Source organism: Bubalus kerabau, chromosome 14 (assembly GCF_029407905.1).
Source record: "Bubalus kerabau isolate K-KA32 ecotype Philippines breed swamp buffalo chromosome 14, PCC_UOA_SB_1v2, whole genome shotgun sequence".
Lineage (NCBI taxonomy): Eukaryota > Metazoa > Chordata > Mammalia > Artiodactyla > Bovidae > Bubalus > Bubalus kerabau.
The window spans coordinates 65,886,100-66,174,457 of NC_073637.1; the positions used below are offsets into that span (position 1 = coordinate 65,886,100).

Here is a 288,358-nt window from a genome sequence, read left to right on the forward strand (position 1 = left end):
GGGATCGAACCCGGGTCTCTTGCTTGGCAGGCAGATTCTTTACTCTGAGCCACCAGGGATTGTTTACCCTACTCCTACAACGATTATTGTAATTGTGACAATTTGGCTCCCTTTTTCCTGTAAAGATAAATCAGAAATAAATCAGAAGTCTTCATGGTTTATTTTTTCTGAAATAGACTTGTTCTTGAAAGTTGAAAAGTTTAAAAATGATGATACTGATAAAACCTCTGTAAGACTTTCTGCTACAGCTTGTAAAAATACAGATTTTTATGAGCCCAAAGAAATTACAAATCTTCTATGCCAGTGGATTTTTCTTATCTGGGCAGATTCAGCCTTGAGGTCATCTTGTAAGTGATCTGTGAGTTCGTGTTGCCATGTAAACTGGGGTAATGGCACACAAATTGGGTTTGGTTCTTAGAAGTCAGCTACAGCACTCTTAGATCTGTGTCAGGTGGCATGGTCAGTCTGCTCATGGAGACTCATCCACATGGTGTTAGCTGTTTGAGTTCTGTCAACTGCATGGTTAAGGAAAAGAACCTCATATGTCTAAGAAAACCAGCAACTTCTCAGTGGGAACAATGTTTACAAAGGATAATTCTTAAAGTTAGTACATCTTTAGATGAGAAAAATGTTCAGCATCACTAGCATTTACAGATGAAAATGTCTGGCGTGCCAGCAATGGTTTAGAGGAGAAAATGGCTACCACTGGTGACGGCCTAGATTAAAATAAGAACTTGATTTATTGCTGTTTTCTGAGTATAAAATTATATAATCCTGTTTGTGAAAGCAGTTTGTAGGTATAAACTTAAGGTCATTTATATAACCTTTGAACTGCCGTGATTTCTACAGTGCTATCCTAAGAACAAGTAACAGTCTTGTAAAGTTAAGGCATTATTTATAAAAGCAAAAGGTTGTGCTAGCCACAGTGGAATAATGTTCCCATTGAGAATATTTATAAAACTAATTGCATGGAGAAGCACCACTGTTTGGAGGAGGGAGATGAGGGGGGTTCTAAAGAGAATAAAATCATAGGTGTCTTCTCTGAAAAGAAATTGTGCTAGATAGACTTAAACACAAAAAACAAAAAGACACACTAATACTCAGTCATGTTCCAGGTGGAATTACCTGATGGATCTTCACTTTGATGTTTATTCACGTATTCTGCAGTGACACGCATACTACTGTTAGACTGCAGAAAGCCTTATTTTATAAACACTTGTGTTGATAATGTCACAAAGAAATTCGTCCCAGGCTGTTGGGTGTGTGAGGACAGAATTCAGTAGCGTAAATTTCTGTTGTGGAAGAAGCCATGTTGCAAAACAGCAATGATCCAAGTTTTGTCTCTTCACTGGCCTGCTCCATGTGTACTTCCATTCCTTGCATTTCTGGATAGAATCTTAACCCAGGTTAGCTAGGACAGCAAAGGAGTATATTAGGAAAAATATCTTTTTTTGTGGTTATAGTTGGGAGGTTTGTTACATTTGGTGCTTTTATTTTTTCACTTAAGACCCTATTTCTGTTTTATAGTGTGCCCTTTTTATTAGAGATTCTGAAATTAGCAGTGACTATTACAGAATCACCTATCAGGCTTAATTAACCTGAACTTCATAAAGTAGAACCTAATTTTACAGTTCTTACATATTTTATTAGATTTGTTGGAAGATTTAAGTCTCGTAAAGAACGAGAAGCAGAACTTGGAGCTAGGGCAAAAGAGTTCACCAATGTTTACATCAAGAATTTTGGAGAAGACATGGATGATGAGCGCCTTAAGGATCTCTTTGGCAAGTTTGGTAATGTGTCTGAATTGAATTTTTATATTCACATTGTTAATTTTGGATAATATTTTATACTAAAAATAAATAAGACTTTTCATGGTACTTTAATTTTGTAGTTAATTTGGATTAAGCTACTGATAGTCCATTATACTAGCATATAAGTAAAATTCTATCCAGTTTAAAGGTCAGTAGCCTTGCATTAGCACAGTAAGTTGTGACTGTGTAATTGGAACAGACTTTAAAAGGTTTTGCCATGTTACGAAATTGTGCTGGATTTATGCACTAACAGATCGCATCTCATCAGAGGCATTGCATGTGACACAGCCAACTTAGGTTGGAATGTAGTCTTTAATTATGGGTTAGGAAAGCTGGCCAGCTTTAGGATATTTGGCCAGTCTCAGCATCATGTTTGAGCAATTCAAAATAATAACTTTCAACGATCCAGATTTTCCAGTGAAGTGTAACCAGTCTCACTTTAGATAGTTGTGTAGCTAATCAGAAGATGAACCTGACATTGTACTCTTGCAGATGATTTGCTTGCCCCTTAACTTTGCTTTCCCTTCTGGTTAACTTAAAACAGGTGTCCTGTTTTTTTTAAGAGCATTTCAAATCATAAAGAATGAGGAAACGTAATCCTTTACTATTGTCAAGCTGTCATGCCACATTGAACCCTCTAAACAGTCTTATCTGTGCCCATAAATCTTGCAGATTCTCTGTAATTAGATGTGATTTTTTTTTTTTTAACCTTTTCCCCCACCTACCTAAAATAATACCCAGTTCAGTTAAGTCTATTTTATTGAGGGGGTTGGTGGGGGAGAAGTGTGTCTTCAGAAACATGCCATCTCCAGGTACTTCTGTGTTGTCTTCCCCAAAGGTCAAACCCTTTGTTTCCTCTACTCCCTGTTGAAAATCAAGTGGGCCAAGGCTTAAGGAATTCTTAAGAAAATCAAGTTGTTTTAGAACAATGCATCTGTTTTGTACTAAATGCTAAGAATAAATTAACTCTGTCATTTACATTTGTCTGAAACATACCGCCTTAAATGGAAGGAGGAATATTTCAGAGAAAGACTTTACTTAGCTTCTTAGAAGAAATAAAGGGTCTTTGAAGAGAATGTTTAGTGCCCATGATAGGAGAGAGGGTAATTAGAGGAGGAATAAATTTCTGGAGGTTTGGGATTTTCTTTAATCCCCATTTTTATATTCTTTTCTGCACAGCTTTTTTGAAACTTGAAACATATAAACTAAATGTATGGAATATATTTGAATCATTAAATTTTTTTTCAGGACCTGCCTTAAGTGTGAAAGTAATGACTGATGAGAGTGGAAAATCCAAAGGCTTTGGATTTGTAAGCTTTGAAAGGCATGAAGATGCACAAAAAGTAAGACTTAATAATTATCAGAGGCAATGTGGGTTTTCTGTATGTTATAAGAAGTGAGGGATATAAAGTTGAGTTGCTCTTGCATCGAAATACACAAGCATACGGCTGGCTATTCTACATGTTGTATTTCATATGTATTGTTTTGAATTACTTGCATTTGGTGTATTAGTTTTGAGAGTACAAATTGAAAACTTATATTATGTCTTAAGACTTCCCTGGTGGCTCAGATGGTAAGGCGTCTGCCTACAATGTGGGAGGCCCGGGTTCAATCCCTGGGTTGGGAAGATGTGGAGAAGGAAATGCCAATCCACTCCAGTATTCTTGCCTGGAAAATCCCATGGATGGAGGAGCCTGGTGGGCTGCAGTCCATGGGGATGCAAAGAGTCAGACACGACTGAGCAACTTCACTTCCCTTCACTTCTTCATTATGTCTTAAAACCTCAAAGTTGAGTTTTTGTGGTGGGTCCATCTTTAGCTTTTATAATCTAACCGATTTTCTTTTATTGTTAAAAAATGAACTTATTAGTGCAAGTTAGTAATTAAAATTTTGTGTTTTTGGTTTCTTTTGGTAAGGCTGTGGATGAGATGAATGGCAAAGAGCTCAATGGAAAACAAATTTATGTTGGTCGAGCCCAGAAAAAAGTGGAACGACAGACAGAACTTAAGCGCAAATTTGAACAGATGAAGCAAGACAGGATCACCAGATACCAGGTTCATTTTTTAACTGAACAAGTAAAACTAAGGAGTGAGGAAACCTATTCTATGTTCATTTCAGTTACTGCCAGGTAACTGGAGGGTTTGAGAGGGGAAAAGGAGAGGAAACATGGGATAAGCTAATAGGAAGTATGTTTAAGTACCACTGGTTTTCTTTTTCCAAATTTTTTTTTTTATTTTAAGGGTGTTAACCTTTATGTGAAAAATCTTGATGATGGCATTGATGATGAGCGTCTCCGGAAGGAGTTTTCTCCATTTGGCACAATCACCAGTGCGAAGGTAAAGCATGTGATGCGTATCTTTTTTTTAAGATTTGAGAAAAATATGTGCCCATGGATGTATGTATATAAATTTGATATTTCATACTGGAGTGTTGTAAGAGAACTTGGAGTATGATAGTATTTATTCCTGAATGTGTTTATCCTTTATGTTCCCTGAAAAGCATTTAAATGGAGTATTGTGCATCCATTTATTTTGAATGTATGAAGAAGCATGCATGTTTTACAAAGGAGAGTCTTTATAAAAAGTCCTTTTTAAAAAGAAGTCCTTTGTGGATCACTATATCACTGTTGGCAAGGAGATAAAAAGTTTGGCAAGAATTTATTCTGAGAGAGGAGGTCGTTATGTTAATTTGATAACACTCGCTGAAAAAACATTGATCAAGACAGAAAGGTGACAGCTCCATGCTCAAGTCTGGCAAAGGACTTGGTTGCCGTCCCAGATACTTTCCATGCTTGTATACTTACGTATGCATACAAACTTTTATAAAACAGAGTCATAGTATACCTATTCTGCAGTTTGTCTTTTTATTTACAGATCTGGGTACATATTTATCTCAGACATTTTCTCATTTTTCACTCAAGGCTGGCTATTCATGGTATAAGTGTACCATAATTTATTCTGCTGTGCCCATATTGTTGGACATTTGGGTTACTTGCGTGTTAACAGTATTAGACCTGCCACTCTAACATCCTCATATATCTTTGCATGTATACATACCAGTATTTCTGAAGTCCTAGAGTTGAAATAGCTGGTTAGTGGGTATGTATATTTAACATTAATATGACAGAATTGTCCAGAAAGGCTGAACAAATTAAATTACTACTAGTCTTGTCAAGTTAGTAGAAAGAGATACACATCTTTTTAAATGAGACATGCTATTTACGTGTTTACTTGTTTAGCCTGTTCTTTGCCTGTTTTTACATTGCATTGTTTATTGATTTCATAGGGAGAATTTCATGTCAGCTCTTTGTTTTATATTGCAAATATTTTTTCCAAGTCTTCCATTTAAGACTTGGGGGTCTTGTATCATCTTAGGTTTTCCCTGTATTTTGCATTTTTTGTTCAGAGTCAGAATCTATCTGGCAATTGTAATTGTTTCAATGTAATGTGACTATAAGCTCTACGTTAATTCAGAATTATCCCATTGTATCATATACTAGATAGTCCAAAGTCCATCTTTTACCCACTGTTCTAAAATGTAAGCTTAACATCCCAAGTTCCCGTACTTGCATGGGTACAGTTCCCGTACTTCTAGACTCTTGTTGAGATGTAATTGACATAAAACATCCTCAAGTGTACAACATAGTTGTTTGATATTTGTGTATACTGCAGAGTGATCACCACGATAAGTCTAGATAACATTTATTACCATAGATTAAAATTATTTTTTTCTTGTAATGGTAACTTTAAAGATCCATTCTCTGCAACTGTCAGATAAGTAACACATATTTACTGTAGTCCCCACACTGTCCCTGTACATCCTGTTCGTTTCGTCCCTAGTCATTGCTTCCCTGTGACTTTATGCCTAGGAGTTTGTACTTTTTAACCACCTTCATCCGTTTCCCCAAGCCTCCTGCCTCTCTGGCAGCCACCAATCTGTTCTCTGTATCCTTGAGGCCAGTTTTTCGTTGTGTTCTGATTCCACATTTATGTAAGACCATGAATCGGGTTTATTGCTCTTTTGTTTGTTCCTGTGTCACCAGCATGATGTTTAATACAGACGTATAGCATGCGTACATGTAGGTCTACTGAGTAGTTCATTTCATTTCCTTACTGCTTGTTTAAAAAATCTTTGGAGTTATTGTGAAGTTTCCTGAATGTTGTTTATACCCCAATATTTATGGCCCTATGGTTGTGAATGTGAAATTTTAACTTTAAAATGAGACTCAACTGCTTCCCCCACCCCAAAGAGTAATAAAGCATCTTGTCAGCTTGACTTATTAGAATAGTTAGATTTTAATTGTGCATTTTTAACTAAAATTTAGTAGGCTTTCAATGTATTTAGAAATTGAACCTTAATATTGAAAATCTAAAAACCTTAAAGTTTCTGTTGTGTCTCCACCCCTTTACTTTTGCTTGGCTAGGATAACGCATGCATGTCATTTACCCTTAGTATTTGGATATTAACGGGAAAATTGTGGGGGAAAGGATGAAAGTATTGACAGGGTTAAGTGTGAGGTGGTGGCTCTAGTTGATACTGTCTTTGTGCCTCATCCTTCTATTGCATTAATTGTGTGGTTTTTTTAATTTTCTTTCAATAGGTTATGATGGAGGGTGGTCGCAGCAAAGGTTTTGGTTTTGTATGTTTCTCCTCCCCAGAAGAAGCCACTAAAGCAGTTACGGAAATGAATGGTAGAATTGTGGCCACCAAGCCATTGTATGTAGCTTTAGCTCAGCGCAAAGAAGAGCGCCAGGCTCACCTCACTAACCAGTATATGCAGAGGATGGCAAGTGTAAGAGCTGTGCCCAACCCTGTAATCAACCCCTACCAGCCAGCACCTCCTTCAGGTTACTTCATGGCAGCTATCCCACAGGTAGGTTCTAGAAAAGGACAAAAACCTCATGAAGGTTTTCCTGTTAGGTCACCTTCCTTTAATGTTTTGTCATTCCGCCCCCCTCCCCCGCCAAAAAAAAAGAATAAAGTCTTAAGATGAAAACATTGAGATGTGAATTATGATTGGATTTGAACAATGCTTAAGAGTGTGCATGCTATGTACTAAGTCACTTGAGCCGTGTCTGACTTTGCGACCCTATGACTGTAGCCCCCCAGGCTCTTCTGTCCATGGGATTCTCTAGGCAAGAATATGGGAGTAGGTTGCTGTGCCCTCCTCCTGGGGATCTTTCCTGGAGTGTGAGGACCTTTTAACTGTTTTGAACATGCATAATGTGTTGTATTATCTGCTTTTTCTATGACTGATATGTTTGCTTGCTTCCAACAGACTCAGAACCGTGCTGCATACTATCCTCCTAGTCAAATTGCTCAACTAAGACCAAGTCCTCGCTGGACTGCTCAGGGTGCCAGACCTCATCGTAAGCTTTTTTTTTTAAGTTGCAAAGTATTTGAACTAAAAAACATAAATGAGGCAAATTAGCTGTTATATCCGTACATATAACAGCTAATATATATATAACCGTATAATATCCAATGGTATATTAGCTGTTGCTTTCCGTAATTTATAGTTAACGGGTGTTCATTTTGGGCATCTTTAGCCTTTTGTTCTTTAAAAAGAATCTTAAAATGCTAGTAATATATATGCTGGTTTGATTTTTTTTGTTTTTCCTTTTTATCACAAGTTTGGGAATGCATCCAACTCCATTTCATATTTTTATGCTCTGATGAGAAGTGGCATAAAAGTCTGAAGAAAATGGCAGATAGGAGCCTAAGCTTTTAAAAAATACACTTGTTTATATTTGGTCATTTTTAGTCTTTTGTGCAAATCTCAGCTCTGAAAAAGCAAGATGAACACTTGAGTTTTTCCCAGTTAATGTGCGTTCATGTCTTTAAACGTAGCATTCCAAAATATGCCCGGTGCTATCCGCCCAGCCGCTCCTAGACCACCATTTAGTACTATGAGACCAGCTTCTTCACAGGTTCCACGAGTCATGTCGACACAGCGTGTTGGTGAGTCTTAACCCTTCTCGTAAAAGTTGGTCTCCAATTGGAAATACGAAGATAAATACAAAAAATGTTTTATTTTTTTAGCTAACACATCAACACAAACGATGGGTCCACGTCCCGCAGCGGCTGCAGCTGCAGCTACTCCTGCTGTCCGCACCGTTCCGCAGTACAAATACGCTGCGGGAGTTCGCAACCCTCAACAGCATCTGAATGCACAGCCACAGGTCACCATGCAGCAGGTGTGGATTTGATGGCTTCTTTCTGATAAAGATGACAGTCCTTGATTGCAAGGACTTTGAGGACAGCCGTATGATGTGTGAGAGCTTAAGCTATCTAGAACATCTTGTTGAAGTCCCACTAATGGCTAATATGTAAAAATATGTGCTATACTCCAGGAACTAGAGCAGCATTTTCCCTTCCTGAATTGCTTATGTGGTTTGAGAGTTTTATTTGGCATAGTTGTAAGAAGGGGTGAAATAAAGTTTAGTTTGTCAGATTTGGCGTACCGTTTTTTGGTTTTTTTGACCCCTGGGACCAAAATTGTGGTTGATTATACTAGAAGTATGGTTCCAAAGACTACTCCAGATAAAGAAAATTCAACATCCCTGTGCTTATAATACTTGAGCACTTAGGTGTTAATAGCTGCCTTAGGCTGCATTTTCTGGTTCACTCAGCTTCTCCTGTTCATGTTTAGATTATAGTCTTTATCCAGTTATTTTCCAGTGATGACTGTATTTGTGCTTGCCATTACTTCTGTACTTAGAAATTTTCCCATTTTCTTTCTAGCCCGCTGTTCATGTACAAGGTCAGGAGCCTCTGACTGCTTCCATGTTGGCATCTGCCCCTCCTCAAGAGCAGAAGCAAATGTTGGGTGAGTACCTTTGTCCCACCTGGTCAGTCACAGTGAGAGACTAGAAAATAGGAGGACACTTAGACTGCCTTTGCACCTAAAAATGACAGCTAGGGTGGCGGGATCTGACTGGAATGAATGATCACCATGGCGGTTTGTCTGCTGAACTCATTAAAAGCCTGGAAAGCTATTAAGATGTTGCCTTTGATGGACAGGGTAATGGGGCATGACTTGCCAGGTATCCTACCACATTTTCTGAAGGAGGAGTTTGAAATTTGAACCAAATGAGTAAGCCACTTTGATTTTGACTGAACACAGATTTAACACATAGTTTCATTTCATCTTTTTTTGGCAAACTGATGCTTTCAAGAATTCGTTGCCTTGTGGTAGATCTTAATCCATTTTATACTGATCATCTCATGAAAGATACTGAAATGGTGGATTATGGGTTCGCATTTATTTGCTGTGTACGAAGGGTTCATAAACCCCAGTTTTACTATAGTAGATGCCTTAAAAAATTTTTTTTGATTGAAGGAGTTTTTGAATGTTTTTGTTCCTAGGTGAACGGCTCTTTCCTCTAATTCAAGCCATGCACCCTACTCTTGCTGGTAAAATCACTGGCATGTTGTTGGAGATTGATAATTCAGAACTTCTTCATATGCTTGAGTCTCCAGAGTCTCTCCGTTCTAAAGTAATTTAAATTTATCATTTACCTACCAGCTTCTTATACTACATATTCCAGGATGTTTTGTAGAACATTTATAAGTGCTTTGTACAAGTCATGCACAGTTCTAAAAGCTTTATAAATATTAATTGAAAATCCTAATAACCTATGGTGCTGTTATCCCTATTTTACAGACAGGGAAACTGAAGTATAGAGAAGTTAAATAATTTGCCCAGTTGCTCACAAAGCAGCTAGTGAATGGCAGAGCTCGGTTTCAGATCCAGTCACTGTAACTCCAGCGTCCATTAACTCTTAACTGCTCATCTGTATTGAAGAAAGGGATATTTGCTGATATTTCTGAACTTTGGGGGATTTTTGGTGGGGAGAAAGTAGGAAGTACAAGAGGTTAATAATTCCAAAACAGTGGTGGAATAGAGCCCAAGGGATACAGGTGTATAGTTGGAATGTGTTTTTTTTTCATAACAGTCATTAACACCTTCATCTGAGGAAAGGAGTTTGCATCTGAGGAAAGGAGTTTGCCTTTGTTGGACATTTGTAGGTTGGCGGTTTGAAGCTGTATTCTAATAACTGTTTTTCAGAACCAGTTTGTTTTCGTTTTTTCAGGTTGATGAAGCTGTAGCTGTACTCCAAGCCCACCAAGCAAAAGAGGCTGCCCAGAAAGCAGTTAACAGTGCCACTGGGGTTCCGACTGTTTAAAGTGAGCCTGCCTCCTGTTTCTTATTCTCACAGTTTGACCATGTATTGAAACGTAGCAAAAACTCATTTTATCACTAATCCAAATGCATTGCCAGTTTTTCAAAGAGAAGTCAAGATACAGAGGGATTAACTACATGTTACCCTGGTATAGACTTGAATTTTTGAGATCAAGACCCCTTCAGACGTTTTGCGTAGTAATTTGTGTTAAATAGCTGTAACATGGATTGGTCCTGTGTAGATAGCTGAAGGACTTTCATATCTTAATAATACATTTTCTTGGGTGGCAGTGATGAAGTTGTTTTTTGGCCTCTAATACTGCCTTTCATTACCCCCCAAGAAATAGGGTGATGTAGCTATGTAGCCAGAGCCAGGCGTGTACAAAGCTTTCCTATAACATAGGAAATAGCTGGGGCTGTGCGGGTTGTGTTCCGTGTTGAAGCTCCTCTGCCCCGCTGTCACCCTGTGAGAGCGGCCGCGCAGCTTGTGAACCAGCAGGGGTGGCTGTGGTTCATAGAGCTTTACAGAGACAGGCTCTCAACAGGCTGAGCCTGGCTGAGGGCTTTCACACCGACAAGTGCCAGTATTGGTCCTCTTACTTTTGTTTTTATTAAAATACTTGACATAACAACATTGTGTAAACTTAAGGTGTGTAACGTGTTAATTGGATACATTTATATATTGTAAGGAGAAGGCAATGGCACCCCACTCCAGTACTCTTGCCTGGAAAATCCCATGGACAGAGGAGCCTGGTGGGCTGCAGTCCATGGGGTCGCGAAGAGTCGGACACAACTGACCGACTTCACTTTCATTTTTCACGCATTGGAGAAGGAAATGGCAACCCACTCCAGTGTTCTTGCCTGGAGAATCCCAGGGACCGGGGAGCCTGGTGGGCTGCCGTCTATGGGGTTGCACAGAGTTGGACACGACTGACGCGACTTAGCAGAAGCAGCATATATTGTAAAATATGACTGTCATTATAGCTATAATTAGCACTTCTGTCACTTAGGTAAAGGTCCTTTCTTTTTAGTGGTTGGAATCATGTTCTGTGTCTTAAATTTGATGATCATAATCTCTTTTCCCCCCACATTTACAGATGATCAGGGACCATGAAAAGAAACTCGTGCTTCACCGAAGAAAAATACCTAAACATCGAAAAACTTAAATACTACGGAAAAAAAAACATTGCAAAATATAAAATAAATAAAAAAAGGAAAGGAAACTTTGAACCTTATGTACCGAGCAAATGCCAGGTCTAGCAAACATAATGCTAGTCCTAGATTACTTATTGATTTAAAAACAACAAAAAACACAAAAAAATAGTAAAATATAAAAACAAATTAATGTTTTATAGACCGTGGGAAAAAGAATTTTCAGCAAAGTACAAAAATTTAAAGCATTCCTTTCTTTAATTTTGTAATTCTTTACTGTGGAATAGCTCAGAATGTCACTTCTGTTTTAAATAACAGAATTGATAACTGAGCAAGGAAACGTAATTTGGATTATAAAATTCTTGCTTTAATAAAAATTCCTTAAACAGTGCATAGTGATGTTATGCTATTTTATTTCTCTTTGTAATTGACTTGGGAAAATAGGTGATAGTTGAAACTGACTTTAAGAGCCTCTTTCATAACAAAGGTACTGATTGTTTTTCAGAAGTTTATTAGGTTTATGGAAGAAATATAAAACAATGCCTCTAATGCACTTTATGAAGTCAGATTTCTATGTGAGTTCTTTTGAGATGATTTCAATATATGATACGTTAAGGTTTCTAGGCTGGGAGATAGCTTTTATATCACTTACGTGGTATAAAACAGTAATAACTACTGTGTTTGCTGGACAGGAGAGTGTAGATAATATAAAAATTATACCAAAAACTAGTTACATTAAGTGTACTTAGGATTAGTTTTAAGCCTTAATTTTATAGACTTGTAATTTGACTTATTGATTATTGTGACTTAACTCAGAATAATACTTTTATCATCTAAAGTACTTTTAAATAATGAAGATAATGGGGCTTCTACATTGAGAGGAATGGATTTAAAACACCAGGCTTGGGGCCCAGGGCATACACATTAAACAGGTATCCCTGACCGTTTCAGTGTGCTTTAGAGAATGATCTAGTTTTAACTCTATTTCGTTCTCTACACACTACTGCCAGAGTTTGCTTTGTGAGTTGCATATCTGATTATCACCATGCTAGAATTACCTCAACTATCTTGCCTTTGGGAGCAAATAAGTCTGTCTAAAGCCTTAGCTATGACAGTGCCAGCCCTCCCTGCATATTGAAGCCCTATGCGTTTCACTGTATTCTGAAACTCAAGATACACAAACCCCACTTCCTGCCCCATGGCTTATTATCATGCACCTAGTAGGCATTATTAACAGTGATGATTTTGTATTTTGCCTGGCTGCAGTCCTACCCTGACTGTTGAGAGGAAAATAACTTTTATGAATCATGAAAGCTTTATCAGGGATATATCTCAATTTGAATACAGAATGGTTCAAGCCTTCACGTTTTAAAGGAGCAGCTTCTAAGATGTCTCAAGCTAAAGTTCTCACAGTTGAAAACCATTCCAGATCTAGAGTTGCAGATGGTGTTCACAGACAGTAGTTTGCTTTGTGTGTTGGATAGCTAGAATTCAGTATTTCTTGTGTGATACAAAGATAAATCATTTGATTTTGAAATGTCTGTTTTCTTAGAGGAGACAACAAAACAGGTAGATGTCTGTAATCTTGTAGGAATTGACATAGGAAAAAAATCTTCATTGTTTGTGTAAGTTCACCTACTCAACCAGAAGTTACTTGTCACCCACAAAGTCTTTGTGCAAACAGATTTCAGTCATCTGTGGATAGCACAGAAAAATGAGTCACCTGAAATCCACGTGTTCCCAGCAGAACTAAAAAATGTCTTGTTTCAGCTCTCAAAAACAAGTGTCCTTTTCAAGGCCTGTTTGTGCCTCACTTTGACATTCTCGTGCTGTGTATGTCTGTGAGTGTGTGTATAATTTTACTGTTTAAATGGCCCCTCTGGAGAAAATGTAAGTTTCATTTGGGCATAAGTTATAGAGCTGTCAGCTGTGGGTTCAGTGTTTCAGGCAGAAGCACAAAGCTGTGTGTCACCTGATGAAAATGTGATAGGCTCACAGGTACCTAACTTATTTCCCCTAGGAGCAATGACTCAGTTATTTACCAATTTCAATGTTAGCAAGACTTCACAAAACAATCTTCATAGATAATAACTGACTAGTGTCTGATAAATGTATGGCTGGGCTTTCCTGGTGGCTCAAACAGTAAAGAATTTGCCTGTAATGTGGGAAACCTGGGTTCAATCCCTGGGTTGGGACGATCCCCTGGGGAGGGAGGGCATGGCAACCCACTCCAGTATTGCCTGGAGAGCCTCTAGGTTATAGTCCATGGGGTTGCAAAGAGTTGGACATGACTGAGCACACCCAGCTTCATGTAGGACCTGAAGCACAGTGAAGGACACTACCGTATTTTACAAGGCTTACTTAACAGCTGCCTCTTGGCAGGTAGGGGATGATAATGGCTACTTGGAAACTGCTTGTTTAGCCTAGAATCTCCTTTTCTGTAGCATGCACACTAAGCTGCATGGCTAAAACAAGCTAATGTATCTTGTTTACAGGATGCTACCTTTGATTATACCTCTACCAAACTAATGGATCACAAATGAGTGAAATTTTAGAGAGTACTTTGAAATTTTCTTACTCTTGATGTAAAACCATGGTCCCTGTTCATTTGCAGTGAGTAAATGAGGACCTGGATAGCAGTGCTTGATAAATGCATGCTCCATGTAAGACCAGTTCTCATGGAAATGATCAGGTTCGGTTTTCTGTCCACAATTTTAAGTTTGGGGGCAGGGTTGGGGGGGGATTTGTCTTTTCAACAAAGATAGTGGTGGTGATGGTAGTTTAGTTGCTAAGACTCTTGTGACTCCATGATCTGTAGTCCATTAAGACCGGTACATGATCTGTAGTCCATGGAATTTTCCAGGCAAGGACACTGAAGTGGGTTGCCATGCTCTCCTCCAGTTATCTTCCTGGCCCAAGGATTGAATCCAGGTCTCCTGCATTGCAGGTAGATTTCTTTACTGACTGAGCCACCAGGAAAGCCCTAACAAAGTTAGAAAAGCATGCAATTTACTTTGTTACTGAAAACATCCCTAGAAAGCCTGAAACAGTTTATTCATTTATTAGCCTAACCTAACATACTCCCTTTAGAGAAGCAGCTCTACATGTTGGAAGGCAAGAATATTTTTTTAGATCCCACAAAATACATAGCAACAATTGATAAGGTATATATGAGCAGGTGGATATGTGACTGGTGGTGATAAGGTTTTGTTTCTATGTACTCCCAACCTGAAGTAAGAAAAATATGTTGTACTTGGAATATTTTATTCTGATATTCAAATCTCTAAGTAAACATGCCAGACTGACATCCAAAAAGTCTTTAATCATCCCCCAAATGTTAATATTTCCCAAACCATTGAAATCAATCTAAGATATTTTGACCATTTTTTTTTAAGTAACAGCATAAAAAGTTCTAAAAAATGTAAAAAAATGAATCAGATGCTTAATTGTATGCTAGACACAGTTTTTAAATGTTATAGACCTCATTTTTGGTAAGTAATCACTTAAATGTTCGTGATTATTTACAATACCGATTATGATACAGTGATAATTTGGTGGAACAGTAATTATGGGCAACAACAAAAATTGTGAAATGAGTGAGGAATTGAGATCATGTGCACTAAGCAGTTATGGGCACCTGTGTAGAGCAGGGACTCTTAAGATGGGTGGAGCATTTGAAAAATCAGAATTTTTTTTAAATACTGAAAAGCTTGCTTTTGAATATTGAGCAAGTGCTACCTGTTGACTTATCAAATGAACTCTACATGTACTGTCTCATTCAGTTCATAAAACTATCCCTAAGTTAGATTCAGTCATATATTCTCATTCTACAGGTGAAGAAACTAAAGCTTCAAGAAGTTTCATGACTTTCCCAAAGCACATAGTAAGTGGTAGTGAAGCTTGGATTTGAATCCAGATCTACAGGCTCTGCAGTGCTGTTAGGGTGTGCTCTTAGGGTCTGTGTAAACTGCCTATGAACTATGAAAAAGTGAAGGTCCATAAAATCTCAGATGCTTAGGCTGCCTTCAGCCTGGGAGACAGGAGGTGAGGAGGTGATGGGAGATATCAGTGCTTGAGAGTAAGGCTAAACAAAGATGCTTTTCTGTTGTCACACATTAGGGCAGTCAAAAAAGAGAAAGTCATTATTTAGTGTAATGAAAAAGGACATCTTTGACCAAGCTGAGCATAATTCCAAATCAATCCTTTCTTTTGAGCATCTTGGACTGCCTGGGAACATCAGACATTTCTTTTAGCAACCCTGTGATCATTTTTCTGAGTTTGTTCATATTTTCATTCTAGGTTCCCTTGGCATTCTAAATGGACTTAACCAAAACCTTTTAATTACCCTAAGAGTTCATAAAACTTGTGGAACTAACCTTCTGGCCCTGTATTTTATTTCTGTGCTGTGCATGCATGCCAAGTCACTTCAGTCATGTCCAACTCTTTGTGATCCTATGGCCTATATCCTGCCAGACTGTCCATGGGATTCTCCAGGCAGGACTGCTGAAGTGGGTTGCCATTTACTCCCCCAGGGGATCTTCCTGGCCCAACAATCGAACTCCTATACATCTGCATTGGCAGGCAGGTTCTTTTTTTTTTTTTTAATATTTATTTTTATTTATTTGGCTGCGTAGAGTCTTAGTTGTGGCACGTGGGAACTAGTTCCCTGACCAGGGATCGAACCGCACCCCCCTCCCCCCTCCGTGTTTTGGGAGCACAGAGTCTTAGCCCCTGGACCACCAGGGAATTCCCTGGCAGGCAGATTCTTTACCACTGAGCCACCTGGGAACATACCAACCTTTTCTCAACAGTTATTAGCAAATAGATAAAACACTAATTGGCTGCTGCTAAAGAAGAAATTTCCAACAAAATGGGTATGTTTTATTTAAGTAACCTGCTGTTAGTAAGTAGCAAAACCAAATCTAGAACTCCAGGATCTCTGACTCAAGTCTGCTATTAACTTTCATTTTAGTTTAGCATTTATTTCTCTTGCTATTCCTTTATGCTGAAAAAAATTCGACAAGAATTCTTTGTACTTCCTTTCCCAATTACTTTAATGGATAACAACTTTTAAAAACAGAGTCAGAGATCACTGAAGTGATGTCAGAATCGTGATCAGAGTCCTTTTCTCTATCCTTTTGAACAACTAAGCAGACCACAAGAGAACAGAAGTGCCTCCGCACATTACACCAAAGGACACACCAGCCCGCCTGTGCAGAGATGACAGGTTTTTAGTAGGTTGTGCCTCCAAGGGGTATGGTGAACCTACCCTGCCCACCACCACTTGCCATGGCTTGGGGGGAAAAGAGCCTGGAGGGTGAAAAATCAGGTGGATGGTGGATATCCACCGGCAAGAGAGAGCTGGTGGAAGTCTAGCCTGCCTCGGGAGATTCCAGCCTGCCATCAAAGCAGCATAGACACAGAGACAAGTTTGGAAGAGGGAAAACGCACACGGGCGGCCCCTTTCCCAAGGAGGGCACAGCAAGGGGCTGGGCTTCTGTGACAGCAGTGGTCACCTCTAAGGCAGAGGAGGTGGGGAGTCATGACCTCACTCATGGAGGAGGTAGGTGGAGAGCACAAGTGATGAATGAATGCCCACTACCACAGCTGTGCAGCGTTTAGCTGGAGAAACCCATCTCTCCAGCAGCACCAGATTTCTAAGGACGGACCTCCATGACTGGAGAGGGAAGAGAAAGGTAAGGATATGAAAGAGTGTTAAAGAAATGCACTTGCTGTCTGTTGAAGGACTTCAGCAGGTCTACCCACAAACCTCTGAGAGTATTCCACTCAAGGCTCCCTCCACCAGGCTGTGGGTACACTCATTGCTCCAAGTGCCAAACCCGCCTACACCCCACTCTACTGCCAACTCCTTGTCCACATTCCTGAATCCATCCCAAGACCCAGCTCCAGTACACATACAGGTACCCAGATACAGGTCAAGTTCAGTGAGCAAGAAAGAAAGTTACAAACTCGAGCTTTAGAGCCACAGTCTGAAATACAAAAGAAATGACTGATAGCCAGCTTGTTGAACTCCAAAAACCAAAGAGAACATAAAAACTTGGTTAAGAATGTAGGTGGTGCTCCATCACTCCATCGTGTCTCTTTGCAACCCTATGGAGTGTAGACCACCAGGCTCTTCTGTCCCTGGAATTTTCCAGGCAAGAATGCTAGAGTGGGTTGCCATTTCCTCCTCCAGGAGATCTTTCCAACCCAGGGATCAAACTTGTTTCTCTTATGAATCCTGCATTGGCAGGCAGATTCTTTAACCACTGTGTACCTGGAAAGCTAAGAAGGTAGCTGCTGCTTCAATTGCAAAAGCAAGAGTGCATACCTACAAACATGAATACTTAAGTCTGGTATCACAAAAAGAAAAATAATTCTCCACCAGCTGAACACAAGACACACAAGATTGCAATCTAACTGATAATTTAAAATAGCTTTAATGAAATTCAATGAGCTACAAGAAAACTCAAGGGGCTTCCATGGTGGTTCAGTGGTTAAAAGTCTGCCTTGCCATGCAGGGGAAGCCAGTTGGATCCCTAGTCTGGAAAGATCCCACATGCTGCTGAGCAACTAAGCCCAAGCACCATGACTACTGAGCCTGGACTCTAAAGCCTGCAAACTAACTACTGAGCCCATGTGCTGCAGCTTCCGAAGGCTGTGTGCCCTAGAGCCCATGTTCCTCCTCAAGAGAAGCCACTGCGGTGAGAAGTTTGCGCACCGCAACTAGAGAGGAGCCCTTGCTCACTGCAACTAGAGAAAACCTGTGTGCAGCTACAAAGACCCAGCACAGCCAAAAATAACTAAAATTATATATATAATTATATATATAATCAGATCAGATCAGTCGCTCAGTCATGTCTGACTCTTTGCGACCCATGAATCGCAGCACGCCAGGCCTCCCTGTCCATCACCAACTCCTGGAGTTCACTCAGACTCACGTCCATCAAGTCAGCGATGCCATCCAGCCATCTCATCCTTTGTCATCCCCTTCGCCTCCTGCCCCCAATCCCTCCCAGCATCAGAGTCTTTTCCAATGAGTCAACTCTTCGCATGAGGTGGCCAAAGTACTGGAGTTTCAGCTTTAGCATCATTCTTTCCAAAGAAATCCCAGGGCTGATCTCCTTCAGAATGGACTGGTTGGATCTCCTTGCAGTCCAAGGGACTCTCAAGAGCCTTCTCCAACACCACAGTTCAAAAGAATCAATTCTTCAGCACTCAGCCTTCTTCACAGTCCAACTCTCACATCCATACATGACCACAGGAAAAACCATAGCCTTGACTAGACAAACCTTTGTTGGCAAAGTAATGTCTCTGCTTTTGAATATGCTGTCTAGGTTGGTCATAACTTTCCTTCCAAGGAGTAAGCGTCTTTTAATTTCATGGCTGCAGTCACCCTCTGCAGTGATTTTGGAGCCCCCCAAAATAAAGTCTGACACTGTTTCCCCATCTATTTCCCATGAAGTGGTGGGACCGGATGCCATGATCTTCGTTTTCTGAATGTTGAGCTTTAAGCCAACTTTTTCACTCTACACTTTCACTTTCATCAAGAGGCTTTTGAGTTCCTCTTCACTTTCTGCCATAAGGGTGGTGTCATCTGCATATCTGAGGTTATTGATATTTCTCCCGGCAGTCTTGATTCCAGCTTGTGTTTCTTCCAGTCCAGCGTTTCTCATGATGTACTCTGCATAGAAGTTAAATAAGCAGGGTGACAATATACAGCCCTGACGATCTCCTTTTCCTATTTGGAACCAGTCTGTTGTTCCATGTCCAGTTCTACCTGTTGCTTCCTGACCTGCATACAAATTTCTCAAGAGGCAGGTCAGGTGGTCTGGTATTCCCATCTCTTTCAGAATTTTCCACAGTTTATTGTGATCCACACAGTCAAAGGCTTTGGCATAGTCAATAAAGCAGAAATAGATGTTTTTCTGGAACTCTCTTGCTTTTTCCATGATCCAGCGGATGTTGGCAATTTGATCTCTGGTTCCTCTGCCTTCTCTAAAACCAGCTTGAACATCAGGAAGTTCATGGTTCACATATTGCTGAAGCCTGGCTTGGAGAATTTTGAGCATTACTTTACTAGCATGTGAGATGAGGAAACTCAGATAATTCAATGAAATCAGGAATAAAATTAATGAACAGCCATTTTTTTAATTAATTTTTATTTTTTATATTTTTATATTTTAAATTTATTTTTTATTTTCAAATATAAATATATTTTTATATTTTTATTTTATAATTGTATAGTTGATTTACAATGTATTAGTTTCATGTGTACAGCAAAGTGGTTCAATTACAGAAGGAAGTCTTTAACAAAGAGGTTTAAATTATAAGAAAGAACCAAACGAATTCTGGAGCTGAAGAATTAAATAGGTGAAGAATGCAATAGAGAGTATCAGTAATAGGACAGACCAGATGGAAGAGAGAATAAGTGACTTGGAGAATAAAAATATAGAAATAATTCAGTTAAAAGAGAGAGAACTTAGATCTAAAAAGAGTTAAAAAAAAAAAAAAAAGACCCTGTGAGAGCTATTGAATTCAATATGAAAGGCAAGATTAATTGGTGTACCAGAAAGAGGAGAGAGAGAGAGAGAGAGAAGACATTATTTAAAGAAAAGATGAGAACTTCCCAGAATTTGCACAAACATACCACAAAGCTAATAGAACAGCCTATTACTTCAATGCAAAAAAACCTTCTCCAACATACATTACACTGAAACTATTAAAAATCAACTATAAAGAATCTTAAAGGCAGACTGAGAGGAAAAAAAGGTAACCAACAAAGGAACCCCCGTTAGACTAGCAGTGGATTTCTCAGCAAAACTCTACAGGCCAAGAGTGAGTGAAATGACATATTCAACATGTTGAAAGATAAAAAATGCCAGCCAAGAATACTTCATCAAGCAAAGTTATCCTTCAGATACGAAGAGAAATACTGTCCTACACAAAAGCTGAGGGAGTTTACCACCACTAGACCCACCTTGCAAGAAATGCTGAAGAGTTAAGTTGAAATTAATATGCTAATTAGAAACATCAAAACATACAAAAGTATACAATATTCTGGTAAAGGTGAGAAAGAATTAGAAAACTCAGTATTAGAATGGTGTGTTAGCCGTTTAGCTATAGTATAAACATTAAAGGAAGAGAATATTTTAAAATAGCTACTATAATTAGTTGATGAATATATAGCATAAAAAAGCCAAATTATAACATCAAAAATATAAGAGGAGAGGAACTTATAGACATGCGAAGGTAATTGCTATCAGTATAAAATGGACTATTTTATCTATGCAGTGTTTTAAGTGAGCCTTATGGTCAAGGCTATGGTTTTTCCAGTGGTCATGTATGGATGTGAGAGTTGGACTGTGAAGAAAGCCAAGCGCCGAAGAATTGATGCTTTTGAACTGTGGTGTTGGAGAAGACTCCTGAGAGTCCCTTGGACTGCAAGGAGATCCAACCAGTCCATTCTGAAGGAGATCAGTCCTGGGTGTTCTTTGGAAGGAATGATGCTAAAGCTGAAACTCCAGTACTTTGGCCACCTCATGCGAAGAGTTGACTCATTGGAAAAGACCCTGATGCTGGGAGGGATTGGGGGCAAGAGGAGAAGGGGATGACAGAGGATGAGATGGCTGGATGGCATCACCGACTCGATGGCATCACCAACTCGATGGATGTGAGTTTGAGTGAACTCTGGGAGATGGTGATGGACAGGGAGGCCTGGCGTGCTGAGATTCATGGGGTCGCAAAGAGTCGGACACGACTGAGCGACTGGAAAAAAAAAAAAATGGTAAACACAAAGCAAAAAATCTGGTGTAGATTCAGGAAACAAAAGGAGAGAGGACACCACCATGGAAAATCACCAGTTGACAAATGCAGGCAGAAAGGGAGGGGAAAAGAAACAATGGAGATACAAAATAGCCAGAAGTCTAACAATAAGACGGCAGTAGTAGGTCTTTATATATCAATAATTACTCTAAATATAAGTGAGCTGAATTCACCAATTAAAAGGCCAAATGGCTGGATCAATTTAAAAAAAAAAACAAAACAAGACCCAAATATGTTTACTGCCTGAAGAAGATTCATCTTCAGCTGTAAAGACACGGGCTCAAAGTGAAGGGATGGAGAAAGAGACTTCATATAAGTGGAGACCAAAAGAAAACAAGGGTAATCATATTTATATCAGACAAAACAGACATTAAATCAAAGCCAGTAATGAGACTAAGATAGTCGTTATAATAAAGGGGTCAATACATCAAGAAAATACAACAATCATAAAACTATACACACCCAACACTGGAGCACCTTATATATGTTAAGCAAATACATAACAGATCTGAAAGGAGAAATACACAATGCAAGAATAGTAGGGAACTTCAATACTCTGCCATCAGCAATTGATAGATTATCCATGCAAGCATTAAGAAAACTTTGGAATTGAACCATACTTTTAAACCAAATTGATTAACAGGCATATTTCATCTAGCAGCAGCAGAATACACTTTGTTGTAAGTGCGCACAGAGCATTCTCCAGGATAAATCATATATTAGGCCACAAAACAAATCTTTATAAATCTGAGAAGATCTAAATCATGTATGTTTTTGTAACCACAACAGTAAACTAAAAATCAACAAGTGAAAAATCAAAATGTGGAAACCAAACAACATATTTCTGAATAACCAATGCATCAAAGAAGAAATCAAAAGAGAAATAAAAATTTATCTTCACAAATACTGCATAGCATACTGAATCCTATACTGCAATAGTTCTGAGAAGAAAGTTTAAAGCAATAAATGCATATATTAAGAAATTAGAATGATCTCCAATAAACGACTTAACTGGACAACTTAAGGACAACTTCAAAAGAAGAACAAATTAAGCCTGAAATAAGAAAAAGGAAGAAAATAACAATAAGCAGAGTGGAAATAACTGAAAGAGAGAACAGAAAAAAAATAAAAAGGATCAACAAAACTAAGTGCTGTTTGTTCAGAAAGATAAACAAAACCAGCAAGTCTTTAGCTAGACTAAGAAAATGACTGCTACTGCTAAGTCGCTTCAGTCGTGTCCGACTCTGTGCAACCCCAGAGACGGCAGCCCACCAGGCTCCCCCGTCCCTGGGATTCTCCAGGCAAGAACACTGGAGTGGGTTGCTATTTCCTTCTCCAATGCGTGAAAGTGAAAAGTGAAAGTGAAGTCGCTCAGTCTGTCCGATTCCTAGCGACCCCATGGACTGTAGCCCACCAGGCTCCTCCATCCATGGGATTTTCCAGGCAAGAGTACTGGAGTGGGGTGCCATTGAGAGCAGACTCAAATAAAATTATAAATAAAAAAGGAGATGTTATAACTGATTGCTATAGAAATACACAGGATCATGAGAGACTACTATGAAAAATGATATGTCAACCAATTAGACAACCTAGAAGAACTGGGTAAACTTCTTTAAATACACAGCCTATTGAGACTGAATCAGAAGTAGAAAATCTGAACAAATAATAATGAGTAAAGAGATTGAATTGATAATCAAAACCTCCCAACACAGAAAACCCCAGAACCAGAGAGCTTCACTGCCAAATTCTACCAAACATTTAAAGAAGAATTTATGTCAATCATTTTCAAACTCTCAAAACATGAAGAGGAGGGAATGCTTCCAAACTCATCCTCCAAGGCCAGCTTTATGCTGACACCAAAGCCAGAAAAGAACACTATAAGAAAACTCTTAGGTCAATATTCTTGATAAACATAGATGCAAAAATTCTCAACAAAATAATTTAGCAAACTGATTTCACGAACATATTAAAAAGATTAACATGAGCAAGTAGGATTTATCACTGAGATGCAAGAATGTTTCAACATATATAAAACAATAAGTAACACATCATATTAAAAGAATGAATGATAAAAATCCCTTGTTCATCCCCCTAAAGAAAAAAAACACTTGATAAAATACACATCCTTTCAAGACAAAAATCCCATGACGTAGCAATTCCACTTCTGAGTATATACCCAAAGGAAATGAAACCAGGATATTGAAAAGGTATGCGCATTCCATATTTATTAGATCCTTATTTACAAAAGTCAAGATATGGAGACAACCTCAATGTGCATCAACAGATGAATGGATAAAGAAGACGTGACAAATATAATGCAGTATTATTCAACCTTAAAAAACAAAAAGAAACTCTGCAATTAGTAACCACATGTATGGGTTTTGAGGACATTAAGTGAGATAAGTCAGACAGAGAAAGACAAATACTACTGTGATCTCACTTTTATGTGGAATCTATAAAAGCCAAACTCAGGTGTTCAAATGGCAATATAGGAATATCCTGAATATTCACCCTCTCCCATGGATACATCAAATCTACAGCTGCAAATGGAATAATTTCCTCTGGGAAATTACCCAAAAGTAGGCTGAGCAACTCCTACGTATCAGGTAAATGAGGGAAAAAGCCCACACTGAAGCAGGTGGGAGAGGTTAAGATATTATCTTACCATAAGCCCCACCCCTTACACAGAGAACCCTGAATTGGGAGGAAACTCAAAATTTGGAGATTCTTCTTAATACTAATTCTTTTCCTACTGTCTTCATTTGGGGCTTCCGTTATACTTCAGTCGGTAAAAATCTGCCTGCAATGCAGGAGACCTGGGTTCTACTCCTGGGTTGGGGAGATCCCCTGGAGAAGGAAATGGCAACCCACTCTAGTATTCTCGCCTGGAGAATACCATGGACAGAGGAGTCCGGTGGGCTACAGTCCATGGGGTCACAAGAGTCGGACACAACTTAGCGACTGAACCACAACAACTACCCTGAAGAATGAAGGGTTTGAACGCCGTATTGGACACCCCAGTTTTTAAGATCTGCATCTTACAGATGAGCCCCCCAAATATCTAGGTTTGAGAAACCATTGGGGCTCACGTCTGTGATAAATACAAGGAGATAGTGAACAGAGAAATGACTCTTAAGAGGCATGTGTGTTCAGACTCACCCAGAGAAAGCACAGGCCACCAGCTGAGAGGCACTGAGACGTCCTGTGATAAAGCTTTATTTGCCTACCTTGAAGCACTGACCTGAGGGGCAGGCACCTGTTGGGGTTCTCTCTGGGAATGGACATGGGTGGGTGTCATCTTTGCTCTCTTCTTCTGCCTCACGTCAGCTTGCTGGAATCTCTGGGAAAGGAGCTTGTCCCCTCCTTGAATGCTGCTTTTTATGGCTGCCACCAGGGACACCTTTGAGGTTGGCTGGCTTTGGTGACCCGTCAGGCTTACACTGGCAGGTCCCACTGGCATGTAACCAATGGAGAAAGTGTTCTTAATTGGCTGCCACTCCCTGGGCACAAGAAGCTACAGACCGAGGCATCGAGTCCTACTATGAAAGCAGTCTACTAGCTTATCTTGATAGCAGTGTCCTAAAGGGCAGGCTTCTAATGAAACACACACATGTGAGGGTCCACTGTAATCCTCTGCAGAGACCCCCAAGTGTGGGCACTGTCTTCATGCTGTCCCTCTGCCATGCTCCAGAGTGCCAGTATCCCCTGGAGAGGAATCTGCACATGTATCTGGTGCCCTGGCTTTTGTGGCTGCTGCCCAGGGGCTGCCATTGATCACCGAGCTCTGATGGCCAGTGGGCTTGTGTTCCTTGTCCCCTGCTAATGCTAAGTCGCTTCAGTCGTGTCCGACTCTGTGCGACCCCAGAGACGGCAGCCCACCAGGCTCCGCCATCCCTGGGATTCTCCAGGCAAGAATACTGGAGTGGGTTGCCATTTCCTTCTCCAATGCATGAAAGAGAAAAGTGAAAGTGAAGTCGCTCAGTCGTGTCCAACTCTTAGCGACCCCATGGACTGCAGCCTACCAGGCTCCTCCGTCCATGGGATTTTCCAGGCAAGAATACTGGAGTGGGGTGCCATTGCCTTCTCCGTCCTCGTCCCCTGGGACTGTAACAAATGGCGAGACAGTTCTGGGCTGGCTACCATGCCCAGGGCACTAAGCAGACAAGCAGTCTGAAACACACTCCCACACTTTCTGTGAAAGAGACCTATTTGCTTATCCTGGAGCTTCAACCTTACAGGCAGGCTTCGAGTTTGACACACATTTAGGAGCCTGCTCGGGCTCTAGGGATGAGGTCAGCGGATAGTGTTTTTCATGCTCTTTACCCTGCTCCAGGCTACCAGTATCTCCTGAAAGGAACTAGCATACTCCTCTGTTGCCTCGGTTTTTGTGACTACCACCCAGAGAACATCTCCAGATCACCTGGATCTGGTGGCCAGTGGGACTTATGTGTGCAGTTCCACAGGTCTGTATATGTCTGCATACTTTAGAAGCTGCTACTTGGGGGTCTAGCTTTCAATCATCCTGAATCTAGGTACCGAATGAGACCTGTCCCTTTGGAGTACTGACAGGTCTTGACATACGCTTAACTACTGGGAGCTACAAAAAATAAAATAGGCTGCTTGGACAATCACAAAGTTTTGAGAGACAACTAAAAGACGGCAAAGTCAAATGATAAGGCTCATCCACTACACAAGATTATTCCAAGACAAAGAGAGGTGGGTCTTTTATCTAATACATAGAAACTAACACAGAAGGTCAAGGAAAAGGAAAAACCAGAAAAAAGTTCCAAAAGAAAGAACCAGATAAAACCTCAGAAAAAGCCATTAATGAAATAAGAATAAGTGATTTATCTTATAAAGAGTTCAGAATAATGGTCATAAAGGTGCTCACCAAATTCTTGAGAAGAATGGATGAACACAGTGAGAATGTCAACAAAGAGATAGAAAATATAGCTTTCAGCTCTAGAGTCATAAGAACTAAGTGGAAGAAGAAGCAAATGTGCATGCTGAAGCACCAAAGAAGAAAGAGGCAGAGGTTCAAGTACATGTGTACACCTATGGAAGCCACAGGAGCATAAACAAGGGAAGCCAGAGGCCAGGGCTGCTGGTACAAATTGTTGGACTGCAATGCCTACTGTCTAGAATTTGTCTTAAAGGATCTAGAACACCTATGGCCACCCTGATTACCTAGACCACCTTTGAGAGGCCAACCTTGCTCATATCAAAATGTCTCAAATCAAAGGACATTTTGGTCCTTTGTCCTGGACCTGTGACATTCTGGACTAGTTCTGTTCTCAGCCGTGGCTGAATGTAACATGTGTATAATAGGTCATCTCTTTTGAAAAAATAAAAAATTAGTTTTTTTTAAGAATATGTAAGATAGAACCAAATATAAATTATGGGGCTGAAGAATGTAATAACTAGACTGAAAAATACACTAGAGGTAGAGGTGTTCAACAGCAGACTAGATGAAGAAGAATCAACGAACTCAAAGACAAGAAGGTGGAACTTACCCAAGCAAAGGGGAAAAAAAGATAGCATAAGATTAAGGGACTTATGGGACAATATCAATCAGACCAATATTTATATTATAGGGATCCCAGAAGAAGGGGAGAGAAAAGGGAGAAGAAAACATATTTGAAGAAATAATAGCTGAAAACTTCCCATGCCTGGAAAAGGAAACAGAAATCTAGATTTATGAAGCTCAGAGCGTTCCAAAAATGATGAGCCCTAGAGAGCAACACCAAGATGTATTATAATTAAATTATCAAAGTTAAACAAAGAAACAAAGATAGAGTCTTAAAATTAGCAAGAGAAAAACAACTTGTCATATTCAAGGGAACCCCTACAAGATCATCAGTAGATTAAAGAATGGCCTAATATATTTAAGTGCTGAAAGAGAAAAAAAAAAAAAAAAGAACTTGCCAACTAGTAATACTTTACTTGGCAGAGTTGTGACTCAGAACTAAAGGAAAAGTAAAGATTCCTCCAGGAAAGCAAAACCTAAAGGAACTTATCATCACTAGAAAGTCCTTCATCTTCATCACTAAGATGAAACAAATGGTGCTAAAGAGCAAGAGGAAAATACATCAAAGTGTAAATCTCACTGGTAAAGGTAAATATACAGTAATATTCAGAATAATCTAATGTTGTAAAGGTGGTAGATTAGTTACTAACAAAGCTAGTATGAAGGTTAAAAGACAAAAGTGGTAAAAATTACTGTAACTACAATATTTTTTAAAGAGAAATACAAGATAAACAATGTAAAATGTGACATCAAAAGCAAAAGATGGGGGGCGGGGAGGTATAGAATAAGAATGTAGACCTCCAGAATGTGTTAAAACTTAAGTTGCTATCAGCTTAAAAAAGACTGTTGTAAGTTGTTATTTGTAGGCATAACAGTGGTCACAAAGCAAAAACTTACAGTAAATACACAAAGGAGAAAAAATCTAAGCATACCACTACAGAAAAACCATCAAATCACAAAAGAAAGCAAGAGAAGAAAGAAACAGCAACAAAACAGTTAATAAAATAGAAACAAATACATACCTATCAATAGTTAAATGTAAATGATTGAATTCTCCAATCATAAAACAGAACGGCTGAATGGACAATTTACAATTGCGTCAAAAATAATAAAATAACTAGGAATAAATTTAACTAAGGTAGTGAAAGACACGTACACCAAAAATTATAAGACATTGAGAAAAAAATTGAAGAAGACACAAATAATTATCTTTTTAAGATGTCTATACTACCCAAAGCAACCTACAGATTCAATGCAATCCCTATAAAATTTTTAATGGCATTTTTCACAGAAATAGAAGAAACAATTCAAAAACTTTTATGGAGCTAACATGCACACACATGCACCAAATCGTCAAAGCAATCTCGAGAAAGAACAACAAAACTAGCGATAGCCTGGGCTCTGACTTCAAAGTATTACAAAGACCTACAGTCAACACATTATGTGTCTATGTTTATGCCAAAACCAAAGATCAACAGAACAGAATTGAGAGCCCAGAAATAAACCCAGGTGTATATGGCCAATGTATTTAGGGCAATGGAGACAAGAGTATACAGTGGGGGAAAGGACAAATAATATTGGGAAAACTGAACCGTTCCACGCAAAAGAATAAAACTGGACCATAAGACTGAAACCATAAAATTCCTACTGGAAATCAGGTGGTAAGCTCCTTGACTTTGGTCTTCCTTCAATATGGCAAAGGAAACAATTAACAAGATGAAAAGGAAACCTATAAAATGGGAGAAAATATTTGTAAATCATATCTGATAAGAGGTTACCACTCAAAATACATAAAGAATTCATATATGCATACAAGTGGAAATTTGCACATGTATATAAAAATACAAAAAGTATTAAAATAAATCACATGTTCCCATCACCCACTTTCAACGCTTACTGACACTTAGTCAATTTTGTTTCCTCTACCTTTCCCTGAAACCACATGCCTTCAGATTATTTTGAAGCAAACTTTTTTTTACTTTTTAAAATTTATTTATTTTTAATTGGAGGATAATTGCTTTACAATATTGTGTTGGTTTCTGCCATATATCAACATGAATCAGCCATAGGCATATATATTTGAAGCACACTTCTAATAGTATATCACTTTACCTGTAATTATTTCAGAGGGTATCTATAAAAAAGACTCTTAAAATAACCACAATGCCATCATCCAGCTAAAAGAAATGAACATTAATTCTTTAATACATAAAATATCCAGTCAGCATTCTTGTTTCTCCAATTGTTGAACTTTTATTTGTGTGTGTGTGTGGTTTTGAGTTTGCTTTTGTTTGTCTTTTGGTAACAGCTTGTCTGTCTGAATCAGGATTTAAATAAGTGCAATTTATTGTCTTGGTTGACATGCCTCTGACACGTCTCTTACTGACCTTAGTTGCTCAGTCATGTCTGGCTCTTTGTGATCCCATGGACTATAGCCCACCAGGCTGCTCTGTCCATGGGGATTCTCCTGGCAAGAATACGGGAGTGGGTTGCCATGCCCTCCTACAGCGGACCTTCCCAACCCTGGGATAGAGAACCCATGTCTCCTGCATTGTAGGCGGATTCCTTACCAAAGTCGCTCAGTCATGTCCGACTCTTAGCGACCCCATGGACTATACAGTCCATGGAATTCTCCAGGCCAATATACTGGAGTAGGTAGCCTATCCCTTCTCCAGGGGATATTCCCAACACAGGGATTGAATCCAGGTCTCTTGTTTTGCAGGCGGATTCTTTACCAGCTAAGCCACAAAGGAAGCCCAAGAATACTGGAGTGGGTAGCCTATCCCTTCTCCAGTGGATCTTCCAGACCCAGGATTTGCATCTCTTAAGCCCCTCTGAATTTAAAGTTGCCTACTACTGACCACTTGTGATACTGGGCACTTTTTCCTTGCTTATTCACCACTCCTGTGTGTATCTTATTTTGTGAAATATCTGTTCAAGTCTTTTGCCCAAGTTTTTAAAAACTGGGTTTCTCACCTTTTTATTGAGATATAGAAGTTCCTTATATAGTCTGAACACAAACCCTGTGTATGTGTGTGTGAAATATTTTCTCGCGTTCTGTGACTTATCTATTCATTCTCTTGAAAGTGAAAGTGAAGTCACTCAGTCGTGTCTGACTCTTTGCAACCCCATGGACTATCGCCTATCAGGCTCCTCTGTCCATGAGATTTTCCAGGCAAGAGTACTGAGTGGGTTGCCATTTCCTTCTCCAGGGGATCTTCCCAACCTAGGGATCGAACCCAGGTCTCCTGCATTGTAGGCAGATGTTTTTACCATCTGAGCCACCAGGGAAGTCCATGAAGTTCAATATATCAAGTTTTTCTTTCTTCATGCTATCTGGGTCCTTCTCTGTACTCAGTAAAGGTATTATATTTAATATTATTAAATTCCTTTATGATTGTTGGAGCAGGGTGATGAAGGTCACTGATTAGCAAAATCTTAGAGGCTAAGATGCTAAATTATGGCATTTAAAAAACAGAGGTGTAGTTAACACATTAGTTTTAAGTGTACAATGATTCAATGTTTGTATATACTGAGAATTGAGCACAATTGTTGCTAGTTAACATCCATCACCACAGGTAGTTATAATTTTTCTTGCAACAAGAACTAAGATCTCTCTTAGCAACTTTCAAGTATATAATACACTGTTGTTAACTGTAGTCACTATTGTATACATCTCCATGACTTATTTTATAACTAGAAATTTGTACCTTTCGATTCTGTTCACTCATCTTGCCTGTGGCATGTTTTCAAAAAATTTCTGTATTATTTTGTCCTCTCACTTATTCCAAAAATAACAACTCCTCTTAAAAATGATTCAAAATAAAGCAGAAAGTAAAAGCCTTTCATTACTGGGTGTGTGTGTGTGGGGGGGTGTGGTATTGGGGATGAGGAGCTATGAAGTAAAACTTAGAAATATCTATTACATCCTAGACGAATGATTTTTTACACTTTTAAGCAAAAAATCTTGACCTGATCAAATCAAAACAATCACACCCATGTTCAAAGCCCCAAATCAAAATACGCCCTACCGTGGAGCACCTAGATTTAAATGTCCTGTTACTCTGCTGAGTGTACTGGTTTTTAAGCTTTTTACTTGGAAACAATCACAAGTTAAAGGAAAGTTAGAAATGTAATATGAAGAAAACATTTTTCTAAACCATGTGTGAGTTGGTTGCCAACCTGATTGCCCCTTTCTGTAAAGCTGCTGCTGCTACTGCTAAGTCGCTTCAGTCGTGTCCGACTCTGTGTGACCCCATAGACGGCAGCCCACCAGGCTCCCCCGTCCCTGGGATTCTCCAGGCAAGAACACTGGAGTGGGTTGCCATTTCCTTCTCCAATGCATGAAAGTGAAAAGTGAAAGTGAAGTCGCTCAGTCGTGTCCGACTCTTAGCAACCCCATGGACTGCAGCCTACCAGGCTCCTCCGTCCATGGGATTTTCCAGGCAAGAGTACTGGAGTGGGGTGCCATCGCCTTCTCCGTTCTGTGAAGCAGTTCCTATTTTCTATGAAAGGACATTTTCCTACAGAACTGTAATATCACTATCTGTAGTATTGATGCATTATGGACATCCAGCCCTCAGATCCCATGTAAGTTTCTCCAATTGTTTCATTGATGTCCTTTATAGCAGAGGATCTAGTTTAAAAGCATGTGTTACATTGAGTTGTCATGCCCTTTTGTCTTCTTCAACTTGGGGCAGTTTCTCAGTCTGTTCTTAGCTTTCCTGACCTGGATGCTTTGGGACCCGACAGCATATCCCTCAAATCAGATGTATCTGATGTCTCCTTTCTGTGAGATTGAGAGTGTATATATTTTTGGTGGGAATGTCACAGAACTGGTGCTGCTTTCTTCCCATCACATCCTGCCACTTGGCCCCAATTTCCATTTGTCCCATGACAGATGATGCGCAGTTTCAACACCTAAGTTGGTATCTGACTCTCTAAAGTTGCTATTTTCCCTTTTGTATTTAATAATATTTTGTAAGAAGTATTTTGAAACAATGTACATACCCAATTTCTCCTCACACGTTCCATTTATTCACTGACTCATTCATATCTGTGTGCAGACATGGTTCCCTACTTTATTCAACAGGTTGTAATCTGTTAGTCTCATTATTAATTATTATATGCCAACTGTCCATCACGTGACCAGTGGCAGTCCCTTCAAGCTGGCGTATGTATCCTTTTGTTCCCGTTATTTTTTGAGCAGTTTCTTGGTTGGGGAAGGTTTTCTTATCTTCTGTTCCAGCCCTAAATTGAGCCTTTTTCTCTAAAGAACCCTGGTTTCTTTTAGAAAACAGCATTTATAAACCGAGACTTGGGTGTATATATTATATATATGCTTGTATATTTTAAGAGGGCTTCTGCTCTTAAGCTGTCTCAGTGAAAAGTGCAAGGGAATATACCGAAGGCCTATGAATTAGAGTATGCATTTTTAACAAAACCCCTGGCTGATTCATGCATGCATTAAAGTTTCAGGAGCACTGCCCACCTACCGAGTAATGACTGCCGTGTCCTAACCAGCTGTTGGCGTGCCAGCTGTCACAGCTCCATCTAAGGCATCAGGAAGGAGGAAGGAGGCAGAAGGACTCACCCCCTGTTGCCTCACTTTCCTTTAATCCCAGAAAACCCTCATGGCAATGCTGCTAACATCTTGCTTAGAACTTAGTCACATGGTTGCATGCAAGGGAGCAGGAAAATCTAGTTTTTCAATTGGGCCCAGCGTCACCTGGGATAAAACTAGTGATCTGTTTCTAGGGATGAAAGATGAACGATGGGTACTGGGGAGGTTACAGGAACCTGCCCCTCTGGCTGATTTGGTTATCTCTCTGTGTGCTCTCAGCATGAGGGGAAGGCGTTGGTAGCAGGAGTTGACACTGGGCACAGCTGCTCATCACCCACTTGTGGACAGCAAGGAGGTCATCACGGCCAACTCAGAGACAAAGCGCAAAGGTAAAATCAGTCTTTTATTTACCACTGAGCCACTGGGGAAGCCGAGTCTTTATTTAGGCTCGGCTTCCCCAGTGGCTCAGTGGTAAAGTATCTGCCTGCAATACAGGAGGCACAGGTTTGATCTCTGGGTCGGGAAGATCCCCTGGAGAAGGAAATGGCAACCCATTCAAGTATTCCTGCCTGGGAAATCCCATGGACAGAGGAGCCTGGCGGGCTACAGTCCAGGGGGTTCTAAGAGTCAAACATGACTTAGTGACTAAACAGTAACAATAGTAACCATCACGTCTGTCCACCTCACCTTCTGCCCGGCCCCAGGATGGAGTGAGGGGCAGATTTCAGGGACCAGCAAGGTAAACCAGAAAGCATGAGCTGCAGAGTTTAGCACAGAGTCTTAGCTGGGAGACTCTAGAAACCAAACCCCGTAGATTCAAACCCCGGCAACAGCACTTACCAGCTGTTGGGCTTTCAGTAAGTTACATCTCCTTGCTAGACCTCAATGGCCTCCTCTTAAAAAGAATGAGCACAGACCAACCTCACAGGTTCTTGTAACAATGTAATGGAAAAACCCATAATAACAATAATGATAATAATAATGCACAGCTCTTGGAGTGCCTGGCTCACATGAACTCTAGACGAACAAAAGTTATTATTACTGAGCAGAACTACCACGAGCAAAGACATGACCTTCCTGAAGACAGCTGCCAAGTCTGACGGTGGATTTGGGTCCAGAGGCCCGCCGCACAGGAAGTAAGAAAACCACCAATTTGGAACTGCTAGTTATTTACTTAATACTGTCATCCAATATTCCCACCAGCTTAGAGAAGGCAACCAGCTTCACTGACTATTTAACACCCTTGTGACAAATCCCCAGGACTTTCCTGCCTGTTGTTATTTTATGGCGCAGTATCTTTTCTTTCCATGAGCTTGGTTTCCCTTCTTGACTATTAGAACTGCATTTTTTTTTTTTTTGGAACAACACTTAAGCAAACAAAAAACTAACGTGCTAGATAGAGCGTTTGGCCTTACACTCATCTTTTCCACAGCAAAGCCTGCAGCCGCCACTGTCCCTTCACAAGGACTTAGCGAACGCTGGCAAATGCACATTTGTCACTGGATACATGAAAAGGGACACTATCATTTTCTTAGACAAACATCCTGGGCAATCTGGTTTCTTTTACTTTGTCATTAACAACCGGTTTTGCTGAGGGCCTTAGGGGACCTTGAATGACCAGTTATTATTTCAACCTCCTCACTAGCTTATCATTTGGATTTGTCATTCTAACATATTTGCCAATGGCTTCCAGGTATCATTGAAAGAAATTCCTAAGATAAACAAAGAGCATTTTTTTTTTTCCTTTTCTTTTCTGAGATCTGTGTCTCCATAATAGGGAGTTGAAGAATGTCAACAAGTTTTGTGAGCAGGTGTTTATGCAAAGCTAGGACTCAATGTCCCCGGCAGCCTCTGTGGAGCCCTTTTGGCCACTTCCCAGTTTGGCAGAAACAGTTGCAAGTAATCCCTTTGCCTCTTTCACCTATGATTTATTTAAACTGAGACCTAAATGACACCTGGTTGGCCACCTCATGGACCAGAGAAGTGAGAAGAGTAACAGCGCCCCCTACAGGTGTGTGCCCATGACAGAGAACTGCTGCTGCTGCTAAGTCGCTTCAGCCGTGTCCGACTCTGCGACCCCGTAAACGGCAGCCCACCAGGCTCCTCTGTCCCTGGGATTCTCCAGGCAAGAATGCTGGAGTGGGTTGCCATTTCCTTCTCCGTGACAGTGAACTAGAAACCTCTCCTAGGGCCCCTTGAAGCAACAGGGTTCTGTCCCCTGGTATCTGGCCTGATGGCAAGTGCGAACTGGTGATGAATGGTGACAGTCAGTGTGGTACTGATTGCCGGCGTCTCCAGGAGCCGGGAGACGGGGCGCTCTATGCCGTCTCTGTGGTGGGCTGTGGCAGCTACAGCTGGGGTCTTTCCAGCCAGTTTTCCCCCTCCTCTTCCCCGTTCCCTCCTCCTCCACTGCAGATGAATCTAGCGGGTTTGACACCCTGTCCACAAGGTAGGTTATGACCCAGCCAGGGCAATCTTGGATCTGCCTCCCTTTGGACACGGTTGAGCAAGCTGGAAATCTGTATGTCATCCATGATACCAACCACCCGCTCACCAGCTATATCAAAGCTGTCAAGGCCTGCCAATCTCACCGCCCACATTTCTTTCTTGCCCATCTCTCTGGTCATCCTAATCCCAGCTGTCACTGTCTCTCTCCCAAACCACTGTCTGGCTTCTAACTGAAGTTCCCACATCCATCTGGGCCACCTCCATCTAGTCTACGGCAGCTAGAGTCTTTCTTTCAAAGGTCAAATACGGGACTTCCCAGGTGGTCCAGAGGTTAAGAACTCGCCTGCCGATTCAGGGACATGGGTTTGATCCATGGTCCAGGAAGATGCCACATGCTGCCGGGCAAGTAAGCTTGGGCACCACAACTACCGAGCCCAGGTGCTGTAGAGCCCCACAACAAGAGGAGCCACCGTAATGAGAAGGCCACACACCACAGCTGGAGAGTAGCCCCTGCTCATGACAACTCGAGAAAGCCCATGCTCAGCAAGGAAGACCCCGCAAAGCAAAAATAAAATATGTAAACAAAGAAAAGGACAAATATGATTGTGTCACTCCACCCATATCCTGTGTCTATCCTGGCTTTCCATGGCTTTAGGACAGAGATAAAAAAAATTTTTTTTTTAATATTTATTTGGCTACATCAGGTCTTAGTTGTAGCCTGCGGGGTCTTTCTTGGACCATGAGTGATTTTTCTTGTCGCAGCACACAGGCTCTCTAGTTATGGAGCGGGGGCTCCAGACCTTACGGGCTCCAGTAGTAGCCGTGTGCAAGCTTAGTTGCTCCACAGCACGTGAGATCTTCCCCTCACAAGGGCTGAACCTGAGTCCTTTGCATTGCAAGGCAGAGTCTTAACCACTGCACCACCAGGGAAGTTCTGACAAAATTTTCCTAATGTCACCCACAAGGTACTCCACAGACCGCTCCCTCCCCGTTTTTCCTGTCTTACTTGAACTGCTCTCTGCAGGGTATTGTTCCAGCCACTCAGGACTTCCTGCAGCCCCAGGCCTTCGTATTAAAACGCTGCTTTGTATTAACAGCAGTATTAACAAGCTGCTCCTTCTACCCTACATACCCTGCAACCTAACTCTTCACCTAGGCTACTCATCCTTTTGATCTTAGCTCAAACATCATTTACTTAGGAAAGCTTTCCCTGACCTCCAATTGGGGTCAAGGCCTCTCGTACAATCTCATAATACCACCTATCTCTTCCTCAACTCACTGGCCACAGTGCCATCTTGCCCTTGTGGCCGTTGATTTATATTTGTCTCCTCCTACTGGTGTTGGAGAAGACTCTTGAGAGTCTCTTGGACTGCAAAGAGATCCAACCAGTCCATCCTAAAGGAAATCAGTCCTGAATATTCATTGGAAGAACCGATGCTAAAGCTGAAACTCCAATACTTTGGCAACCTGATGTGAGGAACTGACTCACTGGAAAAGACCCTGATGCTGGGAAAGATTGAAGGCAGGAGGAGAAAGGGGACGACAGAGGATGAGATGATTGGATGGCATCACCGACTCTATGGATATGAGTTTGAGTGAACTCCGGGAGTTGGTGATGGACAGGGAGGCCCGGCATGCTGCAGTCCTTGGGGTTGCAAGGAGTTGGACACAACTGAGTGACTGAAGTGACTGACTGATCTTGAGCTTCATGACTATGGTATCATTTTATTCATATTTATTAAATGACTGACAATAAATTGGTCCAAGTGGTGAGCAACTAGGATAGGCTGGGCTGACTGGAGCTTTTCCCTAGCATTCCCAAGTCAAAGGTGGAGGAGAATGGTTCTCTTTTATTTTGGGCTCAGGAGTTACCAGGAGGCAGGCTCTAGGTTGCAGATGACCATCTTCCCTGCCTTATCTGTCTGCAAGATGAAACTTGGCAAGTGGAGAGGAGACACGGTCCTGCCAGCATGGCGTCCCTCGCTCCATCCTCAGGCCCCAAGCTCAGGAACTCTCCCCCTAGTTCTTCAAGCCTCCCCAAGTCATTCCCAGCGGTAAGAGCCAGTAAAACCCCAGGTTGTAAAAGCTGGTTGGGGTTTTGTGACTTGCAACAGAAAGATCTTTGGCTCAGGCAAGTTAACCTGCTGGCGTGAGCCAAGAGACTGGAGAGACATTAAATTAGGATTTTAACAATCAGCCTAAAGGCAAGTTAAAATTGTATTCGACATGGCAAATTTTGCCTGCTACAGTTAGACGGCCTGAATCCTCACAGTCATCTGCCATAGGGAAGGTGGCCCTAACCTGCCGGCAAGCTTTTGGGGAGTGGTTCAAGTATTTCATCCAAAAGCTGAGTCCGTCTCTGCAGCAAGTGAGCAGCCAATCTAACCAGCCATCCGTTCCTGCAACACACATGTGTTGCGTACCTACTATGCGCACCAGAGATTTGGCAGGGAACACAGGATGGATAGGATCCAGCCTTCTTGAGAGACTTACAGTGTGGTCTGTTATGGGGTGGGGCACGGATGTGGACAGGATAGAAAGTTCTCAGAACTATGGTCATGTAGCCAGCTTCCGACAGGTGGCATGACGGGTGGGGCAGCAGCATGCCGGTTAGAGTCAGAAAGCCCAGGCTATGGATTTTGGCTCTTCTGCTCACTGACACAGAGCCTCACTTAGCTTCCCCTGCTGTTAATAGGGATAATAATACCGCTGCAGGTTATAAGGAGGATTAAAACAGAAAATAAGAAGCGCCAAGCTGAAAGGCTTTCAGCAAATTGGAGTTAATGTTGTTATGTGTCCAGATGTCACCAGGGAAGAGCCCTTGCCCAAATTACCCCTCCATGCATCAGCCAGAACACCTGAAATCCTAGCATGAGGGATTCGGGTTTTGAGTTTATGGTTTGATTGCTATAAGGTCCCTGTGAAAATGCATATGTATTGCTTGAAAGTGCTAACACAATGAGTCAATGGAAGGGATGAATTAAGTCAGCAAAGAACACGCTAGAACTGGAGAATAAGGCAAAGCATACTATGACCCAGCTACATGCAGGCACTGTGCAGCCTGTGTTTTTCACACCCAATTTCCCTCGGATAATTGACCTAAGCTCCTGGTGGCTCAGTGTCCTCATCTGAAGACCCTAACAATAACGGCATCTCTCTCATAGGATTGTTTTGAGAGGTAATTAAGATACTACAGGAAAAAAAAAAAAAAAAAAAGATACTACAGGAAAAGCACAGCCACCATGCCTGGACACACCAAAACTGGGGGCCCAAGCCTGTCTGAATGGTTAGGAAGCATGTGGACCCAGAGTCCATCAGGTAGGAAGTTCAGTTCAGTTCAGTCTCTCAGTCGTGTCCGACTCTTCGTGACCCCATGAATTGCAGCATGCCAGGCCTCCCTGTCCATCACCAACTCCCGGAGTTCACCCGAATTCATGTCCATTGAGTCGGTGATGCCATCCAGCCATCTCATCCTCTGTTGTCCCCTTCTCCTTCTGCCCCAATCCCTCCCAGCATCAGAGTCTTTTCCAATGAGTCAAGTCTTTGCATGAGGTAGCCAAAGTATTAGAGTTTCAGCTTTAGCATCAGTCCTTCCAAGGAACACCCAGGACTGATCTCCTTTAGAATGGACTGGTTGGATCTCCTTGCAGTCCAAGGGACTCTCAAGAGTCTTCTCCAACACCACAGTTCAAGAGCATCAATTCTTCGGTGCTCAGCTTTCTTTACAGTCCAACTCTCACATCCATACATGACCACAGGAAAAACCATAGTCTTGGCTAGACGGACCTTTGTTGGCAAAGTAATGTCTCTGCTTTTCAATATGCTATCTAGGTTGGTCATAACTTTCCTTCCAAGGAGTAAACGTCTTTTAATTTCATGGCTGCAATCACCATCTGCAGTGATTTTGGAGCCTCCCAAAAATAAAGTCTGACGCTGTTTCCACTGTTTCCCCACCTATTTCCCATGAAGTGATGGGACCAGATGCCATGATCTTAGTTTTCTGAATGTTGAGCTTTAAGCCCACTTTTTCACTCTCCTCTTTCACTTTCATCAAGAGGCTTTTTAGTTCCTCTTCACTTTCTGCCATAAGGGTGGTGTCATCTGCATATCTGAGGTTATTGATATTTCTCCCAGCAATCTTAATTCCAGCTTGTGTTTCTTCCAGTCCAGCGTTTCTCATGATGTACTCTGCATAGGAGTTAAATAAGCAGGGTGACAATATACAGCCTTGACATACTCCTTTTCCTATTTGGAACCAGTCTGTTGTTCCATGTCCAGTTCTAACTGTTGCTTCCTGACCTGCATACAAATTTCTCAAGAGGCAGGTCAGGTGCTCTGGTATTCCCATCTCTTTCAGAATTTTCCACAGTTTATGGTGATCCACACAGTCAAAGGCTTTGGCATAGTCAATAAAGCAGAAATACATGTGTTTCTGGAAGTCTCTTGCTTTTTCCATGATCCAGCGGATGTTGGCAATTTGATCTCTGGTTCCTCTGCCTTTTCTAAAACCAGTTGGAACATCTGGAAGTTCATGGTTCACGTATTGCTGAAGCCTGGCTTGGAGACTTTTGAGCATTACTTTACTAGCGTGTGAGATGAGTGCAATTGTGCAGTCGTTTGGGCATTCTTTGGCATTGCCTTTCTTTGGGATTGGAATGAAAACTGACCTTTTCCAGTCCTGTGGCCACTGCTGAGTTTTCCAAATTTGCTGGCATATTGAGGGCAGCACTTTCACAGCATCATCTTTCAGGATTTGGAATAGCTCAACTGGAATTCCATCATCTCCACTAGCTTTCTTCGTAGTGATGCTTTCTAAGGCCCACTTGACTTCACATTCCAGGATGTCTGGCTCTAGGTGAGTGATCACACCATTGTGGTTATCTTGGTCATGAAGATCTTTTTTGTACAGTTCTTCTGTGTATTCTTGTCACCTCTTCTTAATATCTTCTGCTTCTGTTAGGTCCATACCATTTCTGTCCTTTATCAAGCCCGTCTTTGCATGAAATGTTCCCTTGGTATCTCTTATTTTTCTGAAGAGATCTCTAGTCTTTCCCATTCTGTTGTTTTCCTCTATTTCTTTGCACTGATCACTGAGGAAGGCATCTCTTCTTGCTATTCTTTGGAACTCTGCATTCAGATGTTTATATCTTTCCTTTTCTCCTTTGCTTTTCGCTTCTCTTCTTTTCACAGCTATTTGTAAGGCCTCCCCAGATAGCCATTTTGCTTTTTTGCATTTCTTTTCCATGGGGATGGTCTTGATCCCTGTCTCCTGTACAATGTCACGAACCTCATTCCATCGTTCATCAGGCACTCTATCTATCAGATCTAGGCCCTTAAATCTATTTCTCACTTCCACTGTATAATCATAAGGAATTTGATTTAGGTCATACCTGAATGGTCTAGTGGTTTCCCCTACTTTCTTCAATTTAAGTCTGAATTTGGCAATAAGGAGTTCATGATCTGAGCCACAGTCAGCTCCCGGTCTTGTGTAGGAAGAGAGACAGCAAAAGGGGAGGAGGGAGCACTCAAGTTCATCTGTGGCCAGAGCACTTACGATGCCGTAGTAATACGACCACAGAGCATGGCTTCACCAACTATTTTCCCTGGATACAGGCCCAGGAGTGAGATTGCTGGATCATATGATAGTTCTAGCTTTTGAGGAACCTTCATAATTTTTCTATAATGACTTGACCAACTGACATTCTCATCAGTGACGTTATAAGGGTTCCCTTCCCTCTATATCCTCACCAACATTTGTTACCACCAACTGAAAATGGTCAGTGATGGGATGAGGAAAGGCTGATGCACCTGGATCCTTTTGTGATGGCAACAGGAAAGACAAGATCATTACCAGATCTCTCTGGCCTTGAGAAAATCTGTTCCTGATATTCCACTAGTTCTGTAAATGCCACCTTTTAAGGTGTGTTCTCTCTTTTTGTATTTCTAAGGACTAAAATGTGCTCCATGTGTACTATTTTAAGACAGGGAAACTGATAATAAGATAGTGCCAGCTAAAAGATCTGAAAGAAATGTAAACACTGAGACTTCTTGTTGCAATAGTCCACAGGGGGGCATTGCATGACAAATCATAATTTATGGAATTTTCTATTCCACCACTAGACACCTGAAGATCACAAAGTCCTACACACAAACAAATGACAACTCTGTTATTCTCTCAGTGGGAATTGATTCTCTCTTGTCTTTATTAACTCAACTCTTCTTCTGATGGGAAGGGTTGATTTTTTTCAATTAAAGGGCAAAGGCAAAAGCAAAAAAAAAAAAAAAAAAAAAAGGTGGGACTACATTAAACTAAAACGCTTCTACACAGCATAGGAAAACCATCAACAAAGTGAAAAAGGCAACCTGACCATGGGAGAAAATATTTGCAAATCATATATCTGATAAGGGGTTAATATTCAAAATATAGAAAGAACTCATACAACTCAATGCTTTCCTGATAGCTCAGTTGGTAAAGAATTAGCCTGCAATGCAGGAGACCCTGGTTCAATTCCTGGGTTGGGAAGATCCCCTGGAGAAGTGATAGGCTACCCACTCCAGTATTCTTGGGCTACTTTTGTGGCTCCTCTAGTAAAGAATCCACCTGTAATGTGGGAAAACGGTTTGATATCTGGGTTGGGAAGATCCCCTGGAGAAGGAAAAGGCTACCCACTCCAATATTCTGGCCTGGAGAATTTCATGGACTGTATAGTTCATGGGGTAGCAAAGAGTCAGACACCACTGAGTGACTTTCACTTTCACTCCCATACAACTCAATAAACAATCTGATTTTTTTAATAGGCAGAGGATTTGAATAAACATTTTCCCAAAGAAGACATACAGATGGCTAACAGGTACATGAGAAGGTAATCAACATCACTAACTGACAGGGAAATGCAAATCAAAACCACAGTGAAGTTCCAGTCACAACCAGGTTCCCAGTGGACAATCACAACTTAGATTTTGTAGAATTTCTAAAAAACACACAAAGCACACTAATTAAAAAATTGAGCTCATGGGTACAGAGAACAAATTGGTAGTTAACAGAAGTAGGGGAATAGGGAGTGGGGAAAATGGGTGAAGGGAGTTAAAAAGTACAAACTATTCTAAAACAAATGAATCTCAGGCATGTGATATACAGCACAGTGATTATAGTTAATAATGTGTGTGTGTGTGCTCAGTCATGTCTGATTCTTTGTGACCCCTTAGACTGTAGCCTGCCAGCCTCCTCTGTCCATAGAATTTTCCAGGCAAGAATATAGGAGTGGGGTGCCATTTCTTCCTCCAGAAGATCTTCCCTACCCAGGGACTGTACCCACATCTCTTGTGTCTCCTGCATTGACAGGCAGATTTTTTTTTTTTACTGCTGTGCCACCTGGGAAGCCCCCATAATTAATGACTGCATCCTATATCTGAAACTTGCTAAATGAGTAGATCTTAAAAGTTCTCTTTACAAAAAAAAAACATTGTAACTATGTGTGGTGATGGATGTTCACTAGCCTTATGGTGATCCTTTCACAACACCTACGTTTACTGAATCGTTATGTCCATACCCGAAACTAATGAAAGCTCTGCGTCAGTTAAATCTTGATATAAAAATATGTATCAACTTTGGAAACAGAAAAGATGGGGGAGAGATCAAGATGGCAGAGTAGAAGAATGTGGAGCTTGCCTTCCCTCAATGAACACATCAAAAATGCATCTAACGTGTGGGACAATTCTCACAGAGTACCAGTTGAAAGCTGGCAGAAGATCTCCTATACAACCAAAGCGGCAAGAAAGATCCCTACATAACCGGGTAGGAAGAAAAAGAAAAGAAAAAAGAAAAATCAGGATGGCACCTAAGCCCCTGGGAGGAAGCAGTGAAAGAGGAAAGTTTCCATGGCCCCAGGAAGCTCCTTTGCAGCAGCTGGGTGCTGAAGCTTGGGCTACAGCTAGCAGAACTGGGGAGAGGACTCTGGCTGTGCCTGGGGTGTGGTCTGGGCTGTCACCATGAGTACAAGCAGGACAGAGCAAGGGTCCACCAGAGAAGCACCTTTATGCCTACATGAAGGGCGGGGCACAGGTCTGCCATTACACGCCTCGCCGTCAGCATGTTCATGGCCCAGCTGGGTTCCAGCCACCTGGGGCTTTGAGGGGGCTTGTGCCCGAGGGGGAGCTGACCTCAGGGCCCATTAAGAGGTACTCCCACAGCAGGCAGGCTTCAGTGGACTTGAGGACCTCAGGTTGGCCAGAGGTGAGACTGATGTCTGAGCTGATTACTAGGGCTCCTCCGGAGGGGTTGGGTCTGGGGGCAGCTCCAGCAGCAGCAAACTTTGTGGACACGCACACCAGGTGGTGGGGGTTGCCACAGAGTCACACCTCCTGGTGGACAGCTAAAGGAATTAAGAAAGACTGTTGGCAGAAATGCAGATGACTGTAACAAGGAATTAGAAACTAGAAAGAGGAAGCAATCAAAATTAGACAACTCAGTTGCCAAGAAAAAACTGAGGTAAAGGCAATGACTAGCAGACGAAATAATACAGAAGAATGAATAAGTCATATGGAAAACAGAATAATGGAAATCACCCAATCAGAGCAGTAGATAGACAAATGAAAAAAAAAATCAAAGCAACAGATGAGATCTCTGGGATAATATTAATAAAAAGCGTGCCAACCTACACATAATAGGGGTTCCAGAAAGGGGAGAAAGAGAAAAGGGGATGGGAAATATATCTGAAGACTTTATGGCTGTAGACTTTCCAAACTTTAAAAAGGAAACATTCAGGTAAAGAAAACACAGAGAGCCTGAAACAAGATGAACCCACAGAGACCCACACCAAGGCATATTGTAAGTAAAATGGCAAAAGTTAAAGAGAGGATTCTAAGGCAGCAAGAGAAAAACAAGAGAGTCAGTTTCTAGGGAACCCCCATAATGCTATCAGCTGATTTCTCTACAGAACTTGGTAGGCCAGAAGGGAGTGGCAAGACATATTTTAAGTCCTGAAAGGGAAAAATATTCAACCTAGGATACTCTACCCAGTAAGATCATCATTTAGAATAGAAGGAGATAAAGAATTTCTCAGACAAGCAAAAACTAAAACAATACAGCAATATTAAACCTAAACTATAAGAAATTAAAAAGTCTTCTCTAAATAGAAGAGAAACAAGAATCTATAGGAAAGGGAAAAACAACAAAGGAAAGGCAAATATATAAAAAGATTGAAGATCACTTAAATAAGCCAGTATACAGATTAAAAACGTTTTCCTGAAAGCGATCATAATTACAATGAACAGCAAAATAACAGATATGAAGATATAAAATAGAACATCTAAATCACAAAATGTGAGGGTGGGGAGTAAGAAAATGTAGATCATTTAAAATGTGTTCGGACTTACATGACTATCAGTCTAAAAGTAAGTAGATAGAGTTATTAGGTTAGCATACTTGAAAACCAGGGTGACCCCAAAGCAAGAGTATGTTGCGGATTCACAAAAATCTAGAGGAAAGGAACTCAAGCATAACACAAAAGAAATCCATCAAATCACAAAAGGAAAAACAAGAAGAAGAAAGGAAAAAAGAACTACAAAATCAACCGGAAAGCAAGAATTGAAGTGGCAATAAACACGTACTTATAATTACTTTAAATGTCAATAGACTAAGCGCGCTAAGTAAAAGACATAGAATGGCAGATTGGATAACAAAACAAGAACCTACCACAAATCATAAATGCTGGAAAGGGTATGGAGAAAAGGGAACCCTGGTGGAAATGCAAATTTTTGCAACCACTATGGAGAACAGTATGAGGTTCCTTAAAAAAACTAAAAATAGAGTTACCATATGATCCTGCAATCCCACTCCTGGGCATAAATCTGGAAAAGATGAAAACTCTAATTTGAAAAGATATATTCACCCCAATGTTCACAGCTGCACTATTTACAATAGCCAAGACATGGAAGCAAGCTAAATGTCCATGAACAGATAAACGGATAAAGAACATGTGGTATACACACACACAAGAATATTACTCAGCTATAAAAAATGACATTGGCAGGAACATGGAGGGACCTAAGATGATCATATTAAGTGAAGTAAGTCAGACAAAGAAAAACAAATATCTTATGAGATCACTTGTATGTGGAATCTGAAAAGATGCACACCAGGGCGCATTTGGCAATGTGGGGAGGTATTTCTGGTTGTCATGCCTGGAGGAACATGGAGTGGGAGAGATCAGAGAGGTTGCTAAACATCCTAAAAGGCACAGAGCAGCCCCACAACACAGGAATTTCCTATCAAAGTGTCAGCAGTTCCAAGGTGGAGAAGCCTTGCCTGAGGGACTTAACGGAGGACGTGGAGAACATTTGGGAAGTGGAGTGCTGGGGTTCCGTCTTCTCCCTTTTCCCAACTGAACCATGTCTGGATAGTTTCAAACTTCCACAACTCAGCCTTTCCCAAAACATCTTCAAAGAAAAGGGACCCATATTCTCTCAGAATTCTTCCCCGAGTCTGAGATTTAGTTTATATTAGAGGTTCTTATCCCAGGATCCAGAGCTATAGGGAATTTATGAGCCGCCTGAAATGGTTTACAAAACCAACACAGTGGGGGAAAGAGGGGGGCAAACAGAGAGAGTGAAAGTGAAGTCGCTCAGTCGCGTCCGACTCTTTGTAACCCTATGGACTGTAGCCTACCTGGCTCCTCCGTCCATGGGATTTTCCAGGCAAGAGTACTGGAGTGCGCTGCTTTTTACTTCTCCAGGGGATCTTCCCGACCCAGGGATCAAACCCAGGTCTCCCGCATTGCGGGCAGACGCTTTACCCTCTGAGCCACCAGGGAAGCCCCCAGACTGAGAGAGTAGCACTGACATATCAAAATAGCTAGCTAAAAACAAAAAAACAAAATAGCTAGCTAGTGGGAAGCTGCTGTAGAGCACAGAGAGCGCAGCTCTGCACTCTGAGGACCTAGAGGAGGGGATACAAACAAAGAAATACACACACATATGGCTGATTCATGATACTGTACAGCAAAAACTATATAAAGCAGCAATTATTATTATTTTTAAAGTGTGTGCATGTCAATTTTTTCTGGAAAAAGTGTCATTTCTAAGTGTGTTCATGATCCAAATCCTTTAGATCTTCTAACCTATTTTTCCTCCTATTCAGTTTTCTGTGGTATCTCTTCATAAGCAGAAAATTCTGTTATCTGATGCCAATCAAGACAGAACCGAGAAGAAGCCATGGTGCAAACAGGGAGGAGGTTGAGCCATTTGTCCAAGGACACTGTTCGCTGGTGGCAGAGACAACTCTAGACCTTCCCTCAGGGCCTCACGGAGAAAGAGGCTTTGCAAAAATGTTCTAGCAAAACGGCCAAGAGCACTGGCCTTGGAGCCAGGTGGCCTGGCTTGGAATTCCTGCTCTGCCACCTCTGGTTGTACAATTTTAGAGATTTTTAACCATTTTGTGCTTCAACTTCCTCATCTGAAAAATGGGGGTAGTAATAACAATCAACTCACATGGTAAGAATTAAGAGGTTAACATGCTTTGAATGATCCTAGCAGGGGGTAAACATGTCATTTTTTCATATTTGTTATTTACACAGTATTGCTCTATATTTTTAAACAAATGAATACAGTAATGAATGTTTTTGACATGTCAGCATGAGGGTTTTTGTTTTGTTTTGTTTTTTGGTATTCTTGAAGGCAGACTTTTGTGTGCAAATTTAAAAAAAAAAAAATCACTGTAATATCCAGCATATAATCTGCCGGATGGTGGTGGTTAGTGCTATGAAGACAGATAATGAAGCAGGACGAGGGGGATAGAGGGTGAAGGGGTGAGCAGAGGTCATGGAGGATTTTGCACAGGGATGGTCAAGGAAGACATCTCTGAGAAGCTGACATCTGAGTGCAAGAAGGCAAGGGATGACCCATGTTGCCACCAGGGAAAAGAGCATTTCTGGCAGAAGAAACAAAGACGTGCAAAGGCCCCAGAGCTGGAATGCTTGTCTCAGCCATGAACCTGAAGTAAGCAAAGGAGAGAGTGGTAGGAGATGAGTCGGGAAAGTTGGAGCAGTGGGTGGGAGTTAGCATCTTGAGTGAGATAGGAAGTGCCAAAAGTTGGAAAAGTGTCATGACCTGGCTAACAGAGGATGGGGGTAGAAGTAAGGGACCACTTTGGAGCCTGTATTTTTTTTTTTTTTTAGCCCAGGAGAGAGACAATGGTGGCTAGATCATGGTGGGTGTAGGAGTGAAGCTAAGTAGGGAGGAGGACTCTGGATATTTTTTAAAGGAAGCGCAAACAGGCTTTGCTGATCAGAATGGGATGTGAGAGAAAGGAATCAAAGTAAATTACTATTTCTAAAGTAAACACAAGCCCCTTCTGAAACTTAGTTCAAGTTCTGTAAACATCTTAAGCTGTGTTTATACATTTCACATTTTCAGTTTAAAGCATCTCACATGCTAGATTAACAAGGATAACCATCCAGTACTTAAACAACCATAGACAAATCTAATGAACTATATGACTGATGAAAGGAATTTGCTAATTATCTTGAACACCAGACTATTGTTAACATATTTGGATAAATTCTATTATATTTTAACTTAAAATCTAAAGTCCACAATTGATTACTCAATTACACATTTTACACTGGAACCACAGGGCTAATATGTTACAATCCCTTTAAACATTACAAACACTGTAGGCGCCAACTGACAAATGTTACACAGACCATTTTCAAATTTAATACAAAGATATAAATACAATTGCTTTAACTTCATCATCTCTAAGATGAGGAAAGTAAAGATGATGTAAAGTCTAAGACTTTACAGGGGTAAATTTGCACACACTCAGTAAGGAAACAGTTTCCTCTCAGTTCACCTGGGGCGATATCTCCTCGCTGACTAGTCTGACATTAGTTAGTATTGGCCAGGAAACAAGTTCTGAAGATGCAGAGATCCAGGGAGAGATATGTGTTTCTTTTTTTAATAAGAAAGGGCAAGTGGAACTTAGATGGGAAGGACTCCTTGCCCTCCCCAGAGGTTTTGGAGGGGTGGAAATTTAATGGCCCACCTCCTCTGGACTCAAATTACACAGTGCCTAAGTCTTTTGTGATTTCCTTCTATTTTATCTCCAGATTTGATGGGACAATAACTTTCCCTCCGATTATTTCACCACTTGATCAAACTCAATCTTGGGTGTGGCTCTCAAACTTGGCTGCCCAATGGATTCCTCTGTGGGGCTTTATCAACAGTGAGTCCAGGGTCCCATGCAGAGACTCTGATGTAATGGGCCCAGGATAAGACCCAGGTCTTGGAATTTTGACAGCTCGCAGGTGTCTGCACTGTGCAGCCAGGGTTGAGATCCGTTGCTGATGCTCATCAAATGTGGGTACAGGCTAAAATCTCCCAAGTCTTTCTATTCTTGTGGTGATTCAGAAATTCTTTTTAAGTCTTAGAGTACTCAGGGGCCAGGGTGGGAATACTCAGGAGCAGCAGTTTTTTCCTCCAGTGTTTGTTGAGTGCTTTTCCTGCATAAGTCATTCCTTAGGCCCTGGAGGTAGGTACACGGTGGTGGCTCAGACACCTCTCTGCCCTACTGGCACTTAACAGTCCAGAAGGGAGACAGTTGACAGCCAAATAAGGAAGAAAATCAGTCAACAACAGTGTGAAGAGCAGCTATATGGCCTAGTGGTTAAGAACATGGGCTTGAACTAGCTGGAATCTAAGTCCCAGTTTGGTGTGACCTTGGACAAGTTCCCAGGTGGTGCCAGTGGTAGAGAGCCCGCCTGCCAATGCAGGAGACATAAGAGACAGATCCCTGGGTTGTGAAGATCCCCTGGAGGAGGGCATGGCAACCCACTCCAATATTCTTGCCTGGAGAATCCCATGGACAGAGGAGCGTGGTGGGCTATAGTCCATGGGATCACAAAGAATCAGTCATGACTGAACGACTTAGCACACACTCACATGGACAAGTTACTTACCCTCTCTTGCTTCTGTTTCCTCATGTGTGAAAAGGAATTGTAGGACTTCTCTGGTGGCTCAGTGACTAAGACTCCACACTCCCAATGCAAGTGGCCTGGGTTCAATTCCTGCTCAGGGAAGTATATCCCACACTCTGCAACTAAGAACTCGTATGCCGCAACTAAAGATTCTGTGTGGCAGAACTAAAAGATCAAAGCTCCTGCATGCTGCCACCAAGACCTGGTGCAGCCAAATAAATAAATGAATATTTTTTAATGTTAAAAAAATTGTAATAGCTAGGTCAGTACCAACTCATAAAGTTGTTAGAAGAATGAAAAGAGTTAATATATGTAAAATATTTAGACTAATTTCAGATGAATAGAGAACAGGGAAAATTAACCATTATTTTAACATCAGAAACTGATAATTTTATAATAACAAATCAAAGTGAGTTAGGGAATAAAAATGGTGGGAGTAAGAGAACAAAAGTCTGGGAAGGAAAAGAAGGATTGTTATTTTAGCTAAGGTGGTCAGAAAAGGGCTCTCGAGGAGGTGACATTTATGCAGAGACCTAAGTGCAGAGAAACAGTGTCAGAATTTATTTTTGGGGGCTCCAAAATCACTGCAGATGGTGACTGCAGCCATGAAATAAAAGACACTTGCTCCTTGGAAGGAAAGTTATGACCAACCTAGACAGCATATTAAAAAACAGAGACATTACTTTGCCAACAAAGGTCCATCTAGTCAAGGCTATGGTTTTTCTAGTGGTCATGTATGGATGTGAGAGTTGGACTGTGAAGAAAGCTGAGCGCCGAAGAATTGATGCTTTTGAACTGTGGTGTTGGAGAAGACTCTTGAGAGTCCCCTGGACTGCAAGGAGAGCCAACCAGTACATCCTAAAGGAGATCAGTCCTGGGTGTTCATTGGAAGGACTGATGCTGAAACTGAAACTCCAATACTTTGGCCACCTGATGTGAAGAGCTGAATCATTGGAAAAGACCCTGATGCTGAGAAAGATTGAAGGCAGGAGGAGAAGGGGACGACAGAGGATGAGATGGCTGGATGGCATCACTGACTCGATGCACATGAGTTTGGTTGAACTCCAGGAGTTGGTGATGGACAGGGAGGCCTGGCATGCTTCGATTCATGGGGTCGCAAAGAGTCGGACATGACTGAGCGACTGAACTGAAGTGCACAGAGGAAAGAGTGAAAGAAAGAGTGTTAGTGGCCCAGTTGTGTCCTACTCTTTGTGACCCCATGGACTGGATAGCCCATTAGGCTCCTCTGTGTTTCTCCAGGCAAGAATACTTGAGTGGGTAGCCATTCCCTTCTCCAGCGATTTTCCTGACCCAGGGATTGAACCTGGGTCTCCTGCAATTGCAGGCAGATTCTTTACTCTCTGAGGTCTGACCCACCAATAAAGAGGATGGGATCCCTCAAATATTCTGAGCTGAGAAAATAGCAAAACACAAGACCCTGAGGCAGAAGACAGCTGGTGGGGCCAGAAGGAAAAAAGGAATGGAAACTATGGGGTGGAGTGAAGTGGAGGTGGGAGCAGGAGTGGGGAAGGGCCCATTGTGTTGGGCAGCACATCCGTCTGTAGACGTGATCACCCCACTAGACTGTGATTCTCAAGTCTTTGTATCACTAGATACTGTGCCAGGCCATGGAATATGCTCAATACATGTTTACTAAATAAAGGAAAATCAATTATTAACCAGATAAAGCCCCCTCCATCAGCAAATTAGAATATCAGTATTCCAGGCTCAATTGTTCACTCCCAAGTTCCATGCAAAACCCATCTGGGGGTGTGACATATATAGGTCTCCCAAGGCCTTCTTTTATAAAAGATAGAGTCAGCAGCCCACGAGGAGGGATGTCAGATGGGCCACCAGTTGATAAGAACAATGCAGTCCTTTCCTTGGTACTTACAAGTGAGTGGATACAATTCCCTAGAGGGCCATTATTATGCACAGTTGCTTCTGTGCAGCCAAGGGTTACCAAAATTAGTGCTTTGCTAGTGTTTCCTGGGGACTGCTTTAACATTCAACGGAGGAGCTGAGCTGCCAAGTCCGGCTTTAGGGGGTCGCCATCTCCCACTGTGCGTGTGCATGGCATAGCTGGAATTCCTGCCAATTTTAGATGAAAGCTTTGTTATTATTGCATCATCAGTGCAGTTTAGACAGGGATCATGGCTTTCTCTTGCAGTTTTTCTTGCATTTTAATGATAACTCTCTGTTTCTCTTTATCCTTAGGAATCTGGTTCATTGTGGGTTGGTGTGGTAAGCTCTAGAGGCTGTGGTAGAGAATGTTCCATCAATGTTTCTCCATCACTTAGGTTCTAAGTCATGGGTAAACTGGTTTTTGAGCACAACTGTTACCTTAGCCTAACCAGCTTTGCTTCTGCTTTCATGCAGAAGCAGCACTCAAGTTTTATTTTGGGGACCCCTCCTCAACTCCACATGTCTCTAGTGGGGTGTTTAACTTGGAGTCTTGCTTCTCCTGCCTCCTTCCTGGCCCCTGCTCCAAGCATGTTCAGCTACCCAGACTAGCCAAGAAGAGCACTTCCTTCTAGCCACATTGAGTCTGGGCTCAGGGGTGGGATCTGACCCATTCTACATGATCAAGGTCCTCCTTGTAAAGTTGGCAAATTGACGCTCATTAGGCAGGGGAAGGCTTTGTCCTTTTCCTCTAGGACAGTGGTTCTTAAAGCCAACACTTCCTTTTTAAAAACAAATATTGTTATTATCCCTTTGACATACCAAAGAGAATTCATAGATAATACACACTGTTAAAAATAAAACAATGTTGCCCTAATTCTAATATGAAAGAGAAAAATTAAAAATAAAATTAAAAGACACATTAAAAATAACATAATAAAAATAGCTTATAAAAAGTTTACAATGAAGTAATGATGCATCAATATGTACAAGCATGAGCATGCCTACTCTAGAAGACAACTACTAATATGACGACAAGAGAGAGGTAGGCAAGGTTTAACAAAAAGGCTCATCTCCAACATGAGTTTACTCCTTTAAGAATGGACTTTTTGCCACTGACTCCTTGTGACCCCATGGGCTGTAGTCTGCCAGGCTCCTCTGTCCATGGACTCTTTTCAGGCAAGAATACTGGAGTGGGTTGCCATTTCCTACTCCAGGGGATCTTCCCAATGCAGTGATCAAACCTGCATATCTTGTGTCTCCTACATTGGCAGGCAGATTCTTTACCACTGTGCCACCTGGGAAGCCCTAAGACTGGGAGAGGTGGTTGTTTTATCTAATATACAGAAATCAACTTCCCTCGTGGTTCAGATAATAAAGAATTTGCCTGCAATGCAGGAGACCCAGGTTCAATCTCTGGGTCGAGAAGATTCCCTGGAGAAGGAAATGGCTACCCACGCCAGTATTCTTGCCTGGGAAATCCCATGGACAGAGGAGCCTGGCAGGCTACATGGAGCTGCAAAGAGTCGGACACAACTTAGTTACTAAACAACAACATATAAATCCTCTACATATGAATGAGTTCTGTTCAAAGAGTACATTCATAAGTCCAATTTGTATGTGGGGTGCTAAGTCGCTTCAGTTCAGTTACTCAGTCATGTCCGACTCTTTGCGACCCCATGAATCGCAGCACGCCAGGCCTCCTTGTCCATCACCAATTCCTGGAGTCCACTCAGACTCACGTCCATCGAGTCAGTGATGCCATCCAGCCATCTCATCCTCTGTCGTCCCCTTTTCCTCCTGCCCCCAATCCCTCCCAGCATCAGAGTCTTTTCCAATGAGTCAACTCTTCGCATGAGGTGGCCAAAGTACTGGAGTTTCAGCTTTAGCATCATTCCTTCCAAAGAAATCCCAGGGCTGATCTGCTTCAGAATGGACTGGTTGGATCTCCTGGCAGTCCAAGGGACTCTCAAGAGTCTTCTCCAACACCACAGTTCAAAAGCATCAATTCTTTGGCGCTCAGCCTTCTTCACAGTCCAACTCTCACCATCCATACATAACCATGTATGTATCCATACATAACCACTGGAAAAACCATAGCCTTGACTAGACAGACCTTTGTTGGCAAAGTAATGTCTCTGCTTTTGAATATGCTATCTAGGTTGGTCATAACTTTTCTTCCAAGGAGTAAGGGTCTTTTAATTTCATGGCTGCAGTCACCATCTGCAGTGATTTTATAGCCCTCAAAAAATTAAGTCTGACACTGTTTCCGCATCTATTTCCCATGAAGTGATGGGACCAGATGCCATGACTTAGTTTTCTGAATGTTGAGTTTTAAGCCAACTTTTTCACTCTCCACTTTCACTTTCATCAAGAGGCTTTTTAGTTCCTCTTCACTTTCTGCCATAAGGGTGGTATCGTTTGCATATCTGAGGTTATTGATATTTCTCCTGAAGTTGCTTCAATTGTCTCCTATTCTTTTCTACCTTTTGGACTGTAGCCTACCAGGCTCCTCTGTGCATGGGATTCTCCAGGCAAGAACACTGGAGTAGGCTGGCATTTTCTCCTCCAGGGGATCTTCCTGGGCCAGGGATGAAGCCTGTGTCTCTTATGCCTCCTGCATTGGCAGTGGGCTCTTTACCACATGTGTCACCAGGGAAGCCTGAAATTAACCTAGGCACTCAACTAACACAATTGGCTGTATAGTACTCTAATAGTTTTATAATACTTTTCACCCAATAATACCTAAAAAACAAGCACAAAAAGTAAAGAAAACATTTAAATCTTATAGTCCAGTATCTGGAAAAGTGCAGTAGTACAGCAGTACCGCGCAACATCTGGCATACAGGGGCTGGAATCGAGCGAGAAGAGTCACTTGGAGTCTTGCTTCTCCTGCTTCCTTCTTGGAAGGAAGGGGAGGAGGAAGGGGAGAAGGTGGGAGATGGTAGAGCTGAAGAATCATCAGCAATAGGAGACAGAGGGGAAGCTGCAATTTCACTCATGCATGATATTGACGATACACTTTCTGCTCCCTTGCTGGAACCAGATGCGTGTTCACATCTTAGAAAGTTTGCACATTGAAGGTTTGTATGTAGGGGACTTACAGTATAATAATAGTAGAGAACTTCAACACTTCACTTTCATCAATGGATAGATCCATACAGAAAATCAATAAGGAAACATTGATCATAAACAACATGGTAGACTAGATAGAATGAAACACTTCAGAACAAGTAACAGAATTAACATTCTTCTCAAGTATATGTGGAACATTCTCCAGGATAGATCATATATGTTAGGCCACAAACAAGCCTTAATAAATTTAAAGACTGAAATCATGTCAGCATCTTTTCCAACCACAATGGTATGAAACCAGAAGTCAATTATAAGAAAAAACTGAAAAATTCACTAATATGTGGAGATTTACAAGATACTACTGGGCAACCAATGGTCAAAGAAATAAAAAAATTACCTTGAGATAAATGCAAATGGAAATACAACATACCAAAACTATGGAATGCAGCAAAAGCAGTTCTAATAGGGAAGTTCACGGCAATAAACATCTACATAAAGAAACAATAAAAATGTTTCATCTTAAGGAACTGGAAAAGGAACAAATGAAGCCCAAAGTTAGTAAAACTAAGGAAAAAGCAAGAATCAGAGTGGAAATAAATGAACTAAAACCTAAAAAGATGATAGGAAAGATTTTTTTAAAAAACTAAGTGTTACGAAAAGATAAAATTGACAAAACATTCACTATATTCATCAAGAAAAGTAAGGCTCAATATCAGAAATGAAAGAGGAGATGTTACTATTGATACCAAAAATTATGAAGGATCATAATTACTATGAACAGTCATATACCAAATTGGGCATCCCAGAATAAATTCCCAGAAACTTACCAAGACTGAATGAAGAAGAAATGGAAAATCTAACCAGACCAACTAATAGTAAGGAGATTGAGTCAGTAATCAAAAACTTCCTAACAAAAGTCCAGGACCAGGTGGCTTAACTAGTGAGTTCAACCAAATATTTAAGGGAGAATACCAAACCTTATCATTTATTCTAAAAAATAGAAGGTAGACTTCCAAACTCATTCTATGAGACTAGCATTACTGATACCAGAATGAGATAAGAATACCACAAGAAAAGAAATTTACAGGTCTATATCCCTCAAGAATATAGATGTAAAAATCCTCAACAAAATATTAGCAAACTGAACTTAACAATACATTAAAGGATCATATCCAATGATAAAGTAGGATTTATTCTAGGAATGTAAGGATAGTTCAGTATCCACAAATCAATGTGATACCACATTAATAAAATAAAGGATAAATTCATATAATCATCTCTAGATATAGAAAAACATTTGACAAAGTTCAACATCCATTTACAATAAGAAGTCTCAATGAAGAGGCTATAGAAGAAATATACCTCAACAATAATAAAGCTAAATGACAAGCCCATAGCTAACATCATATTCAACAGTAAAACAAACTAACAAAAAACCACAGTGAAAACTTTTCACCTAAAATAAGGAACAGAACTTTCCCCCTAAAATCAGGGACAAAGCAAGAACACCCACTCTTTCTACTTCTATTCAACATAATGTTGGAAATCCTAGCTAGAGGAATTAGGCAAGAAGAAGTAAAAGTCATCCAAATCAGAAAGGAATAAGTAAACTGTCGTTACTTGCAGATGACATGATATTATGCATAGAAAATCTTAAAGGTACCATCCAAAAGCTTGTTGGAACTAAATAAACAAATTCAGTAAAGTTGCAAGATCTACACACTAATAATGAATTGTAAGAGAGAGAAATTAGGAAAAATCCCATTTAAAATAACATCAAAAAGAATAGGAATAAATTAAACTAATGAAGTGAAAGACTGATATACTGAAAACTATCAGATATTGATGAAAGAAGCTGAAGACACAACCAGTTGCAAAGATATTCCATAAGAATGGATTCAGTTCAGTTCAGTTCAGTCGCTCAGTCGTGTCCGACTCTTTGCGACCCCATGAATCGCAGCACGCCAGGCCTCCCTGTCCATCACCAACTCCCGGAGTTCACCCAGACTCACGTCCATGGAGTCAGTGATGCCATCCAGCCATCTCATCCTCTGCCGTCGCCTTCTCCTGCCCCCAATCCCTCCCAGCATCAGAGTCTTTTCCAATGAGTCAGCTCTTCACATGAGGTGGCCAAAGTACTGGAGTTTCAGCTTTAGCATCATTCCTTCCAAAGAAATTCCAGGGCTGATCGCCTTCAGAATGGACTGGTTGGATCTCCTGGCAGTCCAAGGGACTCTCAAGAGTCTTCTCCAACACCACAGTTCAAAAGCATCAATTCTTCAGCATTCAGCCTTCTTCATAGTTCAACTCTCACAACCATACATGACCACAGGAAAAACCATAGCCTTGACTAGACAGACCTTTGTTGGCAAAGTAATGTCTCTGCTTTTGAATATGCTATCTAGGTTGGTCATAACTTTCCTTCCAAGGAGTAAGCGTCTTTTAATTTCATGGCTGCAGTCACCATCTGCAGTGATTTTAGAGCCCCCAAAAATCAAGTCTGACACTGTTTCCACTGTTTCCCCATCTATTTCCCATGAAGAGATGCGCCCAGATGCCATGATCTTCGTTTTCTGAATGTTGAGCTTTAAGCCAACTTTTTCGAATAAATATATTGTTAAAATGTCTCCATATACACAGTAATTTAAAGATTCAACATCAGTTCAGTTCAGTCATTCATTCGTGTCCGACCCCTATCAAAATTCCAATGGCATTTTTCATAGAAATAGAAAAACCTCTAAAATTTACTTTGACCCACAAACTGCAAATAGCCAGTGCTATCTTAGAAAGAGCAACAAAGCCGGAGGCATCATGTACTCTGACTTCAAACTGTATTATAAAGTTATAGTAATCAAAATAGTATGGCATTGGCATAAAAACAGACACATAGATCAATGGAACAGAAGAGCGAGGCCCTAAATAAACCCACATTTATATGGTCAATTAATTATGGCAAAGAATCCAAGAATATCCAATGGGGAAAGGATAGTCTCTTCAATACGTCAGGCTAGGAGAAATGGACAGCCATGTGCAAAAGAATGAAACTGGACCACTGATTTACACCACACTCCAAATTAACCAAAAATGGATTAAAAACTTAAAAGACCTGAAACCATAAAACTCCTAGAAGAAAACATAGGCTGTAAGCTCCCTGACATTGATCTTGGCAATTAATTTCTGGATGTGACACCCAAAGCAGGTAAGGAAGTGGGACTGCATCAAACTGAAAAGCTTCTGCTCAGCAGAGGAAAGTGTCAATAAAATGAAAAGGCAACTTACCAAATGGGAGAAAATAATTGCAAATCACATGTCTGCTAAGGGGTTCACACTGCAATTATATAAAGAACTCATACAACTTAAGAGCAAAAAGTAATCCGATTTTAAAAATGGGCAGAGGACCTTCTTTTCCAAAGAAGACACACAGATGGTCAACAGGTACATGAAGACATCTTCAATATCACTAACCAGGGAAAAGCAAACCCACAATGAGAGATCGCCTCACTTCTGTTAGGATGCTTATTATCGGAGAGACGATAGTGTCCATGATGATGTGGAGAAGCCTTGTGAACTGTTGGTGGGGTTGTAAACTTGTTAAGCCACTATGGAAAATAGTATGAAGTTCCTCAAAAATTAAAAACAGAGCTACCTTATAAATGTGGCAATTCTACTTCTGGGCATTTATCCAAAGGAAACAAAAAACTAACTTGAAAAGATATGCACCCCCATACTCACTGCAGCATTATTTACAATAGCCAAAATATGGAAGTGTCCTTCGGTGAATGTGCAGATAAAAAGATGTGGTACACACAGAGCAATAATGTGAAAGTGAAAGTCACTCAGTCATGCCCGACTCTTCGTGACCCCATGGACTGTACAGTCCATGGAATTCTCCAGGCCAGAATACTGGAGTGGGTAGTCTTTCCCTTCTCCAGGGGATCTTCCCAACAAGACCAATAATATTCAGCCTTAAAAAAGGAAGGGTATCTTGTCATTGTGGCAACATGGATGGACCTTGAAGGCAGTGTGCCCTCAATGAGATAAGTCAGAGAAACAAATACCATATGCTTTCACTTATTTATGAAATTTAAAGAAAAAAAAAAACAACACTAAGCACATAGATGGGCTTCCCTGGTGGCTCAGATGGTAAAGAATCCACCTGCAATGAGGGAAACCTGTTTGATCCCTGGATTGGGAAGCTCCTCTGGAGAAGGGAATGGCAACCCATTGCAGTGTTTTTGCCTGGAGAGTCCCCATGGACAGAGGAGGTTGGCGGGCTATAGTCCATGGGGTTGCAAGGAGTAGGACCCGACTGAGCAACTAAGCACAGCACAGCAAGTGCATAGATACAGAACAGGTGGTGGTTGTCAGAGGTAGGGGTTGGACAGTGGACAAAATGGGTGAAAGAGATCAAAAGATAAAATCTTCCAGTTATAAAATAAATCATAGGAATGTAATACAATGGTGACTATAGTTATTAATACTATATTGTATACTTGAAAGTGGCTAAGAGCATAGATCTTAAAAGTTCTCATTACAAGGAAAAAATATATAACTTGGTGTGGTGATAGAACTTAACTAGACATTGTGGTGATCGTTTCACAATGTATATAGGTATTGAAACATTATACTGTATGCCTGACACTAAAGTTATGTCATTATGTTATGTATATCTCAATTAAAGATGAGTGTGCAAATGGCTTTATATATAAAATGGGGTTAAGTCTAGGCTCAGTTCATTATAAATAGGCGTTCTACCTACATGAATGTCCAGTGGGACATTAGAAACTGGCATAGAACATAAGAACTCTTCTTTGTATAGGAGTGCCCCATGCTCCATAGGATGTCTAGCATGAAATTCAAACAGTAGCTCCCCACCATCACCATGACAACCCCAACCATCCCCACAAATTTCCAAAATGCTTTCTAGGGGGTACCCCCTCCCACTCCTCTCTTTGAGGAGCACAATTCCAGGATGGTGAGCTTCATGCTGGGGCCGCTTGCAGTCATTTCACACAGCTTCACGGATGCAGTCATTTGTGGAAGATACATATGAAGCCAACGTGGAGAGGATGGTAGAACTGGAGAGAGAAAGGCAGAGTCCAAGATATCTTTTGAGCTCCTGGATCCTGATATGCCTGACGTTAGATCTAACATCTGTACTTCCCTCTTTACATGAGCATAAAATTTCCTTTTTGTTGAGTTTGATTTCTGACGTGTGCAACTAGAAAAATTTGGTCCAATACATGCTTTAAGAGGCAGCTGTAGACATAACTTATTTTCTTTTTTGCTTATTCAATGATATTTTATCATCACTTTTTTTTTCTTCTGCAAAGTAGGAATATAAGGGAAGTCTATTCTAACATGTCATGAACTCTAAGGTGTTATGTTCCAATAGGTCAGACTTATTAATGCCTGTGAGCAAACTGACTCTTCTCTTTTTCTCATGGAATTTATCTACACCTAGACACACACACACACACACACACACACACACACATTCTAGAAGGCATATTCGTATACTTTGGTCAGGCTCTCTGGGTATGCCTGATTGGACCATGGATGTTCATCGCTGTTCAGTCATTAAGTCATGTCCGACTCTTTGCGACCCCATGAACTGCAGCACACCAGGCTTCCCTGTCCTCCACTATCTCTCAGAGTTTGCGCAAGTTCATGTTCATTGAGTCGGTGATGCTATCTAACCATCTCATCCTCTGAACCACGGTGGCCCACTCAAATTCTCTTTGCCTGGACTGAAGTTCTCTTCCTAGGGCTGGAGACATGTTACAGGTAACATGAACGCTAGGGAGGGGGAAAAGGAGAGCTGTAAGGTGCTTTTATTCTGCCAGATGATTTTAAAGAGGGAAACTGACTAGCAGAGGTGCAGAAAGAAAAGAAACAGTTTCAGCAGCATTCTAGTTCCAAGACCCATCCCTTCCCAAGATTCAACTGTATTCTGCTCATGGGCTCTTCCAGAAGCCTTATATCTTTAAATGAATTTCCACCCTTTATTTACATCTCCAGTGAGTTTCTATTATTGTCCCTAAAGAATTCTAACACTTTATTCCTCTAGGTATTCTAAGTTCTCTCCTCACATCAAATCAGATCACTAGGAAGCCACGCTGTGTGGTGAGGGTAAGGGGGTGGGTCATCCCTGCAGAACGGGGGAGGGGGTTGGGAGAGCTGATGGGGAGGTTTAAGTGGTGCCCTTAGCTTTAATCAAACATCAACTCAATGTATGGCAAAACCAATACAATATTGTAAAGTAATTAGCCTCCAATTAAAATAAATAAATTTATATTAAAAAAATAAAAAATCTCAAAAAAAAAAAAAATACAACCAACCACAGGCTTTCACAACCAAATCCGGAAATCCAGGCTCTGAGCCTCATCAGCTGTGTCTCTTTGGTAAGTTACTTAACTCCCCTGATCTCTAAACTTAAGACAATAATAATAACCCATTTCCCTGAGTTGCTCAGTGAGATGAAGACAGAAATGTGCTCAGCGCAGTCATCTGGGCTCAATAAATATTTCTCCTACATTCTCCCCTGTCCTCTTTGCCACCTTGCTCTTAGTGGCTAACCAGTCCCTCAGTATCCGCACAAGTAATGCCTCTCTTGCACTTGAATTTTAATCTGAAATTCTGACAAAGCACAGAACGATAGAGGAGGATTGGGTCTTCAAGTTTATCTGGTCCAACCTCCCCGCCCCTCTTTATTTTTAAAACAATTAAAAAATAATTCTATTTATCTTTGACTGTGCTGGGTCTTCGTTGCTGTGCAGGCTTTTCTCTAGTCGCAGTGCGTGGGGCTACTCTCCCGTTGCAGAGCACGGTCTCTAGGGCGCTCCAGTTCCAGCAGTCATGGCTCCGGACTCTAGAGCTCAGGGTTAACAGCTGTGGCCCACGGGGGCTTCATTGGTCCGAGGCATGTGGACCCTTTCAGATCAGGGATCGAACTCGTGTCTCCTATATTGGCAGGCAGGTTCTTTACCACTGAGCCACCAGGAAAGCCCCTTTTTTAAATTTTTTAAAAGTTTATAGAGTTGCATATAGGTTAAAGAGTCAACTAAGTCTATAAAGTTTATGAAGACAAGCAGCAGTTCTCTAGACCTCACCCCCGTCTCACCCTCCAGAGAGGCAATCTCTCCCTGTATCTGACTGATGATAACCTCCACGTCACCAAACGTCACCCTTGAAATGCCACTTATTTTTCGGGATCAGGCCTCCTCTATTGACCTCTCACAATAGAAAGTGAGGATCTGCTCCCTTATTTTGCAGATCAGGAAGCTGAAGTGATTCAAGATCAGTGACTTTCCCAAGGCCTCACTCAGATAATCTGGGGGTGAGGTCAGAGTTTTGTATTTTTTTTTTTTTTTAAGCTTCTCAGCGTTTTCTCAGACTCACGCAAGTTTGAGAGCCACTGCCAAGGCAGTGAGAGCTTTGGAGACAGAACTTCAGCAAGACTTCAACTTCAGAAGTCTTGACTCTGATACTTCTGGCTATGTCACCTTGAGAAAACCTTTTCTGAGCCTCAGTTTCTTAATCTATAAAATGGGCACATTTTAAAGGCCTTATAGGAATAAAGGGGGTCAAATGCTGTATGAAGATGTGTGATGACGGAGAGTTCCAGCTACAACAGCATAGGCATATCAGTGAGCTTCCCAGAGTCTCCTGTTCCTCATCAGTACAGTGGGCCTCACCCAACCCCATCTTACCTCTTCCTCCTCCATTCCAATTCAGTGGCCTTAGTCCTATTTTTCTAAGAGAGCTAAGGGCTTCCTCACCCTTGCCCATTTCTCTACCTTAATCACTTCTCACTTTCATCTCTTCATCAGACTAATCCTGACATACTTAAGGTCTCAGTTAACTGTGCCTTGTCCAGAGAAGCCTTACCTCTGCCCCTGACTCAGGGTTGACACGCTCCCAACTCCAGCCCCATGCATGCGCCATGCTCTATGCTTGTCCCTGCATGGCACAGATTGTGCTTGGAGACTGTTGTGTTTTTTCTTGCTGAATGTCTGGCTTCCCCATGAGCCAGTGTGAGTGCAGAAGCCCCTTCTGTACAGTCACTCCAGCACCCACAGCCCAGGCACAGGGCTGACACGTCCATGGAAGTGTCAGTCCCTCAATCGTGTCTCTTTGTGACCCAGTGACCATAGCCCACCAGGCTCCTCTGTCCATGGGATTCTACAGGCAGGAGCCCTCCTCCAGGGGATCTTCCCAATCCAGGGACTGAACCCAGGTCTCCTTGCATTGCAGGCCTATTCTTTACCCTCTGAGCCACCAGGAAGACACATGGTAGATCTCCAGTAAACATTCTCTTCTCTTAGCTGAGTATCAGTCCATCTTGCTGGCCCGGCTCACTGCTGGAACCACCAGCTCCACCTTGCTCCTACAACTCCCTGACTAGAGAAGCAAAAAATCTGGTTGTCCTCAAGTTCACAATATCAAAGTCTGACAGCTGAACAGTAAAACGGGCTCAGCAGGTGGGGCATACTCAGGCATGTTATTGTTGACAGAGTGTCCTGGCTTGGCCGGTAATGTTCTGTCTTCATTGCCAGCCTTGAAGTTGTGGCTGTCATTTCTGTTAAACAAACACATTTTTTTCTTAAAAAAAATTTTAACCTGTCTCAGTTTTTATTTTGAAAATATTTTTATTAAACTTCTCTTTTTTTTTTTTCCTGCCTGTGTTACATGGCATGTGGGATTTTAGTTCTCCAACCAGGATCAGACCCGAGTGCCCTGTATTGGAAGCCTGGAGTCTTAACCACGGACCGCCTGGGATGTCCCTAAATCTTTATACGAACCCTTAAATAAGAGTTTCAACTGACAGGGAGCATCCTGCTCTATTCCTGAACTGTGGGGCATCACTGCAATTTACATGGTATCCACAGTATCCTCACAAGCGAGGAAGAGGAACCAAAAGGAGAAAGCAAGATTTTCCCAAAAGGCATTCCCTGTGACCTCAGAAAAGCACACCTTGGGTCATCTCCAGACATACTGCTGGGAAAGAGTTCTCTTTTTAAACTTTCAATACAAAGGTTTTTGTTCAGTGGCAATCTTATGTCACCCATTTCTATTGATTTTCAAAAGCCAAAAGTATTCTTTAAAAACAGTAAGGCCAACTGTGTTAGGATACTTTATCGCTGGAACAGAAATTTCTAGTGCTAAACAAATTCATACCTAGAAATGTTTTCCATTCAATGAATAAACACCTGAAATGGATGTTGCGAGGGGACTTCAGCAAGGGGTAGGATCGTTCAGACGGCAAATGATGGAGCCTGGGTACTGCAAATACAAGATGTAACTGCCATCTCCCCACGCCACCTATGACAGGAGTGGCTAAGTTTTGGTAACAGTTAAGTGGGGCAGTGTAGAATGTGGTCTCTAGAATCATGCTGTCTAGGTTTGAATCCTAGTTCTTTCTTTTAACAGCTGCATGACCGTGGGCAGTTTACTCGGCCACACGGTGCTTCAGTTACTCATCAACATGGAGGGGGAGTGCCTGCCTCGTGCATGCGTACTCGGTCATTCAGTCATGTCCGACTCTTTGTGACCCCATGGGCTGTAGCCCCCAGCCTCCTCTGTCCGTGGAATTTTCCAGGCAAGATTACTGGAGTGGGTTGCCATGCCCTCCTCCAGGGGATCTTCCCAACCCAAAGATCGAACCTGCTTCTGTTTATGTCACCTACATTGCAGGCAGATCCTTTACTACCAGCTCCACTTAGAAGGGGGTTTAGCCCAAAGTACTCAAAAAACATATTAAGCTCTTAAGTCAAAAAGTAGACACAACCCAAGTAACCACAACAAGCTAATGGATAAACTGTGGTATATCTGTACACTGGAATACCACTCAACAATGAAAAGAAAAGCTATCAACTAACACCCACAAGAACCTTGGTGAATCTCCAGATAACTACCCTGAAGGAAAGAACCCAGGCCGGAAACACTATATGATTCAATTTACACAGAACCTGTAAAAAAACAAAATAAATTTTTAGTAACAGCACATTAGAGGTTGCTTGGGAATTGGGGGTGCAGGGAGAGGCAGGAGGGAAGAAAAAAGGCACAAAGAAACTTTTGATGGTGATGAATATGTTTGCTATCTTGACTGGGGTGATGGTCTCATGAATATATGCATATGTCAAATTTATTACACATTTTAAGTATATCATTTGTTATATGTCAATTATATCTCAATAAAACTGCTTAAGAAATGTCAGCCATTACCAATTTACCATTAATCCACCCTTGTTAACAATGTCCCAGGTGGTCATTACTGGATCAGACTCATTCAATTCTAGTCCTATTGGTTATCCCTGGTTTAAATAAACTTTTCTGATTTTCTCCCACTTTTGAGAATTTATGATGCTGTAACTTACTAGTCCTCTGACCTTAGACAAGTCACAAGCCCTCTGAGCCTCCATGTTTTCCATCAGTAACACATGGAAATTTTATCTATCTGCCTTTCTGGATGGTTGTGAAGATAGAATGTGGAAACGTTCAAAGTGCTCCAAAATACTGTACGGTGTTAGGTGTACACGAGGGAGGGACATGTGCTGCGTTCCTCTGAACATGTACTGTGTTTGCCAAGACCTGGTCTGCCAGCAGAACTTGATACCAAGCACCTCTTAAAAATAGCCCTTTACAAATACTACTCAGGTTTATGGTTTTTGTATGAACACCTTTTTTAGCTCATTTTTATGGTTACTCATCAGGCTGTGCTGAGCAGAAGTCCAGAGATGTCAAGAGTCTGAGGGACCCAGGCGAGGCCACTCTGAGAGGCATGCCAGTGTTGGCGGGATGACCTTATACAGGAATTTTCCAGGTGGAGATGCCACCACCTGTCAAAGCTGGTTCCTTCTGTCCCGGAGCCTCTGCCCTTTGATGAGTTAAAGCCTGCTGCTGATTAGCATAGCGGGGCCTAGGTTTGATCTCTTGTCATTAAAAAAAAAAACAAAACAAAAACAGTCGTTTAATATCACTCCAGAGAACCTGCCAGGTTGTTTGCTGGAAACAGCGCTTGTTAGAAGACCTCATTTTAGTGGTGAGAGGGAGTTTATAAGCTCAAAAAACAAAACAAAACAAAAAAAAAAACCCACTAGAAAGACACAACTAAAAGTGTACTAAATAGGTGTTGAGAGGTATAAACCCAAACAGTAACAGTGGCTCGGACTTCCCAGGTGACGCAAGCGGTAAAGAACTCACCCGCCAACACAGGAGATGTAAGAGACTGCGGGTTCGATCCCTGGGTTGGGAAGATCCCCTGGAGTAGGAAACAGCAACCCACGCCCGTATTCTTATCTGGAGAATCCCATGGTCAGAGCCTGGCAGGCTGTAGTACGTAGGGCTGCAAAGGCACAACGGAAGCACCTTAGCACATACGACAGTGATTACCTTTAGACTTAGGGTGAAGATTTTTACTTTTCTCTTAGCTTTCCTGCATTTTCTAAGTTTTCTATGAATGGATATCACTTTTACAATAAGAAATGTTAAAAAAAAAACCCCAAAATAACCAAGGTATGTCTGGCATAGAATTGCTACCTTTGCCCAGAAAGGCAAAGACATTCTTATTACCTCTAACCAATAAAGATGACCATCAGCTGTAAACAGAAACAGAATTTAAATGCCTTTAAGTATGATCTGTCAGCTCAGGCATCCATCCCTGAGGGCTGTGGCACCGGATAGTTTCAGGAAGAGCTTGCTCTGCCCCTTGACCCCGAAATAAAAATGATCGTGCTGGCCCCAAGCCTCAAGTCCCTTAATGCTAGATCTTGTTCTGGAATCCACACATCTCAATTCTTCTTGAATCAACATGTTTTCTGTCTGTATGACTTAGCTTGAGACTAATCATACCCTGAGTTCCCCCCAAGCCTATCAGTCACGGGATCCCACCAAGAGCCACGAAACAGCCATCACTGGTTCATGTCCATCGCGGCTCATATTGAAACCAGGAGCTACTGCAAGAAACCTTTTAAAATGTACAGTGACCCCAGGAACATCTCATGTATCCATTTCGGCCATGCTCCACAACTGTCTTTTTGTCTTAGACTTTCCTGCAACGCCCAAACAGCCAAATTTCAAATCTTGGGGTTTACCAGCTGGGTAATCTTGGATGAGACAATTTCTCTGTATTTCAGTTTCCTTATCAGTAAAGTGAGCTCAGTAAAATCTCTTTCTTAGAACTGGTGTGAGAATGAAGTGATTGATATGGCAAAGTTACTCCAAGTAGCACCTGGTACATGGTACCTACTTATACATGTGAACAATTTTTATTCCTGCCCAACGCCTCTGCTCAGCTTTTGAGCTGCACTCACCTCAGTGGGTCCCCAGCAGCGTGCGAAACAAATCTTCATTCTGCAAACGAATGTAAAACTTGGAATAAAATCCCAGGTGATGCTTCACAGACTTCATTTTATCCCAGAAAGCAGCTTGGATGAAGTTCTAAATGCAGCCAGCTTCCCAGGGAGCCATCTCTCTGAGATTAGACGCTGTCTCACACAGAGCAAGGTGGAGCCAAACTCCAAACTTCAGAATCCGAAAGAGCTAGGAAGGGCTCTGACCATAATGGTTTTTATTACCTTCCCATATCCCTCACACCTGGCAAGTTTTAAGAGCCTGATGCCCAGGATGTATCCCCACACCAATGAAATCAGAATCCCTGAAGGCGGGACCCAGGCTTCGGTATTGCAAGCTCCCCAGATGATTCCAACAAGCAGTCACGGCTGAGAAGCGTTGCCTGGGCCTAAGTCGAAGGTCACGAGTGGGTGAATGTTTTCACAGTAGGAATGGGTGACAGGTGGTGGCTAATGCTATTTAAAGATATAAGATACTGATGAACTGGCAAGATTGGAGGCAGAAAAGGGTCAGGAATGGGGCCCTTCATGAGACAGGGTGGGACTTGGGACCCTTTGCTGCAGTGCTCACATCTGGACAAATGTCTTCTCCAGTAACAAAATAAAAGAAACTATAAAGGCCCAAAAGTGACTGTGTGCATGCGCGGTTGGGGGCAAATTATGAACAAGAAGATACAAAAAGGCCCAAACTGCAACTTCTACTTCTGAAGTGCCGGGAGCAAAAGCAGGGAATCTGCACGTGACCTCTGCACATGGCACCACCAAGAGGGCCAGCATAACACGTGCCCCACCCCTCCTGGCCGACCCAATCCACTCCCATCCTCACCCCATTTTAGGGACCATCTTGCATCACCTTGGGGAGCTAGCGGGGGCACCTGTTACTGGTTTTCACTTCCTTGTGCAGCAGCGGATGTCCCAGTGAAGTTTTGCCTGAATTCCACGCCTGGCCCCTTATCAATTTTTACTGGTCAAAGAGTCCAAGAACGTGGGTCAGTAACATTAAGATGTTCAAGCTCCATGGTACTTGATCTTGACAAAAGATGCTTGACTTTGAAGGGATCCTCAGGTAGTACTGCTTGTGTTCTTGTAATGTACAGAGCTTTAGGGGAACAGCTCCCTGTTGTTGGCTAACACCTGTCCCACGCTCAGAACTTCCCATGAGAACCCAAAGGCAGGGCTGGGCAAAAGCACATTTGAGCCTCACACTTCTGGAATGGAGGCACTTGGGGTCTCACGGAGGAGAGTTGAGGGATAAAGGGGAAATGACCAGCCCTTCTACATATGCTGAAGGTGTGATGGGAGCCGAGCCTGGGAGCATAGAGAAGGGGGCTATGAAGAGTCTCTGAAGAGATGAGAGGCAGTCGGAGGAGGCCACAAGGGAGGGACACGGGCTATGTGTCCCTAAGAGAGTTTCTCACCCTCACAGTGCCTGTCCTTCAAACGTCAAATGAGCATAATAGTACCTATCTCAGGGTCACTGTAAAGACTGAGTTAGTACCACTTAGATAGTGCTTGGCGCTGAGAAAACCCTTACGGGGTAGGTGTGTTTTCATCTTCATCACCATCAGTATTAAGCAGCAATGGTTATTTAGACTCTTCTACAACCCAGATTAAGCTTTCCTCAATAACGTGCCCATCACTTTTGAGAGGTGATAGACTCCTTTCCATTGTAGTTTTTGGGCAATGCTTTGGGTGGTTTTTGAATTCTCATGTTCAAGGTCTGTGCTGCTGTTAAAATCATGGTTGCATCTACACTATCTGTAATAATTTAATAACACGCTTACACTTCAGGAGGCTTCCCTGGTGGCTCAGATGGTAAAGCATCTGCCTGTAATGCGGGAGACCTGGGTTCGATCCCTGGGTCAGGAAGAGAAGGAAATGGCTACCCACTCCAGTATTCTTGCCTGGGAAATCCCATGGACAGGGAGCCTCGTAGGCTACAGTCCATGGGGTCGCAAAGGATCAATGCACCTGAGTGACTTCATTTTCACTTTTCACTCTATATCCCATTTCTCTACAAAAGGTCATTTGTTCTTCATCCCTCTCATGAAAACTATCTATCTTTCCCCCAAAGCTATGCTGCCCTTAGAGACAGTTGCCAAAGTGGGCACTTGTGGCCCACTGGGCTTCACACAGTGTTATGACAATTGTCTCCTGTGGTCTCCATGGGCTAACCTGGGTACCTAGAATTGGTCAGGCTCACAAAGGACATGTGATCTAGGCTTACAGGAGGCTGATGTACTGGCCAGCCTCTGATTTATTGAACTACCAGTGGGGAGGGCAATTCTCCATGACAGGGTATTGCTGGCTGGGTCTCCAGGACATGACTCCTTTGCCAGTCTTCCCAGAAATTCAATGACTAGTCAGGAGTTTGTGTGGTGAGCATCAAGTCAAAGTGGCAGACACTGGATGGTCTTGAGTGGTACCTCGTCCTGGCTGTGCAGAAGCCTGAAGCTCATCCTCTGTCTCACAGCTCCATGGCTGTAGGTACAGGATGGATAAGTCACTTCCTCCTCTGGACAGAACTTGGGGAGGGGCAGAAGGAGGAGCCTGGGCTGATTGGCTGCCCTTCCACCAACCAGAGACCTTAGGGTTCTATATCCTTTCTTGGACACTCACTTCAGTAAAATTGATTTCATTCATTCAGAGGAAGTCTTCTAGTTGTCTTAACTGCACTTCAGAGGCTTTTACCAAGTTTCCACAACATGAGCCCACATCACACCCTCTGTGCCTTTGCCAGGTGACCGAATCCTCTCCTGTGATGTTGGCCTCCCATTGTATTCCCATTCATGGTCTCATCCTTCCTCTCCAGCCTGAACTGAATCCTCCAACTGACTTTCTCTCCATCACATCCAACTCAGCCCATCCAAACTCGTCTTGGGCTTCTTCCATCCCCTACCTGCTGTCTCCCCAGATGGAGGCCCCAGTGTCCATTGAGCCTCTCCAACCCAAACCCTGAGGCAGCCGTGGGTCTTCTTTATCTTCTTTCTTTACCTCCCATGCCCATCATTTTGAGCCCTGCAACTTTCTATCCCCCCCCAACAATTTAAGTACATTGAATTTACTGCAAGATATGATGATATGAAGGACAGGGAAGGCTGGCATGCTGAGGTCTGTGGGGTTGCAAAGAGTGGGACACGACTGAGCGACTGAACAACAACAATGATATACAGTGCCATGCCATCCTTTTGTCTGGTGAAAGTGAAAGTCGCTCAGTCGTGTCCAACTCTTTGTGACTCCATGGACTTACATAGTCCATGGAATTCTCCAGGCCAGAATACTGGAGTGGGTAGCCTTTCCCTTCTCCAGCAGATCTTCCCGACCCAGGAATTGAACTGGGGTCTGTCCAGTAGTCATCATTAATAATAAAGCTAGATGTAGATGTTTGATGTTTGCTTTTGCACCCTTATTTCTTCAAAAGTCAATCCCTAGTTCATTGCTTCCCATACACCTGGCTACCAGACCAGAACACAGGAGTTGTTAGGAGCAACCATTACACATGGAGAGAGGAGCCGAGAGAAAGGAAATAGAGCCCACAAATTACTCTAAAGTTTGGATCAGGAATAACTAGTCAAACTTTGCAACATATTGTGCAAGGATTACAGAGCAGCTTAGAGTCAAATAAAAGTTATCAGTGCCTTCAATTAATATCCGTTGGCTGCTTGAGAACAAGAACCATTGCTAATTATCTAGCTTGTGCTGTGTGTGTGTGCTCAGTCGCTTCAGTCGTGTCTGACTCTTCACGACCTTATGGACTGTAGTGCGCCAGGCTCTTCTGTCCATGGGATTCACCAGGCAAGAATACTAGAGTGGGTTGCCATTCCTTTCTCCAGGGGATCTTCCCGACCCAGGGATCAAACCTGGGTGTCCCGCATTGCAGGCAGATTCTTCACTGTCTGAGCCACCAGGGAAGCCCAGTTTGTTCTGTACTCCTTCAGATTTTAAATCTATCCCTGAGAGCACTGCCCTGTCTTCTCTGGCACAAGAACAGCATTTCCTGGGACGCCACTTCTCAGAGGGTGAACAGGAAGACCTCAAACAGCTCCAGGCTCCTCTGCTGCAGACTTCTTAAACTGTCGACAGCCCAGGAGGGGACTCTCACAAGCAGGTTCACCCCGAGCTCTTAGAGCAGGTTTTGAGGAGCACTTTACAGGAATCTAGAATCTCTTTTGGCCAAAGACTTCCTTGCTGGTCTGACAGCCTCTGGTGGTGCAGTCGCCAGTGACCCATCTGAAACGCGGCCACCACACCCTCTCTCTGTTTACAAAACTTCAGTGGCTCTTCATCTACGGGACAGACTCCAAGCTCCTTGGCCCAGCGGCCATGCCTTTCAAGTCCTGCCTGCCTCCCTCGCCAGTCTCAACATGTCCCTCTTTGAGCCTCCTTGTAATAATAAACTTCTTGTTTTGGTTTGGTTTAGTTGCTTGATTTGTTTGTTTTCCCCAACCATCCTGGGTCTTTGCTGCCTCTATCCTGGAATGTTCTCACCAGTTAACTTCTCCTTGTCCTGAAAGGGGGCTCCCCTGGTGGTTCAGGCGGTAAGTAATCTGCCTGCAATGCGGGAGACCCGGATTCAATCCCTGGGTCAGGAAGATCCCCTACAGAAGGGAATGGCTACCCACTCCAGCATCCCATGGGGTCGCAAAGAGTTGGACACAAGTGACCCTTTGACTTTGACTTTGTCCTGAAAGGATCTCCAAAAGAGGCAAAGCTCCCCTCCTCTAGGAAGTCTCCTCTGCCTCCCGCCTCTCTCTGTGCTGGTTGGGTCAGGGTCCCCTCTTTGTGCTGTTGCTGTGCACCAGGCATCTCTCTGTCCTTGAACTCACTGCATGCTGGTATTTCAGAGTCTGCGTGCCTGCCTCCCCCGACCAGGCATCAAGGACCCCCTGCAGTCAGTCCTTGACCCTTACTTCCTTCCCAGCCCCTGCTGTGGCGTTGGGAGGCACTGGGGCAGAGCTAAACTTGTTGGCAGCCTGTTCACAGGCCCCCTTGATGGGCTTGCTTCCGCAATGCCCTATTCCCAGCAGTTTCATATCCACAGTGTAATCCTAATGTCAGTGCCCCAAATCTGAAGGCCCTTGACTTTCTAGAGTTCCTTCCATGAGCAAGCACCACCTGAAAAGTTATTTTTGTTTGGAGAAGTGATGGGGAGCAAGGGCTCCAGAGACAGGGGTTTCATCCTGACTCTCCTCTTACATGCCATGTAACTCCTGACAAGAGTTCCACTCCATGCACCTCAGTTTGGTCTCCTGTAAACAGGAATGGCAAGTGCACCCAGCTCATACAGTTGTAACAGGGGTTAAGTGGGTTTGCATGTGTAAACATGTAGAGTCACGCCTGGCCCAGAGTGAGCACTGCATAACTTTAGCCTGTCTTGTTATTTTCATGGGGAAATACTTCCTTGCTTCTTCCAGTTTCCAATGACCCCAGGCATTCTTTGATCTGTGGCAGCAAAACTCTCTTCTCTGCCTGTCTGCCCACAAGACTTTCTGTGTGCATGTCTACGTGGCCTTTTCCATGCCTTGTAAGGACACTTCAATTGGATAAGCCATCTTAATCCAGCAGGCTCTCATCTCGACTCTTACCTTAAATGCATCTGCACAGATCCTATTTCCAAACAAGGTCCCATCTGAGGTTCCAGGTATACATGAATTTTGCGAGGACACTATTCAACTGATTACAATCAGTCTCTGGGTTTAGGGGTTCCAGATCAGAAAATCACCTAGGAACTCTGGATGTTTCATAACGACCCATTAGCATAACTTTGCAGCTTTTATGTTTTCTATAGTTCTGTTGTCCTCTCAAGTTCTCAACACAGCCCAATACGGGCAGAGTCAAGACAGAAAGAGACACACAGCCCAAGCTCTCCAGTTCTCCTTTATAACTCACCTGTTTGAACCTCAAGGAGCTAAAGAGAATGCTGACAAATGAAGAAAAATACGATGGGAAGATTTAATTTTACACCCCTCATCTTATGCCTCTTATACCTTAGTATATTTGCTCAAAAACGCTGCCCATCAACCCAGAAACTCTTTGCATGCTTGCTCAAGTGCTTTTGTTCATATGGCCCATGGCTTTGACCACTGGTGCCCAAAGACTGAGCTATAAGAAAAGAGGAAAGAGCACATATGTACAGATGGGTTCCCGCAGTGTACGTCAGAGCATCAATCATCATGAACCACCCAGCTGGCTCTCTGATGGACCCCACTACACTGCCCATCTCAGAGGCCCGAGGGTGTGGACTCAGGAGAGGCAGGAAACTTAATCTCATTATTCATACCCTCAGAAAGAGTGTGAGTACCATATATAAAAGGACCAGAAAGATTACAAACAGGATAAGGAACTATAAGCAAATAGCATTTTAAAGGCTTTAAAAGCAGTAAATGTGTACTTGTTTGGTAATATTATAGAAGTTACCTTAAAAACAAAATCTAAAAACTAGCCTGTAGTCTCTGTGAGGTCAGGATACTGAAATCTGTCACTGCAATGCCCAGCCCATAGGAGGCATTCAATAAATCATCCTTGACTGAATGAACGTTAAGCTTTTGTTAAATGCCTACCACGTGCCAGATCAGATCAGATCAGTTGCTCATTCGTGTCCGACTCTTTGTGACCCCATGAATTGCAGCACGCTAGGCCTCCCTGTCCATCACCAACTCCTGTAGTTCACTCAAACTCACGTCCATGGAGTTGGTGATGCCATCCAGCCATCTCATCCTCTGTCGTCCCCTTCTCCTCCTGCCCCCAATCCCTCCCAGCATCAGAGTCTTTTCCAATGAGTCAACTCTTCGCATGAGGTGGCCAAAGTACTGGAGTTTCAGCTTTAGCATCATTCCTTCCAAAGAAATCCCAGGGCTGATCGCCTTCAGAATGGACTGGTTGGATCTCCTGGCAGTCCAAGGGACTCTCAAGAGTCTTCTCCAACACCACAGTTCAAAAGCATCAATTCTTTGGCGCTCAGCCTTCTTCACAGTCCAACTCTCATATCCATACATGACCACAGGAAAAACCATAGCCTTGACTAGACAGACCTTTGTTGGCAAAGTAATGTCTCTGCTTTTGAATATGCTATCTAGGTTGGTCATAACTTTCCTTCCAAGGAGTAAGCGTCTTTTAATTTCATGGCTGCAGTCACCATCTGCAGTGATTTTGGAGCCCCCCAAAATAAAGTCTGACACTGTTTCCACTGTTTCTCCATCTATTTCCCATGAAGTGGTGGGACTAGATGCCATGATCTTCATTTTCTGAATGTTGAGCTTTAAGCCCACTTTTTCACTCTCCACTTTCACTTTCATCAAGAGGCTTTTGAGTTTCTCTTCACTTTCTGCCATAAGGGTGGTGTCATCTGCATATCTGAGGTTATTGATATTTCTCCTGGCAATCTTGATTCCAGCTTGTGTTTCTTCCAGTCCAGCGTTTCTCATGATGTACTCTGCATAGAAGTTAAATAAACAGAGTGACAATATACAGCCTTGATGTACTCCTTTTCCTATTTGGAACCAGTCTGTTGTTCCATGTCCAGTTCTAACTGTTGCTTCCTGACCTGCATACAAATTTCTCAAGAGGCAGATCAGGTGGTCTGGTATTCCCATCTCTTTCAGAATTTTCCACAGTTTATTGTGATCCACACCGTCAAAGGCTTTGGCATAGTCAATAAAGCAAAAATAGATGTTTTCTGGAACTCTCTTGCCTTTTTCTATGATCCAGCGGATGTTGGCAATTTGATCTCTGGTTCCTCTGCCTTTTCTAAATCCAGCTTGAACATCTGTAAGTTCACGGTTCATGTACTGTTAAAGCCTGGCTTGGAGAATTTTGAGCATTACTTTGCTAGCGTGTGAGATGTGTGCAATTGTTCGGTAGTTTGAACATTCTTTGGCATTGTCTTTCTTTGGGATTGGAATGAAAACTGACCTTTTCCAGTCCTGTGGCCACTGCTGAGTTTTCCAAATTTGCTGGCATATTGAGTGCAGCACTTTCACTGCATCATCTTTCAGGATTTGGAATAGCTCAACTGAAATTCCATCACCTCCACTAGCTTTGTTCATAGTGATGCTTTCTAAGGCCCACTTGACTTCACATTCTAGGATGTCTGGCTCTAGGTCAATGATCACACCATCGTGATTATCTGGGTCGTGAAGATCTTTTTTGTACAGTTCTTCTGTGCATTCTTGCCATCTCTTCTTAATATCTTCTGCTTCTGTTAGGTCCATACCATTTCTGTCCTTTATCAAGCTCATCTTTGCATGAAATGCCAGGCACAGAGTAAATTAAAATACCCCTTAGAAACAATATAGAATTATTCAGAATGAGCAGCATAAAATTTCTTTACTTAAAAAACTGCATTGAGTTAAAAACTATAAAGGTCATGGGGGTAAAGAAATGGCATAGATTTCACAAGGCACCCTTGAAAAGTAGCCATCTGGTCTCTTCAATAAATTGTGCTGGGATAGCTTGACCACTGTCTAACACAATATCCCTCCCAATTAAATATGGATTAAAGACTTGAATGTAAGACCCAAAACCTTAAACGTTCTAGAAGAAAACATCAGTGGTAAGCTCCTTGACACCAGTACTGGCGATGAATTTTGGGATGTGACACCAAAAGCAGAAATAAATGAGGGGGTGCATCACACTAAAAGCTCCTGCAGAGCAAAGCAAAGCATCAATAAAATGAAAAGGCAGCCCACCAAATGGGAGAAAATATTTGCAAGTCTTATATCTGATAATGGCTTAATACCCCAAATATATAAAGGACTTACACAACTCATTAGCCAAAAAAAAAAAAAAAAAAGCACTATGATTTAAAAATGGGCAAAAGGGACTTTCCTGTTGGTCCAGTGATTAGAAGTCTGTCTGCCAGTGTAGGTGACATGGGTTCGATCCCTGGTCCAGGAAGATTCCGCATGCTGCAGAGCAAATAGACTGATGGTCGCCATGGGTTGGGGGTGGAGGAATGGGTGATGGTGGTCAACGGTACAAATTTCCAGTTTATAAGATGAAAAATTTCTGGTGATCTAATGTAGAGTATGGTGGCTATAGTTAATAATACTATACTATGTACCTTAACATTGCTAACAGTAAATCGTGAATGTTCTCACTAAAAAAAAAAACTATGTGAAGTGATAGATATATTAACTTTATCATGGTAATATTTTACAATATATACGTGTATCAGGTCATCACATTGTACACCTTAAACTTACACAATGTTAGATGTCAATTATATCTCAATAAAGTTGGGAATAAAATACTCAAGCAAAAAAAAGTTCATTGACAATGAGTGATTAAGACCTGATTGTCAACTTAGAGGGGTGGGATGAGGTGGGAAGTGGGAAGGAGGTTCAAGAGGGAGGGGATGTATGTGTACCTACGGCTGATTCATTTGATGTATGGTAGAAACCAACACAATATCATAAAGCAATTATCCTTCAAGTAAAAGAAAGACCTGTCAGGGGCAGAGATCAGGGATGAAGGAGGGCAGGGATTTACAGAGAGGCCAGTCCTGTTCTCAGATTCAGGTGTGACATAAGTTAAAGGGAGGAAGTGGCTTGTTTGGACTTTGCTGGGGGTTGAGCCAGGACCCAAGCCCCTCACAGGTAGAAGTAAATCCCCAGGAGGAGGTACCTGACCGGGGCGCTCCACATTGCTGCCTGAAGACTGGACCAGATCCCAGAGCGTATGCTTAGCCTCTAGTCAAGGGGACGCTCAGGGACACCTCTGGCCTTGCTGTAGAGTGCCCCTCCACATTAGACAGGGCCCATAGGCAAAGGAAAAACCCTGAGCCCCATCTGTCCTGGAAGGAAAGTCCTCTTGAAGTGGGTAGCGTAATTAACATGATTTCAGAGACTGAAAGTACACACTTTAAGAATCCAGGGACTTCTCTGGCAGTCCAGTGATTAAGAACCTGCCTTCCAACACTGGATTTGAGCCCTCGCTGGGTTTGATCCCTGGGGACATGTGTTTGATTCCTGGTTGGGAAATAAGATCCCACATGTGGGGCAACTGATGAGCCCCCATGTCACAACTAGAGAGAAGCCCACATGCCACAAGGCAAGATCCCACATATGACAACTAAGACCTGACACAGCCAAAAATGAATAAATAAATATTTTTTAAAAAGAATCCACTCACATGCAAAGACCTCTGAGTAAGAGGCTGCTGAGCCGGGATATAAATTCCTACTGCCACACTCAGCCACACTGCCTTCTACAGTCTCCCTAACTCCAGGGTTCTAAATCTCAATTCCCTTTTCTGAAAAAGCAGAACAGGTTCCTAGCTCCAAGTTACTGGGGCTATTGAACAGCATGATGTACATCACAGCCCAGCATCCAGCAAGCTGGTGGGAACCAATGGGGTTTAGCAGTGCTGTGCTCCTTCCCTGTCTCGGCTTCTCACGTCAGGCCCTCAGTTCTCACCCAGTGATAAGCATCTTAAAGGGCTTTCCGTGGTTCTGCTGAAGTTCTAGAATAAACTATTTGGACCTATGAAAAAGTGATCTGTGACTTGGAAAAGCTACCTCATTCTCTGGCCTGTCGTGGGTAGGATGTTACTCTTCATGTTTACCTGGAAGACTTAATGGGAGGATAAAGGACAGGATAAAGCCCAATGTCCACCTTGGGCTTCCCAGGTGGTGCTAGTGGTAAAGAACCTGACTGCCAATGCAGGAGAACTAAGAGATGCTGGTACAATCCCTGGGTCGGGAAGGTCCCCTGGAGGAGGAAATGGAAACCCACTCCAGTATTCTTGCCTGGAAAATCCCATGAACAGAGAAGCCTGGGCAGGCTACAGTTTCTGGGGTCCCCAAAAGTCGGACACGACTAAAAGTGACTTAACACACCACACACAAAGGACAGGAAGTGAGGAGAGAGCCCAGGGCCCACCTATGACAGACACGCGTGGGACTTCTACCTCCCTCCACCCTCCACCCTGATGACCAGGCAGCAGGAATGCTATTTTGGTTTAACTAAAATAAGAGAATTAGGAGGATTACTTTCCAACTAAAATGAGAGACTGCTGAAAGAACTGAAGATGGTTAGTCCAGAGACCAAGGAGTTTAGGGGAACCCGGCTAACTGGGTGCTGGCACCTGTTTGAAATCAGGGCTTCTTGAGGATCAAGAGTTGCCCAAACCACTTCCATTTGATGAGGTTTCTGGTGTATTAAAGGGAAAAAAGTTTTTGGTTTTCTTTTTTTCTTTTTAAGGAAAAATATTTAGTATTTTAGAAAATCCTAAAGTTGTATTGCAAATACTATGGCATATCTTAAGTATTGCCTTTAACAAATGTTAATACAAAATACTGAATGTAATACAAATGTTCTAGTCATAGGGTAATTACTTGTTGTTTAGTCACTAAGTCATATCCTACTCTTTTGTGACTCCATGGATTGTAGCCCACCAGGCTCCTCTGCCCATGGAATTTTTGTACTCTCTCAAGAGTACTGGAATGGGTGGCCATTTCCTCCTCCAGGGGACCTTCCCCACCCAGGGATCAAACCCACTTCTCTTGAGTTTCCTGTGTTGGCAGGCAGATTCTTTACCACTGAGTCACCTGGGAAGCCCAGGATAATTACTAGATGTAGGAGAAGGCAATGGCACCCCACTCTAGTACTCTTGCCTGGAAAATCCCATGGACGGAGGAGCCTGGTAGGCTGCAGTCCATGGGGTCGTGAAGAGTCGGACACGACTGAGCGTCTTCACTTTCACTTTTCACTTTCATGCATTGGAGAAGGAAATGGCAACCCACTCCAGTGTTCTTGCCTGGAGAATCCCAGGGACCGTGGAGCCTGGTGGGCTGCTGTCTATGGGGTCGTACAGAGTCGGACACGACTGAAGCAACTTAGCAGCAGCAGCAGCAGCAGGCATATGTTGAAAGTCTTAATTCACAGTGTACTGCAGGCAATGTTGGCTCGCAATGGGACACAATGTTTTTCAATCCTATCAGGACACTGACTTGCAAAAAAAAAATGTCAACATTTGGAGTCTGAAGGTGGGTCTGAGCGTGATCTGTCTCTGTCATGATGGACCCAATGGAAGGGATCCTGGACATTCTGCTGGCCACAGAGATCAGAATGCGGCCCTGGAGCCCACACTTGGAGAAGACGGGGTTCTCCTGGGCTGTGCACCCCCCACCGCCTAACGCCCAGCAAGGAGCCTGAGATGCCCGGCGGGGTGGGGAGTAGTTAGTGAGTTACACAGTTGACAGGTGCACACGACATCCATGCTGCCGGAGCAACTATTTGTAACTTTCGTGGGTCCAAGGAACCCTCTGAAAGTCTGATGAAACCCAGGACCTTCTCAGAAGAATTCCATCGCCCCACCCATCCATGCACATTTTCCCCTAAAGAGCCCCCGGGAGTCCACAGACCCCACGGTGAAGCCTCTGGCCCAAGGCGGGCACTGGCACTTTCTAGCGTCTATCTTGAATTCAGTCCCTGGTCCCGAGGAGCACCTGAAGCCCCGCCTGGGGCGCAGACTGGCTGTGGGGCGTGGACGGTGGCCTCACTTCGCCTCCTTCGGTTCCGGGGCCCCGAGTGGTCCAGTCGGAGCGGGGCGGGGACCAGGAGGCGGGCCGCACCTGAGGACACCCGAGGCGAGCGGACCGCGGGACCCGCCGCTGCACCCACCGCCGCGGGACTCAGAGCCGAGGACCGCGCCGCCGCCGCAGCCGCGGGCCGGGTTCCCAGCGCCGCCAGAGCCATGAAGATGCATTTCTGCATCCCGGTGTCCCAGCAGCGGCCCGACGCGCTGGGGGGCCGCTACGTAGTGCGTCAGGGGGCTCGGGGTGAGACTGGGCAGGGACAAGGTGGGGTTCACCTCACTCGGCTAATTCGGACTCTGATGTCTCTGTTTGCAGCTGCATTCCGTGTACCTGGACGGGTTTCTGTTCTGCAAGGTGCGTTACAGCCAGCTGCATCGTTGGAACGAACAGGTGAGAGGACCCAGGCGGGTCCCAGCCCACCCACCTGACTCCAGTGTGGCCCGTGGGCTCTGGGTGCTTGACCCTGACAAGACACCGCACTTCCTGAGGGCTTTGGGCTCCTAATCCGAGTCGTGGTAACTGGTTAATCGTGAATTGCTTGGCATATAGCTCAATGAATACATGTTACCTGGTCTAATCACCTAGTGCTGTGAGGTGAGGTGGGGTGCCATAGGTAATTAATTATCCAACCCACCCCAGCCCGGTGATCCCCACCAGCCCAACCTGGGCTCCATTTCAATGCCAGTTGTTTTCCCAAGACAATATCCTTGTGCAAAATGAGCAAACCAAGTCTAGATCGAGGTGTAGTCTTCAGTCTCTCGTATGTGAGTATTGGGCTTCGCTGGTGGCTCAGATGGCAAAGAATCTGCCTGTGATGCAGGAGACCCAGGTTCAATCCCTGGGTTGAGAAGATCCCATGGAGAAGGGAATGGCAACCCATACCACTATTCTTGCCTGGAGATTTCCATGGACAGAGGAGCCTGGCGGGCTACAATCCATGGGGTTGCAAAGAGTTGGACACAACTGAGTGACTAACACGTTCTTTCTCCCAGAGTTTAATTTTCCCCCCTTCGAAAAGGTGTGTCTCTATTTTTGTTTTCAAAGGAAAGTATTCATAGGCTTCAAATATGGGCAGATTGGAAAGCCAGGAAACAGAGGAATTATTAAATTAGAAGGCCATTTTCCACTCTAGTTTCTCACTCTGATGTCCTAATGACACTTTCTTCCAGCATGCAGACTGATTTATTAACCAGGCCTAATGGGTTTTGTTATCCTAACAAGGAAGTGTTGCAAATCATCAAAGTGGGTTAGAGAATTACATGGAAGTTTGGAAATGAACTTCATCTTTCCCCCACCTTCATGCAGTTTTTGTTTGTTTTTTTTTTTTTAAGATTTTGTATCCCAATTATAAAGAACACATACCTAAAGTTGGAAAGAAAAAAGGAAAAAGAAAAAAGCTTGCCTCGGCAATAGATATTAACATTTTGGGGAGAGTCCTTTCAGATAATCTCTGGTTTCTAGTGAGTAAATAGATCGTATTTCTTTAAGACCGTTTTCTGTTGATGTACAGCTCAGTTCCACTATTATACTATTATAAAATAGTCACTGAAGTGAGCCTTCTCCCTCATACATTCCAGTGTGTTGGAAAAGTCCATTTTCAAGGTATGACTAAGTTTCTCTGGATTCAGGGAAAACAGGTGTAATATGGTTGTGACTTTTTGTGGTCATTTTTGAATTGCTAGCACCTAACACAGTGCCTGTGACCCAGTGGGTCCTCAGGAATGACTGTCAGTGTCTGAATAAAAAGGGCATGGATTCAGACTTTTGAAGGATGACAAGATACTTGTGACTGAAACCTGCCTGGGGAGTTGGGAGGACTACAGATGGGGAACTCAAAGGAAGAGACAGTATGGTTGGTTTAGGCAGTTGTAGGATGAACATGAGGATGAACTCCCACCCTCATCTGCCTCCCTGCGTGTGAGGTTGTGATGGGGAGGTGGCCATCACAGGTAAAAGCAGGAGTCGGCAGAGAGGAGAAGGGAGAGATGGACTGACCACTTCCTGGCTGGACACCTCACCTCTTCTCTGACCTTCAATTTTGTCCTCAGAAATGATCAGGTAGGTGGTTGTGGGTGTCAGCTTCACAAGGCTCTTGTGAAGATTAGAATCCAGGTTCTCAGGGAACCTGGCGCATAGTTTATGTGCTCCGTAAATATTTACTGACGCAGAGGCTTGTCAAGCCTTCCTTAACCGACTCAGAAAAATGCTTGTTTTCAGAAAAATTCAGACCTATCAAATCCTAGCAGGCCCTGAAGCAGAAACATAAAGCCAGTTCTTCTGATCTCCACAAAGATCTGCCTTTTGTAGAGTATACAATGGATACTGATGAATATTTTGTGTTTGTTTTCCAAAATTCTAAAGTGAGGATTTCTTTAGCCATTTCCAACCATCTTACATGTATCATTGTTTCCCTTTTCTGTAGGAACAGTTCCTTTTAAATAAACTACTTAGATATTAGGAGGTGGCTATTGGTTTTATTAATTTAGAACAATAACAGTTACTCTGTGCTAAGGTTGGTGCCAAGAGCTTTATATGTAATATTGTGTTTAATTTTTATAACAGTCTTATGAACTAGGATTATAATTAGCCCCATTTAACAGATGAGAAAACTGAGGTACACCTTGCCCAGGGTCATACCACTCCAAGTGTTGGAGCCTAGATTTGATCTTTGGAACCTGCTCTAACCATTTTGTGGTTCCTTATCAAAGTTGGCAAAATATCAGAAAAACAGACTATCAGAAAAACAACTGCATCCTAAGCTAACTTTTTTTTTACTTTATTTAAGCATAGTATAATAAAATTCCCCAATTGTATGTGTCTAGTGTGATGAACTATAAATATATTTAATCTACTGCCACCATAATCAAGACAGAGAACAATTTCCACACTCATAATGTTTCCTTGTCCCCTTTGCCCTTGATCCCTTCCCTTTACCTCAAGTCCCAGACAACAAGATCTGCTTTCTGTCCTTAGAGTTCCTGGCATAAGATTTTATTCCACCTGCCCAAGAAGCCCCTATAAGGTTGGCATTGCAATCGTTATCATTACTCCTGTTTTATAGATGAAAAGTCCAAGTAAGTTTGCTAGATTTAGCAAATAAAAATATAGGATCCTCAGTTAAATGTGAATTTCAGATAAATAACAAATACTTGTCTAGTATCAGTCAGTTCCATCGCTCAGTCATGTCCGACTCTTTGCGACCCCATGAACCACAGCACACCGGGCCTCCCTGTCCATCACCAACTTCCGGAGTCAACCCAAACCCATGTCCATCGAGTCGGTGATGCCATCCAACTATCTCATCTTCTATCATCCCCTTCTCTTCCTGCCCTCAATCTTTCCCAGCATCAGGGTCTTTTCAAATAAGTCAGCTCTTCGCATCAGGTGGCCAAAGTATTGGAGTTTCAGCTTCAGCATCAGTCCTTCCAATGAACACCCAGGACTGATCTTTAGGATGGACTGGTTGGATCTCCTTGCAGTCCAAGGGACTCTCAAGAGTCTTCTCCAACAACACAGTTCAAAAGCATCAATTCTTTGGCGCTCAGCTTTCTTTATAGTCCAACTCTCACATCCATACATGACCACTGGAAAAACCATAGCCTTGACTAGACGGACATTTGTTGGCAAAGTACTAGAATATTTCCTGCAATATTTGAGATACTCTTAACTGGGCATCCTCTATTTTATCTGGCAACCCTAAGTCAGAGACCAAAAGGTTGGCTGACTTCCCCCAGCCTCTTCTCAGCAGTTTTTATTCTTCCTACTCCATGGAAGATGTGAAATGGCTAAGAATTCTTAATCTGATTTAATATTAATACTGAGCACAATAAAAAAGGAGACAATATAAAGTAAGTCCCCATCTGTGTTTATGAATGTGTGTGTCCTGTGTCTGTTTGGTGAGTAGAAGTTTATTTCCAATTGATTTGGAAGTTCTGCATCACAATAGAACAGAAATTTCATCTTAATAGGCTTAACTGATTACTCATTTACTTAAGAATATTTACTATGTATCTATTAAATGGCAAGCCTATGTTAAATTAAGTGAAGACTCTGACTTTTAGCACATGTGTTTTTTGGATTTACGAATTGGATTTCTATTTTGTATATTGATGGAGTGGAAGTCTTTCAGTTATGTCAGACTCTTTGTGACACCATGGATGGTAGCCCTCCAGGCTCCTTTGTCTGTGGAATTCTCCAGCAAGAATACTGGAGTGGGTAACCATTCCCTTCTCCAGGGGATCTTCCCAACCCAGGGATCAAACCCAGGTCTCCTGCATTGCAGGCAGATTCCTTATCATCTGAGCCACCAGGGAAGCCCTCTGCAATTGAGAAGGAGAACCTGACTGAGGTGATGTGGCCCCTGCCCCTTCTATGGGAGGCTGATGCGTATAAGACTGACCTGAGGAAAGATGGTTGTGTTTCCCAGAGGTCAGCTGTGACCCGTGCTCTCTGAAGTCATGGCCGGCAGCCCAGTTCCCACGGAGGCTCTCAAGTTCTGGCAGCTTCCCTTCCACTCCTGAGTGTTATTCGTCTCTCTGCCACGGGAACTCCCTGACCTGACTGCTTTCTGTGCCTCTAAATGAATAAAATCGGTTTGATCTATGCCCTTGCCTGTACCACCTCCGTCAAGGGGAGTTAAATCTGTGAAAGAAACCTTTAACTGGCTCATTTTGGCCATCCTGTGTAAATGAGGCTGGACTCTGTGGCAAGGATGCTTGCCTCTTTGGAAATGCCCTGCTGGCATCAGTCATAACAATGCTGATGAGCCTTGCAAAGGATCCTCCGTGCGAGAGGAGGGCTCCGCACTGGTTCAGTCTTCTTCCCTGCCAGGTGCTGACTCAGTCTGGCTCCTACCTGATATTTCTTCTCCCTGACTCAGACCGTCTGTTCTCACGAGCTGGCCGGTTGCCACTCCCTGGCTCACTTCCCCCTCCTGAGAAGGCCTCTGCCTGCTGGGCCGTGGGTTAGAGACCAGCCTTTCTCAAGGGTCACCTTGAGCTCCACCTCCTCTGGGAAGTCCCCCTTAATTGCACAAGACGCCTTTCTCTGATTCCTGTGCCACTTTGTGTTTAGACCTTGTCGCTTTCCCCTTCTTTGTATGAAGATTTTGTTTCCCCTCTTTATTTAGTTAAGAAGCCCACATGCTTAAATGAAGGAATGAATGAAGGCTGTAGGCATAGCATATCCAGCACAGAATCCTGTCTTAGGAGAGGCCCAATAGAGATTTGATGGAGGAGGAGGATGGGAGGGAAAGAGGGCAAGGAGAAAGAAAAAGTGGTGAAAAGACTGTGTCCAAGTTCTGCTGCTCATTGATCTTGGTTTAAGTCACTTCAGCTGCCTGAGTTACTCATTGTCAACTAACCTTGTTGTCCAGGTGGGAGGATGTGGTCAGATTGCCCTCGTGATCAAGGTGGGAGGGTGACAGGGTTCATGGCCATGATGATCGCCTACTTCACAGGACTGTACTGAGGAAGAAATGGGAAAACACACAAGACTGATGTTCTTTGGTACAAAATCCCACAGTCCAGGTTGATTTGAGCTTGTGACCCTTTATCTGGACAATCTGAGATTTTTAATACAAGGGGCCTTGGAAGGTGGGATGACTGAGTCAACATCAGAAACAGAGGCTATCAAGAGGACAGTGTGGTGACTTTGATTCCACTTGTCCCAGGTCACCACCAAGGATAGAAATAGGGGCTGCAAGTGCATATGGCATCTCCAGATAAAAGGTCACAGCTCAAATCAACCTGGACTGTGGGATGTTGTACCAAAGAACATCAGTCTTGTGTATTTTCCCATTTCTTCCTCAATACAGTCCTGTGAAGTAGATGATCATCATGGTCATGAACCCGGTCATCCTCCCACCTTGATAACGAAGGCAATCTGACCACATCCTCCCACCTTGACATCAAGGTTCATTTGGCCAGTAGAGTTCTGTTCATGTTAAGAGGCAGAACTGTGCAATGGAGAAATTGGAGCAGGAGACTGTGCTGGAATTTAAAAAAATATCGTTACCTGAACATGATTTTTCAAAGCAAGCAAACAAAAACACCGCTTACTAAAGGAACACAAGAGGTGCATTTTCCTTCTGATCTCTTGAAACAGTTTTTGAGTGTTGGGGCTAACTCTGCTGCTGCTAAGTCGCTTCAATTGTGTCCAACTCTTAGCGACCCCATGGACTGCAGCCCACCAGGCTCCTCTGCCCATGGGATTTTCCAGGCAAGAGTACTGGAGTGGGTTGCCATTGCCGTCTCCAGGGGCTAACTCTAATAACAGATAATTCTCAGTATGTGAGTGCTTTTAATAGGTAAACTATGTACTATTTGAGACCAATAGAAAAGACTATATTTTGGTAGAGTTGAAGAATTTGTGTGGTTGTGATTGACCTTTGGTGGACTTTACTGCTCAGTTTGTTGTGTTTATTTTCCCCCTTAGACCAGTGCTTGAGAAAGGAGGGGAAAGATTCCTTGAGAAGTCAGCTGTGGTTGTAAAACCTGCTGGGAGAGTTTTGGCTCTGGGGTGGGTATTAGGACCTTAATCCTTGTTGACTTTTCATCCAGCTCTTGGCTGTAGGGCTCCTCCCAGATCTCCCCTGGATAACCCAGATAGCCCTGCTGGTTCAAGGATACTGTGGTTCCCACCCATTTGGGAGCATCTGTGATGTTTATGTGGAGAAGGCAGTGGCAACCCACTCCAGTACTCTTGCCTGGAAAATCCCATGGGCAGAGGAGCCTGGTAGGCTGCAGTCCATGGGGTCGCTAAGAGTCGGACATGACTGAGTGACTTCAATTTCACTTTTCACTTTTCACTTTCATTCATTGGAGAAGGAAATGGCAACCCACTCCAGTGTTCTTGCCTGGAGAATCCCAGGGATGGGGCAGCCTGGTGGGCTGCTGTCGATGGGATTGCACAGAGTTGGACACAACTGAAGCGACTTAGCAGCAGCAGCAGCAGTGATGTTTATGAACACTTGACAAGAAGAAGATTGCCTTTTAAAGATCACTCAATCAGTTAATCAGGAAATAAGTGCATGCAAAGAAGACCAATTCCTGCTTCTACTTAATGGAATTAGCAGAGAGGGGTGCATGAATCCCTTGCCTGGGATGATGCAATGACTGAGGGGCCTGTGGATCCTCTCTGGCATGGCAGGAAGATTTCCTCAAATTTAAAAGAAACAGAATTGTTGCTCTAATATTTTATACTGCTAGATTTAAAGAAAAAATGACAAATAACTACTGGAATCTGGCGGGTAATTTATTGTTTCCATTTTATAAAATTTATTTTCAATTGGAGGATAATTGCTTTACAATGTCGTGTTGGTTTCTGCCATAAAACAGCGTGAATCAGTCATAAGTATATATGTGTCTCCTCCCTCTTGAACCTCCCACGCCATCCCGCCCCTCTAGGTTGTCACCGAGCACTAGGTTGAGCTCCCTGTTTATGCAGCAACTTCCCAGTAGTGATCTGTTTTATGTATGGTACTGGGTATGTTTCAGCGCTACTCTCTCAGTTCATCCCACCCTCTCCTTCCACCCACCCCCCACTGTGTCCACACGGCTCTTCTCTGTGTCTGCATCTCTATCGGGCAGGTAATTTAAATAAGAGGCAGTTGCTTCATTTGCTATTATTTTCTCCCATTCTGAAGACTGTCTTTTCACCTTGCTTATAGTTTCCTTTGTTGTGCAGAAGCTTTTAATTTTAATTTTGTCCCATTTGTTTATTTTTGCTTCCAGAGGGATGGTACGGGGAGGGAGGTGGGAAAGGGGTTCAGGATGGGGAACACGTGTATACCCGTGGCGGATTCATGTTGATGTATGGCAAAACCAATACAATATTGTAAAGTAATTAGCCTCCAATTAAAATAAATAAATTTATATTAAAAAAATAAATGAGAGGCAGTAGGGGTGGTCGGAGAAGGCAATGGCACCCCACTTCCATACTCTTGCCTGGAAAATCCCATGGACCAAGGAGCCTGGTGCGCTGCAGTCCATGGGGTCGCTAAGAGTCAGACATGACTGAGCAACTTCACTTTCACTTTTCACTTTCATGCATTGGAGAAGGAAATGGCAACCCACTCCAGTTTCTTGCCTGGAGAATCCCAGGGACAGGGGAGCCTGGTGGGCTGCCGTCTCTGGGGTCTCACACAGTCGAACAGGACTGAAGTGACTTAGCAACAGCAGCAGCAGCAGCAGGGGTAGTAGAAACAGCCTGAGAGAATATAAACTCAAGTGATTCTAGACCTTCTTGTTTTATTAAGAGAGGCCAGAGCATCGGTTTTCCTTTTTTAAAAAAATAAACATTATTTTTGTGGACCAATCTCAGATTTATTATTATTTTTTAAGTGCAAAGGTGGAACAGAGTTCTCATCTCCCTTGCACCCTGTTTTCCGTAGGTATGGTACTTGGATTACAGGGGCTTCCCAGGCGGTGCTAGTGGTAAAGAACCCACCTGCCAATGCAGGAGAACTAAGAGATGCCGGTTCAGTCCCTGGGTCGGGAAGGTCCCCTGGAGGAGGAAATGGCAACCCACTCCAGTCATCTTGCCTGGAAAATCCCATGGACAGAGAAGCCTGGGTGGGCTACAGTCCATGGGGTCCCACAGAGTTGGAGACGACTAAAAGTGACTTAATACAATGAACCCGTATTGATGCAGAATTACAAACTATAGTCTATCGTTTATTCCAACTTCTTTGGTCTTTACTTAATGTCCTTCTGTTCCAAGGCCACATCCAGGCCCCACATTAAACTGTCGTGTCGCTTTAGGCTCCTCTTGACTGTGACCATTTCTCAGGCTTTCCTCTTGTTCATGATTTTGACAATTTTGAGGAGTATCAGGCAGGTAGTTTGTGGAATGTCCCTCTATTGGACTTGGTCTGATGTTTCAGATGACCAGACTGGGTTTATGGTTTTGAGAGAAAGACCCTGGGGGACAAGTGCTTCTAATCACATCTCGTCTGGGGCAGTTGCTATCAATCTAACATTCTTGATATTACCCTTGGTCACCTGGCTGAGGGAGTATTGGTCAGGTTTCTCCATATAAAGTTACTTCTTTCCTGGCCTTTCCACACTGTGCTCCTAGGAGGGAGGTCACCATGCACAGACCACACTTAAAGACTGAGGATTTATGTTCCATCTCCTTGTGGCATGAAGTATCTACATACATTATTTGGGATTCTTCTGCACCAGGATTTGTCTATTCTCTCTGATTTATTTATTTAGTCAATAATTTATATCTGGACTATAAATTATTATAGACTCCTGGATATAATACTCCTGGAATGGACTCCTGGATATTTACTTTATACTTTGGGCTGTACTTCAATTAGACTTTATTTTATTGTTCAAATTGTTTCAGCTTGGCCTGTGGGAGCTCTTTCAGTTTGTTCCTGTTTCTTTGACATACCCCTATTGTTGACTTTTGTTTGCTTTGCACACTTTCTTATTTTCTGGCACTACAAGATTCCCCAGATTCATCTTTTCTTTTTCTTTGGCCCCACTGTGTGGCAGGTGGGATTTTTGTTCCTCAACCAGGGATCGAACCCGTACCCTCTGCATTGGAGGCGTAGAGTCTTAACCACTGCACCTTAGGGAAGTCCCAGTCCCAGACTCGTCTTGTGTATTTCCTGCCTCATTCCTAGAACCAACCATTTCTTCATGGAGTCCTAGTTGCTTTTATTAGAGAATAACATTAGAAACCAATATCTGGCACTAGATGTGTTCTCCACTGCCATAGTGTCATTGCTTTTAGACCCTCTCAGCTTAAAGAGCAAGAAAACATATGTGCATATATGCATGTCTATAAATAAATACCTCTGCATGTAGCCATCTGTGTCTAAATTAAATTAAACCTGAGTTCATACCGATGTCTTCAATGGTAACCCATCACCACATGGCTCGCTCTAGCCTGTTCCTTTATCTGAAAAGTCTCATTACAACAGTGAGAAACCACTCACACCACCTGCCACCCGTTGACTTGATTGTTCCATTCTGTGGGCACATATAGAGGTACCAGAATGGTTAACCTGTATCCACGTAGGAAACAATTTTATCAGCTGAGCTCAGCGCTTCTGTACAGCTGCTCTTGCCTTTAATTTTACAGACACCACTCATTTGCAGAGTGACTTGCATCAGCACCTTTTCCCTCATTCCCTTCACTCCAGTTGTTTCATGTATTTATAATATAGTTAAATTGTTTGCTCACATTCTGCATTCCATTCTGGGTTTCCCCCCACTTCCTAAATGATTCTTTAAATATTTGCACACATTGAAGTTGTGTTGTAAAGTTCAGTAGGTTTAGCAAATGCCTAGTATCCTGTACCATAGTATCATACAGATCAGTTTCACCCTGAAAGGTTCCATGGGCTTCACCAGTTCAACACAGCCCTTTTCCAAGCTCCTGGTGACCATGGATATTTTCACTCTCTCTATCATTTTGCTTTTCCCCCAAGAATATCATATCATTGAAGTCATATAGTGTGTTTTTTCAGATTGACTTTTTATTTATCAATGTGTATCTCAGTTTCCTCTATGTCTTTTTGTGGCTTGACAACTCATTTCTTTTTATTGCTGGGGAATATTCCATGGTAGGGATAGACCAGAGTTTGTTTATCCATTCACCTATTGAAGGATATCTCGGTTGCTTTCAGATTTTGGTGATGATGAGTAAAGCACCTCTAAATGTTTGTATGCTGTTTTTTTTGTGGCCACAGTTTTCAAATCTGTTGGGTGAATAACTAGGAGTGTAGTTGCTGAATTATGTGGTAAAACTATGTTTACCTTGTAAGAAATTGCCAAAAGTTCCTCCAAAGTGGCTGTGCCATTTTATATTCTCTCCAGAATATAACTTGAATATTTTTAAATTGCAAAAATAAATGTTGGCATCAAATTTAGATTCCCTAGAAATCAAACAAACAACCTAGCAGACCAAACAAAACATAAGGGAGCTGTATCTTCCCTTCAGGTAGGCAGGTAATAACCTTTCTAAGTGTTAGATCAACACTATCCAATAGAAATTTTTGTGCTGGTGGAAATGCTCTGTATCTTCTTTGTCCAGTTTACTAGGAACTTGCCATGTTTCCAGGGGCTACTGAGTATTTGAAATGTGGTTAGTGAGATGGAGGAGTTGAATTTTAAATTTTAAGTTTAAATTTAAGTAGTCATGGGTGGCTATGGACATCTTATCCGGTGGCCCAGAATTGGGATTTTGGCTCGTATTTGAGTGAGATGGGCTGCTGTGAAGGATTTTGTGCAGGGCAGAGGAATGATCTGACTTACACTTTTAAGTAACTGTAGATTCTGTATTAGGAATAGACGGAAGGGGAGCAAGCACGGAGGCAGAGAGATCTGTTAGAAAGTTACTGCAATAACCTGGAACAAGGGATGACAGGGGTGTGGACAAGAGTGATGGCAGTGGGGGAGGAAGAAGTGGCCAGATTTGAGATCTATTTTGAAGTTAGGGCTGGTGCAAGGTAAATATTTGCCAAACACACACTATTTTTGACAAAGGTAATGGAATTTTAGTTCGTTCTTATTTGCAGTCTCATTTCTCTTAGATCTGCTCTCATTTTCTTTAAGCCAGTGAAATTTCCTGTTCCAGAGGTACCATGTTAAAATCTTACTGGTTTCCTTTCTTCTACTTTAAAAAGAATAATATGATGTCTTATTTTCAAGCTTTCACTGTAAATGTGAGTCTGGAATGAAGGTCATTTTTGATTACCTAATTTAAAAATTATTTTTGATGCATCCTCTATGAGTTTGCATGAAGATGGTTTCCAACCTGGTCATGGTCTTGGGTCATATATGGGTGGGGAAGAGGGAGGGGTCTGGCAGGGTTTCTATTGGGATCATATGTCAGCCTTGCAGGACTTTTAGAAACCAACATTGTCCACTAGCAGTAGAATGTGAGCCACATATGTAACACTGCAAAATTTTGTGTTAAAATTTTACCATGTTAAAAAAGATTTTAAAAGCAGGTGGAATAATTTTAATGATATATTTTATTTAATCTGATACATCTAAAATATTATGATTTCAGTAGGCAATAAATATAAAAAGTTATTGAGGAGGGTATGGCAACTCATGCCTGTATTCTTGCTTGGAGAATCCCACAGACAGGAGCCTGGCAGTCTACAGTCCAAAGAGTCGGACACGACTGAAGCTACTTAGCATACACATTCCTAAAAAGTTATTAGCAAAATGTTTTACGTTGTCTTCCCTTTGTACGAAGTCTTCCCTTAAAACTAGAGTGTATTTTACACTTAACCTCCCATCTCAGTTTGGACTAGCTGTGTTATCAGAGGCTACCAAATTAGACTGCACAACTCTGAGCATCTGCTGCTCTGTTCAAATTGGGTGGGTGTGGGGAAGGGGAATTAAATTCCTAACTCTCATCATTGATTTCATGAATACTATTGGGGAATGAATTAAAGGAATATTGTATGATGTGACTGATGGGCAGTTGTGTAAAAACAAATGAAAGATTAAAATATACCCCAAATCTACCAAACTCAGACTGGAGTTGTCAGTCTGAGATACGTCTAACAGTGTTCTAGAAACCTATACTAAAATAAAATCCTCTTTAAGAAAATCGAGGTATCACCTCTTCCTCCTTTTGACCGTCAGTGCAGTTCAGTCGCTCAGTCGTGTCCGACTCTTTGTGACCATCAGGAAGTGTTAATTTTAGATAACATGCTGGAGAGAGACTTGCCCCAAGCGGAGGCTTAGGTGTCTCACCAACCTTGAACGGTAGGTGCTTTGCCTTAACCTTGTGTTTTCTGGATCTTTCAGCTGAAGCGGGTGTTTGGAAATTGCCTGCCACCCTTTCCACCCAAGTACTATCTTGCAATGACCACATCTATGGCTGATGAGAGAAGGGACCAGTTAGAACAGTATTTACAAAATGGTATGTATTTGGATTTTTTAAAACAGCTCTGTGGGAATGTGAAGGTGTATATCTGCCCTCAATGGCTCTTAGTATATTTACAGAATTGTGTAACCACCACCGTCATCCAATCGGAGAGCATTGTTACCACCCCAAAAGAAATTTTATACCTATTATCAGCCACTTCCTATTTCTCTCCCTTCCCAGCCCTTGTCTTTATGCACTAATTTATGCCTTTATAAATTTGCCTGCTCTGGATATTTCACATAAATGGAATCATACAATATGTGGTCTTTGTATTTGGTATAAAAATGCTTTGTTTAGAGTTACCCCTTCCCCACGTGCTCTGTGTTGGTTTTGATTGTAGAAGTCAAAGAAATGTCATTTGGATTAAGACCGAACAAAAGGATAAAATGATCTGTTTTTATGTGAAAGCTTTCAGGAGATATCAGAAATGTTTACTGGCAGCGCTGGAGATGGCAGTTTCCTCTCTGGCTTCCCTAGGAGCAGAGCTGAGGCACCAGGAACGCTTGGAGGTCTGCTCTGGACCCATGAAGCTAGTGATACAGAGTCTTGGCGCATTGCTGGGCTTCTAAAAAGTCCTATATGCACAGCAAGATGAGCTCTCATAAGAGAGGACGGTGGGGAGAAATAGAATCATTGGCATTCAAACAGTTAAAGGTTTAAAAGGGGGAAAATGGTATAGACATAAAACGTTTTAAAAATAAAACCTGGCCAAAGAGTTTAAAATGAAAGACATGTTCCCTTCCACCTCAGATTCCCATGCCTTTAAAATAAAATACTATTATTAATACAAGAGGCTTGTGTATTTCTCAGAAACCATCCTGTGTATTCTAGTGTGTGAGTATATCTTTGTTGGTTAAAGACAAATCGAAGCTTACTCTATGCATTTTTCTGTATATGAGTTTTGTTTTAAATTAATTAATTAGCTTGTTTTGGCTGCTCTGGGTCTTCATTGCCGCACTTGGGCTTTCTTTAGTGGGGGCTGCTGTTCATTGCGGTGCACTGGCGTCTCACCATGAGCGGGTCTCTTGTTGCAGAGCACGGGCTCTAGAACACGTGGGTTCAGGAGCTGCTGCTCTTGGCTCAGTAGTTGTGGCCCAAGGGCCCAGTGGCTCCACGGCATGTGGAATCCCCCCTGGCCAGGGCCCGAACCCATGTCCCCTGTATTGGCAGGCAGATTTCTATTGGCTGCGCTGCCAGGGATGTCCTGAATCTGAGTTTTTAAAACTTTTTAGTCTGAAAGAATTTCTGACTTACAGAGAAGTTGCAAAATTAATGCAAAAATTTCTGTATATTCTACACAGATTTCCCAGATGTTAACACTTTACTTTATTACTTCCTTTATTACTTTATTACTCTCTCTCACTTTCCCATGTCTGTGTTGGTGTTATGAATCTATGCATAATATATATTGTATATAATTTTTGAGACACTTGTTTTGCATATATAAACCACTTTATTGTTAAGTATATCTATGTGTATTTCCTGAAATCAAGGACATTCTCTTCAGTAACTAAAGTGTAGTTATAAAAATCAGGCAATTAACACTGATATAGTAATGCTATCTAGTATAGAGACTTTATTCAAACATCGCCAAATACCCCACTAATGTCCTTCATTACAAAAGAAAAAAACCTTTTTCTTCTGTATGTTGATTTTGCTCCTCTTAAAATATCAATCTTACAGATCTTTCTTATTGTTGTTCAGTTGCTCAGTAGTGTCTGACTCTTTGCGACCCCATTGACTGCAGCACGCCAGGCTTCCCTGTCCATCACCATCTCCCAGAGCTTGCTCAGACTCATGTCAATTGAGTTGGTGATGCCATCCAACCATCTTGTCTTCTGTTGTCTCCTTCTCCTCCTGCCCTCAATCTTTCCCAGCATCAGGGTCTTTTTTAATGAGTCGGCTCTTCATATCAGGTAGCCAAAGTATTGGAGCTTCATCTTCAGCATCAGTCCTTCCAATGAATAAACAGGACTGATTTCCTTTAAGATTGACTGGTTTGATCTCCTTGTAGTCCAAGGGACTCTCAAGAGTCTTCTTCAACACTGCAGTTCAAAAGCATCAATGGTTCAACACTCAGCCTTCTTACACCAGGGCTTCCCTGGTGGCTCAGAGGTTAAAGCATCTGCCTGCAATGCAGGAGACCTGGGTTCAATCCCTGGGTCGGGAAGATCCCCTGGAGAAGAAAATGGCAACCCACTCCAGTATTCTTGCCTGGAGAATCCCATGGACAGAGGAGCCTGGTGGGCTACAGTCCATGGGGTCGCAAAAAGTCGGACACGACTGAGTGACTTTACTCACTCACTCAGCCTTCTTTATGGTCCAGCTCTCACATCCATACATGACTACTGGAAAAACCATATCTTTGACTAGATGGATCTTTATTGGCAAAGTAATGTCTCTAATTTTTATATGCTGCCTAGGTTTCTTATAGCTTTTCTTCCAAGGAGCAAGCATCTTTTGATTTCATGGCTGCAGTCACAATCTGCAGTGATTTTGGAGCCCAAGAAAATAAAATCTGTCACTGTTTTCATTGTTTCCCCATCTATTTGCCTTGAAGTGATGGGACTGTATGCCTTCATCTTAGTTTTTTGAATGTTGAGTTTTAAGCCAGCTTTTTCACTCTCCTCTTTCACCTTCATCAAGAGGCTCTTTAGTTCCTCTTCACTTTCTGCCATAAGGGTGATGTCATCTGAATATCTGAGGTTATTGATATTTCTCCCAGGAATCTTGATTTTAGTTTGTGCTTCATTCAGCCTGGCATTTCACATGATGTACTCTGCATACAAGTTAAACAAGTTAAACAGGCAGGGTGACAATATACAGCCTTGATGTTCTCCTTTCCCAATTTGGAACCACTCTGTTGCTCCATGTCCAGTTCTTACTGTTGCTTCTTGACCTGCATACAGGTTTCTCAGAAGGCAGGTAAGGTGGTCTGGTATTCCCATCTCTTTCAGAATTTTCTACAGTTTGTTATGATATGCTAAAGTCAAAGGCTTTAGCTTAGTCAATGAAGCAGATGTTTTTCTGTAACTCTCTTGCTTTTTCTATGATACAGTGGATGTTGGCAATTTGATCTTTGGTTCCTCTGCCTTTTCTAAATCCAGCTGTACATCTGGAAGTTCACGGTTCACATGCTGTTGAAACCTCGCTTGGAGAATTTTGAGCATTACTTTGCTAGCGTGAGATGAGTGCAATTGTGCGCTAGTTTGCACATTCTTTGACATTGTCTTTCTTTGGGATTGGAATGAAAACTGACCTTTTCCAGTCCTGTGGCCGCTGCTGAGTTTTCCAAATGTGCTGGCATATTGAGTGCAGCACTTTCTCAGCATCATCTTTTAGAATTTGAAAAAGCTCAACTGGAATTCCATCACCTCCACTAGCTTTGTTCTTAGTGATGCTTCCTAAGGCCCACTTGACTTCGCATTCCAGGATGTCTGGCTCTAGGTGAGTGATCACACCATTGTGATTATCTGGGTGATGAAGATCTTTTTTGTACAGTTCTTCTGTGTATTCTTGCCACCTCTTCTTAATATCTTCTGCTTCTGTTAGGTCCATACCATTTCTGTCCTTTATTGTGCACATCTTTGCATGAAATGTTCCCTTGGTATCTCTAATTTTCTTGAAGAGATCTCTAGTCTTTCCCCTTTCCATTGTTTTCCTCTATTTCTTTGCATTGATCACTGAGGAAGGCTTTCTTATCTCTCCTTGCTATTCTTTGGAACTGTGCATTCAGATGGGTATATCTTTCCTTTTCTCTTTTGCCTTTCACGTCTCTCGTTTTTTCAGACAACCTGAGAAGGCCTATTTGTAAGGCCTCCTCAGATAACCATTTTGCCTTTTTGCATTTCTTTTTCTTGGAGGTAGTTTTAATCACAGCCTCCTGTACCTGTTATGAACCTCCGTCCATAGATCATCAGGCACTCTATCAGATCTAGTCCCTTGAATCTATTTCTCACTTCCACTGTATAATTGTAAGGGATTTGATTTAGGTCATAGCTGAATGATCTAGTGGTTTTCCCTACTTTCTTCTATTTAAGTCTGAATTTGGCAATAAGGAGTTCATGATCTGAGCCACAGTCAGCTCCCGGTCTTGTTTTTGCTGACTGTATAGAGTTTCTCCATCTTTGGCTACAAATAATATAATCAATCTGATTTCAGTGTTGACTATCTGGTGATGTCCATGTGTTAGAGTCATCTCTTGTGTTGTTGGAAGAAGGTATTTGCTATGAGCAGCATGTTCTCTTGGCAAAACTCAGTTAGCCTTTGCCCTGCTTCATTTTGTACTCTAAGGCCAAACTTGCCTATTACTCCAGGTATCTCTTGACTTCCTACTTTTGTATTCCAGTCCCCTATGGTAAAAAAGACATCTTGTTTTGGTGTTAGCTCTAAAGGGTTGTGTAGGTCTTCATAGAACCATTCAACTTCTGCTTCTTTGACATTAGTGATTGGGGCATAGACTTGAATTACTTAGAGTTGAAGGGTTTGCCTTGGAAACAAACAGAGATCATTCTGTTGTTTTTGAGATTGCCCCCAAGTACTGCCTTTCAGACTCTTTAGTTGACTATGAGGGCTACTCCATTTCTTCTAAGGGATTCTTGCCCACAGTAGTAGATATAATGGTCATCTGAAGCAATTATAAATTTACCTCATTATTTTTCAGAGTTGCACATATTTTTTTTTAAACATAGCAAATAGAAATTCTAGAAGTCATGTATTTTCCATTCATCTTTTGTAATGGAGAATGTACCCCTTTTTAGACATATTAAATAAAGTTTTTCAAGTTCAAAATGTAATATCTTTTGAAATTTCATTCTCTCTTGGTTTGCTTTCTCAGATCTTCATGAAATACTCCTTTAACAGCTGGCCTTTTCACAAATGCTTACTGTGCTTCAGGGGTCACTTCTCTAGACCTGGCCTTTATCCATAATCAGGATGCCCAGTACCTCCCCTTGGAAGGTAGAGGAAGGAGACAGTGCAGTGTGGCATGTGACTGAGGGCACAGGCTCTGCTCAGACCCAGAGCCAAGCCCCTGGTTTGCACCTCACTGGCTGTGTGACCTGGGGAAAGACACTTACCTTCTCTGAGCTTCAGTGTCTATCTGTAAACTGGAAATGCTCTTTACTTCAGGGTTTGTTATGAAGATTAAGTGAGCTAAAAGATGCAAAATGCTTTGCATAGTACTCCGTACTTAATGGTTGTACAGTAGATACTAATTTATTGAACACTTCTTCAACAGCGTTCCCCATCCCAAGGATCCATGGTACTGATTGTCATGATTAGTTTGCATACATGCCACATATGGGCTTCCCAGGTAACACTAGAGGTAAAGGACCTGCCTGCCAATGCGGGAGACATATGCCACGTGGGCTCGATCCCTGGGTCAGGAAGATCCTCTGGAGAAAGGATTGACAACCTACTCCAGTATTCTTGCCTAGAGACTCCCATGAACAGAGGAGCCTGGCAGGCTACAGTGGATAGGGTCACACAGAACATGACTGAAGGGACTTAGCACACATGTCACATATATTCCAGAAAATAAGACAAGAGCTTGCCCCCCCACCCCCACCCCCGCAGTGAAATTACCTCTTTAAAAGAGAGGGAAAAAAGTTTTTGTTCTTACAGAGACTCTCTGTCTTAGTTATATTATTTTGAAAAACCTGGCATCATTTGGGAAGCAGAACCCGAAACGACCTCAGTCAGTGCCAGTTTGGAATGCTGGTAGAAGTGATTTGACAAGATCAGTAAAAGAGCAACAAAAAGAAAGACATTTGATATAGATTTAGAAGGTGGATAAGTTCAGCTCGAGTGTGGGAGAGGACTCATGGGGAGGAAGATAAGAACTGAGAAAGCTGCAGGGAAGCCCCTCACGTGTGACTGTGGGGTCCTTGGGGGGCAAGTCCCGGCCCCATGTTCTCTGGCTACAGCTCTGTGTGTTGGTATCTGGAGCTTTAAATCTAAGGGGGTAAATGTCTTATACGTACAGAAGAAACTTCTGTGGCAGCCTTATTGTTGCTTTTTTTTTTTTTGGATAACCTCTTGAGAGCTCCCATTGTGAAAAGAAGTCCTCTCCATCCTTGTTTCTTGGCTGATTTAAAATTTTCAAATGACCAAGCATCTCGCTAAAGTGGGAGTCTAGATCCACAGTTTTAGATCTTATTTTTTCTTCATATCAACTTCATCGTCTTTCTAGTAGGGGCAGCAAGATGGCTATCGAGTGATGGATGTGCATGAATAAAAAAGGACTCCTGGAAAGAGTCACCTGGGACTGGTGTGATGGGTTCATGGTGTCAGTCCAGGCTGCCTGGAGGAGGAGGGCTTTGTAGGTTTTCATGGGTTTGAGAAGTCACAGGCTCCATTGCCTTTAAGAAGGCAGCGGTGCTCTGTCAAGGCCTGGAGGGCTCCCTGGAGGACAGGGCAGTTTAACAGAACAGTCAACCCGGCCCTGTGCTAACCTGGCTTGCTGTCCCTGTTTTTCAGTAACCATGGACCCAAACATGTTGAGAAGTGATGTCTTCGTTGATTTTTTAAAACTGGTGCAGCTGGTAAGCTTACTTTTCTTGACTAAGGTCATGATTTCACTACGGAACATGTCTCCATGGGTGCGTTTCTGACCATCAGCCCTACGGAGCCTGGATTCAGATAAACTACATTCGTTTGGAGGACACAGGAAGATGGTTCCTATTAATATTTTCTTCTTTTGGAGGCTTAGATTCTAGATGGAACATTAAGTGTATCACTTGGCCTTTTGCCCATTTTAATTAAGTTGATACCTTTTATCTGTTGCATAAGCACTGCCATCTCAAAACTAGCCGTAGAAAAGAGAATACATTATTATTAGGGCCCCCATGACAACTCTGGGACCCTGCTTCTGTAGCTGGGACTTCCAAGTTTGCCACAGTGAAGACCTCAGGACAGCAGTAATAGCCATGCCAGATTATATTTGTGCGTTCTCTGCTTAGAACTTTATTGTAAATTGTGAAAAACAAGGTTCAGAAAGTGGGTAGAGTAAGTGCTTATTCATGAGACAGAAAAGGATATGCATATGTATGAATGCTCGTATCTGCACAAAAGTGCATAGAGGGGACACGTGTTAAACTGTAAACAAGTGTCTCTACGGTGGGAGTGAGGTTGCATGGGTATGGGCTCAGTCCACAGGTGGTTTGGACTTAACGGCAGACACGCCACTCCACCCTGGGGCACAGTGTTACTGAGAAAGTGCCCAGAAATGCAAGATCCAGCAGACAGGTACCACCAACTCAGCTCTGGAAACTCCCAGCATCATGGGTCAGCAAACAACTGGTTCCAGGAACATAAACTCTTTCAAAATTGAGGGTCTCCTGGGAAGAGCCAGAGGCAAAAATCCCTCAGAAAAGGAGGAAATTCAATCTCCACAGAAGGACAGACAGGAACTCCCTGTCCTTTGGTGGTCTAAAGAACCATTGGCCACTTGCCCCCAGAGGCTGGAGCTTGGCCAAATACATTTGTTTAGTGCAGGATCCATTCGGCTGGTACACTAGGAACATCTTTATGCCTCCTTGTACGTTCTCAACTGAATGAAAGAGCTTTGAAAGGATCGAAGTTGTCCAATGATATGATATTACTGAACTGGTTTCCTGGTTCAGGGAGGAGCGATACCTTGATCAGATTTGTTAAAAAAAAAAAAAAAGGGGGGGGGGAACAAAGTGCATTTATTCAGTGGTTCAAGAGTGTTGATAAACTTACTGGTCCACCCAACTGAGAAATGCCACTGGAGCCTCCCATTGTATGACTGCCCATACTTTCACGTATACTTAATGTTAGGGGGGTGTGTGTGTGTGTGCATGTATGTACACATACATGTATATTTTCCTTTTATTTGAAAAGTTTGTTGTTGCAGTGGTGATGGTGGTAACATTCAAACAGCACCAAACGGTACATGATAAAAGTAACCTCAAAGTGGTGGCGAATCTGCCTGCCAGTACAGGAGACACAAGAGTCATGGGTTCAATCCCTGGGGTGGGAAGATCCCCTGGAGGAGGAAATGGCAACGCGCTCCTGGAAAATTCCATGTGGACAGAGGAGCCAGGTGGGCTACAGTCCAGCGGTTGCAAAGAGTTGGATGCGACTGAGCCCACACCCATGCAACCTCACTCCCACCGTAGAGACACTTGTTTACAGTTTAACACGTGCCCCCTCTACGCACTTTTGTGCAGATACGAGCATTCATACATATGCATATCCTTTTCTGTCTCATGAATAAGCACTTACTCTACCCACTTTCTGAACCTTGTTTTTCACAATTTGCATCTTGCAAATCATTCTATGTGAATGCACAGAGGTAAATCAGCCTTGGTTCTGTGGTCTTTGTGTGCATCGTGGTTTTTGTTTTCAATGCTTTCTAAAAGTCATTCAGAGGGTGGCAGCGTTTTGGAGCTTTGTTTTGAGTGTCTTTGTTTTGAGTGTTTTAGTGCTCTTAGTGTTTTTTTTATCTGTATAACTGCGCGGAAGCCTTTTGTCCCAGCTACATTTTGCAGCATCTCTTCTTTCTTCATGTGATGGAGTTTTCACTTTTGCAGTGGCTTTATTTTTCTCTTCCATTGCTTCTGTGAATTTGGCCAGCTTCCTTTTATGCTCTTTTGTTTGCTTATCTCCTTGTTGAGGTCTTTATTTGTTCTTTGAGGTCTGAGTTCAGAGAAGTCTTGCTTTGGTTAACACAGTCATCATCCTCATTTCCTTAGTTGCATCATTTTGCCTTTTTTTCTTTTTTAATTGAGATCTTTCCAGACAAGGGAGCAAATCCATGTCTCCCGCATTGGATTCTTTACCACTGAGCCACCAGGGAAGCCCAGTGGCATCATTTTGGGGGCATATATTTTTCACCCACATTTGGTCACATTTCTTTCCTCCTTTTCTGAGGGATTTTTGCCTCTGGCTCTTCCCAGGAGACCCTCAATTTTGAAAGAGTTTATGTTCCCGGAGCCAATTGTTTGCTGACCCACGATGCTGGGAGTTGCCAGAGCTGAGTTGGTGGAACCTGTCTGCTGGATCTTGCATTTCTGGGCACTTTCTCAGTAACACTGTGCCCCAGGGTAGAGTGGCATGTCTGCCGTGAAGCCCAAACCACACAGTTCCTCTTCTCAAGATCATGTCTTCCACCCTCCTGCTGATGAATCAGCCCCAGGACTGACTCAGTAGTTGGGAGTGCTGGCTCGGAGTGAGATGCCCAAGATTCATAGTTTGGCGGCTGCCCCACTTTCAACTTGCATGGCTTGAGGCCATTTACTTGGTCTCTTTGTATCTCAGTCTCCCCATCTCTAGAATAAGCGGAGTAGCTCTTCTCTGAGGGTTGTTGGGAGGATGAAGTGAGCCGGTGCTCCTAAGGCACATAAATGTCACCTGGCCAATGTTGACACCTAGGAGGTCCTCCTGCCATCACCAACACCAATCCTTTTGCCTCTTCCCCACCTGCTGAGATTGCTTTGCACAAAGATGGCAGGCCTGTGCATCTCTCCCCAGACACCTGGGGCCATCAGAGGGGCCCAGACTTGTGCTCCCAGACCCTCCTGGTGCCTCCTGAGGAGCTGCATTAAGACAGCGTCAACGTGGCCTAAGTCCTGCCCGCTGCCCCTTTGTCCCTCTGCTTCCCTCCTCCCCGCACAGGTCCAGTGTTCACCAGGCTCGGCAGCTCCTCTGCAAACCCAGCATTTCAGGCCTGGGACCATTTTCAACTTCTTCAAAGAGGATGTTCCTTCCACTTGTTTTCTGTTTGCCTCCAAAACAAAATGAGGACAACTCCTGAAGATGTTTATAAAAGAGGCTACAGTATGATTTTGAAAAGGATACTGAGTCTAAGTCAGGAGGGTGGTTCTGTGTTCGTCAGGCCCCTGCCCTGCCTGCTGCCATCCTTGGCTTTTCATGTTGCTGTTTAGTCCCTTGGTCGCATCCGACTTGGTCGCGTCTGACTCTTTGTGAACCTATGGTCTGTAGCCCACCAGGCTCCTCTGTCCATGGGATTCTCCAGGCAAGAATACTGGAGTGGGTTGCCATGCCCTCCTCCAGGGGGATCTTCCCAACTCAGGGATCAAACTCACATCTCTTAGGTCTCCTGCATTGGCAGGCAGGTTCTAGACCACTAGTGCCACCTGGGAAGCCCCGTGACTGTTCATAGTGGAACAAATATGTGTTGAATGGTTGCTGGGACTTGATAATGCTCTAGAGGAGAGGGAGGCACCAGGAAATCACACCTAGTCCAGATCATGGAGTTTCCAGTCTTGTGGAGACAGAAAAGTCACCATGTAAGACCATGATGTAATGAGCCCAGTGACACAGGAATGAGACTGTGATACAGGACTACACGCTATGGTACAGGGCTGAGTGCTCTTATACAGGACCGAGTGCTGTGATACAGGGTCATGATCTGGAGCGGATTAGGGATATGTCCAGATCTCCATCCTCTCAGCCCTGATGAAGCATTTGTGGGCCCACCCACCTCCAGCGGCTCCGTGCCCACTTTCCCTGTGTGCAGTACGAACAGTATTATTTTCTCCATGTGACTTGGTGAGAAAAGGGCTCAGAAGCACTGCCACAGGGTGAATGAGTGGCCAAGGGACATGATAGAGGGCACCTTGGTTAATGACCTGAAGAAGGACCTCGAAGTCAGTATCGGGTGATTTCTGGGGTAAGCGGGGAGGTAAGATTATACTCTAGCTTTTTCTTCCCATTCAGGGAAATGCTAGGAAATCATGTTAATATCCAGTGGTCTGGGAGACTCAGGACAGGTATTGGTAAAAGGGAAGCAGTAGCCGTTTATTATTGTGGGTGAGTAGCCATTCCCCTGACCACCTTCCAGGGCTGGGGTTATTGCTCAGCAGTGACTAGATGTGGTCAGTGCAGGGGAGACTCCACCAGCCAAGCCTGCAGTGAGATGGCTCGTGGAGGACTGGTGAGTGCCGGGAGGACTGGGATGAGCACAGGGGATGTGTGGGTCTGCCAGACCAGCAAAGGAGCCCAGGGAGCAAGGGTTGGGAAGTCTCCCCACCTCAATATTATACAGACATTCCCCCCCTTCTGAATATTTTCACAGCTTTTAATAAGCTTGGCCTGCCGTTTCCTGGTGGTTATTACCCAATAGTCACACACTCACAGGCCTGGCTCTCCAGGACTCAGCAGGTACAGGCACACCTTCCTGTCTCTGGACAAGGACACAACGTGTTAGAAATGTGAATACGTGTGACCATGTAGGAGACTTCCAAGGAGCCTCTACTCAGGGGGAGCAACAGTCATCAGAGGGGGCTGCTTCCACAGGATATTCGATCTGGGCTGGACCCGACACTTTCTGGGCAGTATCTCATTCACCCTCGCAACTTGTTGAGAGTGGTGCTCCTCTTTTTCAGTTAAGTAATTTGTTCAAGGATACACATCTTAATAAGTGGAAGCCCGGGGAGCCTGGATCTACTGATGTCATGAAGTATTTCTAGAGCGGTGGCAGCCCCCTCTAGCCCCATCCCTCACCAGGTTCCTCTGGTTTTGTATCCAGACCCCTCCTGCCCACCCACTTACCATGCTCCCAAACTTTGGCCTGCGATTGCCTCTGAGATAAAGGGGTTTTTGAAAGGCAAAACCAGTCTTTAAACTAAGGCCTGTATGTTCCTTGTTCTTAATCTATATAGTGTGAACAGCATGTTTGAGGAGAAAGAGGTATTTGTTGTGGCTTTGTGTACTTGGGGAGTTAGGGGCAATGTACATATTTGGGGAGTGTTGCCCACCATGGGTCTAGGGGCCCTAGGAAGTGACTCTTTCCCCGTATCCTCTTAAGAATGTTTCCTGTTTCTCTTGTAGTGAAATGATTAGGACTGATTAGTAAGTGTGATGGAAATTTAGAGGTTGGCACATCCAAATATGGATTTTCTAGATAATAAAGATCAGGGTAAGTGCTATGGCTACCAGACATTCTTTGGCCTCAGAGGAGAATATCAATAAAGCCCACTGATGGAGCTTCTTTGAAATATTACACAATTTCTCAGGGTATTAAATTTGATTTGAAAATGTGTTAAAATTAAAACATTTTAAATGTTTGAAAATGTGTTAAGGCAGCCCATGTGCACTCAGTCACTAAGGTGTGTCCCACTCTTTGTGACCCCGTGGACTGTAGCCCGCCAGGCTTCTCTGTCCATGGGATTTCCCAGGCAAGAATATTGGAGTGGGTTGCCATTCTCTTCTCCAAAGGCAGCCCATGGTAATGGAGGATTTAGAGGTTTCTTAAAGATAAATGCATTTGGTTTACTAGTGTGAATTGTGTGTTTTAATTCCTGGTCCCCCCTAAATCAAGAGGGCTTAGTTAAGTTTTGTTTTTGTACAATCTGTACCCACCATGTTGGCTTTTTTCCTCTAATTGCATTATTATGTCTTTTATATTTTATAAATTATATATATATACAAGTAAAATTCAAATATCACAAATAGAGCCAAATTCCTCCTTGATCACAACTCCCAACACAGAATGTTTCATCTGTTGTGCATTTGCTTTTATCTCATTAAAGTTTTTCAGTTCTATCATTCCCTCTCTTCACCATATTGTCCTAAAATTTTTCATTTTTTTAAACCAAACAAAATGTGCTGATAATTTTAAAAGTAAAATAGTGTTAAAAAGTATTATAATATAACCATCTCCTGCTTTCCAGAGGCAATGGCTTTCAAATCTTTTAGCTTTTTCTTCAGATATTTCAATATCTGGAGATTAATAATATTCATCTCTTTCTCCTGTTCTTCAGTTTGTAGGTATTATCTATTGACTCCCTGTATGAGGGATGAGGGGATTCCCTGGTGGCTCAGACAGTAAAGGATCTGCCCTCAATGAGAGAGACCTGGGTTCAATCCCTGGGTCAGGAAGATCCCCTGGAGGAGGGCATGACAACCCACACCAGTATCCTTGCCTGGAGAATCCCATGAACAGAGGAGCCTGGCAAGCCACAGTCCATAGGGTCGTAGAGAGCTGGACATGACTGAGTGACTTATACACACACATGCACACACATGAGGGATGTGGATTCAGCTTTCTGTATCACCTTCTTTCATTCCATTCTTCTCCCCAGTTTTATCTCACCATTAAAAACATTAAGTTCCTAGTCAATACTTTGATCTTTATAACAGGTAAATATTTCTTACTACTGAACAAATGTTTATGAGTACGATTACCTTTACTTTCATGAACAACTTTTGTTTTTCTTAGAGTTAAAAATGATGTCATTTTAAAATGATATCATTTAAAAGAAAAAAAAAAAAGATGCTTAGTTGTTTTTAAACATATGATTGGAGGGTTGCAACTTTGAGCCCCACCCGCTGGCCTCCGGGTGTGGTAGAGGGGCTGGGGACTGAGTTAATCATTGGTCATGCCTACATGCTGAAACCTCCATAGAAATCCCTGAACTGTGGGGTTTGGAGAGCTTCTGTGTGGACGAACATGTAGAGGTGCCGCATCCCTTCCGTTTAGCTCTTCCTGAGTTGTATCCTTAGTAATAAATGGGTTATAGTAAGAAAAGAGCTTTCCTGAGTTCTATGAGCTATTCTAGGAAATCATCAAACTCCAGTAAGGGGTCATGGGAATCCCAGATTTATAGTGAGTTTATCAGAAGTATGGGAGGCCTGGACTCGCAGTTGGCTTCTGAAGTCGGGGAGGGGCCGTCCTGTGGGACTGGGTCCTTAATCTGTGTGGTGTGTGCTAACTCCAGATAATTAGTGTCAGAAGTGTTGATGTGAGTGGAGTGGAGAAAAACAGTGCTTTTCTTTTAGTGTCCCTTGAACAGTGTAAGGGCATTAGCGAGTTTTAAGCTAGAGGAGTACATTTTCAGCTTTGCATGAAAAAAAAGTATTCTCTGGCTACTGTGTGGAGAGTGTCTTGCAAGGGGAGCAAGAATGGAAGCAAAGTAACCAGTGAGGAGGCCATGGAAGGCGTCAAGGAGGGGAGAACGTATCAGGTGGGACTCAAGGGCAGGTGGTGAAGATGAAAAGAAGTAGATGGATTGAAGAGATTGTCTAAGATGTGAATATACAAGACTCGGCACTTGATTGGATATGAGTGTGGAAAACATCTTCCTGAATCTTTTCTGGACCCCTTTATTTCTCACCTGTTGCCACTAAGTCAAATCAAAGGTATGTAATGACCTCATTCCTGTGCTAACAAGAATGAACCAAGAAAGCTGCCGCCTGAGTGTTTGCAGGGGGTGCCCTCCCGGAGCTGCCATCCTCACTTTAGAGCTGAAGGAATGCAGAGCACAGAGGGGAGTCGCCTGTCCAGATTTCCACAGGGTCCCACGCAGTGAGGGCAGAACTAGGCTTGGGACCAGGCAGTCTGCTCTGTGGATCATGCATTTCTCAATCCCACAGTCTAGCCCAGTCCCTTGGTACCTTTTGCATGAATGACCACCACCCACTTCTCTCAAGTCTCCCATATCCTTCAGTCTTCCCTCTAGTTCATTTTCACTTACAGTGCCAGACACATCTTTCCCTAACTCCATTTCCACCCTTCCATGTCCCTGATCCAGAACCAGGTTTTTAATAAAACCCTCAAGTGTCTGATTTTAGGGCCATCTATGATCTGACCCACTCTACCAATACAATCTACTTCCTCACTTTTCTTTTGCAGAAGAATTTAATATGGGCATGCATTTATTTCATTTTAACTGTTTATATAATTTAGATATTTCATTGGTCTGCAGCATAGTTTGAGTCGAGAGTTGCACTGAAGTAACAGATTAATGGTAGGCTTTCCCTTAACCATATCAAAAGACAATGGCATCTTTCCATTCATTTTAAGAGTGTTTTTCCTCTGAGGTAAGAGATGTTTGAAAGTGAAAGTGAAGTCACTCAGTCGTGTCCGATTCTTTGCAACCCCATGGACTGTCGCCTATCAGGCTTCTCCATCCATGGGATTTTCCAGGCAAGAGTGCTGGAGTGGATTGCCATTTCCTTCTCCAGGGATCTTCCTGACCCAGGAATTGAACCCGGGTCCCCCGCATTGCAGGCAGACGCTTTACCGTCTGACCCACCTGATGTTTGTGAGTCTAGGCCAAATACCTTTAAGAACCCAAGCCCTAAGCAGAGGTGTGTACCTGGAAAGGGACTATTTGCAACAGTTGCTCTGGAGAAGCCCCTGACCCTTGACTACTCAGCTAAATATGGAGTCTCAGAGGCCCCACTGTTAGCAGTTATCATGACTGCAGGGGAACTTGGGAAATCAGTCAGAATTCCCCTGCGAAGTTAGAAGTGAAGAAAATGTGGCTGAGGTTGTATGTGAGGAGCTCAGGACGTGTCCTGGGGAGGAGGGAAACCAGTGGCCCTGACCTGCTGAGGAAGGGCTTGGAGTGATTCTCAAAGCTTCCCGGGAGCTGGGTTGTCCCAGCGCTGGACACTTAAAGGGAAAACCTGGCAGATGGTTGGGTTAGCATTTGCTGATGTGGAGGCCAGTATTGAGAAAGGGAAGCCACAGGACTGTTTGAAAAGTGACCAACGTGGTGATTGATAAGTGTGCAAATTCACTCAGGCAGATGGACACTTGTTGTCTGTGGAGGGGCAACATGACATGGCACCTTATGCACGTATTCCAGTGGTGACATGTTGGTCACATCATTTATCCAAGTGAAATGAAGTGAAAGTTGCTCAGTCGTGTCTGACTCTTGTGACCCCATGGACTGTACAGTCCATGGAATTCTCCAGGTCAGAATTCTGGAGTAGATAGCCTATCCCTTCTCCAGTGGATCTTCCCGACCCAGGAATCGAACCAGGGTCTCCTGCACTGCAGGCAGATTCTTTACCAGCTGAGCTACCAGGGAAGCCCAATTTATCCAAACTTAGACACTAAAAAAAAAAAAAAAAAAAAAAAAACTATGATGATCTTTTATTTTTCAATATTTAGTTGTGTATTTTTGGCTGCCCTGGGTCTTCGTTGCTGCACATGGGCTTTCTCTAGTTGCAGCCCTAGTTACAATGTGTGGGCTTCTCATTACAGTGGTTTCTCTTGTTGCAGAGCACGGGATCTAGGCATGCGGGCTTCAGTAGTTGAGGTTCTCTGGCTCTAGAGCACAGGCTCAGTAATTGCACTGCATGGGTGCCGGGGTCCAGCCCCGGTGGATCCAGGGAATTCGAAGGGGAGACGGCTTTGGCGATCAGGAAACAATAGATCAATTAAGCGTTAATTAAATATATAAAGAGTGGTTAAATAGGGATAGCTCAGTAGGAAAATTCAGTGGAGAAAAGAGGCCGAATAACTTGGTGTACGTGGAAAGCCAATAAAACTTCAAGACAAGAAATTTGCATCACCTACGTAGGCCGCAGGTGTCCTTCCATTCTCCCGAAGGAGAGGAGACACTAAGGCCTCCCGGTCAGATCTTAGAAGCCCAGGCATAATTAGTAGGCTTGACGAGCCTCCACGTTCCAGATGGGAATTCAGCCAGAAGGTGAGAAAAAGAACGACATGGGGAGACCAGTCTTTCTAGGAACTGATCCCATTCTTTATTTTCCAGGGTCCACTTTTATACACAGAGATGTAATACAAAAGTCACGCGGGGTCAGCAGTCCTGACTTTTATCAAAATCAGGTGCTTCATACAAATGTATACGAAGGTCTTAGGAGTGTTACATCATCTTCTGGCCAGGGGCCTGCTAACAATTTATGACCCTCTCCTTGTGACAGCGGTCAGTCAACCAGAACCCTTATTTCTCCAGGGGTGATTATTCTTAAAACAGATGCCACCTTCCGAAGGCACCAAATAAAGTTACATTCCTATAGGGTGAGGGTGTAGTGGGTTTTAATTAAGAAAAGAATTTGCTTAGCCTAAGGTCTAACGTGATTAATATCAAAGGTTAATACTTATTTCTTCTATATATTCATTAATGTGTATAAGAGCAGGGGATGTGGAGACTTAGCAGCAAACATTGACTCAACAAATGAAAACCCTTCACCAATACAATTTCTAATCAGCCCACTATACTACACTAATAATTTCCTAACTTTTCAAAAGAATCTGTTTTTAGAAGGTTTAAAGCATCTCGTGCCTCTCATGGTTGGGGGGCTGTGAACAATCACATGTGGCCGGACAAGCCTGTCAGGCAGGCTAGAGAACCTTCAGAGGAGTTTGTAGGTTGAAACACTCCTGTCACGCCCAGGAATTATTACTAACTGGAGCTGTAAGTTAACTTCTTCTCCAAGAGAGGTAGTGGGGGACAGCCCCCCGTAAAGTCAGAGGCATAGGTGAGAGCACAAAGCAGTAAAGTAGGCAGACTCTGGTTTTGGAGGTAGATGCTCAAGAATTTCCAGGGGGACTCCTGAGGCTCGATCGCGCCTTTGCGTATGCCGAACCTCCTTCCTCATGACCTTTGCCACAGGCGGAGTTCCTCATGCCGGCTCCTGGCACATGGGCTTGCCGTGAGGCATGTGGAATCTTCCCAGACTGGGGATCAAGTCTATGTCCCCTGCACTGGCAGGCAGATTCTTAACCACTGGGCCACCAGGGAAGTCCCCTTAGACACTTAGAAAGGAGAGCAATAATTGTTATGCTTATATTTGTCTGCTCAGGCTGCTGTAACCGGTAGCTTAAAGAACTGAAATTCCAAAAACTGTGAGAAATAAATTTCTTCTTTGTGCACATGTGCAGAGAGCAAGCTCTCTGGTGTCTCTTCTTACAAGAACACTAATCCCATCATGAGGACAGGATCTCACTTAACCCTGCTGCTGTTGCTGCTAAGTCGCTTCAGTTGTGTCCAACTGTGCAATCCCATAGACGGCAGCCCACCAGGCTCCCCCGTCCCTGGGATTCTCCAGGCAAGAATACTGGAGTGGGTTGCCATTTCCTTCTCCAATGTATGAAAGTGAAAGTGAAGTCGCTCAGTCGTGTCCGACTCGTATTGACCCCATGGACTTGAGCCTACCAGGCTCCTCTGTCCATGGGATTCTCCAGGCAAGCGTACTGGAGTGGGGTGCCATTGCCTTCTCTGCGCTTAACCCTAGTCACTTCCTAAAGGCCCCATCTGTAACAGCATCACACTAGAGGTTAGGGCTCCATATGAATGGGGGTGTGGGGCACCAGAGACACAAACATTCACTCCAGAACAATGCAGGAGCAACCTTCCTGGGCCAGCCAGGAGAAAAGTCCACCCCATTTGAGCCCAGGCCCTGGATCATGCAGAGCTGGCCTTGAGTCCTGCCTCTGCTACCAAATGGCAGTATGTTCTAGAGGGGAGTTACTTAACCTTTGTGAACTTTTACTACATCTGAGAAAAGGGGGCTTAAAATTTTTATTTTATTGAATTATAGCTGATTGACAGCTTTGTATTAATTTCTGTTGCATATCAAAGTGCTCATCTTCGCATGAAATGTTCCCTTGGTATCTCTAATTTTCTTGAAGAGATCTCTAGTCTTTCCCTTTCCATTGTTTTCCTCTATTTCTTTGCATTGATCACTGAGGAAGGCTTTCTTATCTCTCCTTGCTATTCTTTGGAACTCTGCATTCATATGGGTATATCTTTCTTTTTCTCCTTTGCCTTTCACTTCTCTTCTTTTCTCAGCTATTTGTAAGCCCTCCTCAGACAACCATTTTGCCTTTTTGCATTTCTTTTTCTTGGAGATGGTCTTGATCACTGCCTTTTGTACAATGTCATGAACGTCCGTCCATAGTTCTTCAGGCACTCTGTCTATCAGATCTAATCCCTTGAATCTATTTGTCACTTCCACTGTATAATCGTAAGAGATTTTATTTAGGTTGTACCTGAATGGTCTAGTGCTTTTCCCTACTTTCTTCAATTTAAGTCTGAATTTGGCAATACGGAGTTCATGATCTGAGCCACAGTCAGCTCCCGGTCTTGTTTTTGCTGACTGTATAGAGCTTCTCCATCTTTGGCTGCAAAGAATATAATCAATGTGATTTCAGTATTGACCATCTGGTGATGTCCACGTGTAGAGTCATCTCTTGTGTTGTTGGAAGAGGGTGTTTGCTATGACCAGTGCATTCTCTTGGCAAAACTGTTAGCATTTGCCCTGCTTCATTTTGTACTCCAAGGCCAAACTTGCCTGTTATACAGAGATCATTCCGTGGTTTTTGAGATTGCACCCAAGTACTGCATTTTGGACTCTTTTGTTGACTATGAGGGCTGCTGCTGCTAAGTCACTTCAGTCGTGTCCGACTCTGTGCGACCCCATAGACGGCAGCCCACCAGGCTCCACCGTCCCTGGGATTCTCCAGGCAAGAACACTGGAGTGGGTTGCCATTTCCTTCTTTAATGCATGAAAGTGAAAAGTGAAAGTGAAGTCGCTCAGTCGTGTCCGACCCTCAGTGACCCCATGGACTGCAGCCTCCCAGGCTCCTCTGTCCATGGGATTTTCCAGGCAAGAGTACTGGAGTGGGGTGCCATTGCCTTCTCTGATAAGGACTACTCCATTTCTTCTAAGGGATTCTTGCCTACAGTAGTAGATATAATGGTCATCTGAATTAAATTCACCCATTCCAGTCCATTTTAGTTCACTGATTCCTAAAATGTCAATGTTCACTCTTGCCATCTCCTGTTTGACCAATTCCAATTTGCCTTGATTCATGGACCTAACATCCCAGGTTCCTATGCAATATTGCTTTTATAGCATCAGACTTTACTTTCATCATCAGTCACATCCACAACTGGGCTTTGTTTTTGCTTGGGCTCCGTCTCTTCATTCTTTCTGAGTTATTTCTCCACTCTTCTCCAGTAGCATATTGGGCACCTACCGACCTGGGGAGTTCATCTTTCAGTGTCATATCTTTTGCCTTTTCATACTGTTCATGGGGTTCTCAAGGCCAAAAAAGGGAACATTTCATGCAAACATGGGCACAATAAAGGACAGAAATGGTATGGACCTAACAGAAGCAGAAGATATTAAGAAGAGGTGGCAAGAATACACAGAAGAACTATACAAAAAAGATCTTCATGACCCAGATAACCACGATGGTGTGATCACTGACCTAGAGCCAGACATCCTGCAATGTGAAGTCAAGTGGGCCTTAGAAAGCATCACTACGAACAAAGCTAGTGGAGGTGATGGAATTCCAGTTGAGCTATTTCAAATCCTGAAAGATGATGCTGTGAAAGTGCTGCACTCAATATGCCAGCAAATTTGGAAAACTCAGCAGGGGCCACAGGACTGGAAAAGGTCAGTTGTTTTCATTCCAATCCCAAAGAAAGGCAATGCCAAAAAATGTCCAAATTACTGTACAATTGCACTCATCTCACACACTAGCAAAGTAATGCTCAAAATTCTCCAAGCCAGGCTTCAACAGTATGTGAACTGTGAACTTCCAGATGTTCAAGCTGGATTTAGAAAAGGCAGAGAAACCAGAGATCAAATTGCCAACATCTGTTGGATCATCGAAAAAGCAAGAGAGTTCCAGAAAAACATCTACTTCTACTTTATTGACTATGCCAAAGACTTTGACTGTGTGGATCACAACAAACTGTAAAAAATACTTAAAGAGGTGGGAATACCAGACCACCTGACCTGCCTCCTGAGAAATCTGTATGCAGGTCAAGAAGCAACAGTTAGAACCAGACATGGAACAACAGACTGTTTCCAAATTGGGAAAGGAGTATGTCAAGGCTGTATATTGTCACCCTGCTTATTTAACTTATATGCAGAGTACATCATGCAAAATCCTGGGCTGGATGAAGTACAAGCTGGAATCAAGATTGCCGGGAGAAATATCAATAACCTCAGATATGCAGATGACACCACCCTTATGGCAGAAAGCAAAGAGGAACTACAGAGCCTCTTGATGAAAGTGAGAGGAGTGTGAAAAAGCTGGCTTAAAACTCAACATTAAGAAAACTAAGATCAAGGCATCTGGTCCCATCACTTCATGCAAATAGGTGGGGAAACAATGGAAATAGTGACAGACTTTATTTTCTTGGGCTCCAAAATCACTGCAGATGGTGACAGCAGCCATGAAATTAAAAGATGCTTGCTCTTTGGAAGAAAAGCTATGACCAACCTAGACAGCATATTAAAAAGCAGAGACATTACTTTGCCAACAATGGTCCACCTAGTGAAAGCTATGGTTTTTCCAGTGGTCATGTATGGATGTGAGAGTTGGACTGTAGAGAAAGCTGAGCACCGAAGAATTGATGCTTTTGAACTGTGGTGTTGGAGAAGACTCTTGAGAGTCCCTTGGACTGCCAGGAGATGCAACCAGTCCATCCTAAAAGAAATTAGTCCTGAATATTCATTGGAAGGACTGATGCTGAAGCTGAAACTCCAATACTGATGTGAAGAACTGACCCATTGGAAAAGACCGTGATGCTGGGAAAGATTGAAGGCAGGAAGAGAAGGGGCTGACAGAGGATGAGATGGTTGGATGGTATCACTGACTCGATGGACATGAGTTTGAGCAAGCTCTGGGAGCTGGTGATGGACAGGGAAGCCTGGCGTGCTGCAGTCCAGGGGGTTGCAAAGAGTGGAACATGACTGAATGACTGAAGTAGACTAGATAGCAAAGTGACTTAGTTATACATATATATATATATATCTTTTTCATATTCTTCTCCATTGTGGTTTATCACAGAATATTGAGTATACTTCCTTGTGCTGTACAGTAGGACATTGCTGTTTATCCATTCTCCATTTACCGCTAGTCCCCAACTCCTAATCCTTCCTTCCACCTTCTCTCTGCTACCCTCTCCCTTGGCAACCACATGTCTGTGAGTCTGTTTCTGTTTCACAGACATGGTCATTTGTGTTGTGTTTTAGATTCCACATGTAAGTGATATCCTATAGTATTTGTCTTTCTCTGTGTGATTTATGTCTCTTTTTATAATCTCCAGGTTCTTCTATGTTGCTGCAAATGGCATTATTTCATTCCATAAAAGGCTGAGTAGTGTTGCATTATATGTATGCACCATATCTTTATCCATTCATCTGTTGATGAACATGTAGGTTGCTTCCATGTCTTGGCTATTGTAGGTAGTGCTGCAGTGAATATAAGGGTTTAAGTATCTCTAAAAAGGGGGCTTAATAAGTGTATATTCTTCATGGAATTGTATGAGAATTGCATTAGCTACTATATGTGAAGCAGCACAGAGCACAGTTATCAACATTGTGATCTAACAATAGGTTTATATGTAATAAATACACAGATATTATATTTACTCATAAATAAGATGCTATCTCTGCATGTTGACTGTATATATAAATAAAACACATTCACAAACATATACTGTTTTGTGGACCAACCCTTAGAATTTGGAAAACAGCAGCCTTTCTCTTCTAAAGTACTCAGGTTCAGAATCAAAGCCATTGAGTCATTGTAAGTAGGTGGACTCACGGTGGGGGTAGTTAAAATTTAACCATTATTCAAGGCTTGCCCTTGGATAATAAAATTAGGAAAAAATGAGCCAGTCACTAAAGTGATGGGCCTTTTGAGGTGCCTGGCAGGGTGATTGGGCCTCCCTGGCAGCTCCGCTGATGAAGAACCCACCTGCCCGTGCAGGAGACATAAGAGACGGGTTCAGTCCCTGGGTTGGCAAGATCCTCTGGAGAAGGAAATGACAACCTGCTCCAGTATTCTCGCCTGGGAAATCCTATGGACAGAGGAGCCTGACAGGCTACAGTCCTTGGGGTCACAAGATTTCCCTGTTCCCTACAAAGCCTGGTGCCTAATCCGCTATGTCTGTGAACTGCAGGGGATGGTCAGGAAGACTAAGGAAGGGAAGGGGCTACCTGTTGAGGGGAAGGGGTCTCAGTGGTCAGCTGACCTGAGCCCCAACCCCATGATCCCCAACAATCTGCTGATCCGTCATTTGGATCTTCCTTTCCCCAAACTGATTCCAGGAAGGAGGTGACCTGGCTGGAAATTTTCTGGTCACTCAAAAGAGGTACCTCCTCTTGCCTTCCCCGTCCCACCTCCATCCCCACCCACTGTATTGCTAACTACTAATATTCCGGCTTATATAGTAGGCTCAGAACACAGAAGATGATTTGAGTGGCTCTTTTCTCAGTTCTCCCACAGATGTCACATCACCGATGCCATTCTAAATGCCTAGGAGGGAAGTGAACGCATTGCACACAATGGCTGCATGAGTCCATTGTGGAACCTGGGATGAGAAGGGCTGTGACCAGGATCAGCCTCCCAGAGAGGAAGCAATTCTGTGAACTGACAGGAACCGGTTTGGGAGGTGCTGAGAACAGCCACCCCCAGACACAGCTGCGCTGGGAGGCCTGCATGGTCAGCCACTGACCCTTGTCCCTGCCCTGCCTGGGGTCCCTCTCGCTGAGCACCAACCTCAGCCTCACGCTTCCCTCAGCTCTGATGGGCTTCCCATGTCACTGGCATGTCTCTGACCTTCTAGAACACTCTATCCGAGAGGTTCACAGGTCCCTGGATTCCCAGTCACCTCTGGCACACACAGGTCCCCTGAAGAAGGCTGGAATGCGTGTGTGCAGGCACGGCTGCACTGAGCTGGGGTGTGGGCCCTCAGCTGGTGCCATTCAACCCGATGGAGACTTGCTTCCCCACACGGGCCTCATGATTTGCAACTTCAGAGTTTTGTTTAGCAGGAGCTTAAATTACCACCTATCACAAACTTATATGGATGCCTGGAAATATTCAAAATGAGAGTTAAAATCTGGGATGACCAAGAGTCACGTGGATGACTTTTATCAAAAGCTTTTTTCTGAGAATGGATGCCTTGTTTATCTGGAAATTATTCAAGTTGCATGTCAATGCTTTGCCTGGACTCCTCTCCACCCCCTCTTCACTCCCACCTCACCCCCTTAAACCGATCCCCTCAGTCTCTGCATTCGGCTTTAATGTGCTTTGGACACTGTGTGCCCTGAGGGCCTGGAGTGGGAGCCGACTGCCCCCACAGAAGGGCGCCGAAGCTTATTGTGTTCCTTTTGCTTACAGGACACATTCAGCATGGCCACCGAGAAAGCGTCTCTGGATATATTTCTGCCCGATGGAAGGAGCATTGAAATCGAAATTCTAACATCAGATACTGCCGAAAGAGTCCTGGAGGTAAATTCAATCTAAGTTCCAGCCCCAGACCTGAATTTAGGAATCATTCTGTTTGAAGGCAGGGACTAGGATGCAGTTACCTTCTAGAAGCTTCCTACCTGTCATTTTATTCTGGATGACTCGTTTGTAGAGATAAGAGACTGATGGGGAAATTATCTGAGCGACTGATGGAGGAATCTCAGCTACAGCCATTCTCTGGGATCTCTTCGGTTTTCCCCACCGCCCATGGGCTGGTGTTGGTTCCCTGGAACTCAGCCAGGGATGTGCCTCCTGCAAAAACTCAAAGTCCTTTATTATGGGATGTCCATGGTTGGGAGGAGGATGGAGGATGGAGCCCAGATGAGTCTATCCATGGGGGCTGATGTCAGGTTCTGGCAAAGAATGACAGTGGGGTTGTCAATGCAGAAAGACTGCTCCCTTCTCTGACACAGGGAAAGCCCCTGAAAACAATGCCCAGCGTGTCTAATCATGGGTCCACAGGGCCAGACCTGTGTCCCAGTCAGTTCTCTAAGGACCCAGAGGATGGGACCCAGAAAGCATTCTTCCTTCTCCAGATGCAGCCGTAACTAGACTGGCCCCTGTGGCCTCTCCTCCCTCAACTGGGCTGTGGAGAGGACTCCTGGGTTGGCTCCCAGGTCCCTCTCCTGTGGAGAGTTTTAGCTTGTCAACTTAAATAGGAAGGTAAGATCAGGCATCTCAAAATTGTCAAGAAGATGCATGTAATCAGGAAATAGCAGAGGAATTGGCAATTGGGCACATACAAACCGGAGAGGTTGCTGGCGTGTCCGCTGAGGGCTTGGAAGAGACTGTATTTTCAGGCTGGGAACGTAAAGAGGGGAGAGTTCAGTTAGACTGCTGAAACCAAAACAAACAGAGACCGGATTTGAAAATTCCCTGAGCAGACAAAACCAGTCCAGTCACACAAACAAAGCTCCATTCCACTTATTTCATGAGACCAGCCTGACCTGGGTCATATCTTGTTTGGGTCTCTGGAAACCATGAGCAAAATTTCCCAAGGTTGATGTGAGGCAACCCTGGACCAGCTCCCTAGCATTTAAAAATAATTCCAATATTATCAGTTTTCTGTGAATCAGGCATTTATGAGAAATCAGCCTCTCCGTCCTTAGGGCTTGTCTTCTTGAGGGCACACTTGTGGGATTTTCCATTTTATATCCTCCAGTTGCATTTGCAATGCTTTCACCAATTCTAACCTTCCAGAGAAACATTCAATGGAGAGTAAGAAGCTATGAACAGGAGGGGGTCAGAAAGTTTCTAGGACCTTTCCAAGGACGGGAATTCCCTGTGCTGGGGTCCTGGTCTCGGCTGGCTTCTGAGCCGGTGCGGGACGTGCTCCCTGCTGGGCTCCCAGCCCTTGAGCCTGCCTCGCCCTGAGACCCTGGGCGCTTCCTGTTGCATCCTGGCTCCCCTTCCCAGCCTGGAGATTTGAGCTCACCTGCGCCCTTTTGTTTGCACCATCAGATTAGGAAATACCCCTTCTCTAGGTCTTGCTCTGCTCAAGAATGATAATTTTATAACTTTCTTCCTAACTGAAGTCACCACATACAGCCTTTTCTTGGCTGCGGGATTGTGACCCGTTTGCATGGTATCAGCAGCCACCTAGCTGCTGAAGCCATTCATTGAGAAGTTACTATGGTTCATCCTCCACCTCCTCCTTAGCCCCCCAAATCCTACTTCCACTACATCCCATCTCTCTGCTATTCATTCAACCTCCCTGTTTGCTCCTTTCCATCTGCATGTCCCTAGCAGCCCCCCAAACTAGTTTCCCTGCTTCCAGTCTGGCTAATCTGTACTGATTTCTAGAATGATCTTTCTAAAATGCATCAAGGGCTCTTGATGCTTAATACTTGAGGGGTTTTATACCGAGAGACCCCAGAACACAAATCACAGGTCCCTAAATTGCCCTCCCAGGACTAACAAAGTGGGAGAAAGACACAACAGAAGAAGATAGTAATAGTTGGTGTAGGGAACACAAACTCAGAGACTTCGGGGGCCAGGCACCCAAGACAGGGATGCAGCTGCAGGGTGCAAGCTAATTTGCAAATGGTTGGACCTATAGAGACCTGGAGAGCAGCCACCCTCCTGAAGACACCATTATTGACATGTTTTCCACACACTGGGCTCACTGGCCAAATTAGACAAAACTGTAGCTGAAGTCGGCTGCTGCTGGGAATATGGGGTCTCCTATCTTCTGGGGTTAGGTCAAGTCCCAGGTTCAAATTACAGAGCTGGCCCATCCTAGCTGTTTGAGTCTGGGTAAGTTATTTAATTTTTTGAATTGATGTCTAAGTAATTATAGGAATAGCTTGTGATCCATCAGCAGTGGTGGTTATCATTCTTCATCAATTTGGTATTGGTACTGATATTAGAGGGAGTGCTGAATAAATATTGAGTAGGGCAGTAAGTCTGGAGGGCTTCCCTTGTAGCTCAGATGGTAAAGAGTCTGTCTGCAATGCCAGAGACCTGGGTTCAGTTCCTGGGTGGGGAAGATCCCCTGGAGAAGGAAATGGCTACCCACTCCAGTATTCTTGCCCAGAGAATCCCATGGACAAAGGAGCCTGGCACGCTACAGTCCACGGGGCTGCAAGAGTCAGACACGACTGAGCGACTAAGCACACACACAGGGAGTAAGCCTAGGGTTCCATGATGCCACCTGTTTTGGCCAGTTTCCCTTTGTAACTAATAGCATAAGTTGAATGAGGTACTTTAACCTCAGAAAAATGAACTTCCCTTCTTCCATCACATTGGCCAGTAAGAAATTCAAACCCACAACATGGACATCCTTGGCACTGGAAGTAAAACAAAGTAAAGGAGTTTCCCTAAAAGGTAAATCAAACGCTTGTGCTGTGTTGTGCTTAGTCACTCGGTCATGTCCGGCTCTTTGCGACCCCACAGACAGAGAGCCTGCCAGGCGATTCTCCAGGCAAGCATACTGGAGTGGGTTGCCACGCCCTCCTCCAGGGGATCTTCCCAACCCAGGGATCGAACCCAGGTCTCCCACATTGCAGGCAGATTCTTTACCATCTGAGCCACCAGAGAAGTCCAAAAGCAAATACTTGGCCAGGCACTGATGTGAATTCTCTTCCAGGGAAGTTCAATAGCTGGTATAAAATGTAATTTGCATTTTGTAATTAAAAAGTATTGTCTGTATCTTTTCAAGCATACTTGTTACCACTCTCACCTCACCACTCTCATTTCACTTCTCCAGCTATCCTGCTGGGTTCTTTTAAGGACCAGCAACAAAGTAAAATCTCTTTTTTAATTTTGTATGCATTTGTGTTAATGTAGTTGTACTAGTGGTATTTGAGTTTTGAAGCATCATTAACGTTTGCTAAGAAGGAAATACTATAGTGTCTCTTTTTGTGCTGATTTCTCCTCTTGAAAGAAGGTGTTTATCTATGTCTTTATAAATTGTAGAAAGCATCTCTGTTCTCTTTCTTCTCACTCCACTATCTTCCTTGGCATGTAAGCTTCCTGTTTTCACTGAATGAGTCAGAGAAGAGAGGAATCTAATTTGAGCGGATGTGGGTCATATTTACTTTGGGAAAGGATGACTTTGCAATCTATTACTACTGGTGCTCACTCAGCCCCACACACAGAGGTGCCCTGTGGTTTGGTTTGGACTTTTTGTTTGTTTGCTTATTTTTGCAAGGGCCTAGGGAAAAGAGTAAGGTAGAAAGAAGGAAAATGGGGATAAACATTGAGTAAAAGATGTGAAAAGTTCCCAAGCTCATCTTTATTTTCAGAGCTATATTAAGAACACTCACTCATACCATCCACCTCTTTAGACTGTCTCTCAAGGTAATTTACACACCTCAGACAGGAAAAGTACCACTTTGAGTCTAGCATTCATACAACTGCCACCTTGAGAACTTGGAGCCCTGGTTAAAAGGTCAGCTCATGCACAGAGCTGTATAGGTGGACTCTCACATGTTGCAGAGGTGGTCCAGCGAATTCAGACTAGGTGTGCAAAGAAATCACCCAGGAACCCTGCCTTGAAGAGGGGTGGGCTGGCTAAGTGGAGAGGGAAAGGGCCAATGGAACAGGAACGTTCCTGCTGAGGGAGGGTGAATGGACGTGAAATGTTACAAGGTTACGGCCTCGAATGAAATCATCTGTGTTGAAATGAAAGCTGTTTGAAGTAAAGGTCAAAGAGGAATATGAAATGAAGGCAGCCTGTGCCCAGGATCTGAGGTTTCACTGAGCAAAAGCCACATGAATTAGACTTGACCATCACAGCAGACAGCAGAGAGAAGGAAGCCTGGGGTATCACAGGTGGACATTATCCTGTATACTTTCGTATGCCAGCCAAGTGGTAGGGAACATCCCTTTTCCCAGGATCTGGTAATCCAGCCCCTGGGGCAGGCAAGTTGGACCAATGATCGTGGTAAATGGCTACTGCCCCCAGGGGACAATAAAGACCAAAACCATCTGGGAAGACGCGCCTGCATGTGAGACGGGACAAACCAGTCTCAGCTGGGACCAGTTCGTGTCCATTGCAGGGGGACCGATTTTTATTTTCTTTACTGTAATTTTTTTTTTTAATTTCTAAATTTTCTAAAACGAGTATGAACCATTTTTAGATTCGGGAAAGAGTTCTCTTAGTGTCTACTGCACCCTTAAAGCTCTTTTTTATTGGCATTTACAGGTGGCCACTCCTAACTTTTCCCTTTTTCTTGTCTTTGGTTAAAGGTGGTGTCACACAACATTGGCCTGTGTCAGGAGCTGCTGGGATACTTCAGCCTATTTCTCATTCAGTTTTGCAAAGAAGGCAGGCTGTCTGGTAAGAAGGACGGAAGGAGGTGCAGGCAGCCTGAGATGGTATGGGCTGGTGTGGGCAAGTGCTCAGCCAGGAGATGAAGGATTGCCACTGAGGGGCAGGTTACACTCCCCTCAAGGGGAACTCCCCAGTGTGTGGTCCCTACTATGACTCTTGGCTCCTGGACTGGACATCTGTTTTGGGGGGTTGAGGTTGTGCCTTTGGGCTTCCCTGGTGGCTCAGATGGTAAAGAATTTGCCTGCAATGCAGGAGACTTGGGTTCGATTCCTGGGTTGGGACGATCCCCTGGAGAAAGCAATGGCAACCCACTCCAGTATTCTTGCCTGGAGAATCCCATGGACAGAGGAGTCTGATGGGCTCCAGTCCATGGGGTTGCAGAGAGCTGGACATGTCTAAGGGACTAACACTTTCACTTTCACTATGCCTTGGACCTGGGGGTGAGCTGGGGTGAGAAGCTCCAGAGAGGGTGTGCAGTCAGGAGCAAGACGTCAGTTCTTTCCAGTAACTACACTTCCTCTGGGGGCTCTTCACCCCAGTCCTGCTGTCTAGGCGCACCTTCATCTCTGCCCTGGCTGCTGGCCGCCAGCCATGCCACAGCCCCCTTGTGCTGGAGTGCTGGACTCTGGGCATCAGCAGATCCCATCAGACCATCATGTCTCCTTGTTAAGGAATATTTGCTTTAAAGTGTGGATGGTATAATTCAGTTCTTAGATCCTTTAAAAAACTATACTTGCAGTGAGATAGTGACCGATGACATTATGTTTCATATCAGTCAGTTCAGTCAGTTCAGGTGCTCAGTCTTGTCGGACTCTTTGTGACCCCATGGACTGCAGCACACCAGGCTTCCCTGTCCATCAGCAACTCCCAGAGTTACTCAAACTCACGTCCATTGCGTCGGTGATACCATCCAACCCTCTCATCCTCTGTCATCCCCTCCTCCTGTCTTCAATCTTTCCCAGCATCAGGGTCTTTTCCCATACGTTTCGCTTTTCTCTGCAGTGCGTTTTTAGAAATTACAAGTTGTTGTTGTTGTTGTGAAATGGTATGTTACCTCTGAGCAGTTTATATATGTTCTCAGGTGCTTTGGGGAGGTGATTTGGAGGTGGAAGTTAGGAAAACCTCTTAACTTGGCCACCAGGAGCTGTGGTGTGCTGGTGAAGGCATTGGATCTCTGTGGACCTCAGTTTCTTCATCCATATCACAATGAAAATGTCCCCTACTCAAAGCACTGGTCCTTTTTTTTTTTTTTTTAATACCTGTGAAGTTTTTTAAAAAAATTTGTTCATTAGCTGCACTGAATCTTCATTGCTGCACGGGCTTTTCTTTAGTTGCAGCGAGCGGAGGCTACCCTGTAGTTGTGATGTATGGGCTTATTGCGGTGGCTTCTCTTGTCGCTGAGCACAGGCTCCAGGGCATGTGGGCTTCAGTAGCTGTGGCGGGAGGGCTCAGTAGTTGCAGTTCCCAGGCTCTCGAGCACAGGCTCAATAGTTGTAGCACACAGGCTTAGTTGCTTTGTTTGCAGCATGTGGGATCTTCCTGGACCAGGATTTGAACCCGTGTGTCCTGCACTGGCAGGCAGATTCTTAACCACTGAGCCACCAGGGAAGCCCAAGGCACTGGTTTTTTATGAGGATCAAAGGCTACTCATTTTTTGAATGAATTTTAGAAAGTTAAAAATTGTATACAAATGCAAGAGAATATTATTAATGTGATTTTATTCCTTCCAATATTAATGCTCTATTTTATCACTTTAAGGCACTGTATGTAAACACTGTGTGAATATGTGTGTATTTCAACCAGGAAGACTCTTTCTTCTTTCTCTAGTCATGAAAAAATTGGCAGACTTTGAACTCCCATGTGTTAGCCTTCGAAGTTCTGAAGTGGAAAACTGCAAGGTTGGACTCAGGAAGTGGTGAGTAAGCATTTATTATGACAGAGTGTTTCGGAATATCTTAGCTTTGTTAATAAGAACTTGTCTGAATATCACCACATCTGGCTTACGGTCTAACAGCTGGACAGAGCTCAGGGCCTTGGGGAAGGTCAAGAGGAAAGCAGCAAAGGAGGGCGGGGCGAGGAAATGAACCAGAACATTTGTCCTAAAGAATAGGCTGTTGAGGATGACTCAGATTAAAAACCTGAGGGATATTATCTTAAGGATGGCAACCATGAAGATTAGGCTGGGGGTAGGGGGACTGGCGGAGAAGGCAATGGCACCCCACTCCAGTACTCTTGCCTGGAAAATCCCATGGATGGAGGAGCCTGGTAGGCTGCAGTCCATGGGGTCGCTACGAGTCAGACACGACTGAGCAACTTCGCTTTCACTTTTCACTTTCATGCATTGGAGAAGGAAATGGCAACCCACTCCAGTGTTCTTGCCTGGAGAATCCCAGGGACAGGGGAGCCTGGTGGGCTGCCGTCTATGGGGTTGCACAGAGTCAGACATGACTGAAGTGACTTAGCAGTAGCAGGGGGTCTGGGGACTGAAGTGACTTAGCAGTAGCAGGGGGTCTGGGGACTGAAGCAGGTAATGGCAAGGAATTGCAGGGTTTGCTTTGGAATATATGACTGACTACTTAATTGAAGGAGTTTATTGATGATTACAAGCAAGTCTGATTTATCTGTTGAACTGTGGTATTTTCTGAAGGCAAAGAGTGGACTCAGCTAATTTGCAGTGAACTTGAACTCTATGTATTCAGCTTACCTTCTTAATGGATTCCAATTATACATGCTTATTTACCAGAGCCAGACATATTTTCCTAGATTGAGAAGATGAAATCCAGGGGGGAAAAATCTACTGTATTTTTGCAGAAAACACTTTTATTTCCCCCAGACACAAGGGATCCTATGGAGAACAAGTGACAAAATAACAATGAGAAGCAGGACACGCTCCATTGGCATGCGGGGCGGATTAGTCTGTATTTCCCAGTATATATCACTGTGGCTGTATCGGATTGCTTCTTTGGTTTACTCTCTCCTGGCCCAGTTATTCTGTAATCTGAACACAGAAGCTGTAAAGAAAGGCGTTTGAAATCCAGGAATAGTAATAATCTTGACCTTGTGGTGCCTTGTTAGAGCTCCAGGCTGTGGCTTCAAATTTTGGAAAGGGATTCCCAGCAAGGCTAGAAGTTCATGTACTGCTATTCGAAAGTATTCTGAGAAATAGTTGAAATATGTGGCAGAGAGCCCTGAGAAGGCAAAAAGGTTGCAGTTTTGTCTGAGATTTTAGTGAGTAACAGGTGGCTAAGCACAGTTGTTCCTGGGATCTGAATATGTGCATCTCAGGGTTTAGCTCAATAATTCTAGCCATGTTATTGAAACTCTCTAAGCCTCAATTTCTTTATCTGTAAAATGAGAATATTAATGATAGAGTCTATCTCAGAATTATAGTGAGAATTAAATGAAGTAATCCTATGTGCTCAATAAATTTTGGTCATGTTTTTTATTGTTATAGTGATAATAATCATGATGAAAATCGTAATTAAAAAACAAACCCTCTGGATTAGACTGTTTTGTTCACAAACTCTCTAAGAGATGAGGATTCTGTCCCTCATCTTAAACTTGAATTAGAAATTGGGCTTTGCCTGTGTCTACATCAAATAGATAAACTCTAGATCATAAGTACAAGATAAAATGTCTACCCCAACATCAGCCTGCATTTCAGATCCAGGCAGATTGCCTTTGCTCGTGGGGACCGAGAGGAAAGGAGGGCCTACTTCAGCTCTTAGAGCTGAGGATGAGGTTACTGGAAGGGGCGAGTCTGGGGGTAGGATCCTGCAGGTCCTGGCCCTCTGTCCTGAGGGAGCCCTCACTAGGTGGGAGCAGAGAGGCTAGGTCAACTACCACTCGCTGTGGAATCCCCAGCAGGTGAGGCCTGGCGGTGAGAACAAGTCGAGTTTTAGGGATTTTTCTGTCAATTCCCTGACGCTTCTTTCCAAAGATGATATAGTTCCTTCTAGACCAGAGGGTGGCCTGCCCTGGCCTCTCAGAGCTCCGGTCTGGGGTGAGTCTGGGGACTCTACATCTCTGGTGTAACAGTTGTTATCTCTGCCACATAGGGTGCCTGGGGTGCAGGGGTGAAATAGCTAAATGGAATATACATAGGAACACTTCAGTTGCTTCTCCCCAGCCGCTAGAATGAAGTTGATCTTCGAGCATCTGTATTTTCATCCTTTTCCTGGTCTATGACAATCCCATCATCTCCTCCCCCTCCTCTGCTGAGCTCCGTGATTCTGCTTACTCTGCCTTCAGACTGGTGATAGACCAACCCTGGCGTACCCTCTCCTGACGGTTTTGGTCCGGTCTTGGCTGGCTACTGCACTCACATAGTACGTGTAACTTCACTTCATCCTGGCAATCCTGGATCTGCTAGACAAACATGAAGCTCTGCTATTTACAAGTCCCTTTGCCAAGGTCCAGAGGGGCAAGGGGTCTGAAAAGGACCCAGCCCCTGGGCTCAGGGATCTTCATACCTGGTGTAATATCAGCTTGATCAGAGCAGAGATCAGGGTAAATTCAGGGAGCTGAGGAAGCCCAGGGGATGGGTTGCTAATACAGCCTTGGGGAGTAGGGACCAGAAGAGGAGACATGAGGGTGAGGCTTGTGGGAGAGGCCGATAAGTCCAGGAAGAAGGCAGGTAAGGGGAGTGGTCTTTTGAATGGAGGGAGAAGAGAGAAGACAAGGTTGGAATGTATAGAGTGTGGGCCAGGGGAGAGAGGTCAGAGAGAGCACTGGAAATGAAAGTGGGATCTCCTATGAAGGGCCTTGGGAGTCAACAGGATAAGTGCTCCAACCCCTGGGACTATAAGCATCTGAAAGGTTCCTTGGGAAAAACTACTCCAGTTCGAATGTGGAGTGTGGGACTGAGGGACACAACTGAGGCGGAATGTCTGGTGAGAAGGTCACCTGAGCAGCTCAGGCAAGAGGTGAGGTGGCCGGGGCATAGGACAGTGATATGGATGTGGGTACAGGGCAGATGGCTATGCCGGGAATTGCAGGTGGGAAGGGGGCGTTGAGACTTGGGCCTTGATGTAAATGGGATGTGGACCATTTCCTTAAAGCCTTGTTTTTTGTGCATGTCTACTCAAACATGAGTAGCAAACAGAGAGCACAAAATAGGCTTACAATATGAGTCAAATCCTAGGAATCAGGCAGTGTGTTTTCACAGGCTTCTGTTGTAATAGCTGCAATATCCTTGTATCTCCAGGGTTGGGTTATTTTTATTCAGATGAAATCAACCTTAATTTTGTTGTTGTTCATTCTGTTTATTGTCAAGAATAAGTGAGTGTAAATATATTATGGCTGACTTTTATAATTCACCAAGAACAGAGATAATGAAACATTGAGCAGAACTGAGTACGTATCAACATTATTTGAGCACCTTATTATTCTGGGTCTTGTTTTCTTGCTTTAATTTACCAGCTATTTAAATGGTCTCATTTGTCTACCCATTTAGTGCATACCTCTCTCATTTTCCCCTCAAATAAAATATAAGTTGGGCATGGACTTTGCTCTGTCTACTGATGTGTTTCAGGATTTGGAATATAATAGTTGCTCAATAAATATTGGTTAAATAAGCAGATGTTGGAGAAGGCAATGGCAACCCACTCCAGTACTCTTGCCTGGAAAATCCCATGGACGGAGGAGCCTGGAAGGCTGCAGTCCAGGGGGTTGCTAGGAGTCGGACACGACTGAGCGACTTCACTTTGACTTTTCACTTTCATGCATTGGAGAAGGAAATGGCAACCCACTCCAGCGTTCTTGCCTGGAGAATCCCAGGGACGGGGGAGCCTGGTGGGCTGCCGTCTATGGGGTCGCACAGAGTCGGACGTGACTGAAGCGAATTAGCAGCAGCAGCAGCAGCATAAAGACAATGGGAAACAGAAAAGGTCAGAGGTCACCGGAAGACTAAGCAGGCAGAAGACTGTGGCCGTGCTGGAAAAGGGGCCTTGGTTCAAGGCATATAGGACCACCAGTTGAGAGAGCATACCCACCCAGATATGCCCGTCAACTGTGTCATAAATTAACTGAACACTCCTGAATCATGCAGGTACCTGGACCCATCCCTGGATGCCAGGCTGATGGACTGCAGAACAGCTGTAGATCTGATCTACATGCAGGTGAGGGGAACCAAGGGCTATCAGAACACCGGATATTATAGGCCTTTTGAGTTTGAAACAGAGAACGTGTGTGTGGCAGTTCAGAATTCTATGGCGACACCTGCTGCTGCTGCTAGAGGCAAATCCCTATAAACTGAAGCTGGAACAGAGGTTACCAGGGGCTGGGGTGGGGGCAGTTATTGTTTAATGGGGATAGATGTTTTGCTCGGGATAATGAAAAAGCTTTAGGTATAAACAGAGGTGGTGGTTATATAACACTGTCAGTGTTTTTAGTGCCAGTGAATTGTACACCTCTAGATGGTTAAAATGTTATGCATATTTTAATCACAGTAAATAAACAAATATTTTAAGAGAAGTAGGGTTTGAGGGAAAAGAATTCTACCTCCATTCTAACCATCTCTCCACACTGGCAGCTGACACTCCATCATCTAGGCTAATTTAATAGCCAGGAAAGGACAGCCCTGCTAATCTAAAGTCACAGAAAAACTGAAAGTGAAAGGCACTCAGTCGTGTCTGACTCTTTGCGACCCCATGGACTGTAACCCATTAGGCTCCTCTGTCCATGGGATTCTCCAGGCAGGACTACTGGAGTGGGTAGCCTTTCTCTTCTCCAGGTGATCTTCCCAACTCAGGGATCAAACCCAGGTCTCCTACATTGTAGGTGGATTCTTTACCATTTGAACCACCGGGGAAGCCAATTTAAAGTCACACATGGTCCCTAAATCTCACTTTAGCATAATCTTTTTTTCCTAAACCAACAAGTAGCGTACCTGTCTCCAGGGCCAGCTTCGTAGGAAGTGGCCTGTGAGGCTGCACTGCCCCTTCCCTCCGCGCTCAGAGGGGCCCCAGGTTTGTCTCACTCTCTGCTGTCACATCTTAAAATTCTTAAAGTTTTATAAAAGGACCACATTTTCATTTTGTACTAAGTCCTGCAAATGATGTACTTGGTCTTGCCTTACCCCTGCCCCTCAACGCACAGAGAAGCACGTTTAGAGTTTGGCCTCCTTTCTTTTTCCGATTCATGCAGTGAAGGTTCTGCTTATCTGTCTGGAGGTCAGCAGATGCTGCCCCTGTGATGTATCGCCGGCCACCCCCACCTCAGCCCCCTCACCTCAGCCCCCCTACCTCAGCACCTAAGCTGCCCACCTCAGCCCCCCAGCCACCCAGCTCAGCCCCCCACCTCAGTCCCCTCATCTTAGCCCCCCCACCTCAGCACCTCAGCCACCCACCTCAGCACCCCCACCTCAGCCCCCCACTTCAGCCCCCTCCCCTCAGCCGCCCACCTCAGCCCCCACCTCAGTCCCCTCATCTTAGCCCCCCCACCTCAGCACCTCAGCCGCCCACCTCAGCCCCCCACCTCAGCTCCCACTTCTTCCCCAGCTCCCTGCCACTGTTCAGCTTCACGGGGCTGCATCTTTGGAGGCCCATCCTTTCCCAGGCCTGGTTTAGACAGTTCTGGAGGGAAGTTTGGAAGCTTCTTTTAAGGATTTCCTTGCAATTACCCAACAGTTTATTCTCAAGCCCAGAATGGTGGGTCGAATTCCTGGCCTATTCAAACCCTCCCAAGGTTTGAATAATAAATAAATTATTTATTATTTAATAAATAAATAAATCCCACCTCAGAATAAATCCCACATCCTGACACTTGTTTTATTTTCTCCTTAGCATTTCTCCCATTTCACTATATAAAAATTTTGAGTTACTCTGTCTCTCCCTGCTAGAATGATTTCTCCATGATATTGGGGATTTATTTGTTTACTGCTATTATCTCCAGAAACTAGAACTATTCCTGACATGACCTTAACCTTAAGCCTTTTGGGGGATCCTACATTGTACTAATTGTATGAAATACATTTTCATTTAAGCCTCATAGTAACTCTGTCAGGCAGTTGGTGCTATCTACATTTTTTAAATTAAGTTTATTTATTTGTTTTAATTGGAGGTTAATTGCCTTACAGTATTGTGATGGTTTTTGTCATACATCAGTGTGAATCGGCCATAGGTATACATGTGTCCCCTCCATCCTGGCCATCTTTGTTTTTAAGAAGAAGAAATAAAGTTTGATGACAAAGGATTGAGTAGGCTTAGACATGGAAGATTAGAAAAAGGGATTTAAAAACACATTTGCAGGTGGCTTTTATGTAGCGTGGTTCTAAACTGCTGTACTCTGTAGCTTTTCATAAGCTAAGGCAGAATTGAAGAGAGGGGAGAAGTTTCAGATGTTACTTTTTAAAAAAAAAACAGGTATAATCCTTTTTTAATTTTAACTTTTATTTATTTATTTGTTCTTGGTTGCTGAGTCTTCATTGCTGCGTGCAGGCTTTCTCTTAATTGTGGCAAGCAGAGTTACTTTCTCAGAGAAGGCAATGGCAAGCCACTCCAGTACTCTTGCCTAGAAAATCCCATGGATGGAGGAGCCTGGTGGGCTGCAGTCCATGGGGTCGCTATGAGTCCGACGCAACTGAGCGACTTCACTTTCACTTTTCACTTTCACCCAATGGAGAAGGAAATGGCAACCCACTCCAGTGTTCTTGCCTGGAGAATCCCAGGGACAGCAGAGCCTGGTGGGCTGCTGTCTATGGGGTCGCACAGAGTCGGACACAACTGAAGTGACTTAGCAGCAGCAGCAGCAGAGTTACTCTCTAGTTGTGGTGCGTGGACTTCTCGTTGTAGTGGCTTTTCTTGTTGCAGAGCACGGGCCCTAGGCAACAGTAGTTGGGGCTTCAGTGGTTACAGTTCATGTGCTCAGCAGTCTCAGATCGCAGGCTCTAGAGCGTGGGCTCAGTAGTTGTGATGCATGGGCTTAGTTGCCTGTCGGCATTTGGAATCTTCCCGAATCAGGGACGGAACATGTGTCCCCTGCACTGGCAGGTGGATTCTTATCCACTGGACCACCAGGGAAGTCCCAGACATTGCTTTTAATGAGGTTTGCTAGGACACAAGGAGGGCTTCCCAGATGGGCTAGTGGTAAAGAACCCGCCTGCCAGTGCAGGAGACAAAAGAGACAAGGGTTCGATCCCTGGGTCAGGAAGATCCCCTGGGGGAGGGAATGATAACCCACTCCAGTATTCTTGCCTGGAGAATCCCACGGACAGAAGAGCTTGGAGGGCCACAGTCCATGGGGTCACAAAGAGTTGGACACAAATGAGTGACAGTTTCACTTTCTTTCAGGAGACAAGAAAACATTAATAGAACCTCCTGCAGTAGTTTGGTTATAGCAAAAAAAGGTAAAAGGATGGATTTTGATGCTCTGGTTTGCTAAAGAGCATAGAAGAGGAAAAACACATACTTCCTTAGGTGACTTTTGGTCTTGTTTTCAGCAATTCAATTGCTTTAATTAGATTATTTTTAGCAAGTCTTTATTTTTGGAGTGGTTTGTTATGTAACAACTGATGAAGAGCTGTTCCCTTTAGTAGGATTAGGTGTGTTGTTGATATATGTGTTGAGTCTAATTGTCATTTAAAATCACTTCAGAAAGTATGATTCTGGATGGAAGGGGAGTTACTGCTTACGCAGAGAGGCAAAGGCAGGGTGGCAGGGTTCCCTTTTGTACCAGGAAAGCAAATGTTCATCTTTGAAGACATGACCACAGTTCCATGTTTCACATTTTCTTGCAAAGTGACAACCAAATGCTTTATGTTCACACAGAGAGGAAACTGCTCTGTTTTATACTAAGATTAAGCTAAAGGGCTGCCTAGCACAGGCTGAGCAGTGCCTCTGCAGGCAAGAGAAATCGCCAGATGCCTCAGAAGAAATGAAAACAATTACCCACCGGGAGGGATACGCTGCACAGAACTGCCTCGTGGTTCTGTGTCATAATTTATTTGGCAGTCTTTTTTCTTAGTGTCACACAAGATCATGGTATCATAAAATCAGGAGTTTTCAGTTTGACAAAATAGAGCATCATTTGTGTAGAGATCTCCCCCAGTAGACCACCAGCCCCATGCAGGGACCTTGGCTTTTTTGGCACAGGGCAGAGAAGCTGGGTGTGTGACTGAGCAGTCACAGCGGACCCAGCAGCCAGAATGTCACTTAAGGAGTCACAACCTTCACACCCATTTCTCCTTAGGTGACTTTTAAGAGACTAAGACCATCTAGTAAACAAATTTCCATGAAACTCTAAGAAGGCAAATAAAAATATCACTTATTAAATGTTTAATGTTCACTATTGTGCTTTTATGGCTAGAATATAGTTTTCAGCTCATTTCACGTCCTGCTTTGACCCATGCATAATCATGTTCAATGTACTTTTACCCCTGTTACATGAGTTGGAATGTAATTTACCATTTTAAATGTTCCCTGAGGCTTAGCACCACGGTATCCTTGCTGTTACAATACCTTGTTAGTTACGTCCGGTTTGTGTGCCAATGCATCACCTAATTCTAGTATTGTTTCTGTGGGATGGTTTCCAGGGATACAGGGTAACAAGAATTAGGAACTACTAGCATCATACTTAGCAGCAACAGCAGAATCATATGATGTTTATCAATCTTCATTAAGGAGTTGTAAACCAGAGAGAAACTGATGGTGTTTCCTCTTCTTATGGCTTGGGAAAAGACGGTTTCTTGAAAAGCACACTGAACGGTAGTTTCAAAAATGCCTTCTGTCCCTGCTCTGTCAGCGGCTCTCTCCTCTGGGTGACCTTGGACTGGTCACTTATTCCTTCTGGAACTGGAACTACAATGTCTCCCTGTGAAGTGACGAGACTGAACTAACAGTCTCTAAGTGTTCTTCCAGCTTTAACAGACTGGTATTCAAACCTTAGCTCTTTGCCTGGCAAAGTTTTCAAGAAACTATATAGCTGATGTCATAACAACCTCTGCCTTTATCATTTCTCAAATTCGAGTGAAGCTCCTGAGAAAAGGAAAGGGGGCCCAAGGCCAGCAGGAGGGAGGGAACCACAACTGCTGCCTCCTTTGGGAAGTCCTCTCTGTGCCCTCCCTCTCTGCCCCCTTGGCATTTTGTTCTGCCCTCCATCGTGGCACTCCCACCCAGTGTTGTGAATGCGGGTTCACATCTGCATCTCTCTAATTAGACTCTGAATGGCCAAGGGCACAGACTGTGTCCTGGGTGCTTAGGAGACATGAATGAGTGAGAAGCAACCATCCTTTTAAAAAGTGAATGGAAGAAGTCTGGGGAGTTCCTCTGATAAATAACGGTGCCATCATAATTAACCATTAAGAAATACTCTCAATTTTTTTAAAGCTAGTGTGTCTAGCGATGTCCCAGGAGCCAAGTGGATTCCCACAAGGTGTTTACTTCCTTCTTTTCAAAACTTTGAGTGACATTAAACAAAGTGGGGGCTTCCCTCGTAGCTCAGTTGGTAAAGAATCTGCCTGTAATGCAGGAGACCTGGTTCAATTCCTGGGTTGGGAAGATCCCCTCGAGAAGGAAATGGCAACCCATTCCAGTATTCTTGCCTGGAGAATCCCATGGACAGAGGAGCCTGGCTGGCCATAGTCCATGGGATCGCAAGAGTTGGATACGACTTAGCATCTAAACCACAAACAAAGTGGAAGATTGCCTATAAAAATAGAAGTTTCTGGATTTTCTGAAAAATACCGAAGGCTCTTTCCAGTCTGGGCCTACATTTCAGCAGGGCCACCGCTGGCCTGGTTACAATTTGTGCAAATTAGAAAAAGGTGCCCCTTCCACTAGGCAGGTCAAGCCCTGCATCAGGGCGTGTGGTGTGCTGAGGGGAGTGTGGGCTGCCCACTACCCTCCTAATACCCCCATGACCCAACGTGCTCCCTAGCCTTGATCTGTTCTGCCTCAGCCACCCGGAGCTGAGTGGCTGCTGCCTTGTTTAAAAAGGCACATGCTCTCCATGTCTCACTGCTGTAGACTCTGCAGAGAGCACTAGAGTGTGTGTGATTGAAGCTCATGAAAACCGTGACTTATGTGATTTCACGCAATTTTAAAAATTAGGTTCCACATGAGTCTCCGTCAGCCAGTCTTTGGGGAACCATATAACTGAGTAGAGACATTTATCTAAACTTGACTCTCTCACTATCCGGAGTGAGGCACTGTATATAATATATTTGAGTGATGACTTGTGAAATCATAATCAGGGTCAAAGGTTTTCAAGGGTAGTAAAACAAAAACATTTATCTTACCTCTCCTGTTGGATATTTAAAGCTCTACATTTGAGAGTCCCAGGTCCTCTAATGATGAATGATGTATCTTTAGTTAGTACTTACCTACTTACCACCACGAATGCTGTTTACCTTGTATATTTAGTCAGGTTTCTCTCTGACATCGTTGCCAGGTTCTAACAGTCCTTACAGGGCTCTAAGATCAAGTGAATTCAGGAAAGAAAAGGTGTTCCTTTCTTCACACCCATGCTAATTCCATTCTTAGCTTAGGTATGGTATCTAAGTTCAGTTTTGAGAACAGTTGACAATAAGGAGAAAGTCTTGCGGTGTGTAGCTGCCTATGTGGTCAAAATTCAGTGTCTCGGGCAATAGGAGGAGGGCTTGGTAGAGTAGTCAGATCCGAGTTTTAATCCAACCGTTGCCGCTTACTTACTGGATTGTCTTGAAAGTTATAACATCTCTGGATCTTGATTTTATCCATCTCTAAAATGGGGGTAAATGTTCCTAACCCACAGAACCATTTGGAAAAAGTCAATGAGAAAACTTATCTTAAAAAGGTCTCAACAAATAGTAGTTATTTTTCTTCTCCTCTTTAAATCCATCTCCTTTTCCCTAACTTCAATAGTAATATCAAAATGTATTCAGCTTTTCTTTCTCCTCTTGGAGCTAAGGCATACCCTGTCCCTCAGTGATACGAGGGACATAACATATAGACGTACATTCAGACTAAGGTATATACTATCATATACTATATTATATTCATATACTATATTCAGTATATTCATGCTATATTCAGACTATCATATACTAAGGCATAAAGTACCTGATAGCAAAGAATTGTTTGTGGGTTTGCTGTATGTAAGACGTTGCACAAGATACACTGGGGTAAGGACTCTGGTTCTTCTCTAGAAGGGTTAGCAGTTTGAGGGCCAGTGGAAAACTCCATTAAATAAAGCATGATGTCAGCTAGTGATAAAGAACCCACCTGCCAATTCAGGAGACATAAGAGATGTAGATCTGATCCCTGGCTCGGGAAGATCCCCTGGAGGAGGGCATGGTAACCCACTCCAGTATTCTCGCCTGGAGAAGCCCATGGACAGAGGAGACTGGGAGGCTACAGACCACAAGGTCGCAAAGAGCTGGACACAACTTAAGCGACATAGCACAGCACACACGGTCAGCATAGCACAGGCAGCTGATGAGATGGAAAGCTGATCTCAGAGCCTGTCCTGGGGCCAGGAAGGATAAAGGGGAAGGGGAGGCTGCATGCCAGGAGAAGAGGGGAAGAGCACAGGAAGAGCTGCCGAGGGCTTCAGGAAATCCAGGGGGCGTCTGTCTTCAGTGAGTTCTGGCATGGAGACCAGTGTTGTTCGGCTTGAACCTGCAGTGCAGATTAGGACAGGGGACTGAGCAGCCCGTCAGGGAGTCAGAGTTTGGGAACATTTGCTGGTGGCAGTTGCTCAAAGCCCAGCCAACAGGGCCTAATAGTGTATTCACTTCTCATTGTTTTTCAGTTATAAAATTTGTTTTCATTTTATAAAAATGTGCAGATATGGAAGGACTCAAAAACAAAAGTAAACATCATCCCAAATCTTATATCAACCATACATATAAACTCTTAACTTTTTCAGTGTTTTTACTTCATAGACTATTAATTCATTTCACTCATGTGCACATCCATTTTTCTTGACTGCTAAGTGTACATACAAGGTCTTTGGGGCTTGGCTTATATTTATTTTTTTGTTTTATAAAAATCAGGACCTGATTACTATGCCCTTATTTTGTAACTTGACATGTTTTCATGTACCAATGCCTCATAGACTTTTCCCATGTTGTTAAATATTTTATATAATTTTAAATAGTAGCATAACCTATTATTTGATTGTACCTAAACTCTGTCACCTATATTGGTGCATTTATTAATAGTACCTACTTCATAAGGTGCTGTGAGGATTGACCTTTTTCTTTATAGGGGAGGAGCTCTAAAATAATAAAAATTGATTTTCTTACAGTTCCATAGGTCAGAAGTCTGAAATCAAGGTATTGGCAGGGCCATGTTCCCTCTGAAGGTGCTAGGGGGGTTTCTGTTCCTTGTCTCTTTCATCTACTGGTGGCCTCAAGCATTCCTTGGGTGGAAGACTACTCAGCCATGAAAAAGATGAAATTGTGCCATTTGTGACACCGCCAATGGACCTTGAGGGTATTTTGCTAAAATAAGTTAGATGGAGAAAGACAAATGCTGTATGATTTCATCAAGATATAAATTAAATAATAAATAAATAGTATAATAAAATTAATGAACAAACCAAACCAAACAGAAGCAAACAAGTAGATACCGAGAACAAAGTAGTAGCTACCAGAGAGGGGAGGGGCTGGGGTTGATTTTTGTTTTAGAGCAATTAGAACATTGCCTGACACACAGTAAGCATTATACATATGTTTGCCACAACTTATAGTTGAAAATGTTTCAATATTAAAAGTGGTAGTAGTAGGAGCCTGGGTGAACCCGGGAGCTGGTGAGGGACAGGGAGGCCTGGCGTGCTGCCATTCATGGGGTCGCAGAGTCGGACACGACTGAGCCGCTGATCTGATCTGATCTGATCTGAGTAATAGCCTTATGAATACATTTTTCTTTATCTGTGTTTATCATTCCTGTAGATGGTTTTAGATTTAAATACCAAACTATCTCCATAAAGTTGTACCAGGTTAAATTGCATCAGATCTATATGAGCTTCCTATTTCTTCAACCCCTTGCCAACTCTGAATGTTATATATATATTTGTCTTCACATTGCCATTCTTTGGCATTGCCTTTCTTTGGGGATTGGAATGAAAATTGACGTTTTCCAGTCCTGTGGCCATTGCTGGGTTTTCCAAATTTGCTGGTATATTGAGTGCAGCACTTTCACAGCATCGTCTTTTAGGATTTGAAATAAATCAACTAGAATTCCATCACCTCCACTAGCTTTGTTCATAGTGAAGCTTCCTAAGACCCACTTGACTCCACATTCCAGGATGTCTGGTTCTAGGTGAGAGATCATACCATCGTGGTTATCTGATCACACCATTCTTTGAGCCAAAGAATGCTCTAATTATTGCATAATTGCACTCATCTCACATGCTACCAAAGTAATGCTCAAAATTCTCCAAGCCAGACATCAACAGTATGTAAAACATGAACTTCCAGATGTTCGCTGGTTTTAGAAAAGGCAGAGGAACCAGAGATCAAATTTCCAACATTTGCTGGATCATAGAAAAAGCAAGAGAGTTCCAGAAAAACATCTACTTCTGCTTTATTGACTATGCCAAAGCCTTTGACTGTGTGGATCACAACAAACTGTGGAAAACTCTTAAAGAGATGGGAATACCAGACCTCCTGACCTGCCTCCTGAGAAAGCTGTATGCAGGTCAAGAAGCAACAGTTAGAACTAGACATGGAACAACAGACTGGTTCCAAATAGGAAAAGGAGTACGTCAAGGCTGTTTACTGTCACCCTGTTTATTCAACTTATTTGAAGAGTACATCATGAGAAACGCTGGACTGGATGAAGCACATGCTGGAATCAAGATTGCCAGGAGAAATATCAATAACCTCAGATATGCAGATGACACCACCCTTATGGCAGAAGGTGAAGAAGAACTAAAGAGCCTTTTGATGAAAGTGAAAGAGGAGAGTGAAAAAGTTGGCTTAAAACTCAGCATTCAGAAAACTAAGATCATGGCATCTGGTCCCATCACTTCATGGCAAATAGATGGGGAAACAATGGAAACAGTGAGAGACTTTATTTTCTTGGGCTCCAAAATCACTGCAGATGGTAATTGCAGTCATGAAATTAGAAGACACTTACTCCTTGGAAGAAAAGTTATGACCAACCTAGACAGCATATTCAAAAGCAGAGACATTACTTTGCCAACAAAGGCCCATCTAGTCAAAGCTATGGTCTTTCCAGTAGTCATGTATGAATGTGAGAGTTGGACTATAAAGAAAATTGAGTGCCAAAGAATTGATGCTTTTGAACTGTGGTGTTGGAGAAGACTCTTGAGAGTCCCTTGGACTGCAAAGAGATCCAACCAGTCCATCCTAAAGGAAATCAGTCCTGAATATTCATTGGAAGGACTGATGCTGAAGCTGAAACTCCAATACTTTGGCCACCTGATGCAAAGAACTGACTCATTGGAAAAGACCCTGATGCTGGGAAAGATTGAAGGTGGGAGGAGAAGGGGCCGACAGAGGATGAGATGGTTGGATGGTATCACCAATTCAATGGACATGAGTTTGAGTAAGCTCCGGGAGTTGGTGATGGACAGGGAAGTCTGGCGAGCTGCAGTCCATGGGGTCACAAAGAGTAGGACACGACTGAGTGACTGAACTAAACTAATGGATCTTCACCAAGTTGAGAGGCAAACAGATTCTTTGATTACTAGTGAGGTTCAATCTGTATTTGTCATTTGGAATTCCTTTTTATTAATTGCTGATACATAGCATTTCTTCATTTTCCTATTAGAGGTATTTATATTTTTACTATTGCTTTACGTAAATAAGATTAACTCTTTGCCACATATGATGCAGTTTTGCCTTGGTTTGCTATTTTCTTCTTAGTTTTATTCTTGGAGGCTTATTATTTTTATGTAATTATATATTCACTGTATGTTATTTGTCTTTGTAGCTTAGAAAGGTATTTCCTATTGATAAGATAAAACTACTCACTTTTACTTTCTTCTGGTTCTTTTATGGTTTTTACATTTGAATCTTTAACCTATCTGTGTTTATTTGATTGGGTGGTGTGGGGAAAGAGAAAATTTTATTTTCTTTTCCAAGTGCTACCAGTTGTACCCAAACCATTGTATCCACACCCAATTAATTTTAAATGTAACCTTTATAACCTGCTAAATCCTTATATATGCCCACTTGGGTTTCATACACGAGTATATTTTTGTTAGGTTAATTCATTTCTGTTAAGTTTGCTAATTTTACAACTTATATTGTTTTAAGGCAATACAGGACATTGAAAAAGAATGGGCCAAACCCACAGAGGTGCAGAGGCAGAAATTAGAGGCTCTCCAGAAAGAAGACAACCAAACAAAGGTGAATGAAATATTACACCAAGAGAAATCTCTTGGAAGGGAGTTAGAGAAACATATTGGAATTCAGCTATTTCTGTAATTTATAAACCCATCAAGCACTAAAAATGGGGCTTAAAAATGAGAATACCTTCATTGATTTTTCTTATTATAAAATTAATAAAGTCTTATTGTTTAAAGATTCTAAAAATACAATATAGTGTGCGTCCTTTGCCAAGTTAATTAATATAGACCCTCAACATTATTTTTAATGATGCAGAGTATTCCATTTTATGATTATGTTATCATTTAGCTAACCAATTTCCTATTATTGGAAGTCAGATTGTTTCCAGGATTTGCTTCTATAAATCACTGTGGCAGCAAGCACCACGAGGCCCAGGACTGAGTCTATCTAATTTATATAATACATACTCTGTGTTCCCAACACCTGGTATGGTTCCTGGCTGAAGGTCCCTGAACACAGCAGCCAACATTATCTGTCTTGAATCCATGTTCTATTATTCTTCACATTATTTCTAAATGTTCATTTTTAAAACTTCCATAAAGATGGTACAGTACCAACGGACATACCCCCAAGAAATATATGAGTCTGAAAAGTTATATTTTAACAGAAGAAATGGTCTTTGCTTCATTGTATTATCTTTTTTAAAAAAACCTTTATACTTTACCAATGCTCCTCACCAAAGCACTGATTTTGAAGAAAATGCAAATAAAATTTAGGTAACTCATTTATACTTAGGTTGATATAGAAAGCCATCCTTCAAAGTCACCATATTTTTAGAATTTTATTGATGAGTTGCAAAAAAAAAAAAAAAGGAAAAAGCATATACTGCCATGATTTAGTATTTTCCCCCTTGGTATACTGAGAATTTGGAGAAGGAAATGGCAACCCACTCCAGTATTCTATTCTTGCCTGGAGAATCCCAGGGACAGAGGAGCCTGGTGGGCTGCCGTCTATGGGGTCGCACAGAGTCGGACACGACTGAAGCAACTTAGCAGCAGCAGCAGCATACTGAGAAATCTTCCCAGGTGGCTCAGATGGTAAAGAATCTTCCCTAGGTTGGGAAGATCCCCTCAAGAAAGGAATGGAAACCCATCCCAGTATTCTTGCCTGGAGATTCCCATGGACAGAGGAGCCTGGAGGGCTACAGTCCACAGGGTTGCAAAGAATCTGACATGACTGAGCGACTAACACTTACCCACTTTCCCATTGGTGTTCCATTACAGCTTTGTCTCAGAAATTTTGGAGTTCAGTTTCTCTGTTTGCAAATTTTTATACTTATAGCTTTTATTTTGATGAATATCATGTTGCTATTGCTTTGGACACAGTTCCCAATTCTAAGGACATTTCTGATCTATAAACTTCTTAGTTTAGTAAGAACATTGTTTTTAACCATGCTGCTATGCTCTAACAAAATTTGTGTTTTTGCCATAGAACAAAGTATATTTTCTATGGTTGAATGTTTTACATCGTTTTACCATACTATTTTAATAGTGATCTTTAAAAACTCTCACTTTGAGTGCATGAATTTAGTCCTCTAAATTTTCTTTGCATTTTGTTTGAAGTCAATGCTTTAGTAGTTGGCTAAATATAAAGAATAAAAAAGATAACACAATTAAGGAGAGGCCATTTATTTTGTTAAAATATGTCTTATTTGTCAGACTCACATGTACTGCTTCAGGACAGGGTATGGGTGAGGTGTTTTTTTTTTTTCACTTGGAAAAAACTGAACCATTATTCAAGTTAACAAATGATTTTTCTCTTGAAGCATCTAAGAATACTGTTATTAAAACCAATGTTATTTAAGTGTTTGTAAAAGTTCTCCTGCTAATGGAGTCAACACGTTAACAACTTTTGGTTTACTTTATGTACATGTACAAGAAAACTTGGAATTGAAAATGAGTGAAATTAACTTAAAGGAGCAGTCATTTGATCTAAATCAGAGAGAGACTGAACTATGGTCCCTGGGCCACTGTTTGTGTAAATAAAGCTTTATTGGCACATAGCCACACTCACACATGTATGTATTGTCAAGTGGTGATTTTGTGCTAGAGCATTAGAGGTGGGTACTGGCAACAGTGCTCATATGCCCACAGAATTGAAGATATTTACTACACGGCTCTGCAGGTAAGTTTGCCAAATGCTCATATACCTTCTGCAGTTCTACGTGTTAAATTATCTTGTTCAGGTACTTCTTAAAAGAACAAATTTCAGAAATTCCATGGTGGGTCCATGGTTAGGACTTGGCACTTTCACTGCCATGGCCTGGGTTCAACCCCTGGTTGGGGAACTTAGATCCTGCAAGCTGTGTGATGTGTCCAATAAGAAAACAAAACTCATTTTAAAGTAGATAATCCTTTTAGATTTCTGTCCTCTACTTTTCACACAGGCAGTAATATCAGTACTCCCCGCCCACCTCATTTTGAATGGCAGGTGCCAGCTAGCATTTTGAGCAAGTTACTTATTGATCACCAACTTCCTAGAGAAATGGAGCTTAACTTTTAATGAAAAACACTTTCACCTCTTTTAGAGCACTGCAGCCAAGAGTGTATTACAGTTTATTACAAATTTTTTGTGTTACCAAAGAGTAAAATAAACAATTAAGGATTTATACCATATAATACAAAAGAAGTTTTGTAGCAAGAGCCATGAAACTACTCTAAATGCTTAGTGGCAGGATTACTCAGCCCCTGTCCCCACCACACAGGTAACATCTACCCACCTCCTGTCATTTCTGATGTCTCCCACTGACCCAAAGGGAGGTCTGGCAGCTGAACGCACCTCCTAAGTTGAATGCATGGGCCTCAGTGCAATGAGCTGGTCCGACACGTGGCTAGGAGGGACAGGAGCCTGGAATCCTTCCGCCACCTGGTACCAAGAGTCGCCCGTCCCTCACGGCGTTTCCCTTTATCAAAGAGCGTTCACATAGCCCTCAAAAGGGAGGTGTAAGTTACCTTGCTTCAGGAAAGGATTGGGAAAGAGCCAGGTTGTTGCTGAGTGGCCTTATTTCTGATTTAACCATGTGGTGAGGTGTCAACTACCTTCTCTGAACACACATCTTCCACCACGTCAGATCAGACCATGGTGTAGGCTGGAAGAACAAAGTGGAGGTCACTGAACTGATAGCAGGTTACTTGAAGGCAGTCGCCAATGATCACTTTGTCAAAAGGTCCTCAATAGACATTAGCAGGACAGGATGCCAGGACCACAGGTGTGACCTGCAGCTGTCCTCTGTTCTTCAGTAACAACAGAAGCAGAGGGAAAAGCTAAACCTTAAACATCACCAACATTCCATTGGCACTTTGGGGCTGTGAAACTCGACTTAGCAGACTCACTCTTGCCCTCACTTCATTGCCATTTCCAACACCTTTGTCTCTGACAGTGAATACCACCAGCATATAAAGCAGCCTGTAAAAATTTGATCTCAGCTTAGTTGTTTTTCTTGTTAAACACAGCATCTTAAACATTCACTTTTTGTTTATTCTGCTGCTCTAATCTACTGAGAGAATCATAACTACTCCTACTCTTTTCTTCCTTCATCGTTCACACACTGAATATTTTATTTCCACTATGTCTGAACCCTGTAAAAAGACCAGGGACATGATGGTCAACAAGGAGGCACATGCCAGGAACTCGGGCAGCCCTGTCAGCACACAAGGCGTGGTCTTCATCTGCGTCACCCGGAAGAAAAAGGTGCTTTCACTGTGACTCCATTCCAGGTGTTGTGTTAGAATGGCAGTAGCTTCTGACATGAGATTTTTCATCCGCTTCAAGCAGTCTTTTGCTTCCTCCATCCCCACCCCGCTTTGGAGCAGTTTTTGGAGCTCGCCCGGGAGGTTCAGCACTATGGATACGTGCAGCTGGAACCCTGCACCTGTGACCACCCAGAACCCGGCTGCCAGGCCCTTCTTTCCATCGGCAATAATGAGATCAGCTGCTGCATAACCCTGCCTGATAACCAGACCCAGGACGTCATTTTCCAGATGGAAAGAGTGAAGTGCTGGCAGGTCACTTTCCTTGTGAGTATCTTGGCACCTTGCCTTTCCCACCATTTAAAGCCTTCATCCATGATTTTAAAAATCCTAGTGTGTTTGGATGACAGTGTTGGTATCAGGGAGACAGGTTTGCCATTTGAATCAGTACCTTGAGTGGACTGGCATCTAAGCCACAGTAAGCATCATAAAATCCCATGAACAGAGAAGCCTGGTGGGCCACAGTCCATGGGGTTGCAGAGAGTCGGACACCACTGAGCACGCACAAAGCATCACCTACTAATAAAACCTACCTGTTATCTGGTACAAGTTCCTCACTCTTGCTGTAGAGACCCTCCTCTTCTCACCTTGCAACAGCAGACTTCTCTACTGCTTGAAGGGTATCTAAAGTAGTAACAACATGTAGAAATAACAGCTACCATTTACTGAACACTTAATACGTGCTCAGTACCAACAAGATCTCTATGCTTGGGAACTGGATGCTGCCCAGCAGAGCTATTCTTTTTTTTTAATTTTTATTAAAAAAATTAATTAATTTATTTTAATTGGGGATACTTTACAATATTGTGATGGTTTTTGCCATACATCAACACTAATCAGCCACGGGTATACATGTGTCCCCCCATCCTGAACCCCCCTCCCACCTCCCTCCCCACCCTATCCCTCTAGGTTGTTCCAGAGCACTAGCTTTTGGTGCCCTGCTTCATGCATCAAGCTTGCACTGGTCACGTGTTTTACATATGGTAATATACATGTTTCAATGCTACTCTTTCAGATCATCCCACCCTCGCCTTCTCCCACAGAGTCCAAAAATCTGTTCTTTACACCTGTGTCTCTTTTGCTCTCCTGCCTGTAGGATCGTTGTTACCGTCTTTCTAAATTCCACAAATATGCATTAATATACAGTATTTGTCTTTCTCTTTCTGACTTACTTCACTGTGTATAATAAGCTCTGGTTTCATCCACCTCATTAGAACTGACTCAAATGTGTTCTTTTTTTATTTATAGCTGAGTGATATTTCATTGTGTATATGTAACACAACTTTCTTATCCATTCATCTGCCAATGGACATCTAGGTTGCTTCCATGTCCTAGGTATTGTAAATAGCCCAGCAGAGCTACTCGTAAGGATCTCTGGCATCACACCTGCATTGCCATGTCCTTCCAAGAGAGAGCTTTCTGACCAGACTTACTGAGTGCTTACTTTGTACCAGCTATGCTAGGCAATGACACATATGCTATTTAATTCTTCTTTTTTTTCATTAAGAGGAAAACAAAGGTCAATATTTATAAAAAGTAATTAGCATTTCTTAATTAAGTTCTTAAACATAACCCAGTGAGCTAAGAGGCATTATCCCATTTACACAGGAAATGGAGATTAACTAGTAGAGAACAAACCGTACTAAAGCAACCATGACATCCAGCTACTAAATCCATGAAACCCATGGGGATTTTTTTAGCTGGCTCAGTATTGTGAGGGCAGAGAGACAGGCCTGTCTGCAGCATTTGATACGTCAATCATGTCTTCCTTTTCACAACTCCCCTTGCCGGGAGCTGGCATATTGCATATTGAGTGAGGATCTGTAATAGCTCAACTGGAATTCTATCACTGCCAGGAGCCAGCGTGAGGCACTCCGCCCATGACAAAGGTCATGAGGAAGGAGGCTCGGCATACGCAAAGGCGGGATCGAGCCTCAGGAGTCCCCCTGGAAATTCTCGAGCATCTACCCCCCAAACCAGAGTCTGCCTACTTTCTGCTTTGTGCTTTCACCTACACCTCTGGCTTTACGGGGGGCTGTCTCCCACTACCTCTCTCTGAAAAAAGAGTTAGCTTACAGCTCCAGTTAATAATTCTTGGATGTGACAGTGTTTCAACCTACAAACTCCTTTGGAAATCCTCTAGCCTGCCTGAATGGGTTTTTCCGGCCACATGTGATTGTTCAGAGCCTCCCAACTGTGAGAGGCAGGAGATGTTCTAAACTGCCTAAACACAGATTCCTTTGAGTAGTTAAAAGATTGATTAGAAATTGTATTGGTGAAGGGTTTTTCACTTGTTGGGCCAATGTTTGCTGCTAAGTCTCCATACTCCTTACCTACTGTGTCCTTGGCAGTGTATTGATTGATATAATGGGTGTATAGAAATGTAAAATGCAGCTTTGTCCAATGCTTTTTGGAAGGCTGGTGCCTGACTTTGGAATAATCACCTTTAGAGAAAAATAAGTTTCTTAAAATGTTAACAGGCCTCCGGGCCAGAAGATGATGTCAATCACCTGAACTTTTGCATATGATAAGTTTGAAAGCCTGGCTTAGATTAGAACCAGGAACTGCTGTCCTTGCATGACTCCAGCCCTTCCCCCATTATCCTCTATGCATACCTTAAGGTATAAAAACTACTTTGGAAAATAAAGTGCGGGCCTTGCTCACCAACGCTTGGTCTCCCCATGTCATTCTTCCCTTTAACTTCCAGCTGAGTGTCCATCTGGAGCGTGGATATCCTCTGCGACCATTTATTTGCCTGGGCTTCTAAGACCCACTCGAGAAGGTGCCTAAGGTGGGGCACCTTCCGCTATTCGAGAGGGCGCCTGCGGCCTCCGTGGTCAGAGCTAACCTGGTGTCACGGGTTATATTGATTTTCCGCGTAAACCAAGCCACTCAGCTTCTTTTCTCCACTGAATTTTCCTACTGAGCTATCCTTATTTCAGCCGCTTTTCTCCACTGAATTTCCTCACTGAGCTATCCTTATTCTATTACTCTTTGTATCCTTAATTAAAGTGTAATTAAGCAGTTGTTCCCTGACCCTCGCCTATGCCGTCTCTCCTTCGAATACCCTGGATCAGCCGGGGCTGGTCCCCGGCATCCCCTTGCTTCCTCCTCTAATTTTGTGGGCTGCCTCTCCCTGTGACCACTCCTGAAATGCTGGTGTTTCCTGGGGTTCCATTTCTAGAATCTCTCCTCTACTTATCTCCTAAAGTCAGTTTCCCAGATGACTGTCAACAGGTCCAGTATTTCCTACCACATTCTTCACATCTTCGCCAAATGATTCAGACACCTCAAGGTCAACCTTTCCCCAAACGGGACTCATCCTTTCCCATATGCCCAACCTAGGGTTCTTCCTCCTGTGTTCCCTGTCTTGATAAATAGGATTTCCACCACTACCCCTAGTTGCCAAATCAGCAATCTTGAAATTACCCCTAACTTTTCTCTTATCTTACATTTTTAATTGCTGATGCAGACAGACCTATCTGTTCTATGACACGGGTGGTGGTGATGGTATTCAGTTGCTAAGTCATGTCCGACTCTTTGCAACCCCATGGACTGCAGCACGCCAGGCTTCCCTGTCCTTCACCGTCTCCTGGAGTTTGCTTACATTCATGTCCACTGAGTCGATGATGCTATCCAACCATCTCATCCTCTGCCGGCCCCTTCTCCTTTTGCCTTCAATCTTCTCCAGCATCAGGGTCTTCTCCAGTGAGTCAGCTCTTCGCATCACCCTATGGCACTGCTGTCCTTCAAGATTCTCCTTTTCTCTCTGCCCTCATGTCTTGATCTCAACATTTGCTGCCTGGATGAAATCCCACAGCCTCCTAACCCTTCTCACTGCCCCACTCTTACCCTCTTGGGGTCAGAAGAATAAAACACATCATATGATTTCAGTCCCTTTAAACTATGGGAACTTGTTTTGTGGCCAACGTTTGGTATATCTTGAAATGTTCGGTGTGCACTCGAGAAGAATGTATATGCTGCCACTGTTGACAATGCATATGTTGCCCTAACTCTAACCCTATAAATATCAATTCGTCCAGTGGTTAATGACGTTTAAGTCTCCTGTATCCTTACTCATTTCTCCCTACTTGTTCTATCAGCTATTGTGAGGAGTGTTAAAATCTTCAAATATAATTGTAGATTTAAATTTTGTCAGTTTCTTCTTTCTTGTCTTCTATAGATTATTTTATTATTTAGACATTCATTTGTTCCATTGTTTTTTTATCCACGCCTTTTAAATTTATGGTTACTTGAGTCTTTAATATACATCTTTTTAACTTATTACAGTCTACTTTCGAGTATTACATCATTTCACAAAAAGTTTAAAAACTTTACAACAGTTGTACCTCGGCTTGCCCCTTCTGTCCTTTGTGGTATTTGTTGCCATACATTATTCCTACATATATTATAAACCTCATACTGTGTTATAATTATTTTTGCTTTCAATAGTTAATTATTTTTAATTAAAAGGTAAACTTTTAATTTTGATATAATTATAGATTCATATGTAGTCAAAAGAAATGGTACAGAGATTTTGCATACACTTTACCCACTTTTCTTCAATTATTACATCTTTCGAAACTAGAGTACAGTATCACCACCCATGCTGCTGACATTGATACGATGAAAAGTTGAGACGTTTCCATCATCACAAGGATCCTTCATGTTAGCTTTTTATAGCTGCATCCACTTACTCCCACTCTCATCCCTCTTGAACCCCTGGCAACCCTAACCTGTTTGCCATTTTCATATTGTGTCATTTCAAGAATATTTTATAAAGCTTTTGGAAGTAATGGATTATTTATGACTTGATTGTGGTGATCATTTCATGGATACATGTATATGTCTAAACTCTTCAAATTGTGTACATTAAATATGTGCAGTTTTTTTGCATGTCAATTATAACCTCAGTTAGAAAAAACAAACACTCATACACATAAAACAAGGTTATGCACCAGTCAGTTGATGAAGATATTGTGACCTAACCCTATATTTCCCCTTGGACTGTGTATCAGAACTCACTAATGCAGTGTTTATGGTAACTATAGAACATAGCTAGTGTGAACAACAAGAATTGACTGTGTTTAGGAGGTAAACATAAAATAAAAGCAAGGAATTTGTTACCTTAAAAAATAAAAGAATGTTCAGTTCAGTTCAGTTCAGTTCAGTCGCTCAGTTGTGTCCGACTCTTTGCAACCCCAGGAATCGCAGCACGCCAGGCCTCCCTGTCCATCACCAACTCCCGGAGTTCACTCAGACTCACGTCCATCCAGTCAGTGATGCCATCCAGCCATCTCATCCTCTGTCGTCCCCTTCTCCTCCTGCCCCCAATCCCTCCCAGCATCAGAGTCTTTTCCAATGAGTCAACTCTTCGCATGAGGTGGCCAAAGTACTGGAGTTTCAGCTTTAGCATCATTCCTTCCAAAGAAATCCCAGGGCTGATCTCCTTCAGAATGGACGGGTTGGATCTCCACACAGTATGTAGTCTTTGGGAATTTTTTTTACTCAGCATAATTCTTTGGAAATTCATTCAGCTTGGTGTGTATATTTCAGTAGTTTGTGTCTTTTGGCAGCTGAGCAATGTTCCATGGTATAGAACAGCCACAATTTTTTAAAACACTCACCCAAAGAAAGGTATCTGGTTGTTTCCAGTTATTAGCTATTATGAATAAAGCTTCTATAAATATTGATTCATAGGTTTTTGTCTGAGCACAAGTTTTCATTTCTCTGGGATAAATGCCTAGGAGTGTAGTTGCTGGAAGTTGCGTGTTTAATTTTTTAAGAAACTGCCAAATTGTTTTCAAGGGAGCTGAGCCAATTTATTATACATTCCCACCAGCAATGTATGAGCAAGCCAGTCTCTCCACTTTCTCATCAGCATTTGGTATTGTCATTATTTTTTATTTAGTCATCCTGACAAGTGTGTATTGGTATTCAATTATGATTTTAATTTGCCTTTCCCTCATGGCTAACGATGTTGAACATCTTTTCATGTGCTTATTTACCATCTGGGTATCTTCTTAGGTGATATGTCTTCATAATTTCTTCCATTTTCCAATTGGATTTTTTGTTTACTATTGAGTTCTGAGAGCACGTACATTCTAGATATTAGTCCTTTTTTGGATATGTGGCTTGCTAGTATTTTCTCTCACTTTGTAGTTTTTCGTTCTCTTCACAGGGTCTTTTGCAGAGCGAAAGACTTTAATTGTGATGAAGTTGTTTTTCTTTATTGTGTTTTTGGTGTCAAGTCTAAATTCTTTGCCAAAGTTCCCTTTTTCGCTTATGGAAGTACAATTGCTCCAGGACCATTTATCGCAAAGACTATCTTTCTTCAGTTGAATTGCTGTCATACCTTTGTAAAAAATCAGTTGGAAAAAAAAAAAAATCAGTTGGGCACATTTGTGTGGGTCTAGTTCTGTTCCATCGATCTTTGTGTAGACACACAGAGGGAGGCATAGATCCCTCTACCAATACCACATCATCATTCTCTTCTTCTGCAACAGCTTTATCAAGATATTATTCACATTCCACACAATATAAAGTGTACAACTCAGTAGCTCAGTATATTCAGAGTTGTGTAACCATCACCACAGTCAATTTTAGAATACCTCAAAAAGAAGCTGCATACCCTTTACTTGTTACTTCCTTGTCACCAGGCCTAGGAAACCACTACTTTACTTTCTGCCTCTATAGATTTGCCTGTTCTGAACTTAGCATATTAATGGAATCATACATGGTGCTTGTGAATGTTTGTTTGTTTTTTTTTGAAAGGGAAACCCAAACAGAGACCAGAGGTCTTGCTAAGTTGAGGAGAAAGAGATAAAAATCTGTGAAGTGGTGGTTAGAATTTATGGGATAAAAGACTAAAGACAAGGGTTTTACATAGAGCAAGAGCTCCAGAGAGCATCTTTCAAATCTTTTGGTTAAATAATGATTTGTGCATGTGTGGGCAATGGACAAATCTGCATCTGGGAAGTCTGGGGAAAGAACCACTGAAAAGCAGCAGGTTGAACAATTCCAAAAGCAGGTTGAACAACTAAAAAAAAAACATACTGATGTTTTTACTTAACATTATGTTTCCAGGGTTCATTCTTGTTGTAGCATATATCTGTATTTATTCCTTTTTATGGTCAAATAATATTCCATTGTACAGATATATCCACTTGTACATTGATGGTTGTTTCTACCTTTTGACTGTTTTAAATTATGCTACTATGAACATTTGTGCATATGTTTTTTTATGTGGACATAGGTTTTCGTTTCTCTTGGTTATATACCGAGGAGTGGAATTGCTGGTAATTCTACTATAGTGGTTAACTTTTATGGTTAACTTTTTGAGGAAAGTCCAGACTGTCATTTACAGTGTCTTCTCCATTTTATATCCCCACCAGTAGCATAAGAGGATTCCAACTTCCCCATATCCTTGCCTAAACTTGTTATTATCTTTTTTTTTTAATATGACCATTCTAATGGATGTTAAGTAGTATCTCATTGTGGTTTTATTTCAGTCTTTTTTCTCTCTGTGCTTAATTTTGGGTAGTTTCTGTTGTCATGATTTCAAGGTTATCAACCTTCTGTAGCATATAATGTGTTTTCCCATTCATTATAATTTTATTTCTACTATTATACTTTATTTTTCATCTCCAGAAGGCCATTAAGGTCTCTTCTATATCTTCCATTTCTCTCCTTATCATGCTATTTTTTCTAAATTTTTGAGTGTGTGGAGCATATTTAAAATAACTGTTTTTATATTATGGTCTACTAATTCCATCAGCTCTGACATTTCTATTGATTGATTTTTCTCCTATTTTCAGAGTACGCTTATCTCATACTTTGCACACCAGGTAATTTATTATGGTATGCCAAACACTGTGAATTTTACATTGTTGAATGCTGGATTTTATTGTATTCCTTTAAAGAAGATTGAATTTTGTTCTGTCACACAATTAAATTACTTGGAATTAGTTTTATTTTTTTGAGACTTGCTTTTAAACTTTCTTAAGGCAGATCAAGAGAAGTCTGGAGGACTAATTTAGTACTTTACTTAATAGCTGCCATTCTTAGAATTCTCCATGTCTTGTTTATTATGCTATCTCTACTCAGGTTGATAGAAACTATTTCCAGGCTGGTTTAAGAGCTTTTGGAATTGTTCAACCTGCTGCTTTTCAGTGGTTCTTTCCCCAGACTTCCCAGATGCAAATTTGTGCATCTCCCACGCATGCACAAATCATTATTTAGCCAAGAGATTTGAAACCTTTGTCTTTAGTCTTCTATCCCATAAATTCTAACCATCACTTCACAGATTTTGGTCTCTTTCTTACCAACTTAACAAGACCTCTGGACTCTGGGTTTCCCTCCGTGTACTGAATCTTGGAAACTCCTCCAGGCAGTAAACTGGGTAACTACAGGGCTCACCTTACTTGTTTTCTGCTTCTCAGGGTTGACAGTTCTGCATTCTCTGCTGTTCTATGTCTGAAAACAGCTCTTTCTCAGTTCAGTTTTTTACATTGATGCTGCCAGACCCATAGTTCTAAAATACAAATTTGTGTTATTATTCAGCTTTTAAAATCTTTTAACAAAATGGCCTGTTGCCCTTAAGATAAAGTTCAGACTCCTTCGCTTAGCTTGTAAAACCTGTAACAGCCAGGGCTCTTTTGGTAGCAAATAGTAGAAACCAATACTTCTGGCTCTAGTGGGGGGAAAAAAAAAGGATTTATTAGAGGGGTATGAGATAATGCACTGATTTAAAGGAAAGGGTGAAAAAAAAAAAAAAAAGACTGAAATAGAGGCTCAGGATAACCAGGAACCAGAGGAGCTCAAGATTTCTAGAAAACAGGGATTCTTTATCAGGACCTGCTCTTTGGATCCTCTGCCCTAGAATCAAATGAGAGACCCAGAGTATCTATCCAGTTGGCTTGAGCTTGGGGCACGTGCCACCCTCCAGGAGGGCAGCATTTCCTGACTGTCCTAGCTTGAGAGCCACAGTGAAAAGTTTTTCCCAAGGGAATTTGAAACTCTAGTACCAGAAGAAAAAGTGATCGATGCTGTAAAGCAAAAATCACAGGTGCTTCCTACCAGGCTTCCAGGCTCTGGCCCTGCCCTTCCTCTCTCAGTGCCCTATCTGTCACGAAAAATGTTCAGCCACACTCCAGGGTGCCCGGCTCCCTCGTGCCTCAGTGCATCTGCGCTTATTTTGTCTTCTACTGGGAAACACTTGTTACCACCACACCCACCCCTCAAAAAAACACGCAACAAACTTGGTTAATCTCTTCTGCTGCTCAGATAACACTCTCCCTCCACTCCCACCCCACCAGAACTTCCTTTACCTCCTAGTCTGGATTAGATGTCCATCCTGTTCACTTGCATAACCTGTGTTTGCTTCCCTTATAATACTTATATCAAACTATGATGATTTATTGTACATTCATGGCTCCCCAAAACACTGATGGCATCTTGGGAATAGGGATATTCTCACTTGTTTTGATATTTTGTGCAGCACATAATAGCCATTTAAATTCCTGCTGAATGTCAAGTAATATCTTTTCCTTTGTAGGGGACTCTGCTGGATACGGATGGGCCACAGCAAACTCTCAACCAGAACTTAGAGCTCAGATTTCAGTATTGCGAGGATAGTCACTGGCGGTGGTTTGTTTTTTATACCAGACAGGTAGGTTCTCAGGGCAGAGCAGGAAAACCTTCAGTGCTAAATGCTCTCTTGCATGCTGGGGTGGACAAAGCACCTTGCCCTAACCCGAGTGGAGCAGAGTATTAGGGTATGCCACACATGCACTTTTAGGCCTGTAATACCATTTATTTTGGTTTTGTTTTATTTTGTGGTTGTTCAGTTGCTAAGTCAGGTCCTACTCTTTGTGGCCCTGTAGACTGCAGCATGCCAGTCTTCCCTGTACTTCACTATCTCCCAGAGTTTGCTCAAACTCGTGTCCATTGAGTCGGTGATGCTATCCAACCAACTCTTCCTCTACTGCCCTCTTTTCCTTTTGCCTTCAGTCTTTCCCAGCATCGGGGTATTTTCCAGTGAGCCAGCTCTCAGACTTGTTTTGTTTTACTCATCACCAAAGCTTTCATATAAATTAGAAACAAATTTATTTACCAAGTAACAGAAGACTCAACTATCAGTGACTTAGACCATGGATTAGTTAACTTCTCAAGGAATCAACCATGGTAAACATTTTAGGTTTTTAGGCTCATATGGTCTCTGTTGCAACTACTTAACTCTATTTCTGTAGCACAAAAGAAGCCGCAGACAATATATAAACAAATGGGTATAGCTGTGTTCCAATAAAACTTTATTTATAAACACAAGTGGATGGGGCAAGATTTGTTTGCCACCCCCTGGCTTATACAATACAAATTTTTTATCATCTCACTTAGTAAGAATACTAGAGGAAGATGTTGGCATCCCTATAATTCTTTTGGCCTTTTCCAAGTAGATAAAAGCAAAAGTCATACCCCAGAATCAACCCCCCCCCCACATCCCCCCCCCCAGTAGACTTTCCATTTTGTCTTACTGGCCAGAACTGGGTCACACGAGCACTCCTAGCTTCAAGGGAGTCTGGCTTCAAGGGAATCTGGGAATCAAGCATTTATCATGGAGGAACAGGATTCATAATCAACTTAGGATAAGCATGAGTCATTGCCTAGAGCTGGGTACTTTGTCATTCCCAAATCAGGGTTCTGTTACTAGGGAAGGAGGGACACTGGCTTTTGGGTAGCAATAGTTAAATCTGAAGTAAATGGAAACTACTTTAAATAAAAAATCCATTAAAAATCTAATTTTCAATATGCCAAATCCAATTGGAAATTCTTTTTACTTAGCTAACTTAAACTATTTCAATTTGGAGTCAAAACTGCAAGTGTTCTAAAACAAAACCAAAATAGCAAAGTAATCTTTGCATCAACATTATAGTCAACTTGAGTACTTGATGTGCGTGCTCAGGCTCACTTGCTCAGACTCCTCTGTCCATGGGATTTTCCAGGTAAAAATACTGGAACAGGTTGCCATGCCCTCCTCCAGGGTATCTTCCTGACCCAGGGATTGAACCCACGTCTCCTGCAATGGCAGATGAATTCTTTACCACTGTGCCTGGTGATCACAGTCAGTTCTGTGTTCCATGCAGCATTCCAGTTTTAGGCAACCAAAGCTCAGTTTTAACTCTCCACTAGTACAGTTCTGATCAAGAGATAATAGATATCCATGTCCTCTGAAAAACAAAGTACTAAATCAAAATCCCAGGTTAAAGAAATGGTCCCCCAGGTTCACTTTAAATATAAAACATCCTTAGGGAAGTGGTAGGATGGTTTGCTGAGGCAAAATCTGCAGTCACGTGGAAACATACAGAGAGATTTTGGCAGCAAAACCACCCCCTTCCCTCCGAATGCTAAGTGCAGTAGTTAAATTTTATTACGGTCTTTTAATCTAGTCTGTACGAATGAGTTTAAGCCACTAAGGACAGGTGCAATAAACATCCTTTGAAAAGAGTCCTAGTAAGGTCTTATTTCCTTTGGAGTATGGATTTATCGATGTGCACCCAAGGGCTACTTCTGCAAAAGGCAGAAATGAGGTTTGTGTGCCTTGCAAATACAAAAAGAGGGCTTGGCCTGACTCTTTCCTGTGCCCTTTAAACGGAAGCTTAGTCTTCATATATATAATAAGATTTATTGATTTACTTATATTTTATTTTTTGGTTGTGGTGGGTCTCTGTTGCTGCACTTGGGCTTTCTCTTATTGCAGGGAGCAGAGGCTGCTCTTCATTGAGGTGCTCTGGCTTCACACTGCTGCAGCTTCTCTTGTTGCTGAGCACAGACTGTAGGCACCTGGGCTTCAGTACGTTGTATAGGCGTATGGAATCGGTCTACACCTTGTGGTACACCATTAAACACCCCTCCTAGCTGCATCGGCTCAGGGTTTGCTATCATTTATCTGTTTCGTACACTGATGTTTCATGGGTAACATATATGCACAGATAAACAGGGTTCATTCTTAGCAAAGCAGGAAGGCAAGCTTTGTGTCTGTGTGTAAACCCCACATCCGTGACTCTTTTCCTTATTGGTGGCAGCCCTTTCTTTCCCCTCTTTTCTCTCCGTGTAAATAAGATGCAACCCATCTCTGTAAAACCTTGAAATGCCGCCTCTACGTGGCCCCTTCGCCCTCTAGTTCCACTTTCTATGTCCTGTCCTCCAAAAGCTCTCTGCATCGACTGCCATAACCCAAGCTTTCCCTCCCTCCCCTCTCCTCCTCTCTGTCATCCCCTCACCCCCAAGTTCAGGGACCATCCTCAAGCACAATTTATACTAAAGTTCTCTAGCCTCAAGCTTTGAGCTTCTGTTGTCTGAAACCTCAGTGGGGCCGAATGAGAAATGAACAGTCCAAGAGTTGAGAGCAGAAAAAAGAGGGGGGAATAGAATAAAAGAATCTGTGGGAAAGGAGCAAAAGGGAAAATCACAAGGGAACCTTAAGTTTGGCACATAGGGTAAAGTTCCTAGAGAAAGGAAAGCCCCAGCTTTTGTGCAGCAAGATGTGTATGACGTGTGTCTTGCCACTAGCAGTGATGAGCCGTCGATAAGCCACAGGTGGTGTTAGGGGCAATGGTCAGTCCCGACAGTGAAGGACTAAAAATACCAGGAAAATTGAAAAAGGAAGAAAAATGACTAATTTTGTCTTCAGTTCAGCAAGAGCCATAAGGTGCTAATATAGCCTTTCAAACAAGTTAATATGTGTGCCTACTTATAGGTCTCTCAATCATTATATATACAGTTAAATCGAAGATTGACCATCAATATTTGATTTGATTGTGAGTAGAAGCGGTTTTTATTATTTGTTGCTCATAAAACATGAGCTGTTTACAAAGTAATGGAAAAAAATGGGATGTAAGGGGGCAGTTATGAAAAAGATTAGTAATGAGATCGTGGTCATTTTTAACCTATCTTTTAAAAAATTTACTGCAAGTATATCCCTGTAATTGAGAAACTTTATGGTTACTTGCTGGTTACATCTTATGAAATTAATGAAAGTCAAAGAACTCTAAATTCTTAAAAGCATACTTTTGGAAGACAGGGCACAAAACCTGCTTCTCAGTATGAAGAGGGAAGGAAGAGAATGAAGTCTTTAACTGAGAGAGTTCTTTATTTCTGGGTTCCTTAGGCTTTTTTGCTGAGTAGCTGCTTGAAAAAGATGATCTCAGAAAAGATGGTAAAGCAAGCTGCAGAGAATCCAGAAATGGTAAGTGCTGTTGTCTGTGTCTGTGTTTCAGTTTGTTTCCACCATCAGCTGGCACTAAACTACACTGATGAATTTCCCCGGACACAGAGAGTCTGGTCTTCCAGTTCAGTTCAGTTCAGTCGCTCACTCATGTCTAACTCTTTGCGACCCCATGGACTGCAGCACACCAGGCTTCCCTGTCCATCACCAACTCCCAGAGCTTGCTCAATCTCATGTCCATCAAATCAGTGATGCCATCCAACCATCTCATCCTCTGTCGTCCCCTTCTCCTCCCACCTTCAATCTTTCCCAGCGTCAGGGTCTTTCAAATCCAGGGACGAACCCAACTGCCCAGAAGTGAGCTTCTCAGCTCTCTGGGAGCTTAATCTTCAGAATTCAATCCAATTTCCCAGGGAGAAGTCAGTTGTCCTTGGATTGCTGAGAACTCGCTAACCCTCTACTCCGTATCCTTGTATTTCTGCCTTCTCCCAAATGGAAGATTTCAGATTTACCATAAAAGCAACCACATGGACAGAATCAGCACGGCAGGTAAGAGCTTAAATAAGCTCTGAAGTTTTGTCTCTAGGTAGAACTCATAGCCTCCTGATACCTCCACTGTACCAAATTAAAATGCCTTTAGCAGTTGAGAGAAGCCATCAAGTAAAAGAAGCTCTCAAGGCTATACTTTTTTCTCAGTGTAAAATTTATTTGTCTTGTCTCCATCTCTTCAATAAAGGCCTAGTTACTCACTGTAAGTGTTGGTGCTGGGGCTGTAAAGAGAGTCCTGAGATTCTAAACTTTCTACTTGCCTTGTCACCATCAGGATACAAGCTTGTCCCAAGTAAGACAGTACACTTTGATTTTTTAAAATGACATTTATAAACATAATTATCTTATAGGATAACACCCTGGGCTTTAAAAATACAACAGAAAATATTTGAAAACTTTTCCTAATGTTTTAATTTTAGTGTATTATAAGAGGGCAGATTATACCTTTAGTTTAACACTGATGTTTACTTGACTTTGCAGCTTTTTTCCTCAGAAAAATGTTGCATTTTATACTTACTTTTCTTTCTTCTAGAACTCAAAATATTTTCCCAGGGAAGATAAAATTCACTGCCCCTTGGTATTTGAACACTTTAAAATATACTAGAGAATAGCAAATCACACCAATAAAACAATCAAGGATGCTTTTTTTTTAAAAGCATAGTAAAATCTAACCTCCTAAGAAGGATGGACCTGTTTAGGCCTAAATTTAAACATATGTATATGATAAATATGTATAAACATAAATATATCATGTATCATTTTATGTATGTATGTGTATATACAGAGAAAAGCAATTAATGTAGCCCCATTAAAAGGGAGACGTGCTCTCAAATGTGGTTTGATAAAGTGTAAGCTACTTGATGCAGGAAATACTTGTACAATGAATATCTAAAAGAGTTTTCTCTACAGTAGGAGGAGGTAGTAATCTATTTAAAGTTTTCAAGAAAAACAACCACACCATCATATTCCATAGATTTGCATGCAAATTAAAATCTATAATTTATCCTGGTGACTGATAGCAAAATCAGCATGGTAGTCAATAAAACTTGTATTGCCTTATCCAAATACTCATCAAGTTTTATTTTCACAAACTCTTTATTTCTTTCCGTATGTTGGTTCTTAGAAAGAAGTTAAGATTTTTCCTCTGAAAATTAATGGTGTTGGAATAGTTCACATTTCAAGAGAATGTTGTAAGAATAGTCCACATTTTAGTCTGGACTTTCATCTATTAATACAAACCCTTGGGTAGAATGGGACCCTGGAAAGGAGATAGAAAAGACAGACCATCTCTTTGAACTTTGGATCTCCTCGCAAAGTACAGTTGATAAGACCAAGTCATTTTATGGAGCTTAAAGTAACCATATAAATGTCAGACTGTGACATTTACTCATTTTCCAGGCAAAACTCATTTTCTAGGCAAAGCCTGAATTGACACCTATCACTTATAGAAGTCTCATAGACCAAAATTTACAAGGCAGAATAAATTCTAAGATTTTATAATTGTGAAGAATCTGGGGAGGGAAAGAAAAGCTGAGAAAACTGTAGCCAACTGAACCCCATAAATAAAGCAGATGGTCCCTTGAGAGATTAAATAGTACTGTTTTATCCTGGTAAGAAGGAAGAAGTGAAAGAAGAAATTTAGTGCTAACTTAGAGTTAATTAGCTTAGTTAGCTTTAGGCAATGGTTTCAAAGGTTAAGACTTGAACCACTTAGGAAGAGATGATTAAGATTTGAAGTCAAATGAATGCACTAAAGAAAAATGTAAACATGCAGCCAAAAAAGTGTTAAATTCTTAAGACAGTATTAATTGAAAAACCAGAAAGGAGAAAAATGTGTAACATTATTCTTAGAGCTGTGTTCTTATACAAAAACCTAAATTGATTTTTTAAAATAGTTGCTACTTTTAACTAGAACAAAATTAAAGGATTATTTTATTTGAAAATAAACTATATTAGTTAGGAGTAGTTTTGACTGCCAATGACAAAAAACAAAACAAGACAAAATCTTGTTTTGGACAAGATAAAAGTCTGTTTCTATCTCATCTAAAAGCCCAGAAGTAGGCAGAATGGGGCTGTGATAGTGAGTTCATGGTGTCACCAGAGATCTTTCTGCTCTGCCAACTTCAGTGTGTGGCTTTTACCTCATGCCCAGGATGACTGCTGGAGATCCAGCCATTACATGCACATTCCAGATAACAAGTATAAGGAAAGTATGCAGAAGTACTCACCCTTTTTCTTTAATGAGGCGTCTCAGAAGTCTCACATAGAATTTCTACTTATAGCTCATTGTCCAAGAGTTAGTCATATCACAGGCCCCCACCCAGCTGTAAGGAAGTCTGGTAAATGTAGTCTTTTTGCAGAGTATGTTGTCTTTCCAAATAAATGTGGGTGTTACTACTAAGAAACAACAGAATGAATAATGGAGTAGGCTAACAGCAATCTCTGCTATGTAAAGAAATCTAAAAGACACCAAGAAAAGAAAGCAGGTGGATTTTATGTAGTACGTGTATTCCCTGCATACAGGATATAAGGGCTTCCCTGATAGCTCAGTTGGTAAAGAATCGCCTGCAATGCAGGAGACCCTGGTTCAATTCCTGGATTGGGAAGATCCCATGGAGAAGGGAAAGACTACACACTCCAGTATTCTGGCCTGGAGACTTCTATGAACTGTATAGTCCATGGGGTTGCAAAGAGTCAGACAGAACTGAGTGATTTTCACTTTCATTCCTAAGGAGCTTCTGAAAGTGTATTATCATCATTATAATTACCATTATTTATATATTGAACCATAATCTGAATACATGAGTTATCAGAAATATGCCAGTAAATATTTTCTGAATTGAAAAACTATTTTTAAAATAGTCTATACCTAGTTTGTTTTTACTAGTTTGTATAACTTTTCCTTAGGTTTACTTAACAGTGGGTCTGAATCTCTAAACTGGCCTTCTGAAAAATGGCGAAGAACAAGGTGGCCTTCTGACTCCAACTTGCCTCATATCTCCCCTCCCCTCCCCAGTTACCATAACCATATATATTTCTCTCTCCACTTCTCTTTCATTTGGGGCGAGATCAGACAGTGTAAAAGGCCATTGGGTGCTTTGAAGTGTGTTCCTGTTATGTGATGAGAAGGGGAAACACCAAGGCCAGTGCTATCTGATGTCCCAGGATCACAGCCTCTGCACAGCTTGTCCAGTTCAGAAAACAGAAAAGGTACTGACGTTACAGCCGTCACAAGAATGGTCCGAGCATAGCAGGAGGACGATTTCAGAGAGCCAGAGGGGAAGGAATGAAGAGTTATGCTATCAACAGAAACTCTCTGTTGAGAGAGAGTGTGCAGGAATCCTGCATTATGAAAAAAGGATTAACTCCCCCCCAACTTTATCACCCTGGTATATAAAATATAAAAAACCTACTGAAATAAGTCAAGGAACCAAACTATATCAGAAATTGCTGAACAATTCTAGTGAGTTTTATTTTTACATAGGGAGAAGGAGGGGAAGGAGACTAGGAGAGAGAAAAATTCCAAGAAGTTTCCCCCAACTTCTGTATTTCACTACACAAGACTACTTACAGACTATCATGTAATGCTGTAAAATGATAAAATAACAAAACACAAGGCCTCGGAACATTACTTTCTCATTTACCAAGACCCTAATAATGATTTTTTAAAACTATTGAGATAGGCTGCAAATATATGGACATCTCTATTGAGAATACTAACCCAAAGGAAGTCCTATGTATCCTTCAAAGCGATATATTTTACAGAAAAATTAAGTTAATCATAGTTAAAAATTAATCCTCTTGTGCAGTACCATGTTATTTAGCCCACTTATTTTGTAATGTCCTGCTTTATATAGGGGACATGAGCTCATGAATAACAAGCAACTTAGTTAATTCACCCCCTCATTCTATCATTTACCAATGCCTATATTTACCATATATAGTGGCTAGAAACTGAGAATCCAGAGTCAAGGAGTTTATTTGTTGGAAAAGAAAAGCAATTAGTAAAGAGACATTTAGGATGAGAGAGTGATAAGCTGAGATACACACTGAAAGCATAGTTCTTTAATAGTAGTTCTTTTCTTTTTCTGTTGGGCTGGCTAAAAAATTCTTTCAGGTTTTTCAGTATGCTTGGAAAAACCTGAATGACCTTTTTGGCCAACCCAATATAAGAAAAGTCTAAGAGTCCTTTCCCCTAAACCCTGGCTAGGAGGCTGACCTTGGTGTGCTATGATCTTACCCTCTGACCTCCAGCTTCCAGACGGGGTCACCCATGGGGAAACCCAGTGAGGTGGGAGGAAGTGGAGACCAGGGTATTTATTTCTCCGACTCCGTCCCTGCCGGGTCTCTGCGGTTGGCCCAGTCCTCGACTGGGTGCCACAGCTCCTGAAGCGACCTCTCCTACCTGCTGCTTCGGCCACTCTGGTTCCAGTACCAGCTGCTCCCCTCACCCCTTCAGACCCAGAAGTGGTGAGAACCCACACCCACCCCAGCTCCTCGCCACTTGTTACAACCATTCATTGGTGCACTTTAATCCTTCCCTCACCTCCATTAAGCAGTTCCTTGTAGAAAACTCCCTCAGTTACCCCGGGAGTAAGCCATCTGCTTTCTGCTGGGCCCCTGACTGTTATATTAAGGTTACTTTATGTGCATGAGGTATATTCAAGTGCCTTAAACTTCAGTTTGATTCTTCTCTTGATTAATGATGCCTTTTGATTAATCAGAGCCCCATTTGGCTTTGGTTCAGCATATGGATTGGAGCTCTGTGGATTATTTCTGGATTTAGGAGTTCGTTTTGTGTGAAGTCCTTTTAAAAGCTGTGTTAAATCACAAAATCCATAGGCAGCCACGAACGTTAAACATTAAGCTTCACTTCACTTTCAGGGACTCAATTTCTGAAACGCTGAGGTACTTGCAAACGAAGGGGGACTGTGCAGATGACGAGCAGGTGTCCTGCTGACTGGCAGCCTTCGGGACCATTAAGAGGATTATTGTGGAAGGAGAAATGTGCTGGTTAAATAGATTATTTGTGTGCTCGCTTCTCTGGCTGTGCTGACTGACATTTCACTAATCTATTTAGCAGATTGAAGTTCCAGAACAAGGCAAAAGTAAAAAATACCACATTCAACAAAACCAGGTCTGTGAGTAAAATTATGTAATGGGTATATTATAATTTTGATAAATCTGCCTGTTTTTCCCCTTTTAAGTAACCAAAGTCATTCTACTTTTAAGATTAAGCCAGAATTCTCTTTCTCAGAAGCTCCTCCATGCAGACTGGTCCAATTGGACGACCATCACAGAAACATAGTGTTTTTACTGTAGAACCCAGTTGGGCTAGGAGAAATGCTTTCCTGAATTTATATATACAAAAGTTCCAAGAAGAACACAAAACTCTAGTGATTTTCTTCTCTACTCCGTGCAGTTTTTTTTTTTTTTTTTTTGAAAATGTTCTTTCTAGTTTGTATGTTTTGGTTTCATAGACTTTCTGCAGTGTATTCTGTATAAAACAGCCTTTAAGTTGATAAACTGCTTTTTCAAGCGTTTAGGTCTGCTGTGCAGATAACAATAGCAGTAAATATCATAATAGAAAGCATTAATAAATACTAATGGCCAGACACCATTCAAAGTACTTTTCTGTGGATTAACACATTTATCCTCACCATGATCCTGTATCATTGGTACTGTATCACCATTCCTCAAATCATTTGAGGAAATTGGGACACAGAGAGGTTAGGTGACTTGCTCCAGGTTGCACAGTTATCAGTGGTAGAAGGAAGCAGGCAGTCTGATTCCACATCTGTGTCCTTAACTAACTCTTCCTTTCGAGGTTCAGATCTTAGTGGGGGTGAATGAAATAAAGGTGGCCTCTAAGTAGTACTGAATGGGATTCATTATTGGTTCAGCTGCTGTCACAGAGCCTGCTGTGTATATAAAGGTAGTTAGTATGTAAGTACAGTATTTATAAATATATACAGTCCTTCCTTGAGTGGATAAGCTCAGAGAAAAATTTTAAACACAGACTAAAAGCAGACTTCTCTCTCTTACATAATAACAGCATTTCTGGCTGCTTACATCAGAGACAGACAGTGAGAACTCCACCAATTACTGGCTATGTGTCTTCAGGCAGATCAAAAAACTGGATGTGTATAAGGGATGCTTGGGGTGCTTATTAAAATTCAAATTCCCACCCCAAAAGATGAATCCAGTAGATCAGCATTTATAGCAAGAATGCCAATGGGAAACACTGCACCAGATTTCTTCTTTATCTTTAAGATAACTTCATCACTTAAATTCATCCATGTCAGCAGCATAGTATGGCATAGAGCTGTGGTTCTCAAACTTGGCTGTATAATGTTATCACCTGAAGAGCTCAAGAAACATGATGGCTGAGCCCCATTCTCAAAGATTCTGATTTATTAACAAATTTTTCTGAGGGGCCTGGCAGTGGGATTTTTTAGCTGCCCAGATGATCTAAAGTACAGCCAGGATTGAAACCATTACTCTAAAAGAGTGGTTCTCAGAGTGGGGTCCCTAGACCGTCAGGGTCAGCATCCCTTGGGAACTTACTAGAAATCTAAATTCTCAGGCCCCAACCGTATTGAACCAGAAGCTCTGGGGCTGGGGCCCAGCAATCATATTGGGCAAGCCCTCCAAATGAGTCTGATGCACATTTGAGTTCGAGAGCCACTGTCCTAGAATGACAGAGATGCCAGTCAGCATGGATGAACAGCAATGCTAAAGGAGGTGAACCTCTGTGATGCTCTCAGCAGGGCCAGCAGGTTGGAAGGGAGCCTGGTGCCCAACTGTATTGAATTCCAACTTAGTTTAGCCAACCTTTATAGAGAGCTTATCCTGAGCTAGGCCCTGTTATAATTGCTTTCCACATATAACTCACAGCAAGCCAGATATTATTATTATCCTTGGTTTGCAGCCAAGGGAACTGAAAACAGAAGAAAGGTTAAGTAACTTGCCCAAGGTCACCCAGCTGGTAAATGACAGAGTTAGTATCCATGCCCAAACACTCTTTGTTATTTAACAAATAAAATTTTGTTGCTGTTGTTCCTTTAACTACTCTGCCATGAGGCCTCTCTATCAAGACAAATTCCTCATAGGAAAAAAAAAAAGTTTAGCTGCTCTGTCTGGTTAGCTGCCATACATTTATTTCACCAGGGCCAAAACCCAGTCTCTGTGACTCTGTCTTGGAGATTTTATAAACACTGAAAGTCGACTATTCACTCACTGAAGGTCTGCAGCAACCGTAACTTCTTAAAGTATGTTAAAATGTCTATAATACTCTTTTGTAAAACTTTGTGAGGGATGTGCACTGAAGATTTTGGTGAAGGTAAAAACAGAAAGTCATATGTCTTTAAGAGATGAGAAAAAGACAAGAGAGGCAGGGTTCAAGTGTTACCTGGAGACACCCCAGTGCCTGCAAAGGTGCTCTGGACATGCCTCTTCATACCAAGAGGAGGCACCCTCAGCAGTAACAGATGTATGCTGCTGCTGCTGCTGCTAAGTCGCTTGAGTCGTGTCCGACTCTGTGCGACCCCATAGACGGCAGCCCACCAGGCTCCCCCGTCCCTGGGATTCTCCAGGCAAGAACACTGGAGTGGGTTGCCATTTCCTTCTCCAATTCATGAAAGTGAAAAGAGAAAGTGAAGTCTCTCAGTCGTGTCCGAGTCTTAGCGACCCCATGGACTGCAGCCTACCAGGCTCCCCCGTCCATGGGATTTTCCAGGCAAGAGTACTGGAGTGGGGTGCCATTGATGTATACCTACCCCTGAAACACAGCTGCTTCAGGATAAAACCATTTAAAAAAATTATTTATTTACTTGGTTGCGCTGTGTCTTCATTGATGCACGGGGGCTTTCTCTGGTTGTGGTGAGGGGGGCTACTCTTCGTTGCGGTGCAGGGGCTTCTCGGTGTGGTGGCTTCTCTTGTTGCGGAGGACAGGCTCTAGGCGCGTGGGCCTCAGTAGTTTCCGCTGGGCGCCAGCTGGAGAACACAAGCTCAGTAATTGTGGTTCAGGAGCTTCGGTGCTCTGGGACACGGTGGAATCTTCCTGGATCAGGGGTCGAACAGGTATCCGCTGCATTGGCAAATGAATTCCTATCCACTCTACCACCAGGGAAATCCAGGGTAAAGCCATTTAAAATAATCATTGCTTAACAGATACAAGCTTTCTGTTGCCTTTTTAATATTAATCTTTGGCTTTTTAACTATTATTGTTGTTATGGAAATTACTTCCTCGCATATGTATTTCTGACCTCTCTGTTTACTTTGTAACAGAAAGACTATTCTAGTTTTCTGCCAAGAAAAAGCAAGATTAAGATAGCTGAAGTTGACTGTGGTTTTGGGACCATAAAGGAAGATCTTTGAAGACAAAATCTAACTTCTTAAAATGGTCTTAAAGGTGATCTTGACCATGAAAGGGCTTGGAAGTTGAAAGTGGGCTTCCTACCACCAATGGAAGAAATGTGAGCCTTCCCATTTTTTTCCTGGATGGACCATATTCATCAAGACTACTTCAGAACTCTGTTTATCTCAAGATATACAGTTTGTTTTTAATGACTTATAAATGACAAATGGCGAATCTGAATCAATTAGTACAAACCTCCTTCTTTTTTCTTCCCCTAAAATATATATTGTCCTGGCTTCATGAAGCCTTTTATATGTTCTGATATTGCATGACTGAAAGACCTAATCTAAAACACTACAAATGCATTTGGGGTTAAGATCTGAAGACATGACTCATCAGCTGTGGCTCTAAGAAATGGAATCATTGAAAAAGAAATCTGGACTTCACTGATCCGTCCAAAGCATCAGAACAAGGAGGTGATGAAACACCAATTTGTTTTCTTATGTAACTCTGAGCCTACCAATATGGATGTACTCAAAGTAATAGGCTGCCCGGTGCTGTTTCTCCACAGTTGTAGATGCGTTCTGTCCTTAGTATACTGAGTTCAGTTCAACAGTCATGACGCTATTTTGGATATTTTTATTTTGGAAACCAAGGGGACCCTTCACTCAATATCAAATATCTTAGCTTTAAAACGATGTATACTTTTTCACTAGATTTTTCCTTATCCAGTTTCAGTTCATTGTGATAACTAATAGAATTATACACAGAATTAATATTGCAATAAGGGAGAGGGACAGAGGAATCAATGTAATCAGATAAAGTGTGATATTCTAATGTTCTTTTCTAACTGTGTTGTGTAACTAATTATATAATAAATAGGAATATATTCTAGTGAGTGTACAATTTATTGGTGAAAAAATTCTGTGAATGATTTTTTGAAGTGTAGAATCTATTAAAGCCCTATTATATTTATAAAGCACTGTCTCTAACCATAATTCCTAGGGCCATGAAGTTTCATTTTTACATTTTAGGCGATGGTGGGACATTTTTGCAAGGTGGAATCATCCCAGATCACCCATGATGAGTGTATTAATGGGCTAAGATACATTTTCCAATTAAAACAGAAGCTTATTCTCTATTTTGCCAATTTAAGAATAGTCAAAAGTCTATTTCTTTTTAATAGCAAATGCCTACACTGTGTAAGGATTTATTGAAGACCTTAGAAATGCAAAGAGAATTTGTATTTGGGGTGAGGAAATGTATATATTAGATGGAACCATATTTAACTGCTGTGTTGTAGATCAAAAATAGTTGAATGTTAACCCTTTAATGATACATAGTTGCAAATAATCCAAGACAGCATGCAAGTAGGTGTCCAATGTGTAGTGTGGTCCTGTGTGACATAGGAAGTTGCGGGGGGTGGTCAAGAAGGCCTGAGGTGAAGAGGGACTTTGAAGAAAGAGTAGAGTCAAGCAGAGGCAGAGATAGGGGCACGCAGGTAGAAAGAAGCATCGACTCTGGTGGGAGAGCAAGTGCAGTGTCCAGGGAAGGATAAGCAGCCCTGCTCTGTGCTAGCGAAGTCTGAGGTTAAGGGAGTGATTAGAAGATAAGAGGGACCAGCATCTATACCTACAGGACTGCAGCATCCCTTAGTATAAGTAGAGCAATTTACCCCTGTTTGATGATGGCAAAAACAGAAGCATTGAATTTAATCGTTTTTTCCCCCAAGACATTGAGATCACCATCAATATCAAAATATGAGAAGAAAAATACAAGTGATGAAGTGCATTCCATAGTACATACTGTGAAGAATAAATGAACTGAAACAGTGGGAAACAAACTTCCTCAGCAGTTATGCAAGATAAGAAGGAGCTATTAATTAATTAGCTCCTATGGGGGTTACTGGGCCTTCCTTTATCTGGAAGGAATTGGGGGTTTGAATCACTTCTGGATCAAAGCTACTTCATTATTGGGTTAAAAAGCCTGACTTCCAACTGCCAGAGTGACCTTCCCAGCTGCAGGCTCCGAGAGAAGACGGCCAGTGAGACCCCATCGCTGCTTGGCCTGAGGTCTTCACCCTCCAGGTGTGATGCTGAGGTAGGACCTTCCCAACAGCACAGCCATCCGCCCCAGCAAGACATCGGAAGATATCCTCCGGGGCGTGAGTAATGCAGGTAGGCAATTGCGAAATTCATTCAAGTAACTCCTAAGGGGTGTGGTGTGGCTTTGGAAATCAGCATATGCTTTAATCTATGGATTTACAGTCATCAACATCACTTCTCTCCATGTCGAGAAGTACATATGTTTCTACCGCTATTCATAGTCCTAAAATCACTGGCACTTTGCCCACAGGCAAACACACTTGAGTCTGAAATTTTCACAAAAATAATTATGGGGGAAAAGGTCAGAGCTGATCCAGTGGTGGTTGGGCCCTGAAATCTGAGCCCTGTTGGGACCCATGGAGGGAAGCATGTGTGGGCTTTGTCTGAAGAGCAGATGGACTCGCCAAAGCCACTGGTGAGTGTCCAGCTTGCACACATCCCCATGTGGACAACCGGGAAGCAAATTTTGTGTGAAACATGTAGATAAAAAATTACCTTAAGTTCCCCCTCAGGGTCAATTTAAGAAGAGCTGAGGGATCTTAATTTGTGGAAAACCAAATAGGTTACAAGCCTCGGTGGGGAAATAATGGCCAAAATGATCCTAAAAGGCAGAACGAAAGCAAAGCACGCCGCGGCAGCAATGACGTCTCCAGATGATTTCTGGTCCTCTCTCCTCCTGCCGTGGGTGGACGGTGGTCCACCAGGCAGGCTGAGGGAGGGGCCCGTGTGGGCTCAGGTGGGAGATGGAGTAGGAAGTGCTTCTCTTCTTCATGAGGAAGCTCTTGACCCTGCCATCTGTGATCCCAGGAAAAAAGTCAAGAGAAAGTTATGAACTTTTTTCTGGCTCACACCACCCCAAAATAAGACATGCTGAATTAACTTACAAAAAGTATGGCTAACTAATAATCCCTCATAAGATGGCTTGAAAAGAAAGTGAAAGTTGCTCAGTCATGTCCAACTCTTTGTGACCCTGTTATATAGTCCATTGAATTCTCCAGGCCAGAATACTGGAGTGGGCATCCTTTCCCTTCTCCAAGGGATCTTCCAACCCAGGGATGGAACCCAGGTCTCCCACATTGCAGGTGGATTCTTTACCAGCTGAGCCACAGGGGAAGGCCAAGAATACTGGAGTGTGTAGCCTATCCCTTCTCCAGAGGATTTTCCTGACCCAGGAATTGAACCGGAGTCTCCTGCATTGCAGGTGGATTCTTTACCAACTGAGCTACAAGGGAAGCCATAAGACAGCTTAAGCCTTATAATTGTACTTCCCTCTGCCACTGTATTCACCTATAATTGTTCTGATAAGTTGCTTTGTAATATCTATTTGTTACTATTTTTAAAAAACAAGTCATTTGTATAATAATTTCCCAGATAAGAAAAATTAGAGCTATAGAAAAAAATACAAAGTGGGCTTGGGTCTTTGGTCTAGCCCTAGCCCATGTACTTTCCTGTAGGGCAGAGCCTCTGGCTAACCATATGAGCTTTGCTTGTGTAATATCTTGGAAGAGATGAGATGTTCAGTTGATTTAAAGGCACTGACCCTAGTGATTTTGCACTGCTCCTGCACCGAATGTGGTTTCTCTCCCGGAAATGTGGGAACACAGAGTTGGCTGTACTTCCTAATGGGTTTTCCATCTGTCCACAAGAGCACATATTTGATGGGGTCTGCGGTACAGCAGTTGTCTGGGGTGGAGGCGCTCAGAGCAGCAGGCTGAAAAGTGTGAGTTGGCTTTGCTCTGCACATGTGTGCTTTTGTTTGCACTAGAAACTGGTCCCTGCAGAATTTCTGAAGAGCTCCAGTCCTTTGGAATGGGGTCTGGTGAGCAGAGGAAGAGACGATGGAAATCTACTGCCCCTGGATTCTAATCATGAGAAGGTCACAACAAAGATGATGGGTGAGACAAGTGACACGGCAGTTATTAAACATACAGGTTGCAAAAGCCAACAACTTGAAGATGTGTTCTGTTCAAAAATCAGTTAATCGCAGAGTTGATTCCTGGATTTTGGTTCACACAAGCTGGTGGAGCTTCATGCTTTCCAGGAGCACTAGGCCAACAAGTACACCTCTTTACACTCAGAGAGAAAGCACATAGACTCCCATCACTTGTATAGCACCACGTTAAGGAAGAAAACAGGAAGACTGTACGTAAGAGTTTATTTTTACGTGTTGACTGAACGCACACCACAATGGTTAAACCTAAGATGTTTACTTGTAACTGAATTTATATCCATCATGTATCTAAGTATTAGTTGAAAGTGAAAGTTGCTCAGTCATGTCCGACTCTTTGTGACCCCATGGACTAGTCCATGGAATTCTCCAGGCCAGAATACTGGAATGGGTAGCTTTTCCCTTCTCCAGGGAAATCTTCCCAACCCAGGGATCGAACCCAGGTCTCCTGCATTTCAGGCAGACTCTTTACCAGCTGAGCCACAAGCGAAGCCCAAGAATACTGAAGTGGGTATCCCTTCTCCAGGGGATCTTCCCAACCCAGGAATCCAACTGGGGTCTCCTGCATTGCAAGTGGATTCTTTACCAAATGAGCTATCAGGGAAACCCAAGTATTAGTTCAGTTCAGTTCAGTCGCTCAGTCATGTCTGACTCTTTGCCACCCCATGAATCACAGCACACCAGGCCTCTCTGTCCATCACCAACTCCCAGAGTTCACTCAAACTCACGTCCGTTGAGTCGGTGATGCCATCCAGCCATCTCATCCTCTGTCATCCCCTTCTCCTCCTGCCCCTAATCCCTCCCAGCATCAGGGTCTTTTCCAATGAGTCAGCTCTTCGCGTGAGGTGGCCAAAGTATTGGAGTTTCAGCTTTAGCATCGTTCCTTCCAAAGAACACCCAGGACTGATCTCGTTTAGAATGGACTGGTTGGATCTCCTTGCAGTCCAAGGGACTCTCAAGAGTCTTCTCCAACACCACAGTTCAAAAGCATCAGTTCTTCGGCGCTCAGCTTTCTTCACAGTCCAACTCTCACATCCATACATGACCACTGGAAAAACCATAGCCTTGACTAGACGGACCTTTGTTGGCAAAGTAATGTCTCTGCTTTTCAATATGCTATCTAGGTTGGTCATAACTTTCCTTCCAAGGAGTTAGCATCTTTTAATTTCATGGCTGCAATCACTATCTGCAGTGATTTTGGAGCCCCCAAAAATAAAGTCTGACACTGTTTCCACTTTTCCCCATCTATTTCCCATGAAGTGATGGGACCAGATGCCATGATTAGTTTTCTGATTGTTGAGCTTTAAGCCAACTTTTTCACTCTCCTCTTTCACTTTTATCGAGGCTTTTTAGTTCCTCTTCACTATCTGCCATAAGGGTGGTGTCATCTGCATATCTGAGGTTATTGATATTTCTCCCGGCAATCTTGATTCCAGCTTGTGCTTCCTCCAGCCCAGCATTTCTCGTGATGTACTCTGCATAGAAGTTAAATAAGCAGGGTGACAATATACAGTGTTGATGTACTCCTTTTCCTATTTGGAACCAGTCTGTTGTTTCATGTCCAGTTCTAACTGTTACTTTCTGACCTGCATACAGGTTTCTCAAGAGACAAGTCAGGTGGTCTGGTATTCCCATCACTTTGGAGAGTATGTATTGATGTTCTCTGCGATAAACAACAGTGCTCTTTGGGCAAGTTCTCACATAATCCTACACCCCAAATAAGATGATCCATCACATGCCTAATAGCTCATATCTCATTACTTAATGATTTTGAGGTCTGGTGGTCATAGGCATAACTTCTTATCAAAGAGCCCCAGTAACCCAGGTGCCCAGAGACAGTCTGGGCAAGATAGAGTGATTTAGGCCTCGTGATGGTACACAGGCTACTCAGAGACCTTTAACCTAGGAAAGGAACTCAGAAGTGATGCATGAATTTTTTCTCCTATTTTCTTGAAATCCTTTGGAGTGTTTAACTACTACAAAAGATGAGAGACATGATAGTGGAGTAGAAGATGACCCCTCTGACCTGAATTCTGAGCTTGCCTCTGCTTCCAGGTAGTAATGTGAGTATAGGCGATTTACCTATATGGCCCTTAGTTTTTTCATCTGTAAAATTAGTTATAAGAACTTATATGTGTGCTGGTTAAGGTGGGAGCTGAACCAAGTGTCCCGGTTCCTTTGTGGTTCCAGTTTAAAATTAGCACAGAGAGGACTTTCTAGGAGACCTGGGAGACAGAGCAAGGCAGTGGCTGTTACCTTCTGACAATCAGGTACAGTGACATGGAAAGGTTAGTTTCTAGAAGTTTCTGTCCCTCTCCACTCTTTACCAGCTCTTCTTCTTGACCGACAGAGCCCAGGCCCACCACCAATTGCTTGGTGGGGGGCTCACAAAGTAGTAGCTGGCTTCACAGAAACAGCAAGTCCTGAAGACCCCCTTCATGGGCCCACTTGCAGTGGGCTCCAAGCCCTACTTGGCTTCTAGAATTCTCAGAGAAACTAGTTTGTGACCTTTGATCTAAGCCTCCAACACCTCCTTCCAGACCTTCAGTTCCTGGACTCCTGCCCCAATTGTGTGAGACAGAATGCCTGTAATAAATCCATTATCCCCTCACACAGCCGTTCTGCCTCTCTGACCAAACCCACGTCTCCCCAGTCGCATTTAAAGGCTTGCAAAGCAATACATTTGCTTAAATCTCTGCAAAAGGTATTCCCTGGCTAACAATCAGTTACTTTACTTTTGGAAGAGAAAGATAATTGGGGTTAGGTACTATATACATTCCCATCACATATATTATTCAATCTAATGTACATGTGAAAACCTGTGTGGTTCTGCCACATGCAGGTTGAGTGCAAAGAAAAATAACAAATTGAGTTTTCAACAAGCAGCCAAGCTCTTTTATTCTTCCCAGGGGTGTAGCTGTTTTTGTCTTAGTAACTCTGGAAATTCAAGGAGACCTAAGAGGTTTACTTTTCAATTAACAAAAGAAGAGAGATCCCTTTTTGAAAGATTTGCTTGCTGCTTCATTTCTAATTGCATTGGCTGCTGAAGGAAAATATCTTCCTAGGTTTCAATTTTTTCCCTTAATTTTGTAAATATAATGCCTGGCACACATACGCTATTTATTTATTTTTCCAGTGGTTTAAATGTGTAAACTGTTGGAGAACTGAAATGAACGGAACTCTGGTGTAGATAAATATACGGTATTTAAGTCTAATTCTGTGACTTGCTCTCTCCACGATTATGCCTTGAGAACTCTCAGTGTTACAATACCCGAGTCTCGTTAGCCTGGGTGAGAGACTGGAGACAGGGGAAGTCACGCTTTCTGGGAGCATGTCTCCCCCTTATGGTCATTCATTAGTACTACAAAAAACTGAAACACCTGGGAAACAGAACTCAAAACCAAGAAACACCCTTTCCTTTGTAGATACGGTGTGTTTTTAAAACACACATCTCTTTTCTACAGAGACAACTGGTTACTGGATGGTTGCTGGATCACTTGAGGGTCTTCTGATAAACATTCTGTCACAAAGTGGTCTTTTCTTAAAAAAATTTGAGATATAGTTGATGTACAATATTATGTAAGCTACAGATGTACAACATAGCGATCCACAAATTTTAAAGGTTATACTACATTTATATTGTAAATGTCATTTATAAAATATTGGCTATATACTCTGTATTGTACAATATAAACTTGTAGTTTATTTAACAAAGTTTTTGAAACTTTTTCTGCATTTTCTAAGACTGAAGAGGAATGTATAATCAAGATGGCAAAACCCTTCTTTTCTTTAAACAGAAGAAAACCTCTTAAGAGAAAATCCTACCCCAAGCAAATATTTTTTGTCATTTTTTTATTCTTACTCCTGTGGTTGTATCTAATAGAGTGGGTTCTCAGCCCTGTCTGCACATTAGTATTCTCTTTAAAAACTATGGATATTGGGCCATACTTCCAAATAATTCTAACTCGGTCTTGGCCAGGGTGTTGGTATCTTTAAGGCCCTGCAGTGAGTGCAGTGTGCCGCCAGGGCTAAGACCAGCGATGTGTCCCTCGCCGTGGTGGTGCTAAGGATTTGATGGCAGGGACACAACTCAGTCACCCGCTGACATCCCCATTCCCAGGCCACACATACTGCTGCCTCTGTCTAAATCACTCCCCTTGTTCATTGTATAATTAATTCCTCCTCCTTTGCATCTCAGTTAAATACCACTTATTCAAAAGCATTGCTGCTCTTCCATCTAAATTAGGTCCTGTACTGTTTGCCCTCATATAGCATCTCCCTTCTTTTCCTTCGTTAACACTTACCCTAGTTATAATTACAGGTATTCCTCTTGTTGGAACTCTCACAGTCAGAACTCAGGACCAAACAGATTTTGCTAATGAGGAAGAAAAAGTAGATTTCCCTGAAGGAAATGGAGTTTAAGCATCAGGGCCGTTGTGTGGGCTGAATAACATTTCCTCCAAAGGTGTCCCTGTCCTAATCCCCAGAATCCGTGACTATGTTAACTTGTGCAGTAAAAAAGAACTTTTCAGATGGGACTAAAATTAAAGATCTTGAAATGGAGGGACTGTTCTGGATTATTCAGATGTACCCAACATGATCCAGAGTCCTTATAAACAGGTGGGAGGGTCAAAGTTAGAGAGGATACACAGTTGGCAGCAGAAGTCAGAGAGAAGAAAAGATGCTACACTGCTGATTTGGAACATGGAAGACACCATGAGCCAAGGATTCTAGTGACCTCTAGAAGCTGGAGAAACAAGGAAATGGGTTCTCAGATCCTCCAGGAGGAATGCTGTACTTCTTACACTTCGCAGTCGCTACACTTTTTCAGATCAAACAAAAGCAGATCATGAAGATGGAAAGATTCATTTGAACAGAAGTAATGACTAAGGTCTTGGATTGTTTGTTAACCAATTAATAAAAAAGAGGAAATTGTAAGAACACACTGGAGAAATTCTTTGCTGATTTGACACAATTTACTGGCATCAATGAAGACATTATAAACTCAACACACAACCTCAAGGAGAATATCAATAACAAATTGGTTAATAAATGTCATCAATTCAAAGAATATTTAATATTTATGATAGTCACTGCACAAGAAAATGTGAAATGTCTGAAATCTTATTCTTATGTGAAAGAGATTTGATAGAGTCTTTCTCAAATTTGACAAAAATCCCAAACATTAACATGACATTTCCAGGAGCACACTGTTAGTAATAGCCAAGGAATGGGTGGACATGAGACCCCCTAGAGGGGAAAGGTGGATTGGAAGAGTGAGTATGCTAAAATTCAGGGGAGAGAGGATCTCTGTGCAGGGTAAGTCTTCTTGGCTACAGGACTGGAGTTGTTGGTAAACTCAGGAAAAAAAGTTGCAGTAAATGTACTTCTCACCACCCACCATCTTTATAGTTTTGGCTAGGCACATGTTGCATTTCGTCTACGGATTTTAAAAAGTGGGATGTAAGTAGTCAAACCCTTTTTGAAAAAACTTAGGTTCATATTTGAAAATTAGAGCAGCCAGTTGCTATTACTAATATATCAATTTGGGTTACAGAGAAGACTTATCTGAAGGCCAGCAACTATTAATTGATGCCTACAGCTGTTGGTAGATCATAGCACCCAGTTCCATCGCTTCATGGCAAATAGATGGGGAAAAAGTGGAAACAGTGGCAGATTTTATTTTCTTGGCCTCCCTAATCACTGCAGATGGTGACTGCAGCCACGAAGTTAAAAGACGCTTGTTTCTTCGAAGGAAAACTATGACAAATCTAGACAGTGTATTAAAAAACAGAGACATCACTTTGCTGATAAAGGTCCATATAGTGAAAGCTATGTTTTTTCTAGTTGTCATGAACGGATGTGAGAGTTGGAACATAAAGAAGGCGGCTGCTGCTGCTGCTAAGTTGCTTCAGTCGTGTCCGACTCTGTGCGACCCCATAGACGGCAGCCCACCAGACTCCCCCATCCCTGGGATTCTCCAGGCAAGAACACTGGAGTGGGTTGCCATTTCCTTCTCCAATGCATGAAAGTGAAAAGTGAAAGGGAAGTCGTTCAGTCATGTCCAACTCTTCACGGCCCCATTGACTGCAGCCTACCAGGCTCCTCAGTCCATGGGATTTTCCAGGCAAGAGTACCGGAGTGGGGTGAGCACCGAGGAATCAATGCTTTCAAGTTGTGGTGCTGGAGAAGAGTCTTGAGAGTCCCTTGGACTGCAAGGAGATCAAACTGGTGCATCCTACAGGAAATCAACCCCGAATATTCTTCAGAAGAACTGATGCTGAAGCTGAAGCTCTAATACTCTGGCCACCTGATTCAATTGGAATTGATTGGAATTCATTGGATTCATTGGAAAAGACCCTGATGCTGGGAAAGATTGAAGCAGGGAGGAGAAGGGGGCAGCAGAGGATGAGATGGTTAGACAGCATCACCAACTTGAAAGACATGAATTTGAGCAAACTCTATAGTGGAGGAAGTGGAAGATATTGGAGGACAGAGATGGCACCCCACTCCAGTACTGTTGCCAGGAAAATCCCATGGATGGAGGAGCCTGGTAGGCTGCAGTCCATGGGGTCACACAGAGTCGGACACGACTGAGCGTCTTCACTTTCACTTTCCACTTTCATGCATTGGAGAAGGAAATGGCAACCCACTCCAGTGTTCTTGCCTGGAGAATCCCAGGGACGGGGGAGCCTGGTGGGCTACAGTCCATGGGGTCGCACAGAGTCGGACACGACTGAAGCGACTTAGCAGCAGTAGCAGCAGCAAAGGACCTTGGCCTTCTGCAGCGCATGGAGTCACAAAGAGTCCGACTCAACTTAGAGACTGAACAACAACATAGCTCTTGGTAAGACTGTCCTGGCCTGTGAAGCCTTCATTTAGCAGAGGGGTGGGATGTTTGTTTAGAAAAGGCCTTGAAAAGTGAAAAATGCTCCTTGACTCAGATCTATGGAACCTTTCTCAGTTGTCTTCTCTTCTCCCCCGCAGCAGTTTTCTTACTTTGCGTAGTGATTGAGAGCTGGTCGAGCCGCTAGTGCGACTTCCAGCCTCCAGGGGGCGCACCAGCCGCGGCGCAGTGAGGCCTCTCTGGCCAGCTAGGGCCCGCTCGTCTCAGTGGCCAGCCCGCCCCTCCTCTCGGTCCGCAGCCGTCGCCTCTGCCGCGGTCGCCGGGAGGAAGGTGGTTCCGCTGCCGCCATTCCTCGACTGACTGGAAGGTACTTGGGCCTCGGCCCGCGGGCAGCCCCGGGATGAAAGCCACTGACACCTCCCCTGGATGGCCCCGAAAACCGGAGGGCCCAGCTTGGGGCCTGGTCTAGGGACCTGAGAGGCGAGGCCGCCCGCGGGGAACCAGACCCGTGGTGACCGGCCTCGGGTCTGTGCTGCCCGGGGGAGCTGGGAGGGCCGGCGCGGGCTCTGGGGGCTGGTTTGAGGGTAACGGCCACGCGGCGGGTGTGGCCGGGGCGGGCGGCCTGGTGGGGCCTCGCGAGGTCGACGGTCCGAGCCGGAGCCACCCCGGCCGGCGTCTCGTCACTCCGCCAGAAAAGGTGCACTGTTTCGGCCTCAACACGGACAGTATGCGGCCAGTTACTCGGAACCCAGGCGTGAAGAGAAGCTGCTGAGATGTGAGCGAACTGTCCCGATATTACATGGCCCCGGGTACCTGGGTTCAAAGACAGGACTGCTCCTTATTAAATGTGCAATACAGGAGGCAGATCATCTTGCAGTACAGGGCTCTGCCTCGAGAAAATGACATTTATTCTTCAAAACGGCCCACGGTGTTTAGAATTGGCTACCTAATATAACGAAGGGGGAAAAAATACATCATTTAATAGTATCACTTCTCATTCTAAAGAATGGTACCTAGGAGCTTAAAGAGCTCTGCTAGTGGGGCGGGAATTACAGTAAGAGCAGTCTTCAGTGCTTACTATATTGTCATTGTGCTGGATGCTTTAAATCGTATTGTGTCTGTATTTAATCCTTGTAGCAACAGCAGGGGGTACCATTTCCATTTTACAGATAAGGAAACCGAGGCACAGAGTCTAAATTAACTTGTCCAAGGTCAAACAGTTAGTAAAGGATTTGAACCTCATCTCCTTACTCCAGTGTTCCTGCTTGTTACCTATACAAACCTATTCCATAAGACTTTTGTTTACTTATCAATTTGACTCGTATTAGGTTGGTACAAAAGTAATTGCGATTTTGGACCGTGAATTTTCAATCATTGTAACTAGGCGCCAACACATCGTTATTAATCAAAATAGAAACCATTACAATCAGCATGTTTTTGTCAATGAGAAATAAGTTGGTTTATTCCTATAGTGTAAAAATAACCTACTTGGGGATTCCTCGAACTCTTGGGAAGCATTTTCTACCTCCTGCTGGTTGTGGAAGCGTTTTGCCTGCAACAAGTCGTCAAGATGCTTAAAGAAGGGGTAGTCAGTTGGTGAGAGGTCAGGTGAATATGGCAGATGAGGCAAAACTTAGCCCATTTCGTTCAACTTTTGAAGTGTTGGTTGTGTGGCGTGTGGTGGGGTGTTGTCATGGAGAATGAGGCCCTTTCTGTTGACCAGTGCGAGCCGCAGGTGTTGCAGGTTTCCGTGCATCTCATCAATTTGTTGAGCATACTTCTGAAATGTAATGGTTTCACCGGGATTCAGAAAGCTGTAATGAATCAGACCTGCAGCAGAACACCAGACAGTGACCATGACCTTTTTTTGGTGCAAGTTTGGTTTTGGGAAGTGCTTTGGAGCTTCTTCTCAGTCCATCCACAGAGCTGGTTGTCACTGGTTGTCGTATACAGTCGACTTTTCCTTGCATGTCACAGTCCAATGGAGAAATAGTTCATTGTTGTTGAATAAGGGCAAATGACACTTGAGAACAATGATTTTTTTGATTTGTGGTCAGCTTGTGAGGCACCCACTAACTGAGCTTTTTCACCTTTCCAATTTGCATCAAATGCCACACAACTGTAAAACGGTCAACGTTGAGTCCTTTGACAACTTCTCGTGTGGTTGTAAGATCAGCTTTGATAATGACTCTCAGTTGGTCTTTGCCCACTTCCGATGGCCAACCAGTATGCTCCTCATCTTCAAGGCTCTCATCTCCTTTGCAGAACTTCTTGAACAACCACTGCACCTTCGTAGTTAGAAGTTCCAGGTCTAAATGCCTTGTTGATGTTGCGAGTTGTCTCCCTGCTTCTTTACAACCCATTTTGAACTTGAATAAAAAAAAAAATCGCTCAAATTTGCATTTTGTCTAACGTCATTTCCATAGTCTAAAATAAATATAAACAACAAGTAATAAGTCATTAGCAAAAAACATAAAGCAATAAATGCACATTAAAATGATGTATAACATAACCACATTTATTTAAGAATGTATTCCAGTGTCATATGGCCAATTTCAACAGTGTAAAATTGCAATTACTTTCACACCAGCCTAATAGCTTGAACTGATTTCCCTGAGGTTTAATTCTTATGGTTAAATGCAAGTATCCTGTATCAACTGCTTTTTAGCTTAAAAGGGAATTTAATTAGAAAAATGTTTGCTTATTAAGGAGTATAGTGATAATAAAGTTAAGCATGGACTAGGGCCCTCACAGTCTGATACAGTTTGATTTGAAGTACGGTTGGGCTTATTTGGTTGTTAATGAGCTTCATTACTTTTCATCATTATTTGCATTTTGATAGCATTTTTAGTGAATTCACTTTGGCTTTGCAGTATTATGACAGTAATGCTAAAGGGGAATGAAAGATTTGTCCATGTGATGAAGAACCCACCTGCCAGTGCAGGAGACTTAAGAGACGCGAGTTCAATCCCTGGGTGGGGAAGATCCTCTGGAGTAGGCCATGGCAACGCACTTCAGTAATTTTGCCGGAATAATCCCATGGACAAAGGAGCGTGGCAGGTTCCATAGGGCCCATAGGGTTGCAAAGAGTCAGACATGACTGAAGCAACTTAGCACGCAAGTTAATATTTTAGAGGATGTAGGAAAGACATTTGAAAGACTGTAGAAAAGAGGAATTAAGAAATTTGGGGCGTGCTATTTAAAGCAAATTGTATTACTTACTATATAGAAGAGAAAGGCATTTCCAGTTCCTGTAAAGTGGTATTTCCCATTGTGGAGCGAAGTTGGATACTATAGTCTGCTAAATCCCTTAGCCTTATCAGGATTTAAGAGTTTGCATATTCAGCACTCCTGTAGCAAATGTATACAGAGTGCCTCCCAGAGCCAAGCATGGTTCTCATCCCTGGAGATGCAAGAGGAACAAAACAAAACAGAATTTTTGTCCTCCTGGAGCTAACATTCCACTGGACAAAGGTGGGGATGGGGATGATAAATAAAATACTTTTTTAAAATTTAAAAATTAAAAATTAAAATCTATCCAGTCAGGTGCTTAGAAGAAAAATGAAGCAGTGAAGGGGGATAGGGAGATCCAGGGAAGGAGCAGAAGCAGTTTTGAAATAAGGAACAGCTTCATAGAGAAGGCTCCTGAGTACAACCTGAAGGGGTCAGAGACAGCCCTGCAGCTGTGTAGGGGTCGGGTGCACTAGGCAAGGGCCCAGGCCCAGAGGCCGCTAGGCTTGTTGGCCAGCAAGGAGGCCAGTGGGTTTGAGCAGAGGCAGGAAGAGTGAGGTAAGCTCCAGAGCTCATCTGTCCTGGTGAAGACCATGGCGTTTCCCCTGAGTGAGGAGGGAGGTGGTTGAGAGGGGAGTGGGGGGACCTGACTTAACAGGTGTAAAAGATCACTCTGACTCCTGTGTTCAGAATGGACAGTAGGAGCAAGGATGGAAGCAGGGAGCCCAGTTAGGTTGGGTCAGTATCCGAATGAGAGATGAAGGAGTTTAGACCAAGTGGTAGCAATAGTGTAGTAAGAAGCTGCTGTTTTCTAGGTATGGCTGACAGGATTTGCTAATGGATTGGGTGTGGAGTATGAGAGTAAAAGAAGGAAGGATGATGCGAGGCCTTTGGCCTAAGCTAGTGGAGGGATCGAGTTGCCCTTACTGACATGGGGAAGACTTGAGGATGAGAAAGATGGGGAGGTTGGTGGAGCAGCAATCAAGAGTTCAGCTTTAGACGAGTCAGGTTTGAGATGCCTGTTGAGGTGATGTTATATCAGACTGGAGTTGAGTGGAAAGGTCCCAACTCAAAATAGAAACTTAGGAATCATTAGCAAATAGGTAGTATTTCAGGCCTTGAGATTATATGAGATCTGGTCTAAAGAAGTAAGGATTGAGCTCTGGGATTTTCTTTCCATGTTCAGAGGTTGGAACCACAGAGGAGACTGAGAAGGAGAAGTCTTTGATTCGACACATCATAAGATGAGGACTTGGAAATGAATGTTGTACTTAGCAACGTGGCGGTCACTGGTGTTGATGCAAGAGCACTCTAAGAAGAGTGGGAAGAAAATCTGATTGGTGTGGTTTGAAGAGAGAATCAAGGGAAAGGGATTGGAGTCAGCAAGTATGGACAGCTTTTTAGAGGAGGTTAGCTGTAAACTCTTATTTGAAAGCAGTGCAGTCGTCCTCACAGTAAATAATTTTATTTCTAGCTCCACCTATTTAGCAGTCAGACTTGGATCACTTTATCAATGATTGGTGGAAGTAAAATAACCGTACTACTATACTGAAAATGATAATGTGTTATTAACCTCCAAAACCCATACACAGAAAAGCTTGTCCTTTTTTACATAATTCATTTCAGGGCTCATAAAAGCCCTTTGGTGGAAGATGTTCCTTTGTCACTTATTTTTGTTCTTACCTCAGATTAAAATTAACTTAGAGATGTTACAAACTGTGTGTTTAAAACAAAATACATACTCAAGAAAGTTGAAAACCAGGATTTATTTTGAAATATGTTGTCTTTTTATCTCAACATGAGTTTAGGTCCTTGTTTCTGCCCTCAGTAAATTAATGCCCAAATATAAAATAATCTACAAGGTATATAGTGTATACTAGATTTATACTATCTTTACTGTGGATATAAACTCTTTCCATGGTCTTGTTTTGTGCCTTTTCCATAACAAGTTCAGCTCACAGTTGCATTGTAAAGGTTAAAGGTGCTTAAATAAATTTTTTTGAAGTTTAGGATTATATCTAGTGATTGTTTTAATCCATTAGTTTTATCTGGAAGATGATGTGTCCTTCAGTCTACAGATGGAAATCTTTTTAATTTGAGGGAGGTACTTTCTTAAGTTTGTCTTTTGTTGTTTTCTCATTTTTCCCCCTCTGGCAGTTTTTCATGGGTTGGCTCTGTTCTCTAGTTGTCATAATCATTTCACACGTCCTTGTTAACTTTTCTTTTGCAGAGTTTCTTAAGTTAGGCCTTTCCATCACCGATTTGATTTTTTGTAATATTTGTTATGTTCTTTACTGCTTACAGGGACATCCCTGGTGGCTCAAACAGTAAAGAATCTGCCTGCAATGTGGGAGACCAAGGTTCAGTCCCTGGCTTGGGAAGTTTCCCCTGGAGAAGGGAATGGCAACCCACTCCTATATTCTTGCCTGGAGAATCCCACGGACGGAGGAGCCTGGCAGACTGCAGTCCATGGGGTTGCAGAGAGTCATACACAACTGAGTGACTAACACTTTCTCTGCTTACAATTTGAATTTTAAATTTTCTTTAATGTTTTTATCTAATTCATAGTCTTTTTTATAATCCCAGTTTCCATATGGTACTTTTTTTTCCCCATAACCTGAGTTCTTAATTTTTTTTTTTTGGTATATTCCTAAGCCAGACTTTTTCTTTTCTTTTTTTTTTTCATTTCTTGTAAATAATTTTCAGTGGTATATTTTTCTGTGTAGAACTAATGAACCTCTTCTCTTATGCTGCAGGGTTTTTCATTAACTCTATTCATCCTTTAAAAATGGAAGAACTTTTGAGATTGTCACTATAGAAATATCATACCAAATTTGTTCCATACCATTCTACTAAAGACTTTTTCTAGATTTCTTACAAGGAAAATTAATGAGAATTATATTTTATAAAGGATTGTATTGTGGTGTTTGAAAAAGATTTACCTATTTAAAATTATTTTCGGTATTATTAGAACTTAAATTTATGGTTTATGTCTTTGTAATAAAATCCCATTTTCCAAACCAGCATACAGACATAAGAATGATCAACTTACATCTTATGCATAAAGTATATGTAATATATAAATAAAATCAGTGACAAAGGAATAGCTAATTTCCAAATTAAGTAGATGCTTGTTCCTTTTTCCTTTTTTCCAGCTTCAGTTCAGTTCAGTCGCTCAGTCATGTCCGACTCTTTGCAGCCCCACAAACCGCAGCACGCCAAGCCTCCCTGCCCATCACCAACTCCTGGAGTCTACCCAAACCCATGCCCATCGAGTTGATGATGCCATCCAACCATCTCATCCTCTATCATCCCCTTCTCCTCCTGCCCTCAATCTTTCCCAGCATCAGGGTCTTTTCAGATGAGTCAGCTCTTCGCATCAGGTGGCCAAAGTATTGGAGTTTCAGCTTCAACATCAGTCCTTCCAATGAACACCCAGGACTGATCTCCTTTAGGATGGACTGGTTGGATCTCCTTTTAGTCCAAGGGACTCTCAAGAGTCTTCTCCAACAACACAGTTCAAAAGCATCAATTCTTCAGTGCTCAGCTTTCTTTATGGTCCAACTCTCACATCCATACATGACCACTGGAAAAACCATAGCCTTGACTAGACAGACCTTTGTTGGCAAAATAATGTCTCTGCTTTTGAATATGCTGTCTAAGTTGGTCATAACTTTCCTTCCAAGGAGTAAACGTCTTTTAATTTCATGGCTGCAGTCACCATCTGCAGTGATTTTGGAGCCCCAAAAATGAAGTCTGACACTGTTTCCCCATCTATTTGCCATGAAGTGATGGGCCCAGATGCCATGATCTTCGTTTTCTGAATGTTGAGCTTTAAACCAACTTTTTCACTCTCCTCTTTCACTTTCATCAAGAGGCTCTTGAGTTCTTCTTCACCTTCTGCCATAAGGGTGGTGTCATCTGCGTATCTGAGGATATTGATACTTCTCCTGGCAATCTTGATTCCAGCTTGTGCTTCATCCAGCCCAGCGTTTCTCATGATGTACTCTACATATAAGTTAAATAAGCAGGGTGACAATATACAGCCTTGACGTACTCCTTTTCCTATTTGGAACCAGTCTGTTGTTCCATGTCCAGTTCTAACTGTTGCTTCCTGACCTGCATACAGGTTTCTCAAGAGGCAGGTCAGGTGGTCTGGTATTCCCATCTCTTTCAGAATTTTCCACAGTTTATTGTGATCCACACAGTCAAAGGCTTTGGCATAGTCAATAAAGCAGAAATAGATGTTTTTCTGGAACTCTCTTGCTTTTTCCATGATACAGCGGACGTTGGCAATTTGATCTCTGGTTCCTCTGCCTTCTCTAAAGCCAGCTTGAACATCAGGAAGTTCACGGTTCACATATTGCTGAAGCCTGGCTTGGAGAATTTTGAGCATTATTTTACTGGCGTGTGAGATGAGTGCAATTGTGTGGTACTTTGAGCATTCTTTGGCATTTCCTTTCTTTGGGATTGGAATGAAAACTGACCTTTTCCAGTCCTGTGGCCACTGCTGAGCTTTCCAAATGTGCTGGCATATTGAGTGCAGCACTTTCACAGTGTCATCTTTTGGGATCTTTCCAGCTTCATTGAAATATTATTGACAAATAAAAATTGTACATAAATGTTTATGCAGTCTGATTTTTTAAAAGGCATACAGTGTGATGATTTAATATTTTCATAAATTTGAAATGATTGCCCCAGGCAAGTTACAATTAATACATCCATCACCTCACATAATTACCTTTGTGTGCGTATGTAATGAGAACACAAGATCTGCTCAGCAAATTTCAAGTACACAACACATACTATTACCTGTAATCAGCCTGCTGAACATTAGCTCCATGTCATGAGTGATAGTTTGTACCCTTTGACCAACACCTTCCCATTTCCCTGTCCCTCAGCCCCTGGCAACTACCCTTCTGCTCTCTGGTTCTGTGAGTTTGACTTTTTTAGATTCCATATCACATGTAAGTGAGATCATTCGGTATTTGTCTTTCTGTGTCTAACTTACTTCTCTTTGCGTGGTATCATCCAGGTTCATTCGTGTTGTCACAAACGGCAGAATTTCCTCCTTTTTATGGCTGAATAATATTCGTCATGTATATTCATCTTTCTCATCCACTCTCATCCACTCACTCAACCTCAGCATCAGTGGACGCTTAGGTTGTTTCCATACCTTGGTTATTGTGAATAATGCTGCAGTGAACATGCAGGTGTGTCTTGGAGATAAGATTTCACTTCCTTTGTTTATATACCCAGAATTCTAGAACTTAAAGAAGTGTAGAACTTGAAGAAGAACTTGTTAGTGCTGTTCAGTTTTTCTAGACCTCTTTGTTCACTGCAGTATTTAGAAACCTTATATAATTTAACTTTTGATTTACCAGTAATTATTAGAGAAAAAAAACAATTCTAGACTAAACTATGTTCAATAAAGATAGGCATACACCCATTTGATTAAAAAAAATTTGATGGTTTTTTTGTTCCCAGCTCTTGGTCACGTGGCCATAAACACACATATGCCAAAGAAATACTGATGCTTCTGTGTATTCATGGAACTATCCAGTAAGTAGTAGTACTTTTGACAGATTTATCCAATTTAATACAATCAATTAAAAGATATGTGCACATTGTTATTTAGGGATGGTGCCAAGTCATATAGAAGCAAATGCAAGAACACACATGGTTTATTTAGCTATTTTTTTGACATTGGTTCTTCATGAAGTTCCTGTTGTATTTTACTTTAAAAAAAAAGTCTTACTTGTGGCATGCAGGATCTTTAGTTGTGACATATAAGATCTAGCTCCCCAAGCAGGGATCAAACCTAGGCCTCCTGCATTGGGAGCACAGAGTCCTAACCTCTGGACCACTTGGGAAGTCCCTGTTTTACTTTTTAACCTAAGTATATTAAAACTAGCTAAGAAACCTGTATTTTCTGTTATGGTGTCTTTTTTACTTTAGTCTAAGTTAAAATTTTTTTAATGTCCTGGGTGTGGCATTGTCAGAACGGTTTAGGCATTCTAACTTTGGTGGCATTTTTAGCCCGAATATGTCTTTTTCCAAAAGCCAGATGGCACTGATTCTTTCATTTAAATCTCTTTCTGCCGCTTCCCCATTTGGGGCTGTGTTTGCCTCTTGGTTGTTTTTCTTAAAAATAGAACAAAAACTGGTATTGTCTGTGTTTTCCCCACAGTGAGCTTATTTTTATCTCATCTATTCAGATGATCTGTTCAACTTGTACTTCAAGTTATCTCCTTGGTAAGCGCCTAGAATTTACCCAGCTTTCAGTCTGCTTCCTGCCTGCTGTGCTATTTATTCCATTTTCAAATGAGATTTCTTAGACCTTAGTTAATTCAGCTTCTTGAAGAGAGTTTGATATCATTGCTCCCACCCTTCATTTGATCTTTGTCTTTTGCTGAAACATGTAACACAAGCAGTATATTTTCCTTCTTAGAAAGCAGTGGCAGAAGCACACAGCAGTAGGAATCAAGTGGTAATGACTACTTCAGATTCAAGGGAAGTGTAAAGGAAGTGTTAGTCGCTCAGTTGTGTCTGACTCTTTGTGATCCCCCGGACTGTAGCCTCTGTCCATGGAATTCTCCAGGCAAGAATACTGGAGTGGGTTGCCATTCCCTTCTCCAGGAATCTTCCCAACCCAGGGATTGAACCCCAGTCTCCTGCATTGCAGGTGGATTCTTTTTCCTCCGATCCACCAAGGAAGTAAGACTTTAGGTTCTGTATCATTTAAATATTTGGTTGTAACAGAAAACCTAATTTAAACTGTCAATAAAAAGGAATTTATTGATGCCTGTATTTGAAAAGTTCATAGTTAGTATGAGCTTCATGTGAGGTTTAATCAAGGTCTGGTTCTGTTTCCCTGTGTGCTTCTCATCTCCAACACCCCTACCTTTCTCTTTATCTGTTTCTCTCTCTCTCCCTCTGTCCCTTCTGAAATACATGTCAAAATGACTAAAGCAATTTTAGATGTTCTGTTTACACCTTATTATCAGAAAAAAAGAATATATCACTTTATATGGTTTTTCCAGTGGTCATATGTGGATGTGAGAGTTGGACTGTGAAGAAAGCTGAGCACCGAAGAATTGATGCTTTGGAACTGTGGTGTCGGAGAAGACTCTTGAGAGTCCCTTGGACTGCAAGGAGATCCAACCAATCCATTCTAAAGGAGATCAGTCCTGTGTGTTCATTGGAAGGACTGATGCTAAAGCTGAAACTCCAGTACTTTGGCCACCTCATACGAAGGGTTGACTCATTGGAAAAGACCCTGATGCTGGGAGGGATTGGGGGTGGGAAGAGAAGGGGACAACAGAGGAGAAGATGCCTGGATGGCATCACTGACTCGATGCACATGAGTTTGAGTAAACTTCGGGAGTTGGTGATGGACAGGGAGGCCTGGTGTGCTACGATTCATGGGGTCGCAAAGAGTCGGACACAAATGAGCGACTGAACTGAACTGAATATATATCAGAGTAAGTAAAGGGTCTTATTGGACTGAAGTATGTCTGCTGCTGCTGCTAAGTCACCTCAGTCGTGTCCGACTCTGTGTTACCCCATAGACAGCAGCCCACCAGGCTCCCCTGTCCCTGGGATTCTCCAGGCAAGAACACTGGAATGGGTTGCCATTTCCTTCTGCAACGCATGAAAGTGAAAAGTGAAAGTGAAGTCGCTCAGTCGTGTCCGACTCTTAGCGACCCCATGGACTGCAGCCTACCAGGCTCCCCCGTTCATGGGATTTTCCAAGCAAGAGTACTGGAGTGGGGTGCCATTGCCTTACTTCTAAATAAAACCACTGCATAAGAACCTACTGTAGAGGACAGGGAACTCTACTTAATACTCTGTAATGACCTATATGGGAAAAGAGTCTAAAAAAGAGTGGATATATGTGTAACTGATTAACTTTGCTGTACAGCAGAAACTAAGATAACATTGTATTAATAAATCAATTGCACTTCAATAAAAATATTAAAAAACAATAAACCACTGCAGCTAGAAGAATGTACTATGTTACATGTTACATGGCTTGGAATCAGAGCTTATTTCCTCAAAACATACTTAGGGACAGCCAGGAGTGATAGTGCTGGGTACCATAGGACAGAAAAAGGCATGAATGGTAGGCAGCCAGTTGTGTCCACTACGGTGGCACTGGGCCTCCAAGGGAATGAAAAGCACGGTTAGTTTTGGCCAGTATATAAGATCTTCAGCTTTTATAAGACCTGGTTCTGAACTCATTGTCAGGTGGCAAGTCGGAGGCAACCATGTGGAGGAGTAAGCATGTGGTAGGAGGAATGGAGAACAAAAACAAACCCTTCTCCCAAAATAAGCTTACAGCAGAGATTCCAAAATGAATGAAAAAGATCCAGTGTCAAGAAAAATCCATCCAGCAATGTTGCATTGGAACACAAACTCAGTCCTAGTGTAAGTAATTTTAGGAAACTATCCAACAAAGTTTTTTTTCCCTTTTTTTATTGAAGTGTGGTTGCTTTAAATGTTTTAAGGGGTACAGCATAGCAATTCAGTATTTTTACAAATTATATTCCATTATAGGTCATTACAAGATAATGGCTATAGTTCCTTCTTCATACAGTATATACTTGTTGCTCCAACAAAGACTTTCAGTGTCCTTATGCTCAAGTAGAGAAAGCACTTGCATTTATTCAAAATGGTAAATTATGAAACAAAAAGTAACAAGAGCAGATGGAGATGACGACAAAATTAGAACTCTTAGAAGTGAAAAAGTACAGTAGTTGAGGGTGTTTTTTTTTTTGGATGTGTGATAAACTTAGACTCAATCCAGCCAGCGATAATAAATCAATTAGAAGATAGTGCTGAGAACTGTACCTAGCAGCTACAGTGTAGATAAGTTTTGGTTTTTTTTTTTTTTAAAGAAAAGCATAAATTGAGTTTCCAACATATATCTAATAGGAAGATATGATTGAAAAGCAGTAGTTGGAAGAGGTAAGTGAGAATTCCCCAGAATTCAAGAGGCTACGGTCCTTAGATTATAAATTATAAAAACTCAGAATTCCAAGCAGGATATATAAATCCTCCTAAATAGATCCCAGCGAAACTGTTAACATTAAGGATAAAGTGAAAATTTTTAAACCAAAGAAAAAAAAGACTTATGCAACAATTAGAATAAAGCAGATGTCTTCTAGCAATAATAGAGCCAAGAAGCAGTGGAATGATAGCCTCAGAATGCTAAGGGAAAGTAACTGGCAGCTACAGCCTTGTAATCACATGGACTATTATTCAAGAATAAAGTAAAAATAAAGCCACTGTCAGAAGACTGAAAGACTGTACTGCTTACAGATCCTCACTAAAAGAATTGAAGGATGAACTTCAGCAGAGAGAGGCATGGAATTTTTTTTAAAAAGAGTGGTCTGATTGATAAAATGTTGATAATTTAGTTAACCATTCTTTAAAAAAAATTTTTAAAGATAAAATCTATAGACAACAATCATGAAATGGACTGCTCTTGAGACCTTAGTCACTGACCACTCTTTCCCCTGTTGGTCACAATGGCCTGGTAGGTCTTTGGGCAGTCTATAAAAATAGTTCCACAGGAAAGTGATACAGAGTTTTGCCAGCCTCTATTCCTGTTTCTGAAAGATACCATAGACTCTGAGTACACAGATGTAAACTGAGCCAACTCACAGATCTGCCATTTTACTAGGAGAGGCTACATGGGGGCCAGGTCTCAGGCAGAAAGGGGATTGCTATGATTCATTGTCCATTTGGAATTACTGTCCCACTAAAGAAGCTACCAGGACTGCTTACTCTATCCTGCTTTATAGTACTGGCATTTTCTACTTCTTGCCCCACATCTTAGGTTCCTAAGTGGCAGCACAAAGAAAGCTCCAGCTGAAAAATAAAACTTCTGCTTGAAATCCTATACTTATTTTTATCCTCCTAAGTGGGGTTAAAAAAAAAAAAAAAAAGTGGGCAAAATTCTCTTTCTTGAACCTAGAGCCATTTCTAAGCATGTAATTCACTACTTTGGGTATCAAAGATGCTTCCCCAAAATAGGTTACCCACAGTCCAAAGGAGAGACAGCAGGGAAGGAACCAAAGGCTCCCTTTAAAGCCTTACACACTCAACTCTCTTACTAAAACTGCACTTTCTTCCTACCAAAGATGTCACCCTTAACTGTTTCCAGTGGGCAGAAATACCTGTTACCCCATGTGGTTTCTATGTATAAGCATGCCACTTTTATTTTTTTAATATTTATTGATTGGTCATACTCTGCAGTATGTAGGATCTTAGTTCCCCCACTAGGGATCACACCCACGGCCCCTTCATTCCAAGGGTGGAATCTTAGCCACTAGACCCCAAGGAAGTCCAAACATGCCATTTTTAAAGATTTGGCTAAGTTAGCCCCTTCAGCCTGTTGTCAGTCATTTTCTTCATGGCATATGCTTATTTACCAAGGTCCCTAAAGGTTGGAACAAGTAGGGTAGGAGGTAGGTCTAATAATGATATATGAGGAGTTCCTGAATTTTAAGGGTCTACCTGGGCCATAAGTGTAAACATCCTGGAGCTCTAAGTGTGATTTAGACTGGAGTGGTTCACGTGGCCTCACTGTTACCAAAGCACAAGTCTGTGTGCCTAACGCACAGTGAGGCCAGTCTACTAAAACAGAGTTCGGAACAGAGAAAGGTTTGTTACAGGTTCGTACAAGGAGATGGGTGGCTCATGCCCTAAGAACTCCAAAGTTACCAAAAGCTTTCAGCAAGCCCCTTTAAAAGCAAAAGGTGACGGATGGGTGTGGTGAGTTGTTGCATACTTCTCAGTGTCAGCTCCTTGGTTCTTAAGGTCTGGTAATAGTCAGGTAATGATGATCCTGTAAATCTCTACTAGATGAATGTTAGTCTCTGTCCTGACCCAAAAGGGCAAGATCCCAAAGCACAACTCACCCTCCAAGGTCCCAGTCCTGGCTAAGAGGAGGCGGATCTCAGTTGGCAGCCCCTTCAGAGCCAGGTTCCCACACTCTTCCCAGCTCATCCCTGAGGGAGCCAGGCATCCAACCCAACTGGTCCTCAGTCTCCTCAGGTCGCCCAAACGAGGAGACCAGGCCTCACAGGTCAGGCAGACGGCACTGCTATCAGGTCACAGAGTAGGGATGGGGGAGAGGTTCACTGCTGCTCGAGGCCTGGGCCATGGCTAGTGGGGGGCCTTACTGACGGCTCTGGAGCCCTCAGAATGTAGTTCCCAGTCTGTTCCCTGGGCCCTCCAGCTCACCTGCAGGCCCAAGCCTGGATGAGCTGGAGGGTCTCCAGGAGAAGGCTTGAATCTGCCTCGTACTCACTCTCTACCTGACGACCACCACACCATTGACCCTTGGCTGAATTGCTTCCCTAATGGTCCCTCATTGACAGTTACTTGTGAGCAGGGTCCACTGTGGTGCTGACCAGTCCTCTCGAGTTGTGTAGACTAGGGAGTGTCCTATTCCACCCTTTGTCACTAGAATGGGTGTTTTATATTAAGGATGCCACACACACTAGCTTCCATCTAGCACATAATTCAGAGCATGAATGGGAGCAGGTTATAGAATTGTGAAAACCTGTTATGTTGAAGATGATGTACCTTGTATTTCTACCATAGATCATGAATAAGGCTAGAACCCTAGAGGTGAGGGTTGACATGAAAAGTTACAGCCTCTCTGGTTCTCAGTATCATCTATAAACCTGGGAGCTTGGGTTAGATAATCTGTTAGGTGATCCTAGATCACCCTTCAGCTGTAAAAATTTCATAGAAATACTCCTAAGAACAGTCTTTTGCTTTCAGATGATTTGAAGTCTGGTTAAAATTTGTGTCCCATTTAGAAAATAAGGAATAATTTATAAAAGGTTGTAATTCCTATATTTTAAAATAACACTGAATAAATGAATAAGTGAGAAGGTCATTTTTGTAGCACTTTAACAATTCTGTGTATATGAAGTCTGATATCAAAGGTGGGCTTAATGAGGTTTAGATTTTTTAAAAGGCCTGGAATCATATTTATGCTATTTATTTGCCTACTAAGCTCTTCTCCCCTCTCCTACCCTGGCTGCTTTGCCTGGTTTATGGGATTTTAGTTCCTCCACCAGACCAGGGACTGAACCCAGGCCCTTGGCAGTGAAAACACCAAGACCGAACCACTGGACCGCCAGGGAATTCCCCTTCCTTCCTCCCTCCTCCCTTTCCTTTCTTTTCTTCCTTCCCTTTCTTTCTTTTCTTTCTTCTTTGAGGTGTAATTGACACACATTATATTAGGTAAGCTTTTCTTTTCTAAGGAAAATTGAAGTTCAGACCAATTCTGAATAATTTCAAAATTAGTAAGAATGACAATAAGTGACTGACATGTGACAAAGGAAAACTTCAGAGGCCCTCGTTCTGGCTGTCTACCAGTACTGCTGCTGCTGCTGCTGCTAAGTCGCTTCAGTCGTGTCCGACTCTCTGCGACCCCATAGACTGCAGCCCACCAGGCTCCTCCGTCCCTGGGATTCTCCGGGCAAGAACACTGGAGTGGGTTGCCATTTCCTTCTCCAATGCTAGATGCTCACATTGCTCTTGAAGTCCAGGTGGGCCACAAGGTGGCACCATTAGGTCACATAAGTAAAATACTGAGGTAGTTAGGAAAAAACTGTTTGAAAAAAATCAAATAACTTTATTGCAAAAGTAATATACTTCACATTGACTTCCCAGTACTAATTTGATGTCTTTATTTTATTATTACAGATTAAAAATTGGAAATTTCAGTGGGAAGAAGTCCCCTGCTAAGAATTTTTAACATGGTGAACACAGTAAAAATTTATAGAAAATACTAAAAGGCATCAGAATAAAATATCTAAGATAATATTCTCTTTGTAAAAAATTAATTTTTATCTATCTTAAGCCAATATTTTTCTGAAATTTGAATTATAACTAAAAAAAATTTTTTTTGGCTGCACCAGGCAGCATGTGAGCTCTCAGTTCTGGAGCCAGGGATTAAACCCGTGTCCTCTGCATTGGAAGCACAGAATCTTAACCACTGAGATGCCAGGGAAGTCCCACTTAATTTTAATAATTTTAAAATAATGGTTAAGTAATATAAATACTTCAGGATATATATTTTAGAAATTCTTGTTTGGTTTGTTGTGATTTCCTGATGGAGAAATAAAATTTTAGGCAAGTATTTTCTCACTATCCCAACAAGTAAGAAATGCTTGAGAATATTGAGTCCAGGAACATGGTCACTTCCTGTAAGTGGAAAACACTTCCAAATATTTTATTTTTATTTTTCTTACTCTTAAAAAAGTCTAATTTGTGTGAGATGATTGCAGAGAGTTTATCAGAATGATATGTGCTAGATTGACACTTCTTATAAAGTAAGAAACATTTCCAGATGTTTATTGTTTTGCCACAGTTTAAATAAAGTTTACTTTTAGTGAAATGATTCTAAGATTTAATTCAAAGTGTGTAGGCTAGACTAATGTTTCCCTTTATATAACCTTTGATGAAAAGATTTGCTAAAAACTAATTCATTATATTAAAAAGAATCTTATGAAAACAAACTTAGGGACATAGTTTTTTCACCTATAAAAGTGAGAATAATGATATCAATAGTACTCACAGTATAGGTCTTTTTCATGAGGACTCAGTTATTACTAGAAATATACTTAAACAGTGCCTGGTGTATAATAACTTGATAAATGTTACACATGTTGCTAAGCAGTTGTTTGCAAAGTAACAGCAAACATACAAATAATTTTGCCCTTTCCATTATAAATAATCATAATAAATATTTATAAACATAAATTCTTTGTTCCCTAAGAATATCACCTAAGTAGTACTCGATTAGCCCACTTTTAATATCAATATATGAGCTTAAGCACAATGTACTGGCCTTTCTTAAAGTAGCATTCTCTAATTCACACATTTGAAATTAACCTCCCCTTTACTGCAATGAAAGATTTTTAATAATGAAGTAATTGATAACTTGGTGTTGAAATCACAAAATTAAAAAATTTTAGTTAAATTCGACTTGGGAATACCATAAAATGTGTATGCTTCACAAATTTAAATATAAACTAAAATTATATCTTGTGAGTCCAGCTCTATCTAAAAAGTACTGTTTTGAACTTCTGTTAATTATTTTTGAGCCTTGGAAGTAAAATTCAGAAGGTTCTACTTTTAAACTTCCTACTTTAAGTATTCTTCATGGTACTGAAATAGCCTGAAATGATGTGTGTATGCTAAGTTGCTTCATTCTGACTCTTTGTGACCCTATGGACTGTAGCCTACCAGGCTCCTCTGTCTGTGGGATTCTCCAGGCAAGAATACTGGAGTTGGTTGCCATGCCCTCCTCCAGGGGATCTTTCCAACCCAAGGTAGGGATCAAACCCAAGTCTCCTGCATTGCAGGCAGACTAAAAAGCAGAGACATCACTTTGCCAACAAAGGTCTGCGTAGTCAAAGCTATGGTTTTTCCAGTAGTCATGTACAGGTGTGAGAGTTGGACCATAAAGAAGGCTGTGCACCGAAGAATTGATGCTTTTGATTTGTGGTGCTGGAGAAGACTCTTGAGAGTCCCTTGGACTGCAAGGAGATTAAACCAGTCAATCCTAAACGAAATCAACCTTGAATATTCATTGGAAGGACTGATGCTGAGGCTGAAGCTCCAGTACTGTGGCCACCTGATGGGAAGAGCCGACTTACTGGAAAAGACCCTGATGCTAGGAAAGGCATCACGAGGGCAGGAGGAGGGGGCAGCATAGGACGAGATGGTTAGATAGCATCACTGACTCAATGGACATAAATTTGAGCAGACTCCAAGAGAGAGTGAAGGACGGGGTCCTGGCAGGCTATAGCCCATGTGGTCGCAAAGAATCGTACCCGACTTAGCGACTGAACAACAACAGCAAAAGGATCCAAAATCTAACTTAGTTTAAGATGAACGGTAAATAAGAATCTTGGAAGTTTTATAGTGAGCAAAGCAAGCATTGCATTAAGATTGCTATCACAGTAACACCATTTGCCAGTAAGAAATGAAGCTGGTTCCACAGCCTTTCATTATAGTCAGGTTCATCTGTGTCACATTTTTTAAATACATTGCCTGAAAACTTATTGTGATAGTCACATTTTGTCCAAAAATGTTATTTAAAAATTCTCTTAGACTATCTTCAGTGTCAGTGAATTTGAATCTGGGTAATAATTGGAAGACTATAGGGCGGATTCTTTTTTAATATGCTAGGAAATTCAATAATAAAATTATGCTACATGCAAACAATAGAATATAACCATTAAAAATAATTTAGAAGACTGGTAGCATGGAAGCATGTTCACAATATAATAAAAACGTTTAACATTAGTATGTATAGTATTAATTAAACATTCATATAGAGAAAAAAGCTGTGAAACTGTAACGTCAAAATATTAATGATAGTTACTTCTAGTTGTTAGGATTATGATAATGTACTTTCTTCTCTTTGTTCATGTTTATTTTCTTAAGAATTTTACAATGAACTATAGAACTAGTCATAAGAAAAATGTTACTTCAAAATCCTGTTATAGTGAACTTAATTGAGTGTACATTCAGCAAAGAATTATTGAATCCCCCCATGTCTAGGTTTTAAGAAACAATGTGCCAGGCACTGTGTAATCTGCCAGGATACACAGACAGGTCAGACCCGTTTTTTGTCTTCTTAGAGGCATGGTCTGTCAGGAATTTAAAAAACAGTTGTATCATTATGAACAAAGCTACTGGAGGTGATGGAATTCCTTCTCAAGGGGATCTTCCCAACCCAGGGATCAAACCCAAGTCTCCCACATTGCAGGCAGATGCTTTACCATCTGAACCACCAGGAAAAAATAAAAAACAGTTGTAAACAAGCAACAAAGCTTTGTATAAACCATTTTCTCCTGATTATCTTGATAATTGTATAGAAGCTGCATGGCATTTTGGAAATCTTATAGACTAAATTTGAAATCCACTCTGACAATAATAAACTTAGACACATTAAAGTTTCTAAGTCTTGAAATTTATCAAGACCACTCTATTACAGAAATACGGAGCTTCCAGGGAGGACTCAGTGATAAAGGATCCCCCTGCAAGGCAGGAGATGCAGGTTTAATCCCTGAGTCAGGAAGAGCCCCTGGAGAAGGAAATGGCAACCCACTCCAGTATTCTTGCCTGAGAAATCCCACGGACAGAGGAGCCTGCTGGGCTATAGTCCATTGGGTTGCAAAAGAGTTGGACATGACTTAGCGACTAAACAACAACATTAGAGAAATATAGCTGCTAAAGATAAATAGATGGAGAAATATATTATCTGTGTTTTGGGAAAGGGTTTAAAGACTGTTTAAATTTTTACTTGCTCACAGCTAAATTTCTTTTACATAGGGCTTTTTATCCCCTTGTCTAATATCTGTGGATCCATACATTGCTTAGGTTTTATGAAAGGTAATTTTAAACTGCAAGCAGTTAGGATTTAATAAATTCATTGGACATTCTTGTTTTATGGCTCTTTGAGATCATTTTATGTTTTAAAAACAACTGTATCCTTCTAATAGGGTAAGAATAATCAGGTGAGGTATAGTGAATCCAGATTCGGGGGTTCCATTAACGTCATTCTCGGTTTTAGTACTTTCCCTTGACATTAGAAAATGCAGGTGATAAGATCTGATAGCGTATCTCTTCAGGTATGCCATTTTTCCTTGAATTTTGTTGAGTGTTTGGTACTTTGATCTCTGATCAAAGTTGCTTGTGTAGGCATAAGGCTGTCAGTCCATTTGAACCAAGAATGTAGCATTTGGTCTTGCCTTTCCCAGTGACTTTTCAAAATGAAAAATAAATCAATACATTATGTATGGTTGGTGATATTGGATATAGAATACCAATTTAAAGTTATGGTATAGTAAGTATATGTTAAAATAGAACATGTTTTCTTCACTATTTCTTAACCATCAAGAATACTTAAAGCTGTTGAGATTGGCCTAAAATTAATGTAAAATAAAACTATAAAATATAAAACAAGTTGGCGACTCACAAGTTTTCACTGAAACCTACTTACTCTTTGTTATGTGGGTTTATACAAGCGCTGTTTGGCTTTAGGAGCTCTTGTTACTGAGATCTGGGTGACTGCCTTGTCCCAGAGAATGAGTGACTCCATCCTCATCATTCCTGTGCAGTATAACAGAGCATGGAGTTGGAAGTTTTAAAGCTAATACCAGCCCTCTAAGACCTGACCCCTAAAGTCCTGCTTCTAACAATCCCAGGGAGTTGGCCTCTGAACCAGTCGTTGAACACTGTCCCTTAGGAATCAAAACTAGGCCATGGTGAACAACCTGAGGGCTTTCTGGGGCTTGACTATTCCCAGTATTGGCTGTTTTTGTGGTTTTTCCTCTGTGAGGAGGAACCAGTTCTTTTTCTTTCTTCGAGGTCTTTATTCCCCACTAGAGGTCACCCAGTTGTTAGAAACTGCTGTGTTAACAGGGGATCAGTGCTCTATGCAAGCTAGAGTACAGTTGAGGACTGGTCTCAGAGCTGTGCCCAGCCTCTGGAGGGTGGTAACTTACATTTTGGGTACTTGAGTCATATAGCTATTATGTAACTGAAGTGGGGCTCAAGCCTAGGTGTTCCAGTTCCAGATACATTCTGGGTGGAGCAGCCAAGCCCTCTGAACATCTGACTGTAGAGAAACTGCCTCTAGAGTCCTGTACGCTCCTGAAAGCAGCCCCTGGCAGGAGAGTCTGACTGCATCGCATCCCTCTCCCTCCTGCATTCCCCACCTCTAAGGCCGCCTCCAGTGTGCCCACATCCTTTCACAAGGTGACAGACTCAGCCTTCTGTGAGTCTTGAAAGATATCACACATTAATGCTTGTGAAATGGTTCTTATGACACCTTCCCTTTGGTAAATACCAGGGCTTCCACCTGAGCCCTTCCACGTGGTGAGTTCTACAAATTCTTCCATAAATAACCTCTTCCATAAGTAACCTCTGGTTACTCTTCTAGCACCCAGAGAAATGACCTCAAAGAAGACCTTTCTTTCTTCCTTTTTTTTCTTTTCCCTTACATGGGGAAAATAAATACCTTCAGACTCAACAATATTTTCATCAAAATCTTTAGGCTTCCATATGACTCAGAAATTGCACTCCTGGCCATTTATCCCAGAAAAATGAAGATTTATATTCCCATAAAAAACATGCACCTGAATGTTTTAGAAGCTTTAGCATAACACCCCAAACTAGAGATAATCAGATGTCCTTCAGTAAGTAGACAGTTAAACTGTGGTACATCCATACCATGGAATACTACTCAGCAGTTGAAAGAACCTGTTGATACAGACAACAACCCAGGTAAATCTCCAGAGAATTATGTTGAGTGGAAAAAAAAAATCCTCAAAGGTGGCATACTGTATGGCTCCATTTATGTATCATTCTTAAAATGACAGAATTCTAGAAATGGAAGACGGTAGTGGTTTCCAGGGGTTAAGGGAATGTGGGGGCAGGAGGGGAATAGGTGTGGCTGTAAGTGGGCAAAGACCCTGGTGGGGATGGAGAGGTTCTGGGCCCGTGTCCTGACTTTATCAGTGTCAGTTAATATCCTGACTGATGTTGTACTACAATTTTACTCTATGTTATCATGAGGGAAACTGACTGGATGCCACACAGGATCTCTCTGTATTATTTCTTACAGCTGAAGCTGAATGTACAATTATCTCAAAAAATTTAACTGAAAAAAATCTTGAGTCCTCTTCACCCTTCGGACTACAGTTAATATATATCCTGATTTTTATTCATTCCTATTATTTTGGGTGGAAGCTATTAATAGCTTTCTAGTGATTTATTTAGGGTCTTTGACATTTTCTTGGCAGGTTTCTAGTAAGTCTAATGCATTTATAAAATATTTAGTTTGAAATTGTAAATTTGTAATATGATCAAGTTTATTTTCTTATTGGGCCTTGTCATATCAAAATAAACGCAGAAAATAGTCTTTCTTGTAAATTTAAGGAAACATTTGGATTACTTTGGGGGTGCATAACTATATAATCTATAATTCTGTCTCCAATCACAAAGCAGCAGTTGTCCTTTTCATAATATTGGGTTGACCAAAAAGTTCATTCAGGTTTTCTTATTAAGGTTGTACAGAAAAACCCAAGTGAACTTTTTGGCTAACCCAATATAAATGTTACAAACTTCAAAATAACCTCTGTACCATTTTAACATTGAAAAAGGAAGATTTTATATTAATATATTAGAGGCTTTAGTCATGAACACTCAGCTCCAGTGGGCAGGACAAGAGAGGAAAATAGTAAGCTTTGGGTAAACACAGATTATTTGTTCAAGGAAATCAATTGAGTGATTTGATAAATCAGTGATAAATGAAGTTTGTCTAAACTGCTATTACAGACCGACAGAAAACTAGGAAACAGTCAAGAAGGGTGGATGTTTTGAGTATTACTGTGTCATCAGGGTATTTGCTGAACTATTATGGGACTGGTCCTCTCATGCAGCTTGTCAGCCCTTGTCTTCACTTCCAGCCTTGCACTGTTAGCCTTTATGATACAACCTAACTTACACTGGTAAATGGAGCTTCATAAAATGCCACTAATTACTTTCCTATATAAGTTTACTTAAGGGGACTTGATAACAGCACGAATGACTAGTAAAAGTCATGAATTTCAGCTGGAGCTATAAATTTGGAATTTAGACTTTACTTTCCAACTTTACCACTTTGCATGGTATCTAGAACATTTTTGGCACACAGAAATGTTTACCTAGCAAATTACTATGGATTTTTTGTGGTCCATACTTCCTGTCCATGACCTCCCTCCCTTCCATGTTCCTTCAAGAGGAGAGAGTAGTCAAAAAGAAGTCTCTGGAAATGTCTCTCAGTGCCCTGAGGGGAAACCTGAGGGGCTCCCAGTGAAAGCACAGAGATGGGGCACCACCAAGGTGCAAGAGGGGTGAGGTCAGGTAGGTGGAAAAGACTGCAGTTAGAGCTGAGCCAGTTTTCTTTCACACTGAAGAGAAAAGATGGGGGAACAATCTCAGAAATTTAAGTATACCAGCATTCAAATTAGAATTTTTTTTTTCCTTAAATGTACCTATTTCACTTCAGTTCAGTTCAGTCACTCAGTCGTGTCTGACTCTTTCCTACCCCATGAACTGCAGCACGCCAGGCCTCCCTGTCTGTCACCAACTCCTGGAGTCTACTCAAACCGATGTCCATCAAGTCGGTGATGCCATCCAGCCATCTCATCCTCTATCATCCCCTTCTCCTGCCCCCAATCCCTCCCAGTATTGGTCTTTTCCAATGAGTCAACTCTTCGCATAGGTGGCCAAAGTATTGGAGTTTCAGTTTCAGCATCAGTCCTTCCAATGAACACCCTGGACTGATCTCCTTTAGGATGGACTGGTTGGATCTCCTTGCAGTCCAAGGGACTCTCAAGTCTTCTCCAACACCACAGTTCAAAAGCATCAGTTCTTTGGCACTCAGCTTTCTTCACCGTCCAACTCTCACATCCATACATAACTACTGGAAAAACCATAGCCTTGATTAGGCAGACCTTTGTTGGCACAGTAATGTCTCTGCTTTTAAATATGCTACCTAGGTTGGTCATAACTTTCCTTCCAAGGAGTAAGCGTCTTTTAATTTCATGGCTGCAGTCACCATCTGCAGTGATTTTGGAGCCCCCCAAAATAAAGTCTGACACTGTTTCCACTGTTTCCCCATCTATTTCCAATGAAGTGATGGGACCAGATGCCATGATCTTCATTTTCTGAATGTTGAGCTTTAAGCCAACTTTTTCACTCTCCTTCACTTTCATCAAGAGGCTTTTTAGTTCCTCTTCACTTTCTGCCATAAGGGTGGTGTCATCTGCGTATCTGAGGATATTGATATTTCTCCTGGCAATCTTGATTCCAGCTTGTGCTTCTTCCAGCCCCACGTTTCTCATGATGTACTCTGCATATAAGTTAAATAAGCAGGGTGACAATATACAGCCTTGACGTACTCCTTTTCCTATTTGGAACCAGTCTGTTGTTCTGTGTCCAGTTCTAACTGTTGCTTCCTGACCTGCATATAGGTTTCTCAAGAGGCAGGTCAGGTGCTCTGGTATTCCCATCTCTTTCAGAATTTTCCACAGTTCATTGTGAGCCACACAGTCAAAGGCTTTGGCATAGTCAATAAGGCAGAAATAGATGTTTTTCTGGAACTCTCTTGCTTTTTCCATGATCCAGCGAATATTGGCAATTTGATCTCTGGTTCCTCTGCCTTTTCTAAAACCAGCTTGAACATTTGGAAGTTCACGGTTCACATATTGCTGAAGCCTGGCTTGGGGAATTTTGAGCATTACTTTACTAGCATGTGAGATGAGTGCAATTGTGCAGTAGTTTGAACATCATTTGGCATTGCCTTTCTTTGGGATTGGAATGAAAACTGTCCTGTGGCCACTGCTGAGTTTTCCAAATTTGCTGGCATATTGAGTGCAGCACTTTCACAGCATCATCTTTCATGATTTGAGATGGCTCAACTGGAATTCCATCACTTCGACTAGCTTTGTTTGTAGTGATGCTTTCTAAGGCCCACTTGACTTCACATTCCAGGATGTCTGGCTCTAGGTGAGTGATCACACCATTGTGATTATCTTGGTCGTGAAGATCTTTTTTGTACAGTTCTTCTGTGTATTCTTGCTGTCTCTTCTTAATATCTTCTGCTTCTGTTAGGTCCATCCATACCATTTCTGTCCTTTATCGAGCCCATCTTTGCATGAAATGTTCTCTTGGTATCTCTGATTTTCTTGAAGAGATCTCTAGTCTTTCCCATTCTGTTGTTTTCCTCTATTTCCTTGCATTGATTGCTGAGGAAGGCTTTTTTATCTCTTCTTGCTATTCTTTGGAACTCTGCATTCAGATGCTTATATCTTTCCTTTTCTCCTTTGCTTTTTGCTTCTCTTCTTTTCACAGCTATTTGTAAGGCCTCCCCAGACAGCCATTTTGCTTTTTTGCATCTCTTTTTCTTGGGGATGGTCATGATCCCTGTCTCCTGTACAGTGTCATGAACTTCTGTCCATAGTTCATCAGGCACTCTGTCTATCAGATCTAGTCCCTTAAATCTATTTCTCACTTCCACTGTATAATCATAAGGGATTTGATTTAGGTCATACCTGAATGGTCTAGTGGTTTTCCCTACTTTCTTCAATTTAAGTTTGAATTTGGCAATAAGGAGTTCCTGATCTGAGCCACAGGCAGCTCCTGGTCTTGTTTTTGCTGACTGTATAGAGCTTCTCCATCCTTGGCTGCAAAGAATACAATCAGTCTGATTTCGGTGTTGACCATCTGGTGATGTCCATGTGTAGAGTCTTCTCTTGTGTTGTTGGAAGAGGGTGTTTGCTATGACCAGTGCGTTCTCTTGGCAAAACTCTATTAGCCTTTGCCCTGCTTCATTCTGTACTCCAAGGCCAAATTTGCCTGTTACTCCAGATGTTTCCTGACTACCTACTTTTGCATTCCAGTCCCCTATAATGAAAAGGACATCTTTTTTGGGTGTTAGTTCTAAAAGGTCTTGTAGGTCTTCATAGAACTGTTCAACTTCAGCTTCTTCAGCATTACTGGTTAGGGCATAGACTTGGATTACTGTGATATTGAATGGTTTGCCTTGGAAACGAACAGAGATCATTCTGTCATTTTTGAGGTTGCATCCAAGTACTGCATTTCAGACTCTTTTGTTGACCATGATGGCTACTCCATTTCTTCTGAGGGATTCCTGCCCACCGTAGTAGATATAATGGTCATCTGAGTTAAATTCACCCATTCCAGTCCATTTTAGTTCGCTGATTCCTAGAATGTCGACATTCACTCTTGCCATCTCCTGTTTGACCACTTCCAATTTGCCTTGATTCATGGACCTGATATTCCAGGTTCCTGTGCAGTATTGCTCTTTACAGCATCAGACCTTGCTTCTATCACCAGTTACATCCACAACTGGGTATTGGTTTTGCTTTGCCTCCATCCCTTCATTCTTTCTGGAGTTATTTCTCCACTGATCTCCAGTAGCATATTGGGCACCTACTGACCTGGGGAGTTCCTCTTTCAGTGTCCTATCATTTTACCTTTTCATACTGTTCATGGAGTTCTCAAGGCAAGAATACTGAAGTGGTTTGCCATTCCCTTCTCCAGTGGACCACATTCTGTCTGACCTCTCCACCATGACCTGCCTGTCTTGGGTGGCCCCACAGGCATGGCTTAGTTTCATTGAGTTAGACAAGGCTGTGGTCCTAGTGTGATTAGATTGACTAGTTTTCTGTGAGTATGGTTTCAGTGTGTCTGCCCTCTGATGCCCTCTTGCAACACCTACCGTCTTACTTGGGTTTCTCTTACCTTGGACGTGGGGTATCTCTTCACGGCTGCTCCAGCAAAGCACAGCCGCTGCTCCTTACCTTGGACGAGGGGTATCTCCTCACAGCCACCCCTCCTGACCTTGAATGTGGAGTAGCTCCTCTTGGCCCTCCTGCGCCCACACAGCCGTACCTATTTGGTTTAACATAAATATTGGATTGTTTTTACTTTTTTCCCCCACTGCAAATAGGATTTTATTTCTGAAATTGCTTTGGTGGGCTAACCTGAGATGCAGCCACCGTTTCTAATGTGAAAAATATGCATTTCAAATTCTGGTACATTAGAGCGAATTTTCACAGTCCAGTGAATTTTCTTCACTGCTGGTGGCACATTATCTGACTCTTCCGTCTTTCTGACCGTGTTTGTGGGCTCCTTTTGCCACTTTATTACTCCTCAGTGGCTTTACCAACTTCATAAGTGGATGCCTTACCCATTGATGGTCTAGAAAGTATTTACAGGTCCCTCTACATTGTCTAGGTTTAGTAGAACAGCAGGTCCTTTGTTATAACTGAATTTTCTCTTTACTGTAGATCCTTGCTGGCACATTTCTGGATATTCTGGTGAACCTTGTTAAGAATTCAGAGAAACTGTCACGTGATAAAGAAAGATCCAATCTTAAGGCTTACGTGAGTATTTTCTACTGTGGACTTCTTCACAATATGCAAAAACTTCAGTGAACTGTGGTCTTGAATTTGGGTATATTCAGTTCTGTAATCAAGATGAAAAATATGATCTATCGTTAGACTTTAGGCTTATTCAATTTGGAGGTTAGTAGTTTCTTAAGGACACAGAGAAACTCACATAATATACCATGCTTATTCTCACTCAAAAAATAGACAAGAAAGTCTTGCCCTTTTTACTGAGCCAATATTCAAAAGAATCCCAGTCTGAAAACCACAAGAATTCTTACTGTGTTAGAACCAAAAAACACTATGTTTTTTGGTTCAAAAACACCAAGTAGATTGTTTTTCATTATCTATTCTTAGAGAATTTAACCAAAGCACATTACCTCTTGAAAAATCCTTGATACGTGGTATCTTAATTTTTAAGACATTTGTGATACCTCTGTCTTTTTTTATGATCCAGTTAATGAATACTATAGGGGAAAATAGGGAGATTACCTTGAACGAGAATTTTTGACTGTTTTTTGATTAACATCTTCCCATTGGGTTAGTTTCTTTTAAAAGTATTATATAATATCATAATCTGAAGTTTATCTTATCTTGATTTCTGTAATTCTTAATCATAAGCAGATTTCTCCCTTATTTAGAATTACCCTTAACAGTTCCTTCTCACCCTACATATCTGTGTTAATTCTATCTAGGCTATCCCTCCAGTATGCCCCCTTCTCTCTGCCACTGTATTAGATCAGGCTATCCTCATTTCTTGCCTGGATTTCTACAATGAGTTATTGATTGATCTCCCTGTCTCCAGTCTTGAGCCCCTCCAATCCAACCTCTTTATATTGCCAACAAAATCATCTTTTTGAAAGAATGATATACTAAGACTATGCCATTTCCTTGACTTAGAATGCTTCAATGACCCCTACTAAAATCAAGTATAGTAAATCTTACCATGGGCTTATTCAATTCAGTCACTCAGTCGTGTCCGACTCCCATGAATCGCAGCACACCAGGCCTCCCTGTCCATCACCAACTCCCAGAGTTTACCCAAACTCATGTCCATTGAGTCAGTGATGCCATCCAGCCATCTCATCCTCTGTCGTCCCCTTCTCCTCCTGCCCCCAATCCCTCCCAGCATCAGGGTCTTTTCCAATGAGTCAACTCTTCGCATGAGGTGGCCAAAGTATTGGAGTTTAGTTTCAACATCAGTCCTTCCAATGAACACCCAGAACTGATCTCCTTTAGGATGGACTGGTTGGATCTCCCTGCAGTCCAAGAGACTCTCAAGAGTCTTCTCCAATACCACAGTTCAAAAGCATCAATTCTTCAGCACTCAGCTTTCTACACAGTCCAACTCTCACATCCATACATGACCACTAGAAAAACCATAGCCTTGACTAGATGGACCTTTGTTGGCAAAATAATGTCTCTGATTTTTAATATGCTATCTAGGTTGGTAATAACTTTCCTTCCAAGGAGTAAGCGTCTTTTAATTTCATGGCCGCAATCACCATCTGCAGTGATTTTGGAGAAGAGAGATCTCTTCAAGAAAATTAGAGATACCAAGGAAACATTTCATGCAAAGATGGGCTCGATAAGGGACAGAAATGGTATGGACCTAAAACGGAAGCAGAAGATATTAAGAAGAGGTGGCAATACACAGAAGAACTGTACAAAAAAGATCTTTACAACCTAGATAATCACGATGGTGTGATCACTGACCTAGAGCCAGACATCCTGGAATGTGATGTCAAGTGGGCCTTAGAAAGCATCACTATGAACAAAGCTAGTGGAGGTGTTGGAATTCTAGTTGAGCTATTTCAAATCCTGAAAGATGATGCTGTGAAAGTGCTGCCCTCAATATGCCAGGAAATTTGGAAAACTCAGCAGTGGCCACAGGACTGGAGAAGTTCAGTTTTCATTCCAATCCCAAAGAAAGGCAATGCCAGATGATGTTAAAACTACCGCACAATTGCACTCATCTCACATGCTAGTAAAGTAATGCTCAAAATTCCCCAAGCCAGGCTTCAGCAATATGTGAACCGTGAACTTCCAAATGTTCAAGCTGGTTTTAGAAAAGGCAGAGGAACCAGAGATCAAATTGCCAATATTCGCTGGATCATGGAAAAAGCAAGAGAGTTCCAGAAAAACATCTATTTCTGCCTTATTGACTATGCCAAAGCCTTTGACTGTGTGGCTCACAATGAACTGTGGAAAATTCTGAAAGAGATGGGAATACCAGAGCACCTGACCTGCCTCTTGAGAAACCTATATGCAGGTCAGGAAGCAACAGTTAGAACTGGACACAGAACAACAGACTGGTTCCAAATAGGAAAAGGAGTACGTCAAGGCTGTATATTGTCACCCTGCTTATTTAACTTATATGCAGAGTACATCATGAGAAACGTGGGGCTGGAAGAAGCACAAGCTGGAATCAAGATTGCCAGGAGAAATATCAATAACCTCAGATACGCAGATGACACCACCCTTATGGCAGAAAGTGAAGAGGAACTAAAAAGCCTCTTGATGAAAGTGAAGAGGAGAGTGAAAAAGTTGGTTTAAAGCTCAACATTAGAAAACGAAGATCATGGCATCTGGTCCCATCACTTTATGGGAAATAGATGGGGAAACAGTGGAAACAGTGTCAGACTTTATTTTGGGGGGCTCCAGAATAGCTGCAGATGGACTTATTGGGAAGATTAAATAAAATTCATTAAAAGCCCTTAATGCGGTGCCTGGCTCAGAACAGGCCCTCTGTCTGTCTTACTGTTTCCCCTTTGCCCTCATGGCAGCAGCAGAGCTTAACATGGCCCAGGACCAGAGGGGCAGTGGCTCTGTGGGAAACCAGGCTAAAAGGAGTACCGGCCAAGAATCTCACCAGACTCCAGAGCCAGGCTTTCTGAATCCCTGTGAGGTTAGGCACAATAGATTGATCTAGCATCCAATTCCATCTGTGTTCCAGAAAGACTTTGCCTCGTAAATTACAAGCCAGCTCATTTGTGACTAAACTTTTATAACCTTAGGAGCCATCTTTACAAACACATTATTAGTCTCTGCCTTTGTTTTCTTCTTTCAGTTTGTTTTCTCTTTAACTGCTTAGTAAAGTTTCTCATGTCAGGCTTTAACTTTTTCTTAAATGATTCAAGGAAGAGATGGTTGCAGGTGGGTTGGAGATGCACATGCATGCATGCACACTGAGAGACCCAAGAGATTTCTAGGGGCGGGGAGTGTCAGTGAAAGAGGTGTGGACAAACCCCTTGGTGAAGTGAGTCTACTCGGATGGGTGCAATATTAGCATGGACACAGCTATTCCCATGGAGACCTCATCTCTCCATCTTCAGACAGTGGGCGTTTGGCAAAATCAGGTAGCTAGATAACCATAGAACAAAGCAGAATAGGATCAATACTGTAAAAAAGATGGACATTCTTAATTTCATGATAGGTCTGGTTTTTAAATTTAGTTTTCTGCTTTCCTTAGCTTTTCTCTTTCTATTAAAATTTGACCTTTGTGCTCTAAACAGCATTTGAAAGTGAAACTGATAGTTGCTCAGTCGTGTCCAACTCTTTGCAACCCCCTGGACTGTGGCCCGCCAGGCTCCTCTGTCCGTGGGATTTCCCAGGCAAGAATACTGGAGTGGGCTGCCCTGCTTTCCACCAGGGGACCTTCCCAACCCAGGGATCGAACCCACATCTAACCCCAAACAGCATCGAGCAGGTGTTTACTGAGTGTGAATTAAGTTAATTGTTTTTTTTATGCTGATTCAGTTAACTTTTGAGCACATGATTCTGTTTTACCGTATAGAATATCTCAATAAGAAACAAATATATGAAAGAGAACTGCTGTGTGTGTATGTGTGTGTGTGTAAGGAACTTACTGTCTATGTCTTCCGACAATGTAATAAAGCTAAATCTAAGCGCTTATGTCTTGCTTTACTTTAAAAATATCTCAGTCTTTTTATATGATGAAAAAGGGCTTTATGATAATTTAATTGAATTTTGATCCAGCAGATATGGGAAAACTTAGACATTTTAATGGAAAATAAGATATAATTGATAACTCTGATGTTTCTGTTTGGTTAAGTAACTTATTAGAGGCAGGAGACCAAGAAGGTAAGAAATAGTACTTTTCTAAATGACTTCACTCTCTTGATTTAGTTTGACTTCTCTGAATCTCAACTCACCTCATGTTTCTTTACAGGCACATTCCATCCACCACAACCGAACAATGTCCTACGTTTTTGTAAATGATTCTTCTCAGACTAATGTACCCTTGCTACAGGCCTGTATTGATGGAGACTTTAACTACTCCAAGAGGCTTTTGGAAAGTGGCTTTGACCCAAATATTCGTGACAGCAGGGGCAGAACAGGCCTTCACCTCGCAGCAGCCAGAGGGAATGTAGACATCTGCCAGTTGTTACATAAATTTGGTGCTGATCTCCTGGCCACTGATTATCAGGGAAACACAGCTCTTCATCTCTGTGGCCATGTGGATACTATTCAATTCTTGGTTTCCAATGGACTCAAAATTGATATTTGGTAAGTTCTGTGGTTTTTGAAGTCTCGTCACTTCCTCCCATTAGCCTCTCAGCCAGTGGTCTAATCTTGGAATCTATTGATTTTGTTTCCTCATTGATCAAGTGTAGTGACAAGCTCAGAAAGGTATTGAGGACAATGAGTGAGGGAACAAGAGCCTGACTTCTAGATTTGTGCTGAAGCAATGTAAAGTTTTCTATGAAAATAGTGGCTAAGTTCTGCTACTAATTAATTATGTATTATAAGACAAGGGAAAAAGAAGAACTAACATTTGTTGAAAATCTGTTATGACCTGGGCACTGCGTTTACTGTGTTAGCTCATTTAATCTTCAGAATGAATAGCTCTTAAGTATTCACTTTATAGATGAAATAGTTGAGACAAGAATTCTGGGTTAAATGACTTAACACAGTTGGAATTTAAAACTAGTTCCACCTGATTCCAAAGCTTGTTTGACTTCTATCGTGTAATATACCAGACTAGCTTCATTATCTCTCTGGACTCATGAAGTATAAGAGTCCTTCTTATACTGAACAATTTGAAGAAGTAGTGTTTTTTGTTTTGTTTTAGTGATACCTTGTCTCTTGAGTGGGAACAATATCAGGTCACTTTAAAAAGAAACCTTGACCTTTAAGATACATTTTTATACCTAATTTATTGGTGCTATAATGTCCCTAAATCCGAATAAGACAGTAAATGATTCTGCTACTATAGGACAAAATGTCTAGGAATTAACTACAGGATTCAGTGTTGGTCAGGCTTTCTCCTGTTGTTAAATGGTTAGGTGAACCAAAGCAGATTATTTTATTGCTTTTGAGCTTGGGTTTTTTTTTTTCTTTTAGTTCTTAGACATTTAAAAAAATAGACACTGTTCTCATGAAATATAAATATAAATAAAATATAATAAAATATTAATATTTTATAATATATAAACAAATGTCAGATAAGAATGAATCTAGAATCTAGACTTTTCCAGTTAGTTTCTAGGAAGATGCCCTTTTTTCTTTATTCTCATTTATTTACTCTTGACTATGTATATTTTTTCCTTTTTCCTAAAAGAAAAAAAAAAGGTTAACTCAAAATTCAGGCTCCATCTCAACCACTGGTTCTGTTCTGGTTTTAATTTTGAGTTAATGGGGCCCATGCCTTCCTCACTGAGATCCCCACAAATGGCTACTAACAGTATAGTGTAACAGCTATTTTTATTTTTATGAACTTTTTAGCAACCATCAAGGTGCTACACCCCTAGTTCTGGCAAAGCGCAGGGGAGTGAATAAAGATGTCATCCGATTGCTGGAATCGTTGGAAGAACAGGAGGTAAAAGGATTTAACAGAGGAACTCACTCAAAGCTAGAGACCATGCAGACAGCTGAGAGTGAAAGGTACTTAAGATTTCATTTTTTTAAGAGGCAAGTCACTTTGGGTGAATCTTTTTTTGTGGTTTGTTTCTTTTGTCTTTTTAAATTTATTTGTTTTTAATTGGAGGATAATTGCTCTACAGTACTGTGCTGGTTTCTGCCATACATCCACATGAATCAGCCATAGACATACATATGTCCCCTCCCTGTTGAGCCTCCCCCACACTACCGCCCCACCATCCCACCCCCTAGGTTGTCACAGAGCACCGATTTGAGCTCCCTGAGACAAATTTAAAATTCCCGCTGGCTCTCTGTTTTCTGTATGATAATATATACATTTCAGTGCTCCTCTCTCAGTTTGTCCCGCCCCCACCTTCCCCCTCTGTGGCCACAAGCCTGTTCTCTATGTCTCCTTCTCCATTGCTCCCCTGCGAGTAGGTTCATCAGTACCATCTTTCTAGAGTCCATTTACATGTGTTAATATACACAGTATTTTTCACTTTCTGACTTAGACTTCACTCTGTTTAATGGGCTCTAGGTTCATCTGCCTCATTAGAATTGACTCAAATGCATTCCTTTTTGTAGCTGAGTAATATTCCCTTTTGTATATCTTCTATAGCTTCTTTATCCATTCATCTGTCCATGGACATCTAGATTGCTTCCATGTCCTAGCTATTATAAATAGTGCTGCAATGAACATTGGGGTGCGTATGTCTTTTTAAATTATGGTTTTCTCAGGGTACGTGTCCATTAGTGGGATTGTTGGGTCATATGGTAGTTTTATTTCTAGGTTCTTTTTTTTTGGAATCTGCATACTGTTCTCCATAGTAGCTGCATCAATTTACATTCCCACCAGCAGTGCAAGAGGGTTCCCTTCTCTCCACACCCTCTCCAACATTCATTGTTTGTGGATTTTTTGATGATGGCCATTCTGATCAGTGTGAGGTGATACCTCACTATAGTTTTGATTTGCATTTCTCTAATAATGAGGGACGTTGAGCATCTTTTCATGTGTTTATTAGCCATCTGTGTGTCTTCTTTGGAGAAATGTCAGTTTAGGTTTTCTGCCCACTTTTGATTGGGGTGTTGTTTTTCTGACATTGAGCTCCATGAGCTGCTTGTATATTTTGAAGATTAATCCTTTGTCAGTTGTCTCATTTGCTATTATTTTCTCCCTTTCTGAGACTTGTCTTTTCACCTTGTTAATATTTTCCTTTCCTGTGCAAAAGCTTTTAAGTTTAATCAGGTCCCACTTGTTTATTTTTGTTTTTATTTCCATTGCTCTAGAAGGTGGTCATAGAGGATCTTGCTGTGATTTATGCCAAAGAGTGTTCTGCCTATGTTTTCCTCTAAGAGTTTTATAGTTTCTGGTCTTACATTGAGTGAATCTTTTTTGACAACTTTTTGTCAGCTTTATATTTATTTGCTTTCAAGTAAAGTGCTTGACACTTTGTTAGAACTCTCTATTGGTCCTTATGGCTCCAGATTACGATTGAAAAGCCATCAACAGAAAACACTGTGTGCCCACATGCACAGAATGTTCTGTTGGCCACTGTGGAGGGCAGCCTGCTGTACTGGCAGGACAAGAGAAGAGCCGAATAGGAGAGAAGGAAACAGGAGTTTGAGAATTTAGGTACAGGTCACAAAAAGAATGGGATTTCAAAAAAGGCAGAGAAAGATAGAAGAACTTGGACAATATTAGGAAAGGTAGTTCCAGAAATAGGGAATTAAAGTGCTAAGGGAAAAGTAAAACAGGAGGAGAGTAAAACAAGATTTAACACATACACAATTCAGTGATGTGCAAGTGACTTTACCATGAGTTGGAACAAATGAAATTTGGGCTCCTGTATGTAACTGAAGCTAAGATGGAGTGACTGACATGGTCTCAAATAGCTCCTCATTCCTCATCTAAAAGCCATTCAGAACATAGTTCAGGAAGCTCTGACAAGGTGATCAGTCATCTTTTCTCTTGGCGTCACGGGCTCAACAGGTAAAGCCTCTAGGCCAGATTTAGTTGTACCAGCTTGTAGTTTGGTTGACCACCATGTAATTTCAGCCTTCCAGATATTGCAAGGTAAGAAGTATAATGAACTTACATAATCTCCTCCTAGATTTTTCAGGGGCCTGGGGCCCTCATTAGCTACTGACTCAGTAGCAGATTGACCAGGACTTAGAATTAGGATCATATGGTCCACTTAGACTTTGGGATCATTGTTTGTGAGTTCCAGATGAAATCCTCTCTGGCTTTCATACTTCACCCTTAATTTGATTCCTCTGTGCGCATGATTCCTTTCCTCCCTCTTCATAGACTTGCTCATGTACTTCTTCGGGACCACTAATTCCACTCTCAGGTTTAGGATTATTTTGCTTGTGGTAAACACTTATTATTGTCCAAAGAAATTAAAGTGTTTTACTTCTAAAATGGTGCATGCTCCTCATGACTTATCACTGAAGGCTGACAAGTACATAAAATAAGAAGTCAGCGGTGCACTGGCAAGCCCTTCTCTCACCTGTGTGCTCTGGATTGGCGGTCAGATTGCTGTAAGAAATTTAATAACATTGAGTTATCTGTTTTTTGTTAAAGAGCATATGCTTCCAAAATAACTTGAAATTTATTTTCATAATGACTTTGGGCTTCTTTACCGTGAAAAATGTCCTAGATGTGCTCTTCCTGGTCTATTTTCAGGATCTTGCTTGGTATATTTTGTTACTAGCCAGTTTCTTGACATCTCTGTATTAGAAATATGTTTTATTTTGCCTCAGTTGTGATTCCTTATTAACTCAGAAGTGATTAGTCATTTGAGCAGTGCAGTGTAAAATATTTATTCCTGCTTCTTTCACATACATGCCATTGCACTTCAATATGAGGATTCATATTATTGACAGCATTAGGTAAAGCTTGTTCTTTAAAAATTGAATTATTAATACTTGTACTACCTAGTTGCCTGGTCTTACTCCTGCCCTTCAGTGTCATGATAGGAAGGTGTGGTTGAAGCTTAAATTAGAAAGCTTAAAAGCAGCATCATTGGTCATTAGGGAAAATGCAAATTGAAACCAGAGTGAAATACCACTTCATACCCAACAGAACGGTTGCAGTCAAAAAGATGGACAATAACAAGTACTGGCAATGATGTAGGAAAATTTGAACCACCCTACATTGCTGGTGGGAATGTAAAGTAGCTGCTGTGGAAGACAGTCTGCCAACTCCTCAAAAAGTTACACAGAGTCACCATATGACCCAACAATTCCACTTTTTGGTATATACCCAAGAAAACTGAAAACACATGTTTACACAAAAACTTGTATGCAAATTTCACAGAAGCTTTATTTATAATAGCCAAAAGGTAGAAACCACCCAAAAGTCCATCGTTGATGAATGGATAAGCAAAATGTCATCTATCCATTCAGTGAAATATTATCCCACTATAAAAAGTAATGAAATAACTGACATGTGCCACAACACTGATGAGCTTTGAAAACATGCTCCATGAGAGAAGCCAGGCACAGAAGGCAGGAGGGGTTGCCAGGAGCAGGGGAAGGGACAAGGGCCGGTGGCTGCTGAAGGGCACAGGGTTCATTATAGAGGTAAGATGAAATTAGATAGTGGAGGTGGTTCTGCAGCTTTGTGAATTTTCTAAATAACACTAAATCATGTACTTTAGAAAGATGAATTTTATGGTACATGAATTATATCAACTTAAAGTGAGGGGGAAGCTTAAAGGTGTTGGCTAGTACATGGCATTGTGGCATAGCTATGTGATGATTAGCCTTTTCTAGAACAGGAGATAAAGCAAGATTTTGAATGTATTTAGTATTTTCATGTTCCTTTATAATTCCCTGAAACATAGCATAACTTCTTAAGGGCCTATAAATCAAGTTGATGAAAAATATTTCCCTACACCATTTAACCTAAGTTTAATTTAGTTCTTTTTATGTTAGGTGTGGGCTGACAGAGACAGTGTAGACACAGTGTACAAAAAAATTAAACATTGTACACACAGACCATCATACTAGAATCACACATTTCCTAGATAGTAGAAAATATTTCATTGGATCAAGTCACCATAGACAGTTCTGAGTGTCAGAACTTCATGAGCTCTTAGAGAAGGCGCAACTGAAGTCTCATTTTATAGGTCCCCACCCCACCCCCACTATCCAAAAGTAGAATGTTCCTAGGAAACTTTTCCTTAAGTTGAGATGGCATAAAGTGAAGAACCTTAGGACTCATCTTACTAACAGATGCACAGAACAAACTGAGTTAAAACACAGGTGCTCCAAGCACCGTTCAGGGCTGGGCAGCTGGACACCGAGATGCTGTGAGGTTCCTGGGGAAGGAGCTGGGCGGTGCCAGTCTTGCTGCAAGACAAACGCTGAACACTGTTTTGCTTTATGCCTTTCTTCCTATAAAAGCAAAAATCCTCTCGGAATTTCTTTTAATTAGCAAATACAGGTAGTATAGTAGATGTTTCTTAAAAGTGAGGTGGCATAAAGTGAACTTTCAAAAAGTGGGGGATACCTGTATATCTAACACCTTTAAGTATGAGAGCATTTTGAATCAGATGTAGTCAATAAATTTCATGTAAGTCAAAATGAAGACATTATTAGAGCAGGAAGTACAAGCATTTAAAAATATGTAGTTCAGAGTCTCTGTGTATCAAGCTAACTCAGATGTTTTAAAAGCCTTTTTTTTAAAGAGAGTAAGTGAAATATCTGTGGCTAAGAAGTTTGGGATTTGTGATAACTTTGTAGTCATATAAAACTTAAGTGCTTTGTGCCTCTCCACATGTGATTATTTAATAAATAGAGAAGTGAGCCAAAAAAAAAAAATTAACCTCTCCTGAACTTCTCAGAGTTCTAATCTTATCTTTGAACTTGCTAGAGTTTTCTTCAAATTTTTGTATTGTTAAAAATTCCCATTGAAAATGTCTTCTCCTATTCAGAAGATAAACATTTTTTATCATATAAAAAAAGTTTGGATGGCAAACAGACTGGCCCTTTACAAAGTCATTTTCCTAGGATTGGAAAAGACACTAATGCCAGGAAAAGCTGAAAGGTCTGTGGTTAACAGTGTCGGTGAATAAAGTAAAATTGTAACTTACCAAAAAAACCTGTCAGCTGTGCATGATGAACCAGACTCTAAGACCTTGTTTTGTGCTGTTTCCATTGTTCTGTCCCAAGATGGTCAGAAGAATATGAAAAGAAGTTTAGAAAGAAGAATAACAGCAATCACTAGTTGATACCTATGATTATGGTCATTGTGGCTTTAATCTAAATGATACCCTGTTATTGGTCCTGCATGTTGTGACATAATTGTGGGTGCTAATCTCTTGGAGCTTCAAACTCATCACAGTGCAGCCTCTCGAATACCAGTGTCAGATATACTGTGTGTAGCAGTCATGTTCTCACTTATATAGTTTTTATGGTACTTGTACTACCTTATTTTCAACTAGACTCAGCCTTTATACAGAAGAGAAGTAAACTTATTTTGTTTTATTGTACAAGATAGAGCTAAAACCAGTGGGAAGAAGCTATTAAGAGGAATCACTAATGGCTAGCCCTGTCCAAGTGTACAACAGAGTAAGCATCCATTATTAGAGTATTTCAGTTTAAAGAAGGAATTCCTTCATTGGTCAGATTATTGAACTAAATTGATAAAAATCCGCCTTTAAGATTCACACACTGTTCAAGACTTCTTCCCTGGTGGCTTAGAGGTTAAAGCGTCTGCCTGCAATGCAGGAGACCCGGATTTGATCCCTGGGTTGGGAAGATCCCCTGGAGAAGGAAATGGCAACCCACTCCAGTATTCTTGCCTTGAGAATCCCATGGAGGGACGAGCCTGGCAGGCTACGTCCACGGAGTCACAAAGAGTCGGACACAACTGAGCTACTTCACTTTCACTTTCAAGACTTCTGCTTCACGGTTGGGATGTTTTTGTTGTTGTTCAGTTGTGTCCAACTCTTTGCGACCCCATGGACTGTAGCATGCCAGCTTCCCTGTCCTTCACCATCTCCTGGAGTTTGCTCAAACTCATGTCCATTGAGTTGATGATGCCATGTAACCATCTCATCCTCTGTTGCCCCCTTTTCCTGCAGCCCTCAATCTTGCTAGCATAAAGGTGTTTCCCGATGAATCGGCTCTTAGTATCAGATAGTCTAAGTATTGGAGCTTCTACCTTTGACTCTTCTAGATACTTAACCAAGGAACATAATCATTATTGTTTAGCAATTTATGGTTCAAGGTAAATTGTCCAAATACTTGCAGATATTTAAATCGGTACATAAATGGGTATTTAAATCGGTACATAAATGGGTTAGAATATATATGTCAGTTTTTTTCTCGTCAATGTATATTTTAAGATTAGTCTTCTTAAACAATGCAGTTTCTTTGGTTTTTTGTTTTTGAAATGGGTGATGTGTTGTTTCATGCCCTTTCTTTCCCTTTGCTTCTCTCACAGCGCCATGGAAAGCCATTCCCTCCTCAATCCCAACCTGCAGCAGGGGGAGGGGGTCCTGTCCAGCTTCCGCACCACGTGGCAGGAGTTTGTAGAGGATCTGGGCTTCTGGAGGGTGCTGCTCTTGATCTTTGTCATCGCTCTGCTGTCTCTTGGCATCGCCTACTATGTAAGTGGGGTGCTGCCCTTCGTGGAAAACCAGCCTGAACTGGTGCATTAGAGGAGCTCCTGGGAGAGGAGACAGATGCCAGTGTCCTGGCTTCCAGTGTTCGTTCTGTTTCTCAAAATCTCTTAGTGCAGAGCAGTGAGGGCTGTACTTTTGTTTCTTTTTGCATTTTTACACATTGTAATCCTTTTAGAACAACCTGTCTGTTTGAACTAACTACATACTGTAGTCAAGGATGCTGTCCTAAAGCTACCTCCAGCTCAGCCTGACTTCTTAGGAAAGGCTCAGCATAGCCTTGTTTGATAACAATGTGGCATTGACTAACGAATGAGAGAGAGAGGATGAGACTAGGAAATCCTTGCTACAGAAACCTTACCCTAACATAAGACCAACTAGAGTGAAATGTTTAAAGTTTGTTTTATATGATTAGTTGTGGTTGGTAGTTTTGTTTTGTTTTTGTGTATTTTTACAAGAGCTGCTTTTCACTATTTACTTTCTCTGGGGAATAGTAGGGTATGGGGAAATGAAACCTTCAGCTTAAAACCTGAAGCCCTTTTTTCAGATCTTGTAGCGCAAATCAGCATTGTTGGGATCTGTTGGTTTATTTTAATATTTTCAAGGGATCTCTTTGGTTTATTTTAATATTTTCAAGTCTAGTCACAAACCAAACAGAACTTTTGAAAAGGAGCTATATTTTCCTCAAAAATGATTGATTTGATCTTATATTTATTTGTTTTTAAGATAAGCTTGATTTTTTTTGTAAGTTGCTTTGCTTGTTGTTAATATCTGTGAAAAATGACCTTGAGAATTTTCAATTGAGAAACTTTTAATTTCCCCCTAGTGTTTATTTCAAAGATATCCTATTCATCAAAAATACAGTTGGAAGACTTTTTCTACTCAGTAGTTAGCAGAAATAAATATTTCTGATGTTTAATGTCACTGTAATTCTGTAGTACCATTATTATGGTGAAAAATTCAGTTCTATAAGCTAGCTGTGTTGTCATGATTATATCATAGTTCATAATTTTTTCATTTTATGTGCAATCCTCTTTAGAGGCCCTGTTAGAATTGTCGTAACAATCCCATCCATGTCAGTTGTTCCCTGATGGAAAGAATGGATGGAGCATTTCTGAGTTAACAGTGCTGAACAGTATTGTACCAGGTGTCTTTATGAATGGTAATATTATGTAAATTGAAATCTGGCCCCAAAACTATATTGAAGCTTTCTGCAGTGTGTTTGAAGGCCTCTTGTTAATGATTCCGCTATGTTTATATCATATTATTGGGTTATTAAAAAAAAAGATATGAAGACTTGATAATTATTCATTAGGTATAGTCAGAAAATTGTGGTGAAAGAACTAATGGTTTTATTTTTTAGAACATAGTCCTCTAAGCTGCTGCTAATTGAATTGTTGCTAGAATTAGAAATTATAATTTAGAACAGAATTGGTATTTCTGTGATTCCTTTTGCTTCTATTTTCTCTTCTGAATTTATATATCTAGGATTGAGGCATCTTCTTTCATGTGACTTTATCCTGTCTTAAAGAGCTGTTCTGAAATTCCTGATGTACCTAACTGCCTCAGGGTCAGCTCATAGCCTCTTGCTTTTAGATTAGCTGCAAACAAAATTAATCATACTTGGTGTAAATACAGCAAAAAGCAGTGGACGTTAGAATGGAGAACACTTCAAATTAAAAGCTTTGGAATTAGCTTTGTATTTGTTTGTAACTCTAAACAGATGTGCAAAATTGGTTAACATATATGTAAATATATTGCATTTTTAAAGATTAATGTTTCCTTTTAAGTGTTGATTTCTTTGTATTCTGTTCTCTGCATTCAGTATTCAATAATATTACCAATAAATATATTTATAATCTCTTAATCACAATCTATTTTCTTATTTATCATTGTTTTCTTTTAATTTAGGATTTTTAAAAAATAGGTTCCAGTTGGCTGTTCAAAAAAGCAAAGAGCTTTTTTTGAAACCCCATGTAATATGTGTATCAAGTTTCCTTTCTGTTTGCCTTATAAATGTTCTGACACTAATTTGGGTGAATTGCTTAGGGTTTTAAGAGTGATAATGCTAGTGTTGCTAAGTCACTTCAGTCGTGTTCAACTCTGCGACCCCATGAACTATAGCCCACCAGGCTCCTCTGTCAGTGGGATTCTCCAGGCAAGAATACTGGAGTGGGTTACCACACCCTTCTCCAAGGGATCTTCCTGACCCAGGGAGCAAACCCACATCTCTTAGGTCTCCTGCATTGACAGGTGGGTTCTTTACCACTAGCGCCACCTGGGAAGCCCAAGAGTGATAATAACTACCATGATTAAGCACCTCCCAATTGTACAGGTCACTTTAAAGCCTCATCTCATTTAATCCTGAGACTTCCCTGGTGGCTCAGATGATAAAGCGTCTGCCTACAATGCTGGAGACCTGGGTTTGATCCCTGGGTTGGGAAGATCCCCTGGAGAAGGAAATGGCAACCCACTCCAGTACTCTTGCCTGGAGAATCCCATGGACACAGTCCACAGGGTCGCAGAGAGTCAGACCCGACTGAGCGACTTCACTATCATTTAATCCTTATGATCATCCTTATGTTCCCTGTAAGATGAGGACACTGACACTGTGAGGGTTGAGTAATTGGTCAGTTACTTAAGGTCAGACAGGCCATAGTGGAATAGCGATTCCACCTTCAGGCTCTATCTCCAATTATATGTTTGTTCTTTGCTTTTACCCTGCTGTCTGACCTGAGTCTGGCGGTGGAACCATCTAGATTCGTACCTACTGCCATTTCAGCAGCACATGCTACTAAAATTTTCAATCCTGTTTCTAAACACACCTTTTCCTCCTCCTATATGCCCCATGTTTCTGTAACCTCCCAGGGTTTCTAACCCATAATTTTGAAGCTCAGATCCTGGCACGTTCAGAAAACCTAACACAGTTAACTGTATCTGACTGCCCAGTTCTCTACCTGTGATTTCCTCATCACTTACCATACTTAGTAAACATGTATGTTGACTCTTGAACAGTATGAGGTTTAGGGACTCAGGGCGTTGACCAATGCATAGTTGAAAATCAGAGAGTAACTTTATAGTGAGCCCTTGGTACCCATGGTTCTACACCTGCAGATTCAGCCAACAGTAGATGATTTTGTAGAACTGTACACATTTAATAAAAAAAAACAAAACCCACGTATAAGTGGACCCATGCAGTTCAACCCTTGTTCAAGGGTCAACTGAATTTTTTTTTGGGGGGGGGTCTTTTTGATGATAGTTTTCATGAGACCAGGGACTTAGACTATTTTTTCTCTCCTATTTGTTCACAGTGCACCCTGTAGAACTCTCTGAACACAAAGACTGTTTTTTTATCATAAGTGTATTTTTTCTTTGCAGATTAAGCATGTGCTTTTCACACGTTTCCTCCAACAGGCTGCATGTGTGTGAACGTGCTGACCATTCTTCCGCCATATGTCTGCTGCTGGATGGAAGGACTAGAGTCTTGTACTACAGCTCCTTGACATAAGAGCTGTAGTCTTATGCACCAGCACAGCCTGCCTCACATACACCATAGGTTTAAAAAAAAAAAAGCATAGTTGCTTTCTTTTTTACCACTTGGTATAGAAATACACAACAATATTCTCTTTTTATTGTTGTTGTTATTTTAACCAGGCCTCAGTCTTTGACTTGTGAAGTTGTTTATGAATGTATCAAAGTGCTTTCAGCTTCAAGAAGTCAAATCCAAATTCAAAGCGGCTTAAACCATAAGAAATTAATTGATTTATGTAACCGGAAGCCCAGAGGTAGAGTAGACCCCAAGGGTGACAGAATCCAAATTTAGCTCAGTTCCTCCGTGCTTTTCACTTTGTCCTCCCATTTGTTGGTTTCATTTTCCAGGTGGTTCTGAGATGAGTCCAGAATTTTCAGGCCTCACATCCATTTGTAAGCGTGTAGAGAATAAGAAAAGAAACTGTCTTTCCTTAGGTGTGGGCTTCCCTGGTGGCTCAGATGGTAAAGAATCTGCCTGCAATGAGGGACATCTGGGTTCGATCCCTGGGTTGGGAAGATCCCCTGGGGGAGAGCATGGCAACCCACTGCAGTATCCTTACTTGGAGAATCCCTGTGGACAGAAGAGCCTGGCGGGCTATAGTCCATGGGGTCGCAGAGTTGGACATGACTGAGTGACTAACACTTCCTTAGGTGTTCTCCTAGGAAGCTTTCCTGCAAAATGCCCAGCAAACTTCCTCCTGGTATCATTGGCCAACATTACAACGTGTACCCTATTCTCAGACCAGCCAGTGCCATGCACCAGTTGACTAGGCCTGTATTGATGTATCAATCATGGGGAGGATGAGATGGGTGGAATTAATGTGATTTGCTTGGACCAGTGGTTTTAGAAATGATTGGAGGCGCTGCTGCCAGTCAGTGGGCAGGGCCCATAGACGTCTTCTGTCCTGCAGCACCTGCGACAGTTTAGCACAGCGAAGAACCATTCCACATTCCATATGATTCTTGAATGTTCTGCTGGTCGTCATAGGGGTGTTTTTCTTTTAAGTTTGTTATCCGAGCCTAAAACCTAACTCTACATTTCAAGGTATTTTTTCATACGGTTTTCATGTGCCCAAAATTCTCTAAGAATACACCTGCAACATAATTGAGGGGAGATTCTACTCCCTTGTGGCTCAGATGGTAAAGAATCGGTCTGCAGTGTGGGAGACCTGGGTTCAATCCCTGGGTTGGGAAGATCCTCTGGAGGAGGGCATGGCAACCCACTCCAGTATTTTTGCTTGGAGAATCCCCATGGACCAAAGAGCCTGGTGGGCTGCAGTCCATGGGGTCAAAAAGAGTCAGACACGACTGAGTGACTAAGCACAGCACTCTTTATTTTGTTCAAAACTTGACCAGGAACTTTACCTCTTCCTAAAAACCTTATTCTTGACAGCAGTGCTAGTGATGATGGTTGAGTCCCCCACATAGCCCTGTGAGTGGGCGCTGATGACTTCACTGCTTCTTCTAGTATGCCTGTGCCTGGGCACTCACGTACTGAAATACGCACTTTGTTATCAATTACTTTCCCTTTATTTTTCCTTTATATTACATGATTTATACTAAGTCATTCTATTAATTTCAGCAATTGTTACTCACTTTTATCAGGGATGCCTACTACAGCTTCTTTTATCATCTCGGTTTACCTTTTCCTAGTAGTTTATTTTGGAGGGTATACCAGGAATTAGCATTTCTCAAAGTTAATGGAACACTGGGGAGAAGAAAAGAGGCCAGCACTGGCTAAAGCACCCTTTAAAATTGTTCAAACTGAGATAATCCCAGCTGTGCGAGATGAAGTAGAACTTTGGGATCAAGCCCATTCCTCTGGGCTCTGAAGTTGATTCAAAACAGTTTTCTAGGGAGGATCTCAGCCTTGCTGTGGATACCTCCTTGGCCTCCCTCAAAGTGCTGGTAGCTGGCATTCTGTCCAGTCCTTCATGCGTTCATTCTCCTCACTTTACATCATGAACAGACAGCTCCACGTCAGGCATTAGGGGTCTCCGCTCACTGGGCAACAGAGATTTAGTCATGCTCTAGTTAGATGTCAGGGAATACAGTCTGGAGTTCCTTGTTGTCTAACAGTCATCAGAAAACTTAGCTGATAACCATATTCACAGTGTTGCTTGGAAGCTGTTTTAGATTGGCACTGTCCAAACTTTCTGCAACAATGGAGATTTTCTGTGTATATGTCTAGTGTCGTAGCCACTCATCATTGTGGCTGCTCAAATTCATTTAAATTAAATTAGAAATTCAATCCTTCATTAGCATAGTTATCTGAGCCTGAAACTCAGATGCACTGTATGTTTAAAAACAAAACTAACCACATTTCTAGTGCTCATTAGCCACAAGAGGCTGTTTTATGGACAACACTTTTTTTCCTCTGTGCCAGGTCTTAGCTGTGGCACACGAGCTCTTTAGTTTCACCTGTGGGCTCTAGTTCCCTGACCAGGGCTTGACCTGGGCAGCCTGCACTGGGAGTGCAGAGTCCTAGCCACTGGACCTTGGAAAGTCACTAGCCACCGGGAAGTCCTTGGATGGCAGTGTTTGCAGAAACTTCTCTTGGACAGCAGTATTCTCAAATCTCCCTTGGGCTTCTCGGGTTGGATAGAACTAACTATGGAATGGAATGAAGGCAGTTTCCACCACTGCTGCTTTTACTGAGGTCTTTGTTAACAAATAGTAACACAATGCAGTGCTTCTTAACTCATTTCTTGGCAGATTGCTCTTGTAGCCCCACCTCACAGGGCAACTCAGTCACCTGAGGCAGGTTGGAACAATGTCCCAGGTCCCACAGCTATTAACTGGCAGAGCTGGGGTTTGAAGTCAGACAGTATAGGACTGGGGTCTCTTCTAACCATTGCACCATGATGCCGCCCTCTCCTCAATCATGGTGCCATCGTCTTGGGGTTTGAATTGTCTCTAGGACTAGCACTGTATTAACCACTGCATCTATTCTAAAGAAAGTTATTGAGGATGCTGTTGGCACAGTTCTTCTGTATGAAGATCTGTGAGTGCTTTTTACAACCACAAAAAACTGCATTTATGCTGAACTTTGCTTCCATCTTATGTTCTCTATGAATTATGTGGTTGATCAAGTAGAATTCCTCTTCCACATTTGATGCTGTCAAGTTTAATGCCAGATGGGAGTTCCATCAGAAATGATTGTAATATTAGTCATTATGGTGATTTATTAGGACCACATTCCTGATTCATTTGATAGCCTCATCTTTAGTTTTATTTCCTATTCTAAATGTTCACTTTGAATTTATGCTATTCTGTATTATTTAAGCCCTCTGTCATTTTTGGATCATAATAGGGAATGGGTTGTTAATTAGGCAGTTATTAGTTTAGATTGATAGAAGTACCACAAAATTACCTGTCATTTTCCGGAAACTAATGACATTAAATGTATTGACCTTTTGCAATTGGAAAAATAGTTTGTTGCCTCCTATTCAGAATGCAGTTACGGTTTTTGGCATTGCTGCAATTGTGTTTACCTTCTTTACATGTCTCTGTTCCAAAAAGTATTTGAGTTCCGCTGAATAAGCAGGTAGTAGTCTAAACCCTGGAAGTCCAGTGTCCTAGTTCTATTCTAGCATTTTCATGAATCATTTGAATGAAGCCTGAAAAATAAACTTTAATAAATACTAAGAATTTTAGAGACAGTGCGCCATTAGAAGTCATCTAGGGAGAGTAAAAGACGAGGAAGGACTCAGTGACTGTGGTCCCTCAGGTGTGAAGGGCAGAACTGCTGTGCGAACCCACTTTACCACTCTTGGCTCAAGTACGCCATCCCTTACTCTTGTGGTCTCCATCCCCACACCCCCCACAGACCATTCTAATGTTATTTAAAAATACAAATTAGAGCGTTCTCTGTCACCACATATGAAAATAACCTCAAAATGAATTAAAGACCTAAATGTAAGACCTGACACTATAGAACTCTTAAAGGAAAAGAGAGGCAGAATGCTCTGAAATAAATCACAGCAAGATCTTTTTTGATCCACCTCCTAGAGTAATTGGAGAAGGCAATGGCACCCCACTCCAGTACTCTTGCCTGGAAAATCCCATGGACGGAGGAGCCTGGTAGGCTGCAGTCCTTGGGGTCGCTAAAAGTCGGACACAACTGAGGGACTTCACTTTCACTTTTCACTTTCATGCATTGGAGAAGGAAATGGTAACCCACTCCAGTGTTCTTTCCTGGAGAATCCCAGGGACTGGGGAGCCTGGTGGGCTGCCATCTCTGGGGTCGCACAGAGTTGGACACGACTGAAGTGACTTAGCAGCAGCAGCAGCAGCCTAGAGTAATGAAAATAAAAACAAAAATAAACAAATGGGACCTAATTAAACTTTGCACAGTGAAGGAAATCATAAATAAAATGGAAAGACAACCCACCGAGTGGGAGAAAGTATTTGCAAATGAAGTGATTGATAAGGGATTAATCTCCAAAATACACCAACAGCTCATGCATCTCACTGTTAAACAAACAACCCAATCAAAAAATGAGCAGAAGATCTAAACAGACATTTCTCCAAAGAAGACATACAAATGGCCAAGAGGCATATGAAAAGATGCTCAACATCTGTAAAATCATCAAATAAATGCAAATAAAAATTACAATGAGGTATCACCTTACATTGGTCAGAATGGCCATCATCAAAAAATCTACAAACAATAAATGCTGGAGAGAGTATGGGGGAAAGGGAACCCTCCTACACTGTTGGTGGGGGTGGAAATTGGTACAGCCACTATGGAGAGCAGTATGGAGCTTCTTTAAAGAACTAGAAACAGACCTATCATATGATCCAGCAATCTCACTCCTGAATATATATCCAGAGAAAACCATAATTCGAAAAGACACATGTACTGCAATGTTCATTGCAGTACTATTTACAATAGCCAGGATGTGGAAGCAACCTAAATGTCCATGGACAGAGGAGTGGATAAAAAAGAAAAAGTGTATATATGTGTGTGTGCATGCGTGCGTGTGCATGCTCAGTCATGTCCAACTCTTTGTGACCCCATGGACTGCAGCCCGCCAAGCCCCTCTATCCATGGAATTCTCTAAGCAAGAACACTGGAGTGGGGTACCATTTCTTTCTCCAGGGAGTCTTCCTGACCCAGGGATTGAACCCATGTCTCCTGTGTTTCCTGCATTGGCAAGCGGATTCTTTACCACTGTGCCAACCATATATATACACGCATATACATGCATACACACAGTGGAATAGTACTCAGCCATAAAAAGAATGAAATAATGCCATTTGCAGCAACATGTGCATGGACCCAGAGATTGTCATACTGAGTAAAATAAGTTGGACAGAGAAAGACATATATGGTATCGATTATATGTGGAATCTTAAAAATGGTATGAATGAAGCTATTTATAAAACAGAAATAGAGTCACAGATGTAGAAGCAAACTTACGGTTACCAAGGGGGAGGGTGAAGGGAGGGATAAACTGGGAGATTGTGATTGACGTATACACCCTACTATATACATTAATAACATAGATAGCTAATAAGAACCGACTGTACAGCACAGGGAGCTCTACTCAGTACTCTGTAATGATCTATGACCTAAATTCCATTCTATTTAGAATCTAAAAAAGAGTGGACAGAAATATGTATAACTGATTCACTTTGCCATACAGCAGAAGCTAACGCATCATAAATCAACTATACTTCAATAAAAGTTGATTTAAAAAAAGTGTTTGATGCTAGATGCATAAAGATAAGCTTCACATTGTGTTCTGTGTATTTTAATAATTAACCAAAACAATAATAACCAAAATATTGACCTGCTTTTGTAGGCTGATACTGTCATAAGCCCAAGGTGTTATTTTTATTTTTGGCTGCGCATGGGCTTTCTCTGGTTGCAGGAAGTGTTGGGGGGGCTACTCTCTAGTTGCAGTGCAGACTTCTCGTTGCAGTGGCTTCTCTTGTGGTAGAGCATGGGCTCTAGAGTGCAGGCTCAGTATTTGTGGCACACGGGCTTAGCTGCCCCATAGAATGTGAAATCTTCCCAGACCAGGGATCAAACCCATGTCCTCTGCACTGGCAGGCAGATTCTTTTTTTTTTTTTTTTTAATTGGAGGATACCTGCTTTGTGGATTCTTAACCACTGGACCACGAGGGAAGTCCAACTATCATCTTCCCCTGACAAACATTTTAAGTGAGAAATCTTTTTACTTCTAAAAACAAACAAACCAAAAAAAGATCCACATCAAATGATGGACTTTATCTATAAAGTGTCTTGTGTGTGTGCTAAGTCACTTCAGTTGTGTCTGACTCTTTGCAACCCTATGGAGTGTAGCCTGCCAGGCTCCTCTGCCCATGGGATCCTCTAGGCAAGAATACTGGAGTGGGTTGCTGCGTCCTCCTTCAGGGGTCAAACCTGGAGGGATCAAACCCATATCTCTTATGTATCCTGCATTGGCAGGTGGGTTCTTTACCACTTGGACCACCTGGGAAGCCTATGAAGTGTTTTACACTGTGGAGATGCTGTGAGAAAGGTAAACAGAAGTTTCCAAAGTACCACTTTATCACTGGTAAGTCCACGATTTCTTATTGGAACAACGATGTCTTCAGTACTGCTGCATGCTTTTCATTCAAGTTAGGAGATCAGTGGTTGCAGGACCATTTGTAAACTCAAGCCCTGGAGTTATAAAATGCCCTGCTTGATGGTGTTCAATAAGGCTCTTCAGTACCTGGTTCCCTAGTGTATCAGAGATGTCTTGCAGGTGTTAACTGAGCTCTTCAATGTGTGTTCCTTTGTGTCCTTTCCCCCATCTTTGGAAGCATTTTTAAAATGAAAAATGTGTGAAGATAGAAGAACTCACACCAGGATTATGCTGTCACTGTATCTGCTTAGGAATCACTCTTTTTAGGGATATTGCCTAGATTCTTCTCCCCTTTTCTTTTCCCTAAAGGTTTGGTTTGGTTTTCTGAAAGTGTTGGTCACACAGTCATGTCAACTCTTTGTGACACCATGGACTGTAGCCCGCCAGGCTCTTCAGTCCCTGGGATTCTCCAGGCAAGAATACTGGAGTGGGTTGCCATATCCTTCTCGAGGAGATCTTCCCAACCCAGGGATCAAACTTGGGTCTCCTGCACTGCAGGCAGATTATTTACCATCTAAGTCACTAGGGAAGCCCTTTGTTTTGTTTTAATTCTGAGTTATATTTTCATGTTCAATTAGTCTAAGGATCAACTTAATAGTAAGCACTGACTGACCAAGGATAATTCCAGCCTGAAATGTGCAATAGGAAGTATACTCCTGAGATTTAAAAAACATAAGTGAGTAATTTTCTTATTTGACAGAATCATTGCAAATTAATGTATACATATATTTGTTTTATGAGTAAATATATTTCAGCAAATTTCAACTGTTTTCTTTTTCTCTTTTTAAAGTTGTATCCCTTGAAAATGATATGGTATGCAATATTAGGGTTGCAGAATGCTTACTCCGTATGTGTGTCCATAGCCAAATTCCTCTTTGGAGGTTCAAGGATAATTGCTAGCCTAATTCTCTTGCATCTTCATGCTATAAATTGCAAGTATTTAAAAGTGTGGCATTGCAGAGTTAGTTATTTCTTCTTATAATTGGGCTATCAGAAGGTTATTCTTTGTCACAATAAAAATTAATATTCCCTTTCTTAGGAGATTAACTTCTAAATTTGAAGACTCTGGGTCACAGTTGGCTGGACTGTTTTACCGAAATTTCAGCCCCTAAGAAACAAAAATAGGTTTTGAAATAGTTTCTAGGTCACTGGCACAGAAAGCTGTCCAAAAGCTGTAACTTACTGTAGATAGTCCTAGTTAGTACAATTCCATCAGCACATGCTGTTCTTTTAGACTCTGACTCAAATTTAGAAGAAAATAAAATATAAGGATCCCTAAATTCTTACTCTGTAAGTTTAGTTCTAGATGATTCTCCCTTACTTCAATAGAGCCCGTGATTTGGGGAAGGGAGACATTTAATCAGATTATCAATTCTGCATTTCACCAACTTCATTTGTTAGTCTAAGTTCCAGTTTGGATCAGATGGTGCAGGCTATGGTTATATTGGAAAACATGTAGACTTGGAGTTACAAGATCCCAGCTCTACCTAGGGCTTCCTTGGTGGCTCAGACAGTAAAGAATCCACCTGCAATGCTGGAGAACCCAGGTTTGATCCCTGGGTGGGGAAGATCCCCTGGAGAAGGGAATGGCAACCCACTCCAGTGTTCTTGCCTGGAGAATTTCTTGGACAAAACTGCTTAATATGGACTGACCTTGCTCAAATAATTTGGGTTTTTTGCATCTCTGTCTTTCTTTATCTGTAAGACAGAAATAATACCCTCCCCAAGATACTTAAAATTAAAGGAATAATAAAACTGTCTTATTTGAGTACTGTGTGTTTGCATGTATACTAGACCCTACAAGTGTTGATACTGTTGTTATCTCCATAAAGAAAACAAGGCTTAATAAAAAGTGAAGTATGTCTCCTAAGGTCATAGAGTAAACCAAAGCAAGAATCTAATTCCAGTGATTTTGCATGTAGCCATTAGAACATTTTGCTTCTCCTATTGAGTTACCACATCTGAAAGTACCTAGTACTTTATAGGGACTCAATACAAGTTACTTCTTCTTTTCTCTCAGCAGAATAAATTATGTGATTTATTGACTGACTTTTTATGAGGAAATGATCTAGACAGTATTATGCAATTTCTGACTTGGTGAGGCAGCTTTAACAACTGCTTTATTAATTGCAACCCCCATCCATTATTTGTCATATCAGTGGCCTTATAGAACCTTCCATGCATCCTCTCATTGCTCTGGTAGCTCCTCCTTGGTGAAAGAGCCTTTCAGCTGTCGGTTGAATCCAGAAACCTCTCCACTGAGAGGGAGAAGGGAAATATCTCAGCTCATAACCTCTGAACTGTCCCATCTCAAGTATACACTGGGAAAGGAAGTACCTTTATAACCAACTGTGACATTTTAAAATTCCAAATGCACACCCTGTAAGACTCAAGAGGGTGATTTCCACTGAGTTCCGTGAGAAAAGATCCAGATGTTGGTGACCACATTTGCTAAATTCTTTATAAGGGATTCCTCTGTTAGAAGTACTCTTGATTATAACTTGAAAATGAGAATGTCGAAGCTTATGTTTTCATTCTAATTGAGCTTGGTTTCTGTTTAGGAAGCAGAAGACTTTTCTCTCCTGGTTTTTGTATCTGTGATGACATTGGCGCTGTCAAGACATCATCTTGCCTAATTACAAACATGTTTTAACGGCTGAGTCTAGAAACCCTATACTTCTATACTATACTTCCTGTACTTCTTAGGATCTTCAAAATACATGTGTTAGTCTGCAATGGGAACACATTAGATGCTTCATCAAACCTTCAGCCATTCTGAAATTCCCATTATAGAAAGTGGCAGCCCCAGCCTCCAACGCAAGGAAGCAATGCTCTTTTATTTCCCTTCTGATAAACCTTAGACTTTGCTAAGGACTGCCCTGCCCACATCTTGAGCTATAGTTGGAAGAGAGATTGAGACTCAGAAGGCAAGTAATGATCTTGTTCTCTGGCCCTCACTCAAAGAAAGCCATGAGTAGAAGGGACCTCCCACTCTCCAAAATCACAATTCTCTTGCTGCAAGCTAAACATCTGATCCTGCTCAAAACACAGCTTTTTTTTTTTTTTTTTTTTCCCTCCAGCTGTGCCACATGGCACACAGTATCTTAGTTCCCTGACCAGGGATCAAGCCCATGTCCCTTGCATCGAAAGGTGGAGCCTTAACCACTGGACTGCCAGGGAAGTCAACCTCTTGACTACAGGGAATACAACTTCTGTTAAATCAAGAGGATTATTCTTTTTAGAAAGAAACTATTCCGGTTCTAAAATTATGTGGCTGAACCTTTTTTCTCCTGCTAATTGAAATTCTTTATTGTCTTAAATGGAGTCCTAATGACCCAGACAGTGGCCTGACACAGGTTCACTGGCTTTGTTGTTGTTCAGTCGCTAAGTCATGTTCGATTCTTTGAGACTCATGAACTGCAGCACACCAGGCTCCCCTGTCCTTCACTGTCTCCCTGAGTTTGCTCAAACTCATGTCTATTCAGTCAGTGAGGCCATCCAACCATCTTATCTTCTCCTCCTGCCTTCAATCTTTCCCATCAGGGTTTTTTCAGTGAGTCGGCTCTTCATATTATTAGGTGGTCAAAGTATTGGAGCTTCAGCTTCAGCTTCCATCCTTCCAATGAATATTCAGGTTGATTTCCTTTAGGATTGACTGGCTTCCAACTGCTCATGCATTCTCAGCTGTGGGATAAATATGGATTGTCAACTTATTTTTAATGTCAGCCTTTTAGAGCATGTACAGACATTTCCTGATTTCTGGATAAATTAAGTTGTTATAGAAGGTCAACATGGTGCTTCTGAGGGGCAACGATGGATATGAAAGGAGAAGGGAGGTGCCCCCACCCTCGGCACCCAAGGGAAACACACACACCTAACTTGGTTTCCCTGCCTGACCATTTCCCAGCTTCACATGAAAACAAAATAAAGCACCGCTTTCCACAGACAGCTTCTGTGTGTGACTAGGAGACAGAATGGTGTGGTGGTTAAACACCTGGGCCTTGAAGTCAAACAGCCCTGGTTTGGATCCTCAGCCCACAGTTAGCTTGGAGTGGCCTCGGACAGGTTACCGTCCCCCTCTCCCTGCCCCATTCATCTGTTAGCTGAGAATAGTAACCCTAACTGGAGGCTGAAGGAGACAGTGCCTGTGAGCAGCTCAGCCCAGGGGCTGGTGGGCAATAACTCTTCAGTCGTTAGCATAATTATGTGAGTGCTTCCCCTTTAGGCCAACTGCTACGTAGAACTGTGGCAGCCCCGGGCTACACTTTAAAAAGCTTTTGCGGGCGGAGAGACAGGACTACCTCTGTTCTCCAGTGACTGGGCAGGCCCTCAGGTGGTGAGTGACCGGGTGCCGGAGTGACCGGGTGCCCAAGCGACTGGTCAGCCTCCCCCTCTTCTTTGAGCTTTCATTAAATAATACCTTTATTATCAGCTCAAGAGGACATGTATCCATGCCCCTGTCAATCCCCCCAGCTACAGCTCACCACCATGTGAGTGTTTAGAGATCTGAGGGCAAGAACAGGGCAATATGCCTTCTGCTTTCCAGATTCATCCTCTCTCGTTTGGTCCAAGAACATCTCTGTAGGGGAGCAGAATGGGGATTTTGTTTTTTTTTTACCCTCCCCACCTTTTCAGAGGGGGAAATAGGCTCAGAAACTCTGCAAGGCAAAACAGAAGCTGAATCCAGGTCAGTGTTCTCTGCGCCCAGCTGCCGTCCCCTGAGCATCAGACTCTGAAAGAGGAGGGACACGAGCTGGTGTCCCTGGCAGGTGGGGCGAATCCCGTGATGACTTCCGGAGCAGCATCTCTGCAGTTAGAGAGGAAGCAGGCCGATCTCTCTGCCAGGCCCTGCCTGTCCAGGCCCGCCCTGCAGCCTGCCTCGTGCACCTGCCTCCCCTCTTCCTCCCAGCTCCTCAAGGCAAGCTCAAGGGACCATTTCTTCCTCTGCCAGGGCAGGATGCGAAGACCTCCCCAAGGCAAATCACATCCATCTGATGTTGAATATGAAGCTGCTACTGCGTCTGAAGTGACCACTCCCTGGTGGGTGATGTCATGCTGTTTTGTTTGTCTCCATGGACAGTGGGGATCCGATTTCAGTTGAGAAGAAAACGGTCTGGAGAAAATAGTTACTTCATTTGGAAAATTCCAAGAAGCCATAAATACAGTTTGCAGCTGATGAAAGTGCATTCACCGGTGGACAATGATTTGAGGATGGAAGAAGAACTCCAAGAGGGGGGCCCTTCACCCCGGCCATGGCTACTGGCAGCCCCTGCTCCTCTGGGCTTTGGGCAAGACCCCCAGCAACCCCCTCTCCGCTGAGGAGACCCCGTAACCCAGTGGGGGATTGGCTGGGGACATGGTTTCCCTGCTCCCACCCTAAATCGCCTCCCGCCAGTCCATCCCTGGAGTATCTCACACAAAGCAGCCCACTTCCCTCTCGTAAGTGGTTGACCTGCGTTTCTGAGTTGCTGTTAAAGCAAATTATGAATAACATCTCATTATCTTGTTTTCCTTTCTTACACACTTTCCAGCCTTACAATCTCTTGTGAATCCTTTTCTGCTCTTCATACCCTTTTCTCTTTTTTCCCCTACCGTTGGCACAGTGAGAAAGAGGGAATAAATAGAGGATGAAATCCTATTTTGCTTTTCATGAGAAACTGAAGAGGATAATTTCTAGTCCAGATCCCCAGCCCTGGGTCAGGGGGGAATGACCACAGCCAGGCAAGGCCGGGGGCAGATTGCTTATATCCAAGGCCAAGTGTCCAAGAAACGTTGCCTTTCCTTGACCATCTTTCCTCTCTCCTCTCTCTCCAATTATATAAAAACAATATGGCAAAATTACAGCCAGCAGGGGGGTGGTCCTTCCCAGGTAGCTCAGATGGTAAAGTGTCTGCCTGCAATGCAGAAGACCCGGGTTCAGTCCCTGGGCCGGGAAGATCCCCTGGAGAAGGAAATGGCAACTCACTCTAGTATTCTTGCCTGGAAAATTCCACGGACGGAGGAGCCTAGTAGGCTCCAGTCCATGGGGTCACAAAGAGTCAGACACAACAGAGCAACTTCACTTTCTTTCACTTTCACAGATTTTTGGAAGACATGAGAAAGTCTCCCTAACCCAGCCCCTCCTTCCATCCTTGCGTCCACCTGGCGCCAGGTCTCCAGGACACTGAGCCCCTCATTCTGTCTTCCTTGTCACCCTGACCCCATTTTGGGGCACCCCTTTCTGGGGCCTGGCCTCCACAATGTCCCCAGGCTGTGGGAGCTGGTCTTTCCTGACCCTCGCTCACAGCCTCATATTTCCATCTCAGACTCAGTTCCCAGCAGCTCCAGGTCCCTTGTATTCATGCTGATTACACAGAGCCCTTTCTTTTGGCCTAAGACCTGGGCCACAAGTACCTGCTGGCCTGGGTGCCCAAGCAGGCCAGCCCCCAGTGCCCACCATCCTGCAAGCGTAAGCAGGGCCACCTTGGCCTCGACACTGCCCCGGGCACAGCGGTTTCCCGCCAAGCCACCTGGTCAGGGCAGGGGCTCCGGGACAGGACAGGGAGCCCGCCCTCTATCTCCCAATGCTCTCCCATTCTGCCTGGTTCCTGGACCTGTGGAAATTCAATAACTACCTGAGGAACCAAGGGGGAGGCCAAGTACGTCTCTGGGAGGGCTTTCAGCCCCTCAGGCAAAGCATTGCCAGATGATAGAAGAATGAAAACAAAGCCAAGCTTCTTCAAAAGTCCCCATTAACCCAAGTAGTCAAATCCTGAAGGGGCCTTTGTGTTAATGGAATCCTGCTGTATCTCTTGATGACTTGAAATAAAGGGACCATCAGCTTGCATTTAGGAAATGTGGATTTTCAGGCTCATGGGATTTGACTTCTAGACGTCAGCAGTTTTTCCTCACAGATCAGGCTCTCCCATAGAAACCCAGTGCAAGACACTGAAGGAATTTTAAATCTTCTAGTAACCATACTTTTGATTAGTAATAAGAAACAGGTGAACTTAATTTTTATAGTATATTTTATTTAATGCAGTATATCTCAAAAAGTAAGATGGAATCAATATTAAAAAACATTAATGAGCCATGACACATTCTGTTTTGCCCTAAGTCTTTGAAATTTTACCCTTTCAACACCCATCAATCTGGACCGGCCACATTTCAAGTACTCAGTATCCACACTGGGCTACAGTGCTGGATTGTTCAGTACAGTTCAGTCTCTCAGTCGTGTCTGTCTCTTTGCAACCCCATGGACTGCAGCACGCCGGGCTTCCCTGTCCATCACCAACTCCCAGAGTCTGCTCAAACTCATGTCCATCGAGTCAGTGATGCCATCCAACCATCTCATCCTCTGCCGTCCCCTTCTCCTCCAGCCCTGTGCTGGACTGTGCTGTTATACACAAATGTCTCTGATCCTGGGAAGGTTCCCAGGAGATACGGTCCTAGGAAGTGGGCGGTGGCTCTGAGAACTCAGCAGCAGCCCCAACAAGGTGCTACTCAATCTGAGATCTTAGGGCACAACCAAAAACAGGAGGAGTCCGGAGCCTCCCTCAATTTTCTCAGTCCTAACATGGCCTGGGATCCCCCAGACCCATCTTTTCCTTGCAGTCTCTTGCTTCAGCCTGGTCAGATCTGGGTGGATAAGTCTGGGGTAGGAGGTTTGCTTCCTCTGGAGAAACGTCATTAATTTACCCAACAAGCATTTATGGGGCGGCTTCTATGTGGCAGGCCCTGTTCCAGGACTTTGGGATACAGCAGTGAACAAAACAGATCCCTGCCCTTGAGTAGACAGGCAATAAGAAGGAAACAAAATAGCTGAATGGATCGAAGAGTGTATTAGAAAGTCGTAAGTGCTGTGGAAACAAAGGAAAAAATAGAGCAAAGTAAGGAAATAAGTGCTGGGGATGGGGCGGGTTGCAGTATTAAATGTCATGGTCAAAGCAGGTCTCCTTGAGAAGGTGAGGTTTGAGCAAATCCGTATGCAAAGATTTGAAGGAGACAAGGACGTTGGCCACTAGAGCATCCAGACAACACAGCTAGAGCAAAGACCCTGAGGTGGGCAGGGTGTGTTCAAGAAATAGCTAAACACACAAACAACGTGCCTGGAGAGGAATGGGCAAGAGGGAGCGTATTAGATGAAATCACAGGATAAGCCGGTGGGGGCAGATCAGGCAAAGCCTTGCAGGTCATTTCCAAGGACACCGGCTTTTATTCTGAGACAATCATGATAGAATTTTGAATAACATTAAGTTAAGCGAAAGTCACTCGGTCGTGTCCGACTCTTTGCAACCCCATGGACTATACAATCCATGGAATTCTCCAGGCCAGAATACTGGAGTGGGTAGCCTTTCCCTTCTCCGGGGGATCTTCCCAACCCAGGGACTGAACCCAGGTCTCCTGCACTGCAGGTGGATTCTTTACCAGCTGACCCATGAGGGAGGCCCAAGAATACTGGAGTGGGTAGCCTTTCCCTTCTCCAGTGGGTCTTCCCAACCCAGGAATCAAACCAGGGTCTCCTGCATTGCAGGCAGATTCTTTACCAACTGAGCTGTCAGGGAAGCCTTGAATAACATTGCTCTGACTTAAATTTCAACAGGGTCCCTCTGGTTGCTGCATTGAGAAGAGAGTAGAGGAAGCCAAGAGTGGAAGCAGGAGGGTTAGGAGTCTACTTCAGCAGTCCAGATGAAAGGTGATGGTGCTTGGACCAGGGTAGTAGCAACAAACGATGAAGAATAGACAGATTATGTTTTCAATGTAGAGTCAACGGGAGAAGGAAGAGTCAAGGGTGATTCCTGGGTTTTTTATTCAAGCAAAAGATTAGATGTCAAGGCCATCCACAGAGGTAGGAAAGGCTGTACATGGGCAGTTTTATGTGAGAAGACCCGGAGTTTAGTTTTGAAGATGTTGAATTTGACATGTCTTTTCAACATCTGAATAGAAATATCAAGTAGGCAGTTAGAATGATGAGTCTAGAATTTGGAGAAAGATCAGGACTGCCGACACAGATTTGGATTTCTCAGCATATGGGTGGAGTTTAAAGCCTTGAGACTCAAGGAGACCATCTGAAGAGTGAGTACAGAGAAGACTATCCCAAGACACCTCCACGTTAAAAGGTTGAGAAGATACGGAGAATCAGCAAAGGAGATTGAGGAGGAGTGAGGTAGGAGGAAAACTAAGAGACTGGCACATCCTGGAATCCAGAGGGAAAAAGTGCTTCAAGGAAAAAGGTGTGAACTGTGTAGAATGCTCCTGATAGTCAAGTAAGATGTGACTGAGAAATGAGATTTGACCACTGGATTTAGCAACATGGAGGTCACTGCATTCATAGAGAGCAGTTGCCAGGGAGCAAAAGCATGACTGGTGTAGACTTAAGAGAGATTACGCGGGACAGAATTGGAGACACTGAGTACAAACACCTCCTTCAGAAGTCTTGCAGAAGGGTAGCTGGAAGGGTAAATGTGGTCAAGAGAAAGCTTCTTTTAAAACTCAACTTTAGGGAACTTGCTGACGGTCCAGTGGTTAGGACTTAGGGCCTTCAATACCAGGGGCAGGGTTCAGTCCCTGGTCAGGGAACTAAGATCCTATAAGATGTGTAGCACAGCCAAAAAAAAAAGTTTATTGAGGCATAATTTACACTTAAGTATTTACATTTGAAGTATACGGTTCAATGAGTTTTGACAGATATATGTATCCATGTGACCACTGCAACAAAGATGTCTAACACTTCCATCACCCCCTCAAAATTCCCTCGTGCCCCTTTATAATCCCTCTCACCATCACTGCCCCAATCCCCAGCACCACTGATCTGCCTCCTTTTTCTTTTTAGTAACTTTATTTGCTTATTTTTGGCTGTGCTGGGTCTTTCTTGCCGCGTGGACTTTCCCCTAGTTTCAATAAGCGGAGGTTACTCTCCAGTGGTGGTGCAGGCTTCTCACTGTGGTGGCTTCTCTCGTTGCAGAGCACGGGCTCTGGGGCGCACAGGCTTCAGTAGCTGCCGCGTACAGGCTCAGTAGTTTGTATCTCCCGGGCTCTAGAGCACAGGCTCAATAGTGGTGGTGGACGGGCTTAGTTGTTCCACGGCGTGTGAGATCTTCCCAGATCAGAAATCGAACCCCTGTCTCCTGCACTGGCAGGCGGATCTTTACCACTGAGCCACCAGGGAAGCCACCACTGATCGGCTTTCTGTTACTGAGATTAGTTTTGCCCTTTCTAGAATTTCATACAAGTTAAATCATCCAGGGTGTACTCCTGAGTCTGGCTTCTTCTGTTCAGCATGTTTTTGAGACATAACATCTTTTATAGCGTTAAGTGGCATTCCATTGTATGGATATATCACACTTGACTTTCCATTCACTTGCTGTTGGACATTTGTATTGTTTCCAGTTTTTGGCTATTGTGATTAAAGATATGATGAATATTTGCATGTAAGTCTTGGTTTGGACATGAATTTCACTTTTATTGGATAGAAATCCAGGAATAGAATTGCTGGGTCATATAATGTATGTTTAATTTTATTAAAAAATTACCAAAATGTCTTCCAAAATGACTATTTAACTTTACATTCTAATCAGCAATGTGTAAGTTCCAGTTGCTCCACACAGTTACCAAACACTTGATACTGCCGGGAAGGTTTGTTTGTTTGTTTACAGAGTGCTCTGGTATACTGTTGGCCTAGCTTTCCCTAATGTTATCATCTTACAAAGCCATGGTATACTTGTCAAAACTAAGAAATTAACTTTGGTATGGCATCAACAGGGTTTCCCAGGTGGTTCAGTGATAAAGAATCTGCCCACCAATGCAGGAGACACGGGTTCGATCCCTGGGTCAGGAAGATTCCCTGGAGGAGGAAATGGCAACCCACTCCTGTATTCTTGCCTGAGAAATCCCATGGACAGAAGAGCCTGGCAGGTTACAGTCCATGGGATCGCAAGGAGTTAGACACGACTGAGAGGCTAAGCACAGCACAGCAAGGTTTTCTTACGATTCACTTGGGGTTACGGGTTTTAAGAAAGAACATTCCAGTGACGAAGTGCCCTTTTGATTAGATCGTTTGTGTGCATGATAGCAATGTGACTTATCATGTTGGCTTATCACGTGCTGTGACCGCCATCACTCGGTGAAAATGGTGTCCAACAGGTTTCTTTCCTATAAAGTTACTCTTTTATAAAGTTACAGCTATAAATGTATAGCTTTTATAGAGAAAGCTTTCTCTATAAAAGATGAAGAAAAGAACAATCTCATCTGTTTGTTGATAGAAATGAACCTGTAGAGAGCGAAATATTGGGAGAATGTCTGGCTTCTTCTGTAAGTGTTGAAAATCTTTTTCACTCTGAGTCTCCACCTTGTCTCATAAAAATTTCACTTACCCATAAACGTCCTGAGGCTCTGTTGGAGGTCAAATGACCTGTTGACAAGATCAGGGCAATTTTCCCTGGTGACCCCATGCTGGCTAAGAACTCCACGGAACCAGGTGTCAGGTCTGGTCAACCCACAGAACCCCTTGGTGCCAGGGGGAGGATTGGCCTTTCTCCTTCCTGCTCAGCTGCTCAGCACGCAGGTGCTCAGTGTGGACGTGCAGTTCTGGGTCTGGGGAAGAGCCCATGTTTGAGCAGAAAAGAGCCAAACATCTGTCATGGGGCGCTGAAGTCTTCTGGCGGTGACTGTGGGGCCTGATAACTGTGGGAGAGAAATCTCAGAGAAGGAAGCAGCACATAGAGCCCCATGATTCCCACTCAGAATCCAGAACAGTGGCACCCGTGTGGCTTCCATCCATCCCCTCACTCGGAGGACGGGGCTCCGGGAACAATGACCAGGGCTCTAAGCTCTGGCTGGGGGCTTAAGGGAAAGAGGAATCTGAGCACCCTGGGCACGAGATGAGATAGGCATGACCTTGGAGGCTCAGGTTAGAAACTCAGTGATGGAAGAGACAGCCCAGGAGAGAGAGGCCCAGGCCAGGCCCTTGGCCGCTGCCAGACAACTTATCACCCTCTCCCTCCCCCAGCCCCACCTCTGCAATCCCTGGGCTCAGAGATCTCTCATCTGGTTCCAGCTGGGGAACTCCAGGCCCACAGGGTGCAGGGGTGGGGGGAGAGAGTGGTTATGACAAAGGTGACATATCCTGGCTGGCAGAAATGATCTCCAGGCATGTATTTTGCAGAGGCCAGCAGTATGATGTCTACAGAGATGTATACATCTGCAGATGAATCAATCCACACCCAGCCCTGTCACCATCGAGAGTAAGGTGGTAAATTCCCTCTCGTTCAGAGAAGACCTCTCTTCTCAACCAGCGGCCCACGGGTTTCTCACCAAGATAGCAATTCATTGTACAGGGAAGGGAACTTACCATGTGGAAATTCCCACTTCCTCTGGAGAACAGTGCACGCAGGGTTAACCTCGGTGAGTAAGAACCCACCCCACCGCCCCCATGCCTCTGAGGACAGCTTTGCTCTCTGGATGACTGCAGCCACCCCAGGTCTTATCCAAACTCTCAGCCCAAGTCTGAAAAATGCCCGGGACCTACCTAGGAGCAAGTCTCCGAGCACCAATATTGATGGACTGAAGCAGTTATCCAAGATTTTTCCTGCCCTGCATCTCGTCCTTCTGACAGCAGCCTTTCGGCTTTCCTTAGGGGAGCACTCTTCGACCCTCTCTGTTGATGTGCTTCTGTAGGGGCACCTGGCCCAGGCCCTAGGACTGCACACAGAACCCAGGCTGGGGACTTCACTGGTGGTCCAGTGGTCAAGCATCCGCCTGCCAATGCAGGGGACGTGGGTTAGATCCCTGCTCTGGGAAGATCCCACATGCCTGGGGAAAACTGAGCCTCTGCGCCATCACTCCTGAAGCCCCCACACTCTAGAATCCGTGCTCTTCAACAAGAGAAGCCACTGTGATGAGAAGCCCTGGAACCACAAGGAGTAGCCCCCGCTCATTGCAACTAGAGAAAAGTCCGAGCACAGCTCTGAAGACCCAGTGCAGCCAAAAATAAATAAATAAATACATTTTTAAAAAAGAAAAAAAGAACCCAGGCTGGGCCAATCAGAGACAACTTCGGCAGACACTGCTAGTCTGGGAGTGGAGCTGATGCTGAGGAAAGGGGGGCTAAGAGGTGGGCAGAATCCTGAGAGCATCCCGGCCCCAGCTGGTATTTTAACTTACAGAATCAGGCAAATTCCTCTCCACCTTTCCCTCTCTCTCCTTCTTTCCTTCCCTCCCTCTGTCTTTCTCTTTCCTTCCCTCCCTTCCAGCCTACCTCCTCCTCCTCCTCATTCTTCTTCTCTCTCTCTCTTACTTATTTCGGCACAGTCCAGTTTGAGTTTGGTTTTTGTCTCTTGTACTAAAATTGTTCCCCCAAAATACCCTGATGGCATTTCCACTTCATGTGCCTGCCCATCCCCCCTCCCGCCTTCAACCCTGAGAAAGGCTGCCGCTCTGGTGCTGTGGAGGCTACCAAATCATCCCAACCTCCAGCCCCTTCTGTCCCTGATAGTCTGAAGTCAGAACAGAATTTCCAGTTGAATAAATACATCATTCTATTATTGGCTTCCCTGGTGGCCCATATGGTAAAGAATCCACCTGCAATGCAGGAGACCCGGATTCGCTCCCTGGGTTGGGAAGATCCCCTGGAGGAGGGCATGGCAACCTACTCCAGTATTCTTGTCTGGAGAATCCCATGGACAGAGGATTGTCAGGCTACAGTCCATGTGGTTGCTAAGAGTCAGACAGGACTCAGGCCACTTAGCACACTTGCTTGCATCTTTCTATTATATAAATAATACAAAAATTAATTTTTTTAACTTAGAGAAGAGGGGGAGAATTACTCCTAAACCAGCTACTGTGAGCATTTTAGCTTATTGCCTTACAAAGGTTTCCCCAGACACAGTCATATAGTTACAGACCCCAGCGCGCAGAGTGTGCACCGCTCTTGTCATCGTCACCATCACTATACAGGTATTGTCATTAGCATTTCTCTTTCTGTGGCTTTTAAAAGTCTGTTTTCAACAGCTTCCCTTCAGCTGTTGTAAGATTGGAAAGTAAGGAATGTACAGCTAAGCCCACTTGCTTAGATGGGAGCTATTACTATAGCTAACTGTTTTTTTGTTGTGTCTGGGAGCTGAGTTTGATCACCTGGAGATTTATACGGATGCCTGGATTGCGCCCCTAGAGATTCTGATTTGGTAGGATCCATGGGGGGGCGGGGAGCGGTTCCAAGAATTCGTGTTTCCAAGCAGCTGCCAGGTGATGCCAGTGCTCAGGTCTCAGCGCATGGAACTCACCCTGGGGCTGAGACGCATTTGCTATTCAGCTGATCTATAAACATATTCAACATAGACGAATCCCAGCTTTCCGTTTAAGAGTCATTTACTAAACACTAATTCATATACCTGTGGTTTTTCAGAAGCCCACGTTTTTCTTGGGGGCCAAGTTTCCAGGAGGAAGTGTGACCTAGCACGTCACATCTAAACCCCATAGGGTCCCCGGATTTCACACCTAAACCCCCTGGAGTCCCCCAATTTCACACAGGCTGAAAAGGAAAAACATTGTGAAGTGAAGGTTTCTTTCACTATTCCTTTCTAACCTTTGTCCAGTTGGACAGAGGTTAAGGGGCAAACCGTGGGGCCTGGAGCCTTCAGTTCAATTTCGTATTTACTGAGTGTTGCAGACTGCTCCGGGGAGGTGACGATGAACAGAACATGGTTCCTGCCCTGTAGGCGTTGAAGACCAATGGACAGAGAGAGGAGCACAAAATAAAGAAATGTTGGGTATCCTGAGAAAGAGCGAGGGTCGAGGGAGGCCGGGTTCCCTAGGAGCACAAAGAAGACCCCGGGCAGCCTCAGTGGGTCAAGATGATGAGCTGAGGAAGACTTAGCCATTGACCGGGAGGAGGGGAGGGAGCGGAAAGGGCGCCGTGGCTGAAGTAACAGCAAAGGCGCGGAGGTGCTCTTAGGTGAGGGTGGTGAGACAGGGAGGGCGAGGAGGGGCGAGCTCAAAATGTTGCCTCCAAGACAACATATTTTGGTCAACCATTCCCCGAGCTCAGTTTAGGCCTCCATACACTGGGTCACCACAAGGCCCTGTCAGCTGGGACCACAAGTCTGTCTAAGGACAGTGTACTGTATTAACTGCTGGTAACAGCAGTGACTTGCTGAAATACAGGTATGTTTTCTCTAGAAAGCAGTCCAGGGTTCATAGAGGGGCCCAGTGGTCCAAATCAAGTGCTTCTAGCATTGGAACCAACTATTCTTGACTGCCTTGCTGCTCAACACGTGGCCTGATGCTCCACTGCTGGGTATGAGTTAGAGCGAGTGTTCTATCCCGCAGAATCCCAGTCTGTCTTGTAACTAACCCCCATGTGATTTACTTGAATGCCTGTAGTTGAACAAGTTGGCCTAATCACTTACTGCAGCTAAGGAGATGCCTCACGCCGAGGACTTGAACTTTGGTTAGGTGAATTTAGGGAGGGCCCAAGAAAGCAGGGCTTTGCTCTGGACTGACTTCTGTCAGGAAATGGGACGACTTTATGGTCTGGTACCTTGGAAGTCTTATCTGTAAGGAGGGTAGACTAGATCAAAGCTAAAGTCACAATTGATAAAGAAGCAGCTGTCATTCACATTAGCCAGGGGAGGGAGATGTTCAGTATTTTGTGCTTGGTTTTGTCTGTGTTTAGATAAACTTATGAAGTGGTCCATTGGACTCACTTTATGGCCTCACAGGCACAGAATGGCCTTGCCTGATGGCAGTGTTATATGAGATTGTTTAGACTAAGGCCTGGCGAAGGTGGTTGTTGTTCAGTTATTAAGTCATCTCTGGCTCTTGGCGAGCCCACGTACTGTAACACCCCAGGTTTCCCTGTCCTTCACTATCTCCTGGGTTTGCTCAAACTCATGTCCACTGAGTCGATGATGCAGTCCAACCATCTTATCCTCTGTAACCCCCTTCTCCTCCTTCCCTCAATCTTTCCCAGCACCAGGATCTTTTCCAATGAGTTGGCTCTTCGTATCAGGTGGCCAAAGTATTAGAGCTTCAACTTGAGCATCAGTCCTTCCAATGAATATCCAGAGTTGATTTCCTTTAGGATTGACTGGTTTGATCTTGCAGCCCAAGGAACTCTCAAGCGTCTTCTCCAACACCACAGTAGGGGAGACTGGGTATAGAGATGGCACTGCAGTCTGTCTCTCAGACAGGGAGGCCTGGGCTCAGGAATGGGGAAATTCCAGGCCGTGGAAGGTGATTTTTATCTTCTCCTGCTTGTCAATATTTAACATTCCTACTGCTAGTTGGGTGGGAGCTTCACAAAAAAGAATAAGCCTGTCTCCAGGGTCTGCAAGAAATTCTCATAAAGTAGAATTTTCTTCTCAAGTTTTCCATACCAGTGGCTGGAAGAGTGAGGGGTCTAAATGAGTTGAAACTGTCCCCTGCCACTGTGGGAGAGCTGTTGGAACAAGAAAGGACAGCTCAGAGAAGAGTCAGTCTGGTCCGGCAGAACCAACACAACACTGTAAAGCAGTTATCCTCCAATTAAAAAAAAAAAAGCCGATCACCAGTGGTGTCAGAGTAATGCCCACCCCACAGCAATGCGCCTCACCCTCGCCACACACAGCACCACCCGCTCACATAGACCTCCACCCCTTCAGAGTGTCCCAGGCATTTTCTGGAAACCCCCAAAGGGACTCCTCACATGTCCTCTTCACAGTGCCAGCTGCCACGTTTACTGCCTCATTTAACACAAGTTTACAAGTTTACTGAATACCTTCGAGACACCAAGCCCTGTGCTAACGATGTCATAGGAATGATTCAGGTGTCAGAGAGATGCATCACTGATTGTAGACCGCTGACAGCTAATTGAGGGAAGACTCTAAGACATCTTATTGCTGCTGCTGCTAAGTCACTTCAGTCGTGTCCAACTCTGTGTGATCCCACAGATGGCAGCCCACCAGGCTCCCCCGTCCCTGGGATTCTCCAGGCAAGAGTACTGGAGTGGGGTGCCATTGCCTTCTCTGACATTTTATTGAGTATCGTCTAAAAAAATATATACAATCATAAATTGTGGAAGCACTATGATAAAAAATATCTGATAGTGACCAACAGTAGATAGGGTGTTCCTTAAAAATATGCCAAGCATCCTGGTGTGTTCCCACTTCAGGATACAACTGCTGTTTTTTCAGCAGGAAGGAGTTTCCCCCTGCCCATCCTCATGACCCACTTCTCACTTCCTTCAGGTCTTCCTTCAAGGTCACCTTCTCGAGGCCGCCTTCCCCTGTGGCCCCCTCCCAACCCCCAACTCCCTAGCTCCTGTCCTTGTTCTCTATTCTCCCTGGTTTTACCATCTACCATCTTGTATATTGGTTTACTGATTGTCTCCCCTCCCTCCACCAAAAACTTCCTTCCAAGAGATCAGGGTTTTTTCCCTGTTTTGTCACTGCCCCCAGGGTCTAAAAAGAATATGTCATAGTGCTTCAGTGAAGGCGTATTGGATAAATGAATGAGTGAGTGAGCGATGAGCACAGGAAGGGGCCATCAGGGAGGACCCCTGGGACCGCGATGGCGAATTTGTCTTTTCCCCCTCGGGAAGCAGATGAAGCAAGGGTGAAGGAGATTTGATTTGTGTTTTATCATTTACACGTGGAAAAGGCCAAGGTGGAAATCGGGGCGGGGGGTGGGGATGGGGCACAAGGTGGGTGGCTGTGGCAGTGGCCCAGCCAGAGAAAATCACGCTTGGATAAGATGGTGGAATGTGGGGGACAAAACTGGGCAGGTCGAGGGACAGGTTAGAGGTGGAGGGGACCAGATACTGGATCATGCTGAATGGGAGAGGAGTGGAACCTGGCCCCTAGAATTCTGGCCTCGACTCCTCAAGACAGGCAGAAGGGAAGAGGAACAGGTGGGGGCCGGTCACGAGTCTCCCTTGGAGTGTGTTTTCCCTCTCCTGCTCTGCCCCAGCTGTCAACATCTGCAGCCTCCGTCAGAGCACAGCCAAGAGTCTCAGCATAGCCGCTAAGACCGTGCCCATCCAGGAGGGCTACGGCCGTGCAAGTGTGCATGAAAAAGGTTGCCTTTCCCTATCACTAAACAAGGAATGCTGCCTGGAGCCCATCAAACCAGCAGCTGCCCCTGACTATGCACTCAGAGGGGATCAGGATGAAGAGTAAGGCTCAGGGCTCCAGAGAGCCAAGGTGCCGAGCAAAGCAATGATTTCAGTGAGCCCAGACTCTTGCATCTTCCCATACTTGGAATAGCGCTAAGTTCATTAACTTGAAATGTCTGGTTTTCTTTAATTAACAGTCATCTTTTGATGTTCTGACTGCCTGATTTTTTTTATATATAATTCCTATATCCTGGCTCCTCCCTTACCCCCTGGGAACTCTCTGTCCAAGAGGCTGTCTTCCGGACTTAAGTCCTCAGTGTGTCTGCCAAATAAAACACAACACCCAAGTTTTGGGTTGTGGTTTTGGCACCTACTGAGGCAACCATAATTGGTTCCACGCAGAAGGGGGCCATGCCTGCCCCCCACCTCTCAGGTCCTCACCCCTCTAAGGTCCCAGGGCCTCACTCCAATCCCTCTTTTCTCGGGGTGCCTGCTTCAACCCCACCTGCCCGCCTCCACTGACTCAAGACCTGCTTTACCGTGCCAATGTCCCGAGGGGAGACGCCAACCTCAGCCAGCAGTGAGGCAAGCACCCAGCCAGCAGAGCAGATGCCCAGCCCAACACCCGAGCCGGCGCTGGAGTCAGAGGGGCGGGGAGAACTCGCCGGAGCCCGGGACCCACAGGTGACACACTCTCCAAGGGCCGAGCCTCCTCCCAGGGCTCTGTCCCTAGCTCCAGGGGAATTGAAAGAGACCTCTGACGAGCCCCCAGGCCAACGGAGTCCAGTCTCAGGGTCTGCAGGTTCCCCCATTCTTCTCGCTTCCCTCCCTGGCCCCACCTTCCGTCCCCCAGAGGCGCCCCCATCCCCTCCCCACCCTGCCTCCTCCATGAAGTCAGCCCTGCCTCCTTCTTCTCCTTTGATCATGTTCTCCTCGGGGCTCTTGGGCCCCTATATCCTTACTTGAGGGTTTGGGGCCGTGTGTTTCAGTCCAGTTCAGTCGCTCAGTCGTGTCCAACTCTTTGCGACCCCATGGACTGCAGCACGCCAGGCCTCCCTGTCCATCCCCAACTCCCGGAGCTTGTTTTCACCTCCTGCTTTTTAATTCCTCCAGGCCCGAGGGTGTGTGTGACATTCCTACAGAGGGGGATGGCAGGCACAGACTGCAGCTGACTGGCCACGCATTCAAGGCCAGCCTGCTACTGTGTGACCCCGCCTAGGAGCTTAACGTCTCTATGCCTCACTGATGAATGAGGATACTCATGCCTACCCGAGAGGCTCCCGGGAACATTAAATGAAACTCGTTTGCAAAGAACCCAGGCCAGTATCTGACGTGCAATAGAGACATGGCTGTTATTCCCATGTGACAAGTCTCCCCGCTCCCCATACGCGACACCACGCCAGGCATCCGGCAGGGGCCCAGGAAGTGCTCGGTGGCCAGGTGGGCTGAATCTGGTCTGTAGTTGGCTCACATGGGTTACACACTAGAGCATTTGTTCCCGTTTCTCTCCGGACTTGTCTCCTCTCTGTGGGTTTGAAGAACTACAGGCTGATGTCTCATTTCTTCAGAGCCTGGGCTGGCAAAGACATAAGTGTAGAAATGGACACTGACCCCTCTCAAGGGGTGAAGAGAATCTTTCTCACAAAAATTTTCACCGTTCATCCTACCCTTTTCCTCCCTAAAAGCATTCCTAAAGCAGGAGCAGGTTTTGAGGCAAACTTATGTCTGAAAGACAGATTTTTAGAGACACTCTTTGGAGATCTTTCTGGTCCTATCTGACCTTTTGCCGTGATTGAGGACCTAATGAAAATCGGTGAGCATCTCCAGAGCATGTGGTCATCATGATGCCTCCCTGATCCACAGGTCCCAGCCAGCCCCAGGCATATTTTATGCCCATATTCTCTGTCATACCCACGACAACCCCATCCTACAGGTGAGGAAACAGATTTGGCAAGCTCACACAGCTGGTAAGTAGCAGAACCAAGATGTCCACTCTGCTTGACCTGTTCCAGCCCACACTCCTGCCATGGGGCCACTCCCCTTGGTAATGGGGTGAGCACTGGCCTGGAATCTGAGAAGCCAGCTCTGAGCCAGTGATGGACGCTCTCCCTGGAACCTCAGCTTCATCCCTTTCAACACAGGGAGAGGAGAGGCCACCCTCCCACTGCCCAGGTGAGGGTTTGGGGTGGGGGCAGGAAGAGAGCAAAGAGTGAAAATAAATTTCTTTTTAACTGACAGCTAACCAGATTTTCTCTGGCAGCGATTTATATCTATTTCCCCTCATTTAGGCAGCTGGGAATATGAGAAAAGCATTCAGCCGTTTGAAGAGTGCTATTTAACTCATGACAAAGAGCAGTTCTTTTGAATCTCAGAATTTTCTGTAAGTCACATGTCATTTTCACTTTCACCTATGAAACTGAAACTCAGATTCACCTTTGTAAAAAAGCTTCCCAGGGGGGAGGGGCAGGGGGGTTGTGGAGAGGCGGCCAGCAGCAGGGACTGGGTCTCAGGCTTCCCTGGAAGCACAGACCGTCCCAGCAAGTTGCCGTCTTAGGCTCAGACCTGAACTTGTTTTGGAAGAAAGACCTGAAAAAGGTCACGGTGAAGGTCTGTCTTTATCTCGACTCACTGTGGGCTTGGGCTCACTGTAGCAGCTCCCGGGAGTCCATGGGGAAAAGCCAGGCTGGGAGGAAATGGAGTTCCCCGGGCTGGAGAGGAGCCCAAAGGTTGGATGAGACCCTGTCCCACACCTGCTTCCCTCGTAAGGCATCCCCTAGCTCCCTCGTTAGGGACCCTGCCAGGTAGAAACCAGACCAGTGCTGGGCCAGGAGCCAGAGCAAGGGCTAACCTGGTAGGAACATCTACTAAGCTCTTTGAACGAAATGAAAACCCTGCTATTTTAATGATCATAAATTCCTACAGCAGTTTCCCCCAGTACCTTGGCTGTCATGTTAATGGAATTGCACAGGGCCAGGTGTGTGTGTGTGTGTGTGTGTGTGTGTGTGTGTGTGCGCGCGCGCGCGCGCATGCGTCTGTGTGTGTGTGTGTTTGTACATGCCTGCATTTTTCAGGAGTGAGGATATTTGCATAACACAGATATGGTGACAGATACCAGATAAACAGGAAGTTTCAGACCTGGGCCGTTTCCTTTCACTGTGAATCAGCAGCCTCTGTCTTCTCATACAGAAGTGGTGGAAGTCACAGGGGATGGCTCAGGAATGTGCAGTACAGGAGAAAGCGCAACGGTTCCCAGTCCCCTTCTTTGGTGGGGGGCTTCCATGGATGCCCACCCCTGCTGGCGCTCCTCAGGCCCCTGCTCTCCACCCACCTGGCTTCCAACAGCCCTCCAGATGCTTGGACACCAGCCCCAAACACATCAGCCAGTGTCCTGCCACACAACATTCATTCCACCAGCACTTGGAGAAGGCCTGGCTGGGGAGTTGGGGGCACCTTAGCTCCTGGTTCCCCAGGGCCCAGGTTTGTGTCCCAGAGAGGCGATGCAGGGTAACAAGCACACCCAGGACCTGCACCACAGTCCCTGGGTTCAGACCCTCGGGCTAACCAGAGAGGCCTTGGGCCACCTGCTTTGAACTCTGAGCCCGGGTTTCCCTATTAGTTTTGTGGGGCTTATAATGGCCTTCTGCGGGTTTGGAGCTGTGATGCAGTACATATGAAAAGCAGGGACTAGAAAACATCAGTTAAAAGCACAGGCTTTGGAATCAGATATCTGAATTCAAAACCCAGTTCCATTGTGTTCTGGATGTGGGACTTGGGGCCAATTACCAAACTTTTCCGAGTCTATTTGCTCATCTGTGAAATGCAGATAATAAGAGTCGTCTAAGGGAACTCTCCCACACTGTTGGTGGGAATGTAAGTTGGTGCAGCCACTGTGGAGAACGGCATGGAGATGCCTTAAAAACTAAGAACCAAACTACCATATGATCCAGCAGTCGCAGTCCTGAATATGTAAAAATGAAAACACCAGCTTGAGACGTTATACGCACCACCCCAATGTTCACAACAGCACTATTTACCATAGCCAGGACATGGAAACAGCAACACAAGCATGCAGCAGCAAATGCCTGGATGAAGAAGAAGTGGGTGTGTGTGTGTGTACATATGTACATACATGTGTGTGGGTGTGTATACATATGTATATATATACACACACACAATGGAATAATCCTTAGCTGAAAAGAAAAAAAGACATACTGCCATTTGCTGCAATGTGGATAAGCTAGAGATTATTATGCTCGGTGAAAGAAGTTAGAGAAAACAAATACTCTATGATATCACTTACAGGTGGAATCTAAAAATATATATAAATGAATATATATGAAAAGCAGAAATAGACCCACAGGCTTAGAAAACAAACTTCTGGTTACCAAAGGGGAAAGGGAAGGGGAGAGGGACAACTTTGGGGTATGGGATTAACAGCTAGAACTACTATGTATAAAATAGATAAGAAATGAATATACACTGTATAACACAAGGAACGATAGCCATTATCTTGTAATAACTTGTAAGGGAGTATAATCTGAAAAAATATTGAATCACTGCTGTACACCTAAAACTAACATAATCCTATAAATCATCTATACTTCAATAAAAAAAAGAGTGACCCACCTGGCAGTCTGTGGAGAGGGTGAAATGGCATATCACTTGGCACCCAGAACAGTGTCTGGCTCACAGGAAACTCTCAGCTCTGTGAACCAACTTTCCTACTGCCTTCTCCCCTTCTCTCTTCCTCCAGCCTCACCCAACACAATAAGACCAGTGAGGCAGGGACGCTGCTGAGCTTCCCCAGTGAGCATCCAGCACCTGGCTGGGCACATAGTAAGGCTTAACAAATCAGTTGAATAAATGAATGGAAGTTCTTGGTTCCTAGCAGGTGCTGAGGAAATACAGCTGTATAAAACAAATCAGTACGAAAACCACACTCTCTCTGTTGTTGAAATCCCTAAAAGAGGGCCAGTATAGAATAAAGATTATAAGCATCATGGGCTTACACAGCAGTCAGATCTGCTGTATCCTTTAACTTCTCTCAGCCTCTCTTTCCTGATCTGTAAAATGGGTACAGTAGTAGTAACTCACCCACTACTGTGAATTACTGGGTTGTTATAGGGTTAAATGAGACAATGCAGGCAAAATACTTAACACAGCACTCTGCACATAACTAGCATGTGGAGGAATGTGTCCGAGAAATCCCAGCCTATTGACCCTTGAAGAAGATGATTCCAAGACTTGACATTTTTTCCCAAGAGGACAAGTCTTAGGCCTGGCATCCCTCCTGCCTCATTTCTCTTGGTTCTCCCTTTCCCAACAGTGTCCCTTTTCATTCTTAGGCTGAGTGGTCTTTTCTTATTGAAGAGTTGGCACTTCTGAAGCCTGGCTTCCCTCATCACTGTGGGATTGCTGCACAGACAGCAAGCCATGCCCTACTGACCCCACCAGAAAGGGATTTCTGTGCTGCGTGCACAGAGGTGTGGGGGGTCCAGGGGTGTGGGAGGCTTGTCTCTGCAAGAAACACAACACACTTGCCCAGGTGTATTTACTGTGGGGCTTGGACACAGTGGACATAAAGGTGAAGCGCCAAGATCTGTACTCAGCACGGCTTTGCATCCAGGCTCTGCACAGACAAGCTGTCTGATCTTAAACAAGTCTGGTACCCTTTCTCAACCTCAATTTCCTAATCTGCAAAGTAGACACCAATGCTAGTTGTTCAGTTGCTCAGTCGTGTCCAACTCTTTGTGACCTCATGGACTGCAGCACGCCAGGCTTCCCTGTCCTTCACTATCTCATGGAGTTTGTTCAAACTCATGTCCGTTGAGTCAGTTATGTCATCCAACCATCTCATCCTCTGTCGTCCCCTTCTCCTCCTTCCCTCAATCTTTCCCAGCATCAGGGTCTTTTCCAATGAGTCGGCTCTTTGCATCAAGTGGCCAAAGTATTGGAGCTTCAGCTTCAGCATCAGTCCTTCTAATGAATATTCAGGACTGATCTCCTTTAGGATTGACTGGTTTGAGCTCCTTGCAGCCCCAGGGATTCTCAAGTCTTCTCCAGCACCACAGTTTAAAAGAATCAATTCTTTGGCACTCAGCCCTTCTTTATGGTCCAATTTTCACATCTGTAGATGAAAAACCATAGCTTTAACTAAACAGATCTTTGTCACTTTTTGACTATATAAACATTTGTGATACCAATGCTTAATAACCAGCTTTGGCACTAAGCTATTAGATGAATGCCAGTAAATACAGGCACAACCACTAAATATTAACTCTGCTGGTTTCTACTGCAGAGGTTGCTATGGCTCCTGGCACAGTGGAAATATCCTAAACATTAGCTATGATTTTTATGTTTAGCCCATGTCACACAGTTCCCAGAGTAGTCCCCAGGGGAAGAGCACTCAGAGAAGCGATGCCCCTGGAAAGACCTGGTCTTTGTTTTCTCCCATTTTGACTAAGACCCCCTGGCCTCTCTTTGCTCACCAGAGAGTCACAGAAGTGCCAGGAATGAGAAAGGACCTTGGTCTTCTCTGCCCAGTGCAAATCATAGTCCGTCCCTGTGTTTCCCATGCCTGGGAGCCGGTTTTCCTGTGAACGTTCTTTGCAGATCTTCCTCACAATCAAAGAAGAGCCAGACACCCAGTGACCGAGTCACAGAGTCTGTTTGCAGTACCTGCCAAGCCAGTGAGAGGCTGACCCATCACAGAGTGGGCCCTCGTGCCTGGATGCCTGGATGGAAAAATCCAGCGATTTGATTGTGTACGTGCCACTGGACATCTTCTGTGTCTGAGGCCAGAGTCTCCTTCTCTCCTGTTATCACTCCTTGGACCAGGTCTTTGAAAAGGGTCCTGGACGTGCAGAGCATGGAGGCAAGCCCTCCACGGCAGCAGAAGTTGATCCTCAGGCACTCCCATTCTCCTTCCTGCACCCCAACAATCCAAAGCCAGAAATACCAAGGACAGTGGGCCCAGCAGCCCAGAGGCTAGAGGTCATCTCTGCCCCCCCAGGCAGAGTCTGCAGAGGCCACGCCTGCTAGGGCCCAGGACAGTCGGTCACCTTGGAGGCCTGTGATTAAAGTAGTCATCTCCCTTCCTAGACCCGGTGGCCCATTTGTGTCTGGGGCTGCATATCTATGAAGTCCTGTGCTGTTGCCTCATAAAAGATGCTCCCACTGGAGTGAGTATGGATGCAGCCAGAGAGCAAGGTGCCTGTAACCTGGGTGATGGTTGCCCATCAGAGCTAAATAATACAATGCAAACCCAATGGGATTTTCTAACTAATAACTCTTTTAACAGAGGACTTTTTTCGTTTTGGAACTTTCTTCATGGTTAGAGCCCAGCAGGAATTTACCCATGGGTTTTTCAAGCAACTATATTTGTCCTTTGCTGTGTCACAACTGTTGACGAAATAACAGAACACTGTAATCATGAAGCTGCCATTTCTTGTCTGTGAACTCTGCTCTGACCTCTAGCGGGTATTTATACATATCCTGTCCTTTGGGGGTATTTCTTGCCAAAACCCATGAGAAAGATTGAAGACAGAAGAATCACAAGAATAATTATTTTAATTATAATTTAATTTAGTAATAATCAGTAAGTATAAAACACATTTTATTTTAATAAAACACATATTAAACTTTTTCAGCATGCTAGGTTTTGTGCTCACTGTCTTATAACTCACACCTCACTTGTTGCCTCCATGATCCCCATAATGTAAGTACTATTATTGCCCCATTTCACAGATGGGTAAGGGGAGACCTGGGACTCCAGGCCAGATCCACAGCTGCCAGACCCTGTGAACTTCCTCACAGGCTCCACTCAGCCTCCCTTGTCAGCCCTGTTTCTTCTCATTCATCTTCTACCAGGGAAGGGGAGGGCCAGGAGAGTGAGGAACCCACAGCCAGCATGCAAGCCACTGAATTGGCCAAGCATCAGAATGCAAACCCTCCTGGCAGGTCAGAATTCTGGGGCTGGCTTCCCACCACCTTCCTGCCAGTCAGTGCAGACTAGTGATAACTCACTGCTTTGTGTACTGTGTGTAATGTACTAAATCCCTTCAGTTGTGTCTGACTCTGTGCTACCCCATGGACCTGTCCGCCAGGCTTCTGTCCACAGGATTCTCCAGGCAAGAATACTGGAGTGGGTTGCCATGCCCTCTTCCAGGGGATCTTCCCCACCCAAGGATCAAACCCACGTCTCTTATGTCTCCTGAATTGGCAGGAAGATTTTTTACTTCTAGCACCACCTGGGAAGTCAATTTACCCCTTCAGTTCAGTCGCTGAGTTGTGTCCGACTCTTTGCAACCCTATGGACTGCAGCACACCAGCCTTCCCTGTCCATCACCAACTCTTGGAGCTTGCTCAAACTCATGTCCATCGAGTCGGTGATGGCATCCAACCAACTCATCCTCTGTCGTTCCCTTCTCCTTCTGCCTTTAATCTTTCCCAGCATCAGGGTCTTTCCCAATGAGTCAGTTCTTCACATCAGATGGCCAAAGTATTGGAGTTTCAGCTTCAGCACCAGTCCTTCCAATGAATAGGACTGATTTCCTTTAGGATAGACTGGTTGGATCTCCTTGCAGTCCAAGGGACTTTCAAGAGTCTTCTCCAACACCACAGTTCAAAAGCATCAATTCTTCAGTGCTCTGGAGAAGGCAATGGCAAACCACTTCAGTATTACTGCCCTGAGAACCCTGTGAACTTACCCCCTTAGTTCAAATGAAGAAATGAGGATAACTTCTGTCACCTGCACTGATAGCTTGGTTTTAGCCACTCAAACCATTAGATTTGACACTTTGGGAGCTGAAATGAAAGGACCGAGGACCGAATAACCTTAGCAGCAAATGCAGAGCTGCCATATCCTTCCCCACTGCCCCAGTTTCCCTCTTATCAACACCTTGCATTTGTGGGTCACATTCCTTATCATTGATGAGCCAATACTGATACATTATTGTTGACTCAAGTCCATAGTCTACTTTTTATTTTATTTATTTGGCTGTGCTGGGTCTTGGTTGCAGCACATGGGCCTTCCATCTTCATTGCCACCCATGGGATCTTTAGTTGGAGCATTCAAACTCTTAGTTGTGACATGTGGAATCTAGTTTCCTGAGCAGGGGTGGAACCCGGACCCCTGTGTTGGAAGTATGGAGTCTTAGCTACTGGACCACCAGGGAAATCCTAGAGTCCATAGTTTACATGAGGGTTCACTCTTGATGCTGTGCACTCTAAGGTTCGGACAAATGTATAATGACATGTATCCACCGCTGCAGTTCTGCAGAGAACAGGTACTCCCGCCCCGCACCCGCCAAGTCCCCTATATTACGGGTTTATCCCTCTCTCTCCTCCAGTCCCTCACCTCTCACCTCCTATCCCAACCCCTGGCATCATTAACCTTTTTATTGTCCATAATTTCACCTTTTCTAGAATATCACATATATTAATAGTAGTTGGAATTATACAACCCATAATAAGCTTTTTTTAAATCGGCTTCTTTAACTTAGTAATATACCTTTAAGTTTCTTCCATGTCTTTTCATGGTTTAGTGGCTCACTTCTTTTATCCTTGAATACTACTTTATTGTCTGGAGGTAACACAATTTATCCATTCGCCTACCACAGGACATCTTGGTTGCTTCCAGGTTTGGGCAATTATGAATAAAGCTGTTATAAATATCTGTGTGCAGGTTTTTGTATGAAAGTTAAGTTTTCGGGAGAACAATTGCTGGGTAAGTGCATGTTTAATTTTGTAACTAGTATTTTAAACTTAATTTTGCCTTGTATATTGTGTGTTTTAACGAAAGTGCTTAAGCTGTGCTGGGGATTTGCGATTCTTTGAAGAAGAGCAAGAGCCTCCTCAAGTATAAAAGCCTAGTTCTCCAGCCACCTTCCTGTCCTCACCTCTTAGCCTTTCCATCCTTCTCCACCCTCTGGGGACACAGAAAATCTGATCTCAGACCCACCAAGCTGGGGTTCAGTGCCAACACCTGGTTCATACTTTCTCCAGGACAGGGAAGTAATTGCATGGCTTTTTTGTTACCATGCAGCACGTGGGATCTTAGTTCCCTGAACTCACACCCCTCTGTGTGGAAGCTTAGAGTCATAAACACTGCACCACCAGGAAAGTCCCAACTGTTTGCCTTTTACAGGCAGTTAAAATTCGGTTGCTGCTCAGAGTACACAAAGATGTCATTTACGTAAAGCCAAATTGTTTAGAAAGTTAATAGGATTTGCAGTAAACTTTGGAATAATTCTGAAATATAATTGAACTAGTTGTACACATATGATTAGGTTCTTCAATGTTAATATATTTCATTTCTTTCTCTTCCCTGAATGCTGTTTCCTTATTGAACTGCTCCTTCATCTTCTTGATACACATATTTCTACTTTGGAAAATCACACTCGTATTTTATTAGCTCAGCAGGGCAGGAGGTAGACCTTGTTTGTCTTTGTAATGCCTGTGTAAATATTTATTGAATGAATATTTTGGAGAAAATGATCTTGTTTTTCCCTCCAGTGTGAAAATGTCTTCCCACAAGAGTCAGTCTTTACAGATCTGTACCCATGAGCATCGTTGCAATGTCATTCACATACTGATTTAACATGTATTTAAATGTGCTCTTTCCCCCTCCTCCCAGGTCACAGGGGGAGATCATCAAGGGCATGAGTTCAACCTCAAGGGCTGTCTCTCAGGATCCAAGCCCCCACATCTTAGACCTTTCTCATGAGGGTCTGGATGAGCCTGTTGCTGCTGCTGGCAGGTCCTTTACACGCAGTCCCGTGGGGCCCCACAGAGGCCAGCTGCTCCTGGCTGCCCTGAGGACCTCTGTGTTCCCGCTTTCCAGGGGTGCCTTGGGGGACTGATGGGATAATGAGCCACTGGTGCCTCAGTGACTGGTATGCTGACAGTTCTTCCTTGGGTTTCCATTCTTTCCAGACTCCTAAAAGGAAGCCTGTTGTTTTGATTTGTTTAACCCCTGGGTAAAAGTAAAGGTTAACCTCTGGTGAATCTGGAAGTGGTCAAACAGGAGATAGCAAGAGGGAACACTGACATTTTAAGAATCAGTGAACTAAAATGAACTGGAATGGGCAAATATAACTCAGATGACCATTATATCTACTACTGTGGGCAAGAAGCCCTTAGAAGAAATGGTGTAGCCCTCAGAGTCAACCAAAGAGTCTGAAATGCAGTACTTGGGGGCAATCTCAAAAATGACAGAACGATCTCTATTCATTTCCAAGGCAAACCATTCAATATCACAGTAATCCAAGTCTATGCCCCAACCAGTCTGAAGAAGCTGAAGTTGAACAGTTCTATGAAGACCTACAAGACCTTCTAGAACTAACACTCAAAAAAGACGTTGTTTTCATTACAGGGGACTGGAATGCAAAAGTAGGAAGTCAAGAGATACCTGGAGTAACAGGCAAGTTTGGCCTTGGAGTACAAAATAAAGCAGGGCAAAGTCTAACAGAGTTTTGCCAAGAGAATCCACTGGTCATAGCACACTCTCTTCCAACAACACAAGAGAAGACTCTACACATGGACATCACCAGATGGTCAACACCCAAATCAGATTGACTATATTCTTTGCAGCCAAAGATGGAGAAGCTCTATACAGCCAGCAAAAACAAGACCAGGAGCTGACTGTGGCTCCAATCATGAATTCTTTATTGCCAAATTCAGACTTAAATTGAAGAAAGTATGGAAAACCACTAGACCATCCAGATATGACCTAAATCATATCCCTTATTATTATATTGTGGAAGTGACAAATAGATTTAAGGGATTAGATCTGATAGACAGAGTGCCTGAAGAATTACGGATGGAGGTTTGTGGCATTGTACAGGAGGCAGGGATCAAGACCATCCCAAAGAAAAAGAAATGCAAAAAGGCAAAATGATTGTCTGAGGAGGGCTTACAAACACCTGAGAAAAGAAGAGAAGCTAAAGGCAAAGGAGAAAAGGAAATATATACCCGTTTGAATGCAGATTTACAAATAATAGCAAGGAGAGATAAGAAAGCCTTCCTCAGTGATCAATGCAAAGAAATAGAGGAAAAACAATAGAATGGGAAAGACTACAAATCTCTTCAAGAAAATTAGAGATACCAAAGGAACATTTCATGCAAAGATGGGCACAATAAAGGACAGAAAAGGTATGGACCTAACAGAAGCAGAAGATATCAAGAAGAGGTGGCAAGAATACACAGAAGAACTGTACAAAAAAGATCTTCATGACTCAGATAACCACTATGGTGTGATCACTGACCTAGAGCCAGACATCCTGGAATGTGAAGTCAAGTGGGCCTTAGAAAGCATCACTATGAACAATGCTAGTGGAGGTGATGGAATTCCAGTGGAGCTATTTCAAATCCTGAAATAGGATGCTGTGAAAGTGCTGCCCTCAATATGCCAGCAAATTTGGAAAACTCAGCAGTGGCCACAGGACTGGAAAAGGTCAGTTTTCATTTCAATCCCAAAGAAAGGCAATGCCAAAGAATGTTCAAACTACCGCACAATTGCACTCATCTCATGTGCTAGCAAAGTAATGCTCAAAATTCTCCAAGCCAGGCAGGCTTCAACAGTATGTGAACCATGAACTTCCAGATGTTCAAGCTAGATTTAGAAAAAGAAGAGGAACCAGAGATCAAATTGCCAACATCTGTTGGATCATCGATAAAGCAAGAGAGTTCCAGAAAACCATCTACATCTGCTTTATTGACTACGCCAAAGCCTTTGATTGTGTGAATCACAACAAACTGTGGAAAATTCTTAAAGAGATGGGAATACCAGACCACCTGACCTGCCTCCTGAGAAATCTGTATAGAAGTCAAGAAGCAACAGTTAGAACTGGATATGGAACAATAGACTGGTTCCAAGTTGGGAAATGAGTACGTCAAGGCTGTATATTGTCACCCTGCTTATTAAACTTATATGCAGAGTGCATCATGAGAAACGCTGGGCTGGATGAAGCACAAGCTGCAATAAAGATTGCAGGGAGAAATACCAATAACCTCAGATATGCAGATGACATCACCCTTATGGCAGAAAGTGAAGAAGAATGAAAGAGCCTCTTGATGAAAGTGAAAGAGGAGAGTGGAAAAGCTGGCTTAAAGCTCAACATTCAGAAAACTAAGATCATGGCATCTGGTCCAATCACTTCATGGCAAATAGATGGAGAAACAAATGTAACAGTGAGAGACTTTATTTTTTGGGCTCCTAAATCAGTGTAGATGGTGACTGCAGCCATGAAATTAAAAGATGCTTGCTCCTTGAAAGAAAAGCTATGACCAACCTAGACAGCATATTAAAAAGCAGAGACATTACTTTGCCTAAAAAGGTCTGTCTAGTCAGAGTTATGGTTTTTCCAGTAGTCATGTATGGATGTGACAGTTGGACTATAAAGAAAGCTAAGCACCAAAGAATTAATGCTTTTGAACTGTGGTTCTGGAGAAGACTCTTGAGAGTCCCTTGGACTGCAAGGAGATCCAACCAGTCCATCCTAAAGGAAATCAGTCCTGAATATTCATTGGAAGGACTGATGTTAAAGCTGAAACTCCAATACTTTGGCCATCTGATGTGAAGAATTGACTCATTGGGAAAGACCCTGATGCTGGGAAAGATTGAAGACAGGAGGAGAAGGGGACAACAGAGGATGAGATGGTTGGATGGCATCACCGACTCGATGCACATGAGTTTGAACAAGCTCCGAGAGTTGGTGATGAACAGGGAAGCCTGGCATGCTGCAGTCCATGGGGCCGCAAAGACTTGAACACAACTGAGCGAGTGAACTTAACTGGGTAAAGAATCTGCCTGCAATGCATGAGATCCAGTTTCAATCCCCAGGTCAGGAAGATTCCCCTGGAGGAGGGAATGACAGCCCACTCCAGTATTCTTGCCTGAAGAATCATGGACAGAGGAGCCTGGCGGGCTACAGTCCATGGGATGGCAAAGAGTAGGACACAACTGAGGGACTAACCTACTCACTGGGTCCTTCCAGTGAAGAAATAGACCCTAATTTCCAGAGAGCATTTTGAGTGAACGTCACACTCCAAGTCTCTCCTTCTGTCCCAGGTGTGGTCCAAGAAGAGCCCTGCTCACTGAGACCCTCCTCCTCACTTGGGAGAGGGACCACTCACCCCTCCCTGCTTTACTCAGAGGTCCAGCTTCTAGTGTCTCAGGTCTTGACCCTCAGCTCCAGTGTCCTCTACCCCTTTCCCCAGAAGCCCTAGGAGAGAGCCCTAATGAAAAGCAATGTTTCTTTGGCCCTCCTCCCATCACAGAATTCCTGTGGTGGGCATGCTGATTGGCCCTGTCTTAGTGATGGGGGCTGAACCCCTGAATGACTAGACCACCAAATGCACTGTCTCAGATACCATGGAAGTGTATTTCTAGATCACATAGCATGCAGCGGGATATTCCAGGTCAACAGGGGATCTAAGCCACATGACCTAGAAGCGACCTGGGCTTCTTCCAGCTGTGGCTCCAACATCCCCAAGACCCAGGGCCCATGAAAGGGGAACAGAAAATAAAGAATGCATGCTGCTCTCTCAGAGGCATCTCATGCTGCTATGACTGGAAGTCAGTGTTATGGGTACCCCCACCTGCAGAAGGGGCTGGGAAATACTGCCTAACTCTCACCCAGTGAGGAGAGAGAGAGATGGAAGAGAGGGAAGCCCACAGCCCCTGCCACAGTCCCCATTCCTCCTCCTAAGTCCACCGTCCTTCACCTTCCTGCTCTCACCCCATTTGTCACTGTTAGCATGTGACATGGGGGGTTCCCTGGTGGCTCAGTGGTAAAGAATCTGCCTGCCAATGCAGGAGATGTGGGTTTGATCCCGGAAGACCCCCTATAGCAAGAAATGGCAACTCATTCTGGTATTCTTGCCTGAGAAATCACGTTGACAGAGGAACCTTGCAGGCTACAGTCCATGGGGTCGCAAAAGAGTGGGACTTGACTTGGCAACTAAACGACAACAAGCACGTGACATATGGAAAATCGTGTAACCTAGGAACTGATACAATCAGCAGTCAGCCACCTGCTTGCTGACTTAGTAACACACACGCCATAGCCCAGCACTGGTCTGCATTAGCATTCTCGGAGTTTTTACTTTGTTTGTTTTAAAATTTATTGTTTGTGCTGTTACTCACTATCTGCAGGCCTCACTGATGTGTACCAGCTCCAGGGGAAATAAAAACCAAACCTTAGCAAACATCTTTCCTGAGCACAAATGTGTTTCAGAGCATCGAGCTCAGCATCAGTTTTGGGATGTTAATCCTTGGATACATTCTCAGGATCCCATTCAGACACATTTGCCTTACTAATACTGTTCATGTAAAACCGGACTGGACTTGGGGTCACAGCCCTTGACACAGGGTCCTGCAGCCTCCGCCCCCACTCCAGCTGAGGCTGCTTCCTCCCACCTCCCAAGGTACAGGAGAAGTCCAGTTGATTTAGGGGAGGACTGGACATTTATTGGGTGCCCTGTGGAATAATGTGTGCTTTTGGCTTAGAGATGGAGGGGGGCGAAGGGGGAACGCAGTGTGACATGTCCAGAAACCCTAGTGGTCCATGGGAATTTGGCCAACTGGAGACTGGGTTCAGTTCAGTTCAGTTCAGTTCAGTTGCTCAGTCGTGTCCAACTCCTTGCAACCCCATGGACTGCAGAACACCAGGCATCCATCACCATCTCTCGGAGTTTACTCAAACTCATGTCCATTGAGTGGGTGATGCCATCCAATCATCTCATCCTCTTTCGTCCCCTTCTCCTCCCACCTTCAATCTTTCTCAGCATCAGGGTCTTTTCCAGTGAGTCAGTTCTTCATATCAGGTGGCCAAAGTATTGGAGCTTCAGCTTCAGCATCAGTCTTTCCAATGAATATTCAGGACTGATTTCCTTTAGGATGTCCTGGTTGGATCTCCTTGCAGCCCAAGGGATCCTCAAGAGTCTTCAACACCACAGTTCAAAAGCATCAATTCTTCGGCCCTCAGCTTTCTTCACCGTCCAACTCTCACATCCATACATGACTACTGGGAAAACCATAGCTTTGACTAGACAGACCTTTTTAGGCAAAGAAATGTCTCTGCTTTTTAATATGCTGTCTAGGTTGGTCGTAGCTTTTCTTCCAAGGAGCAAGCATCTTTTAATTTCATGGCTGCAGTCACCATCTGCCGTGATTTTGGAGATTGGGTTCAGTTCAAATCAGTCGCTCAGTCGTGTCCGACTCTTTGTGACCCCATGAATTGCAGCACGCCAGGCCTCCCTGTCCATCACCAACTCCCAGAGTTCACTCAAACTCACGTCCATCGAGTCGGTGATGCCATCCAGCCATCTCATCCTCTGTCATCCCCTTTTCCTCCTGCCCCCAATCCCTCCCAGCATCAGAGTCTTTTCCAATGAGTCAACTCTTCGCATGAGGTGGCCAAAGTATTGGAGTTTCAGCTTTAGCGTCAGTCCTTCCAAAGAACACCCAGAACTGATATCCTTCAGAATGGACTGGTTGGATCTCCTTGCAGTCCAAGGGACTCTCAAGAGTCTTCTCCAACACCATGGTTCAAAAGCATCAATTCTTCGGCGCTCAGCTTTCTTCACAGTCCAACTCTCACATCTATACATGACCACTGGAAAAACCATAGCCTCGACTAGATGGACCTTTTTTGGCAAAGTAACTGGGTGAGACTCACTGAATTTTTTTTTTTTGGTCACATTTTCTCTAATTGTTCAAAATGTGAGTGCATCCCAGGCAGGGCCTGTGTTTGCTGTTAATCACTGGGGGACTCTGGTTATCCTGACACCCATCCCTCACTGCCTCAGGGGGCAAGAATTTGCTGGCACTGTTCGACACGTGACTTCAGCTGCACACATTCCCTGTATCCCCCTCCCAGAAACCCCTATAGCACCCCTCTCCCCACCTCATTTCCAGGTTCAGCCCTCTCCACCTTGACAGTCCCCTCCTGTGTCTCGGCCCCAGATTCCCTGTGAGAACCTTCCAGTGCTGCCCCTCCCCCAGGCCGGCCCTCAGGGGAGCCGGTGCCTGGACCACATGCTCAGACCTGAGGACTGGACTGCTAGAAGCCATCTCTACCACCACCCGCCTCACTCCACCCCCCTCCCCCCACCTCCATCTGCATTCTGCAGAGGGGTTAGTTCTTCTTGCCTCCGCCCCCAACCCACTACTGTCCTCTTCCCGCTCCCAAAGCCAGAGCCCTCCTATGTGTGCTGCCTGACCTTGGAGCCTGCATGGGTAATCAGGTAATGAGGGTCATTCCCACCTCCACACCCTCCTTCCTGCTGTTTTCCCAGCCTGGATTTTCCTGACCTGTCCCTTTCTGTTAGGCTTGTCTTATTCTGGCTCAAGGCCTGCTTCCTCCAGACAGCATTTCTTGAGCTCTACCTAGGCTCGAACTGGACATGGAACAACAGACTGGTTCCAAATCGGGAAAGGAGTACATCAAGGCTGTATATTGTCACCCTGCTTATTTAACTTGTATGCAGAGTGCATCATGAGAAATGCTGGGCTGGATGAAGCACAAGCTGGAATCAAGATTGCTGGGAGAAATATCAATAACCTCAGATATGCAGATGACACCACCCTATGTCAGAAAGTGAAGAAGAACTAAAGAGCCTCTTGATGAAAGTGAAAGAGAAGAGTGAAAAAGTTGGCTTAAAACTCAACATCCAGAAAATTAAGATCATGGCATCCGGTCCCATCACTTCATGACAAATAGATGGGGAAACAGTGGCAGATGTTCTTTTTTTGGGCTCCAAAAATCACTGCAGATGGTGACTGCAGCCATGAAATTAAAAGACACTTGCTCCTTGGAAGGAAAGTTATGACCAACCTAGACAGCATATTAAAAAGCAGAAACATTACTTTGCCAACAAAGGTCCGTCTAGTCAAGGCTATGGTTTTTCCAGTGGTCATGTATGGATGTGAGAATTGGACTATAAAGAAAGCTGAGCACCAAAGAATTGATGTTTTTGAACTGTGGTGTTGGAGAACTCTTGAGAATCCCTTGGACTGCAAGGAGATCCAACCAGTCCATCCTTAAGGAAATCAGTCCTGAATATTCATTGGAAGGACTGATATTGAAACTGAAACTCCAATACTTTGGCCATCTGATGCGAAGAGCTGACTCATTGGAAAAGACCCTGATGCTGGGAAACATTGAAGGTGGGAGGAGAAGGGGACGACAGAGGATAAGATGGTTGGATGGCATCACCGACTCAATGGACATGAGTTTGAGTGAGCTCCAGGAGTTTGTGATGGATGGGGAGGCCTGGTGTTCTGCAGTCCATAGAGTCGCAAAGAGTTGTTCAAGACTGAGCGACTGAACTGACCGAACTGACTGACCTCAGCTTGAGTAGCTATTGAGGAAACTGCCCCACTCAGATGGGACTCAGACACAGCCAGAACCCAGACTGGGGCTTGATCTAATGGGCTGTGACTCAAACTCACTGTCTCTAATTGAAATCGCATACTGGTCTCAGGACTTAAGGAAGCTGAGAATCTTTATGTGTCAGTGCAGAAGGAATTCAGTGAGAGGCAAAGTGATAGGTTAAAAGTATATTTATTTAGAGAGCTAACACAATCTGTAGACAGAGTACGGTCTGCCTCAAAAGGTGAAAGCAGCCCTGAAATAAGGGGTGGTTAGTTTTTATGGGCTGAGTAATTTTTAGGCTAATGAGTGGGAGGATTATTCTAACTATTTCAAGGAAGGGGCAAGGATTTCCAGGAATCAGACCACCACCCATTTTTCGGCCTTTTATGGTTGGCCTCTGTTGTGACATGGGTTTGTATGTCATTCAGCATGCTAATGTATTACAATGAGTGTATAATAAAGCTCAAGGTCCACGGGAAGTCCAACCTTATGCCATCTTGAGCCTAATGCATTCTAAGAAGGTTATATCGTATCCACAACGGCTTCTTTTAAAGGCTGTGCTCTGCCCCCTTCCCTCCGGTTTCATTACCAGGTCCAGGTGAGTGGGCCTTAAGCAAAGTCCTCTGTGAAGAAAAGTCACTCAGTCGTGTCCGACTCTTTGCAACCCCATGGACTGTAGCCCTGCCAAGCCCCTCTATCCATGAGATTTTCCAGGCAAGTATACTGCAGTGGGTTGCCATTTCGTTCTCTAGGGGATCTTCCCGACCCAGGGATCGAACCCAGGTCTCCCACACTGCAGGCAGAATCTTTACTATCTGAGCCACCAGGGAAGCCCTAGAGTCCTCTCCTGGAGTAGAAACCCTAGATTTTCTGCAAGATGAAACTGTTGAAATTGTGTCGGAGACAATAAACTGCCCCTCCCCGTTAGTTAATAGAAACTTTCAGCCACAAATGTAGCCCCAAAGGGTGGGAAGCGTACTTACCTTGCACTGGTAGAGAGTGTAGGAATCCAGGTAAATCCACTCTCTAGTGTGTGTGCAAGTGTATTCAGTCATGTCCAACTCTTTGCCACTTCACCGCCTGTAGCCCAAGGTCCTCTGTCCATGGAATTTTCCAAGCAAGAATACTGGAAGGGGTAGCCATTTCCTTCTCCAGGGATCAACCCAACCCAGAGATCGAACCCACACCTCTTGTGTCTTGGGCATTGGCAGGCAGATTCTTCACCGCTGAGCCACCTGGGACTGTGGTCAAAGGTGATCCCTGCCTCTGTTTTGCGCCTGTGATGCAGCCTCAGTGAACCTGCCCCGCAGATGGGATTCAAACACAATCTTCCAACTGAGGCTGCACAACTCGTCTCAGGACATAATGAAGCTCAGGCTCTTTATGTCGGTGCAGAAGGATTTCAGCAAGAGGCAAAGTGATAGGTAAAAAGCAAATTTATTAATAGCATATCCTTTGTAAAGAGGTTGTGGGAAAATGGCGCGTGAGAGGATGGTCATGTCCCAGGTCTTGGGCGAGTTCCTGAGATGGATGCCAAGTGAGGGTCTTTGGCTTGGAGCAGGAGAGAATTCAGGAGTAAGCCACAGTCAAGTGAAAGGAGTGATGCACATTCTGAATCCTTTCATCTCAGACTGGGACTTCAACCCATGTGCTGGGACTTGCATCCAGCCAAAACCCACAGTCTTCCAACTGAGATCACATACCTGGTTTCAGACCCAGCGAATCTCAGGTTCTTGATGTCTCATTGCAAAATTCAATGATAAACAAATTGATAGGTAAAAACTGGATTTATTTAGAAGAAACATCCTCCAAAGACAGAGTGTGGGCCCTCACAGAGGGGGATGGCAGTGGCCTCAAAATGTGGTATGGTCAGCTTTTATGGGCTGGGTAATTTCATAGGCTAATGAGTGAGAGGATTATTCCAACTATTTTGGAGAAAGGACAGAGGTTTCCAGGAATGAGGCCACTGCCCACTTTTTGATTTTGATGGTCAGTGTTGGAGCTGTCATGGTGCCCTGGGTATGTCACTTAGCTTGCTGAAAGTGTTAGTTGCTCAGTCACGTCTGACTCTTTGTGACCACGTGGACTATAGCCCACCAGGCTCCTCTGTCCATGGAATTCTCCAGGCAAGAATACTAGAGTGGGTTGCCATTCCCTTTTCCAGGGTATCTTCCTGACCCAGGGATTGAACTTTAGTCTCCTGCATTGCAGGCAGATTCTTTTCCATCTGAGCCACCAGAGAAGCCCTGCCAAGCTTGCTGATGTGTTACAATGAATGTAAACTGAGGCTCAAGGTCTAGTGGAAGTTGACTTGTCTGCCATCTTGGACCTACTTCATTCTAAGCAGTTTATGTTGTGTCCTTGGGCTAGTTCATTCTTTCAAAGGTTGTGCCCTGCCCCCTTCTGTTTCAATTCCATAGGCAGAATACAGTCCATTTCAAATGGTGAGCACAGTGGTGAAATATGGGGTGGTTAGTTTCTATGAGATGAGTAATTTCATAGGGTAATGAGTGGGAGGATTATTCCAACTATTTTGGCGAAGGAACAGACACTTCCAAGAATTGGGCCATGCCCACTTTTTGACCTTTTATGGTTGGCCTCGGAACTGTCATGGTGCCACTGGGGGTATTGTTCAACATATGCTAATCTATTACAATAGATTTACAATGAGGCTCAAGGTCTACTGGGAGTCCAATCTTCTGCCATGTTGGAACTAGTTGGTTTTAACCATTTTACATCATCTACTCAAAAATTATGTCATTCCTTTATTTTTTAAAATTTTGTTGAAGTATAATTTATTTATAATGTTGTGTTAATTTCTGCTGTACAACAAAGTGGTTCAGAGATGTGTGTGTGTGTGTATATATATATATATTCTTCATATTGCTTTCCACTGTGGTTTATCACAGGATACTGAATTAGTTCCCTGTTCTGTACAGTAGGACCTTGTTGCTTATCCATTCTATATATACTAGTTTGCATCTGCTAATCCCGAACTCCCAATCCTTCCCTCCCCTTTGGCAACCATAAGTTTGTTCTCTATGTCTGAGTCTGTTTCTGTTTCATAGGTATCTTCCCTTAAGTCCTATTTTAGATTCCACATATAAGTTATATCATATGGTATTTGTCTTTGTCTTTCTGACTTACTTAGCTAAGTATGATCATTTCTAGGTCCATCCATATTGCTGCATTATTTCATTCTTTTTTATGGCTGAGTAGTGTTCTATTGTGGGCTTCCCAGGTGGTGCTAGTGGTAAAGAACCCACCTGCCAGTGCAGGAGATGCAGGTTCGATCCCTGGGTCAGGAAGATCCCCCGGAGGATGGCATGGCAACTGACTCCAATACCTGGAGAATCCCATGGACAGAGGAAGCTAGGAGGCAAGGGTCCACAGGGTCACAAAGAGTCAGACATGACCAAAACACCTTAGCATGCACACACAATATTCTACTGTATACATATATATACACACGCCACATTTTGTTTATCCAGTCATCTGCTGATGAACATTTAGGTTGCTTCCATATTTTGACTATTGTAAATAGTGCTGCTATGAACATAGGGGTGCACTTATCTTTTTGAATTGTAGTTTTTCTGGATATATGCCCAGTAGTGGGGTTGCTGGACACATGACAACTCTTTTTTAGTTATATCATTCTTTTAAAAGTTATGCCCTGCCTGTCCCATTACAGCAAGGAAAAGCCAGTAGCTCTAACTGAAATACAGATTTCTGGTCTCCTTCACTTGAACCTAGTGAACCAGGAGCTCTGAAGGTGCAGCCCAGGAATCGGCATCTTTATCAGGCACTGTCTTAGCTTGGCTGTGGTTAGCTGTTTGGCACGAGATGCTGTAACCTTGGTCCTTCCACCCCAAGGGACTTGCAGCATCCTCTGGGGTCCTAGGGCTTCTTGCTTCAGTAGCTAAGGCCTGATAGCTCCACCTTAGAGCCCCAGGCCAAGACTCACCCCTGGTTTTGGCACATCATCCTACACCATTTTGTCTAATTGGGCAATCTATAAATATTTATTGGACTGACCTAGGACTCTCAAGGGAAAGGTCATGTTTTCTTTATTTCTGTGGGGCCATCTTCCAGCGTGTAGTAAGTACTCACTCTGTCCCTGAGAGTAGGCTGTTAGATGAGGCCACAGACCCAGGACATACCTGCACAAAGAGACGGGAGAGGAGACAGCAGCTCTAGTTTACGCCAGCTTCCCCACCCCTAGGGGTCTTTCTAGACGATGAGGAGGCTGTACTGTTTATGTTCACAGTCCACAGGCTTGCAACTGCGCAGAAACTCTTGGTATGAGTCAGGAATGGCAGATGACATCGCAGGTGTGTTTTCTAAGAAAGCCAACATGGGTGAGGGAATGAGATTGACCTCAACTGTCTTGACAATAGCTTGGCCAACCTGAACTTGTGTACACAGTTTTGTTTTTTGGTCTCCAAGATCAGGGCCATGTTAACAGTCCTTGGTGTGCTTCCTGGGTATCAGCTTAAATGCAGAAGACAGAGCTCTGAGATATGTAGGAAAGGAGCCCGCCAGCCATGAACATGGCTGTGAGAAAACTTGACCTTTTATGGGTAGAATAAGTTTGCCCTTAAGATAAAGACCAAAAAGAAGTTGGAAAAAACTTAAGTGAGCCCTCAGACCATGAACTAAGAGAGAACTGAAAATGAAGGGATTCCTGTTGTAGCGAGAAAATGCACATGGACACACATGGGAACAAATGGGAATTATTGGCTCCGAAGAATTGTTCAGGGTTTCCCAGGAAAAGAATCTCTCTGCAAGGCAGGAGATGTGGGTTTCATCCCTGAGTTGGAAAGATCTCTGGAGAAGGAAATGGCAAGCCACTCCAGTATTCATGCCTGGGAAATCCCATGAACAGAGGAGCCTGATGGGTTCCAGTCCACAGGGTCACAAAAGAGTTGGACATGACTTAGCGACTAAACAACAGCAACAACAAGGATTATTCAGGATTGTGGAAAGCAAATTACTTTTATTAGCAAGTACATACAGAGCAATATTACAGACTAGCCTCTCTGCTGGGATACAAGAGGTATTCAGAACAGCCCCTACCATCTCTGGGTGGAGAGCTAAGCCCTCTGCAAAGAGAGAACCACACAGAGGTTCTCAAAAGTAAGCATGCCTGCCTAAATGGCCAGGAAACTTCTTGAAGGGACAGAGTCTGGGTCTTATCTTGAATCCTGAATCTTTGATTTTTAAATATCTTAAATGCTTATACAGATCAAAGTTACTTGTCTTAGGCTACATAATTGCAAGCAACAGAAACAAACTTTGACTGGTTCAAGAAAAATAAAGTTTAGAAAAGTGTAACTGGGAACTAGGCTGAGAAAATGGGCAGAAACCACAGAGGCTGGAGAGTGGGAAGCATCACTGTTTAACCCAATGGGAATATCCTGGTAAGGACACTGCCGTCACCACCGCAAGGGAGGCTGGAAGTTCTGATTTTCAGTGGGAGGGGATACTCATGAATGAGGTAGAGAATTCTCCAAACATTGGAAGGGGGTTCAGCAGCCAAAACAAATGACAAATGCTCACCACACCTTCCATATCTAATACAGGAAGAGAAAGTATGAATGTGAAAGAATATTCATTATCATTTTCCAAAAAGGAAAACTGAAGGATGGGAATTGTGCAGGTTACCAATGCAATACGATTCTGTTCACTGGGAATTAGGGAAGTTTTAGGGGGAAGGGGAACCTTAAAGACTTTGGAGGCATGGGATAAGTGGAGAAGAGGTAAGGAGGTTTCCCAGGCTGGGAAACCACCCAGAGGTCAAAATTAGCCACATGGGTGTGGGGGCAGGGAGGAGAAATTCCAACCTCCCTACCAAGCCAGCCTTCTCCAGGCTCAAGCTCTGACATGGGAAGACCCGTCTTATCCAACATCTGTTGCAGATTCTTCCGCATCACCCAGAAGTCCTGTTTCTCATGTATCATTTATCAATAACATCATGATATAGCTCAGGAGTAAAGAATCCACCCGCCAATGCAGGAGATGTGGGTTCAATCCCAGGGTCAGGAAGATTCTCCTGGAGAAGAAAATAGCAGCCCACTCCAGTATGCTTGCCTGGAGAATCCCATGGACAGAGGAGCCTGGCGGGCTACAGTTCCTGGGGTCACAAAGAGTTGGACACAGCTGAGCATGCCCCTCAGATTAATTATCACAAGAATGGCATCACCACTACTCTGACAGTCATTGACTTTTAAGTGGAATGTTTAGTTGGTTTATATTTAATGTAATTAATGTATTGATGTGGTTATTTGTTATTTGCTTTTAGTTTGTTCAATCTATTTTTTATTCTTCAGTTCCTTTGCCCTCCTTTCTTTGGAGTTAATTTTTTACAATAATATTTTAATCTATCTACTGGCTTTTTAGCTATCCCTATTTGCATTCATTTGTTTTAAGTAGGCATGTTAGGGATTTTAATAAATATTCTTAACTTTCCATAATTGTACCCCTTCACAAAAATGTAAGAATTTTACAATTATATAGTTTCACTCATAGCCTTCATCTATGAGGTATACTTGTCATATATATTACATCTATATCTGTTGTATATACTTTATGATACATGCTCTACATTTTGTTCTGAACACTCATCTTTTTAAGAGATAGTAAGAAAAATAGACTCTTACATGTACCCACATATTTAGCATTTCTAGTTTACTTCATTACTGAGGGTCTGTGTTTGATCTGATCTCATTTCCCTTCAGTATGACATAACTTTCTGTAACATTTCTCGAAGTTCAGATCTGCTCCTGATTAATTATTCTAATTTTCATTGATATGGAAGTGTCCGTTTCACTTCCATTTCTTGAAGCGTATTTCCTCTAACTATAGATCCTTGGTTGAAGGCTGTCTTTGTTTTCCTTCTAGCACTTGAGGCACAGGGTTTGTGGCAAAGTTAATTATCACCGTTTTGTGGATATGAAGACTGAAGATGCCCAGACTGTAAACAGAAGTCAGAAATTACGGCTCCGGGCCTCCTGTTCTCTGCTGATTTACTCAATTGTCATCTTCCTCTTGCCACCCATTACCCTACTTCGTCAATGAAATGAGCTCTTGCCTAAAAAGAGTTAATCATTTACATTTACTGGCCTGGGAGTTTCCCCCCACCCCAGACCTCTTGTTAAATAAGGACATCCTGTCATGAAGCTTTTCTGTCTTTTATTCCTGCTTGAAGGGCCATGACATTCCCACTGCCTACGAGGAAAGACCCTTTCTCTCAAATGCTTTTCTTCTTGGCCACACACTAGTCTTCGGTTCACACTGTGAACCAACCACTTCTTCTAAGTGGTTTAGCTTATTATTAACAATGATCTTTCAGACTTTATCTAAAGCTTGGCTGGTGCAGCTGGAGGCAGCAAGGAGTGAGAGCTGGTGTTGTCCACTCCTCAGGCCTCTGCATTAGAAGGCTTCTGGCAGGTGCTCCTCTCAGATTTTCCCTCTCCAGCGCCCCCCCATACCACAAATAGACTTTCAATAAGGCCACAATGGTGGGTTCTCCTTGAAAAAAAAACAAAACAAAAAACTTCTGCCTCCTGCTGAAACTGTGAGAGAAGCTTGATTTTGAAAAGAGCTTAGTTTCATCTAGTTTATAAAGTTGTCTGAAGGCCGCATTGGGGTGTACTTCTTAAATGTTTGAATTCAAATGCTTTTAGAAAGGACAGGCATCACCAATCTCTATTTTGTTTTGACTGGCTCCGTCAAGTGTCTAGATGTGTAACCCTTGTGCGTGCCCAGTCACTCAGCTGTGGGATCCCATGGACTGTAGCCTGCCAGGCTCCTCTGTCCATGGAGTTCTCCAGGCAATAATAGTGAAGTGAGTTGCCATTTACTTCTCCAGGGGAATCTTCCCAACCCAGGGATCAAACCTGAGTCTGGCAGGCAGATTCTTTACCACTGTACCACCTGGGAAACCTTGTAGCAAGTTCTATCTGGGAGCAACTAGCAGAGTACAAGCAAGGCACCTGGGATTTTGGCTCAACCACTGGCACCTGAGTAAAGGGTCCAAAGCCCAGAAAGCATCAACAGTAGTAGGTTCACATCTGAATATGACCATCAAAGATGTGGAAACACACTTCCTAGGGCCCCAATACCAGCTCACCCATTCTAGGTCCCACAGGAGCTGCTGGAAGCACAGACTCAGCATCTAGGGGCCACCTAGAGTCCATGGCTGTGGTCCCCTCCTCCATATTCTAAGTATATCACTCCCGTCTCTGCCTCTGTGGTCAATCTGCCTCCTCCTCTGCTCAAGTCAAATTTCCCCTCTGTCTCCCTCTTGAAGGATACTTGTGATTACATTAAGGGCCACCTAGATGACCCAGCATAACTCTCAAGATCCTTAATTTCATCACATCTGCAAAACCCCTTTTGCCATCTAAGGTAACACTCACAGGTTCTGGTGATTAGGATGTAGACATATCTTGGAGGACCCACCAACCTGGCAAATCCTCACTGGCCCCCTGGGTTCAGACTTCCTCTTTCTCTTCCAAGAGCCTTAAGAGACTTTCCCAGAGTCTAAGGTGCATCGAGGGGCCGGGCTCCCCAGTGCAGCACACCAGATTGTAATTGCCCTTGTGCTGTTCTTCTGTCTCTTCTGCTTGAGGGCGAGGATCTCACCCATCTTCTTCTCATTGGCATCCCCAAGCTCTAGCTCACAGTGTGTGCTCAATATACATTTGTAGGACTGAAAGTGCCCCTCTGACTCTCAGCTAGAGGATGAGCAGCCCTGATGGAAGTGGGCACAGAGGTCCCCTGGTCAAGATGATAAAAAAGCCTGCAGAAAGCAGGGCCAGAGTGGGGCGTGCTGGCTGGACAGGCCACATTATGCTCTGGGGGTGCCTCCTTTGTGTTTGGAGCTGAGAGCTCTGCATCAGGGGTGTGACAGTCCACCAGCAGTACAGCCCTGGGCTCCTCAGCCACGCGCACTGTTCACTGCAACGTTCCTGCTGCTCTGACCCCAGGAACGGGGCCCTTGGGAGCAAATGCTCGGAAGCCAACTTCACTGCACCACTGTGGCGGGCTGTGACTGGCTCCTTTAGTCACTGATTAGCTTTTCAGGGACATATAATCATTAGGCAAATTCCATCCATCTATCAGGGAAGATATAAACATAAGTAAACATTAACCTAGATACAAGGGTTTACAACCCACAGCTGCCCTTGGGCACATGGGCAGTGCCAGCTAGCCCTGGGTCCAGGTGGCTTCTTGGTTGAAGGGTAACTGATGGTTATCATGCTTTCAATTTACTCCAACAGATACATGTTCCAAGGGAACATGACCCTTGGAATGTGAACTTACACATCACCAAGCTTTACCTACCTGTGACAAATACAAACACACATACCCCTCTAAGCTATGTTATGGCACAACTGCACATGTTTATTTCTGTCAAGGCTAATTTTTATGCCAAAACTTATAAGCCAATAAAAATGTCCTTCAGATCAGGGATGCAAAGGAAAAGAAGTCTTGGTAATCTAAGACCTTGCTACAGCAAGCATCATGCACTTTTTTTTTTTTTTTAAACGTGAACCACTTTTTAAATCTTTATTGAATTTGTTACAATGTTGCTTATGTTTTGTTTTTTGGCTGCTGGAGGCATGTGGGATCTTCTGACAGGGACTGAACCCACACCCCCTGTATTGGGAGGCAAAGTCTTCACCACTGGACCACCAGGGAAGTCCCCTGCACTTTACTCTTGCGGGCAGCAAGCTGGGGCTGTTGACTGGTGTGTGTTTTCTTCTGCTGTGTGGTTGAGGTCATGTGGGTGTGACTTTCTACTTTGGATGGTTAAGGGTGGAAACAGGGTCGGGGAGTCTGGTCAACCCTCAAGAAGCATACAGCTTTTGGAGACCACAAATGTCAGAATGGTGTAAGACCACCCCCTTCTGTGGAACCCACCAGGAAGCCATCCTCAGCCCCTTGGGTGTCTGGGTGCTGGTGCCTGGAAATCATGGAACACACAGTCAGAACATGGGTCCTCTTGGAAGCCTGAAATCCTCATTCCAGGACAACCCCTCAGCTGACTCTTTCTAGACAGTTCAGGGAATGTTCTTTCCTCTCCTTTCCCCAAGAAGCTGCTTTCCACCCTCAACTTTCCTCTGCCCCTTCCCTCTGCTCCATCTTTAAATGACTATCACTCTGTTACGTCCTCCGTTTGAAGTCCTGTGTTTGCTGGCATCCCAGGCAAGGGAGAAAGACAACCATGAGAGAGGGATCTTAGAATGAATCAGAGCTCCGTACTTGCCTCTGGCACATCACACAACAAGCATCAGTGATAAAACTGGGGTTTCTTTTCTCTTTCACCAAACCTGAACTGACAGGCAGTTTAAGGTCATGATGAAAGGCATGGATTTTGGAGTCAGAGATACCTGGGTTGGGACTTCAGTGGTTAAGAATTCGCCAGCCAAGGCAGGAGAAACAGGTTCAATCCCTGGTCTGGGATGATCCCACATGCCTCTGGGCAACAAAGCCCATGTGCCACAACTACCGAGCCCACACTCTAGAGCCCACGATCTGCAGCTACCAAAGCCTGCATGCCTAGAGCGTGTGCTCTACAAGAGAAGCCACAGCAACGAGAAGCCTGTGCATCGCAACTAGAGAGCTCCCACTTGTTACTTGCTGCGACTAGAGAAAGCCCACGTGCAGCAACGAAGACCCAGCACAGTCAAAAATAAATTTAAAAAACGTTAAAAGATATACCTGGGTTGGTGGTGGCTCTGCTATTTATAAGCTATATGCTGTTATTTGCCTTACTACTCCTCAGTTTCCCCACCTGTAAAATGGAATAAGTGATACCTACCTCACAGGGTCCTGATAAGAACTAAATGAGATTGTGCATGCAAAGGGCTTAACAATTCCTTGCGTATGCTGCAAGTGATCGATGAACAGAGTTCAGTTCAGTCACTCAGTCGTGTCCGACTCTTTGCGACCCATGGACTGCAGCACGCCAGGCCTCCGTGTCCATCAGCAACTCCTGGAGTTCACCCAAACTCATGTCCATTGAGTCAGTGATGCCATCCAGCCATCTCATCCTCTGTCGTCCCCTTCTCCTGCCCTCAATCTTTCCCAGCATCAGGGTCTTTTCAAATGAGTCAGCCCTTCTCATCAGGTGGTCAACATGTTGGAGTTTCAACTTCAGCATCGGTCCTTCCAAAGAACACCCGGGACTGATCTCCTTTATTAGTTATTGTTATTATTGGCAGTTATAAGATTGTGGGTAACATAAGAGCTTCATATAGAAACTATGGTTAGACAACACAGGTGAATCAACTTCTGAGGCACCTCGACTCTAAATTCAGGGCAAATGGAGGTATGTATGGTGAAACACATGTGCGGGTGGGTGGAGAACCTCTTCAAGAGCACACTTGAGGTCTCATGTAGGGTGGAATTCTGAATGTCTGCTCCCATAGGCTGCCTGGATCTCTAAGCAAATGAGAAGAATCATATCTAGACTTCCCTGCTGTTTTTGTTGAGAATCTGGCCCCCAAAAAAGTGTTTCAACAGAAACTGCTAAGTTTGCGTCAGAGGAAGAAGGCTGAGCCACCCTCTAGGGAGGAGCTGGGCCATCCAGCCTTGTGTGACAGGTCAGAAAAAAGGAAGAAAATGATTCAGGGTTAGCTTTAACTCACAGCCTGATGAGGTCAAAAGCTGCTTCCCACAGGTATCAGGCCAGAATCTTGAAAGAAGGAATTTCTTGGGGCTGAAGTAACCACAAACAGATCCAACTGGTTTTCGTGGCGGGTAATGTTTATTTAACATTACATCCAGATGTCTACGCCGTGAGACACAGACATTGGCACCAGAAAGTGTTTATCCAATTTTTTGTTGAACTCCAGACTGAGTTAGATACTGGGACAAATCAAACTGAAACCAAATTGCAGGCCCCACCCTTATGAGGAAGGGCTGGAACTGGTCCCAGGGTTCAGAAAAAAGCGGACAAGAAACCAAAAGACGGGAATCATATGAGCAAGAAGGACTTGCCCGGCATTCTCAGCTGTTTTCCTATTCCAGGAAAAAAACGCTAAGTCGTGGACATGGCAAAGTAATCAGGGGCTGTGTTAGGATCTGGTTTCCTAGGTGAGCCCAGGACAGTGACAAAGCCCCCTCCCTGGAACCACGTGGCTCCTTCCCATCACCAGGCAGCTAAGGAGACACTCTGCTTAGCAACCTCCCCATGAGGTTGGGAAGTGAATGCTCCATGCCACCCCCTCCCCTGCCCCGAAAACTGGCTTAACTGTGCTGAGTTCCTTTTTCTTGGTCTTTCTACTGAAATTAAGTATCAACATCCTCTATTGGGGCGATGACTTCCTGTTCTGCCAAAGAAGTGGAAATGGTTTTAATGGTTGTTTTTTGTTTGTTTTTACCCTGATGTTGGCTACAAACTTGGGTTTGTATTTTTAGGTTTGACTTTGGGTAGCAGGAGAGATAACAATGAGATCGGGCCAAGGGCTCCAGTAGAGAATCAGCTCAGGTGAACATTCACGTGACTTCTGGGGATATTCCCAGTGCACTGTCCTGAGAAGGGAAATTTCCACAAGTGTCCTTCCTGTGAAAAAAAGAAGAAGAGGTATAAATACAGGATTTCAGATAGGAGCCTCCATCAGCTAACAATCTGCCCAGAGTCCCGCTTACATCTGGGCCTCAGAACAATGATATAACGTTTCTCCACAAACACTGTGTTTGAAGCATCTGAAAAATCATTTATTTGTAGCTTACTATTAAAGAGCTCTACGACTGAGAGGCAGTTATCTTTAAAATAGTCTATACATTTCATTCTTCCTTCAGTGCATAAAGGGTGAAGGGATTGCAAAAGAGAGGACTCCACCTCACTCTATATCACTCCACTTCCCACCAACGTGTAAACTATTCAGGCAAACTTTCTTTGGCAAGCAGAAGGTAAGTCTGAAAGAGCTGCAATAACTGGTGACAAAGCTTTCCCCCTGGCAAATTAAAGCAAATAATTTTGCTGTCAAATCTTTATCCCTGAAGTCACATGGCAATCTGGAGCACTTGCCATCAGAGAAACTGCCAAAGTGGGTCCAATGTGCTTGGAGTGAGGTTAGGAAACAGACTATCTGACTGAAAAGATAAGACAGAAAACTGAGTCTTTTTTCTGTGGAATGAGCATGGGAGAATTTTCTAGATACTTGGTTTTTAAAGATTGCTTTTGCGTGAATGGGGCATACCAGGGTATAAAACTAGAGTCATATCCTAGAAACAGGGAATCCTGCTGGGCTGTCTATGTTCTCAGGGAGCCTCCCATGGGTCTCAAGTAAATGCTGTGAGACCCAGAGTGGAGACTGGATATTTGGGGTGACAATCATCTTGGAGTGTTTGTTCTCATACACAGACATTAGAAGGAGGCTAGAAACCTGTTGTCTACCAGATGCAGAGCCCTCAGTGGTTATGGCTGCAGGCTCTGGTGTCAGCTGGACAGGGTTACAATCTGGGTACTGCCATCCACTAGCCAATAATTTTTGATGTTTCATTTTCTTCATCTATCAGATGGAGATTATTATATGACTAATACCCATCAAGGGCCTTGAAGAATAAATGCGGTGATGCATGCATACACTTTGGCATGGCCTCAGCCACATACTAAAAGTGAATTTGACGCGAGACTATCCACAGTCTCCTGAAGGCCATGTGCAAGAGAATGATGTCATGGGAGGCCCGTGTTTAATTCACAAGGGCATTAAAGACCAGTATCAAGCAGGCTTGAGACTGAAGATGTCAATTGTGGAGTTGCCCCTTCATTTTTTTTTAAAGACAAGGTGCTTTGTAGATAGTAGAGATTTGGGGGATCTGCCTAAAGTCAAAATGTTTTAAGTGTCAACAAATTTTTCTTAGGGGTGATACCAAAAATATCATGAAGGGGTGACCCATTCTTCATCACTATATATTGGGCCCTTATATTGGGTCTCCCCCACATGGCTATAGGCTTTTAGAATAGATGAGTAGAAATGTTTCTTGTGTCTGAAACTCTGAAGACATGACAAATTTTCAAAGTCATATTATTTGTTCTCACTACAGTATGTTTTAGACCGTTGTCTGGCACAAAGTGTGCAGTGTAAGTAAATTCATTCATGTATTCATCATTTATTCAACCACGATGTGCTAAGCACCCTTTTGTGTGCCAGGAACAATTCTAGGTACTGGATTAATCCATCAGGGAACAATTCCCTGTCCTTGTAGAGTTGACATTGTGTAAATACTTCTAATCAGAGGCAAGCAGAAATCACCTAAGTTAATGGGCATTTCTTTGAATTGTTTCCTGGGCTAGTGGTGAATTAACTAAGCAAGAGGAACTCAAACGCTCTGTGAATGGAATGATGTCCAGGCATCCGGAAGGGAAATGGAAACTCCAAGGCAGCTTCCTTGAGGGAGCCATTCTGGAGGAGCACCCAGCCTCTCTCCAGGAGTGAGGGCTTGTGCTCAATCGCTTCAGTCATAGCCAACTCTCTGAGACCCCATGGACTGTAGCCCACCTGGCGCCTCTGCCCATGGGATTTCCCAGGCAAGAATACCAGAGTGGGTTGCCATGTCCTTCTCCAGGGGACCTCCCCGACCCAGGGATCGAACCCAGGTGTCTTCTGGAGTGTCTTCTGCATCTCCTGCATTGCAGGTAGATTCATTTATGGCTGAGTCACACGAGGACTTGAGTCTCTCTCCATGAATAGGCTAAGTTTTGAAAGCAGACTAAGGACAACTTACGTGGCCACATGGGGTCTAGAGACCACTTCCTCCCTGGGGCATTTCCCAAAGAGGGGCTGTTTGCCTGGCAATGTGTGAGGACAGGTCCAAAATCAAAGTATGAGAGGCACGGATCTTATGGGCAGGGAAGAAATTTGCAGAGGGGAACGTCTGAGGAGGGGACTCTTGCAGGCCTGGCTGAGACTCCTGCTACTTCTGCAGCTGGAGATCTCAGGGCCAGAGCATCTGCGAGGAGGAGGAGTAGACAGTAGTTGGCAGCCGAGTCTTTCGGGGCGCTCCACTCTAAGTCCCAGAGGCTGGTTCCGGTCATCAAGCAGGTGTTTACAAAAAGGAAATCAGCTAGCTCACAGAATCAGTGGGAGCCTGAAGAATCAATTTCATGGAACAGCCTCCAAATCTATACTACAGAAGTGCCCTGATAAAGAGGCTGCTGCTTTGTGGCTGCTCTACCAAGAGGCAACCAACACTAGCAGAGAACTGATACCATTTCTATCCCCTTCTGGGAAAAAAAAAAAAAGCCCTTGACTGTCCCCTTGCCAGCGACACGATTTCCACCCTGAGCCTTTTTCCTTAGAAGTCCTCACTTTCAAGTCAAATGTACTCTGTTTGGTGGAACTCAGTTCACATGCCTGCACTCTAATTGCAGAGGAGTTTGGGAACTGATTTTCTTGGTTTCTTCCTAATGAAAGTAGAACTCATAAAGCTGGAATTTCCCAAAAGAGCCAAGGTGGGTTAAAAAGTTGCTGTACAGCCAGGAGACATTGCAATTGTCTCTTTCAATCAACCCTTTTGCCAACCCAAGGCCAACACACACCACCCACCAAAGTTAAGCTCAATATCAACTACAACAAAATTCTCTGCCTGACACAGTTCAGGGTGCCCAGATGGAAGTTCAAACAGCTCCTCTGCCTGAAATGGGTATAACCCAAACTCAAGCAGTAGTGGGCCCTCAAAAGTAAAGAACAAAAAGTAACGGGAGCCATCTCATCTTTTAGTGGAGAAAACTGGCAAGCAGTGTTCACGGTGTGAAACCTTCAGGGGGCATTCTGTGTGTGTGATTAAGGAACTATCAAGCACTCACTGGGAACCTCTCCTTTCTGGCTACTTAATTCCACAGTCTCTTGCCAGAGAGGAGTATCCCAGAATCCTCTCTCCTCTAGGCCTCCTAAAGGCTCAAAACACAATTGTCCAGAGCATCACGCATGTTATGACTCCACGCTGGGAGCACTGACGTTTCTGTGCCGGGCAGCTGTGAACCAGAGTCAAGTTCCCTTTCGGGGCTCACAGTCTCCCAGTTTCTCTCTGCATCCATTTCCTCCTAAGTGGCTCTCCAGAAAATGACCACAGTCACGTGTGAGGGTCATTCATCCTTATCTGTTTACCGTGGAGTCCTGGCCACCCACGATGGTCCCTCAGGGAGGTGCCCTGTGACCAGTTAGAGGAGGTTGCCCCGCAGTTTCTCAGGAACCGGCACCGGAACTGGTACTAGTTTCCGGTTCTTTGCTCTCCCTTGATGGTGCCGCTTGTTCCAGGATATTTGCATTTACTAGAGGACAGAGACTGAAGCCAGAGGACTGGGTTTCCTCTTGTGAAACATCAGTCACCTTTGAGCCGCTGTGCTAAATATCGCTGTTTAACAGCACAGTGTTTCTCAGGAAGCCACCCGGAAGGGAAAGGTGAGAGGCGTGGGCAGTCCCGTGGCGTCCACACCTGGATGAACGCTTGATGCCCTCGGCTCACAGGCCGTGGGGAGCACGGGGCTGGAGAAGGAAGGGCGTCCATCTGGAGCTTCACTTTCCCGCGTCTCTCACTCCCTCACACTCAGGAAAACACTGGCCTCTGTCCCGCCAGCCAAGTTCAGATTCTGTTACCCTCTCAGCTGAGCAAAGCGCGTGCTGGAGGAGAATCCGTGTGGTTTTTCAAGTTCCCTTCTGTCTAAAATCAGGGAGTTGCACATTATGGTCTGGGGAGCCCTCTGGGCCGGGCTGGCAACCCTGTGAGAAGGTGGACAGAGGCGGGGTCCCCTCTGAGGAGAAAGGTTCAGTCAGGGCTTAGACATCCAGGGGCTGTGAGTGCATCTCTCATCAGAACCTAGAACAGGAGCCATCAAGGCCCCAGCGCCAATAGCCCAGATGTTCCGATGACAGCGAGAGTTTATTCGTCACAACAGGAGGGGAACGTTCTCAGACTCTTGGGCTTGGGGCCATCTGTCTTCATGCTCTCTGCACTGCTCTCTGCTCATTCAATATTTCGAGCTAAAAGCAAGGCATGGGCCTGCCAACCGGCGGACTTTCTCACTGCATTTCTATACCTGTCGCCTCAGTCGGGCTACCCAGTCCTGTTATCAGCTGAACAAGTGCTGCAAATTTAATTTGAACTTGAGTTTTCCAAGAAGTGTCTTAATCTGAGTCTAAGACTAATGTCAATCTATTAAGCATATTATGCATTATGCAAAAACGTATGCTGTTAGTTACTAAGTCGTGTCCGACTCTTTGTGACCCCATGAACTGTAGCCCTCCAGGCTCTTCTATCTGTGAGATTTCTCCCACCAAGAACACTGGAGTGGGTTGCCATTTCCTTCTCCAGGGGAATCTTCCCAACCCAGGGATCAAACCCTGGGTCTACCCGCATGGTGGGCAGGTTCTTTACCATCTGAGCCAAATAACAGTATGTAAGCTGTTTCCCACCTGGCACAGTTTTAGAATAAAACCACAAGGCATGAAAGCCTGTCAGCCCCCAAGAAGCAATTCTGTTTGACTCACGTCCTGTGCCTGCATTCCTTGACTGCCATAAAGAAGGTGGATGTCTGGACAACCCTGCTCACAGTACTTTTCTCTTCCATCAGCACATGATCCAGCTTCTTTTTTCCTCTGAAATCTTGGGGGAAACTCTCTCAAGTACTAGTCTGGGCACTTCTTTTTCCCCTACTCTTTTTGCTTTCTGCCCTACAGAAGCTCCTGGGCTTAGACATACTGCCTGGCAACACAGTACCCTGGGAACGGTGAGGAAGTGCAAGACTCCTACAGTAGGGCAGTAGTTCTTGAACTGGGATCAAAGCTAACAAGGCAGATAAAGTTCATCCCCTGCCCATAGGGGCCCACTTCCACCTGCCTTCTCACTCTGCAAAATACTTTTTTCTAGATTTGTGGTAGCAACTCAGGTAAAGAGCAGAAGGTGGGGTGACATCTGTGGGACAGAGGGAGAGGAAATACCAAGCCCTAAGAAAGACAGTTGCTGTGAACTGGCGATGGACATTATTGGTGTGAAAACAGGAGGAGAGGGGGGAGTCACGGTGATGCTGACTGGCCAAGGTCAGTCTGTGTGCCAGGGATGCTGGGGCAGGCTCAGTAAATAATGACAACAGTGCTCATCTCTACAGTGCCGAGCGTGTCAGTTACTTTACACAAGACGTTCCATTCATTCCTCACAACGACTCTTCAAGGTAATAGCCCTCTGTTGTCAGGGCAAAACTTAAAGCTCAGAGAGATTAAACCATTAGGAAGTGGTGGAGTTGGGATTTGAACCTGGGTAGAATGACTCAGAGACCATGCTTTAACTTCCACTCAGGCTTTACTGACAAAAGAAGGTTCCATTTGGGAGCGTGGAAAGAGGTTCAAACAAGGCCCCTGGCATGTGGGCAGGACTGATGTTTTCGGCATGAAGAAAGATAGGAGTTGGGGGAAATCCCACTCGTCACAAGACACGCTGCTCTAGGAAATGCTGCATCGGCATGATCTCAGCCCAGCCAACGGCTGCAACAAACAACCCAGGAGAGGAACGCCTGATCACAGAAGTTTACTTCCTGCTCACACCAGCTCTCATCAGACAGTTCCAGTCAGGCAGCTCTCCTGAGCTTCTCCTCCACACAGTGACCTGGGGACCCAGGCCCCTGCCCCTCAGTGATGGAGGTGACAAGAGAGTGAGGGGACACAGCAGCTACTTTACCAGAAAGCGCCTCCTCCCTAGGGCTCATGTGCCACTGGCCAGAATCAACCACCTGGGTGGATTAGGGGTTCAGAAATGTAGTCCCTGGCTGGTCAGCTGCTTCTTAACGGCAACTCTACACTCTAGAAGGAGACCATGGCTCTTCAGGGATCAACCAGCCATTCCATTCACAGGCACACTTGACAGAGTGGAGAGTGATACCATGGCCCCGTGAATGACACTGGTGAATGACGCTGGAATTTCAGCATTGCATGGGCTGCGCTGGAAGTGGGATGCTCCAGGGACTTTGATGGGGGCTTCCCTCAAGCAGCGGACCCTGGAGGCCAAGCCCACTCTGCAAGCATCTGGGGCTGCTGAATCTTGGCCAAGGCTCCCAGATTGGGGTCTGCCCTCGCATGTGGTCCAGTGTCCCTGAACTTGACTCCAGAAGGCAGTCTTACCAAATAACTGGTTTCTGAGAGCAAGATCACCCTTCTTGTGAATGTCAGTTACTTAGCCAGTGTCGGTTACGTCTGGTCATATGACTTACTGAGGGTTGTTTGTTTTTTTTTAAGTTCCTATTGATGGGCCACTCTGGGAGTTCAGGCAAAAAAAAAATATATTGAATTCCAGGATCTAAATCTGCAGACTAAAGACATTCACAGAAAGAATTTGAATAAATGTGGCTGTCAGAAGGGAAAGGAGCCAGAAAAAAAAAAAAAGGGTAGATAGATTCTAAGGAAAGAAAAACAACAACAAAACCCAAAACAAATAAAAAAACCTACCAGGTTGTTCTTAGAGTCATATTTCAATTCCAAGTTTTTATGTCTTTTTTCCCCCAAATTGTCATTAATTATGGATTGTGTGTCCCTTGGAAGTTTGTTAATATTATTAGTTTTGGAAAGACGTTTCCTGCTTCTTTTCCATATGAGACTATTTATTTAAGCAGCTGGTTCTCATTTCTGAGTGTAATTTCAGTGGTCCTGCTACAGGCTGAATTGTCTCAAACAAAGCTTGAATAAATAAATTACTTTGATGTTTGTTTTTTAGGAGTGGTTGAATGCAGTATTGGATCGATTGGTACGAACCTGGCCCCTCTTTAGGAAAATGTCCTTAGATGGAAATAATAGTGGATTTGAAAATTTTTGAGTTGCATATTTTCTGAAAGGCCAGCACTCTCTCTGTACATCTGACACTTTGTACTTGGAAAATGATCTGTAACTACTCTTCAGAATGCCCCTCAGAGGAAAACTGCAAAATTTCCCTTAGTTTCCAGATGAGGAAACAGGCTCTGGAAACACAGGCCTCTCTCCCAAGGTCACAGGGAGATGACCGACCTTGGAGATCCGAGTCCCAATTTCTCAGCCAATTTGTCACTCCGTTGGTCCATTGCACCTTCGTGAAGCTGCTTTTTTCCCCACCAAATAGCCAAAAAGAACATAGGGTGAATTCACACAGACCTAGCCATGAGAACTTGTAGAACCACTGTAGGAATTTCCACTTGAAATGAGAGCCTGAGTCAGTGTTGTACACAGAAGCAGTCACATCAAAAAGGCTCCGTGAGAATTTGCTGTATGACTCAGGGAACTCAAACGGGGGCTCTGTAATAACCTGGAGGAGTGGAAGGGAGATTCAAGAGGGAGGGGATTAATTCATGCTGATATATGACAGAAATCAAGGCAATATTGTAAACCAATCATCAATTAATGAAAAATATATTAAAAAAAATTTGTTTAAGGCTCCATGAGGCAACGTTTTTCCTCTACTTGCAATCTCTTTATCTACCAGGCTCCCTCACCTGCCTCACTCTCCTCTGACCCACCTCCCCCTCCTCTAGGACATCTCCCTACAGTTCTGTCTCTCGGGTTAGCACTCCAGCATCCTTCTTCTCCAAGGCAACCTGCTTCACCTCACTGCACAAGCGCAGCTGGACGGGGCTCAGACGGAGAGGGCTTGGGGGCCCAAGCGCTTCTATATCCAGGAGGTCCAGGTGTGGGCCGCAGTGGGCTGGAACAGGCTGGGCTCCTCCAGCAGGCCAGTGGGGGTACGGCAGAGTCTAGCACAGCAAGAGCTCGTGACCTTGGCCACAAGGAAGGTGGAACTCTGAACCAGAGTTGGTGTCAGAGGCAGCCATAGAGCAGACCTCGCTGTGGACTCAGGGAAAAGGGCACTCTGGACATACAGTCAGAAATCCTGTCCTCAAATGCCGCCTCTGACAGTTGTCAGCTGTGTGACTCTGGACAAATAGCTTAACTTCTCTGAACCTCAATTTCCTCCTCGATAAAATGAAGGCTGCAACAGGATTAGCAAAGACTTATCTATCTCTTAAAATATCCCAGATGTTGTTCTGAGCACTTTTGTGTAATTTAGTCCTGACACCAGCACTCCAGACTGTGTCTATCATTATGTACAGTTGTACTGCACCAATGTACTAATTAGTACAACTGTATCATTGTACCGTTATGGAAATGGAAACACAGAGCAATCTGCAACTTACCCAAGACGTTATGGCTTAGGTGGCTGAGCTGGAATTTGAACCCAGGCAGACTGACTCCATTATCTCCTAGAGTAGCTATGGGTTAACGTTTGTAAAGCTCCTAGCTCCATGGCTACCACAAGGTATATAATTAGTAAAGATGTAGAGATAGGGACTTCCCTGGCAGTCCAGTGGTTATGATTCCACACTTCCACGGCAGGGGATGCAGGTTCCGTTCCTGGTCAGGGAACTAAGATTCTGTATGCTGAGAGGTGCTGCTAAAGAAAAAAAAAAAAGTATGTAGAAATGAAAAAGGCTTAATGGGAGAGTGGGGTAGTGGGGATGGGCAGAGATGAAAGTCAGGATAAGACCCTCAGAGAGAAGAGGTTGAATGGCTATGTGAAAAGCCAGGCTGGACAGCAAGACAGGCAAGCTGCACTGATAGTCCAAGTGGGGGCCTGCATTTGAACTCAGGTCGCAGCTGAGCTGTCACTTCTTCCAGGAAGCCTTCCCTGATCTTGCATGACTGAATTAGGGGCCCCTCTTCTCTAGTGTATCCTCTAGCATGGGAACAACGCTCCCACAGCAGCACTTGCCCCCTGCACTCTAATCACTCAAATTTGCTTCTTCTCCCCACTGTGGGCTCAGCAGTGACTTTGGCCCGCTCTCCTCTGTGGCCCCCCGGGGGTCCAGCACCCCACCTGGCACACAGGTCTCAAGAGCTCTGCTTGGGTAAATGAATGAATGAACAAACAGGCACAAAGGGTCCCAGGGTGAGCAGACTGACAAAAACCTTCCTGCCTCTCGACAAAACATTTAGAATCTCAGAGCCCCGAGGCCTTCTGAGCAGCCCGCCCCGACTTCATTCCTGCCTCACCTATGGCGGGTCTGTGAGGCCTGCTGCTAACAGCTGGACCACATCAGGGCTTGAAGGAGGACCCTCTCACCCTTTATGGAGCTCCAAGGCTTTCCCAAGGGAGTTGGTCTACTGTCTAGAGCAAGAGTACCACAGAAATGCTCCCCCAGCACAATGTGTAAGTAGCAGCTTTTCTTGCCGAGGCCTTACCCTCAACGTGGCAAGCGCTGGGGTCACTTGCCCCGGCTTCCAGCCTGGCCACCCCGGATCCTTCTTCCTCACAGACACAGGCTCTTCCTGCTCCTTCCAGGCCTGGGGATGGGGGGCTCTCTCAGGGCAGTGTCCATGGGAACCTCTAGGGGAATTCCGAGCGCTACAGGGAGCGCCTGCCCTCTGAACTTGGCCTTTCTCACGGTTGCTCAAGAACGCTGGCACGGATTGGGACACTCTGCACAAAATGCCTTGGTTTTTCTTTCCCCAGCACGGTTGCTCCAGCCAATCCCCAGGATTCAGAAATGCCTTATTGTGTGAGCTGGAAACCGGCAGGCCAAGCTGAAATCGGGTTTGGGCACAAAGTGTAAAATCAATGTCTAATCAGCTAACAGGCCCGAGGTCAGCTTGTACGGTTTTCTTCTGAAGTTTCCATCAGGCTAGGTTATTTCTACAAAGCCAGGCAAGCAAAGCCATCGTCACCAGGGGACTGCACACAGAGTCCAGGCTTGGCCCTTCCCAGCTGGGGAAAAGCTGGGCATGGGACATGTCACTCTAACCTGTACTCTCTGCATCTCCTTTTCGGGATGCAAGATTGAGCAGGAAACACAGGTCAAAGCAGTTACAGCGCTGAGAGATCCAGGCGACTCTCCTTGGCAGAGATAAAGGGCTTCCTGCTAATCTGTTCTCTGGAAAACGCATGTCAGGGAACGTTCTGGACAGCCCTCGGATAGCCCGCAATAACACAAATTCTCCGTAAATGACACTGGGGTTGTGAGATACGAGAAACAATGTAGCCAGAGCTGACAACGGCTGACAAAGCAAGCTGGCTTGTGAGAGCGTGACCACCTCCATGTTTGCCCTTGACAGAGGGCAGCCAGCCCATGTGGGTCGGCTGAGGGGACTGCGGCCTCACAGGGTGAGCTAATGGGTCAGGACAGTGCCAAGACTCAGAGGCCAGCCCCGGGTCTTCTGGAGAGACTCATGCAAGGCTGAAAGTGAAAGTCACTCAGTCATGTCCGACTCTTTGTGACCCCACGGACTTCTCTAATAGCTCAGTTGGTAAAGAATCCACCAGCAATGCAGGAGACCCTGGTTCGATTCCTGGGTTGGGGAGATCTGCTGGAGAAGCGATAGGTTACCCACTCTAGTATTCTTGGGCTTCCCTTGTGGCTCAGCTGGTAAAGAATCCGCCTGCAACGCGAGAGACCTGGGTTCGATCCCTGAGTTGGGAAGATCCCTGGAGAAGGGAAAGGCTACCCACTCCAGTATTCTGGCCTGGAGAATTCCATGGACTGTATAGTCCATGGGGTCACAAAGTGTTGTACAAGGCTATGACCCAAGTAAACGGAGATGATGGTACCTGCTCTCTCAGGGCTGTCACCAGGTTTAAACTAAACGACAGAGTGTGTGTGATTGTGCTGGCTGTTAAATGCCACTGTTTCTCACCGCTAGCCCCCTGGGGCTCGCTTGCCAGTGGCTCCCTGATCATCCTGCCGGTTAGCGGCAGTTCTGGAGCAAGGCAAGCAAGACACTTGGGATGCAAAGTGGAAGACGGTACCGATACCTATCTAAGCTGTGGCTTCTGTACCTGCACACCCCACGCCCAAATGCTCACAGAGGTTCAGACTAAATGCCGTTTCTTACCGCCCCCGTTTACAAACACGTGCCTCGGCTTCACTGATGGAGCACCACCCTCGTGAACATTCCTGGGTAGCTGTCTTTTTGTTTGTTGTTTTTTGTCTTATCTTTTTGGTGTGAATTCCCCGGGGGTAGTTGTTTTAAAGATTTCAGTTTCTTTTGTTCCCTCCAGTGACAACAGACCAGTTGCTTTTAATCAACAAGGGAGCATTCAGAGCCTGAGTTGGGCTGCAGAAATTCCTGAAGGTGGTGGGACCGGGAAAGTCCTCACCTCCTGTCTCTGGAGGAGGTGGGTCTGGGCTGAATGAAAGGAGGACAAGATGGCTCAAGTGGCCTGGATTCTGTGGCTGTCAGGGTCATCCACGCGCCCATAGGCGGCCCGCACCAGGCTGCCAGAGGAAAGAAAGCTGGCCAAGGACGGGAGCAGTCAGCAAGGACGGGCAAGGAAGAAGAAATCCAATCCTTGGAAAAGGAGCCGGAATTGCTAAGAAGGAAAAAGAATCACCTGGAATCCAGAGCCTGCCAAGAGCAATCAAGGCAATCATGTGGGCATCATTGTCCCCAATCCAAGGAAATCATGACTCAATCTGGTTTAAGGAAAATAAAATCTTTAGTGTTTAATGATTCTGTTCCCATAATAACACTAAAGGAACCAACAACATCTTAGCTCTGCTTGGGGAAAAACATAAGCCACTCTAACGGAGGGAGGTTTAAATACAAAGCCCTCTCTAATTCACCTCTGCCTCCCTTACCCCAGACCTACTGCTCTAACCGATATTGACATAACAAATACCAAATCACTAAGCTGTTGAGATTATGTTCTGGGGCATCTTGGTTACAACTCCCCTGTGATCTTTGTGTCTGTATTTCATCTGAAGCCTAACCTGTGCTCTCAGATCCCACAGACATAAGCTTAGGGCCAGAGAACAGCACACACAGTTGATTTTTTTTTTCCATGCAAGAAAATGATAGAACAAGTATAGTAGATAGAACAAGAACTAAATAGACATTTCTCCAAAGAAGACATACAGATGGCTAACAAACACATGAAAAGATGCTCAACATCACTCATTATCAGAGAAATGCAAATCAAAACCACTATGAGGTACCATTTCACACCAGTCAGAATGGCTGCAATCCAAAAGTCTACAAGTAATAAATGCTGGAGAGGGTGTGGAGAAAAGGGAACCCTCTTACACTGTTGGTGGGAATGCAAACTAGTACAGCCACTATGGAGAACAGTGTGGAGATTCCTTAAAAAACTGGAAATAGACATGCCTTATGATCCAGCAATCCCACTGCTGGGCATACACACTGAGAAAACCAGAAGGGAAAGAGACACGAGTACCCCAATGTTCATCGCAGCACTGTTTATAATAGCCAGGACATGGAAGCAACCTAGATGTCCATCAGCAGATGAATGGATAAGAAAGCTGTGGTACATATACACAATGGAGTATTATTCAGCCATTAAAAAGAATACATTTGAATCAGTTCTAATGAGGTGGATGAAACTGGAGCCTATTATACAGAGTGAAGTAAGCCAGAAAGAAAAACACCAATACAGTATACTAACGCATATATATGGAATTTAGAAAGATGGTAACAATAACCCTGTGTACGAGACAGCAAAAGAGACACTGATGTATAGAACAGTCTTATGGACTCTGTGGGAGAGGGAGAGGGTGAGAAGATTTGGGAGAATGGCATTGAAACATGTAAAATATCATGTATGAAATGAGTTGCCAGTCCAGGTTCGATGCACGATACTGGATGCTTGGGGCTGGTGCACTGGGACGACCCAGAGGGATGGAATGGGGAGGGAGGAGGGAAGAGGGTTCAGGATGGGGAACACATGTATACCTGTGGCGGATTCATTTTAATATTTGGCAAATCTAATACAGTTATGTAAAGTTTAAAAACAAAAAAAAATTAAAAAAAAAAAAAAAAAAAGAACAAGTATAGTAGCTTTCAGAAAGATTCCTTATCTCACACTGTTTAACATGTAATTTAGAAATGCACTCTTTTTGTCAGTAGTATCGTGTTAGTTTTCTGGAGCTGCTGTAACAAAGCACCATAGACAAGGTGGTTGAAATACCTAGATCAAGGCCTCAGAAGGTTGTTTTCTGCTGAGGCCTCTCGCCTTGCCTTGTAGGTGGCTGCCTTCTCCCTGTGTCTTCATGGGGCCTTTTCTCTGTGTGTCTACAACCTAATTTCTTCTCCTTATATTGGACTTGGGCCCACTCATATGACTTCCTCAAGTACCTCTTTACAGACCCTGTCTCCAAATAGTACATTCTCAGGTGCTGGGGGGTTAGGACTCCAGCATATGGATTTGGGGATAGGAGACACAAATCTGTCCATACCATGGACTCGAGATGACAATTCCATTAATAGTTAACGTTGCTTGAATGGTTACTGTTTAGAGTTGTGCTGAATAGTCAACTTGAGTTTAATCCTGAAAACAGTTTCATATTATGGATGCCATGATTCTTCTCATTTTACAGATGGGTGATGGAGGCTTTAGGAGTGACTTGCCCAAGGTCACATTCCTAAGAAGTATAGAACTGAAGTACAAACTACAATATAATGGGAACCCAGATCTGTCCAGTGCCAAAGAGGCCCAAGCTTCAGAGGATCCTGAAATTATTTCCTTCTCAGGCAAATTAATGAAAACAACTTACGAGCCCTTAGTTGTTATACACTGAAGAAATATCTTTGTTTTTGTTTTTTTTTTTCTGACTGTGCAACATGTGGAACTTCCCTGACCAGGGATCAAACCCGTGCCCCCTGTGCTGTAAGCACAGAGTCTTAACCGCTGGACCACTGGGAAGTCCCTAATGTGAAATATCTTTGAAAGAGAAATAATGCCTCAGGCATTTCAAATGTTAAAGAAAGAATATAATATATGCCATTATTGGATGAGAAAAAGTTTCACAAATGAGAAGTGTTTTAAAGATTAAGCTAAAGAAGAAAAGCAATGAACAATTAAATTGTATTTGTTGATGTTCTTGGCACTGGATTAGAAAATAAATGCTGATTATCCATTTTGGAGAAAACCCAGCTCTGAAGAACATACTTTGTACTATGAAATTTAAACCTTACACAAAGACAAGAACAGGAGCTAAATTGAGTAGGTAAAAAAAAAATCTATGTTTATTTTTCTCCACTTTAATTATAAAATCATCTAGTTTTATTGATAGACTAAGACTTATCTAAAGATAAGTTTAATCTGGTTTTAAGTTTTAGCTGGTTTAATTCTTTCATTCTCCTTACCTGTCTCAAGATCCCTATTTATGGTAATTTATTCAAAACAGTTTATCAATGATCCAGTGGGTCACTTTTAACATATACCTGTTTTACCTATTTCTTTGCTCTCTGCCCCTGTTATCTGATGCATTCTAGCTAGATATTGGCCAGCTAATCTTAACAGGTAATAAAATGAGTAACTATGATCTGAAATGATTCTTGAGCTGAATATTTCAAACATTCCAGATAAACCTAAATTGGGATTCAAAATGTTAGAAATACTCAGCAAATGTGGCTGGTATTTGAATTAACTAGTTAATGTCAGCCATAGTTCTATAATTAGCAGCAATGAATATGCAATTGTCATGACAAAAAATGTATACATCCAACATCTTCTGTATATGATTTTTCAAAGTTACTGTAAAAAGCAAGATGGAAAGATTTAGTTTATGCCCTTTAAGAGTCGAGGCAATATTTTAAGATCAATGATATCCTTTGTATATATTCTGATTAAAGATCCAAACTGGCATAAATTGGTATTACCTGCTAACCTTGAATTTATCAACGAGGAATGAACTAGAGAAAAAAAAGAAAAACACAATTCTTAACTGAAACCTTCCATCTGATCTGAACATAAATCCACTTCATGCTCAGCTCCTAAACACATAATGCACAGTAGCTAATAAAAGCATTGGATAGAAGGATTAAGTGATCAGAGTCAGTAGTGGCTACATCAAGACTTTAATTGCAACAAACGCTAATTAACAAACCCTCGG

At 43.1% G+C, this 288,358-nt stretch overlaps 3 protein-coding genes and 1 long non-coding RNA gene across 5 annotated transcripts in view; 3 read left to right on the forward strand and 1 right to left on the reverse strand.

The window, feature by feature from the left end:
• The window catches only part of PABPC1 (poly(A) binding protein cytoplasmic 1), an 18,348-nt gene extending 6,809 nt beyond the window's left edge, over positions 1 to 11,539 (forward strand). For both annotated transcript variants that reach the window (XM_055546518.1, XM_055546519.1), the window contains exons 4-15: positions 1,651 to 1,790; positions 3,060 to 3,154; positions 3,728 to 3,865; positions 4,052 to 4,147; positions 6,412 to 6,684; positions 7,090 to 7,180; positions 7,662 to 7,772; positions 7,854 to 8,008; positions 8,556 to 8,640; positions 9,180 to 9,310; positions 9,908 to 10,001; positions 11,094 to 11,539. In XM_055546518.1, coding sequence (XP_055402493.1) covers positions 1,651 to 1,790; positions 3,060 to 3,154; positions 3,728 to 3,865; positions 4,052 to 4,147; positions 6,412 to 6,684; positions 7,090 to 7,180; positions 7,662 to 7,772; positions 7,854 to 8,008; positions 8,556 to 8,640; positions 9,180 to 9,310; positions 9,908 to 10,000 — 1,408 coding nt within the window. In that variant the 3' untranslated portion in view covers position 10,001; positions 11,094 to 11,539. The remainder of the gene's footprint in view (positions 1 to 1,650; positions 1,791 to 3,059; positions 3,155 to 3,727; positions 3,866 to 4,051; positions 4,148 to 6,411; positions 6,685 to 7,089; positions 7,181 to 7,661; positions 7,773 to 7,853; positions 8,009 to 8,555; positions 8,641 to 9,179; positions 9,311 to 9,907; positions 10,002 to 11,093) is intronic.
• A 44,741-nt stretch (positions 11,540 to 56,280) lies between these two features.
• LOC129627017 (uncharacterized) lies at positions 56,281 to 66,049 on the reverse strand. Its single transcript, XR_008702385.1, has 3 exons — positions 65,776 to 66,049; positions 64,667 to 64,808; positions 56,281 to 58,539 (listed from the first exon to the last, which is right to left on the reverse strand). It is a non-coding gene; the product is annotated as an uncharacterized LOC129627017 (long non-coding RNA).
• Positions 66,050 to 78,510: 12,461 nt separating this feature from the next.
• On the forward strand, positions 78,511 to 164,536 carry SNX31 (sorting nexin 31). Its single transcript, XM_055546520.1, has 15 exons — positions 78,511 to 78,576; positions 78,668 to 78,742; positions 91,138 to 91,252; positions 97,739 to 97,803; positions 115,155 to 115,265; positions 119,976 to 120,066; positions 121,888 to 121,975; positions 126,110 to 126,179; positions 137,267 to 137,359; positions 141,172 to 141,375; positions 150,665 to 150,778; positions 154,274 to 154,351; positions 159,960 to 160,016; positions 161,656 to 161,658; positions 163,169 to 164,536. The coding sequence occupies exons 1-15, from the start codon at positions 78,511 to 78,513 to the stop codon at positions 163,256 to 163,258; spliced, it is 1,320 nt and encodes a 439-aa protein (XP_055402495.1). The 3' UTR covers positions 163,259 to 164,536.
• A 9,819-nt stretch (positions 164,537 to 174,355) lies between these two features.
• Positions 174,356 to 215,757, forward strand: ANKRD46 (ankyrin repeat domain 46). The gene is made up of 5 exons (XM_055546521.1): positions 174,356 to 174,505; positions 201,273 to 201,368; positions 205,564 to 205,901; positions 207,120 to 207,278; positions 213,709 to 215,757. Exons 3-5 carry the CDS (start codon positions 205,591 to 205,593, stop codon positions 213,923 to 213,925), a joined length of 687 nt encoding a protein of 228 aa, XP_055402496.1. The 5' UTR covers positions 174,356 to 174,505; positions 201,273 to 201,368; positions 205,564 to 205,590; the 3' UTR covers positions 213,926 to 215,757.
• The last annotated feature ends 72,601 nt before the right edge of the window (positions 215,758 to 288,358 follow it).

Bases quoted from the DNA above. Each gene is read 5' to 3' on its own strand.
- SNX31 (XM_055546520.1), top strand. From the start codon at position 78,511: ATGAAGATGCATTTCTGCATCCCGGTGTCCCAGCAGCGGCCCGACGCG. The intron at 121,976-126,109 runs GTGAGTAAGCAT...TGAATCATGCAG, and splicing joins AAGGTTGGACTCAGGAAGTG to GTACCTGGACCCATCCCTGG. The intron at 154,352-159,959 runs GTAAGTGCTGTT...TAATCTATTTAG, and splicing joins CTGCAGAGAATCCAGAAATG to CAGATTGAAGTTCCAGAACA.
- ANKRD46 (XM_055546521.1), top strand. From the start codon at position 205,591: ATGTCCTACGTTTTTGTAAATGATTCTTCTCAGACTAATGTACCCTTG. The intron at 205,902-207,119 runs GTAAGTTCTGTG...TGAACTTTTTAG, and splicing joins GGACTCAAAATTGATATTTG to CAACCATCAAGGTGCTACAC. The intron at 207,279-213,708 runs GTACTTAAGATT...CTTCTCTCACAG, and splicing joins CAGACAGCTGAGAGTGAAAG to CGCCATGGAAAGCCATTCCC.